The sequence below is a fragment of the Hypanus sabinus genome, chromosome 11 (genome assembly GCF_030144855.1).
Source record: "Hypanus sabinus isolate sHypSab1 chromosome 11, sHypSab1.hap1, whole genome shotgun sequence".
Taxonomy (NCBI): Eukaryota; Metazoa; Chordata; class Chondrichthyes; order Myliobatiformes; family Dasyatidae; genus Hypanus; species Hypanus sabinus.
The window spans coordinates 17,175,476-17,462,799 of NC_082716.1; the positions used below are offsets into that span (position 1 = coordinate 17,175,476).

The 287,324-nt window shown below is 41.5% G+C and overlaps 2 protein-coding genes across 4 annotated transcripts; one reads left to right on the forward strand and one right to left on the reverse strand.

Annotated features, from left to right (window-relative positions):
• The first annotated feature begins 108,580 nt into the window (after positions 1 to 108,580).
• LOC132401723 (serine/threonine-protein kinase N2-like) lies at positions 108,581 to 243,345 on the forward strand. 2 transcript variants are annotated; one of them, XM_059983843.1, is made up of 22 exons: positions 108,581 to 108,800; positions 164,792 to 165,089; positions 186,987 to 187,132; positions 197,876 to 198,005; positions 205,688 to 205,836; positions 206,068 to 206,281; positions 213,942 to 214,127; positions 214,610 to 214,719; positions 215,658 to 215,801; positions 215,886 to 215,961; positions 216,113 to 216,281; positions 220,540 to 220,636; positions 223,183 to 223,319; positions 226,386 to 226,461; positions 226,554 to 226,645; positions 228,469 to 228,645; positions 230,043 to 230,105; positions 233,320 to 233,396; positions 233,959 to 234,101; positions 234,190 to 234,297; positions 236,493 to 236,573; positions 240,683 to 243,345. In XM_059983843.1, the coding sequence occupies exons 1-22, from the start codon at positions 108,780 to 108,782 to the stop codon at positions 240,884 to 240,886; spliced, it is 2,898 nt and encodes a 965-aa protein (XP_059839826.1). In that variant the 5' UTR covers positions 108,581 to 108,779; the 3' UTR covers positions 240,887 to 243,345. The 2 variants fall into 2 exon arrangements, with proteins under 2 accessions (XP_059839826.1, XP_059839825.1); XM_059983842.1 differs by having other exon boundaries at positions 108,582 to 108,800; positions 220,540 to 220,660.
• A 22,876-nt stretch (positions 243,346 to 266,221) lies between these two features.
• gtf2b (general transcription factor IIB) lies at positions 266,222 to 287,055 on the reverse strand. 2 transcript variants are annotated; one of them, XM_059983851.1, is made up of 7 exons: positions 286,967 to 287,055; positions 276,948 to 277,054; positions 272,479 to 272,612; positions 271,116 to 271,262; positions 270,855 to 270,984; positions 267,833 to 268,114; positions 266,222 to 267,257 (listed from the first exon to the last, which is right to left on the reverse strand). In XM_059983851.1, the coding sequence occupies exons 1-7, from the start codon at positions 286,981 to 286,983 to the stop codon at positions 267,124 to 267,126; spliced, it is 951 nt and encodes a 316-aa protein (XP_059839834.1). In that variant the 5' UTR covers positions 286,984 to 287,055; the 3' UTR covers positions 266,222 to 267,123. The 2 variants fall into 2 exon arrangements, with proteins under 2 accessions (XP_059839834.1, XP_059839835.1); XM_059983852.1 differs by having other exon boundaries at positions 276,952 to 277,054; positions 286,967 to 287,051.
• Between the last annotated feature and the right edge of the window lie 269 nt (positions 287,056 to 287,324).

A 287,324-nucleotide genomic window follows, 5' to 3' on the forward strand; every position in this document is an offset into this window, starting at 1 on the left:
TAGACTCCCCACTATAGGAAACATCCTCTATATGGGCAACACAAAGTACACTGCAGATGCTGTGGTCAAATCAACACGTACAAACAAGCTGGATGAACTCAGCAGGTCGGGCAGCATCCATTGAAACGAGCAGTCAACGTTTCGGGCTGAGACCCTTCGTCAGGACTGAAGAAGGAGGGGGCAGGGGCCCTATAAAGAAGGTGGGGGGAGGGTGGAAGGCACCAGGTGAAAAACCAATCAGAGGAAAGATCAAGCGGTGGGGGAGGGGAAACAGGGAGGAGATAGGCAGGAGAGGTGAAGAAGGAATGTAATGGGAAAGCACTCTGCGTAGTAGAAGGCAGAATCATGAGAGAGGGAGAGGTTTTTCACCTGGCACCTTCCACCCTCCCCCCACCTTCTTTATAGGGCCCCTGCCCCCTCCTTCTTCAGTCCTGATGAAGGGTCTTGGCCCGAAGCGTTGACTGCTCGTTTCCATGGATGCTGCCCGACCTGCTGAGTTCATCCAGCTTGTTTGTACGTGTCAATCCTCTGTATGGAGATAGGTCAGTAAACCCTCTGATCTCCATCAAGGACTCTAGCCTCCCCAGCATCAAGGACATCTTCAAAAGTCATTGTATCAAAAAGGTGACATCCAAAATTAAGGATTCCCATCACACAAGATGTGCTCTCTTCTAGTTACTACCATCAAAGGGAAGGTACAGGAGCCTGAAGACATGCTCAACATTTTAGGAACAGCTTCTCCACCATCAGTTTTCTGAACCGACAATGAACTAACCCGGGAGGACTACCTCACCATTTTTGCTCTATTTATTTTATTTAATTTTTATTATGGATATACCACTTCCGCAAAACAACAAATCTCACAACATACACGCAGTGGCCACTTTATTAGGTACACCTTGTACAGCTGCTCTTTAATGCAAGTATCGAAACATCCAATCATGTGGCAGCAACTCAACGCATAAAAGCATGCAGACATGGTCAGGAGTTTCAGTTGTTGTTGAGACCAAACATCAGGATGGGGAATAACATGTGGTCCAAGTAACTGTGACTGTGGAACGATTGTTGGGGCCAGATGGGGCGGTTTATCTCAGAAACTACCGATCTGGGATTTTCACGCACGACTGTATCTGGAGTTTACCGAGAGCGGTGCGGTTCAAACTTCCAGTGAGCAAAAACACCTTGTTAATGAGAGAGATCAGAGGAGGATGACCAGACAGATTCAAGCTGACGTGAGAGCAACAGTAACTCAGATAGCCACGTGTTACTATGGTGTTCTGAAGAAAAGCGTCTCTGAATGCACAGTACATTGAACCATGAAGCGGACGGGTGACAGCAGAAGAAGACCGCATCGGCTTCCACTCCTGTACCTAATAAAGTGGCCACTGAGTATAGATTGAGACTTAAACACCACAAATGTGTGTGGCCTCAATAAGATGAAATATTGTTTAAAATCACTATATACATTTGTACAAGCCATTCACACTTTGAAATTCTATAGTTAACATTAAGCCCCAATTATATTTAAAGCCATTAGACCATAATTTAAGCTCAGTAATATCCAATTTGCTGCCCTCCTTGTCATTGCTTCTTTTAATTAGCTTACATAACCAGAACGCGTTTGGCAATTTTATTAATAATTCTGTGACTGGAGGTGTTAAAACGGATTCGGTGTGGAGATTCTTAAAATTTGAAAAAGAAAAGTGCCTTTGTGTCAAGGATCAAGAGAGGTCTGATTAGGTTAACTTCCCTCTGCCAAATAACGTTTGATCCAGGAAGTCCTTTTGTACTGTCCACCCCATGGGCTCCTTCAAAGCCTTCAATATTTGAAAGGGGTACGATTTTATAAAAATCCTTTTAACCTTCCATGAATGCGAAAATAGTTTTGAAACCTATCGTTAACAGATTAAGGAAATTATGTAGCCCACCATTGGCAATTTGCTAGCAGTTCGAGCGACCAAACGAACCCAGATGGCGGTGTATGAAAAGGGAAAACATTTACCAAGACATATATTCTACCTCGGACTCGTTTGCACTGCGGCTTATGGCGATCAGTCGCTTCAAGTGGAAGGAGGCCTGTAAATGCGTTTCTTTTTGCATGGGTTAGTGCTCTGAATCATTGCTGTGCTGCTTTCTCAGGAAGGATACCTTCTCATGGGCTGCTCGGTACGAGACGCAGCCTGCAGCACCTGCCATCTGAGAGGGGGGAGAGAGGGCAGGATGCCTACCGCTGCAGTCCCCCGTGCGGTTAATCACACTCTCCCCTCTCAATGCTGATTTGCAAGGACAGATTAATCAGAGAATGCGGCTTGATGAAATTTGCTGTTATTGTGCACATTTTTAGCAACATCTTTTATTATCTTCATTATTCATTTACAGGGGGGACCAGCATCAATTATGCAAATGAGTTTGCACACTTTGCAGATTACTTCATTTGCCGCTATTGTTTGTGGAAATTCAATTATTAAATATTATTAAGCTCGCACTTTCTTCAATTTTCCAAGGCTTAGTTTCATTTGATTCTTCCCTCCAGCTGCTCTTCTGCCTTTTCTGTGCCAAAAAATGTCCTAATCAAAGCAGTCCTGGCATGCGATGACCAAATAAAATCTCCTCAATTTAATAATTCTGATGTTCCCTCTGTTCTCAGCTGTCTGCTAGGAGCCAGGCAGGCAGGGAAGCAAAGCGCATTCCGTTTAATGAGCAGAAATTGAATTCAACTTTGTTCAGAATTGACTTCAATTAAGCAGTGCCTTAATGATAAATTAATCTCCATTCTTTTTAATTTTTTTTTGTTCTTTCCCAACACAGTGACGGGTCTGCAAAGGAGCAACCCCCATGAAGGCTTTTAATGTAAGTTGCCTGATAAGAGAATTGACTGGAGGATGAAGCCGCCAGGGTTATAAGTTCAGGAGTAACGCTCCATTCCAATTTGCCATTGTTTTCTTTCTGATGCCAAATAGGTTTATAATTTTAAAAATCGTTAAAGTGAGAGATGAGATTAGACAAAGCCTACAGTGAATTCTGCCAATGCACAGATCAGTCTTCACCTTTATTATCGTGTTCAGACAGCGATGGAAAAAAAAAGAATTTTCAAAAGGGTCGAGATCCACATAAAAAGTTACAGGTCTAATCCTTCAACATAACACTTGGTAAAACTTCATCTCCACTTACACTGATATCAAAGTGAGTGCTTGTAAATCCGTAACCACTTGGGCTTTATGAAACGACAGTGTCTGCGCTCCTTGCCCAGGCACTGACTTACTTCAAACAGACAGAGAGGAAAACGCAGGTACACCCTGTGCGCCGCATGAAAGTGACTTGTTAAATGGCTTTTAATCTACATCCAGCTGCTATTTGTGCCCTTTCAGAACGTAAGAACATAACAAGGAAGAATAGGAGTAGCCATTCAGATCCTCATTCCCCCGAATTTCGAATAAGATTGCGGCTGTTCTACCTTAACCCTATTTTCCTGCGCCATCAGGAAGAGAATCGGAATCGGGTCCAATGTCGCCGACGTGCACTTTATTAGGTGCCCCTAAAGTGAGCACTGAGCTTGTCAGTGCTCTTTTGCACTAAAAGATGAACTTTTGATCTCCCAGTCTACCTCATCGGTAGCCCTTGCAAGTTACTCGTCCGCCTCAACTGCAGTGGACTGCATCTGTCACTGCAACGCTATTCTGCATTTAGTTTTATTCCCTCCCCAACACACCTGCCTGCCCCCTCACTCAGCTTCATTAGCTTGTACTCTTCCTCATCCCCCCCACCTTCTAAATCTGGCTTCCCACCCCCAATTTCTTTCCAGTCCCAGTGAAGGGTCTCAGCCCAAAACTGCAACTGTTATTCCTCTCCATAGACGATGCCCGACCTGCTGAGTTCCTCCAGTGTTTTGAATGTGTTGCTCTGGGTTTTCAGGGTTTTTTTTGCTTAAGGTGGCATTAATAAGTGGTGATTCTTTGGGTACAGCTCCAAAGGAAACACCAAATATTCCCGTTTAGGACGACTACAGCTGAAATCCAGTCACAGCCATGGGTACTTGAGTAAGCAACATCGTTTTAAGATGTCTATGAAGGTTCTCAGTCCCCCGGGTCATTGTATTTCAACCAGTAGTAAATCAAGGCAACTGGACTGCTGTGTTGTCTAGAAGCCATTTTGCCAGTCATTCAAGAGGCTTCTTCAACTCTAATCCATGGTGGGTAGTTTTTCAGTTTATAAACTACGTGAATTGTTTAAAAGTACAAAATTCATATGAGGGTCATAAAGAGTCATAGAGGTAACGAGAGAGCCATTAGTCTTACATTTGCATGAATGGAGGTGGGAACTGTTGTGGAGCTGTCTGGTTAGAGATGTTAGGACTGCATTGTAAGTAGCAGTCATCTTGGCTGCAGTGTGCATTCCACACTGGCCAACATCAGCAAGCATTGCAAGAGTTCAAAGGTTCATTTTATTATCAAAGCATGTAACCATACACAACTCTGAAATTTGTATTTCTTCAGTTAGCCACAAAACAAAGATAAAACATCCAAATCATTCAGAGAGAATCATCAAACTCACCTTCTCCCCATACAAAATCCCAATCATCAACAGCCTCTCCCCAAAACCCCCTCTCCCCACACAAAACAGAATAGGAACACCAACCCCCAAAAAACTTCTCCCTCACAAAAACTAACAGAACAGAACGTCAACCCCTCAAACACCCTCTCCTCACCCAACAAAACGGAATAAACACCGGCGTTTAAAAAGAAACACAGAATATAAAAACCATAATTCTGTAAAAGTCTGCAGTCCATAAATGCAATAGTCCAATCCATAAAAGCAGAACCATGATGCCATCCTACAATATCGCTGGCATTCATCGAAAGAGAAGAAAGGGCCAGCACACGAGGCAGCGAGGCCGACGCCTGCCACAGTGAAAAGCAGCTCGCATACTCCTTCTCCAGCAGTGATCAAAAGGCAAGCAGTCAGCGCTGAAACTCTCACTCATCTTCTGCATTCACCTGAATCTCTCAATCTGCCTTGATGCTTTAATCAGCGACTAATGGACACTTTAAATGGTGAAATAGAGTCGAAAACCGACTCACGCTCCGTCTCGAAGTTCCTTTGCATCAAGGCCGTCCGAGTACGCGCTCACTTTCAGGAACCTTCTCGGAGCCAGCAAAGCATAGGATGACTCAAACGATCTCAAAGCTGTAAATCACAGACTCTAACTGTCCCAGAAACACACTCAAGGAGAAAAACAAGCATAAAAGTAAAAATGCTATTTTCGTCTGCTGTCTGGAAGATGTTGACCGAGAGAGCATTGTACACTTGTGCCATCTTGACCAGGAACCTAGGAGCACCATGATCAGCAGTCACAAAACAACACATCCTGATACCTTCCCTCTCATTGTGGAGGATTTCAACCAGGGCAGCCTGAAGAAGTCTCTCAACAACTACCACCAACGTGTCACCTGTGGAACCAGAGGAGCCAACAACACTGTTATACCGCCAAGAAAGAACACTTACTGTGCCATCCCAAGCCCACACTTCGGATAGCCCTATCACCTGGCTGTACTTCTACTCCCAACCTACAAGCAGAGACTAAAGACCGCTGCACCAGTGGTGAGGACCATGAAGATATGGTCCAGGGAGATGGAGGAGCGCTGACAAATCTGCTTTGAACCAGTGGACTGAACAATATTCATCTTCAAATCCGAATGAATATGTCACAATTGTCATCAAGTTCATCAAGACCTGAGTGGGTTAATGTGTGCCTTTGAGTACATACTGGACAAAAGTCATGAATGAACCAAGAGATTTGTAGTCTGCTGAAGGTTCAATCTGTGGCATTCAAGACCGGTGATCCAGAACTATGCAAGACATCCAGGCAGGACTTATGGAAAGCTATTTTAAGAGTGTAGAAACAATTCTGACTGAAGTTAGAGAAGAGTTGGATGCATGTTTGCATGTTAGCTCTGGCAGGTTTTGCAGGCCATTACTCTGACAAGGCAAAACCTAACATCATGCACGGCTCTGATGCTTTACACCCAAATGAGCTTAACGCCCTTCATGCACACTTTGAAAAGTGAACTAAAACTACACCTATCCAAATTCCTGCAGCATCTGGTGACTCTGTGATCTCTGTTTCAGAGACCAATGTCAGAGCAGAGGACCCTTGTAAGGTTTCAGGTCCTGATGGTGTAGCTGGTAGGGCACTGAAAACCTGTGCCAACTAACAGGCCGGGAGTGTTCAAGGACATCTTCAATCTCTCACTGCTGCAGTTGGAGGTTCCAACCTGCTTCAAAATTGAGAGTCATACCAGTGCCCAAGAGGAGCAGCGTGAGCTACTCAAAGACCATCACCCATTGGCACTCACATCTATTGTGATGAAGTGCTTTGAGAAGTTGTCATGGCCAGAATCAACTCCTGCCTCAGCAAGGACCTGGATCCACTGCAATTTGCCTGTTGGCACAATAGATCTCTCTAGCTCTCCATTTGGCCTTGGATCACCTGGAAATAGCAATAGATCAGGATGCTATTTATTGATTGCAGCTCAGAGTTCAACTCAATCATACCCTCACTTCTGATCACCCTTCTCTAAAACCTGGGCCTCTGTACCTCCCTCTGCAATGGGATCCTTGACTTCCTCACTGGGAGACTGCAGTCAGTGTAGATTGGAAATAACATCTCCTCCTCACTGTCAATCAACAGTGGTGCACTTCAAGGATGCATGTTTAACCCATTGCTCGACTATCTCTACACCACCACTGTGGGGCAAGGCGCAGCTCAAACACCATCTATAAATTTGCCGATGATACCACTATTGGTGGCAAAATTTTAGATGATGTCGAGGAGGTGTACAGGAGTGAAACAGATCAGCTGGTCAAGTGTTGAGTGGTGTTACACCAACAACCTCTGCATCCAACGTCAGCAAAACCAAGGAATTGATTGTGGACTTCGGGAAAGAGAAGTCGAGGGAACACACACCAGTCCTCATCAAGGGATCAGCAGTGGAAAGAGCAAGTAGTTTCAGGTTCTTGGGTGTCAACTTCTCTGAAGATCTATCCTGGGTCCAACATGTTGATGCAATTACAAAGAAGGCATGACAACAGCTATATTTCATTAGGAATGAGATGGGGCTTGAGATGTCACCAGAGACTCTCGTAAATTTGTACAGAAGTTCCATGGAGATGCCACTGCACAGGATCAGAAAAAGCTGCAGAAAGTTGTAAACTCAACCAGCTCCATCATGGGGATTAACCACCCCACATTCAAAGACACCTTCAAAAGGCGATGCCTCAAAAAGGCGGCACCCATCATTAAGGACCCCCATCAGCCAGGACATATCTTGTCACATTGCTACCATCAAGGAGGAGGTACAGGAGTCTGAAGACACACTTAATGTTTCAAGAACAACTTCTTCCCTCCATCATAAGATTTTTGAAAGGACACTATCAAAAATCACTATTCTGCTCTCTTTTTGTACTATTTATTTAATTTAATGTTATCTATACATTTCTTACTGTAGTTTATAATTTTTCTTATTATTATTTATTGCAAAGTACTGCTGCTGCAAAGCAACAAATTTCATGACATATGCCGGTGATATTAAATCAAATTCTGATCCTGCACTGCAGCATCTCTTGTGTTTTAGACTATTCTGCATTCTGTTCTCCTTTTTACTACCTAGGTGTACTTTTGTCACAGAGTGATAAAAAATACAGCATAGACACGGGTTACTTGGCCCATCTAGTCTGTGCTAAACCATTTAAATTGCCTAGTCTCATCGACCTGCAGCCAGACCATAACCCTCCAAACCCCTGTCATCCAAGTACCTATCCAAACTTCTCTTAAATATTGAAATTGAGCTCACATGCACCATTTGCACTGGCAGCTCATTCCACACTCTCACACCCTCTGAGTGAGGAAGCTTCCCCTCATGTTCCCCTTAAACTTCTTGTCTTACTTTTTTAAAACATGGCCTCTAGTTGTAGTCCCACTGAACCTCAGTGGAAAAAGTCTGCTTGCATTTACCCTATCTATACCCTCCATAATGTTGCATTCCTCTATCAAACCTCCCTCAACATTCTATGTCCCCATCTTGGTACATTTGACAACAATAACCTAATTCCAGTTCCAACCCACCTCTGTGCTGTGGAGTCATGAGGAACCTATGGGGAGCACATCGAGACATTGAAGAAACACTGGTTACTCAGTGCACACCAAATCCTGTAAGTCCTACAGAGGACGGTTATTTCTGAGGCAGTGTGTTCCCAAATCCCAGGACTGAGGATCTAACCACACTGAGACAACTTCAGGTCCAGAGGTTAGGGCTCGAAAGGTCGAAGACCAAAGTCAGTGAGTCTGGAGGTAGAGGCCCGAAAGTCAAGTCTGTGAGTCTGGGCCAGGGACTGGTGGATGGAAGCCCGAAGTCTACAAGCTTGAGAACTGGAGGCCCAGAGGTAGATCATCCTGCGGATGGAGGATGTGTGTGTGTGTGTGTGTGTGTGTGTGTGTGTGTGTGTGTGTGTGTGTGTGTGTGTGTGTGTGTGTGTGTGTGTGTGTGTGTGTGTGTGTGTGTGTGTGTGTGTGTGTGATAGGAAAGGGATTTGTTTTGATTTTGGTTTGCATTGTTATTGATGTTGTTACTGCTTGTGTTCTGTCGAACATTGTGGAAATGCTATATCAGTGCCGGAACGTGTCCCGAGCACATCCTTAGGTTACATTGGTTGTTAACACAAACAACACATTTCACTGGTATGTTTCAACGTACACATAATAAATAAATTGGAATCTGAAGTCTGAAGCCTGGAGCCAAGCTCCCAAAGCAGCCAAACTCTGCCACAGCGAGAGGTTTCGAAGGAGACAGAGAAAACACTTTGAGGAGTTTTCCAAAGGCTCCTTGTAAAAATGTATTGACAACAACAACACCCAGTAACTGAAGGCCTGCAAATGTTCAAATCAAATGAGAATAATTTTTGCCTTGAATGTCTGCAGTGTAATAAAATGGTGGGTATTCACAAACAGCAGACAGAGTGCATAATGCCCCTAACCACCCTAAATGCCCTTTCAAGCACCAGTAGTCCCTCCAATGCAGATTCTAGAGATCCTTCATTGGACTTCAAAGGACTCAGGGAGAAGAAATTCAATCTACCCAGATGTAAATACAATTCATTTATATGAGTTGTAAAACTTGTCAGTTTCCTCTCTCGCATCACATTAATGTCAACATTAATACTAGTCTATGTAAACAGCAGGGGCAATAAATAGGCCATAGTGGTATTTGCTGTGGACGTGCTGCCTATTAGTCTGGTGAACTATTAACACTAGGTCAGCACTATACAGAACCTCACCATGTCCTGCATTTTATAGAGGCATGTTACAAAACAGCCACAAGACTGTGGACTGACAATAGTACTCTGATTTAGCAAGCAATCCATCATCAAGGGCCCCTACCATTCAGGTCGTGCTCCCTTCTTGCTGCAACCTTCGGACAGGAGATGCAGGAGCATTCGGTCCCTTAGCACCAGAGTCAGGAACAGTTATTACCCTTCAACCATCATGTTCCTGAACCAGCCTGGATAACCTCTCTCACTTCAACACTGAACTAATTCTACAACCTACAGACTCACTTTCAAGTACTCTACAACTCGTGGTCACAGTATTGTTTATTTTTGTTTATTTGCACAGTTTGTCTTCTTTTGTCCATTGATTGTTTGTCAGTTTTTGTTTGTGTATAGTTTTTATACAAGTTATTGTATTTCTTTCGTCTCCTGTAAATGCCTGCAAGAAAATGAATTTCAAGCTAGTACATGGTAACACATACGTACTTTGATAATAAATTTAGCTTGATTTTGTATATGTAGTGGAGGAGCTGAGAGACCGAGAGAGGAAGAGGCAGAGTAAGTCACAACTGGATTGAAGGAAGTGAGAGAAAGGCAGATGGTGTGACCAACAGTGCTGGATGTTGCCCAAGTACCATGAATTCAAACACAAGTAAGGAAATCATCTCATGCAGTGCTCCTCACTACTCCAAGCAAGGCTGCAGGCCCGGATGGTGTCAGCCCCAGGGTGCTCAAAGTCTGTGCTCCACAGCTTTGTGGAGTACTTCACCATATCTTCAACCTGAGCCTGAGTCTCCAGAGGGTTCCTGTGCTGTGGAAGATGTCCTGCCTCATCCCTGTACCGAAGACGCCACGGCCCAGTGGCTCCAATGACTACAGACCGGTGGCATTGACCTCCCACATCACGAAGACCCTGGAGAGACTTGTTCTCCAATGGTTAGGCCACACTTAGACCCCCTCCAGTTCGCCTACCAGCCCCGACTAGGAGTTGAGGATGCCATCATCTACCTGCTGAACCGTGGGTCTATGCCCACCTGGAAAAGCCAGCGAGCACTATGAGGGTCATGTTTTTTGACTTCTCCAGTACGGTCAACACCATCCGCCCTGCTCTGCTGGGTGAGAAGCTGACAGGGATGCAGGTGGATGCTTCCCTGGTGTCATGGATTATTGACTACCTGACTGGCAGACCACAGTACGTGCGCTTGCAACACTGTGTGTCAGACAGAGTGGTCAGCAGCACTGGGGCTCCACAGGGGACTGTCCTGTCTCCCTTTCTCTTCACCATCTACACCTCGGACTTCAACTACTGCACAGAGTCTTGCCATCTTCTGAAGTTTTCTGATGACTCTGCCATAGTTGGATGCATCAGCAAGGGAGATGAGGCGGAGTACAGGGCTACGGTGGGAAACTTTGTCACATGGTGTGAGCAGAATCATCTGCAGCTTAATGTGAAAAAGACTAAGGAGCTGGTGGTGGACCTGAGGAGGGCTAAGGCACCGGTGACCCCTGTTTCCATCCAAGAGGTCAGTGTGGACATGGTGGAGGATTACAAATACCTGGACATACGAATTGACAATAAACTGGACTGGTCAAAGAACACTGAGGCTGTCTACAAGAAGGGTCAGAGCCGTCTCTATTTCCTGAGGGGACTGAGGTCCTTTAACATCTGCTGGACAATGCTGAGGATGTTCTACAAGTCTGTGGTGGCCAGTGCTATCATGTTTGCTGTTGTGTGCTGGGGCAGTAGGCTGAGGGTAGCAGACACCAACAGAATCAACAAACTCATTCGTAAGGCCAGTGATGTTGTGGGGGTGGAACTGGACTCTCTGACGGTGGTGTCTGAAAAGAGGATGCTGTCCAAGTTGCTTGCCATATTGGACAATGTCTCCCATCCACTCCATAATGTACTGGTTAGGCACAGGAGTACATTCAGCCAGAGACTCAGTCCACCGAGACGCAACACTGAGCGTCATAGGAAGTCATTCCTGCCTGTGGCCATCAAACTTTACAACTCCTCCCTCGGAGTGTCAGACACCCTGAGCCAATAGGCTGGTCCTGGACTTATTTCTACTTGGAATAATTTATTTATTATTGTTTAATTATTTATGGTTTTATATTGCTATATTTCTACACTATTCTTGGTTGGTGCAACTGTAACAAAACCCAACTTCCCTCGGGATCAATAAATTATGTCTGTCGGTCTGTCTGTCTCCTCCTTGCAGAGTAATGTGTAGGACTACTGAGAGTGACAAAGGTGCAGAATGTACCTTCAATATCAAATAGCTCAGAAGCACCTTCATAGAACATAGAACAGTACAGCACAGTACAGGCCCTTTGGGTCACAAAGATGTGCCGACCTTCTAACTTACTCTAAGATTAATCTAGCCCTTTTCTCCCACATAGCCCTCTATTTCTCTATCATCCATATGCCTATCTAAGAGTCTCTTAAATATCCCTCCTGTATCTGCCTCTACCACTGCCCGTGGAATTCCATGTACCTACCATTCTTTGTGTAAGAAACCTACCTCCAACATCCTCCTATAACTTTGTCCAAACACTTTAAGTTATGCTCCCTCATACAAGCCATTTCCACCCTGGGAAAATGTCTCAGGCTATATACTCTATCCATGCCTCTGTCAAGTTCTTCTTTGCTCCAAGGAGAAAAGCCCTAGTCCACTCAACATTTCAATATAAGACATGCTCTCTAATCCAGGCAGCATCCTGCTCCCTCTAAATCCTTCCTAAAGCGAAGTGAATAGAACCAAACACAATATCTCAAGTGTGCTCTAACCAGGAGTTTTATAGAGCTGTAATATTTCAACATGGCTCTTAAACTCAATCTCCCAACTAAAGAGGCCAATGCATCATACACCTTCTGAACCAGGATGAGCAGATATTCTTAGGAAGCAGAACAAGGTCCATTGCTTCTCATTACGCTCTGTAAGTCACCTATTGGAAAATAAAGATCGTCATGAGCACCAACTGATTTCCCGCTGCTTGTTGTCTGTGCATAACCAAATTGGGTTTTTTAGAAGTCTCATTACTAAAAACTTAATGTTGCATTTCAATATGCTGCTATTGAGAAGCTAATTGGTGAATAATCCCTTCTTTTCCTTTCCTTCTTAATAGATAGTGTTACAATCTAGATAGAGCGGGCATGGACAGAAGTTTCCTATAGTGGGGGAGTCTAGGACCAGAAGGTACAGAATAGGAGGTCATCTCTTTAGAATGGCATTTAGCCTGAGGTTAGTGAATCTGTAGAATTCCTTGCCACTGATAGCTATGGAGGCCAAGACAGTAGGTATATCTACAGCGGAGGTTAATAGGTTCTTGAATAGTCAAGAGTATCAAAGTTTATGGGGAGATGGCAGGAGAATGCAGTTGAGAGGGATAGTAAATCACCCATGATGGAATGGCAGAGCAGACTCAATGGGCTGAATGGTCTAATTATTCCGCTATGTTGTATAAGCTATGTCTGGTGGTCTTATTCTGTATTTGCCATTGAACATACAACATAGAACAGTACAGCTAAGGACAGGCCCTTCGCCTCATGATGTCATGCTGAACTAATTAAACTAGTAGTTAAGTGCCTGGCTAAACTAATCCCTTCTGCATATTATCTTCTAGACTTCCGGGATAATTTCAGAATTTGTTACAACTGGAAATTGCAACGCACCTTCTCCCATTTGTTTCTTCACAAACTTGTGTTTATTAAACTTAGGGGATGTACTGTACAAATAAAAACTCTTCATTTCTTAAAAATAATCTCGTGGGACAGAGCTTGAGAAGAAGGTGGCATATACACTACTAGGATCACACTAACAAATAACATCCCTCAACAACACATTTGGAATTAATGGAACTGGAATCTGACATCACCAACGGTACCTTATGATGGAGGAGTCCTAAGAGGTGAGGTGGCCTGCTACTGCTCCTATTCCCCAAGTTCATAACTTACAAGGCACTTAATTCCTTCACAATATTATGCCTCACTGGGAAATCATTCCAAAGATAGCACACTAATTGAAAGTTAAAAAAGAACTTCCATTTTCTGAAAAATTGGATTGTTTTGAAAAAGAAATTCTCCGGCAACTGCTCCAGGTGGCAAAGAGATTACATTTATATCACATTTTTCATGACCTCACCCTAATGAGCTCCACTTTCAGTTACATTTACCACAGATGTACCCATAAGACCTTAAGATATAGAAACAGAAGTAGGCTATTCTGCCCATCATGTCTCCTTCTTCATTCCATCATGGCCGATTTATTATCCCTCTCAACCCCATTCTCCTGCCTTGACCCCATAACCTTTGTCTCACTTACTAATCAAGAGTCTATCAACGTCCACTTTAAATATACCCAATGACTTGGCCTCCACAACTGTCCGAGCAATGAATTCCACATTCTCTGGCTAAAGAAATTCCTCTTCATCTCTATTCTAAAACAGGTTTACAGTTAACGGTAGGGATTGGTAGAGATCTGTGGCATAAAAAAAGGTTGGGAAGCCCTGTTCTAAAGGGAAATATGAAGCTGTGCCCTCTGATCCTACACTCTCACAATACAGGAAACATCCTCTCTACATCCACTCTAGCTAGGCAGTGCAGCATCTAATTTGTACTCAGCAAGCTCCTACAAGTACCTCTGTAATTGCAACAAAGACACTAACCTCTGTGACGTTGAGTGGGAGTGATCTTATTGAATGGCGGAAGTGCATAATCGAGCTCCAATTTCCTAAGTTTTCATATTGTAATGTAGGATATCAGAGATATCTGCCATATGCTTCTTCAAACTATTCCACCTGAGCCCGACTTAGGTTCACTTTATCATTTCTAAACACAAGACACAATAGACATGCAGCAAAAAAAAACCTGCTGGAGGAACTCAAAGGATCTGTGTGCATAGAAAAATGAGCTTTTTTCTCACATTTTGGGCTGAGAACCTTCATCTGGACTGAAAGATAGAGGAAGGTAGCCTGTATAAAGAGGTGAAGGGAAAGAGGCAGAGCAAGAGCTAATAAGCAATAGATGAATTCGGGTGATTGACAGATGGAGCAGGGAGGAAGAGTCTGCTAGACGATAAGCAATCTGCTTAATCACTGCTTTTACAACAAACCAGGCAACCCTGGAATCATTGGAGTGAACCTTCACTAGTCTTCCTTGGTTGCAAACACATTCTTTACCACACACCTCAGTGCCCTACCATTCACTGTGTAAGTCCTACCCTGGTTTGTCCTCCCAAACAGCAACACCTTGCACTCATCTGCATCAAATTCCATCTGCCATTCTCAGACTATTTTCCCAGCTTGTGCAGATCACCTTGGAAACTTTGATAGCCTTCTTCACTGTCCGCAATGCTCCCAATCTTGGTGCAATGTCAAATTTGTTGATCTCGGTTACCACGTTATCACCTCAGTCGTTAACAATAGCTCACTGAGCACCAATCCCTGTGGCACATCACTAGTCACAGCCCTCCAATCAGAGAGGCAACCATCCACTACTACTCTCTGGCTTCCCCCTCTAAGTGCATCCAATAAGAAAATTTTAATGTTGTTGCTTGAACTGTGTGCTTAGTAAGGTGAGAGGTTCTTATGTCAATTGCTTGCCCTTGGTTGTTGTGCGGACAGGATCACATGCCACAGCGTCACCTGTTGCAGTCCCCCAGAAGAGAAGGCTCCAGAGGCGGTGTGGTAGGAGACGGAGGCACAGAGGGTGCGCTGGGATCCCTGCTGGGTTAGGGACTGCTCCCTGAGGTCTGCCTGTCCCGTTGATGCTGCTCTCCAATGTTCACTCCCGGACGACAAGCTGGATTGCCTCCATCTGTACTCGCTGGAATTTAGAAGGATGAAGGGGGATCTTGTTGAAACCTTTCGAACGTTCAAAGGCCGAGACAGAGTAGATATGGAAAGGATGTTTCCCATGGTGGGGGAGCCTGGGACAAGAGGACACAGCCTCAGGTTAGAGGGGCGTCATTTAAAACAGAGATGCAGAAAATTTTCTTTAGCCAGAGGGTGATGAATTTGTGGAATGTGTTACCACAGGCAGCTGTGGAGGCCAGGTTGTTGAGTGTATTTAAGGCAGAGCTTGATAGGTTCTTGATTGGACACGGCATCAAAGGTTACGGGGAGAAAGCCAGGGAATGGGGTTGAGGAAGGGACAAAATACGTGCTAAAACCATGTGTGCTGTGCGTAAAAACACAAAATGCTGGCAGAACTCAGCAGGCCAGATGATGTACCATCAATAATTCTCTCTGAGACGTAAAGGCGAGATATCGCCTTGTATTGAATGGAAGAAGGAACAAGCAGTAGTTGACCACCATACTACATCCTGGAGACTGAAGGCCAGGCTCAGGCCTCAATCGCCTTTATACCGGGGTCTGTGGGAGGAGTCACAGGAGCAGTCAGCAGGGGGCGTGTCCAGACGGGGATATGTAGTTCAGCACATTCACCCCCCCTTTGTTTTAAAAGAGAGTCCCCATGGGGCGAAGTTTCTTACAAGTATATTTACAGGTTAAGTCTATCAGGTGGTCAAATCTGTCACTGCGATCTACGTAGCACCGGCTGTGATTGCACAGGTGCCGGTGGTGATTGCACTAGAGACGGTGGTTGTGCTGGTTCCGGCCTAACTGGAGGTGTCAGCCCACTAGGTGTCAGTGATCCCTCATGCGTGTGCGAGGCGCCTGGTATATGCGCGTACAAGACGCCCGGTATAGGAGTGTCATGAGGAGTCTGTGTAGGGCTCGGTGTGCACGGTGTCACCTCGGGTACAGGGTTCATAGTTACCGTGGAGTGTTCAGGGTAGTGGTCTGCTGCTCCTGCGGGCGCCAGGTCGCGGATGGAGACCATGTCCTCCTGCCCATCAGGTAAGACCACGTAAGCATACTGGGGGTTTGCATGTAGAAGGTGAACCCTCTCGACCAGCGGGGAATATTTATTGCTCCTCACATGTTTCCGGAGCAGCACTGGCCCTGGGGACGTCAGCCAAAGCGGTAGGGTGGTCCCAGTGGCAGACTTCCTGGGAAAAGAGAATAGGCGCTCGTGAGGGGTGGCATTGGTGGACGTACATAACAGGGAGCGGATAGAGTGGAGTGCCTCAGGGAGGATCTCCTGCCATCGAGAGACCAGCAACCTTTTTGACTTAAGGGCTAAAAGTGTGGCCTTCCACACTGTGGCATTCTCCCTCTCCACCTGTCCATTTCCCCGGGGATTATAGCTCGTGGTCCTACTAGTAGCAATGCCCCTAGCCAGCAGGTACTGGTGCAGTTCTTCACTCATAAGCGAGGACCTTCTATCACTGTGGATACAGCAGGGATATCCGAACAGAGTGAAGAGCTGTCCCAGGGCTTTTATGACGGACGTGGTAGTGGTGTCGGGGCAGGGGATGGTAAAGGGGAACCGTGAGTACTCGTCGATTATGTTGAGAAAGTAGACATTGCAGTCGGTGGAGGGAAGGGGGCCCTTAAAGTCGACACTCAGTCGCTCAAAGGGGCGGGTGGCCTTGATAAGTTGCGCCGTTTCAGGATGGTAGAAGTGCAGTTTGCACTCAGCACAAACTTGGCAGTACCTGGTCATCGTCCTGATGTCCTCCAGGGAGTACGGCAGGTTCCAGGCTTTCATGAAATGGTAAAAACAGGTGACCCCCGGGTGGCAAAGATGTGCATGGATGGCGTATAGCTGGTCGAGCTGTGCGCTGGCACACACTCCCCGGGATAGGGCATCAGGGGGCCTTCCAGGCCGGTACAGGATATCATGGTTGTAGGTGGAGAGTTCGATTCTCCACTGCAAAATTTTATCATTTTTGATTTTGCCCCGCTGTTGGTTGCTGAACATGAATGCAACTGAGCACTGGTCAGTCAGCAAGGTGAACCTTTTGCCGGCGAGATAGTGCCTCCAGTGCCTAATAGCTTCCACTATGGCCTGGGCTTCTTTCTCCACCGCGGAGTGCCGAATTTCAGAGCCTTGAAGGGTACGAGAAAAGAATGCTACTGGTCTGCCTGCCTGATTGAGGGTAGCAGCAAGCGCGAAATTGGAGGTGTCACTCTCTACTTGGAAGGGAATGGTCACGTCCACTGCATGCATCGTTGCTTTGGCAATGTCCCCTTTAATGCAGCTGAAGGCCGCGCAGGCCTCGGCAAAGAGGGGAAATGTGGTAGACTTGACTAGGGGGCGGGCCTTGTCTGCGTAATGAGGGACCCATAGGGCGTAATAGGAAAAGAAGCCCAGGCACCGTCTGAGGGCTTTGAGAGTGGTGGGAAGAGGGAGTTCTAACAGGGGGCACATACGGTCGGGATCAGGGCCAATGACCCCGTTTTCCATGACATACCCAAGGATAGCGAGTCGGGTGGTTCCGAACACACACTTGTCCCTATTTTAAGTAAGGTTCAGGGTTTCGGCCACTTGGAAAATTCATTGGAGGTTGGCGTTGTGATCCGGCCAGTCGCGACCACAGATGGTGATGTTATCCAGATAGGAAAATGTGGCCTTCAGTTGGCACTGGTCCACCATCCAGTCCATTTCCCTCTGGGAGACCGAGACCCTATTTGTGACACCAAATGGGACGCGCAGGAAGTGATAGAGCCTGCCGCCCGCCTCAAAGGCGGTGTAGGGGCGGTCCTCTGGGCGGATGAGGAGCTGGTGATAAGCGGATCTCAGATCTATTGTCGAGTACACCTTGTACTGAGCTATCTGGTTGACCATATCCACGATGCGGGGTAGGGGGTACGCGTCAAGCTGCGTGAACCTATTGATGGTTTGACTATAGTCCACGACCATCCTATTTTTCTGCCCAGTCCGAACAACAACCACCTGGGCCCTCCAAGGGCTTGAGCTTGGCTCAATGATCCCCTCCCTGAGCAGCCGCTGCACCTCTGACTGAATGAAGGCTCTGTCCCCCGCGTTATACCTCCTGTTTTTAGTTGCCACAGGTTTACAGTCGGGGTTCAGGTTGGCGAACAGCAGTGGGGGAGGGATCTTGAGGGTGGAGAGGCTGAAAGTGGTGTCAGTAGCGCAGCTGTCTGCATGGTGCTGGGTGGGATGTGTTGGTCGGTGTGTGTGCGTGGTCAGTACCGGGGTATATGACAAAGTCCCACAAAACTGAGGATTCCTGACAGTGAGTGGTGGGAGGGGCCCGTCATATGCCGTAGTCACACTTTCGAGGTGGTTCTGGAAGTCCAGCCCCAATAGCACAGGCGCGCACAGTTGAGGCATGACCTGTAGCGCAAAGTTCCGATATTCTGCGCCCTGCACCACCAATGTCGCTACACAACCCACCCGGATGTCTGTGGAATACGACCCAGAAGCCAAGGTGACCCTCTGGTTTACCGGCCGTGTCACGAGTCCGCAGCGTTGCACTGTGTCCGGGTCAATAAAACTCTCAGTGCTGCCAGTGTCAAACAGGCAGCTAGTCCTGTGCCCCTCCACCAGGATGTCCATCATTGACCTTGCAAGCTGGTGTGGGGCGCTTTGGTCAAGGGTTACGGTGGCCAGAGTTGAACTGCCGTCTTGGTGCCCGGTAAGCACCGGTGGGTCGGGGGCGGGGTATGTTGACACTGACAAAGATGGCCGCCCACATCCGGGCATGCAAGATGGCGGCCCCCATGCCTCACATACAGCGCTGCCCGACCCCGCTCGTGGTTTAGACTTACAGACCTTGGCGAAATGGCCCTTCCTCCCACAGCTGGAGCAGATTGCTTCTCGGGCCGGGCAGCATTTTCGGGGGTGTTTTTCCATTCCGCAGAAGTAACACTGCGCGAGCTTTTGACTGGTCGCAGCTGTGGTCGGGTTCAGGGAGTTAGTGGAATCGCGACTGGCAGCAGCGTTGGCAAATTTGCTCGCGGGAACCAGCGGCGGCAGGGTCTGAGGCGTCCACGGGATCGGCGGGGATTCGCGTGACTGGACAGCGTCAGCGTTGTGCAGCACAGCCTCCAGCGTGTCTGCCGTCTCGATCGCCGAGCGTAAGGTAAGATCGGCATTTTCCAGCAGCCGCTGACGTGCATATACTGACCTAATCCCTGTAACAAAGGCGTCTCGTACCAAGAGTTCCGCATGCTGTTCCGCCATGAGAGTTTTGCAGTCACAAGTTCGGAAGAGTGTCTGTAGGGCTCGCGCTCGATTCTCCAGGCCGCTGTCGTCGCGTAGCTAAGCGATGTCTTGCGTAGACAGTGTTCACTGGCCACAGGTACTGCCTTTTGAGGGCATCCAGTGCTCCTTCGTAGGTCGACAGGCCCCTGATAAGTGAGTAAACTTTCGGGGTGACCCTCGAGAGGAGAATTCGGTACATAACAGCAGGTTCAGTTGCACTAACTTCCTCCAAGTATGAGTGGAAGCACGTAAGCCAGAGTTCAAAGGCAAGAGCTGCTTCAGGGTCTCGGGGGTCCAAATCCAATCTTTCTGGACGTAAAACGCTTTCCATGTTTTAAAATTGATGCACCATCAATAACTCTCTCTGAGACGTAAAGGTGAGATATCGGCTTTTATTGACTGGAAGAAGGAACAAGCAGTGAGTGACCACCATACTACATCCTGGAGACTGAGGGCCGGGCTCAGGCCTCAATCGCCTTTATACCTGGGTCTGTGGGAGGAGCCACAGGAGCAGTCAGCGGGGGGAGTGTCCAGACAGGTATATGTAGTTCACCACACCAGACAACATCCTGATGAAGGGTTTCAGCCCCATTCGGCCCAAAACGTCGTCACTACCTCCTCCCATAGATGCTGTCTGGCCTGCTGAGTTCTGCCAGCATTTTGTGTTTTTATTTATTTCCAACATCTGCAGACTCACTCGTGTGCTGTGTGTAACTGTCTTTACTGTGTTTTGCACCCTGGCCCCAGTGGAGCACTGCTTTGTTTAGCTGTATACATGTGTGTGGTTAAATATCAATTAAACTTGAACTTGACCTTGAACATCTGCTGATAGTATTTGTAGTGTATTCAATATTTCAGTAATTCTTGAGTAATATTGTAAAGCATTCATTGTTTGTTTACATAAATCATTTAATCATTTCACCACTACATCATATAAGGTCGCCTCAATAAAGATAAACAAAACATATCCTGGCTCCTGTGTTTTTCTTTCAATTAGTTTCAGGGGTTGCAAAACATAACAGAATTCATCATATCTTCCTTAGGTATAGAGGCAAGAGCTGCAGTGAACTTTCCTAATGTGCATTCACCAGGGCCCCACTTTGTTGGGTTAACTCCAATAGTGCAGCTCTCCCCCAACGACCCCCATCAGTGGAAAGCAGCAATCTAGATCATGGTTGGCTTGTTGTGATCATGGAGAAACCTTAGCAAAATTAAATGAGGCCTCCGTTGGTCAGAGTCCACCATGGCTGTCGCGTCCTGGCTGTCTAGATACACAAGCCTGGGCAGTACGATATGGAGAACAAGCTGTTGCCCATGAAACTAACTCCCCTTCTCCATGCATCTTGAAACGAACGGCAGACACAGATACAGTTTGGCACCAGCAGCATTGCAGAAGTTTCCAGTTAGCGTTGAACTCAATGTAGGATTGCCTTAGGGACTTAATCTCTGGAATTTTCCCCAATGAGTGGGTTTAGCTACAAGACAATCGAGGGTTGAGATCGGAGCTTTCCTTCTCCTAGATGAGCTGCCAGCCCCGTCTGCCTGAAGCGACTGGTTTTAAGGCACAAGTAACCTGCCTGTGGCCCTTCTCCTGTCAATAGTAGCTGCAGAAAGCCACACATGGAGGCAAGGAGCTGGACTTGGTTGTCGGAGGCTATGTGAGGCATAAACCATTGAGAACATTGAAGAGGTAGTGGGACTCTATCCCCATTACCACCCCCAGCTATAACAACCTTAGGAACCACAAAATAAAATACTTGAAGCTTATAATGCTAAAATACATTTGAGTTTGGCTTCAACATCTGAAGGTTGCTCTAAATGTTTTTAACTGATAAAATATTATTTTACTGGTGTAAGATATCAAAATCCCTCCTCAATGAAACCAAATAAACTTCACAAGTTTGCAATAAATTGAAAAGTGCAATATTTGATTTGGAGTGACTCATTCTTCCTGCTTTAGATTGAAGTTACTGCAAGACATGAATAGCTTTTAATAGCCCTGCATTTTTCTGTTGAGCTCCCTGTGTAATCAAGAAGTCTTTGAAAAGTCCAAACAGTTTACTCTGATTGCATCCATGACGAAACAAATTAAAATTCCAAACTATCGACTTAATTAATTCCCATGCACTCTGGCCCAGCTCAGAGGATGTCACAGATTTTATTTTTTTGGCTTTGCCTTGGGCATTCCAAGCAGTAATCAGGATTGAGTGTTCTTGCACACGGCACTAATCCACTCCCTCTGCAGCTCAGCCTGGAGTTGTATCAATAAGTATCTATACAATAGCAAACATAGAACATCACAGCAAAGTCAGGCCATTTGGCCCACCCTTTTGTGCCAACCCTTTAACCTACTCCAAGATCAATCTATCCCTTCCCTCCCACATAGCCCTCCATTTTTCTTTTGTCTAAGAATCATTTAAATGTATCTGACTCTACCACTACCCCGGCAGTGCATTCCATGCACCCACCACTCCCTGTGTAAAAAACTGCCTCTGAAATTCCCGCCCCTACTGTCCTGCAATCACCTTAAAATGATGCTTCATTGTTATAACCGTTCTCCCTAGGAAAAAGGTGCAAACTGTCCACTCTATCAAAGCTTCTCATCATCTTATACACCTCTATCCAGTTTTGGTCCAAAGGGAAAAGCCCTAACTTGCTGAACCTTTCCTCATAAGACATGTTTTCTAATTTGGGCATCATCCTGATGATAATAATAATAATACAGGACTAGGTGGTTACCAGAAAAATTATCAAAAATACATAACAAAACACCAACAAATTCAAGGTGATAAATGTAGAAAATGCTGAGAAAAACCAGAAACAATCCAACACATTACAGGATCCTATAGCAGTTTAACACAATCTGATTACTTACACAGGCACAATCATGTGGCAAACATCATTCATCAAAAACTTGCTTTAAATACAAACTCATAAATGAAACCACACCTTACTATAAATACAAGTTTGATCCGGTTTTAGAGTCAGAATACCATGAAATATATTATGATCGATCAGTTATTACAGTTTGGACATTCGATAATTACCATCTGGATATAATAATACAGAATAAACAAGCAAGATCAACTTATTTAATAGATATAGCCATTCCAAACACACATAACATATAGGAATCAATAAATATGCTGAATTAAAAGAGGAAATTGAAAGACTTTGGAACATGAACAGGGCATACATTGTCCCAATAGTAATATCTACAATTGGTATCATCCCAAAGGCACTATACAATAGCATTAAACAATTAGGGCTACACAGTAATATCTATGTAAATCTTTGGAAAGCTATAATACTAAACACCACTGGAATAGTCCGAAAGTTCCTTGCAATTGACAAATGAGTATGTTTGGCTATGCTTTTACCTCAGGTTTTACCAGCTTGAGCTGGAAAAAAACAAATATTAATGAACTTTGGACTTGATAAATGCAGAACATTAAACATAAAGAAAGGTGCAATAAAGCAAATAGAATACAAAATGGAGTAGCAGGATACAATACAACCGATGGATGAATGTGAAATATGAACGTAAATATCTGGGATGTCAACAAGTAAAGAAAACAGATCATACTGCAATAAAGGGAAAACTTATGAGAGAATTTACTTCAAGGCTAAGAAAGTCTGCAAAACAGTTCAATAGTAATAACATAACAAAAGCAATAAATACTTCTGCTACACCCAATAACATATCCTTTTGGCATAATGATCTGAAACTGATCTGGAAAATTTACAAAGAAAAATAAGAACTGAAATGACAAATTTCAGAACACTTTATGTACACTCAAACACACTTAGATTAACACTGCCTAGAACAAAAGGAGGAAGAGGAATAACAGACATTACAAATGTACACAATAGTCAGATAAAACTTCTAAGGATGTAGTTTTATCTACGAAAACAGGTTTCAGTACTACACATGATCATACACAATTCTGATAAGAAGAACACACCACTAAATTTAAATGAGAGCACAATCCAGAAAAATGAAGAAATAATCACTATAGAAGAAAAAGTTAACCAATGGAAGAGGTTGACCCTCCGTGGAAGACATCATTGTGATCTGAGACTAGATGTCGACAAGGAAGTGTCAAACACCTGGCTCTGAGTCGGGGACCTCTTCCCAGGAACAGAGAGGTTCCTTGTGGCAATACAGGGCCAGATGATCAACACAACAGAAAACCAAAAATACATAATAAAAGTCCAACAAATTCAAGATGATCAATGCAAAAAATGCCGAGAGAAATCAGAAACAATCCAGCTCATTTCAGGATACCGCAGCAGTCTAACTCAGTCTGATTACTTGCACAGATACAATCATTTGACAAATATCGTTCACCAAAACCTTGTTTTAAAATACAGACTCACAAAAGGCACCACACTTTACTGTAAATACAAGCCTGATCCAGTCTGAGAGTCAGAGTCCTCCAGATTATACAATGACCGATCGATCATTACAGATAGAACAAGCTATAATAACTGTCTGGGTATAATATTACAGGATAAACAAGCAAAAACAGCTTACTTATTAGATATAGTCACTCCAACGACACGGAACATACAGAAATCAATAAGTGAAGAACATCAGAAATAAACTGAAGTAAAAGAGGAAGTTGAAAGACTATGGAACATGAAAAGGGCAGACATTGTCCCCATGGTAATATCTATATCTAGAGACACTACACCATAGCATTAAACAATTAGACCTAGACAATAATATTTATGTAAATCTGCAGAAAACCACAATACCAAACACCACTAGAATAATCTGAAAGTTCCTAGCAATTGAGAAGTAAGTGTGCTTGGCTATGCCCAAAGCTCAGGGTTTACCCGCATGGACTGAAAAAAAATTTTTTAATAATAACTTATTATAAGAGCACTTTTCATGAAGACAATGTAGTTCAAAGTGATAAATCTCCTCTGCACCCCCTCAGAAGCTTCCACATCCTTCCTATAATCAGCCGACCAGAAGCGAACTCAATATTCCAATTGTGGTCTAACCAGAGATTTATAGATCATCGACATTACCTTGCAGCTGTTGAACTCAATCCCCCACCTTCTCAAAAACACTATCAACTTTGAGGAACCTATAAATGAGAACTCCAAGATTCCTCTGTTCCTCCACACTGCCTGCCATTAACCCTGTATTCTGCCTGTTCAATTTATTCCTTTTTATTAATTTGTTCATCGAAAAATGTGTGAGGATGGATATCCCTGGAGCATATTCCTGACTTCTGACCATAATGGTTTACAAGGAGAGTCTGTAATCTATCAACCATTTCCCATGTCTTGGGAAACAGTTGTCAGAATTCGGTGATGAAAATTACATTACATAGAAACATAGAAAACCTACAGCACAATACAGGCCCTTCAGCCCACAAAGCTGTGCTGAACATGTCCTTGCCTTAAAAATTACCAAGAGTTACCTATAGCCCTCTATCTTTGTAAACTCCTAGGATTGAACTCCAAAAACCTAAGCTGTAATAATAGTACTGTACCAACGACTATACTACTGTGGTGCTCATAATATTCTCCCTACACTAACATCAACTGTCCCCAGATTCTACCAGCAACCTACATTAGGGCAATTTACAGTGATTAAATAATCTACTAACCAGTTTGATTTTGGGATGTGGGATGAAACTGAAGCAGCGGGGATCCTTGGATTACAGGAAGAACGTGCAAACTTCACACAGGCAGCAGTGGAGGTCAGGAATAACATTACTTTGACCAGATGAGGGAAGCAATATTTGAAGATCAAAGGATGAGAGAAAGTATGAAGGCTGCCTACTTAATACAGAAGTGGGTTATGAAGATGACACAGCAAAGTTTATGAGGGATATGGATAGGTAATATGAGTGGGCAAAGATGAGGCAAATCGATCATAATATGGGAAAAATATAGAATTATACTTTTTCCCCAGTAAAGGAGAAAAGAAAGTATATTTAAAGAGCAAACACGAGGAAATCTGCAGATGCTGGAAATTCAAACAACACACACAAAATGCTGGTGGAACACAGCAGGCCAGGCAGCATCTATAGGGAGAAGCACTGTTGACGTTTCGGGCCGAGACCCTTTATCAGGACAACCGAAAGGAAAGATAGTAAGAGATTTGAAAGTAGTGGGGGGAGGGGGAAATGTGAAATGATAGGAGAAGACCGGAGGGGGTGGGATGAGGCTAAGAGCTGAAAAGGTGATTGGTGAAAGTGATACAGAGCTGGAGAAGGGAAAGGATCATGGGACGGGAGGCCTCAGGAGAAAGAAAGTGGGGGGTGGGGGGGAAGCACCAGAGGGAGATGGAGAACAGGCAAACAACTAAATATGTCAGGGATGGGGTAAGAAGGGGAGGAGAGGCATTAACGGAATTTAGAGAAGTCAATGCTCATGCCATCAGGTTGGAGGCTACCCAGCTGGTATATAAGGTGTTGTTCCTCTAACCTGGGTTTGGATTCATTTTGACAGTAAAGGAGGCCATGGATAGACATATCAGAATGGGAATCGGATGTGGAATTAAAATGTGTGGCCACTGGGAGATCCTGCTTTTTCTGGCGGACCGAGCATAGGTGTTCACCGAAACAGTCTCCCAGTCTGCGTCGGGTCTCACCAATATATAAAAGGCCACACCGGGAGCACCGGACGCAGTATACCACATCAGCCGACTCACAGGTGAAGTGTCGCCTCACCTGGAAGGACTGTCTGGGGCCATGAATGGTGGTGAGGGAGGAAGTGTAAGGGCAGGTGTAGCACTTGTTCCGCTTACCAGGATAAGTGCCAGGAGGGAGATCGGTGGGAAGGGATGGGGGGGACGAGTGGACAAGGGAGTTGCGCAGGGAGCGTTACCTGCGAAAAGCAGAAAGGGGGGGGAGGGAAATATGTGCTTGGTAGTGGGATCCCGTTGGAGGTGGCGGAAGTTACGGAGAATTGTACGTTGGACCTGGAGGCTGGTGGGGTGGTAGGTAAGGACAAGGGGAACCCTATCCCGAGTGGGGTGGTGGGTGGATGGGGTGAGGGCAGATGTGCGGGAAATGGGAGAGATGTGTTTGAGAGCAGAGTTGATGGTGGACGAAGGGAAGCCCCTTTGTTTAAAAAAGGAAGCCATCTCCTTCGTCCTGGAATGAAAAGCCTCATCCTGAGAGCAGATTCGGCGGAGATGGAGGAATTGTGAGAAGGGGATGGCATTTTTGCAAGAGACAGGGTGGGAAGAGGAATAGTCCAGGTAGCTGTGAGAGTCTGTAGGCTTATAGTAGATATCAGTAGATAGGCCGTCTCCAGAGATGGAGACAGAAAGATCAAGAAAGGGGAGGGAGGTGTCAGAAATGGACCAGGTAAATTTGAGGGCAGGGTGAAAGTTGGAGGCAAAGTTAGTGAAGTCAACGAGCTCAGCATGCGTGCAAGAGGCAGCGCCAATGCAGTCGTCGATGTAGCGAAGGAAAAGAGGGGGATGGATACCTGTATAGACTTGGAACATGGACTGTTCCACAAAGCCAACAAAAAGGCAGGCATAACTGGGACCCATACAGGTGCCCATGGCTACACCCTTGGTTTGGAGGAAGTGGGAGGAGCCAAAGGAGAAATTATTGAGAGTAAGAACTAATTCCGCTGGACAGAGGAGAGTGGTGGTAGAAGGGAATTGGTTAGGTCTGGAATCCAAAAAAAGCGAAGACCTTCGAGACCATCTCAGTGGGGGATGGAGGTATATAGGGACTGGACGTCCATGGTGAAAATAAGACGGTGGGGACCTGGGAACTTGAAATCATTGAAAAAATTCAAAGCATGAGAAGTGTTACAAACTTAGGTGGGAAGAGATTGAACAAGGGGGGATAAGACAGTGTCAAGGTATGCAGAAATGAGTCCGGTGGGGCAGGAGCAAGCTGAGACAATAGGTCTACCTGGACAGGCAAGTTTGTGGATCTTGGGTAGGAGGTAGAAACGGGAAGTGCGGGGTGTGGGAACTATGAGGTTGGTGGCAGTGGATGGGAGATCCCCAGAGCTGATAAGGTTGGTGATGGTATAGGAGACAATGGCCTGGTGCTCCTTAGTGGGGACATGATCAAGGGGCAAATAAGAGGAGGCATCAGAGAGTTGTCGCTGTGCAGACAAAGGAAGTATATGACCTAAGTAGTGGGAGATGGCACAGCTTTGAGATGAGGAGTGGATGTTTCATGAAGGCAAATGTGTGAGTATGTCAAGTGACTGAGAAAATTAAAAGAATGTTACTATTTATTGCTGGGGTCGGCGTACCTATGGCACATGTCCATGATGGCACCCACAGAAAACTCTGTTGGTACACTGAATGCAGTGCTGTCCCTTGATTCTTTAAATCCCAGCCATAATATATAGATAGATAATGAATATCTTTACTGTCAAATGAAGCAGTAAATGATTTTTTTTAGAAACCAAGAGCAGTTTTTCTTCACAGGAAGCATCTCACACCAGCTTAATGCCAGCTAGACGATTGGTGGATCACATGATGTTGCGTGATATCCTTACAGACTTGGTGAACACATCTGTATTTGACCTTTTTTTCAATGCTTTTGTCTTTCATACTCTGTGTCTTCACCCATCCTTTCTTGTCGCCTTCTGAACAATTTAATTTTGGCACAACATTTAAGTTTTTGTGTGTGGGGGTTGGAGTTTGGGGTTTGATGTTCTCACAGTTCCCCCGATTTGTTTGGTCTCTGCATCGGGGGGCTGGTTAATGCTCTTGCTGCTGCTGCGTGATTTAAATTTGGCAGGATTTGTCAGCGTTTTTTGTGTGTGAGGGGTTGGGGTTTGATGTTCTCCCAGTGTGCCGACTTGTTTTTCTGCATGGGGGGGGCAGGGTTTGATGCTCTTGTTGCTGCTGTGATTTAAATTTGCGGGCAATTTTTCTTTGAACAACAGCCATGGTTTTCCTTGTTTCATGGCTATCTGGAGAAGACAAATCTCAGAGTTGTATACTGCATAGATACTTTGATAATAAATGAACCTTTGAACCTTTGAGTAATGAGTTGGGCCTATTGGCAGAGAGTTCACTTTCCTCTTATCTTCTGTGATTCATGAGTGAACAGCGGATATTCAATGATAAAAACAGTAACTATTGTATGTACTTCAAAAGATCAAAGTAAATTTATTATCCAGTACAGATATGTCACCATATACAACCCTGAGACATTTTCTTCATATGCTTTTGTGATATCATTCTGGAGGAGTGTTGTCTCATTTTTTAACTGCATTGCATTTGTGGTTTCTAAATGACAATAAACTGAATCTGAATCTGAATATTCAATGAAAGACCGTGCCCAACAGAATGGACAAACTACCAATGTGTAAAACACAACATGCTGTGCAAATGCAAAAGAAAGAATAAATAATAATAATAAATAAATAAATAAACAATAAATATCAAGAACATGAGATAAAAAGTCTTTGAGAGTGAATCCATAGGTTGTGGGAACAGTTCAGTGATGGGATAAGTGAACTTGAGTGAAGTTATCCCTTCTGATTCAAGAACCTGATAGCTGAGGGATAATAACTTTTCTTGACTCTGGTGGTTTGAGCCCTGAGGCTCCTGTACCTTCTTCCTGATGGCAGCAGTGAGAAGAGAGCATGGCCTCGATAGTGGGGGTCCCCAAAGATGGTTGCTTCTTTCCTGTGATGGCACGGCATGTAGATGTGCTCAGTGGTTGGGAGGGGCTTTACCTGTAATGGACAGGGCCAAATCCTCTACTTCTTGTAGGATTTTCTGTTCAAGAGCATTGGTATTTCCATACCAGACTGTGTTGCTACCAGTTAATATACTCTCCACCACACATCTATAGAAGTTTGTCATGCTGAATCTTCACAAACTTGTAAGGAAGTAGAGGTGTTGCTGTGTTTCCTTCCTGATGCATTTACCTGCTGGGCTCAGGACTGTTCGTCTGAAATGATAAGACCAAGGAATTGAAAATTGCTGACCCTCTCCACCTCAGGAATCTTCATGTAGTCATTGTTTTCAGTGAATTTGGTTTAGTCTACTTATAGGAATTAGACTTACTGATGAAACTAGTGCTACGTGGATAGCTCTCAAAACAACCAAATATAAGGGGAATATAAAATATTTGGCATTGTTGATGCAGCAACAGAAGTTTCATTGAGAGTAAAGTGTGTTTATTTTCCTTTCTTTGATCATTTGTGAATATGCACCAAAGCTTAGAAATTCAAATTCATGTTTCTTATGTTATATATGATGTATAATAACAATGCTATTTAGAAGTGATACTGTTTTTCAATTGTGTTTTAAAAGATCCATATTAATAATTTTAATATAATATTAATTATTAATATTAATAATAAAAATGATTCATTTATTTAAATCTGCCTCTGTTACAATTATTTAATAGTAAACCAATGAATACATGTAAATAAGCAAGAGGACTGAACCTTTTTCCTTTAGAAAAAGTTCTTAATTATTGTTACAAATTCATTAATCAATGACAAACTCTGCTCAAAATTACCATGGTAAGCGAGAAATTTTTTGAGAAAATTATCACCAATTTAGGCGCATTTCCTCAGAAAGGTTCACCACCCTTGTGCTAGGGGAATTAAGTACAAGGGTAGGGAAGACAGGCATCTGGTGAAATGTCACCTGGAGTACTATTTACATTATTATTGACACTATTTTTGATCTCCTAATTTAAATAAGGATGTAAATGCATTTGAAGAATTTCACGCAATTTTTACTATGCTGGTATCTGGAATCTTAACTTTTCTTCTGAGAAAAGGTTTCCTTAGATACTGCCTGTTTTGCTGAGTTCCTCCAGCATTTTGTGTGCCTTGATAAAATTGCTCTAAGTAATCACTTGAAAATAAAAAAAATCAATTGGAAGCAGATAAATATTTTAAAATTATTAAAAACTCATTGAATCGAATGGGGTTTAGAAGAGTGAGTGCTGGCTTGATTAAAAACTTAAGACCCTAGGACTCTACTAGAACATTAAGGTGAAGAACTGATTCAGAAGAAAAAGATGCATGAAATCCAAAATGAAATGCATGTTTGGATTGAGAACTGACCTGCCTGTAGATGACAGAGTATAGGGGCGGAAGTCTAGATGTCAGTGAACAGTGACATTCTGCAAGGATTGGTGCCGGGGCCTCGGTGCCTTGTGATATACATTGATAATTTGAATGAAAACATAGATGGATGGATTAGCAAGTTTGTGGATCACATCAGGATTGGTGGAGACGTGGACAGTACGAAAGACTGTCAAAAATACAGCAGGATATAAATCTTTATTGTCATTGCTTAAGTCAACGAGATTGCGATGCTACTCCAGTCTGTGCAAGCCAGATATCTACAATGCATGCTGTAAGGCTTAATTAGAAAAGAGATATGTTAGAGGTAAGGACATAGAAGGAGCAAATGGAACTTAATCCGGGCAAGTGTGAGGTGTTGTCTTTTGGGAGGTCAAGTGAAAGAAAAATGCATATAATTAGTAGCATTAAGGTACAGATGGATCTTGGGATCCAAGTCAATCATTCATTGATATTATACAGTGGATAAGTTGGTTAAGAAGGCACATGGCATATTTGGCTTCTTTGGGAGGGGTGTTGACTATAAGAGTAAGGAAGTGATGCTGTAACTCGATAAACCTTTAGTCAGACTGTACTTGAAGTACGGTGTGCACTTCTGGTTGCCCCATTGTGCGAAGGATGTGGAGGCTGTAGAGAGGGTGTATTAGATGTTTACCAGGATGCTGCCTGGATTGGAGGGAATAAGCAATAAGGAAAGGTTGGACAAACATGGGCTGTTCTCCCTGGAGTGTCAAAGGCTGAGGGGAGGCTGCTAGTGGTTTTTAAAATTATAAGAGGCATAGATAGGGTGGACAGTCAGAATTATTTCCCCTGGGTAGGAATGTCAAACACCCAGAGGACATGCTTTTAAGGTTAGAAGAGAGAAGTTTAAAGACAACATGAGGGATAAGTTTTTTATACAGAGAGTGGTAGGTGTTTGGAATATTCTCCCAGAGAAAGAGGTGGATACTTTAAGTTTAAGAAGCACTTAGACAGAAACCTGAACAGTCAGGGAATGGAGGGAGATAGACTATGTGCAGGTAAATGGGATTAGTAAAAATTGAAATCATGGTCAGCACTGATTAAGGTTGATATAGCCAAAAGTGGTAATGCAGGCAAGCTCCCATTACCTATTAAATGCTCCCAATGGCATGCATCTCAAATCATCTTTAACCACCAAGTCCAGATCCTGGCCTTCACATGGGAATTAACTACTAAGCCCAGTGGAATCATTTCTACTGACAGGCAAAGGGGCAAAGGCGGGTTACTGGTGCCATAAAACCGGACGATTCACACAGATGGTTTTCATCAGCCATGGTTGGAAAACTCTGATCTCAAACCTCTGCTGCCTTGCAGCTATACTCGCTCATGGGGGAGGTTTTGGGAGTAACCCTGAAGAAAAATCTGGAGCTGGAGTCCCTGAGGCAGTCCTACATTGCTGACTGGCAACTCCTGCGACACCACTATCTGCATTGGTGTCTGACATTCCTTTGGATTCATCAGCTGCATGGTAAATGGGATCCTGCTGCATGGGCAACAGCTTGCTCTCCATATCATAATGCCCTGGCTTGTGCATCACATAAACAGGCAGGACACAACATTCATGGTTGACTCTGACCAACAGAGAGCCTGAGGGTCAGCACCAACATCATGGGCCAAAGGGTCTGTTTTTGTGCTGTACTGTTCGATGTTCTATGAATAAGTGAGGGTGGTGCCTCATGTGAGAGAATCTAGAAGTAGAGGTGACTCTTTCAAAATAATCTATCAGCTATTTAAGACAGAGACAAGTTTTCTCTCGGGGGCTAGTGAGTCTTCCGAACTCTCTTCCCATGGTTTTTGAATACATTATGGCAGAAAGAGATTGCTTCGTGTAAAAGAGTGGACAAGTACTGTGGAAAGATGGAAGTGTGGAGTTATAATGAGATTACCCACAGTCTTAACAAATGGCCTAACCTAGACCCAATGTATCAATGCAGCTATAAAGAAGGCAAGACAGCAGCTATATTTCATTAGGAGTTTGAGGAGATTTGGTTTGTCACCTAAAACACTCACAAATTTCTACAGATGTACTCTGGAGAGCATTCTAACTGGCTACATCATTGCCTGGTATTGTGGGGGGTGGGCTACTGCATAGGATCAAAGTAAGCTGCAGAGAGTTGCAAACTTAGTCAGCTCCATCAGGGGCACTAGCCTCCATAGTGTCCAAGACATCTTCAAGGAGCGGTACCTCAAAAAAGTAGCATCCATCATTAAGGATCCCCACCACCCAGGACGTGCCCTCTTCTCATTGTTACTGTCAGAAGGAAGTACAGAAGCCTGAAGTCACACACTCAGTGATTCAGGAACAGCTTCTTCCCCTCTGTCATCAGATTTCTGAATGGATGTTGAACCCATACATACCCCCTCACTATGTTTTTATTTCTGTTTTTGCACTATTTATTTGATTTAACTATTTGATATACGTATATGCTAACTGCAATTCAAAGGTTTTTCTCTATTATTGTGTACTGCATTGTACTGTTGCCGCAAAGATAACAAACTCCACGACTTATGCCAGTGATATGAAACCTGATTCTTACTGTAAAGGTAGGAGGGACCAATTTCTAGTCTTGGATTACATGACCTCACGTTTGTAATCCATGTCCCTTGTTTCATTATTCTAGGATTCTGGGTGGTTGCCTAAAAACATAACATCCATGACACCTCTACCAAACCTAAGGGTAGTATCTGATCTGTATTCGAATTCTCCTAACTTTGCGCTTGGAATCAGCGTTTATAATGTCAGAGAGGAAACAAAGATACAATCTGCCAAGATAAGGAATTATCAGTGAGGAGAATTTTGTTACCTGAGTATGTCTATTTGCAGCCTTGTGAAAATGGTTAGACACCAGAAAGAGGATTTCACACAAGTAACAAACATTGTATCTCAACCCTAAACGTCTCTATAACTGCTACCTGACCTGTTAAGTTCTTCCTACATTTTGTATATGCTACTCTGGATTCCTGACATCTGCAGGATCTCAGAAGCAAAAACAGGAAACAGGATTTCAAAGTACAAGAACAAACTAGAATTCAGAATATTGAGGGGTGACCCAATTGAAACCAATCGAATGGTGAAAGGTCTTGATAGAGTGGGTATGGAGAGGATGTTTCCTATGGTGGGAGAGTCTAAGACCAGAGTACACAGCCTCAGAACAGAGAGGCATCCTTTTAGAATGGAGATGAGGAGGAATTTCTTCAGCCAGAGAGTGGTGAATCTGTGGAATTTGTTGTCACAGGCAGCTGTGGAGGCAAAGTCTTTACAAATATTTAAGGCAGAGGCTTGATTGGTCGGGGCATGCAGGGATATGGGCAGAAGACAGGAGATTGGAGCTGAGGGGAATAAAAGATTAGCCATGATGAAATAGTGGAGCAGACTCAATGGTCAAATGACCTCATTCTGCTCCCATATCTGATGGTCTTATTTTAATTGGTGTTGCAGAAACGTCATCTGACCTTTTATTCTGTATTTTGGTGTGAATATTATGGCTGTTACTGTTAATTGTTTGTAAAATCTCTTTCATAGCCCAATTAAGAACACATTAATCTGGGACTAGAGTTACACACAAGACTAACCTTGCTAGTTAAACTGATAAGAGTGCAGAAAAGATTTACTAGGATGCTGTCAAGACCTGAGGGATTGAGTTATAGGGCGAGGATGGACAGGCCAAAGTGACACACACACACAATGCTAGAGGAACTCAGCAAATCAGATAAAATGGAACTTTGGACAGGCTTTGGGACTATTTGGAACCAGGACAATTTTCCTTGGAGTGTAGGAGAATGTGATCTTTATCCCATGGTAGGGGGATCAAAAACTTAAGGACCTAGGTTTATGATGACAAGAGAAAGATTTAATAGGAACTTGAGAACAACATTTTTTACACAAAGGATGGTAGGTGTGTGGAATGAGCTGCCAGCGAAAGTGGATGAGGCAGATAGAATAATAACTTCTAATAAAGAATTGGATAAGTACATGGATAGGAAAGGTTTGGGAACATTGACAAATGGGCATCTTGGCCAGCATGGACCAGTTGGACTATAGGGTCTGTTTCTATTCCTTATAACTCTGTCACTCTGTAAGGAGTTCCTTATGGTTGCTATAGGCATGGGGAATACTAAGGGTAAGGTCCCACCACCTGTTAAATGATCCCAATGGTGTGCACCTCAAATAGCTTCTGACAACCAAGTCCAGCTCCTGGCCTTCATGTGTGGCTTAGCTACTAAGCCCGACGGAACCATTTCTAGTGACAGGAGAAAGGGCAAAGGAGAGTTACTGGTGCCTCAAAACCAGTCAATTCACTCAGATGTGCTCATCAGCCATAGTTGACAGCTCATTTGGGAAAAGGAAAACTTTGATCTCAAACCTCCACTGCCTTGCGGCTATACCCACTCATGGGAAGGCTTTGGGAGTAAATCATGAGAGAAAATCAGGATCTGGAGTCCTTATGGCAGTCCCATGTTGAGTTCAACACTCTCTGGCAACTCTTGCGATGCCACTGGGTGCCAACCTCTATCAGACTCTGCCATTCTATTGGATTCATTAGCTGCATGGAGAGGGGAGTCTGCTGCATGGGCAACAGCTTGCTCTCCATATCGTAATGTCCTGTCTTGCATAGACAGTTAGAACATAAGAATATTAGAAATAGGAGCAGGAGTAGGCCATCTGGCCCATCAAGCCTGCTCTGCCATTCAATAAGATCATGGCTGATCTAGCCATGGACTCAACTCCACCTTTTCCCCATAACCCTTAATTCCTCTACTATACAAAAATCTATCCAATCTTGTTTAAGTATACTTACTGAGGTAGACTCCACTGCTTCAATGGGCCAGATGGCCTACTCCACAGATTCATTACTCTCTGGGAAGAGCAGTTCCTCCTCATCTCTGTCCTAAATCTACTCCCCCAAACCTTGAGGGTATGTCCCCTAGTTCTAGTCCCACCTACCAATGAAAACAGCTTTCCTGCCTCTATCTTATCTAAACCTTTCATAATTTTATATGTTTCTATTAGATCTCCACTCATCCTTCTGAATTCCAGCGAATACAATCCCAGGTGACTCAATCTCTCCTTATAGTCTAATCCCCTCATCTCTGGAATCAACCCTGGACACAACATCCGATCAATGGTGGGCCTACTCTATAAGGATGCTGTGTTCTCCACCAAAAGGACAAAAGTTAACTCACTGAGTGGCAATGACAACCTGCAATCATGGTCCAGCACGGTGGAGTACAGTGAGAGAAACGCTATTACAGAGCCAGCAACCCGCATTCAATTCCCGCTGCTGTGTCTGTGCATTTTCCCCATCACCACGTGGATTTCTCCCAGTTGTCCAACTTCCTACCACACTCCAAAGACTTCCAGGTTAATTGGTCGCAAGGGTGGAATTGGGTGGGACTGGCCCACTGAGCTGGAAGGCCCTGTTCCCAAGCTGCATTTCAAAATAAAAATAATAAATACAACTTTGTGATACTAGTGCCAGATATTTATTTCCAGATTTAAATTCTTAAACTAATCTGACCCACTGATCCAGGCTTCTAAATTACTAGATCAGGAACAAAACATCGATGGTGTTACGCTCTTTCTGAGATCGCTGGTATACCTGCTCTGAAATAATGTCTGTAAATGAAGGTGCAGTTGAGTGAAGCTGCTGATGTGGCAGGGCGTGCCGTGGCTTCGCACCCTGATCGTGGACTGTTTGTCCCACTCCCATCCTACCAGGCATCCACACCAACGCCACTCGCTTCAAAACCGGTTACTTCCCCCGAGCCATCAGCTGATCAGCACCTACACCCACTAACCTGCCCCACCGCCACCACATACACATCACCCACCCCTCTCCACAGACCCTCAGCAAACTTCATCCACCCGCCCCCCAGCACTGCCACTTTACGCTTACACTCCACACCTCATACCTACACTGACACAGTCACTGTCCTATTGTGCTTTGATATGTCCTGCTGCTCCCTAGCCGCGTTTCCCTTGCCAAGAGTCCCTTTCTCACTTTCCTGTCAGAGTCACCTTATGTTCAGATACCTCTGCATCTGGCGTTACTTTATGTAGATGCAATCCATCTAATCTTATGTCTATACGGCCACACTCAAACAGTTACTTGTACATTGTGTTTTATTGGACTGTTTTATATTTATTGTGCTTTATGCTTATTGAATTTTTATACGCTTCATCGGATCTGAAGTAACAATCATTTTGTTCTCCTTTACGCTCCTGTACAGAAGAATAACAATAAACGATCTTGAATCTTGAATCTTTAAACTCTGCAAAGGAGAAATGGCAGACAGCAGGAGAGGGATAGCAGCAGCTTGTGTGCGAGTATCTGATTTTTCACTATTACCCGTAATAAATTTAACAAATTAGCAGATACACTCCTGTAAAATTCAGTTAGATAACTAAGTCACTAGGGAGCAGTTTTTGCAGCCAGAACAATGCTGTCTGGCATGTCTGAGTATGGGAAGTCGGTTCACACACCTACCTTAGACTCAGTGTTCTGACTATAAAATTCATCTTGTGGATTGGCTGTATAACTAATTACCATTCAAAATTATCCAGCCTATAACAGCAGGGAACATGGGCCCCAGCTGTACTTACCTAGCCATAATTGTGATTGTACTTTAAAGAAATTTGTGGTTTTTTTAAAACGTTTCTGAAAGATACAGTGAATTAACCTACAAATGCCAATTCCCCTTTTACTACAGGCTTTGTAAAACAATATCACTGCTTTCTTCGTTAGTTGATGCGATCTTGTGGGCCAGAGGATTGACTTGTGGATGACACAAAGACAGGTGGAAGGGAAGGTAGTGTTGAGGAAACAGGGAGTCTGCGGAAGGGCTTGGGCAGATTAGGAGAATGGGCAAAGAAGTGGTAGATGGAATAGAGTGTGAGGAAGTGTCCCCCTGTATCCATTAGGAGGAGAGTTTAATTCCTCTGCCCAGAATTCCACACCAGCTACATCTCCACCCTGTTCCTGGCAGCCAGACGATGGCGTGCTCACTAATTTTCGTCCCCACTGGGCAGAACTAGTAACACCAGCGTTAAGATGCTCGACCTGAAATAAGTCCCAGGCCTAGATGGACCCGCTGTGAGTCCCTCTTCAACAAATTATAGGAGTACCTACACAAGGAAGAGTTAGGTAGTCCTACGAGATTTTTTAAAGATTAGCTTTCTTTGTCACATGTACAACAAAACATACAGAGAAATGCATCATTTACATCAAATAAAATCAGCGAGGAATGTGGTAGGGGAAGTCCCCAAGTACTGCCACACTTTCAGAAGACATAGAAGCAGAATTAGACCATTTGGCCCAACCAGCCTGCTCCACCATTCTATCATGGCTGATTTATTATCCCTCTCAACCCCATTCTCCTGCCATCTCCCCATAACCTTTGATACCCTGACCAATCAAGAATTTATCAAACTCCACTTTCAACAGACCCAATGACTTGGCCTTCACAGCTGTCCATGCCAATGAATTCCACAGATTCACCTAAACAAATTCCTCCTCATCTCTGTGCTAAATGGACATCTCTCTATTCTGAGGCCCTCTGCTTCTAGAGTCTCACACTCTATCTAGGTCTTTCCATATTCAACGGGTTTCAGAGAGATCTCCTCCCCCTCACTCTTCCAGACTGCAGTGAGAATATTAACCACCTGGCACCAATATAGCATGCCCACAATTTACTAACTCGAATCATATGTCTTTGGGAACTAGAGAACCCAGTGGAAACCCACAGAGTTACAGAAAGCAGAGGGAATCAAACTCCATTTGCTGGCACAGTAAAGTGATTGTGCTAACCGCTATATTACCATAGAATTCACAAAATCATATTAAAGGTGATTTAAGGATGAACCACATTGATGTGGGTCTTGTTCAGGCCAAATTGGCAAAGGATAACAAATTTCCTTCCCTAAATGTCATTAATGAAGAAGATGGATTTTTACAACAACCTATTTAAATAATGATCACAATTCCCGCAACCAGCTATTCGTTCTAGATTTATTAATTAACCAAGTACATTTAAGTCTACCAGCTGCTAAGAATGGGATTTGAACCTGCATCCCAGGTCACTACTCAGGACTATATGTCTAATGTTGTAAATGCAGTGCTAAACTATGATCTCACGCAGATTAAGCAGAAAGTACATTTACGATTTGTCACGGAAAACAGAGGCTAATAAAATGGAGGAACGTTAGGTCAAAGTGGTAACAAGATGCACCTGCCCTCATTATACTTTCTCTTTAGGAAAATGTTTTTACAACACTTCTGCAATTTTTTTTGTTGAGCACAATCCAATCATTAATTATTTAACCTGGTCATGTCACTATTCTCCCCGAGAGAATAGTGTGGTTCCACAGCCAGCTGCTTAAGCCTACAACAAGGTGACTTACAAAACTGGGGCAAGATTTACCTGGTTAACGAGATCACGAAGTAGGAACAAAGGAAAATGCAGAGAGGGCATTGACTCTTTTAAAATTATGCCCCTTTGATCAACATTAAGAGGGCACAATTTTAAGGTGATTGGACGAAAATATCGGAAGGAAGCCAGAGGAAAGTTCTTTACACAAAGATTGGTGGTTGTGTGGAATACCCTTGCCAGGGGTCATGATTAGGAGCATTTAAGAAACTCTTAAATAGACCCATGGATGATAGAAAATGAAGGGTGGACAGTCTCCACCAGAAGATTTCTGAATGGACAATGAAACTGCGTACACTACCTCAATATCTTTTTGTTTCTTTTTGCTCTATTTTTGCACTACATACATATTCACCCCTCCTCCCACCAGACATTTTCATGTCTTATTGTTTTGCAACATTGAATCACAGTGGGTTTAATTCTGCTGTTCTAAGTCGATCAAAGTGAAAACTGATCTCTACAAAGTGATCTAAATCAATTACAGATATAAAATATAAAATAATTGATTGTGTAAGTATTCACCCCCTTTAATATGACACACCAAATCATCACTGGTGCAGCCAATTGGCTTTAGAAGTCACATCATTAGTTAAATGGAGATCACTGTGTGCTGTTGAGGTATTTCAATTGATTGTAGTAAAAATCCACCTGTATTTTGAAGGTCCAAATGCTGGTGAGTCAGTATCCTGGCAAAAAAATACACCATGAAGACAAAAGAACACTTTAAGCAACTCTGTGAAAAGGTTATTGAAAAGCACAAGTCAGGAGGATGACACAAGAAAATTTCCAAGTCACTGAAAATCTATTGGAGTACAGTTAAGTCAATCATCAAGCAGTGGAAAGAATATGACACAGCTGTAAATCATCCTCAAAAACTGAGTGACTGTGCTAGAAGGGGACTAGTGAGGGAGGCCACCAAGAGACCTGTGACAACTCTGGAGGAGTTACAAGCTTCAGTGGCTGAGATAGGAGAGACTGCACAATTAACAACTGTTGTCCAGGTGCTTCATCAGTTGCAGGTTTATGGGAGAGTGGCAAAGAGAAAGCCACTGTCGAAAAAAACTCACATGAAATCTTGGATAGAGTTTGCTAGAAGGTATGTGGGAGACTCTGAAGTCAACTGAAAGAAGGTTCTATAGTCTGATGAAACCAAAATTGAGCTTAAATGACTTAATTGAGCTTAGGAATGGCTTAAAAACAACAAAGTTAATGTCCTGGAGCAGCCAAATCAGAGTCCAGACCTCAATCCAATTGAGAATTTGTGGCTGGACTTGAAAAAGGCTCTTCACTCACAATCCTCATGCAATCAGACAGAGTTTGAGCAGTTTTGTAAAGAAGAATGGGAAAAATTGCAATGTCCAGATGTGCAAAGCTGATAGAGACCGATCCACACAGACTCAAGGCTGTAATTGATGCCAAAGATGCATCTATTAAATACTGACCTGAAGGGGGTGAATAATTATGCAATCAACTATTTTCTGTTTAATATTTGTAATTAATTTAGATTGCTTTGTAGAGATCTGTTTGCATTGAATGTGCTGGGAAATTGGGTAAACAATAATGGAAATGATTGTCAAGATTCAAGTTTAATTACCACATGTACATCGAAACATACTGTAAAATGCATTATTTATATTAACAACCCCCATACCCAGTGGTACACTGGAGGCATGAATCCGACACCAGTATTGCATGGTCATAAGTTACTTCAGAGAGGCAACTCAGAGCTTAGTGCCTTGGCAACCGAAAGAGGTCCAGAGGGGTAGAGGGGTTCAAACGAATGACAGACAATAACCAGACTAGTGAGGGAGAGTGTTTCATTGACAAACAAAGGATGAAGAAGGTATTGGCAGGAAATGCAGAGAAGAGCAAGTACTCTAGGCAGTGTGGATAGGAAAGATTAAGGTATGAACTCCTGCAACTCCTGTACCTAATAAAGTGGCCACTGAGTGTATGTTAATGGTCTTCTGCTGCTGTAGTCCATCCACTTCAAGGTTCAATGTGTTGTGTATTCAGAAATGCTCTTTTGCATGCCAATAGTTATTTGAGTTACGATCACTTTCTTGTCAGTTTGAACCAGTCTGGCCAGTATCCTCTGACTTCTCTCATTATCTAGGCATTTTCACCCACAGATCTGCCACTCACCAAAATTTTTTTTGTTTTTCGTACCACCCGCTATAAACTCTAGTGACTGTTGAGCATGAAAATCTGAGTAGATCCTAGGAGAGGCCGTCCTCATGTAGCGCAGCTCCCTCAAATAGATTTCCTCCAGGTGTATCTATTGAGTGCCATGTCTTCCCAGTTTTTAGATGTACTGTGGAATTTCTTCAGGCTGATTTTGATGTTATCTTTGAACTCTTACTTTGCAAACCAGGGGCTCACTGACCTTCCTTCAACTGGGAGTAAAGGATCTGTTAGTGCAGACGGAGGTTTGGCATCCAGATGACATCACTTATCCATCAGAGTTGGCATTGCTTCATCGTGATGGAGATGCTGTTTGTGTTGGCCTACTCCATTACACTGGTGTTGCTGAGTCTGTCCTTCCACATGATCTTCATCATCTTTCAAAAGGGTCTTTGGTGGTATATTGTTCCTGGGATTTCAGATCATACTTAACAAACACCATAAAGTATTTCCAGCAGACTCACAAGGAACGTGTGATGACTGTAGGGCTGTATTTGCTACCATCTAGAAGAATAACAGGGCATCGCATTGAAATTTATCAAATAGGCCTAGATAGAATGAATGTGGGAGAGGATGTTTCCAATAGTGGGGGAGTCTAGGACCAGGGGACACAGCCTCAGGATACAGGGATCTCCCTTTAAAACAGAGATGAGGAGGAATTCTTTAGACAGAGAGGAACTCATTCCCACAGATAGCTGTGGAGACCAAGTCACCGGGTGCATTTAAAGGAGAGGTTGATAGGTTCTTGATTAGTAAGGGTGGCAAAGGATACACAGAGAAGACAGAAGAATGGGGATGAGAGGGATAATAAATGGAATTGCAGAGCAGACTCGACGCTGACTGGCCTAATTCTGCTCCTACAGTGGTGCTAGAAAGTTTGTGAACCCTGCAGAATTTTCACTGTTTCTGCATAAATATGACATAAAATGTGATCAGACCTTCATGTAAGTCCTAAAACTAGATAAACAGAACCCAATTAAATAAATAACACAAAAAAGCATTCTATATGTCCATTTACTTATTGAGAAAAATTATCCAATATAACATGTATTTGTTGGAAAAGTATGTGAACCTCTAGGGTAATGCCTTCTACAAAAGCTATTTGGAGTCAGTTGTTCCAATCAATGAGACAAGATTGGAGGTGTGGGTTGTAGAGGTGCCCTGCCCTATATAAAAAAACACATACACAAAGTCAGGTTACTGACAGAGCCCGCTCTTCTCAGGAAAGATCTGTTTATGTGCATCATTACTTGATCAAGTCAACTTTCAAAGGATCGTAGAAGAAGAATTGTAGAGTTGCATGAAGCTGCAAAAGCCTATAAAAGTATTTTTAAAGACCTAAGTGTTCATCAGTCCACAGTAAGAGAAATTGTCTCCAAATGGAGAGAACTCAGTACTGTTGCTACTCTCACTAAGAGTGGGCATCCTGCAAAGATCTTATCAAGAGCACAATGTGCAATGCTGAAGGAGATGCAAAAGAACCCAAGGGTAACAGAAAAAGGTCTGAAGAAATCTCCAGAACTTGCTAAAGACTCTGCTCATGTGTCCACTATAAGAAAAACACATGGAAGGACACCATGGAGGAAACCACTTGCTCTCCAAAACAAAACATTACTGTATGTCTCAAGTTTGCAAAAGATCACCTGGATATTCTATAATGCTTCTGGGACAATGTTCTATGGACAGCTGTGACAAAAGTTGAACTTTTTTGCAGAAATGTATTTTGCAATGTTTGGAGAGAAAAGGGCACTGGACACCGGCACCAAAACCTCATTCCAACTGTGAAGCATGGTGGAAGGGGCATCGTGGTTTGGGCTACTTTGCTGCCTCAGGACCTGGACAGCTTGCAATCATTGAGGGAACAATGAATTCAAAATTGCGTCAAGACATTTTACAGGAGAATATCAGGGTAGCTGTCCATCACTGAAGCTTAATAGAAGTCAGATAATGCAACAAGACAATGATCTGAAAGATAAGAACTGAATGGTTCCCCAAAAATCAACAACAGGATGGTTTAAAAAGAAGAAAATTTGTGTTTTGGAATGGTCAAGTCAAAGTCCTGACTTTAAGCCTATAGAAATGTTGTGGAAGAACCTGAAGCAAAGGTTCACATACTTTTTCTAACAGCTACATGTTATATTGGATAACTTTTCTCAATAAATAAATAAATAAATTGAATTGACTTTATTACTTACATTCTTCACATACATGAAGAGTAAAAATCTTTATGTTACGTCTCCATTTAAATGTGCAATGAGCAATATATAGTAATTTGTAATAAATGGTATGTATAACAGGACAGTCAACATAGCATAGAAATACAATTTGCATCAGCATGAATTAATCAGACTGATGGCCTGGTGGAGGAAGCTGTTCTGGAGCCTGTTGGTCCCGGCCTTAATGCTGTGGTACCGTTTCCCAGATGGTAGCAGCTGGAACAGTTTGTGATTGGGGTGAGTCGGGTCCCCAATGATCCTTTGGGTCATTTTTACACACCTGTCTCTGTAAATGTCCTGAATAGTGGGAATTTCACATCTACCGATGCGCTGGGCTGTCTGCACCACTCTCTGCAGAGTTCTGCAATTGCAGGAATTACAGTTCCCTTACCAGGCAGTGATGCAGCCAGTCAGAATGCTCTCATTTGTGCCCTTGCAGAAAGTCCTTAGGATTTGGGGACTCATGCCAAATTTCTTCAACTGTCCTGAGGTGAAAGTGGTACTGTTGTGCTTTTTTCACCACACAAGCGGCATGTACAGACCACATGAAATCCTCGGTGATGTGGATGCTGAGGAACTTAAAGCTGTTCACCCTCTCAACCCCAGGGCCATTGATGCCAATGGGGTTATCCCCTCTCCATTCCTTCTCTGGTCCACAACCAGCTCCTTTGTTTTTGCATCATTGATGAGAGGTTGTTTTCTTGACACCACTGTGTCAGGGTGATGACTTGGTCAGCAAATTTAATTAGCAGCTTGGAGCTGAGAGTGGTGATGCAGTCATGGGTATATAGAGACTAAAGGAGGGGGCTTAGGACACAGCCCTGAGGGGCTTCTGTGTTGAGGGTCAGAGAGGCAGAGGTGAGGGAGCCCACTCTTACCACCTGCCAGCAATTTGACAGGAAATCCAGGATCCAGCTGCACAAGGCAGGGTGAACGCTGAGGTCTCTGAGCTTCTTGTTGAGCCTGGACAGAATTATGGTGTTGAATGCTGAACTGTAGTCCAAGAACAGCATTCTCACAGCAGCATCCTTCTTCTCCAGATGCGTAAGGACTCTGTGTAGAGCAGTGGCTTTCCCGTCATCTGTCGATCGGTTGAGTCCAAATTGTAGGGGGTCCAGTATGGGTGGTAGCAAGCTGCAGATGTCGTCCTTGACCAGCCTCTCAAAGGATTTGCTTATTATTGAGGTGAGTACGACAGGACGCCAGTCATTCAGACATGTTACCTTGGTCTTTTTAGGTACCAGAACAATGGTGGGTGTTTTGAAGGAAGAGGGCACTCTACATTGGGAGAGGGAGAGATTAAAAATGTCTGTAAACACACCAGCCAGTTGTGCTGCACACATCCTGAGTACCCGCCAAATGAACAAGTATAGTGTTTTTTTGTGTTATTTATTTAACTGGGTTCTCTTTCTAGCATCACTGTATGTCTTATGATCTTATAGTCAAATTGGTTGATGTGTTTCTTAAACAGAAGCAATAATTTACATTTCAAAGGAAATGAACTGCCTGCAAAATGTTTGTACCTTCTGAGGATGAGGTAGGTGCTATCGAGACACAGGTCTTCCTTTTTTCCCAACTATGACAAACCATCATGAGTTTATTCCAAAGCAAATCTGTCTGCCACCCCCGACAAACCCCAAACATTAAATTGTGTCATGAATATTAATAAATTAGCAAAGCAGTCAGGAATGCTCACTTTTGCCAGAGTTTACCCTTGTCTGCCTGTGATGGATGAAAATCGTGATTTTTGTAATTTTGTACCTTGGATGACTCGCTCAGTGAAACCTAATTTATTGCTGCAATTTTAAACACATCAGATTTATTTAAAAAAGAAGTTAATTAGAGTAGACAATTGGCTCTAGAGTGCACTTGTAGCTACCTAGCATTCAACAAATAGCAATTAATTTAACTGCATGTTAAAAAAACTACTTTTGTTTTAAGTTATAATTAAACAATTACTTTCCTTACGTACATCTCTGATAACTTGCACTAAAGTATTTGAAAAGTTCTAAAGTTTCTCCTGTGCAAATTTATGTGATATATTTAAACTGTGATAAGAAGGATCTCGCTTGTTTTACCTTCCCCAGCATTCTGCTGCGTCTGTGAGGCTGTTTCTCAATTTAATTTGTCAAACAAAATGAACTGCATTTGATTCCTTGTCCTGTGTCTATCTGAAACAGATACCACGGGCTGCACTTTGACTTTCAGCAATCACGGTAGACTACTTTTGTTTGCAGATGGAGAGTTTCACTCCACCTGCTGGCCCTTCTGTTCACCAACAGACAGAACATAGAACATTACAGTACAAAGTTCAAAGCCAAAAGTAAGTTTATTATCAAAGTACATGTACTACATTGTGACTCAATTTTTGCAGGCATTCACAGTATGCCTGTAAGAAATACAATAAAAGCAATGAATAACTATACACAAACAATGTTAAACAATGAATGTGCAACAGAAGACAGATGTGCAAAAATAAAGGGATAAATGAATGAATAAGTAAAGAGATAAATAAATAGATAAATTGATAGATAAATAGATAGACAGATAAAACTGAGAACATGTAGTGTACTTGAATGTTGGTTGTTACAAGGAAGCAGGTTCATGTGTTTGGTTATTCCACAGAAGACACTGATTGTGAATAAGCACATTATCGAGTTGCATAGGAAAACAGTAAAACGTTCAACCAAATGTCTAACCCACCTTAAATTACTAAAACTACAATACCAAACATTCAGTAACACTTCAAACTCAACAGGTACCTCATTAAGACTCCCCAAGTTACACAACTACAAAATTAAACATTCAACAAATATCTAGCTAAGTGTGCACATGGACACACGTTTCCAATGGTTCTTCATTACTGGTCGTGGCCTCGGTGTGACGATGAGTGCCTGGAGACAAACAAAAGCCCCTGAGATGCCAATGGGAAAGTGCTGCTGCATCCTTCTATGGCCGGCATGGTAGAAGCAGCTTTCCACTGACAAGTATACTAACCCTTCACATTACATTAGTCCATAGGTTGTGGAATCATTTCAGCGTTGAGCTGAGTCAAGTTATCCACACTGACTCGGGAGCCTCGTGGTTGAAGGGTAATAGCTGTTCCTGAGCCTGGTGGGGCGTGAGCTCCAGCCACATCTGTGCACCACTATGAGTTAATCATAAAGCAAATGTCACTGTTTCTACCTTTACATGATGCGGTGAATGGAGAAGCCCTCAGGCTTGAGGACTTTGACCGAAATGCTGGGAGTGAGCCATGTTTCTGTGAAGAAGAATCCACAGCAGTCCCTGATATCCCCCTGGTACTGCAGTCTTGGTCTGAGTTAAGATCAGTCATGGCGACAGTGGCTGAATATTGTCCTCCGTAGTTCATGGTCACTACGATTTATTGTTTTCTCTGTACCTTAGCCTGGACCAAAGCCACATTAATGTCATAGGGTCACAAAGTGCTACATCACAGAAGCAGGTCCTTTGGCTTAGCTAGTCTGCACTGAACTGTTACTCTGTCTAGTCCCTGGACCACAGCCCATCATACCCGCCCATCCAAGTACTTATTCAAACTTCTCTTAAATGTTGAAATTGAACCCACATTCACCACTTCCACTGTCTCCTTATTCCACACTCACACCACCCTCTGAGTGGAGAAGTTCTCCTTCATGTTCTCCTTAAACATTTCAGCTTTCACTCTTAACCCATGACGTCTTGTTCAAATCTCACCCAACCTCAGTGGAAAAAGCCTGCTTGCATTTACCCCTCATAATTTTGAACATCTATATCAAATCTTCCCTCGTTCTACACTCCAGGGAACAAAGTCCTAACCTACCCAGTCATTCCTTACAGCCTCCCTTATAACTTTCCCTATAAGGTTCAATTGAATTAAGCACTGGGCTGAATCAGAAAGATCAGGTACAGGCCGAATCGAGACAGTGGGATCCAGGCCCCAGAGCATATCAGGGTGACTGAATCCAATGCTTGGACATGTGTTTAGGCAGAGGGCCAGGGTGTCAGGGTTGGAAACGAGGAATGGGCCAATTTAGCTCACTGCTCTGCAACGTTTACTCGGCTCTGCACTGGACTATGGGTCTCAGACTCCCTTTGAGAACTTCTCCTCAAAGCACTACTTGCTTGCAGCTATTCTTTGCATGATTGTTTTTTTTTCCCTCTGCACATTGGGTATTTTAATGGTCTTTTTCTAATGGATTCATTTAGGTTTCTTTGTTTCGTGACTTAGGAGACAAATCTCAAGGTTGTACAATGTATCCATAATTTGATAATAAATGTACTTTGAGCTTAACTCAGGTCCTCAAGTCCCAGCAAAATCCTTGCAAATTTTGCCTGCACTCTTTCAATCTTACTGATTCGTGTGGCTCAGGTGTACCAAGGGGTATATTTCATTCAAGTGTACACTTGAACAACAACACCTGACCAACAATTAGTAGTACAATGGATTAACCAGGAATTATTCTGACTAACCAGCTATATTCCAGGCCAACAACAGATATCTGTGACCAACCAAAGCCGTAAGTGACAAACTATTAAAGTAATTTAGCTTTTGTGCAATAATTTGGCTTATCATCGAAAATATCCGGTGAATTTTTGAATTTCTGTGTCTCACCCTTTAACTGATTTTGAAGCTATATCAACATAACTCCAGCAATTTCCAGCTGGAAACTAAACCTGGTGGTTTTCTACCTTCCAGACTTGCATCTCAGATATTTCCCTAGTTTTTCCTCAAATTGTAGTAAACTGCCTCAGGCAAGGTAATTATTGTTCCAATAATCTGCTGCGCCGCGTTCAGAAAAACTCTCCTCGCGCTCTTAACGATTGTAAAGTGACTGTAGGAAATGTTCTTTGCTGACTTTTGGCATCAAAATCTTTCTTAATCTTGAAGGTCACAATCCAGTCTTGTTCCCTTAAGTGGAGGTTGTCACAGAGTATTCAATGCCTTCCACTGATTTCTGGATTCAAATCGGTTCAAAACCTAAGCTAGCTTCCATCCACTGTACTTGTTTTATGATTTAACAGCAGCCTTTTCTATTTGCTTTGCAATATGATTGAAGTACAATCTATAGTTCTTTTCTTCACTGATTAACTGCTCCTGCACTAGTCAGAAGGCAATCATGAAATTAAGGGGATGATGATGCCTTGGGTTTTGCTGTGTGTCGCCAGCTCTGTAATCCATTATTCTGCACAATTAAATGAAAATTCAAGTGGACGTATTCACCTGATTGATGCTGGTCTTATATTTTCAGCAGGATGGCATCAAAAATAAAACTCAAAATTAATATATGCCGATATTTTAGTTGAAGTCCTGTCAAGAGGAAACCGACAATGGAGTGCATGAAATTTTGTGTAAGTGGGTCACACATTGTCATGAATTTGTCTATGATTGTACTTGTACGGTAATGTTAGAAGGAAAGAACCCTCACTCCCTCTACAGGCAGTCAGTGAAGAGTCATTAAGTGAAACATTCCCACAGAAACCATTGAAAATCTTCAGCTTCAAAGGTAAAAGAATAAAAACTTAAACTGTTACTTCATGATGTAATGCAGGTATTCAGAATATATTGCACAATGTGGCATCTTGTTTAAGTTTCAATTAACTATAAAGGATAAGATGCACAACAGGTACATTAAGTGGCCGCTTTATTAAGTACTCCTCTATACCCCCTCGTTAATGCAAATAATCAGCCAATCATGTGGCAGCAACTCAATCATAAAAGCATGCAGACATGATCAAAAGGTTCAGATGTTGAGACTAAACATCAGAATGGGGAAGAAATGCGATCAAAGTGACTTTGACTGTGCAATGATTGGTGGTGACAGATGGGGCAGTTTGAGTATCTTGGAGACCGCTGATCTCCTGGGATTTTCACACACCACTGTCTCCAAAGTTTACAGTGAATGGTGCAAGAAACAAAAACAAAAACATCCAGTAGTGACAATTTTGTGGTTGAAAATGCCTTGTAATGGGAGAAGTCAGAGGAGACTGGCCAGGCTGACAAAAAGACGACAGTAACTCAAACAACCATGGGTTACAATAGTGGTGTGCAGAAGAACATCTCTGAATGCACATGTTGAACCTTGAATTGGATGGGCTACACCAACAAAAGACCACAACATACACGCAGCGGCCACTTTATTACGTATAGGACATTAGAAATAAAATGGCTTCTGAGTGTGTCTGTTAGAGAACAAACTAGTTCCCAAAATTAAATGACAATAAGCGCCCCCTTAAAGGGTGAAGCTGCTTCCTTTTATTTCCCAACTTTTAGTTATATTTAATCATAAAAGTTTTGTTTACAAAATCTGCCACCTACATATTGTCAATAATGCCACATTGACAGATGTAGCATTAGCAGACAAGTGCAAGGTTTTGGTGGGACCAACCAGGGTAGGGCTTGCACTGAGCAATGCAGTGGAACAAAGAGATCTGGGAATACGGGTCCATAGCTCATTAAAATGGTGTCACAGATAGATAGGGTTGTAAAGAAAGCTCATTGGCCTTCATGAATCCAAGTACTAAGTACAGGAGATGGGACGTTATGTTGAAGTTGTGTAAGACATTGGTGAAGCCTAATTTGGAGTATTGTGTGCAGTTTTGGTCACCTACCTACAGGAGAGATGTAAATAACATTGAAAGAGAACAGAAAAAATTTGAAATATTGCCAGGTCTGGAGGACCAAGTAGTAAGGGAAAAGTGTATAGGTTAGGACGTTATTCCTTGGAATGAAGAAGACTGAGAGGAGATCTCATAGAGGTATACAAAATTATGGAACTAGGTGAGAGTAAGCGTTCGGCACGGACGAGAAGGGCTGAGATGGCCTGTTTCCATGCTGTAATTGTTATATGGTTATATTATGAGGGGTATAGATAGGGCAAGTGCAGGCAGGCTTTTTCCACTGAGTTTGGGTGGGTGAGACTACAACTAGCGGTTAAGGGTGAAAGATGAAAAGTTTCAGGGGAACATGAGGGGTAACTTCTTCACTCAGAGGATTGTGAGAGTGTGAAAGAAGCTGCCAACACAAATGGAGCATGTAATATCAATTTCAATGTTAGAGAGAACTTCAGACAGGTACAAGGATGGCAGGGGTATGGAGGGCTATGGTACTGGTGTAGGTCGATTAGAGTAGGCAATTTAAATGGTTCAGTAATGTGGTGAACTACATATACGCCCCCCCTGCTGACTGCTCCTGTGGCTCTTCCCACAGACCCCGGTATAAAGACGATTGGAGCCACAGACCCTTCCTCAGTCTCCAGGATGTTGTGTGATGGTCACTTGCTGCTTGTGTTTTCTTCCAGCCAATAAAAGCCTACCTTAACCCACGTCTCAGAGTTATTGATGGTGCATCAATTTTATTGGCTGGAAGTTTTAAAACATGGAAAGCATTTTACGTCCGGAAAAATTGGACATTGACCCTCAAGACCCAGAAGCAGCTCTTGCCTTTGAACTCTGGCTTGCATGCTTCCAATCATACTTGGAGGAGGTTCGTGTGACTAAGCCCGCTATTATGCACAGAATCCTCCTATCAAGGGTCAGCCCCAAAGTTTACTCACTTATCAGGGACCTGCCGACCTACCAAAGGGCACTGGACACCCTCAAAAGACAGTAACAGCGGCCAGTGAACACCGTCTATGCAAGACATCGCTTAGTGACACGGTGGCAGCGAACCGGCAAGTCGAGCACTGAGTTTCTCCGAGCCCTACACACACTCGTGCAGGCCTGCGACTGCAAGGGACTGATGGCGGAACAACATGCGGAGCTCCTAGTATGAGATGCCTTCGTTACAGGGATCAGGTCAGTGTACGTGCGCCAACGGCTGCTGGAAAATGCCGATCTTACCTTAAGCTCGGCGATCAAGATGGCCGACATGCTGGAAGCTGCTCTGCACAACACAGATGCTGTCCAGCCACGCGATCCCCCGCCGGTTCCGTGGACACTGCAGACCCCGCCACCCGCGAGCGAATCCACCACCGCTGCTGCCACTCGCGAGTCCACGAACTCCCCGAAACCGACCAGTCGCAAATCCGCACAGTGTTACTTCTGTGGACTCGAAAAGCATCCCCGAAAACGCTGCCCGGCCCGAGAAACTACCTGCTCCAGCTGTGGAAAGAAGGGCCACTTGCCAAGGCCCGTAAGTCCAGACCACGAGCGGGGTCGAGCAGCGCCGCGTGCGAGGCATGGGGGTGGCCATCTTTGTCGGCAACTTGACCCGCCTCCGACCCACGGGTGCTTACCGGGCACCAAGACGGCGATTCAACTCTGGCCACCGTAACCCTTGACCAAAGCGCCCCACACCAGCTCGCAAGGTCAATGATGGACATCCTGGTGGGGGGCAGAGGAATCGCTGCCTGTTTGACACAGGCAGCACTGAGAGTTTTATTCACCCGGACACAGTGCAACGCTGCGGATTCATGACACGGCCGGTAAACCAGAGGGTCACCATGGCTTCTGGGTCGCATTCCACAGACATCCGGGGGAGTTGTGTAGTGACATTGGTGGTGCAGGGCACAAAATATCGGGACTTTGCGCTACTGGTCATGCCTCAACTGTGCGCGCCTGTGCTATTGGGGCTGGACTTCCAGAGCCACCTAAAAAGTGTGACTATGGCGTATGACGGGCCCCTCCCACCACTCACTGGCAGGAATCCTCAGTTTTGTGGGACTTCATCATATACCCCGCTACTGACCACACACACACACACACCGACTCACACATCCCACACAGCACCATGCCGACAGCTGCGCTACTGACACCACTTGCAGCCTCTTCACCCTCAAGATCCCTCCCCCACCGCTGTTCGCCAACCTGACCCCCAACTGTAAACCAGTGGCAACTAAAAGCAGGAGGTACAGCGCGGGGGACAGGGCCTTCATTCAGTCAGAGGTGCAGCAGCTGCTCAGGGAGGGGATCACTGAACCAAGCTCAAGCCCTTGGAGGGCCCAGGTGGTTGTTATTCGGACCAGGCAGAAAAATAGGATGGTCGTAGACTATAGCCAGACCATCAATAGGTTCACGCAGCTTGACGCGTACCCCCTAACCTGCATTGCGGATATGGTTAATCAAATAGCTCAGTACAAGGTGTACTCGACCATAGACCTGAAATCCACTTACCATCAGCTCCCCATCTGCCCGGAGGACCGCCCCTATACCGCCTTCGAGGCGGGCAGCAGGCTCTATCACTTCCTGTGCATCCCCTTCGGTGTCACAAATGGTGTCTCTGTCTTCCAGAGGGAAATGGACCGGATGGTGGACCAGTGCCAACTGAAGGCCACATTTCCCTACCTGGAAAACATCACCATCTGTGGTCACGACTGGCTGGATCATGACACCAACCTCCAACGATTTTTCCAAGTGGCCAAAGCCCTGAACTTTACTTATAACAGGGACAAGTGTGTGTTCGGAACCACCCAACTCGCTATCCTTGGGTATGTCGTGGAGAATGGGGTCATTGGCCCTGATCCCGCCCCTACGCGCCCCCTGTTAGAACTCCCTCTTCCCACCACTCTCAAAGCCCTCAGACGGTGCCTGGGCTTCTTTTCCTATTACGCCCTATGGGTCCCTCATTACGCAGACAAGGCCCGCCCCCTGGTCAAGTCTACCACATTTCCCCTCTCTGCCGAGGCCCGCACGGCCTTCAGCTGCATTAAAGGGGACATTGCCAAAGCAATGATGCATGTGGTGGACGAGACCATTCCCTTCCAAGTAGAGAGTGACGCCTCCGATTTCGCGCTTGCTGCTACCCTCAATCAGGCAGGAAGGCCAGTAGCATTCTTTTCTCGTACCCTTCAAGGCTCTGAAATTCGGCACTCCGCGGTGGAGAAAGAAGCCCAGGCCATAGTGGAAGCTATTAGGCACTGGAGGCACTATCTCGCCGGCAAAAGGTTCACCTTGCTGACTGACCAGCGCTCAGTTGCATTCATGTTCAGCAACCAACAGCGGGGCAAAATCAAAAATGATAAAATTTTGCGGTGGAGAATCGAACTCTCCACCTACAACTATGATATCCTGTACCGGCCTGGAAGGCTCAATGAGCCCCCTGATGCCCTATCCCGGGGAGCGTGTGCCAGCATGCAGCTCAACCGGCTATACGCCCTCCATGCAGATCTTTGCCACCCGAGGGTCACCCGATTTTACCATTTCATGAAAGCCCGGAACCTGCCGTACTCCCTGGAGGACATCAGGACGATGACCAGGGACTGCCAAGTCTGCGCTGAGTGCAAACCGCACTTCTACCGTCCGGAAAAGGCGCAACTTATCAAGGCCACCCGCCTCTTTGAGCGACTGAGTGTCGACTTTAAGGGCCCCCTTCCCTCCACCGACTGCAATATCTACTTACTCAACATAATCAACGGGTACTCGCGGTTCCCCTTTGCCATCCCCTGCCCCGATACCACTGCCACGTCCGTCATAAAAGCCCTGCACCAGCTCTTCACTCTATTCGGATATCCCTGCTATATCCACAGTGATAGAGGGTCCTCGCTTATGAGCTGCGCCAGTACCTGCTGGCTAGGGCTATTGCTACTAGTAGGACCACGAACTGTAATCCCTGGGACAATGGACAGGCGGAGAGGGAGAATGCCACATTGTGGCACACTCTTAAGGCCACACTCTTAGCCCTTAGGTCAAAGGGTTGCCGGTCTCTCACTGGCAGGAGGTTCTCCCCGAGGCACTCCACTCCATCCACTCCCTGTTATGCACGTCCACCAATGCCACCCCTCATGAGCAACTCTTTTCTTTTCCCAGGAAGTCGACCACAGGGACCAGCCTACCAGCTTGGCTGACGTCCCCAGGGCCAGTGCTGCTCTGGAAACATGCGAGGAGCAATAAATACTCCCCGATGGTCGAGAGGGTTCACCTTCTACATGCGAACCCCCAGTATGCCTACGTGGTCTTACCCAATGGGCGGGAGGACACGGTCTCCATCCGTGTCTTGGCGCACACAGGAGCAGCAGACCACTACCCTGAACACTCCCCGGTAACTATGAACCCTGTACCCGAGGTGACACCACACACACCGAGCCCTACACAGACTCCTCACGACACTCCCATACCGGGCGCCTCGCACACGCATGAGGGATCACTGACGCCTAGTGGGCTGACACCTCCAGCCAGGCCGGAACCAGCACAACCACCGTCTCCGGTGCAATCACCACCGGCACCTGTGCAATCACAGCCGGTGCTACGTAGATCACAGCGACAGATTCGACCACCTGATAGACTTAACCTGTAAATATACTTGTAAGAAACTTCGCCCCATGGGGACTCTCTTTTAAAACAAAGGTGGGGGGGTGAATGTGGTGAATTACATATACCTGTCTGGACACTACCCCCCCCCCCATGCTGACTGCTCCTGTGGTTCCTCCCATGGACCCCGGTATAAAAGCGATTGGAGCCACAGACCTAGTCTCCAGGATGTTGTATGATGGTCACTTGCTGCTTGTGCTTTCTTCCAGCCAATAAAAGCCTACCTTAACCCACATCTCAGAGTTATTGATGGTGCGTCAAGTATGGACTAGATGGGCTGAAGGGCCTGTTTCTGTGCTGTACTTTTGTATTACTCTATGGCTCTAGATGTCTTCAGCAACCCTGGGATAGTCTTTATCCAGTGTGTCACCCAGCCAGAGAAACAAGAGATGCTGCAGGCGCTGGAAATCTTGAGTATCACACACGAACTGCAGGAGCAACTTAGCAGGTCAGGCGACACCTATGTGCAATCAGCGCTTCAGACTGTTACCCAGCCAGAGATGTCTGGTGTACACGTTGTTCAGTTGAAACAGCACTGGGCTGTGGGCTGACAGTGTGACGGGGTGAAAGTAACGTAAATTTCCTACCAGTATGGCCACATCTCTAACACTGCTGATTTAATTCATTTGTACTGATTGTGTCAGCCACTTTCTTAGTTACAACTGCACTGGCCCATGCCAGATGAATTTCACCTCTGGTATAAGGGCATCATGAGTGTCATTTGGTACATGAACATATGAACATAAGAAAATGGAAACAGCAGTAAGCTATTCAGCCCCTTGAGCATGCCTCACCTTCAATATAATCATGTCTGGCCTGTCCTTGGACACAACTCCTCGTCAGCTCCAAATCCTCATACCCCAGAACTTATCGATATTTTAATTTTTTTCTAGCTCCTTATTCGGCTGGGATGATAGCATAGCAGTTGGTGTCATGCTTTACAGCGCCAGCAATCACGATCAGGGTTCGATTCAACTGTGCACTTGTTAAGAAGACACTCGGGAGCGGGGACTTTAAAAGGTGAACCTCTTAGTCTGGTACGTATACCAGCTACATGCCGCGCTTCTGCCTTCTCTTGTTGCGTCATTGTCGGTCCCTTCCAGCTGATGTCCAACCTCGCAATGGAGTTGTAATTATGTTGGTCGGTAGCGTTCTCACAGTCTCAAATGGCTGATGTTCTAAATGTTCGAAATGGGTTATTCCCACCATTGTCTAAAAGGAGATTTTACACTCTCCTGTGATGGCGTGGGATTGTTCTGGGAATTCTGGTTTCTTTCCACATTCCAAAGACATACGCGTTAGGGTTAGAGGCAGTTGTGGGCATGCTGCATTGTCACCGGAAGCATGGAGACATTTGCGGGCTTCCCCCAGTATATCCTTGGACCGTGTCGGTTGTGGAAGCAAACAACACATTTCACTGAACTGTTTCAATGCACATGCGACAAGTAAAGCTTACATTTAGTCTTTTAATCTTTAAATATCCCCAATGATCCAGCCTCCACAACCTACCAGGTACGGAGAATTCCAGAGCGTGCTTCTGTGAGAACATCACCTTCAAAATTGTTGTTCGAAAATAGTTCACCGAACAGTCAAATGAAGTTTGTAAATAATTTCAGGTCACTTTTCCCTCGACCGGTCCAAGACGGCACCGAGAAGTGCCAACTCTTTGCATGCAGCTCCAAAGGGAATCACCAAATATTCCTGTTTAGGACTACTACAGCTGAAATCCACAGTCACAGCCATGTGCACTTCAGCAAGCACAATCTTTTAAAGACATTTAAAAACATCTATCGATCCTCAAAACTTGTGGACCCCAGAAAGCAGAGTCAGATCGTGCGGGCAGTTCCCCTGTAAGAAAAAGGAAACGCAGAGTAAGGTTGCTGGGCTGCAAGTAAGGTTGAAAAGCAGAGTCCTTTGAAGATGGGTGAACACCAATAGAGATAAAAGGAGAAGGAAGCCATTGCAAAGTCTCACTGTGGCCAATCCCCTCTGCAACAGGTATACCCCTTTGGATACTGCTGAGGGGAAAGACCCATCTGGGCAAGGCAACAGCGGCCAGACCAATAGCACTGTGGTTGGCTTTGAGCCTCAGAGGGCAGAGTGAAATTAGGCAGAGCGATAGTCATAGGGGACTTGATAGTTAGGGGGACAGCTAGGAGATTCTGTGGCAGCAAAAGAGACACCAGGATAGTTTGTTGCCTTTCGGGTGCTAGGGTCCAGGATGTCTCTGAGCAGTTGCAGAATATTCTTGAAGGGGAGGGTGAGCAGCCGGAGGTTTTGGTACATGTTGGTACTAATGACATAGGCAGGAGAGGGGTAGAGGTCTTGCGCGGTAAGTTTAGGGAGTTAGGAAGGAGGCTGAAGAGCAGGACCTCCAAGTTAGTAATCTCTGGATTACTCCCAGTGCCACGAGCTAGGGAAGGTCAGAACAGGAAGATGGCGCAGATGAATGAGTGGCTGAGGAGATGGTGCAGGGGGCAGGGCTTCAAGTTCTCAGACCATTGAACCTTATCTGGGGAAGGGGTGACCTGTACAAGTGGGACAGTTTGCACCTGAACTGGAGGGGAACCAATATCCTGGGAGGGAGGTTTGCTAATGCTATTGTGGAGGATTTAACTAGATTTGCAGGGGGTGGGAACTGAGGTGAAGAGGCAGAGGATGGGCCGATTGGCGCACAAGTACTGACAGCTTGTAGAGAGTTTATGAAGAAGGATAGGCAGATGATAGAGCAAAGAAGCACTCAGCCAGCTGGTTTGAGATGTGTCTATTTTAATGCAAGGAGGATGGATCAGCAAGGCAAATAAGCTTAGAGTATGGATCAATACATGGAACTATGATGCTGTGGCCATTACAGGGACTTGGATGTCTCAGGGGCAGGAATGGCTGCTGAGTGTGCCGAGCTTTAGATGTTTTGAAAAAGACAGGGAGGGAGGCAAAAGAGGTGGAGGAGAGGCACTGCTGCAGAAAAGGAGGAAGTCATGGAGGGATTGTCTACTGAGTCATTGTGGGTGGAAGTCAGAAACAAGAAGAGGGCAATAACTCAACTGGGTATTTTAATAGAAACCCCAAGAGTAACAGTGTCATCAAGAAGCAGACAGGGAGGCAGATACTGGAACGGTGCAATAATAATAGGGTTGTGATGGATCATTTTAAACTTCCTAATATTAGACCATAAGACAAAGGAGCAGAAGTCAGCCATTCGGCCCATCGACTCTGCTCCATCATTTCATCATGAGCTGATCCAATCTCCCCTTTAGTCCCATTCCCCCGCATTCTCACCATAACCTTTGATGCCCTGGCTACTCAGATACCTATCAATCTCTGCCATAAGTACACCCAATGACTTGGCCTCCACTGCCGCCCGTGGCAACAAATTCCACAGATTTACCACCCTCTGGCTAAAAAAAATGTTCGCATCTCTGTTCTGAATGGGCGCCCTGTAATCCTTAAGTCATGTCCTCTCGTACTAGACTCCCCCACCATGGGAAACAACTTTGCCACATCCACTCTGTCCATGCCTTTCAACATTCAAAATGTTTCTATGAGGTCCCCCATCAGTCTTCTAAACTCCAAGGAGTACAGTCCAAGAGCGGTCAAACATTCCTCATATGTTAACCCTCTCATTCCTGGAACCATTCTAGTGAATCTTCTCTGAACCCTCTCCAATGTCAGCACACCCTTTCTTAAATAAGGAGCCCAAAACTGCACACACAGTATTCCAAGTGAAGTCTTACCAGTGCCTTATAGAGCCTCAACATCACATCCCTGCTCCTTTACTCTATTCCTCTAGAAATGAATGCCAACATTGCATTTGCCTTCTTCACCACTGACTCAACCTGGAGTTTAACCTTAAGGGTATCCTGCACAAGGACTCCCAAGTCCCGTTGCATCTCAGAACTTTGAATTCTCTCCTCATTTAAATAATAGTCTGCCCGTTTATTTCTTCCACCAAAGTGCAAGGTAATGTTACAGCTATATAGTACCTTAGTTAGACCCCACTTGGAGTACTGTATTCAGTTCTGGTCATCTCACTACAGGAAGGATGTGGATACTATAGAGAGAGTGCAGAGGAGACTTACAAGGATGTTGCCTGGATTGGAGAGAGTACCTTATGAGAATAGGTTGCGTGAACTTGGCCTTTTCTCCTTGGAGCGACAGAGGATGAGAGGTGACCTGATAGAGGTATATAAGATATTGAGAGGCATTGATCATGTGGATAGCCAGAGGCTTTTTCCCAGGGCTGAAATGGCTAACACGAGGGGGTATAGTTTTAATGTGCTTCGAAGTAGGTACAAGGGGAATGTCAGAGGGAAGTTTTTTCACACAGAGAGTGAAATGCACAATCAGAGAAGGTGGTAGTGGCAGATACAATAGGGTATTTTAAGAGACTGTTAGATAGGTAAATGGAGATTAGAAAAATAGAGGGCTATGCAGTAGGGAAATCCTAGGCTGTTTCTAGAGTAGGTTATATGGTCTGCACAACATTAGGGGCTGCAAGGCCTGTAATGTGCTGCAGATTTCTATGTCTCTATGTTAACCCCACTCCCTACAATCCTGCTGGTGAATGTACAGTCTCTGAAAAATAAAATTGAAGACCTCAGAGCAAGATTACAGTACCTGTGGGACATCAAGGACTGCTGTGTACCTTGCCTCACGGAAACATGGCTATCCCCATAATTTTAAATGCAGTGCCGCCCACTGAAAAGACAGGGCAGCTGAGACTTTTAAAGATAGAGCATGTGCTGTAAGCTTCATAATTAACCCATCATGGTGCAAACGTAGCAGTTCTGTCTCACTCCTGCTCAACTGACCTGGAACATCTAGTGGTCAAGTGTCATCCATTTTATTTGCCAAGGGAGTTTTCTGCTGTCATTCTGGTAACAGTGTATGTTCCAGCCTTGGCCAACATCAGGCAGGCACTGGAGGAGCTGAGCACTGTGATCAGCAGTCATGAAATAACACACCCTGTTGCTTTCCCAATCACCATGAGGAATTTCAACCAAGCCAGCTTGAAGATTATGACTGCCTACCCTATCTATGCCCCTCAGAATTTTAAAAACTGCTATCAGGTTTGCCCACTGCCTCCAAGGCTCCATTTAAAACAACCCAAGTTTGTCCAATCTCTCTTTATAGCTCATACCCTCTAATCCAGTCGGCATCCTGCGCCTTTTCCAAATCCTGCATATCCTTCATGTATCGGTCGACCAGAATTGCCCACAGTACACCAAGTGCAGCCCAACCAAAGTTTAAAATGGCTGCAGCATGGCTTTCTCACTCTTATGCTCACATGTGGTTGTATGTTGCTTCAGCTTTCATTTCTCCCACGGTCCACCATCCTCTCCTATTAGGTTCCTTCTTCTTCAGCCGTTTACTTCTTCTACTGATCCCACTCATCTGGTCTCACCTATCAGATGATACCTTGTGCTCCTCCTTCTCCGCTCACCTACTGATTCTTGCTTCTTCCTCCTTACTTTCCAGTCCTGACGAAGGGTCTCGGCCCGAAACGCCATCTCTTTATTCTCCCCATGGATGCCGCCCAACTTGCTGAGTTCCTCCAGTATTTTGTATGTGAGTATCATAGTAGAGGGTGCTGGGGTGGAGCTACGTCTCTATCAAAGGAGGTGTAATGCACTCCTTCCCTCCGCTAGCCTGCAGGTCGCACTTGGGCAAGGTGTAGCACCAGCTTAGCCCCACCGTTCTCCAAACAGGGTCATGTGAAGCCTTGGGATCAGGTGGTGGATGGTCATATGAGCAGCTGGTGCATATCACAAGTCCTGGTTATGCAACCACTGATGCCAGGCAATCTCTGAAGACTACTGATAATGGCTGACACTGACTTGATAATGACTTGTAAAGACACCACCCAGAAGAAGGCAATGGCAAGCCACTTCTGTAGAAAAATTTGCCGAGCACAGTCCTGGTCCAAGACCATACTTGCCAACGTCATACGACGCAGTGCGTAAGGAGGATGATGATATCATGGTAGAGCACCCCAAGCCCCATCGTGAAACAACCTGTCAAACAGAACTGGTCAGTGAGCCACATGATGAGATAAGTTACAAGCTTGCTCATAGATTTTCATGAGCATCCTTAAAAAGGAGAGATGGCTTAGTGAAGAGTTTGCGGAGCACTGGGCCCAGGCTCACTGGAGTGAGGTAAATGCTATTTACTCATCTATTATTTTCCATTTTCAAGGGTCATATAGCAGAGTCCTTCAAGTGAAGACAGCAAAACATCAGAGCCTTCCACTTCCTATAGGACAGGTCTTCTTTCTGCATTTCTCTGCCACAGAGCTGACAAGAAGTTTGAAAATTTGACACAATGAAACTATAGACACAAGAGATTCCACTGGTGCTGGAAGTCCGAGCAACATATACAAAATACTGGAGGAACTCAGCAAGTCAGGCAGCATCTACGGGGAGGGGGGTGGAGTAAACAGTCAACATTTCGGGTCAAGTCCTGTGAAGGGTCTCAGCCCAAAACATGGACTGCTTATTCCCCTCCATAGATGCTGCCTGACATGCTGAGTTTCTGCAGCATTTTGTGTGTGTTGCTAAGCAACTGTTTTTATGGCTGGAGAAAAGCAAAATAATGGCAGATCCAGTGAGAGAGAAGATAAAGAGGTTGAGTGAATGGGCAGTGAGAGTAAGTTGGTGAATTTATGAGTGGAGAGAGAGTAAATGAGCAAGTTAGCGAGGCGCATGTGAACAAGTAAAAGTATGAGGGAGGAAGAGTGAGATCGTGAGTGAGAGTAAAGGTTGATAGTGGCAGGAATGTGAATCAGTGTGTGAATGGTCAGAGTAATTGAGAAATGGGAGAGAAGGTTTGTGAAAGAGTGTGTGAGATTGAGTGGATGGCTGCGTAAGGGAGCAGGTTGTGGAGTTAGAATGAGTGGGGAATAAGAGCAAAGGAGGTGACTAGATGAGGGAGGTTGAGTGGAAGTGAATGAGTGAGTCAAAGGAACAGAAGACCATAAAATATAGGAGTAGACTTAGGCCATTTGGCCCATCGAGTCTGCTGCACCATTTCATCATAGCTGATCCACTTCCCTCTCAGCTCCAATCTCCTGACTTCTCTTTATATCACTTCACGCCCTGACTAATCAAGAATCTATCAACCTCTGCCTTAAATACGCCCAGTGACTTGGCCTCCACAGCTGCCTGTGGTAATGAATTCCACAGATTCACCACCATCTGGCTACAGAAATTCCTGTTCTTCTCCAATTCTGAGGCTGTGTCCTCTGGTCTTAGACTGCCTCACCTTAGGGAACATACTTTTCACATCCACTCCGTCAAGGCATTTCAACATTCGATAGTTTGCGGTGAGTAGAGACACAGAGCCATCAAGCACTCCTCATATGACAAGCCTTTCAATCCCCGAATGAAGTACAAATGAAGAAAAGGGGGTGAGGATAAGGGTGAGAGAGAAATAAAAATGAGTGACTGCGTGAATTAGACATTTGACTGTGGGAATCTGATTCTATTCACGTACTGTGACATCTTACGTTCTTAATCCAGATTGACAAACATAAGGAGATTTAAGATTAGCTTTATTTGTCACAAGTACATCAAAACATTGAAACATACAGTGAAATGTGTCATTTGCATCAAATCAAATGAGCGAGGGTTGATCTGGGAATGGCCCAGAAGAGTCACCACTCTTCAGTTGCCAACATCGCATGCCCACAACTCACTAATCCTAAACCGTACGTCATCGGAATGTGGGGGAGACTAGAACGGCCATGGGGAGAATGTACAATACCTTAGAGATAATTCCGGGAATCAAACCTGGATCGGTAATCACTGACGGTGTAAAGTGATTATGCTGACTGCTATGTTACTGTGCCACTCTCAGTCCTCACTGAAATAGAGAACAGAACAGGTGGACCATCCTCCTTCAAGAAAATCAGTTTTGGCACTTTTTATCACTATGGTAAAGCCATTTCTCTGTGTATAAGTTAATGTGCTTTTCTTGCTGGCCTCTATGATGGTTAGAGCTGTGAAGTATTTTGAGAGCAGAGAACTAAGACGTCTTCTGGTGTACATACAGTAAGCTCGCTGAAACTCTTATCTAAGCCTAAATCCAGCTGTCTTTCAAAGTCCATTAGATTAAACTCTAATTCCTGTCGTTAGCGAGTGTAACCTTGCTATTTATAGAGGTAATTGTAGTTCCTTGTACAAATGCCTCAACATTGTCCAATAGGAGGAACAGTAATACAAGTGAAATATCGTTACCGGTGAAAAAAATCTTCCCATTTATCCTGAAGGAACATTAAGCTATCAAGCAGAAATTAGACATCTGCACTGAGATCAAGAAATGCCAAGGTGTTTAATAAATTTATTCCCCATCCACTCCCTTATCTTTCCGGCTTCATGGAAGCCAGGCATTGCAATAAAAAATATTACAGGTGTTTTTAGCACAGAATAGTTTCTGAGGATAATAAGGAACTGTGAGCCGTGCTGAATATAGACCTCAGCATCAGTTTTCAGTGAAAATGACTATACATCCAGAGGAATTGGTTAAGTTAAAGGACATAAATATCCTTCAGGTTTCGGAGTTCAGTTCAAGACTAACAATTCTGACTGGTAAAACAAAATCGTTATGAAATTGTTACGAAAACATCTACATGCGCCGGTATTTCTGAGTCTCCACCCTTGACCTGCATGACTGAAAGTAGTGAAAACCAAGCGGAAGCTAATGAGACGATGAAGGAATGCTTGAACACCACCAGAGATGGAGGAGCTCCATTGCTGCTGTAAACACCTGCGGCGTAACGGGCAGGAAATAAGGGACATAAACACTATTGGAGAAAATAATGAGATAAATCTTCAGGACCTGATGATCAAAGTCCAAGACCAAGACCATTTATCATCAATGTACATATATCACCTTATACTATCTTGAGATTCATTTTCTTGCAGGCATTTACAGTAAAAGAAAGAAATGTAATAGAATTTAGAAACATAGAAAACCTACGGCACAATACAGGCCCTTCAGCCCACAAAGCTGTGCTGAACATGTCCCTACCTTAGAAATTACCTAGGGTTACCCATAGCCCTGTATTTTTCTGAGCTCCATGTACCTGTCCTGGAGTCTCTTAAAAGACCCTATCGTTTCCATCTCCACCACCATTGCCGGCAGCCCATTCCACACACTCACCACTCTCTGCGTAAAAACCTTACCCCTGGCATCTCCTCTATACCTACTTCCAAGCACCTTAAAACTGTGCCCTCTCGAGCTAACCATTTCAGCTCTGGGAAAAAGCCTCTGACTATCCACACGATCAATCAAAACTATGAAAATTACACATACACACAAAGAGATAAACAATCAATGTGCAAAGGAAGACAACTGTGTGAATAAAAATAATTAAATAAGTAACACTGGGAACGTTGAGTTGTAAAGAGTCCTTGAAAGTGAGTTGATAGGTTGTGGAGTCAGTTCTGTGTTGAGATGAGTGAAGTTATCCACACTGGTTCAGGAACCTGAGAAAGGACTTTGTTCCTTCGGTACATATGGAAGTAATAGTTGTAGTAATTACCATAAGACAATTAAACATAGGAGCAGAATTAGGCTACCTGGCCCATCGATTCTGCTCCACGACTCAGAGATCTCCAGACTTGGGATCAATGCACAGAGATCAATTCCTCTGAGGTGGAAGTCAGCAGTGTTACGTACCCGTGGGTATCTTGTACTTGTCACGTGACAGTGGTGTTGAAGATATGCTGGACTTAAGGTAATGGTCTTGTGATGGTGGAGTGGCGTCATTTTCCCGCCTGTAGAGGTCATGTGACAGGTTTTTTTTACAGGGTATAAAAGAAGGACCCCTCCCTGTGAGGAGGGGCAGTTCATGGCTGGATTTGCCATTCTGACTCCATGCCACTGCGTGGTCCAATATTATGATGCAGTTTGGTTGAAAGATGGAATTTTATTTAATGCCTAAAGTTTAAAAGGTCATTACTGGCAGTTTCTTTATAATACTGCCCATTAAAAATCAGTGGAGAGTGAAGATCAGAGTCCGGGAGTTAAAAGATCAAGGAAAGTCGATTTCGATGGTGAAACAGGTTCGACCTTGTTTGTTCCTCATTCGGAAGGAATTTGTTGGCTGTGCCCATGTTAACCCCTGCAAATAATAGCAGAAAGGGTTGGGTACAGTTTTGTCAAGGAAAGGTCAGTGCCTTTAAGCCATTTCATTTTCATCTTCGTAAATTCTCCGGGAAAAGTATAGTTCGACTGGGAACCGCAACAACACGACATGAAAGAGAAGTTAAATAGTCTAAAAAGTCTCTCCTTTAATGGACTGTAAGCATTTTGAAATGTTGCAGTACTACTTTGAAGAACTGTTTTTGCATCATCACTTTAAGAACTGTTTTTGCTTTATTCCTTTAAGAACTGTTTAAGCTGCCGCACAGCAGCTGATTTCCGGTTACATTAGTTGTTTGTTTACTTTTGGGGGTTTGTTTTTCAGTGTTTAATAAATGTTCTATTTGATATGAAAAAAACCCTGCCTCATTTATATATTTATTGTTGCTGAATCTGTAACATAAATATGGGGGCTCATCCGGGTTGAATCATTTTTGAGTTTAAATGCTTGTTAAATTTTGAATTGGCGTTTTGGAAAAGGGGATTACTCGATTCTTTTGTTTGATTGGCTTGTGAGTGATATTGAGCAACAACGAATATTGATGAGTTTCTGGCTTCGCCAGGCGTGGAGTTATTAGCGAAAGCAAAAAAAAATGAGGTGTCTGAGATAGCTAGTAGATTGGAACTTAAAGGTATTTCGAGGTCTACGTCAAAGGCGTGTCACACTGTGTAGATTCAGGTGATTTTGATGAATCGATTTTAGAGTCGTTTCCAATAAGTAATCTAGAGATGCAGTTGCAAATCGAACAAATGAAATTGGAACAAAGTAAAGCAGAATTGGAGCATTTTAGGTTAGAAGCTGAAAGTAAATAGAGGGAATTTGAATATGCGATGGCGGAATTAAGGTCTGAGAGTCAGTCTTCTGGTTCTAGAAAACCATTTGTTGCTAGTCAAGAAATTAAATTGGTCCCTCCATTTAGTGAAACAGAAGTAGAAAGTCATTTCCAACATTTTGAAACGATTGCTCAGATTTCAGAGTGGCCAAAAGATAAATGGTCAGTGTTGTTACAGAGTGTAATTAAAGGCAAAGCAGAACAAGTTTATACGGCTTTAACTGCTGCACAAGCACTAGATTATGATATTGTGAAACAGCATATTTTGAAAGCATACAAATTGGTCCCAGAAGCATATAGAGAAAGATTCAGAAGTTTGAAGAAATCGGTGGAAAAAACATGTGGAATTTGTCTATGATAAAGCTGTGTTTTGAGAGATGGATTTCCTCTAAAAATGTAAATGGGGACTATAATAAATTTAAAGAGCTGATTTTAATGGAGGAATTTAAAAGAAGCATCCCTGTTGAAGTAAGGACTTACTTAAATGAGAGGGATACTGATACATGGCAGGACTCTGCTAGATTAGCTGATGAGTATGTTTTAATCCATAAGAATAAATTTCCTCAGGGCAGAACTTTTAAGAGGAAAAATAACACAGAGACTCAAGCTAAATCAGAAATTAAATCAGAAGTTAATGAGAAAGTTAAGGAGGAAGGAAAACCTGTGAAGGAAAGACAGTTTGGTCCTATTTCTAACTATTGTAAGAAACCTGGCCATGTAATAGCTAACATGAGGAAATCTGCAGATGCTGCAAATTCAAGCAACACACACACACAAAATGCTGGTAGAACACAGCAGGCTAGGCAGCATCTATAGGGAGAAGCGATGTCGACGTTTCGGGCCAAGACCCTTCGTCAGGACTAGATGAAGGGTCTCAGCCCGAAACACCGACATCGCTTCTCCCTATAGATGCTGCCTAGCCTGCTGTGTTCTACCAGCATTTTGTGTGTGTGTGTGTTGCATGTAATAGCTAACTGTTTCCGATTGAAAAAGAAAGAGAAGGAAGCAGTCCCAGATGTTTGTGTGCAACATACTGAAACACCTGTAAATCCACAGTGTTTGATAAATACAAATGAGGTTTTGTTAGAGTCTGAGCAAGTTAAAAAGGGATATGATCATTTTATAACTGAAGGGTTTGTATCCTTGTTTGTATCCAGTGCGAATAAAAATCCTTAGGGATACAATCCTTAGGGAGCTTCTCAATCACTGATGTTAGTCAGTGTATTGAAGTTTAATGAAGAGTCTGATACTGGTGAAGTAAATTATATACAAGGTGTTGGGAGTGCCTTTATGCCTGTACATTTGCATAAAGTAAATTTAAAGTCAGGGTTAGTTACAGGACTTGTTAAAATAGGATTACAGCCTAATTTACCTGTGAAAGATATTTCTTTATTGTTAGGTAATGACTTGGTGGGTGGACAAGTTTTTCCTGAAGTGCATTTGACAATGGAGTCAGAGGAACCAGAGATGAATTCTAACACAGATTCTTCCTGTGTTGTGACTAGAGCTATGGCTAAAAAGATTGATGCGCAGAATGAGGTTGTTACTCATGACTGTTCAACTCAGGATTCGAGTTTTGAGGATGTGTCAGAGACTTTTATACCTTCATTGTTTGAACAAGATTCTTGGAGTAAGTCTGACTATGAAGATTTGTCTCTGTCTCGGAAGGAGATGATAGCAGAGTAGAGTAGGGACCCTGAGATTATAAAATTAAGAGAACAAGCTCTACCAGATAGTGAAATTGAGAAGGTGCCAGTAGGGTATTACTTTGAAAAAGGAGTGTTGATGAGGAAGTGGAGATCACCTACAATTCCTGCAAGTGAGGATTGGAATATTGTTTACCAAGTAGTTGTCCCTAAAATTTATCGAAATGACATTTGACTTTAGCTCATAGTGTGCCCTTAGGTGGACATCAAGGGGTAAGGAAACTGTGGACAAGATTTTAAAACATTTTTACTGGCCTGGTCTAAGAAAAGATGTGGCAATGTTTTGTAAAACGTGCCATACTTGTCAAATTGTGGGTAAACCAAATCAAGTTACACCAGTGGCTCCATTCCAACCTATTCCAGCATTTGGTGAACCATTTTCTAAAGTTATTATAGATTGTGTTGGGCCATTACCAAAGACAAAAACTGGTTATCGGTATTTGTTGACTATTATGTGTACTTCGCCTAGGTTTCCAGAGGCAGTACCACTTAGGAATATAACAGATAAAACTGTGACAAAGGCTCTTATGAAATTCTTTACTTATTTTGGATTACCTAAGGACATACAAACTGATCAAGGGAGTAATTTTATGTCTGGATTGTTTCAACAGATTGTTTATAAATTGGGAGCTAATCATATCACTTCGTCTGCATACCATCCAGAATCGCAGGGTGCCTTGGAGAGGTTTTATTCTACCCTCAAGAATATGATTAGAACATATTGTGTGGAAAATGAAAATTATTGGGTTGTGGGTATAAACATTCTTTTATTTGCAGTAAGGGAATCGGAACAAGAATCTTTAGGTTTCAGTCCATTCAAACTTGTATTTGGGCATAGAGTTAGAGGACCTTTAGCTTTATTAAAAGAACAGTGGATTAGTAGGGAAGTACACACTAATTTGTTGGATTATGTTTTGAAATTTAAGAACAGGTTGCATAAAGCTTGTAGCTTAGCCAAGGAAAATTTAAAATTGGCTCAGGAGAAAATGAAAACCTGGTATGATAAAGAAGCTAGGATGAGGATGTTTAAGCCTGGAGATAAGGTGCTGGTTCTTTTCCCAGTGCAAACGAATCCTTTACAAGCTAGATTTCATGGTCCTTATGAAATTGTGTCTAAAATCAATTATGTGGATTACGTGATAAAAACTCCAGAATTTAGAAGGCCAACACAACTTTGCCATATAAATATGATAAAGCCATATTGTGAGAAACAATCTGATACTGTGACTGTTGTGGTTAATGATAATGAATTTGATTTAACTAGGAACATGATAGATGATTCATCAGAATTTCATTCTAAATCCAACATTGTTTCTGTCAGGTCACCAAATTCAACCATTCGGGAAAATATTGATGAGAAACTAGCACATTTACAGCTAGAGCAGAAACAGCAGATGAAGAAATTAATTTTTAAATATAAGGATTTGTTTCCAGATGTTCCGAGAAAGACTACTATAGCTTCACATGATGTAGATGTCGGAGATGCCAAACCCATTAAACAACACCCATATAGGATGAACATAGAAAAATGTGAATTTGCTGAGAAAGAAATTAAATATATGTTAGAGAATAATATTATTAAACCTTCTAACTCGAATTGGAGTTCACCCTGTGTTATGGTGCCAAAACCATACGGTAGTATTAGGTTTTGTACCGACTATAGGAAGGTGAATGCTGTAACGAAAACAGATGCATATCCAATTCCTAGAGTAGATGATTGTGTAGATGAAGTTGGAAAACCAAAGTTCCTTACAAAGATTGATTTATTGAAAGGGTATTGGTGTGTTCCACTAACGGACAGAGGTAGAGAGATTTCTGCATTTGTAACTCCATCTGGGCTATGTGAATATAATGTTCTTCCATTTGGGATGAAGAATGCCCCAGGTACTTTCCAGAAGACAATTAACTCTGTGATTCAAGGATTGAAAGATACAGATGCTTATATTGATAATTTAGTGACAGGAAATGATACTTGGAAAGCACAGATTATTGCGGTGGAGAAATTGTTTGAAAGGCTTTCAAAAGCTAACTTAACTACTAACTTAGCTAAGAGTGAATTCGGACATGCCACTGTGACTTTCCTTGGTTATGTTGTGGGTCAAGGTAAGGTAGCTCCTGTTCAGGCAAAAGTTCGGGCAATTTTAGAGATTCCCACTCCAATGGGGAGAAAACTCTCAGGAGATTCTTGGGTATGGTAGGATATTATCGAAAATTTTGTAAGAATTTTGCTAATGTTGCCCTTCCAGTAACTAACCTCTTGAAGAAGAATGAGAAGTTTGTGTGGACAGTGGCTTGTCAGGAAGCATTTGAGAGATTGAAAACAATGATATGTCAACAACCTGTGCTTAAGGCACCTGACTTTGAAAAACCTTTTTCATTGGCTGTGGATGCTAGTGATGAGGCTGCAGGAGCAGTATTAATGCAAAGGAATGAGGGTGATGAGGGTGATCATCCAGTAGCTTACTTTTCTAAGAAACTTAATAAACATCAAAGAAACTATTCGACAATAGAGAAGGAATTGTTATCTCTTGTTTTAGCTTTAGAATATTTTGACGCATATGTTGGTACAGCTCAAAAACACTTATTGTCTACACTGATCATTATCCATTAGTGTTTCTGAGTAAGATTAAAAACAAAAACAGAAGGTTATTAAATTGGAGTTTGATGTTACAAGAGTACAATATTGTGATGACTCATATTAAAGGTAAAGATAATGTGGTTGCTGGTTGTCTATCTCAATGTTGAATGTACAACGTAATTTTTTAAGGAGTGATTTTGTTAAACAGTTGTAACACTCCTACTGTATTTTAAGTTGTAAGATGTTATATGATAATACTATGTATACTGTGTATGTTATAAAATTTATACATGTTTTTTTCCTTGTAAATAATTGTTAAAATTTTGTTCTTGACAGACCAATTTTTTTTTTGGAGGGAGGTGTTACGTACCCGTGGGTATCTTGTACTTGTCACGTGACAGTGGTGTTGAAGCTATACTGGACTTAAGGTAATGGTCTTGTGATGGTGGAGTGATGTCATTTTCCCTCCAGTAGAGGTCATGTGACAGGTTTTTTTTACAGGGTATAAAAGGAGGACCCCTCCCTGTGAGGAGGGGCAGTTCGTGGCTGGATTTGCCATTCTGACTCCATGCCACTGCGTGGTTCAATATTATGATGCAGTTTGGTTGAAAGATGGAATTTTATTTAATGCCTAAAGTTTAAAAGGTCATTACTGGCAGTTTCTTTATAATACTGCCCATTAAAAATCAGTGGAGAGTGAAGATCAGAGTTCGGGAGTTAAAAGATCAAGGAAAGTCGATTTCGACAGTGAAACAGGTTCGACCTTGTTTGATCCTCATTCGGAAGGAATTCGTTGGCTGTGCCCATGGTAACCCCTGCAAATAATAGCAGAAAGGGTTGGGTACAGTTTTGTAAAGGAAAGGTCAGTGCCTTTAAGCCATTTCATTTTTATCTTCTTAAATTCTCCAGGAAAAGTATAGTTCAACTGGGAACCACAACGACACGACATGAAAGAGAATTTAAATTGTCTAAAAAGTCTCTCCTTTAATGGACTGTAAGCATTTTGAACTTTTGCAGTACTACTTTGAAGAACTGTTTTTCCAACATCGCTTTAAGAACTGTTTTTGCTTTATTCCTTTAAGAACTGTTTAAGCTGCCGCACAGCAGCTGATTTCTGGTTACGTTAGTTGTTTGTTTACTTTTGGGGATTTGTTTTTCAGTGTTTAATAAATGTTTTATTTGTTATAAAAAAAACCCTGCCTCACTTATATATTTATTGTTGCTGAATCCGTAACAGCAGAAGGAGGACTAATTTTAAAATTAGAGTCTGACCAATCAGAAATTAAATCTGAAATAGCTCTTTGCATAAACACTGACCTCTAAGAGGACCACAACCTTGTCACGGTTTGGAGTCTTGTGTGCCTCAATGGCCTGGAGAGCTATGTTGGCTGGAGCCAGGGCTTTTGGCTTTGGCTCTTGGTAGGGTCACCCATGCCAAACAGGTCAAAGGTTAGAGGCCAGACCAGTAGTGATCCACTACTCCTCCAGGTTTGGGGTCTCAACTCAGAGCTAACAACCCTCACTGGTAATACAGATTTGTTACAGAAGCAGCAATGAAGAATCCTTCTACATCAGAATGTGATGGTATTTATGAATCTCCATCAAGGACTTGCATGACTGACAGTAGCGAAAACCAAGAGGAAGCTACTGACATGATGAAGGAAGCCCTGAACACCACCAGAGATGGAGAACCTTCATTGCTGCCCTATATGCCAGCGATGTAACAGACAGTAAGGAAGTGAAAACTGCGTAAAAAGTAAGAAACTACATCCATTTCCAGAGGAAAAACTGAGGATAAAAGCACTGAATAAAATGAGCAACACACACAAAATGCTGGAGGAACTCAGCAGGTCAGGCAGCATCTATGGAAAAAAAGTACAATTGACATTTCAGGTGGAAACCCTTAAAGTTGGTTTCCACAGATGCTGCCTGGCCTGCTGAGTTCCTTCAGCATTTTGTGTGTGTTGTCCTGATTTCCAGCATCTGCAGATTTTCCCTTGTTTGTGATGTGATTACTGCTCTGCGAAGTCTCTTCCAGGGATGCCTGAAGAAGTTTAAATCTTCCTTCCATAGATGCTGCCTGGCCTGCTGAGTTCCTCCAGCACTTTGTGTAAGGTGACACATACGTACTTTGATTATAAATTTACTTGAATTTTGAATTTTGACATTTAAGAAACTCTTAGATAATTACATGGATGAAGGAAAAAATAGAGGGTTATGTGGAAGAGAGAGGTTAGATTGAGGTTAGAGTAGATAAAATGGTCAGCACAACATTGTGGATTAAAGGGCGGGTACTGTGCTGTATATATATCTGCCACTCATGCAGAGCAGTTAAGTATGAGATACAACATGCAATCTGAAACAAACTAATTGATCCTTGAGTTGTAGAGAGATACAGCACTCAAGGACACCAGGGGTGGAACAACTGACCTTTGTGCTACAGAATGTAGTTTTAATTATGATAGCAACGATAGGGCATGGATGGGGAAGTTAAAAGTTCAAAATAAATTTATTATCTAAGTACATACATATCACCACATACAACCCTGAGATACATTTTCTTGCAGTGAATATAAAGAAACAAAAAAGCAAGCAAAATAATAATAGTAAATAAATAAGCAATAAATATGGAGAACTTGAGATGAAGAATCCTTGAAAGTGAGTCCATAGAATGTGGAACAGTTGATGTTGGGGTGAGTGAGGTTGAGTGAAGCTATCCCCACTGGTTCAAGAGCCTGATGGTTGAGGGTAATAACTGTTCCTGAACCTGGTGGTGTGAGCTCTGAGGGTCCTGTATTCCTTTCTGATGGATGGTGGGGGTCTCTGATGATGATACATTACTGTAACAGAAATGTAGATGCGCTTAGTGCTGGACAGGGCTTTACCCATGACCACAATTTTGAGTAGCATTTTCCATTCATGTTTCTGTGATGCAACTAGTCAATATACTCTCCACCACACTTCTATAGAAATTTGTCAAAGTTTTAGATGGCATACAAATCTTCACAAATGTCTAAGAAAGTAGAGGTGTTGCCGTCTCTTCTTAGTAATGAAACTTACATGTTGAATCGTGAATAGATCTTCTGAAAAGATAACACCGAAAAAATTAAGGTTACTGACCCTCTATACCTCTGAACCCCCGACAAGGAGTGTTGCTCCAAAGAGAGCAATGTGAGGTCATTCCTACCCTTGGCCATGAGGCTCTATAATGAGTCAACCTATAGCTGGGGAAGTGACAACCCCCTCCTGTAAGACTGCTTGAGATAAGTTATATTTCATTCTTTCTTACTTCTCTTCTAATATTTGTATATCTGTGCACTTGTAACACTACTGTGACACTGTCATTTCCTTTTGGGTTCAATAAACTATCTATCTATTGAACCTATCCATATACACATTGTATTGAACCTGTCCATAGACACACTGCCTTGAACCTATCAATAAGTTCCCTTATTTCAAACTCCAACCCTTCAATCCACACCGCCCCAGCAACCCGACAAACCCAATTAACTCTACCCTAGTGTTTTTCTGACCTTTTTTAGCCCAATGTCCCCCTGAAGAATTTTCATACTTGCCAACACCCACCTAAAGCACCTTCATACCTGCCAATACCCCTCTTAGGCACAATATACTTTCCAGCACCCTCATCGTGTAAAAACAACTCTACCATTAGCTAACATGAGAAGAATGATTCTGCTTTAAATTTTTATTTGTCTTTAAACCTGACTTACGCAGTACCTGTGTGCTGTACAGCAGCTTCAATATCAATGTGATCCTTGAGCTTCATGATTTTAGCAAGAGTTGAAATATCTGGTTCAAGTTGTGACAGCAAAAGCCATAAGTCCCCAGAGTGTCTTTCTGTGAAACCTCTTTCAACAAGGTAGGTGGATGGGAATGAAATGAGGAGCAATTTGCCTCCTCGCCAAAATCCAGGAAACTTCATATAATAGTGTAGCCACATACCACATAAGCTCACATTTTTGAAAAGCATTTTGCTTCTTTATCATTCCAAATTTCAATCATTTCTTCTTGCAAACTTTCTTTCTGTTTTCCACCTTGCAAAAAAAAATTGACTGAATACTCAGTCCAAAATTTCCAGATCATTCAAATCCTTGAATTGATTCTGAAAATCCTTCTTCAGTGACTGCAGGTGTAAGCAGTACTCTTGCAAATCACTGTCTATGAAAGAAAGTGACATACTTTCCATGCAGGGAAACTGTGAGAAGATTCTCCTACCAATTTTACTTATATATTTCCAATTTTCTGATAAAAGTGGATGCTGCTATTTGATGGATGAGCTTTAATTCTATTGATAGCAGATATTACAAGAGCCATGCTTGAAAAAAGTTGCTGACTGAGGTTTTGGGCTGCAAGATGTTGACAATGAATTATACAGTGGATTGCAAACAGACTTAAAATTTCTTTTTTTCATAAATGCCAGTAAACCAGCATGGTGACCTGTCATATATAGTGTCCCAACTGTTGCACAATAAATCATGTTCCTAATTAAAATACTTTTATCCTCAATATACATTTTGAGCCTGTCAAAGATTGATTCTCTGTTGATATTTGTTTTTAACTTATTACAAAAGAAAAACTCTTCATAAAGTGTTCCATTATTCATAAATCATACATATGCGATTAGCAATGGCCCATTGTCTCGCACAGTTGACTTATCCAGTTGTATCCCAAATTCTGTTTTTTGTAGCTCTGTGCATAGTTCATACTCCACATCTCCACTCATTTCATCAATACGACAAGCTACAGAGTTATTACTCGGGAATTAATTTTAAAATACTGGTATCCATTTTGCAAACATTGGTTCTGATGCAGCTGACATTATTAATCTTTCACCAATTGTATGAGATTTTCCACACTTTGATATCAGTTTGGAAATGTTATAAGAAGCAATGGGACCACTATCAAGGTCACTTTTAGCTTTCTTGGCAAATGATTCGAGTGAGCAACACTCTTCAAATGTTTCTTTCATCTTCTGTGCCAGTGAAAAGCTTGTCATGCATACTGGTTATAGATAACAATTCATTACACCGTGCATTGAGGCAGAATAAGGTAAAGCAATAACAAAGCAACACACACGGAAAGTGGGAGAAACTAAACAGGTCAAGCAGTATCTATGGAAATGAATAAATAGTCAACGTTTTGGGCTTAGACCCTTTTTTGAAACAATAACAATGCAGAATAGAGTAAAATCTGCAGTGAAAGTGCAGTGCAAGTAAATGATAAAGTGCAAAATCATAATGATATAGGCTGTGAAGCCAAGAGAAAGGGCAGAGAGGTGATAAGTGGAAAAGGCCAAGGGCTTTAGAAGGAATCTGACAGGAGAGCAGAATGGATCATGGGAGGAAGCGAAAGCGGAGAGGCACCAGGGGAGATGATAGGCAGGTGAAGAGAAGAGGAAAGAGGCCAGAGTTGGGAAATTAAGTAGAGGGAAGAGGAGGAGAAAAATTACTGGAAGCTGGAGAAATTGATGTTGTTGAAAATGTAGAGTTCATGAGGGAAGTTTAAGCATTATCCAGTTTATCTCCCCAGACCTTATCCAGTTCCACCGTAGTAAACAATACACAGGAAGAAAAATCCCTGTGGACCATTTAATCATTGCAACAGATTGGGTTAGTCAGATTAAATCAAAATAGAATCAGTGTTGTCATTTGAGATTGCCTCTCAATGTTGGTGAATCAAAATGCAAGGGAGTTCGCCACTAGATGGCGCCCCATCTCCTAGTAAAGAGAGTTCTGTGGCGGAAGAGCGAACCCACGCAGCTGCCACTTCAAAGGAAAGTAATAGAGGCAAGAAACCGCAGGTGCGTGACAGCTCGAGCAGTCTGCCGGGAATGAATTGGTTTACCAAAAAAGAACAGTGGTTATCACAGGAAGTGCATTGGTTTCTGTTATCACTGCACGATGGTTTTCTAGCTTCTGTGATTTAACATCACCTTGACTTCTGATAGATTGTGCAGACAAGATCAAACTGCCCTTTACAGTAGAGCAGGGAGCAATACTACTGTCAGCATCTGTGAATACACTACCAGGTTGTGCTGATCAGCGATAAAAACCTCTGAAAGAAGGAGAAAGTCAAAATGTGCTCTTTATCATCGACAGTGGTTTGTGCTGTCCATCGGTCAACAGAATTCTAACAAACTTCTGCAGATGTATTGGTGAAAGTATCCGGACTAGTTGCACCATGGTCAGGTTCAGCAATTCGAATGCGCAGGAAAGTAAGAAGCTGCAGAGAGCAATGCAGATTTCAACATTTATGTGTAAATCGGTTAGATATGTGGATGGGAGGGGTATAGAGGGCCATGATCCAGGTGCGTGTCGATGGGACTCGGCAGGATAAGAGTTTGGCACAGACAAGATGGGCCGAAGGGCCTGTGTGTGTGCTGTGTGACAGTAACTCTGGAAGGTATGAAAGGAAAGCTCCATCCGCATTCCTCCAGCAGCGGCACAAACAGTAAGATACAGCCAGTTAAACATGGAGGCGTGAGGATGCTCTTCTTTAGGGGTGCTGCAGTCTCTGACTTCGGGGTTCAGAGGACCACTCTAGAAACTTAAACACGTGTGTAGAATCATGGTCATGGAGCACAGAAACAGGCCCTTTGGCCCATCTACATGCTATACTATTATTGTACCTAGTTAGACCATAGCCATCCATACCTCCCATCCAAGAACCTATCCAAATTTCTCTTAAATGCTCAAATCAAACCCTTCTCCACCATTTCCACTGGCAGCCATTCTATACCCTCACCGCCCTCTGAGTGAAGAAATTCCCCTTCAGGTTCAACTTTCACCCTTAACCGATGATTCTGGTGTCTAGTGTCAGCTAAACTCAGTGGAAGAAGCCTTGCTTACATTTACCCTGTCTATAATCCTCATAATTTTGTATACCTCTATCAAATCTACCCTCATTCTCTCATAGCTAGGCTGACTCACCAGCTGTGCACAGCCTTTTGGGTCATATATCAGATCAAGGTCTGGTCTGGTCTACCTTGCGGAGGAAAGAGATTTCAATTCGCAACTTCAATAAAGAGGCAAGGGAGGTTCCCTGGGCAATATCTACCCTGAACCAATTATCAACAAAACAGTTCATTTGACTGTCACCACGTGGCTTGTTCTTGGAATCTTGCTCTGTACAAACTGGCAACTGCATTTCTTACATCACTGCAGTGCAACATTTCCTTTCCCTTGTGAAACGGAGACATCTCTTTCTCATTAGGAAGAGAGCAAGCCTGTGGTATGTCGAATACTGGGTGAATGAGTAGTCTTTGGGGTGCTGCAAGTCTGTGTCTTTGCCGTTGCTTTTGCTGCACACTTGAGTGCTCAGTGGTGGGTGCTGATGCTTTTCTTTGCTGGTGGGGGGTAAATTACACACTTACACGCGGGAGGGAGGGGAGCTGGGGGGACTTTGGGGTTCTAACATTCAACTGTCATTCACTCTTTGGGGGCACTCCTCTGTTTTCATGGATGGTTGTGAAGAAAAAGCATTTCAGGATGTATATTGTATACATTTTCCTTACATTAAATGTACCTTTGAAACCATTGTAGACTCTATTCACATGAACTTGTAGTGACCTTGTCTTACATTGAGTTCTTTGAGGACAGTGAATTGAGGGAAAATAAGTGGATGTTGTATATTTGGATTTCCAGGAGGGGTTTCATAAAGGTTCTGATCAGGTTTTGACTTACAGAAGTTCAAAGTGACCAGAAGAAAGGTAGTACAGGGCATAAATACTCAGCAGCTCAGAAAGCATCTGTGGAGAGAGAAATAGAGTCAATGCTTTCAGTCAAATGGCCTCTATCAGAACTGGGGAAAAAATGAGAGTATAAGTAAGGTGGGGAGGGATGCAGAGAACTGAGAAATGTCTGGCATACTTTGACCAAGATTATTCAATAACCAGTTACTAACAGAATCAACTGTTAGAGAGAGAAGAGAGAAAGAACAAATAGCAAGTTAGAACTGTCAGATGCAGAGTAGAGTAGTTGCTGGATATCTGAAATAGAAGGGAAGGCTGGAAATACCCAACAGGTCAGGCAGTGCCTGAGGAGAAAGAAAAAAAGCAGATTAATGTTACAAATGGATGTCCTTACATCGGAGTCCAATAGCTCAGACACAGTCAGGTAGGGCTGGTTATTTGGAATTGTGTCCCTGCAGCTTGCTTAGCTAGAAAATGAGATGCTGTTTTTTGAGCTCATTCAAACAGGGTACCAAAGACAGAAGTAAAAGTGAGGGTGAGATGGAGAAACATCCAATCCATCCATTAATCTAAGCATTCAGTCCACTAACGTGCTCCCAGATTTCCAGTTCACCTGTTACTTTAATATTAAAATAAATGACTGTATAGAAACGCAAGAGGTTCTGCAGATGCCAGAAATCCAGAACGATACACATGAAGTGCTGGATGAACTCAGCAGGTTAGAAGCATCCGTGGAGAGGAATAAACAATTAACGTTTTGGCCAAGATTCTTCACCGATTAAGGGTCTTGATTAAGGGTCCTGATTAAGGGTCTTGGCCTGGTACATTGACTGTTTATTCCTCTCCATAGGTTAGAGGTTCCCAACTTTTTTTATGCCATGGACCAACACCATTAAGCAAAGGGTCTGCGAACCCCAGGTTGGGAACCCCTGCTCCATGCTGCCTAAACTGCTGAATGACTCCAGTAATTGAAGCCAATCATTTTTATCGATACCAGTGAACAATTTAAACAATTTTTCATCTAGTTAAAATATGTTGAGTCCAAGCTCTGATACAGTCCCAATGTGAAAATTTTGCCTGGTACTTGAACAATGTACCATGCTTAACTTTCTGGAAACAACTCACTAAATCCAGAGAACAGTGACCGAATACAGTGGGTGTCGTTGGCCTGGGTGGCTCGGCCCTCCACTAGATAGGCTAACTAAACCATCTTCTTGCCTTTTCAACAACTGTTTTCAGACTATAAACAAGTACCGTGTTTATTGAATGTTAAATAGGAAGAAAGACAATATACTCTGCACAAGCAGTAGATTGAAAGTCATTACATTCTCCTCAGAATATCAGAAAGACAAAGTCTCCTTTGTTGCTTCAACTTTCATTATAAAACAGATCCTTGAAACAAAGTCCAATTCTTACTTGCTATCATTGAGCTTCTGATCAGCTTTATGCATCTGACAGGCGCAGAATGTCATCCTTCAAGTCCTTTAAAGAGGCACCGAAAAAAATTATTTTTAGAATTGAATTTCTCTCAACCACATCAGATAGGTTGTCATTTGCATGTCATCAAGTAGGAGGCATGCATAATTTAAATGAGCTAGTTCACATAAATGAATATCCCTGTATTATTGTACCGTGTCTCAGTATTACTCATTTACTTAATATTAATTTGTATTTGCACTGTTTGTCTTCTTGCACGTTGTTTCTTTGTCAGTCTTTGAGTGTAGTCTTTCATCAATTTTATTGTAATTCCTTGTTCTACTGTGAATGTCCACAAGGAAATGAATCTCAGGGTAGCATATGGTGATGTATACTATAAGAACTTTGATAATACATTTATGTTAATCTTTGAACTTAGAATCTTGACTCGCAGTGGTCAGAAATTAATTTTCGCTCTGGTTCTGATGAAAATATGCTGCTTAAGATTCATTCCCAAACCCCCATTTTGTCATAACAGTTATTGAGTTATAGAGTATAGAAATAGGTCCTTCAGCCCATCTAGTCCATACTGACCTGATCTTCTGCCTAGTCCCATCTGCTTGTACCTGGACCATATCCCTCCAAACCCCTCCCATCCATGTACCTATCCAAAATATTTTTAATGATTACTTTTATTCAGGGATTCAGCCCTGGTTCAATAGCCCTTCCGGCCCAACGAGACTGCACCATCCAGTTACGCCCATGCGACCAATTAAACTACTAACCTGTACGTCTTTAGAATGTGGGTGGAAACCAAGCAGTCACAAGGAGAACGTGCAGACTGTGGCTGAATTGAACCTGAATCGCCGGCACTGTAGTAGAGTTATGCTAACTGCTGCACGGCCGTGCCTGCCCACACTCAAAGGGTACAGTTGAACCCACATCTACAACCTCTGTTAGCACAACCCCCTCTAAGTGTGTGTGTGTGTGTGTGTGTGTGTGGGGGGGGGGGGGAGAGGAGGGGGCAGCCTTCCAGCTTGCTGTACATTTGCTTCTGCTTTGATTGTCAGTTCCATGTAGAATGTTGCCCGCCATTACTCATAAGCCCTGGCACGGCCATTTCTGCCACAATTGCCGCCAGTGAAAGCTGCAAAAGGTCTAAGGCTTGCTGGCCTATGTTTTCTCTGGGCCCACCTTTTCAACAAAGCTGTCGGCACTCAGTTTGCATAACATTGAGGATGTGGCTTTGCGTGAACAACTCCACTGATATCTGCTTTCCCCTCTGGCTGACCTGTTCACAAACAACAAGATTGAAAGGATCCCAGGCGGAGTTAGGCCTAGCGTTGCGCACATCTATAATGGCCTAAATCTCCTGTTCCTTTACAGTAAATGCTACATAAAGGCCATTTAAGAGGATAAAAATGTGAGGGAGCAACAAATAGAAAATTACACTAATAAAGTTGTAGAAGTAGGAGTACGAGGAGCCTAAAGACTGGTGTGCACAACTTTTTGCATTTTACATTCCACGTGCAGAACCCAGTCCCATACAGGTGCACACACAATAAAACTAGAAATCAGCATCTAGAACTAGATCACTTGTTTTAGAATATTAAGCAGAGATTATTAAACAGAAATTATGAAAGCATTTAACTCTGTTTGCCTTACTATACAACTTACAACCACTTTTGCATTGATGAAATCCTGTTCAACTTAAATGTTTGAGTTACTGCTGTCTTCAAAGCCACCCTAAAGGGTGTTGCACGACTAATATATTTAGAGATCACTGCTAAGAACACAGAACATTAGACTGTAAGATATAGGAGCAGAATTAAGCCATTTTGTCCATCAAGTCTGCTCCATCATGTCATTGTGGCTGATCCATTACCCTCTCAAACCCAGTCTCCTGCCTTCTCCCCATATCCCTTGATGCCCTGACTAATCAAGAATCTGCCAACCTCTGCCTTAGATATACCCAATGACTTGGCCTCCACAGCTGCATGTGGCCACGAATTCTACCAAACATATGGTTACTTTACAAATTACCTTGTGTTACCCATAGCCCTCTATTTTTCTAAGCTCCTTGTACCTATCCAGGAGTCTCTTAAAAGATCCTATTTGTATCCAGGAAGAAGAAATTCCTCTTCTTCTCTGTTCTAAAAGGACACCCTTCGATTCTGAGGCGGTGTCCTCTGGTCTTAGACTCTCCCACCATAGGAAACATCCTTTCCACATCCACTCCATCAAGGCCTTTCAACATTGGATAGATTGAATGCGTTCACCCCCTCATTTAACAGTTTCAACCCCCCCCATCTCTGTTCTAAATGGATGTCCCCCTATTCTGAGACTGTGCCCTGTGGTCTTAAACTATAGGAAGTATCCTCTCCACATCCACTCTGCCGAGGCCTTTCAACATTCAATAGGTTTCAATGAGATTCTTCTGAATTCCAGTGCATACAGGCTCAGAGCGATCAAACGCTCCTCATATGATAAAACTTTCTATACCGGAATCATTTTCATGAACCTCCTTATAAAGTCTCAATATTACATCCTTGCTTTTATATTCATAGAACGTAGAACACTACAGCATAGTACAGGCCCTTTCGCCAATGATCATTATAACTTACTCTAAAATCAATCTAAACCTTCTGTCCTATGTAGCCCTCCATTTTACTTTCAGCCATGTGCCTATCTAGAAGTTTCTTAAATGTCCGTTTTATCTGTCAACTCTGAAAAGAATCCGCTAAGAAGTTGAAAGGAAATTGACAATCTAATTCTAATTTGTTGTATCTCCCTACAATAAGCTCTACCAGGCTCAATAGTATCAAAAACTTGCAGAGAACCAACTTCTGCTCCGCTATAACATGGGTTCTTAACCTGGGGTCTGTGAAAAAATTCCAGTGGGTCCATAAATCTTGTTATTTAATGTGTTAGTTAAAAATTGCTTATGTTGCTATATCACAATTTTGTTCTTTTATATATTTTGATACCTGCATTTCAATATAATTGGATTCTTTTGTAATCCTATATATTTTGTATATTTAAATACATTATTCAGAGCAGGGATCGACAGGCTTCACCAGACTGCCAAAGGGGTCCGTGGCATAAAAAAGGTTGGGAACTCCTGCTCTGTAGTGACCTGGAGCAAGTGGGCAGTTTATGAACCTGCACAAAGCGACAGCTTAAGCACAAGAAGGGAGAGGGGAGCTCATCAGGAAACTTTGCCTGAACATTGGATGAAACCAGTGTTAGAATGGTGATGGTCAGAATTGGAGTGCCAAGGTCCACGTATGAAAAACGGGAATCTTACTGTAGAATTGGGAAAGTTGTTTCTGCCCATGGGTGGGAAGTCACAAAGAAATTAAATTTCTTAAATAATTACAGTGATATATTAATTGCAACTTTCATGTTACAGCATCACTCTCGTTATGTGGACATTTAATTAGAGTTGCCATTTTCGAACTGCTACTGTACTATTTATTGTAATATTAAGACCTACAGACCTGGTAACGTTGCAAGTTTAGTGATCTTACCTCTGCTGACATTAGTAGCTACACTTTATCTTAATGACCTTGGAGAGAAAAAGTTCTCCATGGTTAGAGAGACTTCTGGTAGAAGTATGTGTGAGCAAATTTCATTTCTATCAACAGTATATTTGTCTATTGCATTTTTGTTCTCTTGTTATCTCAGCTTCAGTACGAGCCGCATCTGGGTTATCAAACATGCTCCTCCCACCTAACAGGAGAAAACATTTAATGCATTCCTTTCACAAATATATTTTGCCCAGCTTTAATTCTTAGTAGCAAGAGTTATAGCCATACAACCATCAGGCTCCTCAACAGCATAGTAACTTTACTCACCACAACCCTGAACTGATTCTACAACAAACAGACCCACTTTCAAGGACTCTTTACAACTCATGTTTTCAGTATTGTTTTTTTATTTTGCACTATGTTTTGCACATTAGTTGTTTGTAAATCTTTGTCTATTTATGCATAGGTTTTTGTGAAATTCTATTGTATATCCTTTTTGTTTCCTGTAAATGCCTGCAAAAAAAATAATCTCAAGGTAGTATATGGTGACATACACTTAGCGTCGACTTCATTAGGTACACCTGTAAACCTGCTTCTTAATACAAATATCTAATCAGCCAATCATGCAAAAAAGCAGGTTGACATGGTCAAGGGGTTCAGTTGTTTAGACCAAACATAAGAATGGGGAGAAAATATGATCTAAGTGACTTTAACCATGGAATGATTGTTGGTGCCAGACGGGGTGGTTTGACTATTTCAGAAACTGCTTATCTTCTGGGTTTCTCACATACAACAATCTCTAGAGTTTACAGAGAATGGAGCAAAAAAAAACAAAAAAGGAATCTATTGAGTTCTGTGAGCGAAAACACCTTGTTAATGAGAGAGGTCAGAGGAGAATGACTAGACTGATTCAAGCAAACAGGAAGGTGACAGTAACTCAAATCATCATCATCATCATGTGCTGAAGAACATCTCTGAATGTGCAACACATCAAACCTTGAAGTGAATAGGCCACATCAGCAGAAAACCATGAACATGCACACAGTGACCACTTTATTAGATACAGTAGCTATCTAATAAAGTGGCCACTGAGTGTATATGTATTTTGGTAATAATTTTTACTTTGACTTTGATGTTAGTCACCACCTACATCATATACCTTGTACATTGAACACCAACCAGTACAAAAATGCCTTGCTTTGGGTTAGAACATACCCTCAATATTCAATGTCATACTAATGTAATAACTATACAAGTGGGATAGAACCATTTCGATTAGAACGTCTAGGACTCTCCTAGTCCTAGTAAAATAAATCTCAGGGTTGTGGTGAGATATACGTACTTTGGTAACAAATTTCCTTTGAACTTTGGAAGCTTTTGACCTTTCACTCAATATAGTTCACCAGTAAACGTAGTACCAAGAATGATTACAACTGACATATGCATCACTTGTTTAAGTACAGAAGGGGGCGAAATTCATCAGGGAAGTTTTCATGAGGTTTGGATGAAAATGACGTTTGGCTGGTGATGACAAGATGATGCAGAGTGCCCAGGATCACATCTGAGATGTGGGGAATTATCAGAGGAACCGAAAAGGTTGCTGCTGCCCATGGAAGAGTAGCCACAAAGGAATTAAATTAAGAAGTAAATTGTTTAACCAAATATAATAATAAAGTAAAATATATGTATCAGGAACAGTCTCTTCCCTTCTGCCATCAGATTTCTGAATGGACAATGAACCCATGAACACTACCTCACTACGTTTTCTCTCTCTTTTTGCAGTACTTACTTAATTTTTAATTTAACTTTATATATTATATTTATATACACACTTCTTACCATAATTTAGTTATTATTATTGTGTATTGCCCTGTACTGCCGCTATGTAACAAATTTCACAACATATGCCAGTGATATTAAACCTAACTATTATTCTGATTATGATCTTTCATGTGACAGCATCTCTCCTGTTATGTAGACATTTACTTTGAGTTGGCATTGAGTAAGGCTTGAATTATAGCATAGTAGCTACCATAATGTTATTTCAGCACCAGCGACCTGGGTTCAATTCTGCCGCTGTCTGTAAGGAATTTGTACATTCTCCCTGTGACCATATGGGTTTCCTCTTTGGTGCTCCACTTTCCTCCCACAGCCAACTCAGTCATCAGGCAGAGTCGATGGGCCGAATGGCCTAATTCTGCTCCTGTGTCTTATGCTCTTATTCCAAAGACGTACAGGTTAGTAGGTTAATTGATCACGTGTGTGTGTGGGCTCATTGAGACAGAAGAGCCTGTTACCATGCTGTGTCTTGAAATAAAAACACTATGTTGACTGGCACATTAACTACTTGCTACGATGCCACAATTTCCCATCAATACAAATAAAAACACTACCATAATTTTTTTTGCCCAGGAGTTCTAAATGGTGATTCTTTATAACTACACTGGAAAGTGGATCAACAATGGGAAGAAATGAATCTACACTTGTATTAACATCTAAGCTCAGATATTAAGAACGGACTCTGGAACAGAGTTCCGGTAATTAGCAGAACTCAAACCCCACCAAAATAATCAGTCATCATCAGCATCGTTATCACTATTCACCATGTCATATGACATGGACAATGGTGGTCTTCCAACTGTCTTTAATCTCATCGTTGTCTGTGGGGAAGACCTTTCACACTGTTGTTCTTATTCTTTTCTCTATCCATGACCAAGATTGTTCTTGGTAAAATTTTCTACATAAGTGGTTTTCCATTGCTTTCTTCTGAGCCATGCCTTTACAAGATGTGTGACCCACGCCATTGTCAATACTCTTCAGAGACTGTCTGCCTGGCTTCAGCGGTCGCAAAACCAGGACTTGTTGTATGCACCAGCTGATCATATGACCATCCACCACCTGCTCTCATGACTTCATGTGACCCTGATTGAGGGGCTAAGCTGGGCTACACTCTGCCCAAGGGTGACCTGCAGAAAAGCAGAGGGAAGGAGCACCTTAAACCTCCTTTGGTAGAGACGTATCTCCCCACTGCCACACAAAAAATGATAATCAATAGAAGTTTAAAATGACTTTTTCCATAAGACATTAAAGACAGTGAATATCTTAGCACAATGTTTGCATCAGAATTCTTGGAAGAAAATCAGCACTTTCTATCTTGTATTCCTTCCCCTCTCCCCACATTATTGGTCCGGCCTTTTCCCCTTCCTTTTCAATCCTGATGAAGGGCTTCAGCCCAAAACATCGACTGTTTATTCCTTTCTGTTGCCTGACCTGCTGAGTTCCTCTAGCATTTTGTTACTCTGGATTTCCAGCACCTCCACTTTTGTGCTTAAGGAAAATGGCAGTAGCTTGTCTATTAAAAAGATGGTTTAGGGAGAGAAATTCAATTTGTGAGTTGTTGAAGAATGTACATTCATCATTTTGGAAATATAACAGTGACGCCAGCCTTAATTCCAATTTTGTCAGCTATATCTCCAAGTGATTTAATCTACAAATAGCTACACCTCAAAAATCAATTTGTCCCAGCATTTGATTAAATTTTATGTTGCATTATTGAAGTATTATCTATCACTTTAGGCTTGGTTTGATAGAGCACACACATTGTTATGTGAAGTCCCAGCATTCTAATTTCCTGGGCAGAAATATGTGGCTTTCAGTGATGTCCTGCGACTTAATCACAAGCATCTTGGCTGACATATCAATCTGGTATTGAGGGACTCGCTTCAGCATCACTGTTTTTCAGAACGTGTGTTAAACCAAGTTCCTGGTTACCTGTTAGAAACACTACAGCAGAGATGCCCCTTTGAGAAGTTGCAGAAAATTAATCCCAGGGGCCCTCTGCCAACATTCCAAAGTTCAAAGTTCAAAGTAAATTTATTATAACAAGAGATTGGACAATCTTGGGTTGTTTTCTTTGGAGCAATGGTAGCTGAGGAAAGGTCGGATAGAGATTTATAAGATTATGAGGGGCATTAGGGTTGAAATATCTGATAACAGATGGCATGCATTTAAGGTGAGAGGGCAATTTCAAAGGAGATATGGCCAGCAAGCTTTTTACGCAGAGAATACTGGGTGCATGGAATGCACTGCCTGGGGTGGGGATGGTAGAGGCAGACACATTAGACACTCTTAAGAGATGTTTTAATAGGCACATGAATGTGACAGCCCTAAGGAAACAATAATTAATAAACAAATAAGCAATAAATATCAAGAACATGAGATGAAAGTTCTTGGAAGTGAGTCCATAGGTTGTGGGAATAGTCCAGTGGCGGGGCAAGTGAAATTGAGTGAAGTTATCCACTCGGGTTCAGGAGCCTGATGACTAAGGGGTAATAATTGTTCCCGAACATGGTGGTTTGAGTCCTAAGGCTCCTGTAACTTCTTCCTGATTGCAGTGCTGTGAAGAGAGCATGGCCTGGATGGTTGGGTTTCCTGATAATGGATGCTGCTTACCTGCGACAATGCTCCATACAGGTGTGCTCAATGATGGGGAGGGGTCTTTACCCATGGTGGATTGGGCAGTATCCACTTCCTTTGTAGGATTTTCCATTCAAGGGCATTGGTGTTTCCGTATCAGGCTGTGATGCAGCCAGTCAATATACTCTCCGCCACCCTTCTATAGAAGTTTGTCAAAGTTATAGATGTCGAATCTTCACAAACTCCTAAGGAGTCAAAGTGTCTGTTGTGTTTTCACTTACTTGCTGGGCCCAGGACAGGTCTCTGAAATGAGGGATTTAAAGTTACTGACCTCTCCGCCTCTCATCTCTGATGAGGACTGGCCAAGTACAATAGAATCAATGAAACTCCACACAAACACTGACAAATTGTTCAAAGACAAAAAGAAACAAATAATAAACAAACAAGTAAATACATACGCAAACAAGAGACAATCTGCAGATGCTGGAAATCCAAGCAACACACGGGAACTCAGCAGGCCAGGCAGCAAAGAGTTGTAATAATTTCCTGAACCTGATTGTATGGGACATCCTTCCTTCAAGGGAACATGACATCACATTTTTCTATAACTTCACCTGAAAACAGATTAATTAATTATCTGTTCAAGTATTATTTTTGTGAGATGCTACAGCCACTCTAGCAGTTTTCTTTGACTGTATACAATACATATGGGATACTAAACCCATTTAACTATTCAAGTGAATATTCAGGATCCCATGGCAAATATTTTCCATAACATCCAGGCCATCTGTATCCTTTACTATCACAGAAAAGATTTTATATTATTCATCTTGTGAGACCTTGCTGTGTACAAATTGACAACTGGGATTTCTAACAATAAAAAGTTCCATATTGTTGGTCATTACATTCTTTACAATGTACTGGACTTGAGAGAGAAGCAACATGAATGAAAATATTATTTTCATAACCTTCTCTGTCCCTTTAATCCCCCAAGGTTTCTCTCAGTTTTATATATTTGAGGATTATATTTCAGTAAATTACCTTGAGATATCTGAAGTAATTAATGAAACTGAACAACATACACAAAATGCTTGAGGAACTCAGCAGGTCAGGCAGCATCTATGGAAGTGAATAAACAATCAACATTTTGGGCCAGCACTCTTCACCAAACTGGTCTTTTTCGTAAAGCCACTGAAAAATAACTTAAATGCAGAGAAACAATTAGAACAAAATCAATAACATAATTGCAAGCAGTCACTTGCACATCCACAGCTTCTAATCATTCAGTGTCTCAGCTCTAGATTCTGAACTTTTAACCTAGTCCAAGGTCAATCTCACATTTCCGTTCCACATAGCTTTCTATTGTTCTTCTATATGCCTATCTGAAGTCTCTAACATATCTGCACTCACTAGCACTGGACAAAGGCAGAAATCCTGAGATTACTACCCTACAGGTCCTGCTTTTCAGGTTCCTACCTAACTCCCTGAATTCTCTCTCCAGGACCTCCTCCCTCTTTCTACCCATGTCATTGGTACCCAAGTGTACCAAGACTTATGGTTGTTCACCCTTTCCCTTCAGAATATTCTGTACCCAATCCAAGACATCCCATACCCTGGTATCTGGGAGACAACACACCATGTAGGATCTCTATCAGGCTGACAGAACCTTCTGTCTTCCCCTCTCTATGGAATCCCCTATGACTACTGCATTCCTCATCTTTCTCTTTCCCTTCTGCACCACAGAACCATTCCTTCCCCGGATCCCATTCCTTCTGACTTTCAGAATGAGCCTACTATGGGAAGCTGTTATGATCCGGTCCGGAGCCCACATTCCGGTTCGTGATCCGGTCCGCAGACTCTGGACTCCGGGTCTTGTAGCCATCCCTCCTTTAACCCTTGAGCCCATGTAGTCACACCTGTGGATCATCGTGGCTTGTTTGAACTCAAGGAGGCACACCTGATGCCCATCGGCTGGTGGTGTATATAGGGGGCTCTAGGACTGAGCGGAGTTGGGGGGTTGTCCTGTTCGGAGTTCCCCGTGTTAAAGATGAGTTCTTTGAGTAAGTCTGGCAGTCACCCTGGACCTAGTTCCCTTCCTATCCCTTGCCTCTGTTGGGCAAACCTGGCCGGACTGCTGTTGCCTGGTGGGGGACTCTGCCCCTTTCCATCTCTTGCTGACAATGGGTTGTGCCCTGCAACCTACCCAGGTGCTCTGTGACCTGCTCAGGCCCCTGTGTTCCTGCCTGGGAGGTCTGGGCCCTGCCTGGAGTTATGTGGCCTGCCCAGAGGTCTCTGCCCTACCTATCCCTCTCTGTTGATGGGTTGTGCCCTGCAACCTACCCAGGTGTCCTACGATCTGCCCAGGTCCCTGTGTTCCTGCCTGGGAGGTCCAGGCCCCACCCAGGAGTTATGTGGCCTGCCAAGTGAACTCCTAGACCTTGCCTGAATGCCCGGATCCTCCTGCCTGTCTGCCTGAACTCTAAGACTCTTCTGGAACACCAGAATCACCTTGAATGTCATGTTCCTCACGCACACCACTGTCACCACATCTTGTCTATCGTTTAGTTGTTCCTGTCCTGCCCCTATTACTTCAGTGCCTGCGTCCTGTGCTTGGGTCCAGCCTCCTGTCCCCTTGTGACAGGAGCCTTGTTGAATGCCTTACTAAAATCCATATACACCACACCCACTGCTCTACTTTCATCAACTTGTTTCATTGTGTCCTTAAAGAATTCAATCAGGCTCATGAGGCAGGACCTGTCTATCATTGTTTCTGATAGAAAGTTCTATCAGGCTTCTCCTCTATCTCCATCACTCTAGGGAAAACAGCCCAGGTTTGTCCAACTTCTCAAAACATGTGCCCTCTAATCCAGGAAGCACCCTCTTTCACACCCTTTCCAAGGCCTTGACATCTTTCCTATAATAGGGTATCAGAACTGAATACAACACTCCAGATGCACCCTAACAAGAGTTTTTTTTAAACTGCAGTACCTCCTTTACCTCTGGGTCTGAAAACTGGACAGGGGCAGAATGAGAATCAATTCAGACCAGTTTTTCATATTCACCAAGCCTTATCATATTCACCCAAACATCACTTCAACAAAACATAGTTTAACAAATAAAATATATAGTATTAAATGTTAGTCGCCCTTAATCACTCACTGATCAGTGCCAATTCTTTCCAATGACCACTGGTATAGGAACAAGGAAGGGAATCCAGCCTTGATGACATGAATTTAGTGAGGTCTTTGTCATTCATCGTCATTTGTTGTTGTTGTTCAGTTGTTAATTCAAGTCCTGCTCTTTGTGACTTCATGGACCATAGGGTTTTCATAGTAAGATACGGAAGTAGATCTCCAGGCCTTTCTTCCGCACAGATACTGCTGCTGTCCAGCTGGGTTTGAACTCAGGACCATCTGCCTTGAAGTCCAATGCTGATGCCACTACACCACCAGCCAACGTTTCATGGTCTACACCAGAGAATATCTACCCGGTGTGATAATACAAAATATCTAAGGATTTTCGATGAATTGTTCTGGAACTGATGGCATCCAGGTCATTCAAAAGTCTGGAAGTTGAAGCCTGGGCCTGTTGGCCTGGAGGACTGATTGTGTGGATGGGATGGAGGGAAAGGGTTTGTATTGCAGTTGCTTATTGCGTTCTGTGTTGTTCTATCAAGCATAGCGGGCATGCTATGTTGGCACCAAAATATGTGGCGACACTTGTGGGCTGCCCCCAGCACTTCTTTAGGTTGTGTTGGTTGTTAACGCAAATGAGGCATTTCACTGTATGTGTCAATGTCATCATCAACATCATCATCATTAAGTGCTATTATGTGCTATGACATATGACCTGGGCAATAGTGGTCTTTCCATGACCAGAATTGTTCTTGAAAAATTCTACAGAAGTGGTTTGACATTGCCTTCTTCTGGACATTATCTTTACAAGATGGATGACCCCAGCCATTATCAATACTCTTCAGAAATAGTCTGCTTGGCATCAGTGGTTCCATAACCAGGACTTGTGATATGCACCACTTGCTCCCATGCCTTCACATGACCCTGATCAGAGGCGGTGGGTGGAGCTAAGCAGGTGCTACACCTTGCCCAAGGGTGACCTGCAGGATAGTGGAGGGAAGGAGTGCCTTACGTCTCCTTTGTAGAGACGTATTTCCACCTTGCCACCCAGATTACAATGTACATGTGAAAAACAGATGAATATGAATCTGATTCTTTGACGTTGTAGCACAGGATGACCAACATATGTGTAAATATTTCCAAGATATCTCTATCTGATTCTTCAGATGAGCATAAGATTAAAGAACAAAATACCTTGAAATAATTGTGCATTTATAGTCTGATTGGATTTAATGGGCTTTCCTCCCTTATCCATCAGAATTTCACTAACAACTAGAAAAACATATAAATCAAAATAAATTGGAGAATCCCTTCCAATATTGGAGAGGCAGAATGTTAAATATGAGAAACAAATGTGATTTTCCGGAGACAACACACTTAAAATTAAACTCCAATTGCTGACAGCTGGTGCGGAAAGTGTAAAGATGTCTGAGTTAAGCATTCTAGAAATTAAAATATACAGTTTAGTTGCTTATGTAATGTGAAGTTCGAAACCCAGCTATGGGTTTCTGTCTCCTCCCCTTTCTCTCTTTTCAAAATTCAAAGTTCAAAGCAAATTTATTTTCAAAGTACACATACATCACCATATACATTCATTTTCTTTCAGGTATACTCAGTAAATCCAAAAACCATAATAGAATCGATCAAAGACTGTTCCCAACAGGGTGGACAAACAACCAATGTGCAAAAGACAACAAAATGTGCAAATACAAAAGAAAAAAGAAACAATGATTATAAATAAAAAGGAATAAATATCGAGAACATGAGATGATCCATCCTTCATTCTAGCTCCCCTCTTAACCATTTCCTTCTTTCTTTTCTTCGATGGTCCACTGTCTTCTATCAGTTTCCTTCTTCTTCATTACTTTACCTCTTCAACCTAATACCTCCCAGCTTCCCTGTTCATCCCCCAACCTTCCCTGTTCCCAGCTTCCCTGTTCTCCCACCCAACCACTGTTCTCCTCACCTGGCTTCAACTGTCACTTGCCAGCTTGTATTCCTTCTCCTTCTGCCCATCTTCTTAGTTTGGCTTCTTCCCCCTTCTTTTCCAATCCTGATGAAGTGCTTTGGCTCGAAGCATTGACTGTTTATTCCTTTCCATGGAAGCTGCCTGGCCTGCTGAGTTCCTTCAGCATTTTGTGTTTGTTGCTCCGGATTTCCAGCATCTACAGAATCTCTTGTGGTTAAAATCTACTCTTGCCGATTTTCACAGTGTGGTGAACTACATATACCTGTCTGGACACACCTCCTGCTGACTGCTCCTGTGGCTCCTCCCACAGACCCTGGTATAAAGGCGATTGAGGCCTGAGCCCGGCCCTCAGTCTCCAGGATGTAGTATGGTGGTCAACTACTGCTTGTTCTTTCTTCCAGTCAATAAAATTCATATTCCCTTGAGGACATCAGGACGATGACCAGGGACTGCCAAGTCTGCGCTGCGTGCAAACCGCACTTCTACCGTCCTGAAAAGGCGCAACTTATCAAGGCCACCCGCCCCTTTGAGCGACTGAGTGTTGACTTTAAGGGCCCCCTTCCCTCCACCGATCGCAATGTCTACTTTCTCAATATTATCGATGAGTACTCGCGGTTCCCCTTTGCCATCCCCTGCCCTGACACCACTACCACGTCCGTCATAAAAGCCCTGCGCCAGCTCTTCACTGTTCGGATATCCCTGCTATATCCACAGTGATAGAGGGTCCTTCTTTATGAGTGAAGAACTGCACCAGTACCTGCTGGCTAGGGGCATTGCTACTAGTCGGACCACTAGTTATAATTCCCGGGGAAATGGACAGGTGGAGAGGGAGAATGCCACAGTGTGGAAGGCCACACTTTTAACCCTTAAGTCAAAAGGGTTGCTGGTCTCTCGATGGCAGGAAGTCCTCCCTGAGGCACTCCACTCTATCCGCTCCCTGTTATGTACGTCCACCAATGCCACCCCTCACGAGCGCCTATTCTCTTTTCCCAGGAAGTCTGCCACTGGGACCACCCTACCGGATTGGCTGACGTCCCCAGAGCCAGTGCTGCTCCGGAAACATGTGAGGAGCAATAAATATTCCCCGCTGATCGAGAGGGTTCACCTTCTACATGCGAACCCATAGTATGCTTACGTGGTCTTACCTGATGGGCGGGAGGACACGGTCTCCGTCCGTGACCTGGCGCCCGCAGGAGCAGCAGACCCCTACCCCGAACACTCCACGGTAACTATGAACCCTGTACCCGAGGTGACACCGCACCCTACACAGACTCCTCATGACACTCCTATACCGGGCGTCTCATACGCGCATATACCAGGCGCCTCGCACACGCATGAGGGATCACTGACACCTAGTGGGCTGACACCTCCAGTTAGGCCGGAACCAGCACAACCACCGTCTCCGGTGCAATCACCACCGGCACCTGTGCAATCACAGCCGGTGCTACGTAGATCACAGCGACAGATTCGACCACCTGATAGACTTAACCTGTAAATATACTTGTAAGAAACTTCGCCCCATGGGGACTCTCTTTTAAAAAAAAGCGGGGGGGTGGTGAATGTGATGAACTACATATACCTGTCTGGACTCGTCCCTCTGCTGACTGCTCCTGTGGTTCCTCCCACAGACCCCGGTATAAAGGCGATTGAGGCCTGAGCCCGGCCCTCATTCTCCAGGATGTAGAACTACTGCTTGTTCTTTCTTCCAGTCAATAAAAGCCGATATCTCGACTTCACGTCTCAGACAGAGTTATTGATGGTGCATCACACAGCAAAAAAAAGTGAATTTTACTCCAACATGTTAAAATCGTAGAAATGAACAATCGTTATTCCTGACTTTGGATGAATTCTACTAATGAGAACAGTGCTGTAGAACCATAATCCTAGCTCTCAGATCACACTGGGTTCCCGATACTTTTTATGTCACGGACAACTACATTAACCAAGGGGTCCATTAACCCCACAGAGGGAAACACCTGCACTTGAGCAAAGTCACAGTAGATCCCCTAGCAACGCTTTCAGATGTAGTTGGAAGTGCAACACATTTTCAATCTGATGTGCTTGTCCAATTAGAATAAATTTATTCTGATTGCTTCCTGGGAAATGTTTAAGTCAAACAGTTCAGAAGCAAAGCAATTACTCAATTTTATTTGTAATTATGAATTTAACCCTATTGATTTTCTTATGCACTACTCACCAGGCTGTGTACCATTTTCATTATTGAAAGTAACGATTTTACATTTTCTGCTTTAAAATATTTATTTGTTAGGCTATCACAATGCAGCATGTCAATATGAAACTACAAGCACAGAAAAATTTCACATTTAACAACCAATATAATAGAGAATTAAGAGTCATAGAGTCATGGAACACCACAGCACAAGCACAGGCCATCTGGTCCATGCCAAATTATTTTTCTGTCTACTCCCATCAGCCTGCACTGGGACCAAAGCCCTCCATATCCCTCCCATCCATGTACCTATCCAAACTTCTCTTAAACACTGAATTCACACCTGTACTTACCACTTCCACTGGCACCTCGTTCCACACTCTCACTGCCCTCTGAATGAAGAAGCTTCCCCTTATGCTCTCCTTAAATATTTCACCTTTCACCCTTAACCTATGACCTCTATATCTAGTCCCATCAAACCTCAGTGGAAAAGGCTTGCTTACATTTATCCTATCGATACCCCTCATAATTTTTTATACCTCTATTGAAACTCCCCTAATTGAATTGAATTGAATTGACTTTATTTCTTACATCCTTCACATACATGAGGAGTAAAAATCTTTACGTTACGTCTCCGTCTAAATGTGCAATATGCAATCATACTAATTTATAATAAATAGAACAGTCAATGTAATATAGAGTACACTCAAATCAACGTGAGTTCATCAGTCTGATGGCTCAGTGGAAGAAGCTGTCCTGGAGCCTGTTAGACCTGGCTTTTATGCTGTGGTATCACTTCCGGATGGTAGCATCTGGAGTAGATTATGTTTGGGGTGACTCATGTCCCCAATGATCCTTCGGGCCCTTTTTACACAACTGTCCTTGTAAATTTCCTGAATCATGAAAAGTTCACAACTACAGATGCGCTGGGCTGTCCGCGCCACTCTCCACAGAGTCCTGCGGTTAAGGAGGTACAGGTCCCATATCAGGCAGGGATGCGGTCAGGATGCTCTTGAAGCTGTTTACCCTCTCAATCCCAGATCCACTGATGTCAGTAGGAGTTATCCCGTCTCCATTCCTCCAGTAATCCACAACCAGCTCCTTTGTTTTTGCAACATCGAGATAGAGGTTGTTTTCTTGGCACCACTGTGTCAGAGAGATGATTTCTTCCCTATGACCACCTTGTTATTTTTTGAGATAAGGCCAATCAATGTAGTCTCATCAGGAAATTTAATTAGCAGATTGGAGCTGTGGGGGGCGACACAGTCATGGGTATACAGGGAGTAAAGGAGGGGACTCAGTTACCAGCCCTGAGGGGCTCCTGCACTGAGAGTCAGAGGGTTGGAGGTGAGGGAGCCCACTCCTATAACCTGCCAGCGATCTGATAGGAAGTCCAGGATCCAGCTGCACAAGGGAGGGTAAAGGCCGAGATCTCTGAGCTTCTTGGTGAGCCTGGATGGAACTACAGTGTTAAATGCTGAACTGCAGTCCAAAAACAGCATTCTCACATAGCATCCTTCTTCTTCAGATGTGTAAAGATGGTATGCAGAGCTGTGGCTATCACATCATCTGTTGATTGGTTGTGTCTGTAGGCATGTTGTAGGGAGTCCAGTTTGGGTAGCAGCAAGCTGCAGATGTCATCCTTGACCAGCCTCTCAAAGCAGTTGCTTATTATTGAGGTGAGTACAACAGGACACCAGCCGTTCAGGCGTGTCACCTTGGTCTTTTTTTGGTACCGGGACAATGGTGGATAATTTAAAGCAGGAGGGCACTCTACACTGGGAATAAAATCTTGACTTATTCAAAATTTTCCCTATAACTCAGGTGCTCAAATCCCAGAACCATCCTTGTAATTTTTTCTCCTGCAGAACACCACTAGTCACTGGCAGCCAACCAGAGAAAGATTCTTGAACAGGATCCTTCTTTGCATTGTTACCTGTGTGCATGGGAAAGCAGTTCTTCACTGTACTTCAGCACATGTGACAATAATATACCAGTTTACCATCTTGGTTGGCAAGGATGCGCTGAAACTGGAGAGGGTTCAAAGAAGGTTCATGAAAATGATTCCAGGAGTGAATGGCTTGTCATGTGAAGAATGTTTGGTGGCTCTGGACCTGTACTCACTTGGACTCAGAAGAATGAGGGGTGACCTCATTGAAACATACTAAAAGGTGAAAAGCCTTGATAGAGTGGATGTGGAGAGTAATCTTCCTGTGGTAGGAAAGTCTAAGACCAGAGCATGTAGCCTCAGAATAGAGGGGTGTCCTTTTAGAATGGAGGTGAGGAGGAATTTATTTAACCAGAGTGTTGAAACTGTGGAAACCAAGTCCTTATGTACATTTAAGGCAGAGGTTGATAGATTCTTGATTGGTCAGGGCATGAAGGGATACAGGGAGAAGGCAGGAGATTGGGGCTGAGAGGGAAAATGTATCAGACAGGAAGAAATGACAGAGCATTTGTGATGGGCCAAATGGCCTAATTCTGTTCCTATATCTTATCTTATTTTATGGTCTTAAGGATGTGCTAGACTGAAGGACCTGTTTACTTGCTGTATTTCTCTGACTCAGGCAGGGGACAACATTAAATTCAAGAAGTTTGCTTTACGCAATCAAACCGGATTTTGTGGAGACATTTTTGGATTTAAGCATTTAGGTGCTTCATAATGCGGGAATAGTATGTTTGCAGCTGGTCCTGTCCGCAGATGAGTTTTAGAACTTTTATTCATTATCAAATAAAAAACAGGTTACTAAAAATAGGTTGTGTATTCCTTGTGGATTTTGAAACATCTAAACACCATTACAGAAAAGGCTCTATCATGTGTAGATTTTGATCTGTTAAATATCACTTAAAATGTTTGCATTCATAAAATGAATTGTTGCTGCCAACTCTCCAGGAATTTATTGGCGTCTTCATTACTTAAACATCCCTTTCAGTAGTCCAATGCATAATTCCAAGAATTTTTTAAAATTATAGTTCTGTAATTGCAGTACATGCTTATTAGTTTCAAATTAACTTGAGGACGAATCCATAACAGAAAATAAACCCTGCATTATTTATCAGTGAGATGCCATTCGGTTTTACTGAGTGGATGAGCCAGCATGTTAGAATGTCCTTCAATATCCATATCTTTCTCATGACTACAGAAATGCCAATGCATCGAAGAGGAAAGTAAAATCAGATTCTCAGCCCTCGTTGTATTGGAATGTCATGTAGTTACTCATAAATACCACAATAACAAATTACATTATACCTTTTTTCCTTTGTCCAACAATTCTTCCCATCTTGTTTTCCCTCCTAGCAGTTAGCATTGAGATGCATTGCAGTTTGAACACAAGAGACTCTGCAGATGCAGGAAATCCAGAGTAATGCACACAAAATGCTGGAGAAATTCAGTAGATCAGAGAGCATCCATGGCAGGGGTTCCCAACATGGGCTCCACAGACCCCTTACTTAATGGTATTGGTCCACGGCATAAAAAAGGTTGGGAACCCCTGGTCTATGGAGCTTCTGAGCCAAGACTCATTATCATTCTTCTCCATAGATACTGCCTGACTTGCTGAGTTCCTCCAGCACTGTGTGCATGCAATTGTGGTTTGAAGCAAAGAATATCTCCAATATTTCACCCAACTGGTTATCTTTTAGATATTATTCTTTTATAATACTCTTGCATTATTTGACCAGAGGAGGCATCATGCACAAACTGATCTGACCTTCCCCAAACGCTCATGCTTAGGCACACTATCACAGAGACATAAGGTAATAATTATATTCTTATTATATTTCTAACACAGTAAACCTGCCCAAAGTGCTTTCATGAGCACCATTAAACAAGTTTTGATTCAAATCAACAATAATATTGTTTCTTGACCCAGAGAGTCTGAGATCAGCCAGAAATGTATCTTTGGATTCAGATTAATTTATTTATCACGTGTACATCAAACCATATAGTGAAATGCGTTGATTGCATTAAAAACCAGCACACACAAGGATGAACAAGAGAAGATCTGCAGATGTTGGAAATCCAAGCAACGCACACAAAATGCAGGGGCAGCTTGCTTTAGGTCTGACCATCAATAGAAATCTCAAAATTATTCAGAATTATTATTTACCTTTAAACCAGAGGTAAGGAGGATTTTTTTTAGCAAGAAATCAGTGCATCTGTGGAATGCTCTCCCACAGACATCTGTGGAGGCCAAGCCTGTGGGTTTACTTAAAGCAAAAATTGATAGTTTCCTGATCCATCAGGGCATCAAAGGATATGGTGAGAAGGCAGGTGTACAAGGTTGAGTGGGATCCAGGATCAGCCACAATGGAATGACAGGGCAGACTTGATGGGCAAAATGGTCTAATTCTGCTCCTATGTCTTATGGTCTGATAAAGACCAATTGTTCTGATCAAGGTCCCAAATTACATCCTTTCTTTGGAGTTTGGATGTAACATTATTTATACTGTTTTTTCCTGATCTTATCTGTTTAACATGATTTCTCTACCTTCCAATAATTTTTCCCCCTCTCTCACTTCTCCCTTTTTTCATTCCCCATTCTGGCTCCCTTGTTAGCTCTTCTCTTCTCATGTGATTGAATTGGAGCCAATAATGAGGTTTCCCAGGGATAAAGCTAAAGATCAACTTTACTTGTCGAAACATACAGTCTCACAAACGCGTCTCGTGTGCCAAGAACCAACACAATCCCAGGATGTGCTGGGGACAAGCCGCAAATGTTGCTGTATTCCACTGCCTACACACCACACCCACAACTTGCTAACCCTAATCTGCACGACTTTGGAAACCAGAGCATTCAGAGGAAGTCCACGCAGTCACAGGGAGAAGGTGCAAACTCCTTACAGGCAGCGTAGAAACTGAATCTTGATCAGTCATCACTGTCGATGTTAGCATTAACATGTTTGAGTTAAGCATTTCAGAAATGAAAATGTACAGTCTTAGCTGCATGTGTAATGTGAAATTTGAAACTCAGCTCTGGGTTTCTCACCCCTCCCTCTTCTCTAATTTTCTATTCCCCATTTTAGCTCCCCCCCCCCTTACCATTTCCCTTCTGCTCACCCGCCCATCATCTCCCAGTTTCTTACTGCATCCCCCTCTCTCAGCCACTCGCCTACCCCCTCTCCTGGTTTCAGCTATAATCCTCTAGTTTGTACACCTTCTTACTCTGGCTCCTTCCCCTTCCTGTCCAGTGCTGATTAATCATCTCAGCCTGAAACATTGACTCTTTATTCCTCTCCGTTGGTGCTGCCTGACCTGCTGAGTTCCTCTTCCATTTTGTGTTTGTTGCCCTGGATTTCCAGCATCTGCAGAATTTCTTGTAGATTCTGTAGGGTTTGCTTCCCTTTTCATTAACGTCATCTCCAATGATCTATTCTTGTCTTCCAGGCCTCTTATTAGTTCTACATTGTCCCTCATTACCGTTTTCATTGCCACAGGCTTCATTTCTATGTCAACTCTGATCTACTTGTTCACAACCCATGATTACACCCACTGTACCAGTATGGCTCCCTGATTAGCATCACAGAAAGTGTGTTGAGTTAATGGCTCACTCACTCTTATTTTTGACCTCATCAAAGCAAGGTTTTTAATTCCTTTCTTCTTCAAATACATCCCTTTAAATTGAACTTTGCAATTTCAGATACTGCACGTGCTAGTGCATTCCCCATTCCCACAAGTGGCTTCTCTTAAATCCCCTCAGGTAGGTTGACTTTATGTGACTGCTATAATTCTCTTTTGAAAGGCTGAAGCTTTTAATCTCAAGATCTGCCACAAGGCCGGTTTCCTTTACAGCAATTCTATCTTCCCTCCCCCCCTCCCCCCCTCCCCATCTGTCTGACAAGATAGAGTGGAACTTTGACATTCTGATGAACACAGAGCAACAAACATAAAATAGTAGAGGAACTCAGCAGTTCAGGCAGCATCTATGAAGAGGAATAAACAGTCAGCATTGTGAGCCGGGACCCTCCATCAGGACTAGAAAAAAAGTGAAAGAAGCCAAAGTTCTGGTGCTGAGGGAGGGGAAGGAATACAAGATGGCAGGTGGTAGGTAAGCCCAGGTGAAGGGGAAAGTGGGAGGGGATAGTGCAAAAGAGCTGAAGAAGAAGGGATTTGTTTATTATGATACAGTACAGAATAGGCCCTTCCAGTCCTTTGAACCACACTACTCAACAATCCCCCGATTTAATCCTAGCTTAACTGCAGGACAATGACTATCAACTGGTAAGCCTTGGATTGTGGGGGGAAACCAGGGCCGCTGGAGGAAACCACACGGTCCCAAGGAGAATGCACAAACTCCTTACGGACAGCAGCAGGAATTGAACTCAGATTGCTGGTAATGTAAAGCTTTGCACTGGCCACTAAACTACCACAATGAGCGTGGATTATGGGAGAAAGGGCAGTAGAGGAAGGTGATGGATAGGTGAAAAGAAGGGAAGGGGTAACGGGGAGCCAGAATGGGGAATAGAAAAAGAAAGAGAGGGGAGTGGTAAGAAACCCAGAGTTGAGTTTTAAACATCAAGTCAAGTCATTCATTGTCATTTCACTAAATATTGTACGTGTAGACCATCAAATGAGACATTTCTCCGGAGTAGGGTATAATGCACACATAACGCACAACAACTTGGGAAAGTAAGAATTAAATCTTCAATTGAACTATGCATAAACAAATTAAAGTGCATAAATTAAATATTGTACGGTTCAGAACAAATTAACCGGTGACACTTTGAATGTGATGCAGCGGGGAGTTCAGCCTGAGGGGAAGAAGCGGCTTCCACCCTGACTGTTGTCTTTATGCATCGGAGTCTCCTGCCTGACTGTAGAAAGTTAACGAGGATGCCGGATGGATGGGTGGGACCCTTGATAACACCAAGGATCCTGTGCATGCATCACTCCTGATAAACGCCCCCAGTGGATGTTAGGGAGACGCCTATGATCCTCTCAGCCATTCTCACTGTCTTTTGTAGTGACCTCCTGCCTGATGCTCTGCTGCTCCCATACTAGATGGAGATGCAACTTGTCAGGATGCTCTCTATGGTGTTCCTGTAAAACACAGTTAAGACAGGTAGGGTGGAGCTGTGGGGGGGCCTCGCTTGCCTCAATCTCCTCAGGAAGTGGAGGCACTGCTGTGCCTTCTTATTCAGGGAGGTGATATTGAGGGACCAGCTGAGGCCATCCGTGATGTGAACTCCTGGGAACTTGGTGCATTTAACTCTCTCTACGGAGGAGCCGTGTGTTCGCAGAGGATGGTGGTTCATCTGCACCTTCCTGAAGTCCACAATGACTTCTCCACTTTCAGACTCAGGTTGTTCTTCTCACACCAATCCACCAGCTGCTTCACCTCCTCTCTGTACTCCAACTCAATGTTGTTGATGACGCAAAACACTGTCCTGTCATCCGCAAACTTGGTAACACGGTTTGAGCTGGATCCTGCGACACACAGAGTCGTGCGTCAGCAGTGTGAACAGCAGCAGGCCCTGGGGAGTGTCAGTGCTTGGCGCCATGGGACTAGAGATGTTACCGCCCAGAAGGACTGACTGGAGCCTCTCCGTTAAGAAGTCCAGGATCCAGTTACAGAGGGAAGCGATGAGACCCAGCGAGGGCAGATTCCCCACCCGTTTCTGGGTTATGATGGTGTTAAACACCAAAGTGAAGTCTATAAGTATCAGCTTGGCTCATGAGACCCATTTTCCAGGTGGAGTAAGACTTACTGGAGGGAAGAGGCTATGGTATTACCAGTGGATTGATTTGAGCAATAAGCAAATTGGAAAAGGTCCAAGGTAGCTGGAAGAAAAGCTTTAATACACTCCATGACCAGCCACTCAAAGCATTTCATAATAGTTTATGTCAATACCACTGGACGATAGTCATTTAGACAGGTTACTGTTACCTTCTTTGGCACTAGAACGATGGCTGCTGCCTTGAAAACCAAGGGGACAATGGACTGTTCCAGAGAGATGGTGAAAATATCTGTCAGCACCTCAGTTAGCTGGGCTTCACATTACACACGTGACTAAATCTGTACGTTTTCACTTCTGCATTGCTTAACTCAAACATCTTTGCACTAACATCAACAGTGATCACTAATTAGGGTTCAATCTCTGCTGCTGTCTGTAGGGAGTTTGCACGTTCTCCACATGCAGGGTCGTGTGGATTAGGGTAAGTTGTGGGCGCGCAGCAGAAGCGTGGCAACATTTGTGTGTTGCTGCCAGCACATCTTCGGACTGTGTTCGTTGTTGACATGAAAGGCACATTTCACTGTATTTTCTGATGCTTTGACAAATAAAGCATATCTTTAGCTTGATCCATGGGAAATCTTTTTATTAGCTCCAATTCAATCATTCCAGTCCTTCTCTTTGTTCGAGCTGTTATCTGTTCGTAAGCAGCCCATATCCTGCCTAATGCCAATATTTGTTTGCCTGTGTTTTCCAATCTGTGAAGCTTACTATCTGAGTTCACCTTCAAACCTTGTGAAGGCTTTACCATTTCATCATTGCAACCTCTGCTGAACTTTCTGTAATGACCTCTCTGGGCCTGTGTGAGGAGCCAGAGAGCATTTGGCTCCGAGGTTTCAAGAGCACCTTAATTGGTTAATTGTTGTTTAATTGTTTAACCTTGTTATGTTTATTTTGTTGGGCTCGGGGATTCCAGGTCACCTGTTCTGTTTAAGCAAACGTGACTTGGCACTTATAGAGTTGTTCTAGCTTTGAGAACGTCTCGTGATGTCACTCCGCCAAGCCACCAATGTTTTGTTTGAAGACTTGTGAATAAACCCTGGCTGCAGGTTCCACATGGGAATCTGTCTTTCCTCTGCACTTGGGTCTAGCGTTTGCCAGCGTATACTGTGACACTCCTTCTTTCTGCACTCCTCAATTATGTGCCCTTAACTCTGAACATCTGCCCTTTATTTTGTATTATCATATGTGGAAATGCTTTCGGTTATGAAGCCTTGGTTTTCAGAACTTATTCCTTAAGTCTGTTGTTGCTTTTCCTTTAAAAGCCCATGTTAAAACTCTTCTCTTTGTCCAATTTTAAACTCCATTCTGCGCTACCAATTCCATTTTTTTCGACAATATTTTGTAAGATGCCTTAGGATGTTTTGCATATTCAACATATTATTAAAGTTAAAATATTACTGCAATATCTATCAATTTATCCAAGTTCAGTTTGTACTTTCATACCACAATGTACAAGCAGACAAAGACCAGATGTTGAATCTTCTCTGTGATCAATACAGGTTCAGTACAGAAATTGTCTTAATTGGCTTTTATTCAAGTTTAATCGTCATACAACCATACACATGTGCATGGGTAAACGAAACAGCATTCCTCCAGGGCCAAAGTACAAAATACAGTGCAAAATACACAGCGCATAGAGGAACATAGTCACAAAAATAACATTAACACAAGTCCCTGAGTGCCATGACCTGAAGGTTGATGGTGCAGGAAATGTTGCTTGAAGCCAGTTTTCTGCAAGAACAAGTATATAGCAGTTCCTCATCTCATGCTGGATCAGCCACAGACAAAGGCAAGGAAATGAAGACCAGAGAGCAACACTGGCAGGAGGGAACAGTACAGATTCCAATACACTGTGTATCTCTGTTCTCTCCCTCACTGCTTCTGGCACCATTTCCCTGGGGCGGCAGCAACAGATGATGCTGTGGCATGGGAGCAACAATCCCGCCATCAGTCCCACCACTGAACCAGACTTGCCGTATTTGATATTAACAGGGTCTTGCAATCACAAGAAAAATGCTTAAGGCACACAGTGCACCATTTGTTGGAGCAGGAGACACCGCTCTAGCCAAGTGCACTGCCATCTTAACTTTGATAGGAACTTGGTATAGCAAAACAATTAAATAATCGCAAGTAACTGCGGGGAGAAAAAAAAGGTTAAATTCCAGACCATGCACTAATTCAAAATATTATTACAACCCAAATGTTAAATGCCCTGTCAGAATGCCCCACCCTCACTCCCCAACTACATACACACTCTCATCCTGTAATGGTCACTTTTTCTCTTTTATTGCTGCTGTTTCACATATTCATACGACTGCTGGTTTTATTATAATAGTGTCAGTAACATTATACTGTCAAGTAAACATACACCTCAAACTTTATGCCATCCTGTTGATCTTTAGGCCATGTCAGTCAGGGACTTGTGCTGATATTATTCTGTGACTGTATGTGCTCAATCATATGTACTGTGTGAGACCGTATGTACTGTGTTTTGCACCGTGGCCCCAGAGGGGTCAAAATAAACAAATGTTTCATTTAGCTCTATACATGTGCATAGTTGAATGACAAGAAAACTGAACTTGAACTTCAAACTACAGTCAAGTTTGTAGATATATCGATGTGTAAGGTTTTAGCGCTTATTGATTTTAACTAACATTAGAACTGCTTATAGGGAATAACCTGGCTGGACACAAAAATAATCCTTTTTACTCTACTTACAGTTTTCCTTGAACCGCCACTGACACTATAACAGGTCTTAGATATTGCGTTACTGAAATTACAAATGTTATCTTCAACATGATCTGCTTTTACTTCAGGTTTTGAGCAGTTAAAAAGTTTCTGTTTTAATTCAACAATTACCCCCTAAAGCTACCAGCCAAGATTAGTTATATTTATCTAAACACAAATTGTTTGCCTAAATCAAAAACTGTGCTTAAATCTGTAATAAATCAATGATCATATTTAATCCGCAAGAAATGACGTACGAGGATAGGTTGAGTGAGCTAGGGCTTTTTCCTTTGGAGTGAATAAGGTTAAGAGGCGATTTGATAGATGTGCACAAGTTAACGAGAGGCATAGATCAAGTGGATAGCCACAGGCTTTTTCCCAGGGTAGTAATGGCTAATGCAAGGGGGCATCATTTTAATGTGGTTGATGAAAGGAGAGGGAGATGTCAGAGAGTGGTGGATGCGTGGAGCACCCTGCCAGGGATAGTGGTGGAGGCAGACACATCTAAGAAACTCTTAGATAGGCATGTGGATGCTGGAGTAATGGAGGGCTATGTAGCAGGGAACGTTCTGATTGATCTTAGGGTTGGTTATAGGTTGGCAGTATTGTGTATTTAATATTTCAGTAATATTGTAAATATATTGTTTGATTAAGCATTCTTTGTTGTTTACATAATGCATTGTGGGTTATATGTAGAAGTACATAAATGGCATACATCATTATGCCACCACTTGATACTGGTGAGGAGGACTTTTTTCTATGAAGGATGTAGCACTACTTTTTGTGGGCTTTTCCACTTTTCTACTTTCTGCGAAGGCTGTGAAAAGTCCATCTCCAACTCCCCATCCTCAACACATTCTACAGAGGATGTATCGAGAGCATCCAGAGAAGCTGCATCACTGCCTGGTCCAGGAATTGCACCGTCTCAGATCGCAAGACCCTACAGCGGATAGTGAGGTCAGCTGAGAAGATCATCGGGGTCTCTCTTCCCGCTATTACTGACATTTACACCACACACTGCAACCGCAAAGCTAACAGTATTGTGAAGGACCCCACGCACCCCTCACACAAACTCTTCTCCTTCCTGCCATCTGGCAAAAGGTACTGAAGCATTCTGGCTCTCACAACCAGACTGTGCAACAGTTTCTTTCCCAACCCCAAGTCTAGACTGACATCTACATGATTTATTATTATATTGTAATTTGTCCTCTACTCTGCCTATTGTCTTGTTTATTAATTATTGTACTGCCCTGCACTGTTTTATGCACTTTATGTAGTCCTGTGCAGGTCTGTAGTCTAGTGCAGTTTTTATGTTGTTTTACGTAGTCCAGTGTAGCCTTGTGCTGTCTCACATAGTCTAGTGTAGTTTTGTTTTGTTTCATGTAGAACCAGGGTCTTGGAGGAACGTTGTTTCATTTTTACTCTGTACTGTACCAGCAGTTTATGGTCAAAATTACAATAAACTTGACTTTTGGGCATTGGTATTTCCATACCAGGACGTGATGCAACCAATCGAGATAGTCTCCACTGTGCATCTCTGGAAGTTTGTCAAGGTTGCAGATGTCATGCTGAATCTATGTAACTTCTAAGAAAGCAGAGGTGCTGCCATGGCTTCTTTGTTATACATTTGTTTGATGTATTTGCAGATGTTCCAAATTTATGTATTTATTGATTGAGATACTGCACGTAATAGGTCCTACCAGCCTTTCGAGCTATGCCACCCAGCAGTCCCCTGAATTAGTCCTAGCTTAATCATGGGACAATTGACAGTGACCAATTAACCTACCAATCAATCGTACGTCTTTGGACCGTGGGGGGAAACCGAAGCACCCAGCAGAAACTCACGCGGTCGCGGGGAGAATGTACAAACTCGTAACAGATGGTAGCAAAAAGTGAACTCAGCTCGCCTGTAATATAAAACTTTATGCTACCATGCCACCCTAAATTTGTGGTGCCTGTAGGGGTATATCCGGAGGAAGTAGAGAGAAGTTGTTGAATGAAATTTTAAATACCTGACAAAGAGAGAAATAAACCAAAATTGCTGCTCATATAATATGCTTGGAATGGCGGATTATCGCAGACTGTTGAATTCAGTGTTGAGCTCAGAGTCTTGTAAAATGCCAAGTTGGAAGATGAGGTGTTATTACTCATGCTTATGTTGACCTTCATTAGAACTGTGTGGGGGACAGAGATGGAGAGGACAGAGTGGGAGTGGGATGAAAATAACTGTGAGAAATTGCATACTTAATGGACATGTTCCATACAAGGCACTTATGAACTGTCATGCTTTAAAATGATCCAATTTATACTGCAGACAATAACTCGCCACACTAAACAACACCCCTCCCTCATTAAGAGAAAAGGCAAGATTATTTGGCTTCAGTGTACAGAATCTTGTTTTTGGTTTTCAAATTAGGGAGGAGGGGTTGAGGTTATTGGAACAGGGAAAAACAAAAGAAACAAAATATCTTGAAAGATGGGAGGGCACAACTTATAAAATTAGGTTTTATTGTATGTTTACAATAATGGTGGGAAGAAAAACATTTCCTGTGACATGGAGGACATTTTGGGAGTCTATGTCTAGGAAGATTACACAGCATATAGTGGTTTAAATGAAAGAAAGAGTGTTTGTTAATGGAGTTTCTTTAGAATGGAAGGAGTTTAATCTAACCTCTGTGCAAACATTTAATGTGGGTGGGGATATTAACAAGGAGAAAGAAAAGTTGGGGTTAAACAGTAGGACATTATTTTTTGCAGTGATTTACAAAGCCATGGACAAATGTGCACAAGCAGTCTTTTAGACACAGAGCCAAAGAGATACATGCATGTGCATTCTTATAACACAGTTATAAACAAAAACATATCTGCACTCTTATGCAAGGTAGAACTACAAACATGTACTTCCACACAGATACACATATTCTTACACCGAACCATGTATTTGCATGTACATGCAAACTTAGATCATAAAACATAGGAGGAGAGTTAGGCCAGTTGGCCCATCTATTCTGCTCTGTATACTTACATACAAAGCCATAACATACATGCATGCTATTACAGAGATACAAACACAAACCTGCTTATGTGCTCATACTCTCACAAGGAGGTATAAACATGCATGACGCAGACACATGAACATACACTTACGTAAAAACATATTGCACTTAGATTCAAAGATGAATACATTTACTTACATACAGATGCACAAACTTATAAACATGCATAAACTTTCAAACCTGCAACAAATATGCCCATAAACTTCACTTACACAAAGATACACACATCAAAATGAAGTATGGTTCAGTTACACTCACTTAAATACTAGCACACTTCACTTACAGAGATAGACATATAAGCATACACATTTACACACATAAACATGCCGTTACACTTCACATATTCAAACATGCCCATACACTTCAGTTACAGGTACACACGTAAACATGTCCTTAAACTTCATTTACACAAAAATGTACACACATTTACTCACGTAAACATGCCCTTGCACAAACATAATACACTTTACTTACACACACGTAAGTATGTTCACACAGACACAGAAACGTGCATGCACACCCTTCCTCGCCCTCTTGCACAAACGGACCGAGAAAGTTTGGGACGCACGGAACCGCCTGTGACACGGCAGCGACTGGGGCCGCGGCCGGAGCCGGGTCACATGACGCTGGAGAGCGGGCGGACACTCCTCAGAGGGCGGAGGTTCACAGTTTGAACGCTCGGTTCGTGTCCGGGCTGCTGTCGGAGAGGAGGCGGGGGGGAAGGGCGAGCAAAGTGGGGGTAAGCCAGTCTCGGCGGAACTTGCGAAGGGGCCGGGAAGAAGTGGGCTGAAGCGTGCAGGACGGACGCCGAGGCGGAGAGGGGGCGGATGGCGAGCTGACACCCGCCCGGGCCCCGATCGCTTGCGGCCGTCGCTCGAGCCCCGCCGGAGGGGAGGGGAGGGGAGGGGTCGCCGGCCGGGATGCGCTGAGCGGCCTGGCCTTTCGGCGAGCTCAGGAACTTCAACCACAACTCACCCGGCCTGCTGCAGAAGGAAGGGGGGGGAAAACTCGGCGCGTCCCGGCTTCTAGTGGCAGCGCAGAGTCGGCATCGCCATCGGCGGAGGGACGGTCGGCAGAGAGAGAGGGAGAGCCGGCAAGATGGCGGCGGACCCAGTACAGGTAAAGGGAGAGGAGAGGGGTGGGGAGAGGAGCAGGAGGAGAGTGGTGAGGGGGTAGGGTGGGGAGAGGAGCAGGAGGAGAGTGGTGAGGGGGTAGGGTGGGGAAAGGAGCAGGAGGAGAGTGGTGAGGGGGTAGGGTGGGGAGAGGAGCAGGAGGAGAGTGGTGAGGGGGTAGGGTGGGGAGAGGAGCAGGAGGAGAGTGGTGAGGGGGTAGGGTGGGGAGAGGAGCAGGAGGAGAGTGGTGAGGGGGTAGGGTGGGGAGAGGAGCAGGAGGAGAGTGGTGAGGGGGTAGGGTGGGGAGAGGAGCAGGAGGAGAGTGGTGAGGGGGTAGGGTGGGGAGAGGAGCAGGAGGAGAGTGTTGAGGGGGTAGGGTGGGGAGTGGAACAGGAGGAGAGTGGTGAGGGGGTAGGGTGGGGAGTGGAGCAGGACGAGATTGGTGAGGGGGTAGGGTGGGGAGAGGAGCAGGAGGAGAGTGGTGAGGGGGTAGGGTGGGGAGAGGAGCAGGAGGAGAGTGGTGAGGGGGTAGGGTGAGGAGAGGAGCAGGAGGAGAGTGGTGAGGGGGTAGGGTGAGGAGAGGAGCAGGAGGAGAGTGGTGAGGGGGTAGGGTGGGGAGAGGAGCAGGAGGAGAGTGGTGAGGGGGTAGGGTGAGGAGAGGAGCAGGAGGAGAGTGGTGAGGGGGTAGGGTGGGGAGAGGAGCAGGAGGAGAGTGGTGAGGGGGTAGGGTGGGGAGTGGAGCAGGAGGAGAGGGGGGTGGGGGTGAGAAGGGAGAGTGGTGGGGAGAGGAAGGGTTGTGGTGTGTGGGTGGGAGAGAGGAAAGTTGGGAAGACAAACGGGAGAGACCAATTGGGGAAATGAGGGCTGGGCGGTAGTAGAGTAGAAATATGAGAGTGGGGTGAGTGAATAGGTGAGAATCACAATCAGGTTTACTATCACTGGCATATTTTCGGTATTAGTACAGAACAATAGATAATAACTATAGTTTACTATGTGTATATAAAATTAATTAAGTAGCGTAAAAAGAGAGGAAAATGCTGATATAGTGTTCATGGGTTCATTGTCCATTCAGAAATCTGATGATGGAAGGGAAAAAGCTGTTCTTGAAATGTTGTGTTTGGGGATTTGGGAGGGTGCTGAGTGGGATGGGTCCAACGTGAGTTGGGGAAGGTGGGAGAGTAGAGGTGGTGGGGGAAGAGTTGACGGGAGCGTGAGGGGAAGGCAAAGTTGAACAAAATGATAAGGGGGAGGGGGTTGTGCACTGTGCAGGGAGATATTAATGGAACTCTCCGGTGTTTGCAGTCTGCTGGTGAGTGGTTATGATGATTTTGTGTGTTTGTTAAATGTGAATGCTGAAATGTCAAGGGTAGGAGAAAGTGTGGTGGAGGTGCAGGGATGAAAGTGATGTGGGAGGAGTGTGCGTAATGGAGAACAGGAGAAAGATTGAGTAGACATGATGTGTTGCATGAGAGGAAGGAAAGAAGGGTGAGCGATGATGGGACATTGAGAGAGGAAGGGTGGGGAATATCTTGGAATATTGGAGAGGACATGGTAAATGGGGGTTGAGGAAATGTGAGACTGGATTATAGGGCTGCTTTCAGGGTGATCGTATTGACACAGACAAAATGTCCTCGCCTTTTTTTGAGAAAGCAATTATTTCTGTAACTATATTTTAATGTTATGCCTGCTTAGGGATTGGCTGCAAGTTTAAAAAAGTTTGAAGCAACAGCAATGTCAACAGGAGTTTTCTCCTTGTCTTTAATATTAGTATAATAAATAATTCAAGAGGTAAATATTTGACTGTGTCCCACTTCCATACACCCTTTCTTCTTCCAATGTTCTCACCTGCCCCATTAATCTAAATTGGAATGATCTGGAGTTACAGAGGAGAATGGAACTATATAGATGAAGTTCACCCGGCTTTAGGTGTTTTAATATTATTTTCCTTTATTTGTGCATGTGTTTATGTGGTTGTTTTTGCAATTTGTTCATTTTAGTTTTGAGATTTTGTTGCTTAAAAATTGGGAATTCATTCAGTCCAGAGGAGCCTGATCTCCAGGCCGTAAGAATTTACTTTAATATTGGCCACTGGAGGAGGGGTGGATGAAGGAAAACTGTTTAATTGTTGTTGGATTCTTGGCTTGCTGCCCACCACCAAGTCTCTCATTTCTTAATATCCTATAATGGAGGCGTAGAGAGAGAGGTTGCCGACTGGTTTTAAACAACAGTCTTACCTTTTGCTCTACCCAAAAGGTGGCTGTTTTGGATTAAGTCTGCTACTTTGGTGAGGAAATATTCTTATATGCAATACAAGATCCGTTGTTTTCGAATTTGGCAGGAATAGTGTATTCTGCTTGAGAGTTGTTAATTAGTGCTCTTAACACCCCAAGTGATTTGGTAGGCGGAAGTTTTGTTTTATTGAATATAATATCTTTTGTTCAGTGGTGGCTTCTTGAATTAGGAGGTTGATACTTTATTAATTGAGTGTTCAGGACCATGTGCTCTTAACTTTTCATCATCTAGAAGGAAAGGTAGAATGGGATAGTGAATTAAATGTATTTCAAAGTAAAAAATTTGTGCAAATCCACGTAAGAATTTTGGTACTGACTAGATGGGCTGAATTGCCTTTTTCTCTGCTGTATTTTTCTATGACTCTAATCATTACAGGTTGATAAGTTATGAAATCCTATCTGGTAAAGCATTAGGAAACTATATTTTAGAAAGGACTAAAATGTTTCCATTCAAACTTTTGCATGATCTAATCTTACTGGAACCTACTCCTGTAGTAAGTTCAGCCAATATATGGTTTTGGGTATTCTGGTCTTTCAATGAACGAACATGACTATAACACACTGAGTGTTACACTTTTCCATTCAGTTGGTGCTTTTACAATCTGGACCTAATGCCGTATGTTCCGAGGTGGGTGGGGTGGAGGAGGAGGGAGAATCTTCTTGGTATGTGGCAGCAGCAAAAAAAATCATGTTTGTAATAGATTTCCCTCTATTGCAGTGCATTATGCAATGCGCTGGGCCATCCAGTGGCTTTTTATTTGGAAGACAGAAGTTCTTACAAGTTTTGAGATATTTATCAGGAGGGAAAGCTTTCAGGTACCTTGGCCCTGCAAAGAAAACAACCTCTCCCTCAATGTCGCAAAAACAAAGGAGCTTGTTGTGGACTACAGGAGGAATGGAGACAGGCTAACCCCTAGAGACATCAACGGATCTGGGATTGAGAGGGTGAACAGCTTAAAGTTCCTCGGCATAAATATCAGAGAAGATCTCACGTGGTCTGCGTACTGGCTATGTGGTGAAAAAGGCACAACAGCTCCTCTTTCACCTCAGACAATTGAAGAAGTTTGGTATGGGCCCCCAAACCCTAAGAACTTCCTATAGGGGCACAATTGAGAGTACCCTTACTGGCTGCGTCACTGCCTGATATGGGAACTGTACTTCCCTCAATTGCAGGACACTGCAGAGAATGGTGCAGACAGACCAGCACATCTGTAGACGTGAACTTCCCACTAGTCAGGGCACTTATAAAGATAGGTGTGTAAAAAGAGCCCGAAGGTTCATTGGGGACCCGAGTCATCCCAACCACAAACTGTTCCAGCTGCTACCATCTGGGAAATGGTACCACAGCATAAAGGCAGGGCTAATAGGCTCTGGGACAGTTTGTTCCACCAGGCTGTCAGACTGCTTAATTCATGCTGACACAACTGTATTTCTATGTTGTATTGACTGTTCTGTTGTACATAACTATTTATTATAAATTACTATAAATTGCACATTTAGAGGGATACATAATGTAAAGATTTTTACTCATTATATGAAGGATATAAGTAATGAAATTAATTCAGTTCAAAGAATTCGTTGTTACTGACACACCTAGATGTCTAGTTCCACATTTTTTTTTGACTTTCCATGCCTCCCTGAGTGTGCTGGCAGGTGATACCTATCTGTATGTACCTTTCGCAAAACAATGAACGGAATATTGTGGTTAGATCCATGAATAGTGTGCAGACAACTCCTGCGTTGTTTCTACTGTCTTTAATTTTTAATTATTGAAGAGAATTTTAAGTGCTATTTTTCTGATTCAGTAAAATTTGCTACAAGATTCAGGCACTGAAGATTTGTTTGTACCTGTTTGTTTTTGAAGGGTACGTGTTGGATCTTGGCAGTCAATGGCAATTTTTTCTATAATCACAAAAATAATTAGTATAAAACATAAAACACTAATGGGGTGTATTTCCAGCAATAGAACAACACTTTTGCAAATAGTGGGAATGTTAGAAGGGGAATATGAACTGTGAGGAGCATGCAAAGCAGCCCTAATGTGATGTGATTTAGCAAAGTTGGATGAGAGTGGAAATGCATAACAGATGTAGTTTAACATGAATTATGTTTTTAACATGCAATTATTCAATTTGGTTCCAAAAAACAGAAAGGCGTTATCTGAATTCTGATAGGTTAGGAAGAGAGAAGATGCAATGCAACATGAATGTCCTTATTGATGGGTCACTGAGAGCAAGTGCTCAGGTACAAGTAGGAAGGCAACTGGTGAGCCAGCCTTCGTTGTAAAGGAATTGAGTTAAGGAGAAAAAATGTCTTACTGCAACTGCAAGGATGTTCTTGCCATGGAAATAGTGCAAGGAAGGCTTAATTGACCGATTCCTGAGAAGGCAAGACTTATATGAGGAGAATGAGAGAGGTTCTCATAGAAGTCTAAAATATTGTAACAGAACTCGACAAACTAGAGACTGGAAGGATGTTCCTAATGTGACAGTCCAGAATCAGTGATCACAGCTTTAATGTATGGCAAATCTGGGACAGAAGATTCCATAGCTGCTGGAAATTTTGAGGAACATGCACGTGATGCTGGAGGAATTCAGCAAGTCAGGCAGTATTTAGGGAGGGGAAATAAAGCAATTGACATTTCAGGTTGAGACTCTATATCAAGACTGGAAAGGAAATGGGCAGAAGCCAGGATAAGGAAGTGGAAAGGGAGGAGTAAAAGCTGGCAGGTGATAGATGGGACCAGTGAGGAGGAAGGTGGGCAGGTGAGAGGGGGAATGATATGAGAAACTGAGAAGTGATATGTGGACGAGGTAAAGGGTCAAAGAAGAAGAAATTTGGTAAGAGTGGTGAATGGGCCATGGAATAAAAGGAAGAAGGTGGACAGGTCATGAAATTGGTTGTTTTCCAATCTTCTGGCACCCATCAGAATTTACCAGACTTAAAGACTTCAGAGAAATGAAGGATGAAATAAGAAAATGGAGTTGAGGCCAAGATTAGATTGGCAGTGGCCTCTTTGAAAGGCCAAGAAACCTTAAGGGCTTGTATAGCACACACTGCTCTTATATTCATACATCTTTTGTGCTGCAGTCTATTTTCTTTTGAAATCCATGCCCAAAAATGATTTTTTTTCAGTTGCCTTTTTCCAGAAACATTCTCTTCCTCCCCTGCCCCATTGCATCATTAGGATTTGAAATATTGCTCTGTTCTGAGGTGAATACAACCCAATGCTGTCACCAATTGTATTACCTGTGGTTATCCTTTGTATATTTAACTGTGGGGCAGTGATAGTCTAGCCTGATTCTCTCCTTGTTCCATATTCATGTATAGATTTTTAATGAGTCACCAGATACTTACCAAGGAATGATCATTTGTATTTCCCTCACAAATACTTTAGTATCAGAGCCTATGCTTATTGACTTTCCTAGATGTTCTAAACTTCCTGACTTGCAAACCTTAATCACTCACTGTCCATAAGTAATAGAAGAACCCTTAGAATATATTTGCGGATAATTATCCCAGAGGATAATTGGGATCTTGCACCAATACTAGTTATACATATATCAAATAAAGGGCTCCAAATAGAATTCAAGATTAATTTGGATTTCAATCTTGATATAGTGGATTTGTATTGGACATTAAGAATCAAGTTTAGGTAAATGCATTTTACTTCTAATGAAAATCCATCAATCAGTTTTTTCCCCGTAAACAACGCAATTTTAAATAGTCACTGTTTTCCAAAAAGGGGGAGAACATTAACTAGTAATAACAACAGTTCCTGTTTTAAAATGAACTGCCAAGGTCAGTAGGTATACAGAACTGTGGTGCAATACACACACCTGCTTGAGAAAAGGCACACCTCTGTCAAGAGGTCGGATGCCTGAAAGGCATCTCCAGTTATGAAGTAGAGAGTCTTCGTGGAATGCTAAATAGACTTGCAGACAAATCTCCCAGACTCAAGGTGACAGTGAGATTCCAAGAAGCATAGAAGGCAGCTTTGGATTATACCTATTGAAGAAAAAGGGGAAAGATTTCAAGGGTGAAAAAGATGGAAGGATTTAGAAAATGATATTTGGAATGAATGTTTACTCTCATTCCTGAGGGACACTGTTACTGTCCACCGACATCCATCTTCTGTAGATTTGTGATGTGGACAATCCTTGAGATGCTGGTTTGATTTATTGAATGGATTGAATGCTGTGTTCATTCAACATTTTGGCAAGATACGTTACTGGTAAAATTGATGGATGCAAAGACAAACCAAGTAATTCTATAGAGCATCAGGCATAGTCAACTCAGGAAGTACAACCTGCCTCAGGAGCTGCTGATTCAATTCTATTCAGGAATAATCCAGTCTGTTCTCTGTTCGTCCATGACTGTCTGGTTTGGATCAGCTACCAAATAAGACAAGAAAAGACTCCAAAGAACCGTCAGGGCTGCTGAAAGGATTATGGGTGTGAAGCTGCCCTCGATCTAGGACTTATATGCATCTAGAGTCAGGAAGCGAGCAAGCAGCATTATTGTAGACCCATCACACCCTGGACATCACCTGTTCCAACTCCTTCCTTCTGATAGGTGCTTTAGATCACTGTATGCCAGGACAAATAGGTACAAGAACAGTTTCTTTCCGTATGCCATCAGTCTTATGAACACTTGAATTTTAGTCTATTATAAATCAAGTCCACCTGTACATTCAATGAGGTGGACCTCATTGTATATAGTTTATGATTATTTGCACTATTGTTTTTGTTTGCTTTTAGTTTTGTACAGAGAGAGCTCAGGGAAACCGGCATCAAATTCCCTGTATGTGTCCTCATACTTGGCGATCATAAAGGATTCTGATACTGATACTGATTGTTGCTTTGTAACATTGAATGGAGTGTTGAGAGAGTACCCAGAAAAAAAGTTTGGTTGACACGATGTCAGGTGATAGTAGAAAGGAAAGTTTTGTTTAAAGAAAAATGGGAAGTGGCAAAAAATGACATAAAGAAATTCTTCACTGAATTGTTAATTTGGAAGAAGAGGTTGTGGCAATGCCATAGCTGTAACAGGTTGTTTTGCATGTAGGATTTTAAAGGAACTAATGGATGCCTTTGTGAGTATATCTAAGCTATGAAGAGAAATGCTGAATAATTGTTTTGTAGTAAATACAAGACAGGTTGGAGTTGAAATGGTCAGAGCCATGATGAAATTATTAGAGTGAAGTAAAAGCTGTGAAATGAGCTTCATGGAGAAAATAGTGAAAGATATAGAGGATGCAGAGAATTAACAGCACACAACTTTTAGTTGGTGTTGGAGCTTTGTGCAGGCTTCTACCGGGATATAATAAATGGAAAATCATGGGTGACTTTAATTTGTATATGAATGTTTAGTGCATTTGAATATTTTCACATTGAATATCAAAACAAGGAGCAGGAAATAGATTGTTTTCTGTCATTATAGCCAACATAGCTCTATAAACAGCAATTTGATGACTGTACCTGCTGAAATACTGGGGAACCTTCTTAGCAGAGATAATGAATATACCTCTCTCCTTCAGAAATTGTTTATATCATTTCTGCATAAATTCATTTTCGCTTAACATTATGGCTGTGAGTTGAATGACAGAACAAATTGGGTATGTCTTACACTTGTGACGTCGTGTATAATGTGAGGCTGTATCTTGTTCTAATCCTGACAGACATTTAAACACACACAATGGATTCCCGGATGGAAATTAACTGAGTTTGTACATTGTAATGAATCGTCAATTTCTGTAACTAGATTTGCATTCTTTTGCATAGGAGGAAGTTTAATGTTAAATTGTTCTTTCATTCATTGCCCTTGTGATTGAATCTTGATGGTGTGACCATTATTAATCAGCAAGCTGAGCTCTTGGTGGTTTCTGGTGTTATTTTTCTATAGTAACACGCATTAAATACTGGAGGAACTCAGCAGCTCAGGCTGCATCTACGGAAATGAATAAACAGTCAACATTTCGGGCTGAGACAGTTTTTCAGGTTGACTGAAGAAGATGCTGTCTGATCTGAGTTCCTCTAGCATTTTGTATGTGTTACTTTGATTTTCCAGTATCTGCAGAATTTCTCATTTGTTATTTTTATGTCTTAATAAAGCTTTATAATACATCTCAAATTAATTTTTATTGCAAGTTGATTGCATTTTGTTATGTATTTTTCCAGTGTATATTAAAAAAAACTAGATAGGTCAGACAGTATAAAGTCGTTGATCTGAAGTGATACCTCTCTCTTTCTGCAAATGCTGCCAGACCAGCTGAGTCTTCCAAGCCTTTTCTGTTTTTATTTCTTTCCTTTGCCATAATCACATAGATAATATGTGATTATTTACATAGTTTTTGAAAAAAAATAGGACGTGCTATTTCATTATAATTATAGGAAAAGATGAGCAGCAATGAATAGTAATAAACTTCAGAGTCACAAGTTTTGAATAAAAAAGAATGATCCAAATGGCAGGTGAGATGGCCAGTGTGTGAAGATAAGATTTAATGTTTTGTTCTGAATTTTGTTTGGTATATAAACAGTTAGGGAGCACATAAACTTGTAACTCATTCACTGAATGAATTCTCTTGAAAGTTATTGTTTCATTCAGAAGCATTTTGAGAGGTTAAAGTCAGCCAGCTACTGTGTGAGTGCTTTTATACCTGTAATTGTCAAAATCCTAACAAATGAACCATGCCCACTGACACTTGTGAATCCTTCAAAGTCTGAAAATACAACTATTGGAGATGTGAGCAGGATGTTATTTATTGAAATTAATATTTTTGGTAACTGATTTTCCTTCTGCAATTAAGCTGTGAAGTGGTGATGCATTTGATCCACAAAATAGCTGGATATACACATCTATACTCGCGTCATTCTACAGATGTGCAGTATCCTAACGAGTTGCATTATTGATTGGTATAGAAACTGCACTGTGGTTAGTCAAACCTGCATCACCAGCACTGGCCTACCCACTATAAAGGACATGTATATAGAAAGGTGCCAGAAAAGGGCCAGTGACATCATGAAGAATTCCACTCACTCTGCTCATGGACTGTTTGTTCCATTTCCATCAGGGAGGAGGCTATGTAGCGACATGCCAAGATCGCCAGACTCAAGAACAGTTTCTTTCCCAAAACAGTGAGGTTGATCGTGCCTAGCATCACTTTAAGGACAATCAATACAGTGCCTATAAAAAGTATTCACCCTCCCCATGGGAAGTTTTCATGTTTTATTATTTTACAACAATGAATCACAGTGGATTTAATTTGGCTTTTTTGACACTGGTCAACTGATAAACTCTTTTATGTCAAAGTGAAAACAGATCTCTACAAAGTGATCTAAATTAAGTACAAATATAAAATGTAAAATAATTGATTGCATAAGTATTCGCCTCCTTCAAGTCAATATTTAGTAGATACACCTTTGCAGCAATTGCAGCCTTGAGTCTGTGTGGCTAGGTTTCCACCAGCTTTGCACATCTGGACACTAATTTTTCCCTGTTCTTAACAAAACTGCTTAAGCTCTGTCAGATTGCACGAGAATTGTGAGTGAACAGCCCTTGTCAAGTCCAGCCAGAAATTTTCAATTGGATTGAGGTCTGGATTCTGACAGGGCCACTCCACAACATTAACTTTGTTTTTAAGCCTTTCCTGTGTAGCTTTGGCTTCATGCTTTGAGCCATTGTTTTGCTGGAAAACAAATCTCCCAAGTTGCATTTCTCTTGCAGAATGCATCAGTATTTCCCTGTATTTTGCTGCACCCATTTTACCCTCTACCTTCACAAATCTTCCAGGGCCTGCCACAGTGAAGCATCCCCACAGCATGATGCAGCCACGCCATGCTTCATGGTAGGGATAGTGTGTTTTTCATGATGTGTGGTGTTGGCTTAGGCCAAACAGTGTTTAGTCTGGCTAAAAAGCTCAATTTTGGTTTCCTTAGACCATTAGAACCTTCTCCCAACTGACTTCAGAGTCTCTCACGTGCCTTCTGGAAAACTCTAGCTGAAATTTCATGTAATTTTTTTTCAACAGTTTGCTTACTCTTTGCCAGTCTCCCATAAAGGAAGTATCCAGGCAGCAGTTGAATGTGTAGAGTCTCTCCCATCTCAGCCACTGAAGCTTGTAACTCCTCCAGAGTTGTCATAGGTCTCTTGATGGCCTCCCTCACTAGACCCCTTCTTGCATGGTCACTCAGTTTTTGAGGACAGCCTGCTCCAGGCAGATTTACAGCTGTGCCATAATCTTTCCATTACTTGTTGATTGACTTAACTGTACTCCAAGGGAATTTTCTTGTATGTATCTCCTGACCTGTACTTTTCAATAACCTTTTTGTGAAGTTGCTTGGAGTGTTCTTTTGTCTTCATGGTTTGGTTTTCACCAGGATACTTATTCACCCAGCAGTTGGACCTTCCAGATACAGGTGTATTTTTACTACAGTCAATTGAAACACCTTGACTGCACACATTTAACTGATTATGTTGCTTCTAAAACCTATTGGCTGCACCATTGATGAGTTGGTGTGACATATTAAAGGGGGGGGGGTGAATGCTTATGCATCAATTATTTTGCATTTTATGTTTGTATTAATTAAGATCACCCTGTAGGGATCTGTTTTCACTTTGATACAAAAGAGACTTTTTCTGTTGATCAGTGTCATGAAAGCCAATTTAAATCCACTGATTCAATCTTGTAAAACAATAACATATGAAAACTTACAAGATGGGGTGAATACTTTTTATAGGCACTGTATATAAGCTATCTTGTGTTTTTATATTGTGTATTTTTTATTATTAACGTGTTCTATATTTTGTGGATTTTTTGTGTGCTGCGTTGAAGCCGGCGTAACAATTACTTTGTTCCCCTTTACTTGTGTACTGGAAATTACATTAAAGAATCTTGAAGGAATCTGACTTGGATTGTTTTGTATTGATAATGTTATCCATTGATTCCATATTGAGGGATTGCAAAAATGTATACGTCATGGTGAAAATCACTGCATCAGTAGTGTTCTGCCTAGATCCATAAACACTGATGTATAAGACACTGATGTTTCAGTCAGCTGATTAAAAAAAGTTTATCTTTTTTTTCTGTTGGATCCTGCAGTTGTGTTTGGTGTTTTGAGATGCATGATACCTTGACTAACGCTGCTTGTGTTCAAGTACTTTTTTGACTTTCAGCCACTACAGCCAGTTTTACCAAGGAGGCAATGAGGTTTGAACTTCCACTTTGAGTCAGATAAAATGATGCTACAATTGTTTCATTTAGGATGATGTGGGGCAGGGATAGAACTGACAGGTTTAGAGTAGTACAGTAGTGTAGTAGTTAGTGCAGTGTTTTACAGTGCAGCTGTAAATCAATTGGGGTTCATTCTCCACTGCATCTGTAAAATGTATGTACATTCTCTCATGACGGGACTTTCCTCCAGGTGTTCTGGTTCAGTCCCCTGTTCCGTACAGTTGGAATATGGTATATTAGCACTGGAAGCGTATATTGGCACTGGATGGATGAACTACAACAATTGTTCACCCCAGTTTGGCAAAAGAATAAACCAGGGAAGGTAGTGTACCCGTGGCTGACAAGGGAAATTAGGGATAGTATCAAGTCCAAAGAAGAAACATATAATTTAGCCAGAAAAAGCGGCATACCTGAGGACTGGGAGAAATTCAGAGACCAGCAGAGGAGGACAAAGGGCTTAATTAGGAAAGGGAAAAAAGATTATGAGAGAAAGCTGGCAGGGAACATAAAAACTAACTGTAAAAGCTTTTATAGATATGTGAAAAAAAGATTGGTCAAGACAAATGTAGGTCCCTTACAGTCAGAAACAGGTGAAATGATCATAGGGAAAAAGGACATGGCAGACCAATTGAATAATTACTTTTGATCTGTCTTCACTAAGGAGGACATAAATAATCTTCCGGAAATAGTAAGGGACCGAGAGTCTAGTGAGATGGAGGAACTGAGGGAAATACATGTTAGTAGGGAAGTGGTGTTATGTAAATTGAAGAGATTAAAGGCAGATAAATCTCAAGGGCCAGAGGGTCTGCATCCCAGAGTGCTTAAGGAAGTAGCCCAAGAAATAATGGATGCATTAGTGATAATTTTTCAAAACTCCTTAGATTCTGGATTAGTTCCTGCAGATTGGAGGGTGGCTAATGTAACCCCAATTTTTAAAAAAGGAGGGAGAGAAAAACCAGGGAATTATAGACCGGTTAGTCTGACATCGGTGGTGGGGAAATTGCTAGAGTCGGTTATCAAAGATGTGATAACAGCACATTTGGAAAGAGGTGAAATCATCGGACAAAGTCAGCACAGATTTGTGAAAGGAAAATCATGTCTGACGAATCTTATAGAATTTTTTTGAAGATGTAACTACTAGAGTGGATAGGGGAGAACCAGTGGATGTGGTATATTTAGATTTTCAAAAGGCTTTTGACAAGGTCCCACACAGGAGATTAGTGTGCAAACTTAAAGCACATGGTATTGGGGGTATGGTATTGATGTGGATAGAGAATTGGTTGGCAGACAGGAAGCAAAGAGTGGGAGTAAACGGGACCTTTTCAGAATGGCAGGCAGTGACTACTGGGATACCGCAAGGATCAGTGCTGGGACCCCAGTTGTTTACAATATATATTAATGATTTAGATGAGGGAAGTAAATGCAGCATCTCCAAGTTTGCAGATGACACGAAGCTGGTCGGCGGTGTTAGCTGTGAGGAGGATGCTAAGAGGATGCAGGGTGACTTGGATAGGTTAGGTGAATGGGCAAATTCATGGCATATGTAATTTAATGTGGATAAATGTAAGGTTATCCACTTTGGTTGCAAGAACAGGAAAACAGATTATTATCTGAACGGTGGCCGATTAGGAAAAGGGGAGGTACAACGAGACCTGGGTGTCATTGTACACCAGTCATTGAAGGTGGGCATGCAGGTACAGCAGGCGGTGAAAAAGGCAAATGGTATGTTGGCATTCATAGCAAAAGGATTCGAGTTGGAGTATTGTGTGCAGTTTTGGTCCCCTAATCTGAGGAAAGACACTCTTGCCATAGAGGGAGTACAAAGAAGGTTCACCAGATTGATTCCTGGGATGGCAGGACTTTCATATGAAGAAAGACTGGATTGACTAGGCTTATACTCACTGGAATTTAGAAGACTGAGGGGGGATCTTATTGAAATGTATAAAATTCTAAAGGGATTGGACAGGCTAGATGTAGGAAGATTTTTTCCGATGTTGGGGAAGTCCAGAATGAGGGGTCACAGCATAGGGATAAAGTGGAAGCCTTCTAGGACCAAGGTGAGGAAAAACTTCTTCACACAGAGAGTGGTGAATCTGTGGAAGTCTCTGCCACAGGAAACAGTTGAGGCCGGTTCATTGGTTATATTTAAGAGGAAGTTAGATATGGCCCTTGTGGCTAAAGGGATCGGGGGTATGGAGAGAAAGCAGGTACAGGGTTCTGAGTTGGATGATCAGCCTTGATCATACTGAATGACAGTGCAGGCTCGAAGGGCCGAATGGCCTACTGCACCTATTTTCTATGTGACACTTGTGGGCCGCCCAGCACAATTCTCACACATTTGATTTGACATTAATGACACATTGCATATGTTTCAATGTACATGTAACAAATAAAGCTAATCTCTTTTATCTGTGTTTGGCTAGCTGCCAGTCCTGTGACAGTTTCTCAAGTTGTACTTGAGAAACCAGCAACACTGGTGCAATATAAAAGTCTTTTTTAATTCATTCAACGATGTGGACTTTGTAGCTGAGCCAGCATTTAATTGCCCATCCCTGTTTGCCCTTGAGCAGTTGGCTGTTTGTTGTCATTATGAACCTCAGCAGTTTTTGAGAAGTGGGTGTACCCATAACGCTGTCAGAAAGGGAGTTCCAGGATTTGACCCAGGAATGGTTGAAGGAATGGCCATATTTCCAGTTTGGATGATGTGTGGCTTGGATACTAACTCAAGTGGTGTTCCTGTCTTTTTGCTCCTCTTTGCCTTCCAGTTGGTGGAGTTGTGGGTTTAGAAACTTCAGTTACTGTGCATCAGTGATAGAGCGAGTGAATGGTTGTGGTGGATTTTTTTGAAGTAAGCTGCTATATCCTGTATGGTGTTGGGCTTCTTGAATGCTGTTAAATCTGCACTACGAGCAAGAGGAGAGTATCCTATCACATTTCTTGATGAGCCTTGTTGATGGTGGATTAGCTTTGGGGAGTTACTTCAAGCAGGATCACTAAACTCTAGTAGCTGCATAGTGTATATGGCTACTCCAGTTCAGTTTCTGCTTGGTGCTAACCTCCAGGGTATTGAGTAGGGGAGTCCCATGATGGTGATGCCATTGAATTTCAGAGACTGATAATTGGATTTTCTCTTATTGGGTTGTGTCACGTGTGGTGCAAATGCTATTTGCCACCTATCTGCTCAGGCCTGAATGTTGACCATATCTTGCAGCATTTGGATGTGGACTGCTTCATTATAGAAACAGAAAACCTACAGCACAATACAGGCCCTTTGGCCCACAGAGATGTGCCAAACATGTCCTTACCTTAGAAATTACCAAGGGTTACCCATACCCCTCGATTTTTGTAAGCTTTACATACCTATCCAGCAGTCTCTTAAAAGACCCTATTGTATCCGCTTCCACTACCGTCGTCGGCAGCCCATTTCACGCACTTACCACTCTCTGCGGAAAAACAGCAACTTCTTACCCTTGACATCTCCTCTGACGGCTACTACCAAGCAGCTTAAAACTGTGCCCTCTCGTGCTAGCCATTTCAGCACTGGGGAAAAAGCCTCTGATAATCCACACGATCAATGCCTCTCATCATCTTGTACATCTCTATCAGATCACCTCTCATCCTCCGTCACTCCAAGGAGAAAAGGCCGAGTTCACTCAACCTGTTTTCATAAGGCATGCTCCCCAATCCAGGCAACATCCTTGTAAATCTCCTCCACACCCTTTCTGTGGTTTCATCATCCTTCCTCATGGTTGTGAGGCGACCAGAACAGAGCACAGTACTCCAAGTGGGGTCTGACCAGGGTCCTATATAGCTGCAATGTTACCTCTCGGCTCTTAAACTCAAATCACACGATTGATGAAGGTCAATGCACCGTATGCCTTCTTAACCACAGAGTCAACCTGCACTGCAGCTTTGAGTGTCCTATGGACTCGGACCCCAAGATCCCTCTGATCCACACTACCAAGATTCTTATCATTAATACTATATTTTGCCATCATATTTGATCTGGTAAAATGAACCACATCACTCTTATTTGGGTTGAACTCCATCTACCACTTCTCAGCCCAGTTTTACATCCTATCAATGTCCCACTGTAAACTCTGACAGTCCTCCACACTATCCACAACACCCGCAACCTTTTAGCCATCAGCAGATTTACTAACCCATCCTTCCACTTCCTCATCCAGGTCATTTATAAAAATCAGAAGAGTAGGGGTCCCAGAACAGATCCCTGAGGCACACCACTGGTCACCGACTTCCATGTAGAATATGAGCCGTCTACAACCACTCTTTGCCTTCTATGGGCAAGCCAGTTTTTGGATCCACAAAGCAATGTCCCCTTGGATCCCCATGCCTCCTTCTTCAATAAGCCTTGCATGGAGTACTTTATCAAATGCCTTGCTGAAATCCATGTACACTCCATCTACTGCTCTTCTTCATCAGTGTGCTTAGTCACATCCTCAAAAAATTCAATCAGGCTTGTAAGGCATGACCTGCCTTTGATAAAGCCATGCTGACTATTCCTAATCATTTTATGCCCCTCCAAATGTTCATAAATCCTACCTCCCAGGATCTTCTCCGTCAATTTACCAACCACTGAAGTAAGACTCACTGGTCTATAATTTCCTGGGCTCTCTCTACTCCCTTTAATAAGAGAAGAACATCTGCAACCCTCCTGTCCTCCGGAACCTCTCCCGTCCCTATTGATGATACAAAGATCATTGCCAGAGGCTCAGCAATCTCCCTTCTCTCCTCCCACACTAGCTTGGAGTACATCTCGTCCGGTCCCAGTGACTTCCAACTTGATGCTTTCCAAACGCTCCAGCACATCCTCTTCCTTAATATCTATATGCTCCAAGCTTTTCAGTCCACTGTAAGTCATCCCTACAATCACCAAGATCCTTTTCCATAGTGAATACTGAAGCAAAGTATTCATTAGGTATCTCTGCTATCTCCTCTGGTTCCATACACACATTTCCACTATCACACTTGATTGATCCTATTCTCTCTTGTCTTATCCTCTTGCTCTTCACATACTTGTAGAATGCCTTAGGGTTTTCCTTAATCCTGTCTGCCAAGGCCTTCTCATGGCCCTTTCTGGCTCTCCTAATTTCATTCTTAAGCTCCTTCCTGCCAGCCTTATAATCTTCTGGATCTCTATCATTACCTCGCTTTTGAACCTTTCATAAGTTCTTCTTTTCTTCTTGACTAGAATTTGCTTCTTGCCTTTGTACATTACGCTTCCTGTATCCTACCATCCTTTCCCTGTCCCATTGAAATGTACCTAGGCAGCACCCCATGCAAATATCCCCTGAACATTTGCCACATTCCTTCCATATGTTTCCCTGAGAACATCTGTTTCCCATTTATGCTTCCAAGTTCCTGCCTGATAGCCTGATATTTCCCCTTACTCCAATTAAACGCTTTCCTAACTTGTCTGTTTCTACTCCTCTCCAATGCTATGGTAAAGGAGATAGAATTCTGATCACCATCTCCAAAATTAGCTGAGGAGGTGCAAAAAAGTTGTGTATGTTTGGTACTCAATGTTCAAGCATTCCTACTTCTGATCATACAATTGAAGGAAGGTCATTAAAGTAGAGGATGAAGATAGTATACTGTCCTGAGGAACTCCTGCAGAGGTGTCCTGTAGCTGAGATATTTGGCCTCCAGCCTCTTTACTGCCAATGTATAGTTGCTCTTATTTTAAGAACTTGGTGACTATAAAGACTACCTCTTGGCACATTTGAAGGCCTTCTGGAAAAAATATGTTTGTGCCTTTATTTGCTGTTTTCTATGTTGATGAGCTAGTCACAAACATGAGCAAAGACATTTTTTTTCTGATAGTGATACAGTTTCCTTCTTTAGCAAAACCATGGCTTATCTCCATTAAGATGACTGCCTTAGCATTGAAACATTTCCAGGAAACATTTGTTATCCTATCCAGCTCTTTTGCTTTTTGAGTCTTGTAGGATCTGTCTATAAGTACTACCTCATCCATATACTTGACCCCTTTCACTTGATCATCAGTCATCTCATACACAATGCTGACAATTGCAGTTGTACCCTCTAAACTCTAAACTTAACTCTAAAAATAGAACAGCTGACATTCGCACAAGTTAAACTCAATACCTGGTAAGAGTCATTGATGGGCAAGAAGCATAATCACCTGGTTTAATTAGCATACAAACAAACAAATGAAGAAATCCAAATAAAACTATTTATTTGCAAAATAACACTTGCACAAATCTATATATCCTGTAAAATTCCAGCACTTGATCAAAAAGAAGTGACTGAAAGCTTGATCAAGGAAGCAGGTTTTAAAGATGGTCTTAAAAGTCATTTTGACTAGTGAAATTAGAGAGACTTTATGGAACAAGCACAGTTGCCAATATAGAGTGAAGAGAAATAAACAAGCCAGATTCCAAACTCAGAAGCATGAATATATCAAAAACATGAAATTCTGTTCATGCTGGAGATTTTGTGCAACCCACACAAAATGCTGGAGAAACTCAGCAAGTCAGGTAGCACTTATGGAGAGGAATAAACAGTTAATGTTTCAGGCTGAGACCCTTCATCAGGTCTGTATTTACAGATTTATACAGCTAATCCTGCAAACGTTGCTTCTGCTGACTTCCTGTGATATTGTGGCCTGTTTATGTCAGAATGGGATGGTCTATCATCAGTCATTAAGAATGCAGCTTTTGCAACAATTTTACCATTGACAAAGCCTTTAATAAGTTTGAAAAATGCAATGTGAAGTGGTACTGTACTTACACTTGGAGTTGACATACAGTGAGTATCATTTCAGCTGTGCCTCTAAATGGATGGAATCCACAGTATGAATTGGTGAGCAGCTGGTAAGAAGCATTCAGGAAAGCTTGACATTTAGCAGAGCAAGAAGATGCATCTGTAGTTACCACATTTGAACTAAAGGAGATGTGCATCTAAAGGAGAACTAAACTTCAAGATGCGCACGATTATGACATCTCTGGGATTTCCTTACATAAACTATTCTTTCCGTTGTTTGTGCCATGGGCTTGTATATTGTGACTGATATTTCTTACTGCCAGGTTTTAAAAATTTAGAAGACTGCTTCCTAAGATTTTAAAATTATCATATGATTGTTTTGACTTGCTTTCGGGAGTGCTGGCAAGGCTGGACAAAAATGGCAAATAGGATCCTGGAAACTCCTGTTGAGACTAGTATCATAGTTGAGATCATTGGTGATCCAGTACATGATGATTGCCTGTCTTTCCTGTACCTCTTCTTCCTTTTAATGGGACAATGCCTTGGGTGTTTGAGCCTTTTAGAACCAGGATAAGTGAACCAACATCATCATCCTCTTCCAGTGTAACATTCCCAGCATTAAGCCATAAATTACAGTGCCAGCTCCATGTCATTTGCGTGCCCAGTTCCAAACTTCTGATACTGGCCCTAAGCTGGAAAGGAGGCAGAGGAAATGAGCCTAAGGCAAGGGTTCCCATCCTGAGTTCCACAGACCCCTAAATTAATGGTAGTGGTCCATGGTATAAAAATGGTTGAGAACCCCTTGTCTAAGGGGTTCTTAGTACGATCTTGTGAAGTTGCTACATAGCCACTGATACCTGTGACTTTTGGGCTCACAGCAGCTTAAAATGGAGAAGGCGCATTCAGGATGACTTTCAGAACTTTGAATTCCATGCCTTGGGTGCAGCAGAAAGCCTACCTAAATGGCAGAAGAAGTAGTAGCTCAGAAACTGCCCAGCTATCATAGAATGTTAGAGCAGTAACAAGCACTTGGACCCATTTAGTTCATGCCGAACTGTTACTCTGCCTAGTTCCATTGACTTGAACCTGGAATATAGCTCTCCATATCCTTCAGACACTTTCTACCATTCTGTGGTAAGGTTTAAGTGTTCTACTTTGGCTCTTCTTTACAGCTAGAGTTGAAGTAAATAATGCATAATCTGGAAAGACTGCCTAAAAAGAGCAGCAGCTGCTGTTAGTAATATGTCGTGCACTTGTAATTTTTCTTCCAAACAACTCAGTCCTTTGTAGTGACTCAAGAAAACAAAGTGCATTTGAAACCCAGACAGAGCTTATTTTCTAGGGTTGGAATGGCAGTGGATAGAAGTGGGTCTTCAGTTGTTGAATGTTACAGAGGTAACTGGAATTCAACCCAAATTAAGTATGAAGTGGTTCATTTTGGTAGGTCAAATTTGAAGGTAGAATATAGTATAAATCTAAGACTCTTGGCAGCGTGGAGGATCAGAGATTTTTGGGGTCTGTGTCCATAGGACATTTAAAGCGGCTGCACAGGTTGGCAGTGTTGTTAAGAAGGCATATGGTGTGATGGCATTCAGCAACTCTTGAATGAGCTCAAGAGCCGTGAGGTATACCTCACTTGGAGTACCGTGTTCAGTTCTGGTCACCTCACTACAGGAAGGATGTGGAAACTATAGAAAGGGTGTAGAGGAGATTTACAACGGTGTTGCCTGGATTGGAGAATAGGTTGAGGGAACTTGGCCTTTTCTCTGTAGAGCAACAGAGGTTGAGAGTTGACCTGATAGAGGTGTATAAGATGATGAGAGACATTGATTGTGTGGATAGCCAGAGGCTTTTTCCCAGGGCTGAAATGGCTAACAAGAGGGGGCATAGTTTTAAGGTGTTTGGAAATAGGTACAGAGGAGATGTCAGGGGTGAGTTTTTAGCACAGAGTGGTGGGTACGTAGAATGCACTGCCAGTGATGGTGATGGAGTTGGATAGAGTAAGGTCTTTTAAGAGACTCTTAGGTACATGTAGCTTAGAAAATTAGAGATCTATGTGGTAAGGTAATTCTGGGCAGTTTCTCGAGTAGGTTACATGGTCGACACAATATTTTAGACCCAATTTCCTGTAATGTGCTGTAAATTTCTGTGTTCTAACTGCAATCTGCATCTGAAACTTCAATGGAAATTTTGGTGTGATTTATGTTATTTGAGCAACTTAATTATTAAATCTGCCATATTTCAAGTTAACTTCAGTTAACGTTGTGGAGCAAATTTCAGAATAGGCAGAGATTTGGGATCTAATCTGATATCTTCACAACATCAACATTTTTTTAAAAAGATGTGTCCTTGAGTAGCCCAATACTGTTTAACATTTCATCCATGTCTGTACTTAATGATGTGAATAAGCGGTGTAATTTGAGTTATTTTCTGAGTTGTTCCTTAATGTTATTTGATCTTTCAGTGGATCATGTACCTTGGCATTTTTGACAGAGAGGTAAACAATACCAAACAACTCCCAACCATTTGTTTGCATATAAACTTGAATAGGCCCCCAAAAGACTACTGCATCCATGAAGTTGGTTATCCCTTTCACAAGAGGATGATTAGTTGTGAATTTTGAAGATAATTATATTGAAAGGAATACTGATTCTAATTTTTTTTCAATATGATTTTGTAGATTGTCATTGCACGATCTCATGGAAGAGAAAAGACACGTAGTATTAGATTTTTCTTTGGCATCCAAGATCTTTTATTGCTAAATTTGGTGGTCTGTGGATTTAGCTTTGCTTCTTAGCTTAGTGTTGGGGCAGGGGCATCTTTGGCTAATGCTAGCAGAAATACTGCCTCTCTCTTTTCAGTAGAATTTTTTCACACACTGTCAACTATGGAACTTGTTTCACTTCTAATGTTTTGCTGGCATGTTAATTTTAGTAGCACTTTTCTAGGCAGTTATTTATATTTTAGTTCCTTATTTGTACGTTACTGAAATGGACTTCCTATTCAACAAATAGAGCCCGATTGACCCTTGCTAAACCCCCACATCCCGATATATACCTCCACCAGCCCAGCACTCAAACCTAACCCTAAAGTCCAAAAGGGACACACCCCCCCACAAACCCTAAGCACTTCCCGACTAGCCCTGGCTCCAGCCCCACAAACCCTAAGCACACCCCGATTGAAGTACAAACCTGTATTGTCATGGATCTCCAGTATTTGGGTGAGTCCAATTTTTTGCATGTGCACATAGGGAGCTTATGCATTGGCTTTTTCCCCTTTGCAGTCCATATAGGCATAATGCAAGCTTTTAAAATTAAAAAAAATGTGCTTTAACACATAGACTGCATTATCTAATCAATATTTAATTCAACCCAGATTTTTTTTCCTTAAGGTTTGTGTGCTTGTTGCCTTGTACTTAATTGCCTTGTTGCCTTGTAATTTCATTTCAGTTTGATTTTTGTCCTGACTTTTGACCAGAATCCTATAGTCCAACTAAACTTAGGAATCAAAAGAAAAATCTTTAATATTTCTTACAAATGGGATATATGCTACATCAGATGGGTGTCGAAAGGTCACTAAACATAGGGATTAACACACTACTGCCATTATCACCATTATCCTAATGTTTTCATTCGAATATTTGTGTTAATTCACTGAGCTTTCTTGTGTATATGTGTGTATATATGATGGTTATATATGTGTTTAAGTCTCTTTTACAATTGTGCAAGTGGGTGCTTGCAGGAGGTTGGGTATTAAAATGCATAACTTGCTGACAACCTGACAGGTTTTTGTTTAGTTGCTACTTGTTGAGCAGGATTGAGCAGTAGTGAGAACCCCACTACTACCAGTTAAATAGTTGTGCCTTTACTCACCATGCCTGTTCAGACTTGCTTTGATTTGGGAGGCTGCCACCTGGGTTCTGGGTTCATAGTAAAGAGATGCTCTTATCACAGTATAGGATCATAACATTTTCACAGGTTTGGAACGAGAGAGCAGCATTCAGCGCCATCTATGTGAAGAGCCAGTGTGCAATATATGACCAGGAGAGCATTTAGCCTTTTTAGCTTCTGACGTTCAATAAGGTTATGGTTTCTTAGCTCCATGCATCTGCCTTGGCTTCATTCAGAGTTCAAAGTAAGTTTATATATGTCATCATATAGTACAGTGACATTCGTTTTCTTGTGTATATTCACAATAAGTACAAAGAAGCACAGTAGAATCAATGAGAAAACTATATGCAGAGACAGACTGACAACAAACAACCAATATGCAAAAGACAACAAATTGTGCAAATACAGAAAAGGATAACAATAAGCTGTCGAATCCATGAAATTCCGTCCATAGGTTATGGACTCCATTCAGTGTTGGGGTGAAAGGTAAATTTTTCTATCTCAGATTGTCAGTTGAGCTTGAATCATTTTTGTGGGATGAATTTCTACATATGTATCATCATTCGTTCAGTTTTGTAACAGTTTAGTTGAGCTAGCCCTGTCCTTAACAATTTATGCTTGGTACATTGTGAGAGTGGAACTAAGAAAGTAATTTGGATTTTTGTTTCCCTTTGCCTGCTGTACTACCAAAATATGAATCATTTAGAAAGTTAGGGAAGTGATCCAAGATTCATTTGGTTTATTGTATGTAAGCCAGCTGTCCTATTCGGACTTCAGTATTTCACTTGGGTATTTTGCATCCATTGACTTGTTATAAAATACTGAAATATACTGTATATACAGAGTTACTGGAAAAGTTGCTGATGAGTGGACAACTTCACAAATTACCTAACTGCCCTCCTGGTTAACCACCACCGCCCCCTCTGTGAACAAATTTATAATTCCTATATTGACCTTATTTGCATCTCAGAACCCATAAAACCAAAGTGGAAGTAGGTTATTTTGTATCTCAAGGAACTGCCCGAGAAGATGTTTAAATTAAATAGTGAGTTGGATCTGACAGAATCTGAAGATAAATTGGCTCAGAATTGGGTTTTTTTTAAGATTTGTGGGCATTGATATAGAAACTGCACAGGGAGTTGGGGTCAGGCTAGGGTTTAGGAACAGGGATGAGGAAGAGTTAGAGGTCAGGGGCAGGAGCTGGTAGTCAGAGTGCTCCGCAGTTGAAAGCAGCAATCTTAGAGTTAAGGTTGGCAGGCACTGAGGAGACCAGCAGTACCCAAATTGATGAGTCCCAATTGGAGGTCCATATGGGAGGGAGTCACAGGAGCCGGTAAATCCACTGGTCGCTAGGGTTGGAGGTCTGTATACGTATAGGTGTTCAGATAAAACCTTGACCAACAAGTCCAAGAGTTGAGGCCTGAGGGTCAATCCTGTTATTGATGAATCTTGGGGATGACAGCCAGAGGTCGGTGAAATTGGAAGGACAGTGATGAAGGTCGTGTCCAATGCGCGGTGAGTCTAGAGGTGGAGGCCCAAAGGTTAAAGCCCCTGGGTTCAACCTCTCAACAGGTCAGAGCCCTAATATCTGAGAGTCCGGGTCAAGAACTGGAGATCAGAAGAGGACTGTGTGTGTGAGTGAAAGGGGCTTGTAATGTTGTGGTAATCATTGTGGGCATGCTAGCCTGCTGCTGAAATGTAGTGATACTTTTGGACTGCCCCCAGCATATCCTTAGGTGTGTTGGCTGTTAATTAAACTAGTGCTCCATGTTTTGATGTACATGCGATAAATAATTCTGAATCTGAACCAGAGTCAATTCTACATGTTGGCTTAAAATTTAGAAAAAGTGCTGAGTGAAATAGTTGCCAGAGCAGGGAGCTTGCTTAGTTTTTGGTTGCTTTCAAGTCAAAATATTTTGGGTTGAAGTTTTGGTTATGAGAATTGCACACAGAATCCAAGCTGATTTTCCAGCATTGTATTGAGTGTTAGTTGCAGGCTTGGATGTTTTTCGGATGAGATATGAAAGCCAAAAATCCATTTGCTTTCTCAAGTGAACCTAAAAGGTCCCGTGACACAAGGGAGTGTAGGAATTGAACTTCTTTGGCAATATTTATCTTTCAGTCAATGTATTAAATCTTGTCATTATTATGAGACCATTTTTGTGAACTTGCATTGTGCAAACTAACTGCCGTGTTTTCTATATTACTATAATAGCCTCCTCTCAGAAATACTTTGGCAGTAATCGCCTTTGAATATGCTGAAAGGAGTGTGAAAGATGATGTAAAATCCTAGACTTATTAGTTGCATGAACACTCAAAATGACACAAATGATTGTAGCATATGCAAAATCAACATGGTTTCGTAAAAAGAAAACAGTACTTGACCAATATATTTGGAGATCTTTGAAGAAGAGACATGCTATTGATAAAGGGGAGCCAGTAACACAAGATTCTGCAGTAGCTGGATATATCGAGGAATCCATACAGTGCTGGAAAAACTCAGCAAGTCGAGCAGCATCTATGGAGAGAAATAACCAGTTGACGTTTTAGGCCAAAACACTTCATCAGAAGGGAGAATCAGTGAAGTGCTTGATACGATGTTATATTGATGCCTACCGAAACAACGGATCGACAGACGATGCAATAGCCACTGCTCTACATACTGTCCTTACACATATGGAGAAGAAGGATGCTTATGTGAGAATGCTGTTCTTGGACTACAGTTCAGCATTCAACACCATAATTCTGACCAGGCTCAGCAAGAAGCTCTGAGACCTCGGCCTTCACCCTGCCTTGTGCAGCAGGATCCTGGACTTACTGTCAGATCACTGGCAGGTGGTAAGAGTGGGCTCCCTCACCCCCACCCTGACTCTTAATCTAAGAGCCCCTTTATTCCCTGTATATCCATAACTGTGTCACCACCCACAGTCGTAATCTGCTAATTAAATTTGCTGACGACACTACATTGATTGGTCTAATCTCAAACAATAATGAGGTGGTCTGCAGGAAGGATGTCATATCCCTGGCACAAGGTGTCAAGAAAACAACCTCTCTCTCAATGTGGTGAAAAAAAAAGGAGCTGGTTGTGGACTACAAGAGGAATGCAGATGGGCTATCCCCTATTGACATCAATGGATCTGGGATTGAGAGGGTAAACAGCTTTAAGTTCCTCGGCATCCACATCACCGAGGACCTCACGTGGTCTGAACACACCAGCTGTGTGGTGAAAAAGGCACAACAGCACCTCTTTCACTTCAGCTGGTTGAGGAAATTTGGTATGGGCCCCCAAATCCCAAGAACTTTCTACAGGGGCACAATTTTGAGCATCCTGACTCGCTATATCACTCCCTTAATCGCAGGACTCTGCAGAAAGTGGTGCAGACAGCCCAGCGTATCTGTAGTTGTGAACTTCCCATGATTCAGGACATTTAAAAAGATAGCTGTATAAAAAGGGCCATAGGATCATTGGGACCTGAGTCATCCCAACCACAATCTATTCTAGCTGCTACCATCTGGGAATGGTGCAGCAGTATACAAGTCAGGACCAACAGGCTCCAGGACAGCTTCTTCCACCAGGTCATCAGACTGATTAACTTACACTGATTTGACTGTACTCTATTACATTGACTGTTCTATTTATTATAAATTACTATGATTGCACATTTAGATGGAGACATAATGTAAAGATTTTTATTCATGTATGTGAAGGATGTAAGAAAGTCAATTCAATATCATGGAAGATTTTCAAAAAACTTGTAATGTAGGAAATAACATGATGTGAATAGTTGATGGGCCATCTAAGAAAGACTAGACATAAAATGAGTCTTTCACTACTTGCCAAGATGTGGCCTATGGCATGGATTGTCCCAGAGGCATTAACTTATAATTTTTATAAATAACTTGGCGGTGGGGGGAAAGGAACCAAAGGTGTGGTTGCTAAATTTACTGATGACAAAGATAGGCAGGATGTTTTGAAGCGGACATAAAGAGGCTGCAAAAGAAGTTAAGATGATGTGTAAAAGATCTGGCAGATGGATTTATGTGGTTTTATCCTTTATAACAGGGAAATAAATATTTTATCTAAATTATCAGAGATCATAGAACTCCAGGAAGCAGAGCGATCTGTGTCCTAGTACCATGGCGTACAAAAGGCTAGTGTGCGGATAAATTAAGAAAGCTTAACAGAATGTTATTGGTTATTGCTGGGGAGTTGTTTGCAAAATGAAAATATGCTCCAGTTATATGGGGCACTGTGCAAACCACATTGAGAATACTGTATCTAGTATTTGTCTCCTTAATTGAGGTAGGAAATAAAATGGGTAAGGACCAGTTCAGGGGTTTATCAGATAAGAATGGACGGTTTGTCTTGTGAGGAAAGGCTGGGTGGTCTGTGCTTTTATCCATTGGAATATAGAAAAATGCGAGGCAGCAAGACTGAAAAAAGATTCTGATGGGCCTTGACAAGTGGACACAGAAAGAATGCTTCCTCTTGTATATGATTCTGGAACTAAGTATCACCGTTTGAAAATAAGAGGTAGCTCACCAAGACCAGAGATAAGGAAGCCTTTTTCTTATTCAGAGATGTGAATCTTTGAAGCTCCCTGCAAGGGCAGTAAGAGTAGAGTACTCGGATAGTCTCAAGGCCGAGATAAATAGATAGATTTTGTATTAAGTAGGGGAGTGGAATATTGCTGTAGGTAGTTGGGAATGCAGAATGCACAGTTGAGCTGTAGTCAGATCAGACATGATCTTATAAAATTAACTCTGACTTCCTACCTGCCTGTCCCCACACAGAAATCAGTGGCCAGGCTGTGCCTGTGGCTGAGTCAAATTCCTGGGGACGACCTTTACCAATATATTGAAGAGGGATAAGCATGTTATGCTCATCTTCTCTTTGAAAGCCAGGCAAAGATTGTTCTTCCTACACCAGTTTTGGAAACTTGCAGAGTGTATTCTGATTAATTTTAACTTGTCCATCATTGAGTGTTGTGTCCACCTCTTTCACTGTTTGGCTTCCAGCTACTACCTACCTCTTCCAAGTTCCATTTGCAATGAGTGGTCCACTCAGCAGAGAATATTGGCTGAGAAAATCACTGCTGACTGCACCCACACTAGCAGCCACCTTTTCACCAAATTGCCATCAATTGACATTGATCTGTCACCACCAGGACTACAGGTCATCTCCAAAGTTTCTTTCCTGTAGTATTCCAACTTCTCAACAAAACTCGTTCAACTGTATACCCTGACTGTCCCTCTACAGCATCTGTTAAATGGTCTTTCCTGCTCTCCTTGTTCTGTTGATAATGACACTGGGAAGCAATTTTTTTTCAACGTTGCTTCCTCAGAATTTTTTTATACGATAGAAACTGAACATATAATTTCAGACTACTTGTATCACATAGGAATTCGGAGGAACAAAAAAATAACTTTTATTGAATAATGGTGCTGACACTTTGTAATAGTTCAGCTAAACTAAAAACACTTTGGTGATTTTCATTTGTGCTCAGTGTCCAAAGCTTCTCACTTAAGCGCCCAACAATAATCAGCCAGCATTAATAAATTCCAGTTTCCTTGATACCATTTCTCCATGACCACAATGCCCATCATTGACAGTACCAAGATTTGCGGGGAAGAAGTCTAAATGAGAATGCAGAAAATGAATCATTAGTGACATGTTGCCTCTCAGGGTTCTGTATGCTTCAAGCATGTTGTACGTAGCTTGATGCTCTGTAGTTGCAAGACAATTTTCAACAACATCCTTGAATATCTTCCATGCTATTTTCTCTAATCTCACTAGAAGTTCTTTGAATTGACTGTCATTGATGACCTGTTTAATTTGTGGACCAACAAAAATACCCTCCTTAATCTTGGCATTTATTATTCTGACTTGAATTATGAATTGAAATAACAAATTAAAGCGATTTTTAAAAAATAATTTAAAAAGTGTGATAGTAAAATTTCAATGTGATTTTCATGGTCAGCATCCCAAAATCCATAAGATATGCCCAAAAGTATTCAGGAAGCAAAATCTTTGAGGTCCAGTGTTTAGTCTGTTCATATTTTCACATTTATTTAAGTTTGATATATTGTCTTGTGAATTGTCGGTTGCCCTTGCATTATCTGTAATGGTATTGTCCTGTGTTTTATGCTTGGCACCAAACCTCAATCAGTTCTAGTATGTTTCACATGCTAGCAATAAAGTGATTCTCATTCTAAATGGCGGAACAGATTTGAAGGGCTAGTTACCTACTGCTACTCGTGATTCATGTGTAAATAAAAATAATTGCCTGAAGTGAAACATGCCGAAGTTGGAAACTAAATATTTCAGCTAACTTGTGAATTAGGAGAGATGGGCACTGTAGGTAGATACACAATTGATCCCAAAGGAAATTACACAGTCACAGTAGCATTACAAGTAGAAAGAATAAAAAATGTTACCACAAACAATCTAACAGGAGAGGGTCATCACTTCCCCAACCATAGGGTGACTCATTATAGAGCCTAATGGCCGAGGGTAAGAATGACCCCACATGGCGCTCTTTGGAACAAATCAATTGTCTTAGTCTATTACTGAAAGTGCTCCTCTGTTCCACCAAAGTGGCAAGCAGAATTGTCCAGAACTGCCAGGATTTTCCATCGGGTCCTTCATTCTATCACAACCCCCATTGTATCCAGTTTGACTCCTATAACAGAGCCAGCTTTTCTAATCAGTTTATTGAACCTGTTGGCATCACCCACGTTGATGTCATTGCCCCAGCACGCCACTGCATAGAAGATTGTACTGGTGACAACAGACAAGCAGAATATGTGAAGGGGAGGCCTGCATACTCCAAAGGACCTCAGTCTCCTTAGGAAGTAGAGGCCACTCTGGCCCTTCTTGTTCACAGCCTCTGTGTTGGTGCTTCATGCAAGTATATCATCCAGGTGTATTCCCAGGTACTTAAAGGTCCTCACCATAGCTACGTCCTCACCGTCAATAGTAACAGGGAGCAATGTAGGCTTAGTCTTTCTAAAATCTATCACCGTCTCCTTTGTCTTACTAATGTGGAGCTGCAGATGATTCAGCTTGCACCATTTGACAAAGTCCTCCACCAGGGCCCTGTATTCATCCTCCCACCCTCTTTATACACTCCACTACTGAGTCATCAGAGAATTTCTGCAGGTGACATGACTCAGTGTTGTATCTGAAGTCCAAGGTATACAGGGTAAACAGGAAGGGAGCCAGTAAAGTCTGCAGTGAGGCCCCAGTGCTGCTTATAGCCATGTCTGACACACAACTTCGAAGCCGCACAGATTGTGGTCTGCCAGTCAGGTAGTCCATTATATATGATGTAATGGAAATGCCCATCTGCATTGATTGGGGCTTTTCCTCCAGTAACGAGGGCTGTATGGTATTGAAGGCGCTTGAGAAATCAAAAAACAGGATCCTCTCAGTGCTGCCCTGCTTATCCAAGTGGGAGTATCATTTGAGTAGTAGTAAGAAACGTTCTTGGCTTGCAAATTGTGTTGAATTCAGATCAATAGAGGTCAGAGGCGAAAATCAGATTAAGTGCTGGGAATACTCAGCAGGTTAAGCTCAGCTGAAAAAGAAACCTAGTTAATGTTTCAGGTTGAAGATACAAAATGTCAACATTTCCTTTTCCTCAAATGCTGCTTGAGTTTCTTCACCAGTTTCTTTTTCTCCAGGTTCCAGTATCTGCAGTCTGTGTCTAAAACATTTGGTGGGAGTTTACTAAAAGCTTTGCAATAATAGATATGATATACTGTATTATAAATAAGGAAATTAAAGAGGAATGTAATGGTAGATATAGTAATCATGAGAAGCTTTAGACTGGGCAAAGCTGATGAGACGATCAAAAGATGTTGAAGATCAATCTACCTGTATACAAGATGGATTTCTAGAACAGTACATTGAGGAACCTGTTAGTCATCAGTCTCGTTCAGATCTAGCGTTGTGTAACGAGTGAGGATTAATTGAGACCTATTGTAAAGAGATTTTAAAAAGAAGCATTACAGTATGATTGCATTTTACATGTAATTTAGGAATTATAATGGTTTGAACGCAAGGAAGGAATTGGAGGGAGGTTGGTGGTGGAAACTAGATTGTAGTGTGTCAGTGGATAGGTAGTGGCAAGTATTTGGAGAAATGAAGCATGATTTGCAATAAATATGCATCCTTTTAGGGTGCAAAGAGATTGGATTATAGGGGAAAGGTGGTGGAGGGAGTACATTCAGATTGGAGGGTTGTGACTAGTGGTGTCCCACAAGGGTCTGTTCTGGGACCTCTACTTTTTTGTGATTTTTATTAACGACCTGAATGTGGAGGTAGAAGGGTGGGTTGGCAAGTTTGCAGACAACACAAAGACGGGTGGGTTGGTGGTGTTGTAGATTGTGTAGAGGATTGTCAAAGATTGCAGAGAGACATTGATAGGATGCAGAAGTGGGCTGAGAAGTGGCAGATGGAGTTCAACCCAGAGAGGTGTGAGGTGGTACACTTTGGAAGGACAAACTCCAAGGCAGAGTACAAAGTAAATGGCAGGATACTTGGTAGTGTGGAGGAGCAGAGGGATCTGGGGGTACATGTCCACAGATCCGTGAAAGTTGCCTCACAGGTAGATAGGGTAGTTAAAAAAGCGTATGGGGTGTTAGCTTTCATAAGTTGAGGGATAGAGTTTAAGAGTCGCAATGTAATGATGCAGCTGTATAAAACTCTAGTTAGGCCACACTTAGAGTACTGTGTCCAGTTCTGGTCACCTCACTCATCATGGCAATGTTGTTCATGTACTGGATACACGACCTCTGAAACAGATACATAGGGAGGGGTTTACGTGGCGGTGAAACATTCAAGGATCTGCACAAGACCCCTGTGAATAAGTGCAAAATCTCTACTCAGTCCTGATGGAGGATCTCAACCCAAAATGTAAAATATTTATTCTTCTCCATAGATGCTGCCTGCCCTGTTGTGTATCTCCTGCATTTGGTGTTGTAGCTCAAGATTTCCAGCATCATTAGAATCTCTTGTGCTTGCAATATCTCCACTGACTCTGTGCAAGTGGGAAGTGGAATAAGCAGTGGTTACCTCAATCTACTGTACTACCTGAGGAATTTATCAATGTCTTCCCCATCTGTCAAAGTGTTGGCGCATCCCACTTTGGCACTATTAGCAATGCTAGAACCCAGAAAACTGAAGTTGAAATAAGTCATCCTAAATCCTAAAGATTGCTTAAGAAAAATATGCTTGAGAGGAGATACAGCAAAGGTCAACAAGGAATGAATGATATGCTGTATGAGGAAAGATCAAATTAATTTGACCTTGATTCTCTTGAGTTTAAAAGAATGAAAGGTGACCTCTTTCAGATGTCACAAAATTCTTTGAGAGGTTGACAACGTAAGTGCAGGGGAGATGTTCCTCCCAGCGAAGAAGTTTAGAACTAGAGTCTGTAATATTGATGACTAGGTGAAATAGAACTGAAATGAGGAGGAATTTAACAAACAACAATAATTCATTATAATTCGTCACCACAGAAGACTGCAGAAATTCAGTCATTGATTGTGTTGAAAGTAGAGATTGATTCCTTTAAAGATGTTAGATGAATGAGTATCTATGGGGATAGAGCATGAAAATGATACTGAGCTAGATCAGCTTGATTTTGAATAATGGAGGGGGTGGAATGAGTTACTGTATTTATACTCTTGATGTACACAACTTGCATTGTAATTTCAAACACTTCAAAAAAAAAGAATTGAAAAGCTCGGGTTAAAAAAGAAAGAAATTGCTGTAAATGTTCAGCAGCCAAGCAGCATCACAGTGAAGGTAGTGGAAAATGAAGGATAGTTCATTCAAAGTGAGTACTTGTACGGTGGAAGGTGAGGTGATAGAGACCCTATTCAGTTATGCATTGGAAGAGGATTAGTAAAGGTCTTAGAGAAGATAATGGAACAAACATTGTTAAGAGTTCTTGACAACAGTGATAGAAAATGGGGTTCCATGATTAGCATAGCGCTATTACAGCTCAGGGTATTTTGGAATTCAGAGTTCAATTCCAGCACCTCCTGTATGGAGTTTGAACATTCTCCCTGTGGCAACATGTGTTTCTTCCAGTTTCTTCAGTTTCCTTCCACAGTCTAAAGTTGCACTGATTAGTAGGTTATTTGGTCATTATAAATTGTCCTATGAGGAGGCTAGAATAAAATGGGTGGGTTGCTGGACAGTGTGGCTTGGTGAGCTGGAAGGGCCTGTTTCGTGCTGTTTCTCTAAATAAAAATTATTTTAAAAATGAGGCATGCATGAACGTGGTCATTGATCAACCTTTGGAAATGTTGACCTGTAGCAGAATTATTTATTTATAAAATAATTTCTCTTCCCTACTTTCTTAGTTAACAGCGATGATATAAACTTGCTATGTGGAATAAGGGTGGTTAATTTATTAACAGATTGAGTGCACCTTTCCCAATATTGACACTTTCTAGTGATACTGCACTGTATCTAATAACTGGTTTAACTGCTAAAAATTTCATCTTGCTAAACAGACATCTGTCACTAAGCCTGAGCAGATCATGATCCTGGATATGTGATTAGTTTCTGATTAATCACTATTATGTTTCACATAAAAGAAAAGCCTACAGTTTGTGATTAGTTGGAATGAGTTTCATGTTTCCCATCAAAGTTCATACTTTACTGACATTGTCTAGCTGCTTTTGGTTTTCGTTGCTTCTCGCTAATTCCTGAAGGACACAATTGAGGATTAATGGCTAAATATTTTTGTTGCTTGGTCATCTTTCTAGGCTGTTTTTCAGGTTTAAATTGCTTTGTTTCTTTAAGTTTTACAGGTTGTTGGGTTTGGGATTTTGGTCAGAGTGGATGAAGGCTGTGCTGCTGCAGAAACAGCAGTGGTGGATTTTGTTCTCAAGTCTGTCTTTGTTGATTGGTTCTTGAGATATGAGAAGTTGCTCCTCATTGTGAAATGGTAATTGCATAAGAATCGTCAAATAAACAAAGAGCAGTTTAGCAATGCATAAAGAATTATTCCAAATGTTTTCTGTATATTTCTGACAGCAGTGTTTTGGTTATGAATTTTGTTGTCACTTGCATTTATACTGTTAAATGTAAGTATGTTTAAAATAGTCCATTATATTAATATGCAAGGTGGTCCTATTTAAATATGATTATGAAATCTGGAAGTGATATTAAATGATAATCAGCTTTGCATTGAAAATTTGGCTACAATATAATATCTTAAGATGCATTGGTAACGTTTATGCTAAGAGTACAGTGTGGTCTGTACTAGTAGTTACCTTTTTTTTTGCAACTCTTTTTCAGCTTTTCATTTGTTCTCTTGATATCTGAAACCTCCCAAAATGTTTTGGCAAGTTTAATTGGTATGTAATACAGGGCAGATGGAACCCAGATCCGAACCCTCGCTTGTTCTGTGCCTGATGACCTCTGCTCCATCTTTGGTTCTGTGACTTTGATGGAAATCAAGTACACATGAAGTTGGACTTCTTTGACCTTCATGTGGAAGGTCAATGAATATTAGAAATCATTTGCAATACCACATTTGGTGCACTACTTAGACTGTTATCATAAAATCAATGTTAATACATGCCCTGCTGCCTTTATATCTGTCCCCCCTACATTTTAGGCTATTAGGAAATTGTCACTTTACACATAGTTTTCTGGCCTTTCCATTGGAATTTACAAAGTCAAATGTACCTAGAACTCTGTCATCCCATACACTCTTGATTCCCTATACTATTTCACACAATGCAGATGTTTTTTCCTCTGAGGAAGCATGAACAGTGCTTTAGGTCAATGAGTACACAAATGTGAATTCAATAATGTTTTTATAGTCATCTCAAAATGTGAGAACAAAAGTGGGTTGATGAGTTTAACTTTTGGTTTCACTATAGTTGATACATTAAATCATAAATTCAACCAAATTCACTAAACAGAATGGAAGGCAAGTTAAGCATTTACAGTAATATCTGGCAGATAGTTTGAAAGTAATGTTGTGCTCACTTTTAACCTGGATTAGATTTATTTAAAAGTTCTGTTAATACAGTGGATTCCAGTTAATGGGGACACATCAGGGCCAGTACATTTTGATACAATTAAATGGCTGCCCCAATTAGCTGAAATTTCATGGAAATAGTTAAAAAGGTATAAAAAAAACTGGAATTTTAATGAGTAACAAATATGAAACAAATTAGAACACTACCAATATTCGTATAGGATCATAAAACTGTGTATTAATTCCTAGCAGTTATCGAAGGAGGGATTAATCTAGTGTATTCTGCCATGTTCTTTTGATTGAGTGTAAATGAACAAAATCAGCACATGGAACTAGTACAGATAATGGACTGTTCATACAATGCTTTCAACAGTTGCATCCTCCAAATCTTCATTTTCATGGTATAGTAAGGTGATTGTCAATACCTTAATTCTTTGTAATCCTTAATTTGTTGAAGCAGTGAAATTGTTTCATTTTCACTCCCAGCCATTTTTGGTATCTCTAAGCTTGAATGCTTGAAACAGCAGTGAGCAAAACATTTCTGAATTGTTTTATTGATTATTATTTGCCAGCTATCAATGACAAAATCCACTGCTTTTTGAACACAAACAACACACAGAAGTGACATTATTTAAGAGCCATTCGCTTTAAGCACTGTATAGTATCTAATGGCCGCACAGTGTGCAGTTGACTGATGCTGGTTGGAAGCTGTTTGGCAGCAGTCTCCTGTCCCAATTAAGGTGGCCCAATTAAATGAAGGGTCTCCTGGCTATTGATCTGTTTTTGTTCTTTTAAGAGCTGTCCCAAATAAGGGGCTGCCCTGATTAACCAATAGCTCAATTAACTGGAATTCACTGTACTACATTTATTTTGGATTTTTTTGCTTCAAATGTTTCTGCATCATGCATTGGGTTATATTTTAAATTGCACTTATTGTTCTGCACATAAGTAGATGAGTCATGAAGAAAGCATTCAGACCAGTGCTTTTCTGGTATAGGAATGACCTGGACTTGGATCTAAGGGACACTTTTTCCAAGTTTGTGGATAGATGGCATAATAAATATTGAACAGAATAGAAGCAGACTGCAGGATACTATCTGGTTGGACCAATGAACACAGCAGATACATTTTTATGCTATTGAATGTTCCAGCATTTGCTAATGATAAATGGTATATTTTGTCTTTGAATGCAAGTTGTCTAAAAATTAAGAGAATGAATTAGTGATGTTAATGCATAAAAATTGTGAAAATCGAAGCACATCTATTGAAGTAATCCTTCAATAGGACCACAGCCTTGTTGGGTTTGGAGGCTTTATGCTATGGCTCCTGGTGTGGTCACCCATGCCATTCAAGTCAAAGGGTAGAGGACAGACTAAGAGTGGTCCATCATTCCTCCAGATTCAGCACAAGGCTAACAACCCTAACTAGTAAAACAATTGTTACGGAATCAACAGTGAAGAATCCTTCTCCATCTGCGTGCAGTGGTATTCTTCAAAGTTCAGCATTCTAAATAAATTTTATTATCATAATACATACATGTCACTACATACAAACCAGAGATTCATTTTTCTGTGGTCATATTTAGCAAATTTAGTTTCTACCTGGGACTTGCATAACTGACAGTAGTGAAAACCAAGAGGAAGTTACTGACATGATGAAGGAAGCCATGAATACCTCCAGAGATGGAGGACATTAATTTCTTCCCTAAACACCAGTGTGTACCAGGCAGTATGATAGGAAGTGATGTCCCTGATGTTTGGATAAGCAAGGCAGATTCCTAAAAACTGCCATCCTAATAATTTTTGCAGGACAATACTTCATTGTGCACTTCACCTCCTAGTTGATTGAAAGTAAATTTACGGAGTGTTGGTTGATTTTTGGTTATGTTTCTATCTGTTTATTTCAAAAGCAGCAAAAGCCAACCATGGAATCACATAGGCTAGACAAATTACCCAAAGTTGACTTTTATTTCATCCATTAGCATTGTGGGATTCCAAAACAGTGTGTTGTGGCGACCCACTTCCTAGCGCACTCGAACTGGCTCACAAATAGCCAGCGCGCCGGCACAAAGGCCAGTCCCAAAAGGGCGCCAGATCTGCTTCACCAACAAAGAGAAAAGCCTGCGTGGGATTGTGAGTACGTGCCCCTACAGCATCCGCGCCCGGGGAGGGCGGGATCAGGGAGGTTTTAAAGCAAGACTGTGAAGTTCGAATAAAATCTTCTTTAACTGCAGTTTACCGACTCCGTGTCGTTATTTTAGTGCTGCGTGTAGCACACTGCTACAGTGTCATATTTTCTGATGAACTGTTCTTTAAAGAAGATTGTCAATGAGAGAACTCTAGAGTAAGATTTCCCAACCTGGGGTCCACAGACCCCTTGCTTAATGGTATTGGTCCATGGCAAAGAAAAGATTGTGAACCCCTGGACTTGAGTTATTTGAAGTACAATGGAGTGATAATTGAAAGCTGATTTTCTGGAATGAAATGAGGCCTTGTGGTAATCTTAACTGTCACTTTTTAATTATTGCCATCCTTAAAAGTTATTAGTGACTTACCTGCAGCTTCTCATGTGAAAGTGCATTGAGGGTTGTGTTGGTAAGGAATTCCAGGATTTGGATCTAGTGTTAATGAGAGAATGTAGATATGTTTCCAAATCAAGATAGCTTTTAACTTGGAGGGTATTTTATATTCCAGTGCACCTGCCATCTTTGTACTTGTTGGTAAATGTTACAGGTTTTGAAGATATTTCCAGAAGTAGCCTTGGTGGTTGTTAATACATTTTCTGGTGCCAGCAGCAGATTGCTCAGTCTCTGTGTGCTTTGAGATTTGTTGCACTTGATCATATTTACACCTTGCAGCTTTTGTTAGATAAGCTTAGGATGTTGGGAGTTAAACAGTTACTGTAGGATCTCTAGCATATGCCCAGACTTTATGACCATGGCATTTGTGTCTAACCTAACTGGATTTCCGTTAGTCAGCAGTGACCATAAGAATATGGGAAGACTTTGATATGTTGAGCAGGTGGTTAGACTTCTCCCTTAATAAATACGATCTTTGTTTATCACAAATTGCATGTGTGCTGTTTGTCACCAATTTGTGTAAGCACGATGTTGCTTTAGGTTTTGCTACATATAGGCATGGGGTGTAGGGATTCATTTTGTTGGACTTGTGAATGGAACTGAACACTGGACAATCAGCAGGTTATGCCTCCCACCTCAGATGTTATGATGGAGCAGCACTGAAGAAGAAATTGAATTTGCCCAGGACAGTGCCAAGGAAGTAAAATTTGAGATATGCTCTTCAAAATTCAAGAAAATGGATATTAAATTTTTCTAATGTTTGAAAAAGAAATGGTAATTTGTAAACACGAGATTCTGCAGGTTCTGGAAATCCAGAGTGGCACACAAAATGCTGGAGAAATTCAGCAGGTCAGGCAGCATCTGTGGAGAGAAATAAAGAAGTGCCAAAATGGAGAGTAATTTGTAATATGCATTTAGGATTAAATTGTCACAACAATTCTGTGGATCAAAAAAACGAAAATTCACACTGATAGCTAATTACTAAGATTGCCCTTTTTGTCTATATACTTACTACATGGAAATTAGAGACTTTTTGATATTATAAAACACAGGACTGAATAAGCTCTACTTGAGCTACTATATGGATGCCAGTAATTGACTTCAAACTCAAAAAGTATTTGAGATACATTAAACATACTAGCATGTTAATAGATATGGAATCATACAGCATGGTAACAAACAATTTAGCTCATTATCCTGACACTGACCATTGGGTACCCATCTGTATTAATTACTGCTTCTAGCATCAGATTCATAGCTTTCAGCGCCTAGGTGATTCAAGTGTTCAAATAGACCCTTAAATGGTTCTAGCAATTCTGCTTTCACTGCTGCCTTTTGTCATGTATTCCAGGTATTCATCACTGTCTAGATGCAAAACATCTACAGATCTCCTCTGAATCTCTTATTTGGAAGTTAAATCTACGTCCTCTAGTTTTATTCCTCTCGAACAGAAGATGTTTCCTGTAGTTTGTCCCCTCTATAATCTTCATAATTTTATAATCCTCAGTTGTGTACCCTCTTAACCACCTCTGGTCCAGGAAAACAGCCAGTCTCTCCTCAGCTAAAACACTCCATCCCACGCAACATCCTTGTGAATCTAACAAATGCCAGCAGTCAATCAGCTGCCTTAACTTCATTGTCTTCCTGTGGTGCCACTTTCAAGGATCTTTGGATTCTCACACCAATGTCCGTTGTTCCTCAACACCACTTGGGTAAGGCCTTGCAATTCATGGTATAAAGGTTTAGTACCCCTTATCCAAAATGCTGGGGCTGAAAGTGTTTTGGATTTTGAAATATACAGTGAGATAGATTTGGTATTGCCATCATTTCTGACTCAGAATTTACGTGCTACCAGTAAGCAGTCTTTGCTTTACACTTGTTCATCACATTGTATGCAGCCATTCAGATGTTAGATTTTCATTAGCTACGATCTTGGCAAACTCCTGCTGCTGTTTCTTGATCAGCTGATGCTTTATCTCCACTAATCTTTAAAAATTTAACGTCTTGCCTTTTCTTAAATTTCTGCAACCAGCCTGCTGAATATTCTCAATTAGCTTTTAATTTTCCTTTCGTTGTGATAGATCTTTGCTTGTTTCACGATCAGCATACCATTAAGCAGCATATGTTCACTCTAACGCTGATGGATCTACTCTTTTAATGCAAGGTTGAGATCTTAATTTTTTGCTTTATGCAGTGTTTTTCTATTTTTCATTCACTTCAGTTCATTACGTATGTGAGGTCAGTTTTCAGAGCTATCTGCGGTGTCTAAAGACCTGTGTATCGTCTGGGAACCTTCCCAGTGCCTTGTTGAGTTTTCCATTTGAGACTCCCATGTCAGCGCTCAAAAATTCTGATTCGGAAGTTTTCGGACTTTAGAATTTTGGGTATTGAGTACTCAACCTGGATTTCCTAGCCTCATTAATACTCTCAAAACTCCATTTGCCATTTCTTGCTCTATTTAACAACACATCATTATCTCCGTGAAGCCTAAGATTACCCTCCATGCTGCAACACCACCATCAAACTTGATGTGATCTACATAGTGAGCATGTCACCTACTTCCACATTCAAATTATTCTTGTACATTGCAAACAGTAAGGGTCCCAGCATCAATCCCTGTGGAACATCACTAGTGACAACCAATCACAAAAACAGCCCTCTACCATAACATCCGTTTCATAGTGTCATGCTAATAATGTATCCAATTTGCCAATTTGCCCCAGATCATCTCCCACAGGAGAACTGGTTGAAGGCTTTACTGAAGTTCATGTAAACCACATCTACTGTCCACTCTGTTACCTCCTCAGAAGTTTTCAATCTGGTCAGCCAAGGTCCGCCCTTGACAAAGCCAGGATGGCTATCTCTAATTGATATTGTGTAATGTTTATTAAATTAATGGTACATTCAAAGCACCAGTGTGCCTGTTAACTGCTGAATAAACTTATTAGTTTTACTTACAGTGAAATAGTTAGGGTCTACAATGCACTGCTTATGGTGGTAGATTCATTTGCACGAGGTGGTATTTAAATTAGTATCTGATAAGAAAGAATTTGCAAGGCTCTGGAGAAGGATAAAGATATGGGTCTAGTTGAATTTCCCCATAGTAGTGCTGTTATGGGTAGACTTGAAAGAAGTAGACTGTCATATTTCCCTGTGTGGTCATTTTATGTTTATATCTATTTCTGTATTGTTGGCACACGTGAATGGCCATTGTCCTTGGATTTTTATTGAACTTTGAAATGATGCCTTGTGTTTATTGTTTATTACGGGTTTTGGAATTAAAGGCTCTCCCCCCCCCCCCCCACACCACTGTTATAACCTTTAGGTAACAGAAATTCACATTATTTGGAATGGAATGAAATCAATCTCATGGAGGTTGTAGTCTTCCATTGATATTATGGTTCTTGGATTTACTGAGTATGCCTGCAAGAAAATGAATCTCGGGGACATATGGTGATATATATGTACTTCAATAATAGATTTCCTTGAACCTTGAACAAATAATTAGAAATAAAATGTTTAAAGAAAGATTCTTGATTCATACATTTATGATATGGCTTCAAATGACAGAAAATAATGATAAGTATATTTTCTAGGACTGCAACCCGACCTCTGTCCACAACCTGGTAAACTTAGATTTTTCAATTAAAATTGAAAATGTTAAGTCTTCAAAACTTTACATCTTAAAACTTGCCCTGGTTAATGAAAAAAAACAGTTAAAATTTCCAATTTGAAAGTGAAGATTCAACAATTTGAAATGTATTAATTCTGCTAATTGATTAGTCGTAGTGATACAGCATGAAAAGAGGCCTTTTGGCTCGATTCAGCATTGCCAGCCATGGTGAACCGAAGCTCGTCCCATTTTCCAGTGTTTGTATCATATCCACTTAAACCCATGCACTTACTCGAATGTATTTGTACCTGCCTCAAAAAAAAATTAAGAGAATTACCTGCAGCTGGCAAGCATATGATGCATGTTGCTTTTTTATACTCGCTCTTGTGATATGCTGCAAAGCAAGTTTTGGAAAAGATGCTAGGTCCTTTACAGGGCTTATTGAACCTGTGTGGATAAGCCAAGCAGTTGTGCAATAAAATGCTAGACCTAGCAATCTAAAGAGTGTATGTGGGGCAATGAAACAGACATACTATTTCAAATAAACTTTTGCCAGAATTGTATATTTGCAGTTATATAAAGTAAATGGTCCTAAAGTGGACACATGGTATCAGTGTCGATAGGGAAAAAAGGTCAGAGTGGATGTGGTATGCAGAAGGATTCAGAATCGGGTTTAATGTCACTGACATATGTCATGAAATTACTATAAATGACTAAAATATTTAATAATTGTGTGTACATGTAAATATGTGTGTGTACATATGTTATTCTCATTCATAGTAATTTCATGCATATATCAGTGATAAATATGTGTACGTGTGTAGTGCAAAAATAGTGAGACAGTGTTCATGGGTTTGTTCATTCTCCATTCAGAAGTTTGATGGCAGAGGGGCAGGAACAATTGATAAAATGTTGAGTGTGTCTCTAGGCTCTTGTACCTCTTCTTAGATGTAGTAATGAGAAGAGAGCACATTTTGTGAGTTGGGGATCCTTAATGATGGATGATGCCTTCTTGAGGCATTATCTTTTGAAGATGCACTCAATGCTGGGGAGGCTAGTGCCTGTGATGGAGCTGTGCTGTATAACTCTTGACACTCTGGATCATTTGTGCATAGATAGCTTGAGGTCAGGATCAAGTGAAAATTTCAAAATTGAGATTAATAAGATTTTGTTGGGCAGGCACATTGAAGGAAATGCAATCAAGGCAGATAAATGGGATTATGCTGTACATCAGCCTTGATGTAACTGAATGCAGGAAAATGATCTAGAAAGATAACAGGCCTGCTACTTTTCCTGAATGGTTTTCTTTAAAATGTTTCCTGATTTTGTTTGATACTCCATTTGCTAATGTTTAAATTTAGTCACTGTATTATTGCATAAATTCAGATAAATGTTCTGTTTAAACAAAATATTGTTTAGGTTGGAGATGGTAGTCAGCTAAGCTGACTGTTTTGAATTTGCAACACATGCCTCTGTTTGCGAAAATGCTCGCTATTGAAAATTCACAGTAATCTTTTAAAAAGTTTGTGTTGCAGAAGCATGAAACATTGGAGTTACTTGGATGTGATCCAGCAACTGTTTACTTTTAATATGTTTGTTTTAAATAAATCTTATTGAAAAGAATGTGAAGGTATATTGCAAATAATTTTATTAAATTTGAAAATGTTATTTAAATATAATTCTGTGATTTTTTTGTATATGAACTAATTCTTTTGGAGTATTTTCAGACTGGCAATAAGTTGTTTGATATTAATTTAATATCATTAATACAGTTCTATATAACATTTAAATGGTAAGTCTAGGGTTTATTTTCTGTCCTCTCCCACCTATTAATAATCTGACTCTTTCTTGGGAGTTACTCACTTGTTTAGATATTTGTACTTTGCCTAGGCATTGCTCTACTCGTATCGTTAATTGTTCCTTCAGTTAATATTCAGTGACATTACACTTTCCAAAGCAATGACTAATGACCAGAGTTAGTGTACTCTTACTGAATGGTTTTCTAATGCAATCTCACTCCTCCCTCCTGGAAGCTTGCACCACTGATCTTGATTGTAAAATTCCACCTGCTGTTACAGTTGAGAGTAGACTTAGTGCAAGACTGGGAGGTAAATTAGAAGTTTCTGATGGTAGCAGCTTGCTAGTTAAGTGTAGTAAAACACTGATAACCTGGGACTTAGTAGTGCTGGACTATTTCAGACTGTTAGATTTTGCAATAATTAAAGCTCAAAGCTTTTAATTTCACATTTTTCAGTACTTGCCCAATGATTTGCCTTGTTGTCTGTGGACAGTCTCAGTGTCAGTCTGTTTTACGGGTCATGCCCAAGTTGAGAATTTTAAGGCAAATTTTCAACATTTTGGGTTGAGACCCTGCGTCAGGACTGAGTGTGTAGAGGGAGGATGGCCAGTATGTAGAAGTTGAGGAGGGGGGTGAGCCAGGAGCTTGTAGGTGGAATCAAATGAGGAAGCATTAAAAAGGTATAAAGGTATCCCACTGCTGCCTGTAAGGAGTTTGTACCTTCTCCCCATGACCGCATGTGTTTCCTCTGGGTGCTCCAGTTTCCTTTCATGTTCCAAAGATGTACCTGTTGGTTGGTTAATTGGTCATTGTACTTTGTTCCGTGATTAAGCTAGGATTAAATTGGGGGATTGCTGGTTAGCACGACTCAAAGGCGTGAAAGGCATGTCAATTTAGAAAAGGACAAACTTCCATTTAACTGAGTAACAAATTATGCATTTAAATTAAATACAGAACAAAATAGAACAATACCAGTATTACTGATGGTTGTCCTATGTATCCACCTATGACAGAAAACCCATGCAGGAGAGCTTAAAGAGGAAAAGCCACTGCACTGAAACAATCCCACTGTCTCAACCTCGGAAGTCTGGGTCCGGTGGTATGAGTGAATGTCACAACTGGGGTCCTACCTGGTTGGAATGGTTACCATGACTACTTCTGTGCCTCATCATACCTTTCGCTCTCTTTCTACAATGGATCTCATTATAGAATACATCTTCCCAGTCTGCCGGAGATGACTTTGTATACAAGGTCAGGCATAATCCTTATCTCACCAGAGAACGAGACTCACTGGCTATCCTCACTTGGTTTAAATCGCCCGTCGAAATGGTGCATCGAGGTGTAGTTGTTGTAGCATGCAAACAACTACTTGGACCCATAGGTGAGAGCTGAGTGTCTAGTGGAGACCAACGATAATATTCAAGATGATTGTCAATGTCTTCAAGTTATTCTTAGTTAGCTTGAAGTAGTAAAATTGTTCCATTTTCACTCCCTGCCATTTCTGGCATCTCCAGGCCAGAGTGCTTGAAACTACAGTCAGCAAAACAGTTCTGAATTGTCCTACTGTCAACTATCAAAGACAAAAACTGTTCACTTTCAGCACAGTATAGTGTCTAACAGCTACACAGGTGCACATGACTGATGCTGATTAAAAACTGTTTGGCAACAGTCTCCTGACCCAGTTAAGCGGTATAGTGTCAAAAATAAGCGAAGGTAAATCCCAGCTATTTTCTCAATTAGTGTTTGTTTTTTAAGGGTTGTCCCAAATAAGTGATTTGCCTGATTAACCAATGGCCCAGTTAAATGGAATGCACTGTATATGCTTGTCTAATCCCTATATTAGTGTATTGAGGTTGCAAACTGCATTGCCGGAGGATTGGGAATGTGAGCTGTTCCACAAACTTTTAAAACTGACTTGACTTCTAAGAAATGGTTACTGACCTAAACGTAGACTGGTTTCTTTCTACAGATGCTAGATGCTGTCTAACTGACTGAGTTTTTCCAGCATTTCTGCCTCTGTTCTAAATCCTTTTAATTTTTCCCATGTAGTCTTTGTACCCTGGTTGCCTCTGTTTGTATCATAGAAATGATTTTCAGTCTTTTGTTCCACCATGGTTCCTATAACTTCTGATCTTTACAACTGATGTTCAGATTCTAGTGGGTCTTGCAGCCCTTTCCATCCACAAATTGACTTTTCACTTGCAGTTCATTCACTCTCTTCCTTGTCCACATATATGATTTTAGGCCACACTTAACTCAACCTGTGTTTCTAATTCTATTAACCTAGTAATTCAATATCCAATTGTTCAAAAATACCAATGAATCTGTATCAAGCTTCCTAGAGTCCTGTTTCCCATTCTCCCTTGAACCTCGGATTCTATTTTCTGTACTTCCTTTAAACTTTCTGGGTTCACTGGAAAAAGGATTAAAGCATTGATGGGGTATTTATAGTAATATTGTCCAGTTGTCCAGAGGATCTGCTGATAGAACTTTTTGTATGTCCTATGAGTGTTAGTTATTGGAATTCCACTCTGTTTTTCAAAACTTTTAATTTTTTTCTGTTTCAAGTGCCATGAATTATTTCTGAAGTATTGATAAACTTTTAAAATTTCTACTACTTTTATTATTATAGGGAGTCATCCCACCGTTAATCATTATTGTCCTTTCCATTTGAAAATTGGTAGAACCCATCCTAATTAAACAATTCCTTTCTAATCTAGTAATTTGGCATCTAACAGTTGTTTCTTCCCAGCTTCAGTGATCTGGTCCAATCCTGACTTTGAATGGATTTTGCACCATTTCCTTGTGACTCTGTGGTTTTCCTCCAGGTACTTAAAGTTTAGTGAATAGGTAAGGGTAGTGATAGAACCTGGGGGAGAAATTATGGGAATGTAGAGAAAATAAAATTGAATTAGTACAAATAGGTGCTTGATGGTCAGCCTAGTCTCTGTGAGCCAAAGAATCTGTTTCTGCATTGTCTCACTAGAATAGAACAGCTTACCTGGGAATGCAATTTCTTTCTTCACAGGTAGTTCCTACAACCTTCTGTTCACCTTTCTATTGTCTTTAGTTTGATTTAGTTAGCTCTAGAAATCATAGACGCATTGGTAATCATTTTCCAGTGTTCTATAGATTGGGAACAGTTCCTGCTGATTGGAGGGTGGATAATGTTGTCCCACTTTTCAAGAAAGGAGGGAGAGAGAAAACAGGGAATTATAGACCGGTTAGCCTGACGTCAGTGGTGGGAAAGATGCTGGAGTCAATTATAAAAGAGGAAATTACGACACATTTGGATAGCGGTAGAAGGATCAGTCCGAGTCAGCATGGATTAATGAAGGGAAAATCATGCTTGACTAATCTTCTGGAGTTTTTTGAGGATGTAACTATGAAAATGGACAAGGGAGAGCCAATGGATGTAGTGTACCTGGACTTCCAGAAAGCTTATGATAAAGTCACACATAGGAGATTAGTGGGCAAAATTAGGGCACATGGTATTGGGGGCAGAGTTCTGAAATGGATTGAAAATTGGCTGGCTGACAGGAAACAAAGAGTAGCGATTAACGCGTCCCTTTCGGAATGGCAGGCTGTGACCAGTGGGGTACCTCAAGGTTTGGTGCTGGGACCTCAGCTGTTTACAATATACATTAATGATTTAGATGAAGGGATTAAAAGTAACATTAGCAAATTTGCTGATGACACAAAGCTGGGTGGCAATGTGAAATGTCAGGAGGATGTTATGAGAATGCAGGGTGACTTGGACAGGTTGGGTGAGTGGGCAAATGTATGGCAGATGCAGTTTAATGTGGATAAATGTGAGGTTATCCACTTTGGTGCAAGAACAGGAAGGCAGATTACTATCTAAATGGAGTCATGTTAGGAAAAGGGGAAGTACAAAGAGATCTAGGTGTTCTTGTACATCAGTCAATGAAAGCAAGCATGCAGGTACAGCAGGCAGTGAAGAAAGCTAAAGGCATGCTGGCTTTTATAACAAGAGGAATTGAGTATAGGAGTAAAGAGGTCCTTCTGCAGCTGTACAGGGCCCTTGTGAGACCCCACCTGGAGTACTGTGTGCAGTTTTGGTCTCCAAATTTGAGGAAGGACATTCTTGCTATTGAGGGAGAGCAGCGTAGGTTCACAAGGTTAATTCCTGGATTGGCGGGACTGTCACATGTTGAAAGATTGGAGCGACTGGGCTTGTATACACTGGAATTTAGAAGGATGAGAGGGGATCTGATTGAAACATACAAGATTATTAAGGGATTGGACACACTGGAGGCAGGAAGCATATTCCTGCTGATGGGTGAGTCCAGAACTAGAGGCCACAGTTTAAGAATAAGGGGTAGCCCATTTAGAACAGAGATGAGGAAAAACTTTTTCACCCAGAGAATGATGGATATGTGGAATGCTCTACCCCAGAAGGCAGTGGAGGCCAAGTCTCTGGATGCATTCAAGAGAGAGTTAGATAGAGCTCTTATAGATAGCGGGGTCAAGGGATTATGGGGAGAGGGCAGGAATGGGGTACTGATTGTGTATGATCAGCCATGATCACAGTGAATGGTGGTGCTGGCTGGAAGAGCCAAATGGCCTACTCCTGCACCTACTGTCTATTGTCATATTGATTGAAATGATTAAAACTTCAGTGTTGTCCTTTACTTTATCTCCTTATGGTTAATTTAGTCTTGTAGATAACAACTTTGGTTTGTTGCAGTAGGAGTTTATTAAACTGGTTTCCAAGGCGTGAGTGTGATGTTTGTGTTTTTCAAGTTTCTAAGTATTATTCTTGACGTCACCATGTTTTCCAAGGGTTTGGTTTTAAAATGAAAGTTGCAATAAGGGTGATTATAAGGCAGTAGTTCCATCAAGGAATTGAAATTGTATTTGAAATAGCATGAGGCATGATTAGTTTACTATATAATCAGGTAATGATGGGCGTCAACTTCAAGGCTTGTATGTTTTTCTGATGCCCCCTACTTTCCCAGGGTGTGGTTCCCTGGTGGTAGTGTTCCGGTGTCCATTAGATGTCACTCATAACTGCCATTCCAATACAATTCTGTGATGTCCAAGTAACATCCATAAGGAGAGAAACAGCTGACACTTTGGGTCAATAAACCATTCATTAGAACATAGAAATGTTAAAGCCAAATGTTTCTGAATGTTTTCAGCACCTGATATCGAATATCTTCAGTTTTTAGCTTTTGGAAGCAGCAGTACTGGTTAACCATTCCTTTCCCGGGAATTGAAAACAGTCATATTCCTGATCCAACTGAGAGGCTGGGACTTCCCTATTTTGAGCATCTGTGAGTTATTGAAGAAATACACACCTGTTTGTTTTACACTGATATAGAAGGCTAGTCATATTGGTTATGCGCACTGACTTGCTAAACAATGAAACAGTTAAAACTTTTTAAATAATCACTTGATTATTGCAGAACAAAATAATTCCATTTCCACATCTGGGGTGGCATGTTTGCGTATTGGTTAGCACAATGCTTTACAGTACTGGTGACCCAGATTCAATTCCCACCGCTGTATGCAAGGAGTTTTTACACTCTCCTTGTGACTGCATGGGTTTGTTCCAGGTGCTTCGGCTTTCCTCCCACAGTCCAGACTTCCGGTTGGTAGGTTAATTGGTTATTATAAATAGTACAGTGATTAGGCTAGGGTTAAATTGGAGGTTGCTGGGTAGCACGGCTTTGTATGACTGGAAGGACCTATTCCAGTCCTTACGTCTCCTTACTGATATACGTCTCAGTAAAAAAAATGATTTACCGGAGGTTCTTTTCCCACAATTTCAAGAGCAAATGACAGTACATAGCTCATCCCCCAGTTATGGCAGGAAGCATTAGTTCCATGAACTGTTTCACTTCAAGTGGGAAATGTGGCTTGAACTGAGTTCTCAGGCAGCAGAAGATGCCCAGAGTTCCGCAGGGAAGTATCTGTTGTCTTCTGCCCTCAGTTTCTGTAGCCGTCCACTGCACTTCTGGTTCTCAACCATGCCTGTTTCTTTGTGCTGCTTCAGAAGAGCTTGGGCAGCAATTCTAAAACTGCTGTCTGCTGCCAAATTTCTGCTTGGGAGAGACCTTGCTGATGTGAGATGACTACCTTGTGTCTTATTGCTAGGCTCACTCTTGCCATGGTGTAAGAATTGATGATTTGAAAGTTTAACTGGTACATCTGCAACACTTTAATTTTTTAGTTTGGTTGTCTTTTGTCCTGTTTGATTCCTTCTACACCTGTTTATGTTTTAGTTAATCAGTTAGGTTCATTCAACTCATGTCATTGATCATTAGCACCTGTTTTGTTGTTGTTTAATCACACACTGGGCGAAATACCGACAAAGTAATACGTTTTTATTTGAAAAGTCATATGTTATTAAATATGTTACTTTCTTTAACAAAATACAAAGTTTTCTCTGTAACATTCTTTTGGAAAATGAATGTTTGAAAACTTAAAATTTGCTCTTATCTACTGACACACTAGTACAGAAGACATAAATTTAGTTTTAAACGTTTATTTTTTATTTTTAAAAAAAATCTAGGGTGTTTTAAGACATTTGCACAGTACTGTATAAGCAAACTTTTAGAGGAGACAAAGTTGATTTATTTTTCTAGTGATGATTGATAGCAAAATATTAACCAGGATATCTGTTTGCTTTTGTTCGACATGGTGCTACTTCATCTCTAATAGTTGTTTTGGAATGGGAAAGAAGGAACATGTCCATCTTCAAAGATCAATGTAGCTTCTATCTTATAAATCTTCAGAATGCTGTCATCCCTGTCATAGTTTGACATGTATTCAATACTGCACTGGAATAACAGTTAAGAATATTTGCACTCTGGACTTTGGGGAGTGTCTACGTTCTAAACTATGGCCCAGGATTGTGTGCTACTAGGTAAGTCATGGTTGAAATTGGGAACAGCATGACACACCACCCAGGACATGTTCTCTTCTTGCTGTTACCATGAGGAAGAAGGTACAGGGGCCTCAGGACTCGCACCACCAAGTTCAGGAACAGTTATTACCCCATCACTGAATTGTTTAAAAAATCTGAGGACTCTCTTTCAAGGACTCTTCATCTGACGTTCTTGATATCTAAATATTTATTCATTTATTATTTCTTCTTTGCTTTTGTATTTGCAGTTTGATGTCTTTTGCGTACTGGTTGTCTGCCCTATTGCTGTGGTCTTTCATTGATTGTATTGGAATTATTGAGTTTTACCTCAAGAAAATTAATCTCTGGATTCTATATGGTGATATGTATATTCTTTGATAATAAGTTTGCTTTGAACTTTTATCAGCAGAATTTTATTATTGGATGTTTCCTGCATTTATGCACCTTACAGATTTACTCCATTGGTACAGAATGTCCTTGTGACACAGGTTTTTCAGGTCAGTTCATCTTTGTACAATGGTGAGCAGTCATCATCACTGCTTTCAAAAACAGGAAAAATATAACTAATCAACTATATTAATTTAATTTTGGCAAAGCAGATAACAATAGAATTGCTTTTTCTATCCTTTGACATTAGAGAGCTAAGCATAGAGCTACATGAAATTGCTATGAGCTAATTCATCATCTACTAATTCCAGTAGTAGATTTTTTTTTTGTTCATTTTATTATATATGGGTGTTAGTGGCAAGGCCAGCATTTTTTGGTTGTCGCTAATTATTCCCAAGAATATTGTGATGATGGACCACTTTTGGCAAGACTTGGGGTTGGAGGACTGTGTGGGCAGGAGGCAAGTCAGCTGATGAACCCCTGGTTGGTGAATCCCGGGGGCAGAGGTCCAAATATGTGAGCTTAAGACTTGGAGGTTAAAGTCCCATAATCGTGAGTCCTGGGGTTCATACCCAGAGGTCGGCAAGTCCAGATATCATTGAGTCCATATGTCAAAGGTCGAAATCATAAGTTTGGAGGTCAAGGCCTGAAGGTCAAAACTCCTGAATTAGCTTGTCTGGAGGTCCGAAGCCTAATGTCTGCATGTAGTTTTTGGGGAAGGACTGAAAATTGGGGGACCTGGAGTGGGAAGGTGGGAAAGGGGCTTGTTTTGCTGTTGCTGTTTTTTTTTTGCGTGTCTTGTTCTGCTGAACATTGTGGGCATACCATGTTGGCGGCAGAGTGGACAGTAACACTTCCGATTCCATTGGGTTGTGTTCATTAAAGCAAATGACATGTTTTGATGTGCATGGGATAAATAACTAAATTTGAAATCTGAACTGCTGTAAATGTTCCTGATGAAAGTATTCCCTCCCTGGTTGTTGTTCAGTATGTTCAGGATTTCGACCCATTGACAATGAAGGAATAATGTGTTTCTAGCTCAGGATGGTGTATGGCATAGAAAGAAGTGTGTAGATGTTGATATTACTACATGGCTGCTACCCTTGTCTTCCTTGGTGGTAGAAGATTCAGGTTTTGGACATACTTTCAATCAGCAAAGACAAACAGGTGTAGCATGTTTTTCAGACTTTGCACAGCAAGGCAAAGGTAAGAAGAATGGATATTTGGGGTAGTGAATGGGGTGACAAAGTAAGCAACTATGTTCTGGGTGATCATAGACTGCTCTGTGAGTGCCAGGGCTGCTTTCCCCCAGCTATTTGGAGAATATTCTGTCAAACTCCTGGGTTGTGCATTATTGACGAAGAGCCTTTGGCTGTTGGGTGAGTTACTGCTACAGTAAGCTATGCACATCATTTCAGTGAGCCAAGCATACCCACAAGTACAAATTGTCTTCTGGTATCAATGCTCAAATTTTGCATAATAAAGAATCATTAGATGACTTTTTATTTGGTTATTTACATGACAGCCTTTCATCTTGCTCATGCCATACAGGTTGTTCCTTTTAGCATTGTGCTCTGAGTCATCAACCTGCCTGTCCCTCCTCCAACAAAACAGTTCTCTAATATCAAAATTTCTGTAGGCAGATTTGCAAATAGGTTACAAGTTTGAGCCAGCTATGCAAGCAGATTAAAAATCTAAAACTGCTGTATAATCTAAACAAAGTGAATGGTGAACAGAATTGATCATAACTTGCTCTGTCTGTTGCAGGGTGTGTCGTAATAAGGATTATTATACTGTAATATGAGTAATAGCAACAAATGCCACTTCACCTTTACCTACCATTATGAAATGAGGAAGAATAAATATGCCAACACTTAAAGAAAGCTAGAGATAATTGAAAGAAACTGTCCCCTAATGACTCACGTGGAAAGGACTCAATCGTCAAGAAAGCAGCATTAGAATTTAGTGGGTATCAGTACATAGTTAAGCTGTTATATTGGCAATGTAGTGATTTGTTTCTCCAGAGCCCCTTCCCAGCAAAAATATGTAGTTGGGTAAATTAAGTCGTCATATCTCTGTGCCCTGCTAATCACACTGCTTTTCACCAGTTAGTGTGTGTTTGGCACATTGCAGCCAGTGTGACCATTATCTGCTTGTTCGTTACATCAGCTTCCTGCTTCTGTTTTTTCTAAGTATCAAAGTGCTTGGAGCCAGCAAACCTACATTACAGCTTGCCCACGAGTCTTTTTGTCCATGTTCGTGAGTTGTACTGTTCTATGCTCTAGAACTTCAAGTGGTCTATAAGTCCCTATGAATACCCTCCCAGCCTTCTTCACAATGTCATCTTAGCTCTGAATCTTTTTCTTGGCCAACCACATCATATACTGGCCCAATTCACTTTTCTCTAGATCTTTATCCTGCAAACAACGTCATTAAAATACATCTGATCATTTACTTCAGTACTATTTGAGAGACCATCTGGTACAATTTAGCTGCTACATTTCTCTGCTTTCAGCTGTTTACACTTCAGAAATATTCCTTTAGTTGTGATGTCAGTAGTCAGAAGTGATGCCATATAAATACTGTATATATTTTTTAAACTCTTTGTTAAATGCTGATACCTGACAACTTGCTTTGTAAACTCCATTTTTATTCTGAAAAGATCTCCTTTTTAAACATACAAATTCTGTTTCTTTGCTGTCCATTGTGAAGCACCAGTTAAAGTGTGGCTCCTTTAAGCAGTCGAAGGTTCATCTCCATAGCCAGGAGCAAGGCAGGAAGCAGTGGAACCTCCAGTACTTTCTTCATAATTGCATTTATGTGTTGGGCCCAGGACTGGTCCTCTGAAATGATAACACCGAGGAATTTAAAGTTGTTGACCCTCTCCACCTCTGATGCCCCAATGAGGACTGGTTCACGGACCTCTGGTTTTCTCCTCGTGAAGTCAATAATCAGCTCCTTGTTCTTGCTGACATTGAGTAACAGGTTGTTGCTGTGGTACCACTCAGTCTGATTTTCAATCACCCTCCTATATTCTGATTCGGCATCACCTTTAATTTGGCCCACGACAGTGGAGTCATCAGCAAACTTGAATGTGATGTTGAAGTGGTGCTTAGCTTAGTATTAAGTGTAAAGTGAAGCTAAGCACACAACCTTGAGGAGCACCCTTGCTGATGGAGATTGTGGAGATAAAATAGACAGCATTTGACCATTAGGTTTCAAGGTTGGGGAACACTTTCAACAAAACTGCTATCTCGAAGCACCATCAAGAGTTTATCATGAAACACAAACCTCCACCATAAAGGATCTGAGTTCAACTTTTACTTCACATGCTTAAATATTAGAAATCTAGGCTAACACTCCTTTGCAGGATTCCTTCAATATTTCCTCTGATGGTGCATTATATTTTGGATGAGATGAAGTTCCACTTCACTTACACAAATGAAGTGGATCTGTTGCATACTTTGAAGCAGAGCTAGGGACTTATCCACAGTTCATTCAAACGATACGGTCAGAACTACCCAACCAGTCTGTTGGCTATTTCTCTACTTTTGTTAGAACTGTGACTCTCTGCAAATCAGCTGCCATTTTCCTGTATGACAGATGTGATTATTTTGTTTATTTGGAGATACAGCACAGTAACAGGCCATTCTGGCTGAACAATTACACTCAAGTAGCCAACTAATCTACTAACCCTTATGTCTTTGGAATGTGGGAGAAAACTAGAGCGCCTGGAGGAAACCCATGTAGTCACAAGGCGAACGTAGAAACTCCTTATGGACAGCAGCAGAATTGAACATGGGTCACTGGCGCTGTAATTGTGTTGCACTAATGTGCCACCCAAAGGAGAAGTCATTATAATAGAGAAACTAATTAAGTGGTTGTAATTTACTTTAAGACATACTGGAAAATTTATGAAAGACGCGATAGAATCGCCAAGTACCTGTACACATATAAGGAATTTACTTCTGTCAGATGTTGTCTCTCTGCTCATAACAATAATAATGATAAATATAAATGAAAATATGGATTATACATACAAGTAGTGCAATCCAAGTAATAGTTAGCCGACAGTTAACCGGCAGTTAACTGTTCAGCAAAGTGACCGCAGTAGGGAAAAAACTTCTCCTGTGCTTATTAGTCTTAGTCTGGAGGGATCTGAAGTGCCTACCAGACGGAAGCAGTTCAAACAGAAATATAGATCTGCATGTCTTGTGTTATTAAATTGGTGACAAGTCAAAGGAAAACTTTGGGAAACAGTATTGATTCATGCATTCATTTAATTAATCAATACACATTTTTATTTGGTTATCTGGTATTTTAGTCAGGGCAATAGTATTGTCCTTGAAATGTTGTGTCAACTTGAGCCATTACAATACTTCAGATGAAAGTACTCCCAGAGAACTATTGGTTAAGGACTTACAGAAACTATGTCCTGTGAGTAAGAAGGAATGGTGGTATATTTCCAGGTTGCTATAGTGCACAACTTAGAGGCAGTGTGTTGATATCTCTTGGGATGTTTTATGAAAACTTAAGCAGGTGTAAATGTATAGATAATTTTACCTTATTTTTAAAATGTTGTTCACGGTAATAGATGAACTGAGAAAGCTGCTGAGGGAATTCTAGTGCACAGGGCCAGTGCACCTGAAGGTGGTCCCTCCAGTTGCATAGAAAAGAAAATGGGAGTTAATCCAAGACAGAGCTGGAGTAACATATTGTTCTTGGAGGACTGAGAAGGGATCAGAGATATTTGGAGATCAAGTTCAGCATCTGAACTTTGAAGCTTCTGCAGATCAATGTGGTTCAGAAGTTATCAGTGAAGACTAAGCAGTGTTTAGTGTAAACTAGGAAGTGTGCAGAAGAATTGCAAATAATGTAAGACCTGCAGAGAGATGACTAGGAGGTGAGGAGAGCATCAGAACAGTTGAGAGTTAAGGTGTCAGATGTGGAGAAAGTTTTAGCAGCACATCTGTTGAAAGAATTTATGGAAAGAATGTAAATTTGAAAACTCAGCTGAAGTTGAGGATAAGATGCCATGCTTTCCACATGTCTTTTGGTTTCAGACAATTGCCTAGCAGTGAGATTGGATTGTGGACTACTTTTTTTTAGCATGTTGCACCAGACAATCAGCCATTCTTGTCTTGTGCATGGTGTCAGGATTCGTCTACTTTCGGATTAACTGGGTCACGATATGAACGTTCCTGGCTTGACTCCTGTGTTTTTTTTTACGAGGCCGAGTGGCTAGCTTGACGCTCAACCTGGCACAGGTGGAAAGTGTGCTTGAGGGTGGCCCGACTTGGATTCAAGCTCGGGAGCCTTCGCTCCAGAGTCTGGCACTGATGCCATTGTGCCACCAGCTGGCTGATTGTGGACTGGAGTTTCATTGTTATTTAGCTGTAGGAGATTGTCTCTCCTCCAGAAGTAAATAGATAATCAAGCAAGTAGTCTTTCAAGTCTGTTGAAGTAGAGAAGATGAGAAAATAGAGCTAGATTTTAGAGTTATGCTCTAGAATTTCCATCTCTTGTAGTTTTGAATATATGTGTCTAGATGATGGATTTAGTTTTTATTTTGCTGAGTTGGTACAAGAGGTGCAATTGTCTTGAATCTTTTAAATCTATTCTCTAATCATTTGGGGTTAGGGTTTTTGGAGTTTGCTCAGATTATTTAAATTATCGGCATGAAATGGATAAGTATTGGTGCTCGTCTTTCGGAGTGAAATGGTCTGCCATTACTCGGTGTTTTGTCTTACAAATGATTAGTTTGAAGTATTGAAAGACAGCTCTATTTTCCTCCCATGCTCCCAAGATCTATGGTTGGAGTTAGTGAATTGTGAGCATATTTTGGTGACACTGCGGATTGTCCCAGCACAGTTCTCGCTGATTTGATGCAAATGACATAAAAAGAAAATGTCATGACATACAGTGAAACATGACTTTTCACTTCTATGTTTTGATGTACATGTGACAAATAGAGATAACATTTCTTTCTATGATTCATTACCAGATGTGAAATGCATTTTGCCACAGATGATACCAGATATGCTTTTTAGTACTTTCAGCACTTGTTTTTTTTGTCAAATCCAGCAACTGCACAAGTTATTCATTTGTCTTTAGCTTAAGCAAGATTTAGTTTAGCCATGCTGATATATACATTCTTTGTATTTATACATAGAGCATTTGATGGTTTCCGTATGGTAGGTTAATTTAAAAACTCTTTTATTTTGACCAGTCCTCTTTCAAAGGACTCCCTTGGGTTAAGAAACAGCTTATTTGAACTTTTTACACTGGCGTGTGATCACTTGTAACATTTCTTCTGTTATCTTTCAATAAATGTTTATCCCTCTAACTATATTTTGTTTGAAGTTCTGACCTTTTTGTTGGAGGACTGAATATATTGTGTGCAGTTGTGGTTTTAGTGCATTGCCAAGTGGTTTATCTGGTTAGGTATAATGGAAAGCTTGTCTGGAAAACAGGCTCTAATTTCTGCACACAAGTTGGTTTGCTGGGAGGAAAAATTTCTTACTATGCAATGATTATTTAAATTATTCTTCTGTTGCAGGGTGATGGCCGAAGTCATCCAGTATCAGAGTGTCTGGGCCTGTGCCAGAACTTGGATTTGTCGGACACCATGGTGCAGCAGAGACTGGATGAAATCAAGGATTCAATTAAACGAGAAATACGAAAGGAACTTAAAATTAAGGAAGGAGCAGAGAACCTCAAGAAAGTCACAACTGATAAGAAAAACCTTGCGTATGTGGAAAATATGTTAAAAAAGTCAAATAAAAAACTAGATGAGCTTCACCAAGAGCTGCAAGAGTTGAATGCGCATATTGTTGTGAAAGATCCTGATCTGGCAGGTAAACATTGCATTGTGCTTGTTCCCCAACATTATCTGTTATTTTCATTATGGTGGGCTCAGGCATCAAGCCTGATGTATTTTGCATAAAGCATGAAATTGTGAACTAGCCTCTGTACAACTGCAGCAAGAAACAGTGTTTTTACTTTGCATGTGCTGTTTAAGAAATGAGCTGCTCTGCCAGCCTTTCACCACCTATCCTTATCCTATTTGCATTCCAGCTGGGTGATTACTTATCATATGGCAGTCAGACAGGGCAGTTGGCAAAACCTACGTAGAAGCCGGGTCTGCTGCTGACAGCAAAATAGATCAGCCCTTTTTATCTCTTCAGCAGTAACTAGCAACCCCACAGATTGGTGTCCAATCTTAAATGTACAGTTGTGTTTTAGTAACACACACAAAATGCTGGAGGAACTCAGTAGGTCAGGCAGCTTCTGTGGAGAGGAATAAAGAATCAATGTTTCAGGTCAAGAGCTTTGTGCTCTACTAAAAATGTTTGTTCAAAATTGGAGAGGATTGGAGAGCGTCCAGAGAAGGTTCAGGAGAATGATCCCAGGAATAAAAGGGTTAATGTATGAGTAGTGTTTGATGGCTCTGGGCCTCTGAGCCTTAATTCACTGGAGTTTAGAAGGGTGTGGGGGAGATCTCATTGAAACCTATTGGATATTGAAAGGTCTAATTAGAGTGGACATGAAGAGGATGTTTCCAATAGTGGAGGATCTAGAACCTGAGGGCACAGCATCAGAATACAAGAACATCTCTCTTAAACAGAGATGAGGAAGATTTTTGACCATAGCATGGTGAATCTGTGGAATTCATTGCTATGGGTGGCTGCTGAGACCAAGTCATTAGGTATATTTAAAGCAGCGGTTCAGAGGATCTTGATTGGTAAGGACATCAAAGGTTATTGGGAGAAGGCAGGAGAATAGGTTGAGAGGGAAAATAAATCAGCCATGATGGAATAGCAGAGCAGGCTTGATGGGCTGAATGGCCTAATTCTGCTCCTATGTATCAGGGTCTTATGGCCTATAATCAAATGATGTGGCCAATACAAGCTGATACTTTGTAGATAGTAATTTCTAGAATAGATTAGTGCCTCAAGTGGATAGACTACAAGTAAGGTTTAAAATTCTGTGATGACATTACATTGTGTACATTGCACTTCATTTCCTGTTTGATAGAACAAGTCAGAATGGTACTCATAGGGTTTGGCTAATACTGCACTTTGACAGGTTGCCAGGAGGTATAAAAAGAAGACAGACCTGTTGCTCATTTTTCTTCTTCCTTCACTCTAATTATTTTATTTAAAGAGACAAATTATATGTTTCATTTATTGCTTTGCTTCATTGTATTATTTCTAGCCTGCAACCCATGAGGGAGAATTTTCTTTCCTTGTGACTGATTAGGCCTCTGGCATACAGAGCAAGTACAATGACAAAGCTCTTCCACTTTCTACCCCTTTCTGGAAGAGACCATAACACAAAAATAGTTGATTTTTCTGCCAAATATTTCCTTATTTCTTGTTGGTCTGTACTCCGTTGTTAGCCTGAAGCCTAAACCCCACCCTGAAGTGGCAGGGTGTCTATTTCGTTTGGCCATTTGCCAGTCCAATCTAACATGGTTGAATCTAAAGTAAAACAGCAGAACCTCTGGTAATCATTGGAGCATGCAATCTGGCAGGATATAGTTGTCAATAACAGTTTAGATTTTATCATTAACGTAAAACTGATTATAAATCTGCAATGATTTTAAATATAGTGTCTTTAGTTTACAGTTTCTTGTTTTTCTTTAAATTTATTGCTTCTTAGATCTTTTAAAATTCATTACACAAAGTTTTTATAATGGTTGAGAAACATTGTGGTTTTCTTCCTTCCTTCCTCATTGACCACTTCTGTAAGTTTATCTTCTCTTGGATGGGTCTTAGTGATGGATGGGAATGTGGATGTAGACCCTCTGACCTACTGTGTCTGTGCTATCCAACATGTGCCTATCCTTACCAAAGTCCTTTTCTTGGGCATTTCAAATACTTCTCTAAATATTCATTAAATGTTATGCGAGTATGTGTCTATGTTGTACTCTCAGACATTGCATTTCAGATTTCAGGCAGTCTCTTGGGAGAAAGCAACTCATGTTGCCTCTAAATCTCCGAACCTTTACCTTAAACTTGTACCCTTCAGTAGGAGAACAGAACCTCACTATCTCTCTATTTACTGGATGGCACAGTAGCATAATGGTTAGCACAACGCCTTACAGTACTAGTGACCCAGGTTCAATTCGAGCAACTGCTTGTAAGGTGTTTGTACGTTCTCCCTGTGACCATGTGGGTTTCCTCTGGGTGCTCCAGTTTCCTCCCACGACTGATTGGTAAGTTAAGTGGTCGTTGTAAATTGTCCTGTGATTAGGCTAGGATTAAAGTCAGAGGGTTGCTGGGCACGTGGCTCGAAGGTCTCTTTAAACACTGTCAATTTCCATATCATCTGTAAACTTAGTAATCGTATCTCCTACATTCATATCCAGATTGTTCATGTGAATAATAGTGTCAATCCCTGTGAAAAATATTGGTCACAGGCTTTCAATTGAAAATTATCTTTTGATGTTTTGTGTAATTATTGGAACGAAAGCAATATTATTAATGCTTTGTTGAGAGGCATTTTTTAAAAGATTGAGAAACTAGCTGGAAGATATTTGAGGCTGTTCAAACTGCACTTTTAAAAGCAATGAAAGTAAATTTCAAAGTTCAAAGTAAATTTATTATCAAAGTACATACATGTCACCATACACAACCCTGAGATTCATTTTCTTGCAGGCATTCACAGTAGAACAAAGAAATGCAATGGAGTGAATGAAAATCTGCACACATACTGAGAATCAATGAATGTGCAAAAGAAGGAAATAAATAATACTGAGAATGGGTCCTTGAAAGTTAGTGCATAGTTTGTGGAATCAGTTGATCACTTTTGACAGCATGAAATTGCATACAAAATAGAAAAGGAAATCCTCACTCAGTCTTTAGATTGTAGGTTTTCACAAAAGTAATTTCTGAATGTTTACCCTGAATCTTGCTAGTGTTTGGTACAAAATTTATATAATGCAGTAGTTTCATTGATCTCTTGATGAGTCAAAGAAAAAAGTGGCTAATATTTGTGCAGACCTTTTGATCATAAACTGAAGCTTGTTTTGGAAGCTTTTGTTTACATATATAAAATATGGCTGTTTGGCAGATGGTGTTTTTTTTTCCTTTTTCAATTTTAAAGAGCAAACAAGAAATATAAAAGGAAATGTTCTTCCCTCCAGGTAATTAACAACTTTTATATAAAATTACTTTCCCATCCAAGCAAATGTGTTACTAAATAGTTGCTAATGTGTGTTTTCTTAACTTGGAAAATTCAAACATCAGCTATAAATAACCATTTCAACCCAACCAGAAAATCTTCAGATTTAACTTGGGTCCACTTTTCTAATATATTGCTCTTAATGCATACATTTAATCTTTTTTGTAGTTATTTAATATCACATTCTCCTTTAAATTTGGGGTGATTGCAATTATTCAGGAACACATGCTGGGTTTCTGTTTGTAATATATGATTCATACAAAAATATAGATGGTTACTAAGCAAGTTTGCAGACAGCAGAAAAATTGGTTGCTCTGAATACAGTGAAGAAAGTTGAAGGATACAGCAGTTACAGTTCTGGGTGGATAAATGACTGAGGGAGATTAATCTGAGCAAGTGTAAAATTTTGTGAATTGGGACATTAAATGCATGGGGTAAATATACAGTTAATCAAATTCCTAGCACTGATGTGCAAGCGGTCCAAGTTGATACCTCCTTGAAAGTGGTAATGCACGTACATACAATGGTAGAGAAGTGTAGCATGCTTGCCTTCATCACTAAGGGGATAGATTTTAAGAGCTTGGAAATCATGATCTTGAGGTCCTTTGGTTGGGGCGACTTCAGATGTTGCCTTCCATTTGTCACCTATGTGATGCCCAAGCCAGGGCAGTATAATATGAAGAGTAAGCTGTTGCCTGTGTAGCAGGTTCCCTCCTTCCATGTAACTGATAAAAAAGAGGAATGGCAGAGACCAATACAGTTTGGCGCCAGCAGCATCACAGGAGTTGCCAGTCAGTGTTGAACTCCATATAGGACTCCAGCTCCGTATTTTTCTTTGGGCTTTACTCCCAAAGCCTTCCCCATAAATGGGTATAGCCATAAGGCAGCAGAGGTTTGAGATCAGTTTTCCTTCTCCTGGATGAACTTTCAGTCACAGCTGATGAGCCCTGTCTGCCCAGTTAAACTAGTTTTCAGTTGCCAGTAACCTCCTTTTGCCCCTTCCGTAGAAATGATTCCGCCAGGCTTAGTAGCTAAGCCATACATGAAAGCCAGGAGCTGACTTAGTTGTCAGAGGCTATTTGAGATGCATGCTATTGGGAAAATTTAATAGATAGTGGGAGCTTATCTTCACTACCACCCCTGACCATAACGACCTTCAGGAACCGGAAATCATGATACTGTTGTAAAAAATTTTGGTCAAGCCATACTTGGAGGAAGTGGGGACTTTCGACATGGTGCAGAAAAGTTTTACCAGGATGCTGCCTGGACTAGGGGGTATTAATTATAATGCAAGGTTGGGCAAATATCAGATGCTCAGATGTATATAAAATTAAAAGATTTAGATAAAGAAGGCAGCCAAATCCATTGTCCTGTGTAGAAATGCTAAATACCAGCAGGAATAGTTTTAGGTGATAGAGGAAAGTTTAAAGGGCAAGTGTTTTTACACAGTGGGTAGTACTGTCAGGAACTCACGTTAGTGGTGGTGGTAGAAGCAAATAAGATAGTGCTATTCAGCTGGCTTTTAGATAAGCACATGTATTTGCAGGAAATAGAGAGATACGGATCCCTACTGTGCGTTCCTCTGGGTGCTTCGGTTTCCTCCCACAGTCCAAAGACGTACTGGTTAGTAGATTAATTGTTCATTGTAAATTGTCCCGTGATTAAGCTAGGATTAAGTTGAGGGATTGCTGAGTAGCACGGCTCAAGGGGCTGGAAGGACCTGCTCTGCGCCATACCTGAAGTGAAAAATTTAATAGTTTGATTTGTCATCATGCGCTCCTCAACATTATGGGCTGAAAGGCTTGCTCCCTGGGCAGGGCGGTTCTGTGTTCTTAATTAAGAGCTCCTAATGGCAGTTATGTTTTAGAAAGTTTTTTTGGTGTCTTTTGTCTTTGTAATATTTCCCCTCCTCTTTCAAAATAACTAGGAGTCGAATGACACAACCTGCATGTTGAGCAGAAGATAGAGCCATTTAAAGTAGTTGAGAATCAGTCAATGACAGCAGCTAATGTAATCTGTATATCAAGTGAAAAATCTATTTAAAGGAATAGAAAATCCCATTCAATTGATGACAGAAGTTTCCATTCTCAACTGAAGTAACAATAAATAGAATTGTAAACACAGCTGCATAAATTTGTCTCTATTATGGGATTCCCCAGAGCCTCCAGTTCACTAAAACATCATGCTGACCAAACAGTGAGGATTTCAATGAATCTTATGAGCAGACTGACTCATAGCCGTGCGCAGTCTGGAAATGTGAAATCCTGAGTGTAGCACTTGCCAGCATGCAAACTAGTTGGCAAAGGTTTAGTGTCAGCAAAAGTGAACGTGTTGCAAAAGCAGCCATTTGCAATAAATATGACCTTTTAATATAGAGTTTTACCTCTATGGTTTTACATAGATGTAAGCAAAACGAGAAGGTGAATCTCTGAAGTGATGTTTAAGAACAGAAAGCGGTGTTGGATGGGGGAGTAGAAACAGGAAGGTAAAACTTTCATGTCCAAAGTGAAGACAGCAGTGGGAGGAAAAGTACAAGCAATCAAGCAGGTGGGGCAGTGGAGGTATTTGAATGCCAGCATGCACTTTTTAAATACAAGGTCAGTATTGATTGGTAAAAGGAGAATTGGTGCAAACAAGGACATAGCAGCAGAGTTTTGGATGGCCTCATCCAAATATGCAGCAATTGGAAAGTGAAAGATTTTGTTTTACAAAGATGAGAAAATTTGCAGATGCTGGATATCCAAGCAACACACACAATATGCTGGAGGAACTTGGCAGGTCAGGCAGCATCTGTGGAAAAGTGTAAACAGTTGCTTTTCTGACTGAGACCCTTTGTCAGGACTTCGGAGGGCAGCAGAGATCACAGAGGGGTGAGCAGTGAGAGATGGTTTTACTGCACTGGCAAAGGGATGACGAGCTACTTCAGGGAAGGCATCTCTGGAAGATACTCCACAGTGGTGCAGTAGTACAATCACAATGTCGAGAAAATCTGCAGAACCGGAAATCCACACAACTTACAGAATGCTGGAGGAACTCAGCAGGCCAGGCAGCATCTATGGGAAAGAATAAGCAGTCAATGTACGATGCCGAGACTCTTCATCAGGACTTCATCAGATTTTTTTTAATCTGGTGAACATTGGAATAGCCATGCCTGAATATAATAAACATATAAAGTGATTTTAGTAAATAGTTTGAGCATTGTGTGCAAGTATCGATATTGCATTAATTGAAGCAGACAGACTTGGAATAGAGAGGTTGTAGATTTGACCGCATAGGTAAGAATCAAAATGAATGCAGTGGTTACAAACTGTTTGGTCCAGCCTGGAACTTTGGCTAAGGAGAGTGGTTTTATTGATTGGGTATCAGTTTGTCAACTTATAGCACCTATAAAAAGTATTCATCCCCTTGAAGTTTTCATGCTTAATTGTTTTACATTGAATCACAGTGGATTTAATTTGTCATCTTCTGATACTAATCAACAGAAATAGACTCTTTTGTGTCAAAGTGAAAACAGATCTCTACAAAATTATCTAAATTAATTACATATATAAAACACAAAATAATTAATTGCATAATATTCACCTCCTTCAATATGGTACACCAAATCATTGGTGCAGCCAGTTGGTTTTAGCAGTCACATAATCAGTTAAATAGAGATCACCTTGTGCAGTCAAGGTGTTTTGATTGATTGTAGTAAAAATACACCTGTATCTGGAAGGTCTCCAAGAAAATTGTCCCAAGTCACTGACTATCCCTTGGAGTAAGTTAAGTCAATCATCAAGAAATGGAAAGAATATGGTACAGCTGTAAATCTGCCTAGAGCACGCTGTCCTTAAAAACTGAGTGACCAGTGAGGGAGGCCACCAAGTGACCTAAGATAACACTGGGGGAGTTGCAAGCTGTTGCCCAGGTGCTTCACCAGTCACAACTTTATGAGAGAGCGGCAAAGAAAAAGCTACCGTTCAAAAAAAAAACTCATGAAGTCTCAGCTAGAGTTTGCCAGAAGGCATGTGGGAAACTCTGATGTCAGTTGGAAGAAGGTTCTATGGTCTGATTAAACCAAAATTGAGCTCTTTGGCCATCAGACTAAACACTATGTTTGGCCTAAGCCAACACCACACATCATCTGTAGCAGTCCTGGAAGGCATCTGAAGGTAAAGGGTAAAATGAATGTAGCAAAATACAGGGAAATCCTGGAGGAAAACCTGATGCAATCTGCAAGAGAACTGCGACTTGGGAGAAGATGTGTTTTCCAGCAAGACAATAACCTAAGCATAAAACCAAAGCTACCAAGAAATGGCTTAAAAACAACAAAGTTAATGTCATGGAGTGGCCAAATCAGATGTATAGGCCTTAATCCAACTGAGAATTTGTGGCTGGACTTGAAGAGTGTTGTTCACTCATGATCCCAAAGCAATCTGACAGAGCTTGAGCAGTTTTGTAAAGAAGAATGCAGTGTCCAGATGTGCAAAGCTGATAGAGATGTAGCTACACAAACTCAAGGCTGTAATTGCTGCCAAAGGTGCATCTACTAAATACTGATTTGAAGGGCTGAATAATTATGTAATCAATTATTTTGTGTTCAATAATTGTCATAAATTTAGACCAATTTGTAGAAATTTGTTTTCACTTTGACAAGAAAGAGTCTTTGTCAAAAAAGCCATATTAAATCCACTGTGATTCAGTGTTGTAAAACAGTAAAACATGAAAATTTCCAAGGGAGGTGAATACTTCTTGTAGGCACTGGTGTATAATCCATGGTACCTGGCATAGTGGAAGGGTGAGAAAGGTAAATGTTAACAATACCATTTTATGTTTGGACAGTGGTCATCATACATGGCAGGTGGATCAACAATAGGCCAAGATTGAATGGGTTTTGTGATTGGATCAGATTTCCAAAACCTGAAATACTTTCTTTTATTTCCACTCTTGAAGATAAGCAACTGAATGTTTTAAATGATGCTGTTAATAACAAAACAGCCAGCCTTTAAAATACAAGATGTTCTTATGAAGAATGAGAGATCAACCAATCAGGTTTACCCTCCAAAAGTTAAAGAGCAGGCACATGAACTGCCTATTTTATAATCACTTGCTAGGGTTGATTATAGTGGAATGCTGAACTAATGAAATTCTGATAAATCTACTTTGAATCCTTTTTTTAAAAACAATAATATTAACTTTGTATTAAGAAAAGCACTGGTCCATTATTTTATTGTTAAGAGAGCGTTGTATCAAGAAAACCCAATGAAATTACTGGAAAATAGTTTGTATCTTGAAATTTGATTGAAACTTTCTCAAATTATTCATTTAGTGGACATGAGTAACCTAGTAAGCATAGTCTTGTACTTCCATAAATCTTTAGATGAGCCACAACAAACCCTCTTGTGGATTGAGAATTGGCTAAATGATCACAGGCAGGAAGTGGTTTATTGTGTATTTAGATCTGCAGCTGGTGTTCTGTAGATCCATAAAAGTTTGCACAACCACTAGTAGCTGATAGGTGTGTGTGTGCGCTGAAAGGTGATCAAGATGGGGAAAATCATTAACTTAAATGTGGTGCCATGCAAAACATTTACAGCTGTTGTAGTCAAGCTGTAGCTGAAATGCGTAGGACGCACTTAAGATGCACACCAGGGCAATTTGCTTAACCATAAGACCATAATAAGATATTGGAGCACTATTAGGCCATTTGGCCCTTCGAGTCTGCTTTGCCATTTAATCATAACTGATTCTTTTTTGCTCTCCTCCCCAACCCCATTTCCCAGCCTTCTCCCCATAACCTTTAATTCCATGTCCAATCAAAAACCTATCAATCTCTGCCTTAAATACACCCAACGACCTGGCCTCCACAGCTGCATGTGGCAGCACTTCATCCTTGAACAAGACATTGCTTTTGACCTCAGCTTTGATCTATTCACATACAGAACTAGAAAAAGAATATACATCAAAATAACTTCCCTGATTTAAAATCTTTAGTTATCTGTAGAGGTTCATTAGGCTGTATATAACCTTGAGATTTGACTCCTTACAGGCAGTCACAAAACAAAGAAACCTAATAGAGGCCGTTAAGACCATCAAACATCCAATGTGCAAACAATAAATTTATGCAAGTACCATACAGAACCAAAGTTCAGAAAGGTGAGTCCATTCCACGTAGCCAGTCATCACTGCAGTCGGTTCAGGAGCCCGTTAACTGACCTGCAGCCTCGGTTCAGCACAGAGATGAGTAAACCTCGTGGGCCAGTGAGCTGCACACCAGCCCAAACACCCTGACCATTTCAGTCTGGCACAGCATTTAAACTGGCCAAACAGCGAGCCATTTCTCGCTCTTGGACCCTGGCCTATGCACTGCTGGTTCCATTCAGCCTGTGCCTAACATTTCCAATCTTAAATTGGCCAAAGAGCAGATCATTCCTCATTCTCAGGCCCAGGCCCCCACTGCCTTGACTCTGCCACACCTCGGTTCTGCAGCTTTGAATTGCTTTCAAGTTTGCTCCAGCAATAGCCAAACATTGTCTCATTCCCGCTTTCGGGCCCAGCCTGCCTGCTCGATTTGGCATGCACATGGCCCACTGCAACCATCCTGCACCTTTGAGACTTCAGTTCACACCACAAAGATGCCAGGTCATATCGGCAGTTTAAGAGGTCAACTCTGAAAGTTAAGTTACAGGTTTTTGCAGTGTTCAGTTCTGAGAACAAGTGTGATTAATAAAGTAGTTATAGTTTTGTTTGGTGCCAGCAAATCATCGCTGTGCTTCACCAGTGCCATAAACTGAACAATTGAGATGAATTGATCAAGTTCAACCAAGACAACCAAGATGGCGGCGCAACACAGTCTGCAGTGGCCTCTCTGGAATTGAAACCTGTTATTTGTCAAGCGGAGTGCCATGCACAATCCTAATCTGATGAAAAATGGACGTGGGAGCACGGAGGAACATCTGGAAATCTCCAGGAAGGCCTTCTTCGTTGCTGCTGCTGCTGTAAGGTCCAGGTCTCTGCTGAGAAGAACAGACCCCCAGTCCTTGGGGTCGCATTGCCGGTGGCTGGTGGCAGGGCAGGGGTATCTTAATATGCTTGGCAGAGGATGGTGCTCGGAGAAACTGTGCCGGAGGGGATGGTCGGAGGCTCGGAGGTTCGACGGACTTGGAGTCCGCTGCAGTCTGATCGCTTTCAGTGTGTGCTGTGTCTATGAGGCTGGGTTTGACGGAGCTTTCATTGTGTGCTGCGTCTGTGAGGCTGAGTCGGGCAGCACCATGGAAGTCCATAGCGGGGGTATTCCCTTCTGTCGCCAGCGTGGGGTGACAAGTCATTCGGGACCCTGAAGACGTGTGGAATCTGTGATGGTTTCTTTCGAACTTAGTCTTATAACATCTTTGGACTATTTTTACTGTGCCCATGGTCTGTTTTTTAAATCAAATTATGGTATTGTTTGCACTGTTGTAACTATGTGGTTTTGTGCAGGTCTGGTAGCTTTAGTTTTTGGTCTTGTTTGTCTGGTGGGTTTGGAGCTCCTTTCCAGGGAACGCGCTAAGACGGTAGCACGATATTAATAGGTAGCAGCCTCTCTGGACTCTGGATTGGGATTGCCAAATGTTATGTGGATTTTCTGGTGGTGTCTATTTTGTCATGGAGGAATTTTGTCTCATTTTTTAGCTGCATTGCATTTGTGGTTTTTAAATGACAAACTGAATCTGAAGTTCAACTTAATAGGGTAGAATGTTTACATAGATTTAATTATTTCTAAATGTAATGATAAGAGCCAGGGAACACAATTACATTATGGATTAAAATTTCACATCTACCCCCCCACCCTGCTGTGGAAAACCTTTAGGAAACTAAAAATAAAACAAATACAGGCATTTAAAAGATAGAATGCATTTAAGATGAGTCATAGTGCTACAGCACAGAAACAAAACCTCCAGCCCATCTAATTTGTGCTGTATTCTTAATCTACATAATTCCATCGACACTCAACCAAACTAAAACCCTCCATACCCCTCCCATCCACGTACCTATCCAAATTTCTCTTGTGCTAAAATCGAAACTGCACCCTCCACTTCCGTTGGCATCTTGTTCCACATTCTCGCTACACTGAGTGCAGATGTTCCCCCTCATATTCCCCTTAAACATTTCACCTTTTGTCCTTAACCCATGACCTCTAGCTCTAGTTTCACCCAGCCTTATTAGAAAAAGACTGTCTACGTTTGCCTTATCTATCCACCTCATAATTTTGTATACTTCTATCAAATCTTCTACATTCTAGGGAATAATGTCCTAACCTTATCTTATAACTTGGGTCCATAAAACCATAAGATATAGGAGCGAAATTAGTCCATTTGGCCCATCAAGTCTCCTCTGTTATTTAATTATGGCTGATCCCTTTTTCTCTTGGCCCCATTCTCCTGCCTTCGTGCCCTGACCAATCTCAAATCTACCAACCTCAGCCTTAAATAAACTTAAAAGACTTGGCTTCCACAGCCAGCTGTGGCAACAGATTCTACAGATTCATCACTAAAGAAATGCCTCCTCATCTGTGGTCTAAAAAGATACCCTGCTATTCTGAGGCTGTGTTCTGTGGTCCCAAACTCTCCCACCATAGGAAACATCCTCCTAATCCACTCTATCAAGGCCTTTCAACATTTGATAGGTTTCAATTTGGTCACCCTTCATTCTTCTGGATTCCAGTGAGTGTAATCCTGGCAACGTAAATTTTGTCCTTGTAACTCTTATCAATTTTATAAAGGTCTTTCCTGTAGAGAGATGACTGCAACTAAAAACAGTACCCCAAATAAGGCCTCAGCAACATTTTCTGCAGCTTTAGTACAACTTCCAGATCGGTAAATGGTGGAGAGATAGAACAAAAGGGAACAAGCGATATTCACATAGGTAGGATATGTCAAGTGAGGTACTCAGGATCTATGGTATGGCTCTGGATTTTCATTTTGAAGGTTAATAACTTGGATCAAGGAAGGAAAAGGCAGCAAGTTGGAAGGTAGGTTAAGTTGTGAGGATGATAGCATGCCTTTCCCTTAGGAACACATTAGGTTCTGCAGATGCTGGAAGTATTGAGCAACATACACAAAATGCTGGATGAGCTCAGGAAGTCAGGCAGGATCTACAGAGGAGCATAAACAGTCAACGTTTTGGGCCAGGATCCTTCGGCAGGACCTATAGGATTTTGATAGAATAAGTGAGGATGAAAAACTGTAGCAGATGAAAGCTGAGGACTGGATGGCCATGTATTTGGATTCAGGTAGACATCAAAATTTTCTTAATGTTGAGTGATGAGTTGTGAGGGAAATCAAAAATATGAAAATTTAAGAAATCAAAGGCTCTAGGAATGTAGAAGTTTAGAATGCAAAGGTTTTAAAAAAAGTGTTTTAGTTATTTTTACCTTGGGTTGCAGTATCTGAAATTACACCCAACTATTATTCCATCATCAAAGTCACAGATCACATTACTTTCTCAATCTGATGTTTGGTCTGAACAACAAATGAACCTCTTAACCATGTTTGGATGCTTTTGTGCATTGGGTTGCTGCCACATGATTGGCTGATTAGATGTTTGCATTAATAAGCAAATGTTCAAGTGTACCCAATAAAATAGCCAGACAGTTTATGTTAATTATGCCCTAGGTTATATTTTCTGTAATAAGAAAATACTGAACATTGAATTCCCAGCTTGTAAGGGTTATATCTTTTGAAGATAATTTTTGTTTTTGACTAGATCAAGAAAAAATGTTCTTGTTAATATTAAAGCAGTCATCAGGAACCAATGAGTAATCGTGTCCACAGATTATCAGCTCATGTCAGTGTTGTTTAAAATCAGAAACAAGTCATTAGAGAAGCTATAATTACACAAGCCTAAATATCTTGAACCTTACAACTTCCTGGCTTGCCTTACTCTGCGTTGCCTAAAAGTGCCAGTCACAGAATGATGTAATTCATTTCAAACTAAGTGATAGTGTAGCACAATGTTAGAAGTAAAGTGAAAGGGCATCATGTGATTGCTGTTGACCGTTAAGATACTTCAAAAAATGAACTGCAATGTCATGAGTAGTATTGTAGTACTTGGGAGTTTTACCTGACCCACTCATGTAGCAGGATTTAATTTCTACTTTTCATTTGCTACTTCCTTCTAAAAAAAGAACAAATTTCTAAGGAAGTGAACAGGCTATTTGTGAATTAGGAGGAAAAAAGAGAGGTTGGCAGAAGGGGAATCATTTTTGTTTTTGGTTTCTTTGTGTGCTGAAGGCATTGGTTTTATTTTATTCTTTCTGTCAGATGTCCTGCTTGAGGCAGAGTGAGCATGAGAACAGTTACGGTTTCTCTATAACCCTCACCTAAATTGCTTTCACTGGCTTCAGTAATGTTAGGACAATATTGATGTGTAATTATTTGCATATAAAATCTTATACCATAAGTTCTCCCCAAGAACTTTGATTAAATAGAGGGACTTGGATTCTGTGAGTCTCAAGAGAACAACAGAAGTGGACTCTTTTGCCTTTTATCTGCACTGGCCTTCTCTGTAAAAATCTTAGGCACCCTTGCTATATACATGTGCCTGAGGGTTTTGCAGAGTACTACAGTAATTTTATGTATTGCACTGTACTGCTGCCACAAAAAATACAGTTTTCATGACATGGGAGTGATGATGAACCTGATTCTGATATGGGTCTCTATTGTGGACAGAGAGTGCGAAAGAGGCATCATGGTTAGGAAAAGGGGGAGGGAGTGGGAAGCACCAGAGAGACATTCTGTAATGATCAATAAACCAATTGTTTGGGATCAAATGACCTTGTCTAGTTTCTCAGGGCTGGGTATGTCTGCACCCACACCAACCCCCAGCCCTGGCAGATAGAGATATATATATTTCTGTGCCTTGCCAGTAGCGTAGCAGTTGGCATAACACCGTTAGAGCTTCAGGCATTGGAGTTCAATTCTGGCATTCTCTAGGAAAGTTTACATTCTTCCTGTCTGCAGCTGGGGCTCCTCCAAGTGCTTCAGTTTCCTCCTGCAGATAGTAGGTTAATTGGTCATTGTAAATTGCTCTGTGATTAGGCTAAGGATTACTGGGCATTGCGGCTTGGTGGGCCAAAAGGGCCAGTCCCGCTTTGGATGTCTAATATATATTAAAAAACAGATCCAAATAGCTGTCTAAGTGTCTCTTAACTTAGTGATTATAGCTGATCTACCACCTCCTTCACTGTCTCTAATGTATATTAAGGAGAAAAGTAACAAGGGGAGAATAAGGCCTTCAAAGACCAAAGGGACATCTTTGTGTGTTGGGCAAGGTCCTTAATGAACACAAATAAGAGAAAATCTGCAGGTGCTGGAAATACAAGCAACACAGAAAATGCTGGAGGAACTTGGCAGCCCAGGCTGCATCTACAGAAAAGAGTACAGTCTATGTTTCAGGTCGAGACCCTTCATCTTTTTGATAAAAAGGTGATTTAGAGTTAAAAGGTGGGGGGAGGGGAGGAAGAAACACTAGGTGGTAAGTGAAACCAGGAAAGGGGAGGAGGGTTGAGGTTAAGAGCTGTTAAGTCAATAGGTGAAAGAGATGCAGGGCTGGAGAAGAGGGAGTCTGATAGGAGAAGACAGAAGTCCATGGAAGAAAGAAAAGGGGGAAGAGCACCAGAGAGAGTTGATGGGCAGATAAGGAGATAAAGATGACCATTTGCTTACCTAGACCCACTTATCTCTCCTGGGAACACGTCTTTGTTGCCAGCTTATACCAAGTAGCTTCCTGATCTGTTTTCAAGCCTCTTGATTTGGACCCTCTGAGGACCCCTGATACTCATTCATTTGACTGCTTCTCCCAAACACGCATTCCACCATGAGAAGGTACCTAAGGTCCCTATCCCAGTCACTTCCACAACTCGGGGATACTCTCTGCTGCCAGCAATGTATCTGTCCACTACTTTATCCTCTGGATCCACGCTTTCAGTCGCTGGTTCTTTGACTTTCTCATGTCCTGCAAGGATCAGAAGATCACCCATCTACAGACTACAGAACCTGCCATCTCTAGCACCAGAAGGCACGGACATCTCCAGATGACGATCCCTGCTGCTGACCTCAACGGTTCTAACTATCCTGAGCAGCTTCTGAATCCAGACTCCACTGCCATAAATGCAGGTTCCAACAACCTTGGACACCTTCAAAGTGCCAATTGTGCAACCACCATCTCAGACTCCAACCTTGACCAGCAAACCTCCAGGCTGGGACTTTACATGCTGACACTGGAACCCTAGTCACCCCTTCTCCCATCACCACTTTGCTCTCCAATGTCTCTCTGGTCCCACTGCCAGCTCTTGGGTCCTTAGAGACTCCATCTTCTTCTCACCCTACCTTCCTTGGACATCCCAACCTTCCCCTCTCCTCTGACACTATCAACCTCCTCCCCTCCTTCTGATCCCAGCTCTCATCTGTGCTGGATCTTCACCAACATCTCTGCCCTTCCTTCCCCTCTCTGAGGCAGAACGTCCTGTCCTCAGTAATGCATCACACTTCAATTCCGTGCCTGCTGTGATGCTGAGCATTTCTTCCGCCACCTCCAACTCTGTGCCCTCTTCTTTGGCAAGGATTCCCAGGCCTGCATTGATGACCCCCTTGTCCTGTCTTCAACCTTCCTCTTCTTTCTGGACACTCAATCTAGTCTTCTACCTGCTCTGGATCTTTTCATTGCTAACTACTGATGGGACATCAACTGTTTCGACTTCACCACCCCTCTCTGCACTAATCCTAGCCTCACCATCAAACCCTCAGATAAGGGAAGTGCTGTAGTAGTCTGGCGGACTGACCTCCACCTTGCTGGGGCCCAGAGTCAACTGTCAAGACACCACCTCATAATTACCCTCGAACAGGACCCTAGTAGTTTCTTGTTCAATAATTTCTTCTTTAGCACCTCCCAGTTTCTTCATACAAAAGGTGAGGCTGTGGGCACTTGCATGGGTCCCAGCTAAGTTTGCCCTTTTAGTCAGCTACATGATTCAAAATATATTCCAAGCCTACGCTGGTATCACTCCCGAACTTTTTCTAAGCTACATCAATGACTGTTTTGATGCTGTTTCCTGCACCCATGTGGAGCTTGTCAGCTTCACCAATTTTGCCTCCAACTTCCACCCTATCCTCAAGTGTACCTGGTCCATTCCCAACACCTACCACCCCTTTCTCGATCTCTCTGTTTCTGTCTCTGGAGACACCTAATCAGCTGATGTTTATTATAAGCCCACTAACTCTCACAGCTACATGGACTATACCTCTTCCTCCCCTGTTATTTGTAAGAATTTCATTGCCTTCACTCAATTCCTCCATCTTTGCTGCATCTGCTCTCAGGGTGAGAACGAAGGAAATATCGTCCACCTGAAAAGAAGGGGGCTCTCCTTCCTCCACCATCAACACTGCCCTCAATTGCATGTCTTCTGTTTCATGCACATCTGCCCTCATTCCATTCTCTTGCCACCCCACCAGGGATAGGGTTTCACCATCTCCAGCAGGATCCCACCTCTAAGCACATCTTTCCCTTTGCCCCCCCCCCCCCGCTCCACTTTCTGCTTTCTGCGGGGATCGCTCCCTACACTACTCCCTTGTCCATTCATCCCTCCCCAATGACCTCCCTCCTGGCATTTAGCCTTGCAAGCAGAACAAGTGCTACACCTGCCCCTACACCACCTTCCTCATTCCCATTCAGTGCCCCAAACAATCCTTCCAGTTGAGGTGACACTTCACTTGTGTATCTCTTGGGGTCATTGTCCGGTGCTCCTGGTGTGGCCTCCTGTATATCAGTGAGACCCAACGTAGATTGGGAGACCGCTTGCTGAGCACCTATGCTCTGTCCAGCAGAAAAAGCGGGATCTCCCAGTGGCCACCCATTTTAATTCCACTTCCGATTTCCATTCCCATTCCGACATGTCAGTCCATAGCCACCTCTACTGCTGTGCTGAGGTCACACTCAGGTGGCAGAGCAACACCTTATACTCCCGTCTGGGTAGCCTCCAATCTGATGGCATGAACATTGATTTCTCGGATTCCCAGTAATGCGGCCCACCCCCTCACTATTCCCCTTTCCCATTTTCCTCTTTCACCTTGTCTCCTTACCTGCCCATCACCCTCCTCTGGTGTTCCGTCCCCTTACCTTTCTTCCATGGTCTTCTGTTCTCTCCTGTCAGATTCCCCCTTCTCCAGCCCTATATTTCTTTCACCTATCAACTTCCCAGCCCTTTACTTCACCCGTCCCCCTACCTCCAGTGTGTTTCTTCCCTCCCCCCCCCCCCCCCCACCTTCTTCATCTGACTCCTCATCTTTATTTTCTCCAGTCCTGATGAATGGTCTTGGCCTGAAATGTAGACTCTGCACTTCCATAGATGCTGTCTGGCTTGCTGAGTTCCTCCAGCATTTTGTGTGTATTCCTTAATGAATAATTTCTTCTTTTTACAATAGTGAAAGACAAAGACTTCAACTTGGAAAATTAAAGGGGATGATATTGGAGAAAGTCTGCATTGGAGGGAGATTTTGGATACCTTTAAAAATGTGAAGATTGCCAAGTCGCTAGGGCCTGAGAAGGTTCATCCAAGAACACTGTAGGAGGCTAGAGAAGAAATTGCAGAAGTGATAGTGAGGTGTTTGCATCATTATTCACGGTTGAGGTGCCAGCTAATTGATGGGTGGTAAAGAAAAATTTGAGAACTATAGGCCAGTAAATATAATGTCATTTGATTTTGATGAGAAGATCAAAGCATTGATGAGGACAGACCAGTTTATATTAACTTACATAGGCTTTCCATAAGATTCTACATGGTAGGCTGATGGTTAGATTACATGGAATCCAAGGAGGTCCAGCTAATTGAGTATACAGTTGGGTTCTGATGAAGGATCTGAACCTAAAATGTTAACTGTTCATTTCCCTCTGTAGATGTTGCCTGACCTGCTGAGTTCCTCTGTATTTTGTGTGTGTTACTTAAGAATTCCAGCATCTACAGAATATTTTGTACATGCAGTTGGCTTGATAGCAGAAAGCAAAGTGTGATGATAGAAGGCTGTTTCTCGGATTGAAGACTCATGACTAATGGTGTGCCTCAGAATTTGACGCTGGGAGGGTGTGTTGGAGCAGGTATTGCATTTGTTCCACTTGCAAGGTTAAATGCCAGGAGGGAGATCAGTAGGGAGGGATGAATGGACTAGGGAGTCGCTTAGGGAGCGATCCCTGCAGAAAACGGTGGGGGTGGTGGGGGAGGAAGGGAAAGATGTGCTTGGTGGTGGGATCCCGCTGGAGATGTAATTCTGTGCTGGACACCGAGGCTGCCTGGGTGGGTAGGTGAGGACGAGAGGAACCCTAACCCTGGCGGAGTGGCAGGAGGATGGGGTAAGAGCAGACATGCATAAAATGGAAGAGCTGCAGATGAGGGCAGCGTTGATGGTGGAGGAAGAGAAGCCCCGGGGAAGACATTTTCTTCATTCTAGAATGAGAAGTCTCATCCTGAGAGCAGATGTGGCAAAGGCAGAGATATTGAGAGAAGGGGATGCTGTTTCTCCACCTTATATTCTGTCTGTGTAGCCTCCAACCTGATGGCATGAATACAGATTTCTTGATCTTCTGGTAATGCCCCTTCCCACCCCCTTCACCATTTCCCAACCTCCCTTCCCCCCTCTCACCTTATCAACTTGCTCACCCATCACCTACCTCTGGTACTGCTGCCCACTTTTCTTTTTTCCAGTCTTCTGTTCCTTTTACCAATCTACTTCCCCCTCTTTACTTCATCCCCTCCCCCTTCAAGTTTCACCTATGACTTTGTGTTTCTCTCTTCCCTCCCCCACCTTTTTAATCTTTTTTTTCTTCTTCAGTCCTGCTGAAAGGTTTCAGTCCAAAATGTTGACTGTACTCTTCTAGATGCTGCCTGTCTTGCGGAGTTTTTTGTGTGTAGCATTGAGTATAAAAGTTGGGAAGTTGTATTGCAATTGTACAGGCAGCTGGTGAGGCTGCTCTTGGAGTACTATGATGAGATTTGGTTGCCCTACTATAGAAAAGATGGTGTTAAACTACAAAAAGTTCAGGAAAGATTTACATGGGTGTTGCCAGGACTTCAGGACTTGAGAGACTCAGTTGTAGGAAGAAGTGAACCTCCAAGGACTTATCCCTTAGAGCATAAGAGAATGAGTTGTGATCTTGCAGAGGTGTGTAATATCATAAGGAACAGGGATAGGGTGAAAACACTGTGTTTTTCCCAGAGTTGTGCTATCAGGAACTAGAGGGCATAGATGTAAGGTTAAAGTGGAACTTCTGAGAGGCAACTTTAGTTTTATACAAAGGGTTGTATATATGTGGAATCAGCTGATGGAGACAGGTTGAGGCAAATACACTAATAACTTTTAAAAGACAATTGGACATATACATGGATTTGAAAGATTTAGGTTATAGGCCAAACCCTGGCACATTTGAGCCAAAGGGCCTGTTTCAGTGCTGTATGACTCTGACCCTGGCTGTGAGTCCTAATACAGTCAGCCCTCCTTATCCGCGAATTCCACATGCGCAAATTCAACCAACCGCGAATCATGAAAACCCGGAAGTGCTCTTCCAGCACTTGTTGTTCGAACACGTACAGACTTTTTTCTTGTCATTATTCTCTAAACAATGCAGTATAACAACTATTTTACAAAGCATTTACATTGTATTAGGTATTATAAGTAATCTAGAGATGATTTAAAGTATACAGGAGGATGTGCGTGGGTTATTGTGGATCGGGATCAAAAAAAAAATCGGGAGTTCTCTTACTAAGTAAGTCGGAACAGGTACATCCGGTATTATTTAGCGTCAGTCAAACGTTTGTCTTCATATATAGTATATATTTTACCTCTCTATGCATATAAAACGCTTAAGAACGTATGTTTCAGCGCCTGGCTCAGGGATGGAAATTCCTGAGTTCGATCCAGTGAAAGACTGCTTTCGAGTGTGCTCTCCACCATGCCGGGTTGATGTGAAGGATCAAAAACCAAAATCCCAATAATTAAACCACTGCGTTGCTTAGTAATAATTGTAGCTTTCATTGGGGCAGGACCTTTCTCACTTTATCCTTTAAAATTGTTCCAATCGTTTACCGACTGTAGGCTAACGCTTTTCCAATGACCGATGGCATTTCACCTCTTTCTGATTGCTTTATTATTTCCACTTTATTTTCAATCATGATCGTGATTATTTTCGTGAACATAAACACTGCGGTTTCAGAGCTTGGCCGCCAGGTCCTAATGTCCACTGCACTGAGACAAGTTAAAGAACTTTAAAGAACTTTTTGCTCACATCCCTTTTAAAACTCTTTGCTTTCAACTTAAACTTATACCCTTTTGTTTTTGACATTACTACCATAGAATGAATATTTTACCTACCCTATCTGTGCCTCTTGGAATTTTATATACTTATGTCAGGTTAGCTTCCTTTGCTCCAGGAAAAACAAGCCCAGTATATCCAGTATCTCCCAATAATTACGGTCCTTCAAATCAGGCATTATTGTGATGGTTCACCTCTCTCACCTCTCCAATGTTGTACAGTACATGAACAGGCCCTGTGGCCCACCTATGACCTGTGAAGGCAAGCATGGCATATGCATCTTTCATCAGTCTATGTATCTGAATTGCCACTTTCAGGAGACTGGACGAGAACCCACAGATCCCTTTGACCATCAATATTTCTTAGTGCCCTGCAACTTAGTGTATGTGACCTTCCCCTTATATTACTTGTCTTTTCACACCTCGTGCTTGTTGGGAATAAATAACATCTGCCAATTCTGCCCAACTTTCAGTCTGATTAGATGAAGTCTGCATTGGACTTGATCAGAAGGTTTGAACTCTACAAGATGTTGGGTGGAAATTTTGTGGCACGCTTGGAATCAGAATCAGGTTTATTATTACCGGCATGTGAAGTAAAATTTGTTAACTTAGCAGCAGCAGTTCAATGCAATACATAATCTAGCAGAGAGAGAAAAATAATAAATAAAATAAAACATAATAAATAAACAAGTAAAATAATTACATAATGTAGAATAGATATTTTTTAAATGTGCAAAAACAGAAATACTGTATATTAAAAAAGTGAGGTAGTGTCCAAATCTTCAAAGTCCATTTAGGAATCAGATGGCAGAGGGGAAGAAGCTGTTCCTGAATCGCTGAGGATTCAGCCTGAATCCTTCAGGCTTCTGTGCCTCCTACTTGATGGTAACAGTGAGAAAAGGGCATGTCCTGGGTACTTTGTAGGCTACTGCCCAAGATTTACAACCTTCTGCAGCTTCTTTCAGTCCTGTGCAGTAGCCCCTCCGTACCAGACAATGATGCAACCTGTCAGAATGCTCTCCGTGGTGCAACTATAGCAATTGTCCTTCTGTAAGGGACTCAGTGTCATTTCCTTGTTCACTTCTTTCAGGAAGAAAACTCTGGTAACATCCATCTGGCATTTCAAACCAGGGGAGTGTTAGAAATACTTGCAAAATAAAGAATTTGTAAAAAAAGAAACAATAAATATTTTGATGTGCGACACAAGACATTTATGGAGTTCCATACACAATACCATTATGATTTCAGATTGTCCACGAACCCCAGATACTCCTAACCCTGAGAATACAAATAACAGTCGAATTGCTGCCTTGAAGAAACAATTGGACATTGAGCTGAAGGTGAAGTTGGGAGCTGAAAATATGATTCAGATGTACTCAAATGGATCGTCAAAGGTGGGTTACTGTGCTGAAATGCACCCACAAGATTATGCAGTGCTTTAATCTGCTTTCGACTTTTCTAGATTGTGTTATTCTTCTAGCTTTTCAATGGAATAGTTGTACGCAATTACAAACTCAATGTTTTCATGTTCAGATGTTAGTTTGTGCTGTATTCTGCAATGGCTAACTTTTTTTGTATGTAAAGTGGGCAATAATTGTGTACATGACCCTTCTCAGCTGCCATACTTGGGACATGCAGCTACAATCCCAAAGTAAATTTATTCAGTTTCCCTAAGATATACTTATCTCTTTTCAGCTTAGAAACATGGAAAACCTACAGCGCAATACAGGCCCTTCAGCCCACAAAGTTGTGCCGAACATGTCCCTACCTTAGAAATTACTAGGCTTATATATAGCCGTCTATTTTACTAAGCTCCATGTACCTATCTAAAAGCCTCTTTAAAAAATGCAATTGTATCCACCTCCACCACCGTTGCCGGTAGCCCATTCCATGCACTCACCACTCTGAGTAAAAAAATTTACCCCCGACATCTCCTCTGTACCTACTCCCCAGCACCTTAAACCTGTGTCCTCTTGCGGCAACCATTTCAGCCCTGGGAAAAAGGCCCTGACTATTCACACGATCAATGCCTCTCATCATCTTGTACACCTCTATCAGGTCAGTTCTTATCCTCCTTTGCTCCAAGGAGAAAAGGCCGAGTTCACTCAACCTATTCTCATAAGGCATGCTCCCCAATCCAGGCAACATCCTTGTAAATCTCCTCTGCACCCTTTCTATGGCTTCTACATCCTTCCTGTAGTGAGGCGACTAGAACTGAGCACAGTACTCCAAGTGGGGTCCAACCAGGGTTCTATATAGCAGCAACATTACCTCTTGGCTCCTAAATTCAATTCCACAATTGATAAAGGCCAATTCACCATATGCCTTCTTAACTACAGAGTCAACCTGCGCAGCTGCTTTGAGTGTCCTATGGACTCAGACTCCAAGATCCCTCTGATCTTCCATACTGCCAAGAGTCTTACCATTAATACTATATTCTGCCATTATATTTGACCTACCAAAATGAACCAATTCACACTTACCTGGGTTCAACTCCATCTGCCACTTCTCAGTCCAGTTTTGCATTCTATCAATGTCCCGCTGTAACTTCTGTCAGCCCTCCACACTATCCACAACACCTCCAATCTTTGTGTCATCAGCAAACTTACTAATCCATCCCTCCACTTCCTCATCCAGGTCATTTATAAAAATCACGAAGAGTAAGGGTCCCAGAACAGATCCCTGAGGCAGTCCACTGCTGACCAACCTCTATCAGCATATGACCCATCTACAACCACTCTTTGCCTTCTGTGGGCAAACCAGTTCTGGATCCACAAAGCAATGTTCCCTTGTATCCCATGCCTCCTTACTTTCTCAGTAAGCCTTGCATGGGGTACCTTATCAAATGCTTTGCTGAAATCCATATAGACTACATTTTCTGCTCTTCCTTCATCAGTGTGTTTCGTCACATCCTCAAAAAATTCAATGAGGCTTGTAAGGCACGACCTGCCTTTTACAAAGCCATGCTGACTACTCCTAATCTTATTATGCCTCTCCAAATGTTCATAAATCCTGCCTCTCAGGATCTTCTCCATCAACTTACCAACCACTGAGGTAAGACTCATTGGTCTATAATTTCCTGGGCTATCTCTACTCCCTTTCTTGAATAAAGGAACAACATCCACAACCTCCAATCCTCCAGAACCTCTCCTGTCCCTATTGATGAGTTTCTTAAAGCTCTGCAAGTCAGCTGAAGAAGACTTTAATATTGGATGCTTATATGAGTCAGGGTGCCATATAAAAACATCTAAGATAGAAACCACATTGATTACACCTTTAAAGCCAGTCTAAGGGGATTAACAGCTTCTCTAGCTATGCAATTAGTAAGGATCATATTGAAATGAGTGTGACTACTCGCAGTCAGGACCCCTGGTAGGCGCTAGTCCTCTTTTTTTAAAAAAAAATAGAAACCTAACTTGGTGATTGTAATGATTGCTACAAGATCTAAGGTGGGGGGAACACTGGAGTGATAAAAAGTATCTTCTGAAATTAGGGCCAAAACCATGAGTGCTCTGCCCCTTATCACTTGGCGATGATCTGCTTAAATAAAGAATTATGTGGTACTTTTACTGGCACCCCTCACCTTGACACTTACATGAAATTCTTAAGTAATATTAACTAAATCTATCTGTCAAAAGCACCGTTACATGTTATTTATCTTTTTAATTCTAAAATTCCTTCTTTTGTTGATCTTAAATTATCAGCTCCTTGTTTATGGAGGTCAGTCATTTGTGCAAGCACAAGCTTTTTAATGTAATAAATATTGTTTGATATTTTAAAGTGATCTTGGTGCAACATGATTCTGTCAAGTTGCAGCATCTTTGTGTTTGCTGAAAGTTAAAAGCACCATGTGTTTTGAGAATCTTTGTTCCGTCAAATGACATCTCTTCAGATATTTTTCAGTAGACTTAGGAATGCATCAATAATACTGTTCTTTTGCATTTTATAGTATTTACACTTATTCCCACTTCCCATCTTGGCTAACTCTGTCAAAATGAGGTATATGGAGGAATTTAAAGTGAGTGGTTATATGGGAGGCAGGGTTTAAGGGTCGGCACAACATTGTGGGCCAAAGTGCCTGTACTGTGCTGTACTGTTCTATGTTCTAAAACTAATGATTTTTAACAAAGAAAAGCAGAATGGTGGAAGAACTCCATGGGTTCCACAGCATCTGTGGAGGCAAAATGGGAAAGTTGATGTTTGGATGGGAAACCTTTCATCAGGAGTGAGAGTGAAGAGAAAAACTTGCTAGAAGCTTGACTGGGATAGAGGCTGATTGGTCATAGATAGAACTAAACGTAAGAAATTATAGGTTGATGAAGACATGCTGTTGGGTGTTAGGCAGTGTGTGAGATATGAATGGTTGAGACAGAGCTGATTGGTTATGGCTGGGACCAGACTGGAGATGGAGAGATGGGAAAGCTGAACAAAGGTAGAAGAAAACTAGGTAGATAAGTAAGTATCCGAGGAAGGAGAACACTGGGAGTGTGGGTTACCTAAAACTTTAAAATCCAGTGTTATTTATATAGGGTTGTCAGTAACCCAAATGGAATATGAGACATGGTTCAATCAGTTTGTGTTGGTCGTTCTGGCGAATGAGATTGAAAAGGAAAGTTAAGGTGCCATACAACAGGAAGCTCGTGGTGGGTACTGTGAACAGGTGCCCTACAAAGTGGCTTCTTATGCTAATATGCTTGGTTTGACCAATGTAGAAGAGATCACACAATGAGCACTGAATACAGTAGACTGGGTTGGATCAGGGAGGAGGTTAAGGGATAGGTATTGTACCTCTAGTGCTTATAGGGGGAATGTACTGCATAGCCTACATTATAATAAGGGACTACTTTATGTTGTAGGAACACATTGTTGCATTCGCTGTTAGGCACATATTGATCTGTATGTGCGCGTCAAGTTCAGACTCTAGCAGCAAAGAACCATGAAATTTAGTTCCCGTCTTCAGCGTTTTTTATTAATAACATAGTTAAACCAGGCCACATACACAACAAATTGGCGACGAGAATTATGAACCTGCATCTTATTGGAACACTGTGTTTAAGTTGATAATGACACTCGGAGGAGAAGAGAGAGAAGGGAGATGAAAAGGAGCAACACACACATCTAGACAGAGTGCGCTCGTGGCGCTAGCGAAAAGGCAAAAAGGTCAAGTGGAACATGCAGTGACTGCAAGGAGCTAGCTAAAAAGAAAACAAGGAGAAACGGGACTAAATTAACAACGAGATCTAGGTGTTCTTGTACATCAGTCAATGAAAGCAAGCATGCAGGTACAGCAGGCAGTGAAGAAAGCTAATGGCATGCTGGCTTTTATAACAAGAGGAATTGAGTATAGGAGTAAAGAGGTCCTTCTGCAGCTGTACAGGGCCCTGGTGAGACCCCACCTGGAGTATTGTGTGCAATTTTGGTCTCCAAATTTGAGGAAGGACATTCTTGCTATTGAGGGAGTGCAGCATAGGTTCACAAGGTTAATTCCCGGAATGGCGGGACTGTCATATGTTGAAAGATTGGAGCGACTGGGCTTGTATACACTGGAATTTAGAAGGATGAGAGGGGATCTGATTAAAACATACAAGATTATTAAGGGATTGGACACACTGGAGGCAGGAAGCATGTTCCTGTTGATGGGTGAGTGCAGAACTAGAGGCCACAGTTTAAGAATAAGGGGTAGGCCATTTAGGACAGAGATGCGGAAAAACTTTTTCACCCAGAGAGTGGTGGATATGTGGAATGCTCTGCCCCAAAAGGCAGTGGAGGCCAAGTCTCTGGATGCATTCAAGAGAGAGTTAGATTGGGCTCTTATAGATAGCGGGGTCAAGGGATATGGGGAGAGGGCAGGAACGGGGTACTGATTGTGTATGATCAGCCATGATCACAGTGAATCCGGTGCTGGCTAGAAGGGCCAAATGGCCTACTCCTGCACCTACTGTCTATTGTCTATAACATAACAAAGATGGCGATAACTGGAATCATTACAGCATTTGATAGTAGCATTGAAAACTGGATAACTTGCATTGAAGGAGTGGAGTTGTGATGCTAACTGTGTTAATGATGAAAAGAAAGCCAGTGTTTTACTCAGTGTAATGGGAGCAGAAACATACAGGCTGCTATGGAGCTTGTTAACCCCTGAAAAGCCAGCTGACAAAATGTTCAAGCGAATAGTAGACACTCTCCAACAGCATTTAAACCCCAAACCACTGGTCATTGCTGAAAGATGTAAATTTCACAAACAGAATCAGAGCAAAAATGAAAGCATTTCTGAATATTGTGCTGAATTGCGCAAATTGTCAGAACGTTGTCAATTTGGAGCTGGTCTATCGGACGCATGAAGGGATAGGTTAGTATGTGTCATGCACTGTGAAACCACACCAAAGGAGCTCCTGTGTGAAAAAGACCTTAAATTAGAGAAGGCACTGAACATTGCAATATCATTGGAAACAAAAATACAACAAAAACCTCTGGAATATGCCACAAATAAAATATCACTGAACAGTAATGTTACCATTGTGGGAACATGCTAAACAGAAATGAAGGAAAGAAATGGAACATGTCACATGACCCTGAGGGCTGTTGATTTAAAGACAAAGAATGCAGAAACTGGCAAACAGGGCCACATTGGCAGAGTATGCAAAGCTAGTAAACAGCAGAAAAAGGACAACATACAGAGAAACAAGAAACCCCAGAAAGGAAAATACAACAATGTACACAAAATGAAAGAAAGCAGTTTTCATGAAAATGACTCGAGCAAAAGTGAATTGTCTTGTCTGCAACTTCACAGCATGAAAGAGACAGATGATCAAAGAGTAATATGGATCACTCCACAAGTGGCAGGTGTGAGACTGAAAATGGAATTGGACACAGGGTCAGCTTTAACAGTGATCTCTGTACATGACTACAAACAACTGTTTTCTCATATACCTCCGAAACGAGCTAAACTACTGCTAAAGACTTACACAGGACAGAGAGTGTGTCCCAAAGGTAAAATTAAAGTGACAGTGACTTACAGAGACAAAACACAGCAGCTGAACCTCTATGTACTGAAAAATGGAGGACCACCGTTGCTGGGACGTGAATGGCTCAGGAAAATCCAGTTGGATTGGCACACCATCAAGGCACTAGTTGTGTCACCAAAGGAGGGCAGCAAAGCTACATCTGAGAGACTGTCACACATACTTGCTGACTCTGAGGTTGGTGTTTGGGATAGCATCAGCTCCTACAATCTGGCAAAGGGGGCAGTGGACCAGGTCCTGCAGGGGATTCCAGGGACTCAGTGTTACCTGGATGACATCACTGTCACTGGCAAAGATGGCGACGAACATCCTTCTAACCTTGAACAAGTGCTTACCAGGTTACGTGAATGTAGGCTCAGAGCTAATCGACAGAAATGTGAGTTTTTCAAAAAAGAAATCTCATACTGTGGGCATGTGATCAACAAGGATGGCTTACGCATGTCTCAAGACAAGATAGAAGCAGTGCTTAAGGCACCACCACCTGAAAATGTGTCTCAACTGCGAGCATATCTTGGACTAGTGAACTATTACCACAAGTTCTTGCCTAACCTATCCACAGTCCTACACCTACGAAATGCACTATTATAGACAGGGACACAATGGAAGTGGACCGAGAGCTGTGAGAAAGCTTTTCAAGAAACTAAAAGACTCGTAACTTCAGAAGGGGCGCTCGTGCACTTTGACCCCTCCTTACCAATCCAACTGGCTTGTGATGCCTCACCCCATCAGATAGGAGCTGTGTTATCGCACAAGTTTCCAGATAGCTCAGAAAGACCAATCCTTTGCCTCAAGAATGCTAACTTCAGCTGAATGCAACAACGCACAGACTGACAGAGAGGCCCTAAGCCTCATGTGGGGAGGCATGAAATTCAGTCACTACCTACATGGTCAGAGGTTTACCCTGTTGACTGACCATTAGCCTCTCGTGTCAATCTTCAACCCAAGAAAAGGCGTTCCAGTGATGACAGCACAAAGGCTGCAGCAGTGGTCTCTTAGGAGGTCACATGTATGATATTGAACACAAGGGAGACCAACGCAGATGTTTTGTCATGTTTACCATTGCCAGCTTCAGAGATAACTACACAAATGGATTTAGCAGAGGTTTCTCGCACAACATTAGTTGAACAATTACCAGTGACAAACAGTCTTATTGAAAGAGAAACACACAATGACCCTATGTTGTCAAAAGTGTATGACATCACGGTAAAGGGATGGCCAACACATGGTAACACACTGTTTCCAGCCTTCTCAGCGAGGAAGGAGCAGTTGTCTGTGTGTCAAGGGGCACTAATGTGTGGTTCACAAGTTGTGATTCCTCCCAGACTACACACCAAAGTACTGGAGGAACTGCACAAGGGGCACCTGGGTACCGTGAAAATGAAAAGTCTTGCCCATCCCTATGTGTGGTGGCCAGGAATCGATAAACAGATTGAGGACTTGACCAAGAACCTCTCTGGATGCCAGAAGATCCAGAACACACCACCACAAGCCCCTCTCCATCCATGGGAGTGGCCCTCATCACTATGACAATGAGTGCATATTAACTTTGCTGTATTATTCATGGACTGTATCTTTTTAATCGCCATCGATGCACATTCCAAATGGCCAGAGGTAATCAAAATGAAGACAACCACATCGGAAAAGACCATCACAGTTCAGAGGACAGCGTTCGCCAGGAATGGCATACCAGAACAAATCCACACAGACAATGGACAACAATTTGTCTGTGTAGAATTCCAAAGTTTTGTGATGAACGATGGAATCCAGCACTTTACATCAGCCCTTACCATCTGTCCACAAGTGGCTTGGCAGAAAGATTTGTGCAGACATTCAAGAAAGCCATCGAGGCAATGGACAGCGAAAATCAACCACTGCAACACAAGATAGACAATTTCCTCCTTGCCCATCATAATGCAGTACATGCAACTACCAATCAGACTCCAGCGACGATGTTTCTGAACAGGAACCTAAGGTCCCGCATGGATCTTCTCATACCAGATGTACGGCGTGATGTGGAGAACAGACAGTTCAAACACTTGAATGCTAAGTCAACATGGAGCTTCAGTGTGGGACAGTCAGTTCTTGCACATGATTACTGGACTGAAAGCTGGCATCCAGGTACAATTTCTGCCATAGACGGGCCACTGATGTATACAGTGAAGGTGGGAGAGAACGTATGGAGATGTCATGTGGACCAAAGTCTGGATGCTCAGGTGAGAAACACAACAGCACTTTGCCAGGACTCCCCTGACATAGAAACAAATACTCCTGATGTGACCACATCAGCCTCATCTACAGATAAGCTAGTCATCAGTGCTGATGACCCACCTGATGTACCTATGGAGACTCATTCCCCAAAGCAAACGTTTCAGGACAGACATTACCTAGAGAAGCAGAGAAGACCTCCCCAGAGACTTGAGTTATAATTTGATATTATTAAGTTACTTTGTTATAATTTGTAAACAAATGGTAGGCATTTGTATGTTATGGGTAAACATATTTGTTTAGCAGAGTGCCCCAGTTAAAAAAAAAGTTGATACACTATTAAAATAAAAGGTGAAGAGTGTACCATATAGCCTACATTATGTTGTAGGAACACGTCATTGCATGCACTATTAGGCACGTATTGATCTGTATGTGCGCATCAAGTTCGGACTTTAGCAGTAAAGAACCATGAAACTTGGTTCCCGTCACCAGTGTTTTTATTAATAACATAGTTGTGTAACCAGGCAGCATGAGCAATCGGAGTCGTTAAAAGAATAGTCCATTTCAAAAGCAGAGAAGAAGTAGGGAGAAGAAATGAAGCTGTGACTGGTAATTAGGATCATGTTGCAAATGACGAAGATGATGTGTTGGTTGCAGAGGCTGATGCAGATGGTGGAAGATGAGGAGCAGGGGAGCTTTATTGCTGTGCATCTGGGATGGGGGGGGCAGAGGGATTGAAAGAGCAAATGTGTGTGAGAACTCTGATTAGAGTTAGAAAAGTACATCTCAGAAATAGAACTGGAGAATGCGCAGCCATATTTAAAGAAGGGGGTCTACTTGTATCCCACATGGGTAACTGACAATCCAGTGGTATGAACATTAAATCTCCCAGTTTTAGATTAGCCACACGTTGTTATCCCACACATACTCACCTGTCCACCTGATTTTCTTTTCTTTGTTCAACTTTCTCATTCATCTCTACTACCAACCCCGCACCCATCTGATTCTCTTTACCCATCATCTCCTTCCTGGCTCTACCTATCACTTGTCAGCGTCAGCCTTGCACCACCTCAAACTGCTATTCATTGCAGCTTTGATGCTAGGTCTCAGCCTGATACATCAGCTTGCATTGTGTCTGTCTCCAGAAACTGACTAACTTGCCAAGTTCTTCCAATGTTCTGTTTCCTGTTCCTGATTCCAGAACATGTGGTCACTTTTGTCTTCATGCCATTGATTTTTAACTTGGTCAGGACTCTGCTGGGGTTGACTGACTCTGGGACCTTACCCAAATCCCCTCCTATGTTTGAACCTACTTGTGAATACATTAGTTGTAGGAACACAGTTAGACCATTTGGCCCATCAAGTCTGCTGTGCCATGCCATTATGGCTGATTTATTAACCCCAATCTCCTGCCTTATGGTTAACCAATTGTGGAAAACTTTATAACCTAAATTTTGCAAAAACCTGGATCATAGTTTCCATTGGGGATTGTAAAGTATGAATTGGGGTTGAAGTTTTTGTATTAGATATATTTTCCCCTCTTTTTAATTGATGTACATTAAGTTGTTCCAAATTATATCTTGGCTGTGATCAACACAGATCTATGATTGATCCTGACACTTACCTAAACCATCTAGGGCACTGGTCCATGTTCTACACTCCTGTCTATCAGTTTGGCACTACGACAGGGCAATCTCTAAGCTGTAGTTGTTCCACTTAAATCAGTGTTGAAGTATTGCACATTGTCGCCTGATTGTTTTTTTTCTCTCTATTAAAAGGCAGTATCAGCTTCTTTGTCACTGAATGTTTAGAGTTCTGTTGAACAAACTAGTCTCCAAACCAGACCTCTGTTTGTTTTGAAAAATACTAGTAAATTCAGTAAGAGAAGTCATTAAGTCTTGTCACTACCTGATTACAAAGAAACTTCAAAGTAAAGTTAAGAGCTTATGATTTGGATTCCCATTGGAAGCTAGATTTTTCAGCCAAAAATTTCTCACACAGTATCAGAAGATAAGTATATATTGAAAGCATTTGCTACTGGATTGACCTCTGGTCATCAGAGGTAAATTACGCAACCAGTAATGTCACTTTAGAATGTTATTGCTTTGTGTTGACGATGTGAAATGGAAAGATTGTGGCAGTTTGTTTACTGTTTTGGTGTTATTAATGACTTTTTGCTGCCTTGAAGCTCTTGAGTTAGGTGATAGGAATAGACCAAAAAATAAAAGCTAGACAAGTGCAGCAAGATTGCTTAAATTCAAGTTAACCTTTCTGCTGCAGTCTTTGCTGCCTTTCTGTTGTAATCATAATAATTTCCAATCACATTTTATTTAGAGGTGCTAGTTTACTGTGCGTTTCAGTGTTATCTGTTATATAAGTTGATTCCTTGGCTTTGTAAGGGTCTTCTTAGTGGACTGCAGTGAAAAGATTTGACTTGGTTGGACAAAGAAAGAGCAAAGAGAATATAGAAATTTCTTAATTTTACCACCTCCCATTGTTGAGCAAGTTGACAAGTACTGTTGGGATGCCACACAAAAGAATGGTGTGCAACAGCAAAGTTCAGAAATTCCTCTGGCAGCTTATTGAACATTCAGAATTGCAATGAATTATTTTCAAGATTGTCAATGAAATGTAGACAACTTGTTCAAAGTATGGATAATTTTCATGCCTTTGATCTGTAACACTTCAGTTCTTCTATTGTTACACTATGGAAGCTGCAATGGTAATCTTTTGAAGATAGAAATCTAAATATATTGATGTATAATAGGTATTAGAATAATACAGATATAAAGCTCTTTGTATTATCAGTTTATGTAGACTTTTGTTTATTTTTTTGTTCGTCGGACTTTGCAAGTGCTCTAACTATATTTTTATATATTTACTTTGTTAAAATCTACTTTTAATTCCCAGGATAGAAAGTTGCTAGCGGCAGCTCAACAAATGCTTCAAGATAGTAAAACAAAAATAGAAGTTATAAGGATGCAAATTCTTAAGTCTACACAGACGAGTGAAGCCGTATTTGAAAACACAGATGGAATAGGTAAGAGACTTCTGGTTTGATTGGGTTTATAACCTAAATATGTGTATATACTGACATTACTGCATGAACTGTTATCTTGTAAATTGCAGTGTAAAGATTAACTCCTGCTCTGCCTTGTTTGTTCTTCTTCCAAAATTAATTTACGTAATCTGGGACTGTTATAGTATCTCTTGTTATTTTGGATGATTCCAGGTAGGTATTATAAGGCAATGAGTGTTAAAGATTGATGAGTGTGAAAACATAAAATGAAATTGATCACCGCGCCCAAGATTACGGCTGCACAGGTGAAAGGTCAACTGAGGAACATGTGTACCAGCAAGGCTGCTGGACTGGATGGAGTATCCCCACGATTACTGAGGGCCTGTGCGTCTGAACTGGGAGAACCCCTTCAGCGCATCTTCAACATGAGCCTGGAGCAGAGAAGGGTACCCAGACAGTGGAAAACATCCTGTATTGTCCCGGTACCGAAGAAACCACAACCAAAGGAGATGAATGACTTCAGACCTGTTGCTTTGACGTCGCACGTGATGAAGACCATGGAGCGGCTGATAATACAGAATCTGAAGCCACAAACCAGGCACGCCCGGGATCCTCTTCAGTTTGTGTATCAGGAGAAGGTGGGAGTGGAGGATGCTATCATGTACTTGCTGCACAAATCCCTCTCTCACCTGGACAGGGTCAGTGGTGCTGTGAGGATTACATTCCTGGACTTCTCTAGTGCCTTTAACACCATCCAGCCCAGGATCTTAAGGCACAAACTAACGGAGATGGGAGTGGACTCACACATGGTGGCTTGGATAATGGACTACTTGACAGACAGACCTCAGTATGTGCGGTTGGGAGACTGTAGGTCTGACACGGTGGTCAGCAGCACAGGAGAGCCGCAGGGGACCGTGCTCTCTTCGGTCCTGTTCACCCTGTACACATCAGACTTCCAATATAACTCGGAGTCCTGCCATGTGCAGAAGTTCGCTGATGACACAGCCATAGTGGGATGTGTCAGGAATGGTCAGGAGGAAGAGTATAGGAAACTGATACAGGACTTTGTGACAACACACACTTTTCAAAGGTTCAATTTAATGTCAGAGAAATATATACAATTTGCATCCTGAAATGCTTTTTCTTTGCAAAGCATCTACAGAAACAGACAGTTAAACATGAGAACCCCAAAGTTCCCTCCCCGTGCTTAAACAGCGGCGAGCAACAATCCCCCCTCCCCCCCCCCCCCACCAGCAAAACAAAAAGCGCACCTGCTACAGAGCACAAGCATAAGCTAAGCGATAACAAAGACACAGACCTTGCAGGTACCCCAAAGACTATTGCAATTCATCCAGCATTTGGCAACCCACAGCTTCTATCTCTCCCTAATAAAGGAGAGGGAGGTGCCCCATTTTCACAGCGAGCTGGAGACATAACAACCCGCTGGTTTAAGATGTTAAAAAAGTTCATTTTGTCGCTTTTTATGAGCTCTGTGCCTGAAGATCGCAAAGATCTCAGGTCTTTGGGCCTAAAGCAAAATATTTTCCAGCCTCCCTGACGACACACTAGTCTCCTGCCGTGACACTGACCCTTGATCTGCCCGTCTCCAGAGCCCCGAGATCTTAGGCTTCCAAACACCAGGCCGCCTCTCAGGCCTAACCCTTGGCGTGCTGAACAACAGCCGGTCCTGAAACCCCAAGAACGGGTCCCATTCCCACAAAGAACCGAAGTCAGCGTGTAACTCCAGGTCAGGGTCTTCAAAAGAACCCAGAAAGGGAAAAATAAAGATATTAAAGATGGAAATAGATCTGTTTCCGAAGATACAAGCAAAGGAGTCGCCATTTAGCGCCATCTTAACTCTGTCTCCGTCTCAGTTTTGAAACTCAATATTAAACATTATATAATCTAACATTAAGTCCTTTAAGTCTGTTCTGCTGTTTATTATGATATACATATATATGTGTATATATATATATTATAGAGTGTGTATCCTTGCTCTTCCTAGTAGTGTGCTGTTCTGGACAGAGATCTCATATGTTGTTCCCAGTATTTGTTGGAGCCACCCTGCCAGTCCAAGTGCTCCTATTGCCACCAGGATTACTCTGTTTTAAAGCTTCCACAACTTTTCTATCTGCTCTATCAAGCCCTGGTATTTCTCCAGCTTCTCAAATTCTTTCTTCCTGATGTTACTCTCATTTGGGATTGCCACATCTATTACTATTGCTTTCTTCTGTTCCTTTCCAGTATTACTATGTCTGGTTTGTTGGCCAGTACCTGCTTATCAGTCTGTATTTGGAGGTCCCACAGGATCTTAGCTCTGTTATTCTCCACTACCTTCGCAGGTGTTTCCTATTTGTACATGGGATAGTCCTATCCTTGCTCAGCGCAGATATTCCTGTACAGAATTCCTGCAATTTGGTTGTGCCTTTCAGTGTATGCTGTCCCTACCTGCATCTTGCATGCTGCTACTATGTGCTGAATGGTTTCAGTGGATTCCTTGCACAGGCTGCATCGTGGGTCTTGTCTGGTGTGATAGACCCCTGCTTCTATTGTTCTTGTGCTCACCGCCTGTTCTTGTGCAGCCATCAGAAGTGCCTCTGTGCTGTCCCTCAGCCCTGCCATTTCTAACCATTGGTAGTGTTACTGGGTCACTTACCAGCAAAGATAGAGAGGTCCGTTGAAGTCTGATGATACTATTTTTAACAGTCTTTATTAGTAAAAAATACACAAAAATAATATCAATGCAAATATACAGATAATATGTCGTCAATACTAAATCTAAAAGTGTGGGTATAATAATAATCAAATAAGAAATGAGCTCTATCGTTGTCTAGGGGATAATGTATTGTCCGATCGAAATATAAAGTTCACTCAGTTCATGTAGGCTGCAGCCTTTGGAGACACTTTGTTGCAATGGTTGGAGAGAGAGAGAGTTTTGAGAGAAAAACTTGCTGGCTTTCCTTTTATGATTTCGATCCATCAGGTGTCTCATTATCGTGGCTGTTCACTTGTGGCCTCTCCTTTAGCTAAACCGTTCTTCCGTGATGAGCCCGCCACCCTGGCAAAGGAAGACGCACACGAGCCCCCCCACCGGCTGTCGCTATTAAACGCTGTCACGGGATCTTTAGCGTTTCTCCTGGGGTGCGTCTAAAGGGGTTGTTCCCCAGACCCTCTTTTATCCTTACTCACGGGGTCTCCGATGTCAGTCAGGTTGGGATGATGCAATCCCTCAACCAGTCCACTCTGGTTGTCCCCTGAGGGGTTTCAATGAATAGTACAGTACTCAATACACAATTCCATCTCCAAGAGACAATAGCCATTATCAGTAGTTTCGTTTCGTTGAGGCCAGGACACATTCCAAACCTTGTGGATTCTGCGTGTTTCTCATTTCCTGGGTCCCAGACCCAAATTAATAGCGATCTTGCGATTCTCAAAAAGGAGGGGGCGACTTTTTACCCTTCAGCCCCTCAAAGTTGCGTCACATTCGTAACATTAGGAGTTCCTTATGTCAGCCACCTCTGATATCTGGTGATTGTACATCCGATGTAGTGGCTTGTCCTGCTATGGCCCCTGGTCCTCTGGCTCTGCTTCACCCACTCCCATTTCCATGTTCCCTGCCTGCTGTCTCCCAGCAGGTCATCTTTAGAGTGTGTGTGGATATATATATTGCAAAAAGAGCAAAAATTGAGGTAGTGTTTAGTTTTCATCCAGAGAGGAAGAAGCAGTTCTTAAAATACCAACAGTGTGTCTTCGGGCTGCTGTGCTTCCTCTCTGATGGAATTAATTTGAAGAGAGTTAGATCACCTGTTGCCCCAGATAGCAGACCTCCTCCTCCTGTAATGTTAATGAATGCTTTCCCATCCGGGTACTGCCCAGCAGTGAGAGTGCTTATTTGTGTGTTGAACTGTGATGAATGTATGAAACAAAAAGAGGACTTGGAACATTTGATATCGCATGGTCTACAGGATGAAGCAATATCCTAGCTCCAGTACCAAAGGCTTGTGCTCCAGAGCTAACTACACTCCTAGCTGAGTTGTTCCAGCACAGTAACACACTATTGTAAGGCCATCCCTTTAGAACAGATGAGGAGAAATTTCTTCAACCAGATGGTGATGAATCTGTGGAATTCATTGCCACAAATGGCTGTAGAGGCCAAGACATTAGAAATATTTAAAGTGGAGGTTGATTGGTTCTTGATTAGTAAGGGTGTCAAAGGTTACTGGGAGAAGGTATGAGAATGGAGAACGATAATAAATCAGTCAGTGTTGAATGGTGGAGCAGACTCAGTGGGCTGAATGGCCTAATTCTGCTCCTATGTCTTATAATTCATCTTACCTGTTAATATGAAAAATTGCCCAGATGAGCACTGCTGAAATCCAGACTGGCTATTTCCTGCCTAATCAGACAACTTCTGATCATAAGCAAGGTGACAAAAGGTGTCACTGACGACACTTAGTGACATTATTCACAAATAACCTGTGCATGATTGTCAGGATTGTCAGCTCTAAATCCATCTAAACTTGGACCAAAACTGAATTCCAGAGTTAAGATGAGAGACTACACTTGAATTTGACACCATTTGACTAAACATGCCATCAAGGAGCTCTGGAAAAAGTGAAAATATTGGTCATCGAGGAGAGAAGATTCCAGTAATTACAGCCATAACTTGCACAAAGGAAGATATGTTTATTTGTGGGATCAGTCATTCCCAGGATATCTCTGCAGCTGGTCCTTCAGGACAGTGTGTGAGGTTCATCCATCTACAGATGCTTCATCAAAAGCATTATAAGCTTGGAAGTGAGGTTGTTTGTTGATGATTGTATTCTGTTCAATTCCTTTTGCAACTCTGAAGCAAATGAAACAGTTGGTGACTGTACAGTGGCATGCAAAAGTTTGGGCACCCCTGGTCAAAATTTCTGTTACTGTACATAGCTAAGCAAGTAAAAGACGACCTGATTTCCAAAAGGCATAAAGTTAAAGATGACACATTTCTTTCATATTTTAAGCAAAATTGCTTTTTTATTTCCCATCTTTTACAGTTTCAAAATGACATAAAAGGAAAAGGGGCCAAAAGCAAAAGTTTGGGCACCCTGCATGGTCAGTACTTAGTAACACCCCCTTTGGCAAATATCACAGCTTGTAAACGCTTTCTGTAGCCAGCTAAGAATCTTTCAATTCTTGTTTGGAGGATTTTTGCCCATTCTTCCTTGCAAAAAAGGCTTCTAGTTCTGTGAGATTCTTGGGCCGTCTTGCATGCACTGTTTTTTTTTAGGTCTATCCACAGATTTTGATGATGTTTAGGTCGGGGGACTGCGAGGGCCATGGCAAAACCTTCAGCTTGCGCCTCTTGAGGTAGTCCATTGTGGATTTTGAGGTGTGTTTAGGATCATTATCCTGTTGTAGAAGCCATCCGCTTTTCATCTTCAGCTTCTTTACAGACGGTGTGATGTTTGCTTCCAGAATTTGCTGGTATTTAAATGAATTAATTCTTCCTCTACCAGTGAAATATACCCCTGTACCACTAGCTGCAACACAAGCCCAGAGCATGATCGATCCACCCCCATGCTTAAGTTGGAGAGATGTTCTTTTCATGAAATTCTGCAGCCCTTTTTCTCCAAACATACCTTTGCTCATTGTGGCTAAGTGGTTCTATTTTAACTTCATCAGTCCACAGGGCTTGTTTCCAAAATGCATCAGGCTTGTTTAGATGTTCCTTTGCAAACTTCTAACGCTGAATTTTGTGGTGAGGACGCCGGAAAGGTTTTCTTCTGATGACTCTTCCATAAAGGTCATATTTGTGCAGGTGTCGCTGCACAGTAGAACAGTGCACCATCACTCCAGAGTCTGCTAAATCTTCCTGATTAGCAGATTTAGCAGTCAAACGGGGTTTTGATTTGCCTTTCTAGTAATCCTTCGAGCAGTTCTCTTGGAAAGTTTTCTTGGTCTTCCAGACCTCAACTTGACCTCCACCATTCTGTTAACTGCCATTTCTTAATTACATTACGAACTGAGGAAACGGCTACCTGAAAACACTTCGCTATCTTCTTATAGCCTTCTCCTGCTTTGTGGGCATCACTTATTTTAATTTTCAGAGTACTAGGCAGCTGCTTAGCGGAGCCCTTGGTTGCTGATTGTTGGGCAAGGTTTGAGGAGTCAGGGTATTTATAAAGCTTTGAAATTTGCATCACCTGGCCTTTCCTAATGATGACTGTGAACAAGCTAACATTAGCCCTAGCAAGCTAATTAAGGTCTGAGACCTTGGTAAAAGTTATCTGAGAGCTCAAATCTCTTGAGGGTGCCCAAACTTTTGCACGGTACTCCTTTCCTTTTTTTTCCCACTCTAAAATTGTACAAGACAAAAATAATAGACTAATCTTGCTTAAAATGTTGAAAAGAATGTTTCATCTTTAACTTTATGACTTTTGGAGATCAGTTCTTCTTCTACCACTTAACTATTCACAGTAACAGAAATTTTGACCAGGGGTGCCCAAGCTTTTGCATGTCACTGTATACAGAAAGGTCAAGGTGACATTCAGCATAGTGAACATAAAAATGAGTTTTTAAGCAAATGGTATTATATTGATAGGACCATATGAAATAGGAGCAGAATTAGGCCATTCAGCCCATCGAGTCTTCTCTGCCATTCCATCATAGCTGATTCCAGATCCCACTCAACCCTATTGACCTGCCTTCTCGCCTTTGATGCCCTGACTGATCAGGAAATGATAAAATTCTGTCTTAAATATACCCATGGTCTTGGCCTCCACCAGTCTGTGGCAGAGCATTCCACAGGTTCACTACTCTTACTAAATCAAATTCCTCCTTACCTCCCTTCTAAAAGTTCATTCCTCAATTTTGAGGCTGTGCCCTCTAGTTCTGGATACCCCCACCATAGGAAGCATCCTCTCCACATCCACCTTAACTAGCCTGTCAACACTAGGTAGGTTTCAATGAGGCCTCCACGCATTCTTTTGAGTACAGGCTCAAAGCTTCGAACTGCTTCTCGTATGTTAACCCCTTCATCCTGGAATTGTCCTCATGAGCTTCCTCTGGAATCTCAAATGACAACACATCCTTTCTGGGATACGGAGCCCAAAATGACTCAAATCAAAATGCCCTATTTGTAAGTATCTTATTAACTTGAATAGTTGCAACATGCGATTTAATTGCATTTGTTGGCATCTTTCCATCCCTTTCCCCTGAGTTCTGTGGGTGTCTGTTATTTAGAACTGAATCTTAGCCAGAACTGAATCAGCATTCATATTGCTGCTGCCCACAATGTGCAAAAGACATGATCTACTCCATTTGCTTCTAAAGTTCAACGTACAACAACTTGATTTTGACTTGTAGATTATTATTTAAATGGATGGTCAAGAGACTGATATATTTTAAAACAATGCTTGCAAAAGTAAGCTCATTTGTGTATTCTGAAATAAGCATACTGTACTTGTTAAATATTGAAAACAGCAAGGATGCAAACAGAATTTAAGAAGTATTGAGAAATACCTAGTGACAGTGTGGAAATGTATTTGAGGTTTGCTACCAGGGAGCAGCCATCAAGAGATATTCCAAGGCAATAATCTGTTTGTATTTGGAAACATTAATTCATTAGATGGCAAGTAACTCTACTGTTTGGAGGAGAGAGGCTTGTGTACAAAATGTTTGCTTTTGAAACTATTGTTGCAATTGTGTTTTTATTCAAGCATCAAAGCCTGGAATAAGCCCCCTGGAGCTTAGAGTTGAAGAGCTTAGACATCACTTCAGAATAGAATATGCAGTAGCAGAAGGAGCGAAAAATGTTATGCGACTGCTTGGCTCTGGAAAGGTTCCTGACAAGAAAGCACTTTCAGAGGTAATTTAAAAGAAAAAAAGCTAATTGTATCTTCATTGTTGGGTATTTTCTTTCTTTTTTTTCCAAATTTTATTAAGTTTTAAATTAATAAACCTAACAATAATGATAATAATACAAAGAGATTGGGATTACATTAATAACAGTTAACATATACAAACACAGATTCCAAGTAACAGATGTAGTTTTTTCAATACATTTAATAAAAATAATTTTTTCTCCCTTCTCGGCAAGGCACAAGCAAGATTTAATGAATCAAGCCAGAAGTTGGATCTTTTAAAATACTCATTGGAGCAAAGACTGAGTGAACTACCGAAAAATCATCCAAAGAGTAGTATAATCAAAGACGAATTATCAATGGTTTCATCGCCTGCTCTCAGTCCACGTCACAGTGTGATTTACCCACAGAATCAGTACAGCACATTATCTAAACCTGCTGCATTAACAGGTATGCATTTGAAATATTTTCCTGTCAAATTGATTTTGAGGGAATGCTTATTTTTGCAGTAGATCAATACTGATTGTCATCACGAGTTCAGTTTTGCAGTTATGAGATTGATACGATCAATTTATCTTGGTCCAACTTGCAAAAACAGCATGGTAGTGTGTGGCATATTGGATCTCTAGGTTTGGCAAAACTAAAGTTCCAGTGTTTTGCAAGGCTTTTAAACAATGGAGTATACACCCAACAGGAATGTTTGTAGAAGAACCAAGTTTTTTTATTTTGTAATCCATTCAAATTCAACAGAATGTGTTTCCCCACAAGTACTGTACAGCTTTGTATTTGAAAATCCGAAGCAACACAATGGTAGACCCTTGAAGTTTGTACACAGATGCAAGTTATTGTTGTCATTCTGTATTTTTGACTTTTATTGTAATCAAAGTGCTGCAGTAAATGAAATCAGCGAAGTAAAAGTTTCTCATTGAACAAACAGCTCAAGTATTCAATTAAAAAACTCTACAAAGTTGGTTTCTAACTTGCTCTTCAGTTTTCATGATGGTTATACCACCTTGCTCCATTCTTTACCAACAACTGCCATCAAGTAACATACTCACCACTTATCATGAACATTCTGTCTAACTCGAGTATTGTTCCTTTTCTTCAAAGTTCACAGGCTATTGTGTCACTGTTGGAATTTTTGCTTCCAAACTTCAGAGTAAATTCTTCTACCTTGCCTCCTTTCCCCCCCCCCCCCCACTGCAATGTAATAAAGGTTTTTTAAGCACCACCTTCCAGTCATCTTCATTGTTCTTTTGTCACTGTTAGCCTGTTAGTATTCTGAGCACTGTTATTACACTACAAGGATCAAATTTTGACTCAATGGGCCAATTAGCCTAATTCTGCTCCCCTGTCTTATGGTCTAATTTTTCAGGCTGTCATTAACCTCCCCATCTCCATCCTCACAAACTTGCATTTATCCATTCCATGCATCTTGTCCAATCACTCTTCATTTCTCTTACTCCTTATTGACCCTCTATCGACTGAAAGATCATTACCCAAAATGTAAGAGATGAAGGGCCATCGAGAAAGCTGTCAGATCCACATGTCCAAACTGACAGATTCGACTCTGAACTTTACATTATCTTAATTGTTCGTGAATTGGTGATTCACATAAATAAAAATGCAGCTTTAAAAAAGAAACAGATACAGATCTGAATAATTAGGATGTTGTAAGTGAACTATCCTTGTGTAGTTGCTGAATCTTCACTGCCTGTAGATTATCCACCTCTGGAGTCCTAGTAAATGACCTATCCAAATTCTTTAATAAAAGAACAAATGTGCTGTGTTTTAAGTTATCTTTGCAATAGGAACTATTTGTTTTTTTAGTTACCGCTTCATTTTAAAGGGAATTTCATACAATAAAAGCAGTATCTTTGTCTTGACAAAATCACTTGACTGTTACAGTACGTTTGTAAGGGGAAGACTCAGATTTGAGTTATCTCCTTTTCCAGATGTCCTCCATCCTAAAAAGCATCCTGAATTCTCCTCGTGAACAAAAGAGTCCCAGGAATTGGTAGAGATGTTATTGTCTTACTAAGACAGAACTTCAGTGTCTGATTCACAAGTGTGAATCATGGGAATGTCGTGAGTTGTAAATAGGCCTGGGAGATTGATCTGGGAGAATTCACTTCCAGTGAATTTGGAGAAGTGTGGTTAATACATTGTTTCAGAGCTTGAGAGACCTATTTTCAATTCTAACCTCCTCTACTGTTTGTATGGTACATTTTCCTTGTCACAGCATTAGTTTCCCATGGGTGCTCTGGATTCATCCCACAGCCCAAAAATAAACTGGTGGTTTAGTTCATTGGTTATTGAATTTTGCACCTGGTTTAGATGGCTGGTGGGAGGATCGGGGATGTTAATGGGTGTGTGTGACTAGATAGATTGTGGGAGAATGGGATTTGTGTGTGTGCTCCAAGAACAGAAGGCACTATGGTAGCATAGCTGTTAGAGCAATGCTATTACAGCTTAGGGCATTGGATTTCTGCATTCATTTCCCACTGCTGCCTGTAAGGAGGTTGTACGTTCTCCCCGTGACTTCATGGGTTTTCTCCGGGTGCTCTGGTTGCCTCCCACAGTCCAGGTAGGTTAATTAGTGATTGGAAATTGTCCTGTGATTAGACTAGGGTTAAATGGGTGGATTGCTTGGCGCAGCTCGCTGGGCCGGAAGGGCCTTTTCCATGCTGTCTCTCTTATAAATATGTTGTGAAGAAATACATGAACCTGAAGGATTTTCTGGTTGCAGCATTTGTAGTCAGTACTTGTTCATCACTTATATGAAGTGCCAGTTGTGAAATGTAGAAACTTTGCAATAAGGTTTACTTTGTATAATTCTGACTCAGGGTACTAATTCTGGGACATATTTTCAGCGTGTGGAAATGCAGACTGCTGTGCCAATACCCATATCCACTTCATTAATGAAAGGGGAAATAGTAAAGGCTATAATAATCACTTTACAGTGTAGAGTCCACTGTAATAATTACCTGTAATTCCACCAACTTTTTTCAAATAATTTACATTCGTATACTTTGTCAAATATCTTTTTAATTTTCTCAATGTATTTATTCTGCCAGTGGCCACATTTCCAAATTTCTGTCTCGGCGTACAAGGTAATCTCCCACGTTGAATTTTGTTCTCTTAGTTCCATTTCTCTTCCCAGCTTTCTCTTTCATTTGCTCTGTAATCATCAGTATATCTCAACAAACTTAAAATTTTCTTAGTAAACCTTGCCATTCCTTACAAGCAACAGTGATCGTAATACGATGTAAAGGAACATTGTCTTCAGGTGTATTCTCACCGCTTGACACTGACATAGAACACAATAGCAGAGCACAGGAGCAGGATTTTTGCCTCACCATGTTTATACTGAGTACGTAAATCTAAACTAATGCGATCCATACAGTTTCTCTCTATTCCCTGTCAGTCGGTCTACAGTCATTACTGTATACTTTCCTCCTGCATTTCACCAACAAAATACACCCTGTGTGTCAGTCTAAATGTCTCCAAAATGTCACTGTTGTATATGTTGCTATCACTTTCCCTAGCAGGGCTTTCCAGATGCATAACATTCTCATGGTACATCTCCTTTAAGTTCACCTCTCACCTTAAATCTTTGCCTTCTAGTATATGACATTTAGAACCTGGAAAACCTACAGCACAATACAGACTCTTCAGCCCACAAAACTGTGCCGAACATGTCCCTACCTTAGAAATTACCTAGGGTAACCCATAGCCCTCTATTTTACTGAACTCCATGTGCCTATCCAGTGTCTCTTAAAAGACCCTTTCGTATCTGCCTTCACCACAGTTGCCGGCAGCCCATTCCACACACTCACCACTCTCTGAGTAAAAAACTTACCCCTGACATCTCCTCTGTACCTACTCCCCAGCACCTTAAACCTGTGTCCTCTTGTGACAACCATTTCAGCCCTGGGAGAAAGCCTCTGACTATCCGCACAATCAATGCCTCTCATCATCTTATGCACCTTTATCAGGTCACCTCTCATCCTCCTTTACTCCAAGGAGAAAAGGCCAAATTCACTCAATCTATTCTCATAAGGCATGTTCCCCAATCCAGGCAACATCCTGGTAAATCTACTCTGCACCCTTTCTATGGTTTCCACATCTTTCCTGTAGTGAGGCAACCAGAACTGAGCACAGTACTCCAAGTGGGGTCTGACGAAGGTCCTATATAGCTGCAACATTACTTCTCGGCTCCTAAGCTCAATCCCACGATTGATAAAGGCCAATTACACCGTCTGCTTTCTTAACCAGAGAGTCAACCTGCGCAGCAGCTTTGAGCGTCCTATGGAGTCAGACCCCAAGATCCCTCTGATCCTCCACACTGCCGAGAGTTTAACCATTAATACTATATTCTGCCATCATATTTGACCTACCAGAATGAACCACCTCACACTTATCTGGGTTGAACTCCATCTATCACTTCTCAGCCAGGTTTTGCATGCTGTCAATGGTAGAGGTGGATACGACAGGGTCTTTTCAGAGACTTTTGGAAAACATGGAGCTCAGAAAAATCGAGGGCTATAGGTAAGCTTTAGTAATTTCTAGGGTAAAAACATGTTCTGCACAACCTTGTGGACCAAAGGGCCTGTATTGTGCGGTAGTTTTCTATGTTTCTAATGTCCCGCTTTACCCTCTGACACAAAGCAATGTCTCCTTCGATCCCATACCTCCTTATTCTCTCAATAAGCCTTGCATGGGTACCTTATCAAATGCCTTGTTGAAATCCAAATACACTATATCTACTGCTCTACCTTCAATGTGTTTAGTCACATCCTCAAAAGGGCTCGTAAGGCATGACCTGCCTTTGACAAAACCATGCTGACTATTTGTAATCATATTATGCCTTTTCAAATGTTCATAAATCCTGCCTCTCAGGATCTTCTCCACCGACTTACCAACCACTGAAGTAAGACTCACTGGTCTATAATTTCCTGAGCTATCTCCACTCCCTTTCTTGAATAAGGGAACAACATCTGCAATCCTCCAGTCCTCCAGAACCTCTCCCGTCCCCATTGCCAGAGTCTCAGCAATCTCCTCCCTCACCTCCCACGGTACTCTGGGGAACATCTCATCTGGTCCCTGTGACTTATCCAAATTGATGTTTTCCAAAAGCTCCAGTACATCCTCATCCTCATCTACATGCTCAAGCTTTTCAGTCCACTGTAAGTCATCCCTACAATCGCCAAGATCCTATTCCATAGTGAATACTGAATCAAAGTATTCATTTGGTACTTCTGCTATCTCCTCCGGTTCCATACACACTTTTACACTGTCACACTTGATTCTCTCCTGTCTTATCCTCTTGCTCATCACATACTTGTAGAATGCATTGGGGTTTTCCTTACTCCTGTCTGCCAAGGACTTCTCATGGCCCCTTCTGGCTCTCCTAATTTCATTCATAATCTCCTTCCTGCTTGCTTTATAATCTTCTAGATCTCTATCATTACCTAGTTTTTTGAACCTTTCGTAAGTTCTTTTCTTCTTGAGTAGATTTACAACAGCCTTTGTACACCATGGTTGCTGTACCTTACCATCATTTCCCTGTCTCATTGGAAAGTACCTATGCAGAACCCCACACAAGTATCCCCTGAACATTTCTTCTGTACATTTCCCTGAGAACAGCTGTTCCCAATGTATGCTTCCAAGTTCCTGCCTGATAGCCTCGTATTTCCCTTTACTCCAGTTAAATGCTTTCCCAACTTGTCTTTTCCTATCCCTCTCCAATGCTATGGTGAAGGACATAGAATTGTGATCACTGTCTTCAAAATGCTCTCCCATTGAGAGACCTGACACCTGACCAGGTTCATTTCCCAGTACTAGATCAAGTGAAGCCCCTCCTCTTGTAGGCTTATCTACATTTTGTGTCAAGAAATCTTCCTGAACACACCTAACAAACTCTACCCCATCTTAAAACCCTCTCTCTAGGGAGATGCCAATCGATATTTGGGAAAGTAAAATCTCCCACCACGACAACCATGTTATTATTAAACTTTCCCAGAATATGTCTCCCTATCTGCTCCTTGATGTCCCTGTTACTATTGGGCGGCCTATGAAAAACACCCAGTAGAGTTATTGACCCCTTCCTGTTCCCAGCTTCCACCCACAGAGACTCCGTAGACAATCCATCCATGACTCCCTTCTTTTCTGCAGCTGTGACACTATCTCTGATCAACAGTGCCACACCCCCACCTCTTTTGCCTCCCTCCCTGTCCTTTCTGAAACATCTAAAGCCTGGCAGTCGAAGTAACCATTTCTGCCCCTGAGCCATCCAAGTCTCTGTAATGGCCACAACATCATAGCTCCAAGTACTGATCCTCCCTCTCGCACTGTTTCCAAGCTTTCTCTAATTGTGAGCCAACCGCCTCTTCCTCTGTCTCTTCAGTTTGGTTTCCACCCCCCAGCAATTCTCATTTAAACTCTCCCCAGTAGCCTTAGCCTTGGTCCCCCTCGGATTCAAGTGCAGGTCGCATCTTTTTGTACAGGTCACATCTGCTCCAAAAGAGGTCCCAATGATCCGGAAATCTGAATCCTTGCCCCCTGTTCCAATTCCTCAGCCACACATTTATCCTCCACCTCTTTCTATTCTTATACTCATTGTCAATCCCGAGCTTACTACCTTTTGAAGTCCTGCTTCTCAACTTCTTTTCTAATACCCTGTAGTCTTTTTTCAGGACCTCCTCCCTTTTCCTGCCTATGTCTTTGGTACCAATATGTACCACGACCTCTGGCTGTTCTCCTTCCCACTTCAGGATATCGCAGACACGATCAGAAATACCCCGGACCCTGGCACCTGGGCAGCAAGCTACCATCTGTGTTTCTTTCCTGCATCCACAGAATCGCCTGTCTGACCCCCTGACTATAGAGTCCCCTATCACTGCTGCATCCTCTTCCTTTCCCTACCCTTCTGAGCCACAGGGCCAGACTCTATGCCAGAGGCGCGGCCACTGTTGCTTCCCCCAGGTAGGCCAACCCCCACAACAGTACTCAAGCTGAAGTACTTATTGTTAACGGGGGCAGGCACAGGTGTATTCTCTACCATCTGACTTCTGCCCCTCCCTCTCCTGACTGTTAACCACTTATCTGTCTCTCGAGGCCCCGGTGTGACTACCTGCCTATAGCTTCTATCTATCTCCTCCTTACTTTCCCAGACCAGACGAAGGTTTCTACCCTCGGAAATAAAAACTACCTTAATTGTTTCTCGTAATTTTGTAAATTATCAGATTGCCCATCAACCTCTGACAATGCCAACAAAAACAGTCCAAATTTTGTCTAACCTCTGCTTACATCTAATCCAGTTAACATTCCAGTAAACTTCTTTTTCCACCCTTTCCAAAGCTTCCCCATCTTTTCTATAGTGTGGAGGCCAGAACTGCTTACAGTATTCCAAATGTGACCTAATTAAAGCTGCAGCATGACTTTCCTACTGTTAGGCAAAGTGCCCCAGACAATGACATACAATTTTTCTATTACCCTGTCTATTTATGTTGCCACTTTCAGAGACCTATGAATTTGCATCTTTTTCTCGCTCGCTCTCTCCTTTTCCTTCTCCAAAGGCTACTACCATTTACTGTATACTCTTGCATTTGACCTGCAACACTTGTCCAAATTAATTTCCTATTTCCCACTTCTCTGCCCAAAGTTCTACCTGATCTCTATCCTTTTCTGTCATTTGCAATCTTCCTCACATTCCACCAGCACCAATGTTTGTATTATTTACAAGCTCACTGACTAGTCTACCTGTATTTTCATCCAGATCATTTATGTAACTGAAACAGAGCTGTCAGCAACTAGTCATAAACCTTCAATTTGAGAAATAGCCCTCCACCACTCCCCTTTGTTTTCTATGACCAGGCAAATTTTGTCTTTTTCTACCTTGTTCTTCTGAACAAGCTTATCATAAAAGTACCTTATCAAATGCTTTACCTAATTCCATGTTAGATACCCACACAAAGCCACCCTGACTTTCTCCAAATGCAAGTAAATCCAGATCCTAATAACCTTCTCCAATAATTTATCAGTGGTGAAACATGAATGTTAATTTGCTTTCGTGTGTTGTGAGATATAACTGATTCACTATCAACAGGTAGCCTGGAAGTTAGGCTTATGGGATGTCAAGACCTGCTGGAGACTGTTCCTGGTCGTTCAAAAAACACGTTTGTTCCTTTACCTGGCTGGAGCCCAAATGAAACTAGATCATCCTTTATAAGCAGAACAAGTAAAAGCAGAAGTGGGAATAGCCGCTATCCTGTCAAAACTGAAGATCTGTCCAGTTAAGTAATCTTTTAATTTCAGTGAACAACTGCAGAGGTAGTTGCAGCAAGTTACTTTGTACTAAAAGGGGATCAAACTTATTTGAAGCAAAGATTAGCATATTGTTTAATATATTTCTGCATCCTTCTCCAGCTGTGTAACCATAACATAAGTTATAATTTTGATTTCTTCCCTTTGCTTGTCTCATCCAACAAGTGACACATACCATGTGTTTGCTGAAAACTCTTGTTTTAAAAATTTGATAATTAAATTAAAATTTTGGCAATGTCTAGATGATCTACATAGATAATGCAGTTTTAAAATGAATGTAAAACTTCATTAAAGTTAAACCATTATGTCTTAAGCTGCACATAGCAGTAGATTTTGATGTTTTTTGAAATAAATTCAAAATTTATAGTGATTAAATCTTACGTAGTTAGTTTCTCAAATGTCCAAATCCTCTTGCAATGCCTAATGAAGTGTTTACTGTTGTCCACACAGATGAAATAGGAGCTGTATTGAAGCTGGATAATACAGTGGTTGGACAGACCAGTTGGAAGCCAGTTTCCAATCAGTCATGGGATCAGAAGTTTACGTTAGAACTAGATCGGGTAAGCAAAAGAAACTGTGCCACCATTCTTGAAAGAAGTAGGGCATTGCCTTATTAGTAAGGACAAACTCTAAGCCGAGATTTATTTCTTGCCTTTTTTAATGCTTGCCTAAATTGTAAATAAACAAATACTGCCATTAGGAATTTAGATACGTCTCGTTTGTAAGCCTAAATCAGTTGTGGAATTTTGCATACGACCAGCTATGAACTGGATATTGTTCGGTTTTAGAGATTGAATCTAGTTGTAACTTCTGCTCTCTTGATTCCCAACCATCATCAAACACTGTAGATTTTGTCACTGTTAGAGTATTCAGTGTATTTTTTGTTCAAAGTATTTCTTACTCAGAAAATTCGTACTCAAAATATAAATGGCACAAACTCGTTAACTTGCCAAGTATAAAACCAGGATTAGTAAACAGGAATTTTGATGTTCAGAAAAGCAAATATGGAAGTATGTGTTTCTGTTGAAATTTTTAACTTGAGAATCTGTTATTGTGCAAATATTCAACATGAGATTCTCTCAAGGCCAATTTCAGAATTAATTTGTAATCATTTATAACAGTGAATGTATAAGCAATTTCATTTAATCTTTTGTGTCAAATTTTCCTCTTTCCCTTTGAGAGGTTTCAGTTTTTTTTAAAAGCTTGTCTCATGGACTATTTCTGGTGCAATCTAGAATCTTGGCATCCCATGTTAGAGTGGTACATACACTTGTCACTGGACCATTGCCATCTTTACTCTGTGGTATTGATATCACTTTATATAAATGATGGAACTGAGGTCAAATTGTAAACCTGTTTGGAACTATATGCTGGCGGTTTTTTTCTTTGATGATCCAGTTTAAAACCATCCTTTTGGGTGATCTTGACATTTGTTTCAAGTTGCTGAATTATGAGAAGTTCCAGTTTCTCAGGTAATCTCTTTTAATCTTTTATTTAGTCACGTGAACTGGAGATGTCCGTTTATTGGCGTGACTGGCGCTCCCTTTGTGCTGTGAAATTTCTACGCTTAGAAGACTTCCTAGATAATCAACGGCATGGAATGTGCCTGTATCTAGAACCACAGGGCACTCTATTTGCAGAGGTATGAGGTTAGCTAAAATCATAATTCTGTTTGCCTCTTCCTTGTACTAGCTTCAAGTCTAATAAAGTTGGCTGTATTTTCCAGGTAACTTTCTATAATCCAGTTATTGAAAGACGACCAAAATTGCAAAGACAAAAGAAGATCTTTCCAAAACAGCAAGGTAATTATTTAAACTGAACTAGACACTAATTTATTTTCAACCCTGTTACTTATGATGCAGAGGTTCACTGCTTAGAAGGGCTGAGTGCATTAGGAAAAGACTTGCAAAATCTTTGCAATTTGTTTATGCTCTTGTTTTCTCATCACTATAGGCAAAACATTCCTTCGAGCTCCTCAAATGAATATTAATATTGCCACATGGGGACGACTGGTGAGGAGAGCTGTTCCTACAGTAAATAACTCTGGCACATTTAGCCCTCCAGCTTCAATCCCTGCAGCTGTGCCAGCTGTTCCTCATAGAGAAAATACAGATTCTACTGGGTATGTTATCTTGATTATTTAACAAAATTGGAAAACAAGTGAATTCAGAAAACTACTTTCAGAGCACCATCTTTCTACAAAGTCCACATTGAATGTTTAATCAAAGTAATCTGTCTTTGATATAAAAACTGTGGTTGAGGAAAGTATTAATTTGCTTTTGTTTAGCATGGGAAGAAGTAGATTTACTGACCTAATAATCAGTCTTCCTGTATTTGAGCAATTCAGTCCTGTCAGAAGAAAATACCCCTGAGCTGATCTACTGAAAGTAATGGGTGCCAGAGACTGTACATTGGTTATTTTCCTTTATGCTTTGATGTTTTAGCTATGAGCCACCTGTGTCAGCTTGGGAGAAAGTAAACTTCATTTTGACTGAAGATTCTTGCCAAAAGCTATTTCTGACTCTTTCTCGCAACCATGCTCTATTTTTTTAAATCCTATCCAATTGAAGAAAGAACAGCCTGTGTACTACATGAGTTACTTGTAGTTTCCAATAATTTACATCCAGTGGGACTATAACTGAGCATATTGTCTTCAAATCATGATTCACTTTGTGGGCTGCAAGGAATTTAGTGAATCAACTTTGGCTGAGTACTTGTCTCTGAGTCAGAGGTTGTGGGTTGAAGTCCACTCCAACAATTTCAGCAACACTTGCTCTCTCATGAATGTGAAGTTCGTGCAGCAGTATTCAAATATGAAATGGTGATATTCCTTGGCCAACATCAATTCTCTCCACCAATATTAAAATAGATAGTTAGATCATTTTTCTCGTAATATTACCTGGGCCTTCAATTTGTATGAATTGGTTGCCATGTCACCACCAATTAAACAGTGACTGCACTTCTAAAATATGTCATGCGCTCTGAAGCAAATTGTACATCCTAAGGAAATGAAAGATTCCAAAATAAAGGACAGTTAGTCTAATGTCAATTGTGGGTAAAGTGTGAGCCATTTTAATTGGTGTGCTTAATGTTTCTTTTTTAAGTATTCATATTTTGAGATCCATGCTTTACTGGCAAGACCAGTGTTTGTAAGACCATAAAATATAGGAACAGAATTAGGTCATATGGCCCACTGAGTCTTCTCCACCATTTATACTCCCCTCCTTCTGTAACCTTTAATGTTGTTACTAATCAAGAACGCTGCTTTAAATGTACCTAGTGACTTGGTCTCTGCAGCAGTCTGTGGCAATGATTTGAAGGCGGTCCAGAGGAGGTTCTTGGAATGAAAGGGTTAACATATGAGAAACATTTGATGGGTACACGCTGGAGTTTAGAATAATGAGGGGGATCTTACTGAAATCTACAGATTCACCACTTTGGCTGAAGAAATTCCTCCTCATTTCTGCTCTGAAGGAACATTATTTTTAGATTCACCCACTATAGGAAATCACAAACACACAAAATTCTGCAGATGTCGAAATTCCAAAGCAACTTGCACAAAATGCTGAAGTAACTCAGCAGGTCAGGCAGCAGCTAAGGAAGAGAGTACACAGTCAACATTTCAGTCCAAGGCGCTTCATCGGGACTGGAAAGGAAGGGGAGAAATCAGAATAAGAAGCTGGGGGGACGGGAGGAGAAATATCATGGGGAGCAGTGAGAGAGGGTTTCACTGAACTCCTGTTGAAGGGAAGGATTAAACTTCTTCAGTGTAGGCATCTCTGGAAGAGACTTTGTAGTGGAGCAATAAATCACAAACATGAGAAAATCTGCTGATGCTGGAAATCCAAAGCAACACACACAAAATGCAACACACCCACGATAGGAAATATCCTCTTCACATCCACTCTATCTAGGCCTTTCAATATTTGATAGGTTTCAATAAAATCCCTCTCGCATTCTTATAAACTCCAATAAGTACAGACCCAGAGCCATCAAGCACTCCTCGTGTGTTAACCCTTTCATTCCCAGAATAATACTTGTGAACCTCCTCTGGACCTTCACCAAATTAGTACATTTTTATGACTTTCGGTAAACAACAAATTTCATGTAATTTAAATCTGACTCTGATATAATCAGTAGGAGGTCTTGCCTTGTTGGATCTGATGCCTGTGTGCATTTATGATGCCACCCCTGGTGAGGCTGTGCTGTTGGACAAAACATACCCAGACATTGTACTGGAACATTATTTTGCCAAGTATAATTTTGTGAGAAAGACTGTCATACTCTTGCTTATTAAGTCTGTCGAACAGCTCTTCTAATGTTTATGAAGAAAATCTTGCATGTACGACAAGGTTGGAAATATCTTTGCCATCTCTGCTTTGGTGCCTAGGTGATGCTCTATGGTTCATTTGGGTTTAACCTTTCTATAATGTGTGGTTGCGATACAAGTGAATTATTTGCATCATATCAGAAAGTTTCTAAGAATCAACTATATTTTTGGTGGGTCTGGAGTTGCACAGAGGCCTTGCCAAATAAAGTTGACAGCTTATCTCCCATGAATGCCATCAATAAACCTAATATGTTTTAGTGACCATTTGATGCATAAAGAAGAGTTCTGGCTTGTGAGCCCCTCTTAACTGCTGCAAGTTCACAGGAGTAGTTTACCAGGACCCTTGAACCTGCTGCTCCATTCAAAGGATTATGGCTGATCTGTGCTGTCCTAAGCATGCCTGTTGCCTGTGACCCTCAGTTCCTTAAATATATCTACTAACATAACCACCAGCTATCCTCGGGAAGAGAATTTCAAACTTGCATTACCCTCTGAGAGACTATTCTGTTTACAAAGGAATGAGCATAAGAACTAGAGAGGGCCATTCAAGCCCTCAGTTTTTAAAATATTCATTTATTAATAGGGATATTTAATAGACTCCTTGATGGACATGTGGGTGTAGTCAAAATGGAATGTTGTTATAAAGGGAAGGATTAGGCTGATCGTGGAGTAAGGCTCTGTAGGTCAGCACACAGTTGTGGGTTGAGGCACCCGTACCGGGTGGTAGGGTAACGTAGTGGTGAGTATATTCACTTTTCAGTGTCAGTGATTACCAATTAAGGTTCATTTCCCACCACTGCCTCTGAAGAGTTTATATTCTTCCCATGACTGCGTGGGTTTCCTCTAGGTGTTCCAGTTTCCTCCCACAATCCAAAGACACATGGTTGGGTAAGTTGCAGACATGCTAAGTTGGTTCTGAAATCATGGCAGCATTTGCAGGCTGTGCCAGCACAATCCTTAACTGTGTTGGGTGGTGACGCAAGACAACTTATTTCTCTGTATGTCTCGATGTTTCAGTGTACATGTGACTTACTTTACTGTGCCATACTGTTCTAAGTTCTAACCTACGTGCAGCAGCTTTTGAAGGCCTCTGTTCTGGAGTTTCGCTGTCCTTTGAAGACATATTTCCTTATATGGGAACCCATCAGCTTAATTTGAATTTTGTTAGGCCTGATTTCGACTGGTCTTTCTGAAAGTAGAATAGTTGCTTGCTGTCACAGAATCATAAAGCAGTACAATGCAGATGTAGATCATTTGGCCCTACAAGACCGATGTAGATCATTTGGCCCTACAAGACCATGATGCCCAGTCAGCTGGTCCCAATTTCCTGTATTCGGCCCATATCCCTCTAAGCTCTGCCCATCTAATGATATTTTGGTACCTCTCTGATCAATGGCTTTGATATCATAAACACCTCAATTAATTACTATTTAATCTACAAGAGGATGCCTTTGTTATTCAGCATTTTCAACTTCATAGGATAATTTTCTACATTAAATATACTTTGCTACCTTACGAATACTCTTTACGTTACTTGTTTCAACAGCTCCCTTCTGTCCTTCACTTCCTTGAAATGGAAATTGCCTAATCAGAATGCTGCTTTTGTACTTCAAGTGTTTAAAGAGCTGGGAACTTTCATATTTTGGACTTTGATGAAGGGGGTGAATTTGTTTTGTTGTTAGGTGTTGGAGTGGCCACGTTTGAATCATACAGTCTATTTGCTTGTTGTGGCACGTTAGTGATGTCTGAATGCAGAAGGTTAAATGGCTTTGTTTTCAGCATTCAAAGGTAATTTAGAAATTGGATTATTATCAAACAAGCGTATCTTTTATTCTGAGAAATGGTCTTTGACGTGAATCATTTACTCTTTTCTGTAGTTCATGACTGACCTGCAGAGTGTTTCCGGTATTTTTTCTTTGTTTTAGATTCCTAGCAACTGTAGTTCTTTTTTTTGTCACTTGTTTATAACATTGCAGCTTTAATTTGCATTTTGCTGCATGTCTGAAGGCTGTGGCATGTGACTGAATTTGTGTACTACATTACTTTTCAGAGATCTGCCAGTAGGAAAACTAGATTTTGAATCTGAACCTCCACTCACGCCACCACGAGCTTCATCCCTTGGAGAAAATGGAGGAACCACAACTGAAGTAAGGATCCCAGATGGGGTTCAGGTAGGAACCCAAAAAACTTGTTTAAAGGGAAAGGCTTGATTTCATCAGTTACCTTATCTTCTAAGCTGCTTTTTACAACTGTAGGAGTTGCTTATTTTTTGTTGGGTTATAGAACATTGCAGCTCAGAAACAGGCCCTTTGACTCATGCTGAGCTATTATTCTGCCTGCTGAACAATTATTAGATCATAAGACACAGGATCAGTATTGGGGCTTTGGGCCAATGGAGGCTACTGTGCCATTCCATCATAGAGGATCTATTTGCTCTCTAAATCCCATTCTCCTGCCTCCTCCCTGTAACGTTTGATGCCCTTTCAAGCACTTATCAACCTCTGCTTTAAATACACCCAACAACTTGGCCTCCACATTTTCCTTGGTATGCTCCTTTGTTTTATTGCCCTTGGATCTTCTGCATTGTAAGGACTTAATTATCATCATTCACCAAGAGTAAAAGAACAAAGGCAATCCCTGTTTTGAAGGAATGAAATAGATTATAAATCAGTGTTCATTGTTATTGGAACAACGATTTGCATTGTCTTGTAAAGGTCTGTAGGTCTGCTTCCAGATTGACTCTAGAACATGATATGATGAAGAGTGGAGGATAATGAAGGCCTTACACTTTCCTCTGAGATGGACTATCCAGGCTGATTTAACAGAAACAAATGACACAGTGGTGTCAAGAAAACAACCTCTCCTTCAGTGTTGCAAAAACAAAGGAGCTGGTTGTGGATTACAGGAGGAATGGAGACAAGCTAACTTCTATTGACATAAATAGATCTGGAGTTGAGAAGGTGAACAGCTTTAAGTTCCTCAGCGTACACATCACCGAGGATCTCGCGTGGTCTGTATGTACCGGCCATGTGGTGAAAAAAAGCATAACAGCATCTCTTTCACTTCAGGTGGTTGAAGACGTTTGGCATGAGTACCCAAACCATAAGAACTTTTTACAGGGGCACAATTGAGAGCATTCTGACTAGCTGCATCACTGCCTGGTATGGGAACTATAGTTCCCTTAAACAGAGGGCTCTGCGGAGAGTGGTGCGGACAACCCAGCACATTTGTAGATGGGAACTTCCTCCTACTCAGGACGTTTACAGAGATGGGTGCGTAAAAAGGGCCCGAAGGATGATTGAGGACCTGAGTCATCCCAGCCACAAACTGTTGCAGTTGCTTCTGTCTGGGAAATGGTACCGCAGTATAAAAGCCACGACAGCTTCTTCCGTCAGGCCGTCAGACTGATTAATTCATGCTGATACAATTGTATTTCTATGCTACATTGACTGTTGTACATAATATTTATTGCGAATTACTATAAATTGCACATTGTGCATTCAGACAGAGATGTAACGTAAAGATTTTTACTCGTGTATGTGAAGGATGGAAGAAATATAGTCAATTCAAATTCAGCTCCATTGTCTCAAGTCAGGTTGTGGGTGGAAGGAAGAGAGAATGAATGAGTGATGTGCTTTTATTTAAATTGAAATTTAGTCATCTGTGAGCCACAAGGAAAGGGAAAGGAGTATCACAAACATTTCTACTGTGTGGCTGTGTTGTTCATCAAAAGAGTAGTCATACCTAGTCCCACATTCTTTTGTTTGTAACCCTTTGTCTTCGATCTCCACAAGAATCTGTCCTGTTCCCTTTTTGCTTTATTTACAGAATCAGTTCTGCATCACCTTCTATATAGCAAGGTATTCCTGATCCAGTCTGGAACATAACAGCACAGTATGGGACCCTTGGCCACAATGTTGTGCTGATCTTTTAACTTAAAACTGTTCCCTCCCACATAGCCCTCAATGCTTCTTTCATCCCATGCGCCTATCCAAAAGTCTTTAATATCCCCAATGTCTCTGCCTGTACCTTCACCCTCAACACCTACCACTGTCTGTGTGGGGGGAGAAAAAAAACTTGCCTCTGGCATCCATCCTCAATATTCCTCCATCGTCTTGAAAGTATGACCTCTTGTTTTAACTTTTGCCATTCTGGGGAAAAAGGCAGGAGCTGTTCCCTCTATCTTTGTTTCTTATCTGTATCAAGTCACCTCTCATCCTCCTTCACTCCAAAGAAAAAAGCCCTTGTTTGCTCAACCATTCCTTATTAAACATGTTCTGTCTGCTGGGCACAGCCCATGCTCTGCCTTCTCTATATAATTGAAAATCATCCATCCCAGTAAATCTCTCTCCTATTGTGTCTATGCCTTTAAATACAGTACACAGAATTACCTACAATGATTCACTGGGCCCTAACCATTGATTCCATAGTTCTAGCAATCTTACTGATTTTTCTCTTCCATATTTTCAATTACCTGACAATTCAAAGGGGAAGCTTACCTATTTTAAAAAGCCAAGTACAGACTTTTCTTTTTGAGGTTGGCGAGTCCAATAACACCAGTGTTGCAATTCGACTCACAAATGAATATATATTAGGAGACATCTTGATACATTTTCTGTTCCCATGTTGCATAATCATTTATGTAATGTTTTCTAAATTTTGAAATAATGCTGATTTTCTTTGTCTTTTGCAGGAAGCACTCTCAACTTTTGATTTTCTGAATGATAGAAACAACATTGTTTCTAATGTTGAGAACAATAGAATATCTGTGCCTGAACGACCCCGTCAAGAACTAGAATTTCGAACACTCCCACAGCCAGAAGATAAACGGTACTGTGTTTACTTTCAAGTGCTTTATTAGCTTTGTTATAGTCATGGAGTTGTACTGCTCAGAAATACGTCCTTTGTCCCAAAATGTCCATGCCAACCTTGCTGCCCTTGTATACTAATCTCCTTTACCCATGTTAGGTTTGCCTGCTTAAGTGTCTTGTCTAAATGCCTGTTAAACATAGTAAGTGTATCTGGCTATATGCCAATCTTCATCAACCTATTTACCTCTATTACCATTTACAGTAAACCATAGACTTAAACTCCAAACATTCATCCACATTTCTTAGCCTCCAAATGTTTGCATATCCAATCTATTTGACTTCCCAAAATGCATTACCTCACATTTTGTTACCATCATTTTGTGCCATTTTGTATTATGGAGGCAATCAGGACTTTGACTTGGCCAATCCAAAACACAAATATTCCTCTTTTTGAACTATTCACATGACCATGATTGTCTTTGCAAACTTTTTCTACAGAAGTGGTTTACCATTACCTTTTTCTGGGCAGTGTCTCTACAAGACAAGTGACCTCAGTCATTTCCAATACTTTTCAGAGATTGTCTGCCTAGTGTCAACAGTCACATTACTAGCACTTGTGATATGCACCAGCTGCTCATATAACCATCCACCACACAAACCTGGTTGGAGAGCTAAGCAGGTGCTACACCTTGCCCAAGTGTGTAATGTGTAGCACCTGCTTAGCATTCTCTGATGGAGTATCTTGACAGGCCCATTCCTATCCTCTGGTTTCACCCAGAAAACTGGTAGGTTTGGCATCTGACTCTCCACCACATAGGGCGTAGCCACCCAGCGGTCCACCAACTTATGCTTTCCAGGTAGCCCCAAATTCCTTATGAGGTGTCTGTCTCCTGGCAGGAGTTGGCAGAACCTCACCTTTTGATCATACCTCCTCTTATTCTCTTGATTCTGCTGAGCAGCCGTGACCCCAGCTAATTCATAAGCCCAACTCTTTTCTCATGTCAGACACATACTTTAGTTAAGTCTTCGGTGATATGTCACCCTTGTCAGTCCCAAAGCAAAGGTCAATGGGCAACCTTGCCTTCCGCCCAAACATCAGATAATATGGCGAGTACCAGTAGTTTCATTGCGCGTACAGTTATAATATTGGATCATTTTTCACAATAAATAACTGAACAAATATAATGCTTTTTGTGTTATTTATTTAATTGGGTTCTCTTTATCTAGTTTTAGGTCTTAAGTGAAGATCTGATCACATTTAAGATCATATTTATGCAGAAATAGAGAAAATTCTACAGGGTTCACAAACTTTCAATCACCACTGTACGTCTCTACCAAAGGAGGTGTAAGGTGCTCCTTTCTTCCGCTACATGTGTATTTGTTGGAAAAAGTATGTGAACCTTTGCTTTCAGTAACTGGTGTGACCCCCTTGTACAGCAATAACTCCAACCAAATGTTTCCGGTAACTGTTGATCAGTCCTGCACATCAGTTTAGAGGACTTTTAGGCCAGTCCTCCTTACAAAACTGCTTAAACTGGTTGCATGAACTGCTTGCTTCAGGTCCTTCCACAACATTTCTATAGGATTTAGGTCAGGACTTGGACTTGGCCATTCCAAAACTCAAATTTTCTTTTTGAGCCATTCTGCTGTTGATTTACTCTTTTCTTTTGGATTATTGTTTTGTTGCATTATCTAACTTCTATTAAACTGCAGGTGACAGATTGCTCCCCTGACATTCTCCTGTATGATGTCATAATACAATTTTGAATTCATTGTTCCCTCAATGATTGCCAGCTATCTAGGTCCTGCCCCAAGCAGCCCCGAGCCATAATGCTCCTTCTACTATGCTGCTATTCACAGTTTGGGATGAGATTTTGTGCTGGTGTTCAGTGCCCTTTTTTCTCCAAACAGAGCAATGTGCATTTCTGCCATTAAGTTCAACTTTTGTCTCACCTGTCCACAGAACACTATCACAGAAATGGTGTAAAACATCCAGATATTCAAACTTGAGATGTGCAACAATGAACTTTTGGAGAGCAGTGGTTTCCTCCATGGTGTCCTTCCATGAACACCTTTCTTGTTCAGTGTTTTTCTTATAGGGGACACATGAACAGAGACTTTAGCAAGGTCTGGAAATTTCTGCAGGTCTTGGGGTCTTTTTCATTTTCTTCAGTGTTCCACATTGTGCTTTTGGTGTGATCTTTGCAGGATGCCCACTTCTAGGGAGAGTAGCAACAGTGCTGAGTTCCTCCACTTAAGGACAATTTCTCTTACTGTGGACTAGTGAACACTCAGGTCTTTAGAAATGCTTTTGTAGCCTTTTGCAGCTTCATGCATCTCTACAGTTCTTCTTCTAAGGTCCTCTGAAAGCTGTTTTGATCGAGGCATGATGCGAATGAACACATCTTTCTTGAGAAGAGCAAACTGTCAGTTCCCTGACTTTGTGTATCTTTTTCATAGGGCAGGGCACCTCTACAAACCACACTTCCAATCTCATCTCATTGATTGCAACACCTGACTCCAAATAGCTTTTGTTGAAAGCATTACCCCAGAGGTTCACATACTTTTTCTAACAAATACCTGTAATATTGGATCATTTTTCTCAAAAAATAAATGAACAAGAATAATGTTTTTTGTGTTATTTATTTTGTTGGGTTCTCTTTATCTAGTTTTAGAACTTAAGTGAAGATCTGATCACATTTTAGGACATATTTATGCAGAAATAGAGAAACTTCTACTGAGTTCGCAAACTTTCTAGCATCACTGTATCTCCACCCCACCACCTGATCTCACAGCTGCCGGAATTAAAATCCATCTGCCAATGCTCTGCCCAACTTTCTATCTGATTTACATCCTGTTGCACTTTCCATCTGATCTATATCTGCAGATTGAAGAAGTATTTAAATGACCTGTCTTGAAGTTATCCAGATTATCCAGATACTGATGAAGGGTCCTGACCCAAAATATCAAGTGTTTATTCCTCTCCATAGATGCTGCCGGACTTGTAGAGTTTCTCCAGCATTTTGTGTGTGTTAGCAGGATTAAGGTTTGATATATCACAGTTCTTCATTTCTTATTTCTCCAGAATACCGCAGAGATTCCAGTTTAGTCTTCTGGACTTCAGGTGTGTTGCTGTGCTTGGCAGGGGACATTTTGGAAAGGTAATACAAAATGATGGGAAATGCCAGTATATATTTTATGTAGTTTGGTGTGGAACAATAAACACTCAAGCTGTAATTTGTTTGTAACACAGGTTCTTCTTTCGGAATATAAAGTCACAGGTGAAATGTTTGCAATAAAGGCCTTGAAGAAAGGAGATATTGTAGCTCGTGATGAGGTTGATAGGTAAGCCTGTAGTGATCTTATTTATGCAGAGTGTCAGTTTGTTTGATGAAAGGGGGTAATAATGTTTAGTGAAGTCTTCCTGAGTCCATTGCTGTTGCCACCTTCAAGGAGGTGGCACAGGAGCCTGAAGGCCATAAAACATAGGGGCAGAATTGGGCCATTTGGCCCATGAAGTCTTTATCACCATTCCACCATGACTGATTATCCCTGTCAATCCCATTCTCCTGCCTTCTTCCTCTAATCTTTGATGCCCTTACTAATCAAGAACCTATCAGCTTCCACTTTAAATATACCTGGCATCCACAGCCATCTGTGGTAATGATATTTACCACTCCCTGGCTAAAGATCTGCACTCATCGATTTAGAAATTGGTTCTTCCTCCCCCACCATTCTGAATGATCTACAAACCTGTGGACCCTACTTGGTTATTCTTTTTGTTATGCAATATTTATTTATGTAGTTTATTGTAATTCTTTTGTCTTTGCACTGTACTTCTGCAAAGCACCAAATTTCATGTAATTTAAACCAGTGATATATCTGATTTTGATTCACTATTCTCTATTATTAGTGAATGCCTTTATTTCTAACATCTCAAGGAAAGTCCTTCATGTTGCCATGGTGAACCTGGAGTAAATGTATTCCAGTAAGATGGCAGTGTGTTCAGACATAGCAGCTTCTACAGAGTCAACTAAAGGTGTTAATGTCTTTTTTTTTACCATTTTTAACGATAACAAGACCCTGCTGGACATTAAGAATTTAAAGTATTTAAAATTATTTAAAGTATTTAAAGTATTCAACGATTTACTCATTGGTGGAGAAACTGAAGGATCTGGACTTGGTGTGGATCGTGTGGTGTGCCTGCGTCAGGGAGGGGTCAGAGGAGTTGGCAGTGAAAAGCGGTGTGCAGTCCAACAACAAGTGATAGACTTAGTCACTTTTCTTGTGATTACAAGACTTTGTTTTTGCATTGTTAATGTGGAATGATGCAAGTACGATTCACTTGTTTATTGGCGGGCGGACTGCAGGAAAGCTGCATGACCTCAGTCGAGGTGAGGATAAACCTCAAGCCGTGGTGTCACCTGTTTATAGCCACCCAGAAAAGAGACATTGGAGTTGGTGCACGCCACTGGAGGTGATATGACTCTGCATCCAAACTGACCCTAGTGTTCACTCAGCAGCAGACAAGCCATATTGTGTTCGACTGCAGACTGCTGCAACAATCATGGACTCAGGAACTTGGACAATTTTTTTTGTGTGTGACTATATTTACTGCTATCTTACATGTTTGCTTTTTTTTATGCGCAATTGGTGCCTTCTGCTGTGTATAACTGTTGGTACTGTGTTTGCATCTTGGCCCTGTAGCCTGCTCATGACATTGTTTCCTTTGGTTGTATTCATGTATGGTTGAACGATAATTAAATTTGAACTTGTATTTCTTTTTAGAACAAGTTTTTTTTTCTTTGATTATCATCCAGTGCTCTCTTCTGTGCTGAACATGGACATTTGTTTTTACACTGTTTTCTGTGGTTACATTTTTTATATCAGTATTGTTTTTGCATAATTCTACTTAAAGTGAAACAAACATTTGCCTATAATTTATAGATCCACTCATAGATTTTAGGCTTGATTTTGAGCACTAGTTCCATTATGGCAACATTATTTAAAGTACAGATGAAAAACACTTTTAGTTATACAATAAATGTACATTTGAAACTAATAGCATTTTAAAGTTTTTGCAATAGCAAATGAATATTTTTTGTCTGAATTCTGTTCATTCCCTCAATGCAAAACTTAAGGTTTTTTTTTTCTTTTTTCACTTGTAGCCTTATGTGTGAGAAAAGAATATTTGAGACTGTGAATAGCGTCCGGCATCCGTTTTTGGTCAATCTCTTTGCGTGTTTTCAGACCAAAGATCATGTATGTTTTGTAATGGAGTATGCACCAGGTGGAGATTTGATGATGCACATTCATGCTGATGTGTTCTCCGAACCCAGGGCCGTGTAAGTATTAATACTGACTTCTGGTGCACGGTTTATGTATGACTGGCTTTGCAGGACATTTGAGTATCTATTCCACCTTTAAATATTTAATGTAAATGTGTCTTGCAAGATTAATTCCCAGTTTTATTGTATAAAAATAGAATAGCAAAGAAACAGGCCCTACAACCTATCATATCTGGACTGACCATGATGGCAAATTAAACTGAGCATATCTCTCTGCACATCTATATCCCTTCATTCCCTACATTGTCATGTGCCTATCTAAATGCCTCTAAATATCCCTATCCTGTCAGCTTTTACCACCACCCCTGGCAGTACGTTCCAGGTTCTTACCGTTCTTAGTGTAAAAGAAAACTTAGTCCTTTCAACTTTTCTCCTCTCACCTTACAGCTATGACCTTCTATCACATGACATTTCTACTCTGGGAAATACTTTGTGATCATTTACTAATGTCAATTGGTGTTTACCTTAGTGCTGATTTGTTCAGAATGGTGAAAGGAAAAATAACCACAGAATGACTTGTAGTGGCATTTAGAAGGCAAGCCCATCCTTACTAAGCTCGTTAAGAGGTGATGGGAGATTTTTCTAACTAACATTCCATTAATCAGTGACAATAGACTGGTCACTAGGTTGCTCAGTAAATATTAGATCAGCCTTTCTCAAACTTTTTACCCTGGAGGAACCCTTGAAATGATTGTCAGGTCTTAGGGAACCCCTGCATAAAATTATTATATCCACAGCTCACCGTATGTTAGCGTGATCAGTAAGGTGTAGATATAATAATCCAAAAGTAATTGCCTTTTGAGTAGAGAATGAATTTTTAGCCAGCCTTTCTCGAAAAAAATAGGTTGTTAAGCTTAGATTGCCTTTCTTGAAATTAATCTTTCTTTCCCTTTCATATATTTTAAAAACTCATAAGACAAGCAGAATAAATTTCTGTTAAATCACTGGCTTAAGCCAAAATGGGATTTAATTTTTCTAAAGGTAGACTCAGTAGATTTAATTTAAATAAAGGTTGTATTGATGCTATTTACAGCATGAAAATGTATTGACAATGTCGAATAGTAAAGTTACTAAAAACCATAAGCCAGCACAGTATGAATAAAATGTCGCCTGAGACACAATTTTATACAAGACTTTGAAAAAACGTTTTCCTATTAACTGACATGATCAAGCTCAAATATAGGCCCAGCATGTGAAACCTGTGCTTGTTTATTGGTGCACAAATACTCAATTCTGGGTCGAACTTGAGATAAGTACACACAGATTTCACCTTAAACTGAAAGGAGAACAAGTGTAGTATGCATTAATAATTTCTAATTAGCATATTTTATGAGAGTGCAGTTGAATTTAAGGTGTGCTTTTGCTTACAGTATTTTTCAACTTTTCTGTGATAGGTTCTACGCTGCATGTGTGGTCCTTGGTTTGCAGTATTTACATGAACACAAGATAGTTTACAGGTAAGTAACAGGACCATTATTTATTTATTGAAAAACAAAGATGTCCAGTGGCATGCAAAAATTTGGGCACGCCTGGTCAAAATTTCTGTTACTGTGAATAGTTAAGTGAGTAGAAGATGAACTGATCTCCAAAAGTCATAAATTTAAAGATGAAACATTCTTTTCAATATTTTAAGCAAGATTAGTCTATTATTTTTGTTTTGTACAATTTTAGAGTGAAAAAAGGAAAGGAGCACCATGCAAAAGTTTGGGCACCCGAAGAGATTTGAACTCTCGGAAAACTTTTATTAAGGTCTCAGATGTTACATAGCTTGTTAGGGCTAAGGCTTGTTCACAGTCATCATTAGGAAAGGCCAGGTGATGCAAATTTCAAAGCTTTATAAATACCCTGACTCCTCAAATCTTGTCCCAACAATCAACAGCCATGGGCTCCTCTGAGCAGCTGCCAAGCACTCTGAAAATTAAGATAAATGATGCCCACAAAGCAGGAGAAGGCTATAAGAATATAGCAAAGTGTTTTCAGGTAGCAGTTTCGTCAGTTCATAGTGTAGTTAAGAAACGGCAGTTAACAGGAACGATGGAGGTCAAGTTGAGAACTGGAAGACCAAGGAAATTTTCCAAGAGAACTGCTCGTAGGATTGCTAGAAATGCAAATCAAAACCCCGTTTGACTTCAAAAGACCTTCAGGAAGATTTAGCAGACTCTGGAGTGGTGATGCACTGTTGTACTGTGCAGCGACACCTGCACAAATATGACCTTCATGGAAGAGTCACCAGAAGAAAACCTTTCCTGCATCCTCATCACAAAATTCAGTATCAGAAGTTTACAAAGGAACATCTAAACAAGCCTGATGCATTTGGGAAACAAGTCCCATAGACTAATGAAGTTAAGATAGAACTTTTTGGCCGCAATGAGCAAAGGTATTATATGGTGACATAAACAGTATGTACTTTAATAATAAATTTACTTCAAACTTTTTTAAACTTTGTATTCAGTCCCCTGACTAATGAAGACCAGGCTCTCATATGCTTTCCTAACTACGTTATCTTATTTTGTTGTCACCTTCAAGAATCCAAAGACTTGTATTAAAGGCCCCTCTGTCCCTTCCGAAGACCCTACAGTTCTTGGTGTTATGTCATAGCCTCATTAGCATTCCCAAATTACATAACTTGGTTTGTTATTAACTTATTAACAAGTGCAAAATTAATGATACACTTTACTCCAACTATCAGAACAGTTGAATATTCACATTTGATTGCTGACAAAATAAATTTGCTTTCTTGATAAACCTCTGCAAATTGCAGTTTTAACTACTGGGCCAATTTCCTAAACACTACTCAAATATAGATCACTAAACATAGCTTAGCGTACATGGAAAGTAAACAGTGCATTGGCAGAATCTGGTTTGGGGGAAGGGTGATGCACTACTAAGATTATTTGATGCAAAAATATGTGATTGCTTTGCAGCAGCTTTACATTCCTAGAACAAGTGAAAGCCTGTAACAGGTATTTGGAAGTAATTGAATTGGTAATGTTATCTTGGGCTTTTCAGATAATATAATTTGAATCCTTTGATGAGATTACTGCTTGGTAGTTCCTCCTGATATTCTAATTTTAACTCAGAAACTGAATATATGTTGATCAGTTGACCTTTACAGACTTTCTCTGAGCATTTGTCATCAAATGTAATCTGTTAACAGTAAATTGTCTCCAGATTAAGAAAAAAGGATTAGTATTGGTTGGAGTCTGAGAGTAATCTCTTGATTGCTGATCTCCTTGCAGACGTTGCAGACTATTGAAATACCAGGTTAAAGAGAAAGAGTGGGGGCTAGCAACTTTTTTTTACCCTCAGTGATAAGCAAGCCTTCAAAGGCAATATTTGGGACAAAATTATTTCCTAGTTGCAAAATTGTAGGCAAATAAAGAAAGAGATGCTGTGGTTTATTAAAGGTAGTGTTTTACTCATTTATAAGAGATGAGGTTGGTGAAGATTACTGCTGTGCAGATGAACTTTTTATGTCGATTAAGTTCAAAAGCACTTGGCAATATAGTCATTAACAAAATGAAAGCTCGTGGGATACAGGAGTGGTAGTAACAGAGTTTTCAAATTGGTTAATTGGCAGAAAGGAGAAGAAAATGATTGTTTTTACAACCAAAGTTATAGTGAAGCGATGATCCCCTAAATTGTGACCCTTTGCTCCTTTTTTTGTCTTAAGCATAATTTCAAACTTTGTAGAAAAATGTGTGGCCAATGAAATTTGTACTGAGCAATGGGAAGAATGAGGAAAGACCATGTGAATTAAATGGTGCAATTTAAATAAGGATGGATATGCAGAAAGGCCTGGGTGAGCATGTGAACAAATTCTTGAAGTGGGAGAACAAATTGAAAAGTCTGTCTTAAAAAAATATATTGGAACCCTGCTTGGATTAAAATATACAAATGTAAGAAAGTAATATTGAATTGTTATTATGACTAATTGGTTTCTATGTGATGTTGTATCTGGTTCTGAACTATAGGAAGGATGGTAAAGCTTTGAAGTGATTCCAGAAATGATTTAATTGAGTAGCTGCCATTCTGTGGAGACTAGAGGAAGTGGGAGTGTCTCTTTAATCAGAGAAGTTTAATAGGAGACTTGATAAAGTTGTTGGAACTCCTGAATGGATTTGATGGAATCTGTTTTCAGTTGTGGAAAAGTAGGAAAATTGAGGATGTAAATTTAAAGTGATTGGCAGAAATGGGGATTTGTGCTCCTTTGCACACTATTGTAAGTAGATTCACTGGTAAGTAGTAATTAGATGAACACTTGAAGGGCAAAGCTGCAAGACTGAGGAAAAAGAGCATGGGAGTGATATTAATTGAATAACTATCAAATTTGCAGCATGGGCACTTCGGGCAAATGGCCTTTTTTAAGAGCAAGGATGCGTGCAGTGGATCAAGTGTGTCTTTCAGTGGCAAATAAACAGTACTCTAATCTATTTCAACTTGACGTTATTTGGCAAAGTTCAAATGGAAAGATGAACTTGTGCTTAAAGTTATCTCCATCAATATACATGTGGCTATCTAAACTTTACAACAGGAGAAGATAACAACTTGTTCCTTGCTCTTACTCCAGTCCTCTTAACCCCAGTACTATTGAATGGCAATGGATTTGTTTCCACATCTTCAGCAGATGTGTAATGACAATGATTTAATGCATATCTTGTCATCTTCCAGAGACTTAAAGCTAGATAATCTGTTGTTGGACAGTGACGGCTATGTCAAGATTGCAGACTTTGGTCTTTGTAAGGAGGGTAGGTACTTAAATTCTTGAAATTCACTGTTCCTGAAATTTCTCCACATGTTAGCACAATAATTGATCCGTGGCAAAATGCGTTATGTTATTAGTTTGTTCAATTGGCCTGTTCTCATTATGCAAATCATAATTTATATATGTATTATGATCCCAAATTAAAACTCATGCTGTAACGTTTTTATAATTAAAATCATCTACAGCACAGAAACATGCCCTTTAGTCTGTGCTGAACTGTTAGTCTGCCACATTTCATCGACCTATACCTGGACCCCTCCCATCCATGTACTTATCCAAACTTCTCTTAAATATTGCAATCAACATGTATCCACTACTTTTGCTGGCAGTTCCCCCTCGGGTATTAGTTTTGTATTCAGAACATGTTTCTATATGGTCTGCAATATACTATTCAGGACCTGTACAACTGTGAATTCAGAAGTATATTTCTTGAATGACTCAATTTAACGTGTACTGTTATTTAAGATAATTTTAATTATATAACTGCACGCTCCAAAATATGTTTAACTACAAATGATTGGCTCATTTGTCATCATTAACTTCAGGTATGGGTTTTGGAGATCGAACGAGTACATTTTGTGGCACTCCTGAATTTCTCGCTCCAGAAGTGCTGACAGAGACATCATACACAAGAGCGGTAGACTGGTGGGGACTGGGTGTTCTTATCTATGAGATGTTGGTTGGTGAGGTAAGAAAGAGCATTTTGGAAGACTGTTGTTTAAATCCACTATATATTCAACAATAAATGATTACACTCTATTTTCTGCTCTTGTTAGTCACCTTTTCCTGGTGATGACGAAGAAGAAGTTTTTGACAGCATTGTGAATGATGAAGTGCGATATCCAAGATTCCTATCCACAGATTCCATCTCCATCATGAGAAGGGTATGTCTCAGTAATTCCTTTAAGAAAATACATAATTATTTTGGGAAATATAGAAAGGTATACCATCCCAATGGATCAATAATCCTTTTATTTCTTTTGGCATAGCTTTTCAGAACTATATGTCTACAATATTTGTTTCCTAGATTTTCAAACATTGAATTTGCAGTCATCAAACTAAATGATGGGCTCTAAAGTTATGCAGATACATTTTAAAATTAAAATAGCTGTGCTTGAAGATAACAGGTATAAAAGTTCAATTTTTCATTTATCATATATACATTGTTCTGTTCCAGTATTCCTTCCTGCTTGTATTTCTCTCAATTCATTTACTATGTGGATTCTTACAAATTTTATCGTTGTCTTTGATTTTCCTTTCCTCTGTATTACCTCATCATATGATTAGCCAAGAAATAAATAATTTGTTTAGAACAGCAAAGCTGCTCGTAAATATCTACTATGTGTAGTACTTCCTGTATTTAAACACAATATTCCCTCGGGCTGTGAGACTAATGGATACCCTACCACCACTGACATCTTGTTACTAGCACAGCGAGCTGTTTACTGTTTATTTGTGCTGTGCACTACATGCACTTTGAATTATATTTTATTAACCTACTTGTGGTCTGTGTGTTACACATGCTGTGTGTAATATATGTATTGTGGGTACACCATTGTCTGGAGGAACATTGTTTCGTTTGGTTGTATATATGTACAGTCAGATGACAAAAAACTTGACCTAGAACTTGAAACAAGTATTCAAAAATTAATGGAGTTCATCGATCACACATTTTCAGAAGAGGTCCAGCCAGAAGAGTCCTTCTCTTATTTAATCTCCTTTTGTGTATCAAGAACTATTTAACCATACTCAAGTTCCAGGATTTTAATTTGTTAAAGCATGTATAGTGTCAGGGAAGCTTGTCTGTGAAGTATAACATGAACAGGAGCTCCATTTCCAGTAACTTAAAGTTGTAATGTAACCTACTGTTAAATACTAGTGACGTGTGTTAACATTGAGATTTGCCATTTACTAACATACCAAATTCAATAGATAAGAAATTAGTTTCTCAGTAAATGTTATGACACCCAAGCTCCTATTGAAACCATAGATTCAAAAGATCCTTTCTATGTGAGTGGTGGACATTGCTGGAAAATTCGTTGATATATCATCTCATTACATACGATTATAAAAATAAGTTCTTTAACTTGAATGAGCTAGAGAACTGGGGATAAAATATTGATTTTGAAATGAGATGTGACAGATGTTTAGCATTATGATCATGAAAGATCTATTGAAGTAAGTAAATTGTGGTCATTCACGTGCTGTGTGTGATGTTTTACTGTTGTAAGCCATTTCACATATAGAAGATATAATGCACACTTCATATAACTGAATCAGAATCTGATTTATTGTCATTGACATTAGTTTGGTTGGAAATTGTTTTTTGGTAGCTATACAGACATAAATTATGGTAAGTTACAGTATGAGGACATAGTTAATACAAAAGGGGAATATTGAGGTATTGTTCTTGGGTTCATTATCTGTTCAGAAATCTGATGGCTAAGGGGAAGAAGCTGTTCTGAAAGCGTTGAGCATGTTGTTCCTATACCTTCTCCCTGATGGTAGGAATGAGAACAGGACCTGTCCTGGATGGTGAGAGTTCCTAATGATGGATGCTGCCTCCATTTCCATAGCGAGGTACAGAGGTCCAGGTTTTGAAGCTTATTGATTAGAACTGAGGGGATGATGGTGTTGAATGCTCAGCTATAATGATAATCAGTAGCCTGATGTAGGTATTTCTGTTGTCTGGGTGGTCCAAAGCTCAGTGAGATTGCATCCACTATAGATCTGTTGTGGTGGTAAGCAAATTGTAGGTCCAGTTCCTTGCTCAGGAAAAAGTTAATTCCAGTCATGATCAACCTCTCAAAGCACTTCATCACAGTGGATTTGAGTGTCACCAGGTAATAATGCAAATTTATTGTGGCTGTGGTACCTTAAGCTTATTGAAATTAGTATTGTGTTTATAGTATAGATCTCATTTCAAGAACAGCACTTCCATTCAGATAAAGGTCCACTTTCAAAAACCAGTTCATTATCATTTGTTTAAGATCAGGTTGAACAGTAATTTATTTGCACCATTGATCTGTCTCTGCAAAGAGGTTATTTAAACACTAATTAGCATTATTGTCATTTTTAGCTTCTTAGAAGGAATCCAGAGAGACGCCTGGGAGCAAGCGAAAGAGACGCAGAAGATGTAAAGAAGCAAACATTCTTCAGAGTAAGGGCTTTTCTTGGTGCTTTTCAAATTCTGTAATCTTTGAGAGAAAGTGGCATATACAAGTAGTATAGCTATTAGCATGATACTGTTAGAGTGCCACCGATCAGGGTTCAATTCACACTGCTGGCAAGCGTTTTTCATTCTCCAGGGGTTTCCATTTAGTGGGTTTCCTCCCACGTTCTAAAAACTTGTGGGTTAGTTGGTTACATGGGTATAATTGAGCAGTGCGGGCCTGCTGTGCCAGAAGAGCCCGTTACAGTGCTGTATCTCTAAATAAAATTTAAAAGTGGAACAGAGGTATTGGCTAGGCACAGTGATTTCATGTGGCTCTAAGTGATTCTAAAAGTACTGACTATGTGATTGTTTATTATGATGAATCAGGGGACAAAACTCAAGGTTAGATTGTAACTGGCCAAACTCTCGGGAGTATAAAACAAAGGCTGTGGGAACAAATCATTCAATTGTATCAGAATACAAGTTACATTAACACACCACTGTCTGCTTTAACGGTCTTGGTAAACAGCTGAATAACATTTCCAAAGTCTATTTAGGTGAAATGACAAAAGGACCGATTATGTTCCCAGGCTTTTATTCAGTATGAAAAAGCTACATTGAAGTTAGACTTTTATTGTCACTGCAAACTTGAGGTGATACTCCTGTTGTATTGTGAATCCTGAATTAGATGCCATCCTTCCTTCCCATAGTTTTCGTGTATAGGATATTTGCTTGACATTATACAAAGTTTAATGCCAGTTTTGCTACTATGAAAAATGCTCTGGAAGGTTTTGTAATTTCTCAGTTCTGCAAATATTCCTATACATGTTCACCAAGTACCATTAGAGCAGATTAAGGTATTTTGTTTCCACCCGGTGGCCATTTTATTAGGTACAGGAGTGTAACCCAGTGTGATCTTCTACTGTTCTGGCCAATTCACTTCAAGGTTCAATGTGTTATGCATTCAGAGATGTTCTTCTGCACACCACTGTTGTAATGTGGGTTTATTTGAATTACTGTCACCCTTCAGTTAGCTCAAACCAGTCTCCTTTAACCATTCATTAACATGAAGCTTTTGCCCACAAAACTCCTGTTCACTGGATGTTTATTTATGCGTGTGTTTTTTTTGCACCATGTAATCTCTAGAGACTGTTCTGCATTAAAATCACAGGAGATCAGTAGTTTCTGAGATACTCAAACCACCCCCTGTCTCGCACCAACAATCATTCCACAGTCAAAGTCACTTGGATCCCATTTCTTCCCCATTCTGGTATTTGGTCTAAATATCAACTGAATATCTGGACCATGTCTGCATCCTTTTAGACATTGAATTGCTGTCACACAATTGGCTGATTAGATAGTTGCATTAACAAGCAGGTGTACCTAATAAAGTGGCCACTGAGTGTACAAGTACTTCCAGTATTTACTTCTAGGCTGCATTTCTGCTGTGGCTAGGAAATGTAAGTTAGAACCCAGGAAGGTTGCTCTACCTATGAATATTGGATAACATACGAAGGACCTAAACATTTAAAGTAATGGGAGATTGTAGTCTTAAATGTACAAGGTATAGGAATGGACATGGGTTCAATGACAGTTTGATGCAGCTGGTTAGATCTTCTATCCAATCACTTTAACCTTTTAACAGCCTTTCGATGTAGAAATCTGCCTCAGTGATCTAAAACTTGCTGAAAACTGCTAGCAATTCTGTGATGGCATGATTATCTTGTAGGTGTTGACTACTGCATAGAGATGCAGATGTTTTGCCACCTGAAGGTTTCTGCAGCAGTTTTATGGCAGTACCTATTAGGATCAAGTTGTGAAGCACTAATACTGAACTGAGCCTTTGAAAGTTACAATCGGTTTACGGGCATTGAACAAGACAAAAGAGTATGGGAGTTATAAGCACAAGAGGTTCTGAAAATCCAGAGCAGCACACCTAAAATGCTGGAGGAATTCATCAGGTTAGGCAGCATCTACGGAAATGAATAAACTTGCATTTCAGGCCAAGACCCTTCTTCAGGAGTGGAATGGAAAGGGGAAAGGAGCCAGAATAAGAACAGGGTGGAGGGAGGGAGGAATACAGGCTTGCTGGGTGAGAGGGGGTGGATGAAGTAAGAAGCTGGCGGCAAAAGGTGGAAAAGGTAAAGGGCTGGAAAAGAAGGAATCTGATAGAAGAGGGTTGTGGACCATGGGAGGAAGGAGGAGGGACACCAGGTGGAGGTGATATGGTGGTAAGAACAATATGCAAGAAAGGTCCAGAGTGGGGAATTGAAGAAGAGGGAAGGGGTCGAGGAAGAAATAACTGGAAATTGGAGAAATCAATGGTCATGCCATCAGTTTGCAGTCTACCCAGATAGAATTTGAGGTGTTGCTCCTCTAGCCTGAGAGTGGCCTCATCATGGCAGTAGAGGAGGCCATGGACCACCATTTTGGAATGGACATTGGAATTAAAATGGTTGGCCTTTGGGAAATCCTCGTTTTTGCAAATGGAGTGAAGGCACTCAACAAAGCAGTCATCCAGTCTATGTCAGGTCTCACCAATGTAGAGGAAGCTGCATCGGGAGCACCAGATACAATAGATGGCCCCATCAATTTCATCAACTTTGCCTCTAATTTCACCCTGCCCTTAAATTCACTTGGTCCTTTTCTGACACCTCTGTCCTCTGCCCAATCTCTCTGTCTTCATTTCTGGAGAAAAACTGTCTACCTGTGCCCTCTAGAAACCTACCAACTCCCGCAGTTATTTTAACAATACTTCTGGTCACTGCCTCCTGTAAAAGTGCCTTTCCCTTTTCTTAGTTCCTTCATCTCCACCAGATCTGTTCCCAGGATGAGCCTTTCTTTGCCAGGACATCAGAGATGTCCTCCTTCTCCAAAGAACGGGGTTTCCCTTCTTCCACCATTGATGCTGCCCTTACCTACATCTCTTCCATTTCCCAAACATTTGCCATCACCCCCATTTTCCCACCACCTTAGCAGGGATAGAGTTCCTCTCTGAGGATGAGCTCATGAGTTCCTGCATCCAGAGCATCATTCTCCCAACTTCTGCCATCTTCAACAGGACCCTAATATCATACACATCTTTACCTCCTCCCCCTTCATTTTTCTAAGGAAGATTCCCTTGTATCATTCCTTAATCTATTCATCCCACCCCACTAATCTCCCTCCTGGCACTTATCTATGCAAGCGGAAGGTACCCATTCACCTCCTCACTCACCTCGGTTCACTGTCCCAAGGAGTCATTCCAGGTGAGGCAACACGTAACCTACGAATCTGTTGGGGTTGGCGACTGGATTTGTGGCTCTAAATGCGGACTTCTCTACACTGGTGAGACTTGACATAGATTGGGGGACCGCTTTGTTGAGCACTTTTACTGCACCTACAGCAAGCAGATTTCCCCTTGACTAACTGTTTTAATTTCAATCCATATTCCCATTCTGACATGTGTGTCTATGACCTCTACTGCCACAATGAGGCCATACTCAGGTTAAAGTGACAGCACCTCGTATTCCATCTGGGTAGCTTCCAACCTGATGGCAAGAACAGCGATTTCTCCAACTTGCTGTAATTTCTCATCCTCCCCTTCCCTCATCTTCAGTTCCCCACTCTCGCCTCCCTCTTAACACTTTGTCTCATGCCTATCACCTCCAACAGTACCCTCCTCCTCCTCTTTCATCCATGGTCTACTCTCCTCTCCCATCAGATTCCTTCTTCTCCGGCCCTTTAACTTTTCCATCTAACACCTTACAGCTTATACGTCCCTTCTTATGGATTCTTCCACCTTCCTTTCCAGTCCAGATGAAGTATCTCAGCCAAAACGTCAAATGTTTATTCATTTCCATGTGCTGCCTGACCTGCTGAGTTCGTCCATTGTTTTGTGTGTGTGTTGCTCAGGGTTGGGGAGTTGCATTGGGACTCAGGCTCGACCATGGAAGTTGTGTCCCAGCTGTCGATGTGATACACAAGCCAGTACGAGCCCCATCTGCCCAAGAGAGTTGCGTACATTTTATAATTCACTTGAAAAGAGAGTAACCATTTTTCAATGTTGTATCTTTACCAAAAACGCTGTAGTGGACATTTTTATTGAACATTCCCATTAATATTTCTTCTTGCAGGCTGTTGATTGGAATGCTTTGTTAGCAAAGAAAGTAAAACCTCCATTCCAGCCCATAATCCAAGACCGGGAAGACGTCAGCAACTTCGATGAAGAATTTACCTCAGAGGCGCCAGTTCTTACACCACCCCGGGAACCAAGGATTCTGGTTGAGGAGGAGCAGGGAATGTTCAAGGACTTTGACTACATAGCAGATTGGTGTTAACTGCAGCAAGCAAACTTTCAAGGAGTAAAAACTGTGAATTCATAGCTGACAGTAGCTCAGAGAAAAGCCCTGTTTGAGACGGCAGTGTGTGCTATCTGTAGTCCTCCAGTTTCATGCAACTGAAGCTCTCTAAAAGAACAGCGAGTGGCAACTTTGGATCTCTTGCTTCTTCAACCACCAGGGAAGTTCTCCTTTCCTGAACATCACCTTGTTTGTGCTCAGTGTGGCCAGTGCCAGAAAATTCCATTGTAGACTTGCACTGTTCTTTATAACTGTACTGCAGAAACTCTCTTCTTACTATGATCTGTTCACTTTATAAATGGTAGTTGCCTTAAATAGGAGAGGGTGTTAAAAAAAGTCATTCCTTGGGCTAGGTTGAAAACTACTTTCTGTGCCCTGTTCCCACTGCAGTATGAGGTGCTATCAGCTGATGACACTACAGAATGATCTCACCTGGCCTAAGGCAGCTTCTGTCTTGACTGCTGATAAAACAAAAATTACTGTGTTTGACCAAACCGTGTGCATTTTAAACAAACTGATTACCTGGCACAGTACTTGGTCCCAGATTACAGAAAAGCTAATTTGATGCCTTACCTTAATATTGTAAATTTTAATTGTATTTATTATGTAGAATTGCAATATGCCTTAACCTTGAGAGAGAGCACTAAGTGCTTCCAGAGGGAATTTTTTGCAGGTACTGAAAGCCTACCAAAGCCACTTGCCAAACAGCAGCACCACCTCCATGCTCCTAGGTCTGTATGTAATTTGGTGGGCACTGGCCTATTAGTTTCATGAAGAGAAAGTTTGTTTTATTTTTAATGTTTGTAAGTCTTACTCCTTAGGTGTGAAGAACTAGCCATCGATGAGATCATGCTTCCTTTCACTTACCTTTCCAATAACCCAGATTATTACTTATGATTTACCACGATCAAAGAATGCAATTTTTTTTTATAGTTTGTGTAACATTTAGCCAGTGGATCATTTCTTGTTATCTGCTGTACATGACAACAGTACTCTCAGCTTCTAAGTTCTTATGGAAATGTATACATGCTGTCCGTGTATGTCTGATATTGTATCCTAGTTTTATGTTCACACAGATTTTTATAGTGTTCACATTTAGTACATATTGAACATGTGAAGCCATGTTCTGAATAATAGCTGGTCAGTATGACTTCTAAGTGATGGACCATTATAAACCATAGATAATGCAAAGACTCAACAGAGCTCTACACGCCATTGATAGCAATTTGGTTATTTTCAGTTTAAGGAAAGACTTTCCTGCAAACAGCAGAATCTATATCAAAAACTGCACAATTTACAGATAAAGTTTAAACATAAGCTACTGTTTTTCCATTCTTCACTTTATCCTGTCCTTTTTGTTACGAGAAGGTGACAATAGCAATAAACACTGCAATATTTGGAACAGCAAATGTACATTTTTAGAAAGAACAGTACATGTAAATAAGCAAGATTAATTAATGAAAGTTTTAAATAGTTTTTTTAAAAGTAAACGGCTAGAGAAGGTCTGTTTCCAAAGTGTATAGAGAGAAGAAACTTTTTTTAAAAAAGAGAAAATTAAATCATTAATGATGTAGAAGGCAGGGGAAAGTACAGAGATGAGCTCAAAAGCACAAATTTAATCTCTGTCATTTTTTAAACAAATGTTTTAGTCTGATTTCAAATTATTGAGAATATTTTACATGATATATTCATTATAAAGTGGCTGTTTAAGCACTTTGTAATAAAATGATGAAACGTGTTTTGGAATGGTACACTACTATGCATTAACATTGCCATGTGCCCAACAAAATCTTTAGTTAAGAAACAGTGAAAAGGGTTTTGCAGTCATTACATATAAATGCACAAAATTAAACATTTTAAGTAGGGCATAATTGTTTCCTTGTCCTCTTTTATGTGTACCTGCAATGTAATTAATTTTTTATTTGAGCTGAGTTTTTAAAAATTATTCTGTATTTTCTGCCTAACTCTGATGTGATAAATGAGAACAGCACTTAAACACAAAATCCTGATGAAAGGTCTTGGCTGGAAACATCAGCTCGTTATTTTTCTCAGTAGATGATGCCTGGCCTGCTGAATGCACAGGGTCATAGAACACTACAGCACAAAAACAAACCCTTCAGCTCATCTAGTTCATGCCAAACTATTAATCTGTCTAATCCCATTGACCTGCTTTGGGACCATAGACCTCCATACCCCTCCCATCCATGTACCTATCCAAATTTTCTCTGCACTCTTTCAATATTACTGACCTCTTTCCTGTAGTTAAGTGACCAGAATACTTCAAATTAGGCCTCACCAATGTCTTATACAACTTCAACATTACATCCCAACTCCTGAACTCAGTATGATTTATGAAGGCCAATGTGCCAAAAGCCAAAAGTTCCTCCAGTATTTTGTGTATGTTGCTCTGGGAATAGTAAAATTTATTTCTAAATTTGCTTTTGGCAATGGGTATTCTGTCATAACTTCACATTACATATATACTCTTTTGCTCATTCCAATCTCTTTGCTCTACTCCCAGAAGAATGTTTGATACAGAACCTAATCCGAGCACCACAGTACATTAATTTACCTTAAAAATGGCTTCTGAATTGTTTAGTCATTGTAACATCTATACAGGCTTCCAACCGGGTCAACTGCTTTGAATTCAGGTAGAGGTGTTCCATGTGTCCTCAATTTTCCATAGGTTACTTTGTGGGAAATACTTTTAGGGAAGCACTTCAGCACAGAAAAAGTTTATTTACACCTGCATATATATCTATGCTTCTCTCAAATTTCTATTTCTTTTGACCTGATGTGCATATTTTCTATTTCTCCCACTTGCATGCTTTCCAGGTTCCACGTTTTACTTGCAATCTGGTTATGTTTCTCCATCACCGGCTTTATTGATATTTTCTGCTGTGTTAATGGCCAGTAGTTTTGAACTCCTACAAGAAGTCTCTTCTGTCAACTCTGTTAACATCCTTCATAATTTTTGAAATGCTTGACTTGTGAGTATGAGGATAGAATTGGTGGAATATAGAAGGCCCGCTCAATGGGCCTAATGGCTTAATTATGCTCTTATAATCCTTATGGTCTTAAAACATCTGTGGCTTTTTCCACTATTGGCTGACTGTGAAGCTGTGAATGTGCACAGGTTGCATTGCAATTGTATTTCATGCAATGCTAACCTGTCGTGATAAACTATAAAGCCCTGCTTGTCCATTCTTACTCCACTTGCCTGCCATCAGGTTTACCTTCCCGCATCATTCCATCCAAGTTTCCTCCTACCCACTTTTGTTATTTTTTTTGACAGTCATGGTCAACCCAACTGTCCACCTCCCCTGAAGATGTTGCCTTGTCCTTACGAGTTCATTACTCTGCATAGACTTCTGCCGCTTAATAATCTTCCAATCCATTAGAAAATCTTCACATCCAGCCATTTTTCTTTCTCCAGAACTATTCATTCATGACTGCAACCCATCTACCTCTGAAAAGACACTGATAATTGAGAGGTGTTGGATTGTGCAGTGGAAGTTCGGTGCAACATATCTGTTACTTTTTCTTTAACCTGGATCTTCACAGTTCATTTGGAGCTACATGTAAAGGACAACGTTAACAAATTCTCTGTGTAAACCTGGTGGATTGGCATGAAGTCTGATCGTGAATCCTGACAAGAATTTTGAATGTGATCAGTCTAATAGAACTCATTCAAATATACATAAGTGAGCTGAATAACATCCAAAATTAAAATAATGCAAACAGAAACTTGAAATAAACAGCACTGGAAATATATGATGTAAGATTATCAGTTTGAACCTCTTGTTTCCCTTGCCACGGATGCTGCCTGACCTGCTTTAATTTAGAATTCAGTTTATGAAAGAACCTTTTAAGCCATTTTTGCAAAATGGAATTAATTACCTTTTAATGATTTTAAATGTTATTTCCCATGCTTTGAAAATATAGTCATGTCCCTCTACATTGAGTATTTTGCTTCCGTGCACAATAGTTTCTGTTTCACTAATACTGTATGTGAATGAAGAATTTGGGAATGTGGAAGCTGGGAGAGAGAGAATAAAAGGAGTGATTTGGGCAGGCCAGTTTTTATGGGCTGAGCAGGAGTGGAAATGTCAGCCTAACCTCAGATGCAAATAAAAAAAGGGTGGGTTCAAGCGGAGCAGCCATTATTTGAGTGTGCTAGTGATAGTGTGAAGGCTTTGGCTTAACCATCTTTGACATGCACCGGCAGAGTATTCAGGATGGAATGGTCCTACTGACAGATCTGGGAATTCAGGATACCTGACAGTTTCCCTGATGATTGTTTCTCTGGGAAGTGCACCCAACTTCAGCGCCAGGTCGAAGTGCTGGAGCTGGATGTACTCGGGATTATTGGAGAGGCTGAATATAATATAGATGAAACTTGAAGAGGTGGTACAGGGATTAAGGAGTTACTGCTGGGTTCCCCTGTGGCAATAACTCCTTAATCCCCTTACCACTCCTAGTGGTCACCCATTTACTGTCCAAAACCTGTATTCTGACTGTGACCACCTCTTCAAAAGTGATGCTGAGGCTTTATAAGGTGCTGATGAGGCCTCACCTTGAGTATTGTGATCAGTTTTGGGCTCCTTTTCTAAGAAAAGATATGCTGGCTTTGGGAGAATTCAAAGGAGACTCACAGGGATGATTCTGGGTAGGAAAGGGTTTTCAGGAGGAACGTTTGATGGCTCTGGTCCTGTACTCACTGGAATTTAGAAGGATGAAAGGGGATCTCATTAATGGTCTAAGGCCTGAATAGAGTAGATGTGGAAAGGATGTTTGCCATGGTGGGCAATTCTAGGACAAGAGGGCACAGCCTCAGGCTAGAGGGGTGTCCATTTAAAACAGAGATGTGGAGAAATTTATTTAGCGGGAGGGTGGTGGATTTGGAATTTATTACCACAGGCAGCTGTGGAAGCCAGGTCGTTGGTTGTATTGAGGTGGAGATTGATAAATTCTTGATTGGCCATGGTATCAAAGGTTATGGGTAGAAGGCGGTGGAGTAGGGCTGAAGAGAGGGAAAAAAAGGATCAGCCACCCATGATTGAGTGGCAGAGCAGATTTGAAACAGCCCAATTCTATTCCTATGTCTTATTTCCCCTTTTGCGCACAACTTCCTGACCTTAACCATCCACGTCCAGTATATGATATCCTTCTTGATCCAGCAAAGCTTTTTTCAAACAGGACCCTATCCCAAAGACCTTCAACGGGGTGCCAAGGATTAGGGAATTATTAAAGATGCAATGTTCAAGTAAGCAGTGGCTCAGGATGTTAACATAAAACAGAGCAGTACAGGACAAGACCCTTTGGCCTGCAATGTTGCGCTGAACCAATTAAATTAATAATGAGCAAACACGAGGAAATCTGCAGATGCTGGAAATTCAAACAACACCCACAAAATGCTGCCTGGCCTGCTGTGTTCCACCAGCATTTTGTGTGTGTTGTTAAATTAGTAATGAAATGGCCAACTAAACTAATCTCATCTGTCTACACATCCTTAGGTGTTCCTCATGTTCATATGCCTATCTGAATGCCTTTTAAAAGTCCCTGATGTTCCTGCCTCTAACGCCACACCAGGGAGCACATTCTAGGCATCCGCCTCTCCGAGTTTAAAACAAACTCATCTCTTGAACTTGCTCCCTCTCACCTTCAATACCTGCCCTTTGCATTAGACATTTCTACCCTTGGAAAAAGGTATTTTCTGTCTACTCTGTGCTTCCTCCTCATAATCTTATAAACGTCTATCAGATCTCCCTCAGCCTCTGTCAGTCCAAAGGAAACAACCCAAGTTTTTCCAGCTTCTCATGATAGGACATGCTCTCTAAACCAGGCAGCATCCTGGTAAACTCTTCTTCACCTTCTCTAAAGCCTCAACATCCTTTCAATAGTAAAGTGACAGAACTGTTGTGTGGTGCAAGTTTACCTGTAGAGTACAAAGCAGAAGACTTCTGTGCAGGTACTGGGTAAGTTCTGCTGTGCAGACAACACTATTCAGGATGAGATATTAAATCAAAGCCCACTCAGATGAATGTCAGAATCAGATTTATTGATATATGTTGTAGAATACGTTGTTTTGTGGCAACAGGAAGACATAAAACGTAATATAGTTTACAATGATAAATAGTGCAAAAGAAGAAAACTGTGGTAGTGTTCATGGGCCGTTCAGAAATTGACAGCAAAGTGGAAGAAGCTGCTCATAAAACAGTGTGAAGCTTCAGGCTCCAGAACCTCCTCCCTGATGATCATAATGAGAACAAATGTAAGTAGTCCAATGTCATCAATTCAAAGAGGAGCTGGTGCCCTGGCCAATAGCTAACTCGCAAATATCACTAAACATCGTCTCCAGTGTACAAATGAGTGGTCAACACCCCTCATTACAAGTAATCTCATAACCAATTAAGTACATCTATATTAATACTAAGGCCATGAAAGTAGTTGTATGCAGGTACATTTCCTAAAAGGAGAAGATAAACCATGGGACATATTGTGTCAGGGGAGGTGAGTTTCAAGGAAATACAGAACTTTTTTAAACTGATACAGCCAAGATTAAATATCATTCTTACCGTGTACAATGTTATCTGTCAATATTTTTCTGAGAGAATGGTTAGCATAGTTACTATGTCTTGTAGTTCATCCACAAAACATAGATATCACTGACATTTTATTAACTGGGTATTCTGGTTGTCAGAATGTTGTAGTTATTATGCTTTAGTTGTTCCAAAGTGGTTTTGGGTGAGAAGTGCCAAGGTTTGGATTTAGTGACTTTGGAGGAAGAATTACTTTTCCATTCAGGATAAAGCGTGCGACTGCGAGGGGAATTTGCAAATGGTGATTATTACTGGAGATACATCAAAGATGCCAAGGAGAGTCCTTGCAGTGGTATGTGGTTGGTATTGCAGCAATAGTTCATCAGTAATTTGAACAGTGAATGTTCTGGGGATAAAGGCTCCATTGTCTTTGATGACACTGAGCTTCCTCAATATGCTTTAAGCTTTACTTGGTCAGGTTTGTTAACAGTATTCTGACACCCGGGTTTGTGCATTGTAAGTCACTTGCCTCAAGATCTTTGATCTATGTTTAATTTTAAGTTTCTGATCAATGATAACCAAACCTCGACTGATTTATTATCCCTTTTAACCTTGTTTTCCTGTCTTTTCCCCACAACCTTACTAAACAATAACCTATCAACCTCCACTTTAAATATACCCAATGATTTGACCTGCACAGCCTTCTGTGGCAATGAATTCTACAGAGCCACCACCCTCTGGCTAAATAAAATCCTCCTTATTTCAGCTCTAGATGGATATCCCTCTATTCAGAGGACATGCCCTCTGGTCCTAGACTCCTATTATTGGAATCCTCTCTGTGTCTGCTATGCCTTCAATATTTGTTAGATTTCAATGACGTCCTCCTTTGGTCTTCTAAATTCCAGGGAGTTCAGGCCCAGAGACATCAAACGCTCCTTATCTGTTAACTCTTTTCTTCCCAGAATCATTCTCATGAGCCTCCTCTGGACTTTTCACTGCCAGCACATTCATTAGATAAGGGGCCCTAAACTGCTTACAATACTCCCAAGTGTGGTTTGACCAATACCTTATAAAGCCTCAGCATTATATCCATGCTTTTATATGAAATGAATGCTAACCTAGTCCTTTGCACCTCTGAATTTTGAATTTACCCCATTAGAAAATCTTTATTCCTTCTACCAAAGTGCATGACCATATACTTAAATATTTGACCCACTCTTCTATTAGTATTTATTTTATGAACGTATTGCTGCAATGCCAACTACAATTTAGCAATGAAGAGAGTAACAACAACTCACCAGGTATTCAATTGGTAGAGAGGAGATGACCGGTAAGTTTTTTACGCAGAGTGGTGAGTGTGTTGAATGGGCTGCCGGAGGTGGAAACGATAGGGTTTTTTAAAAGACTCCTGGATGGATACATGAGCTTAGAAAAATAGAGGGTTATGGTTAAGCCTGGGTAGTTCTAAGGTAAGGACATGTTCGGCACAGCTTTATGGGCTGAAGGGTCTGTATTGTGCTGTAGGTTTTCTATCTTTCCATGAGCCTGTCTCTAATATTCCATGCATATTAAGAAAACCCTTTTAAACAAGGCTGAAGAGAAAATAGTTCAATTATAGGGGAAAAAGCATTTGGAAAGCATCTGTTAGCAACAGCAGCTCTGTTACTTCAAGGAAAGAGTTAAATTTACCAGTTTACACCCCGTTGTGCAGTGATAAGCCATCTTTTTGTATGTTTCCTGTGATGTCAGAATCAGGTTTGTGAAATTTGTATTGTGGCAACAGTACAATGCAAGACATAAATTACTGTAAGTTACCATAAATAGTGCAAAGGGGGAATAGTGAGATGGTGTTCATGGACCATTCAGAAATCTGATGGCAGAAGGGAAGAAAATGTTCTTAAAATGTTGAGCGCGTCTCTTTAGGCTCCTGTACCTCCTCCCCAATGGCAGTAATGAGAAGATTGTGAGGGTCCTTAATGAAGGACACCATCCTCTCGAAGCATCAACTCTTGAAGATGTCCTCGATGGTGGGAGGGATTGTGCTGTGATGGAATTGTCTGAATCTGCAACTTCTCAATGCTACACGTTGAAACAGTGCAGCAGCAAAACGATGTATCTACATGAAGCTTCATTGCAAAGAGCTTGTGCTCTAGATCCATATGTTAATGAATGAAATAAAAGCATGCATCAAATAAGTGCAATTTAAAGAATAAGGTCAGTGTTGCACACAAAATGGTGGGGAAAGTTCCTCCGGCACATTGCAGTGTTGCTCTGGATTTCCAGTGTCTCAAGAATCGTGTGTTTAAGAGTTAGAGTTAATTACTTTTTGGCTATAAAATGTGAATTTAAAACCAGGTTAAAGAAAACGGATTATAACACAAAATGCAAGTTTTGATTAATTTTATATCTAGTTTTTGCTGAAATACTAAATGTTCAGGGTGTGGAGGAGGTGATGGGTCTATGTGAAGTGTAATGAATGTGAGGACTGTTGCTGATTAGAGCTGAGGCCTGATCAAGTAAATATCTTGTGAGAATGCAGGCTGCAGAGACAGTTCACGGAACTGGAATGCAGCGCACGACAGGCATCAATTGTGGCTGAGACATAGGTAGGAAGTAATTCTGGGAAACTAGCAAGGTGAGCATTCTCTGAACAGTTTGTTGGGTAGATCTGAATAACAACGGGGTCAGAGAGTGCATGGAGATGTCAGTGAAGGGGAAAACATCTTGCAATACAAAACAAACAAGCAAATCAGCTGAGGAGGTAAAGAAAAATTAGAGAGCAACAAAACAATTCTTAAAAAAAACATTTTATTCTCTGGAAATTGTGGAGATGGGAGAGTTCAACAGCTCCATCTGCAGGTAGATCTCGATTTAGTTGGTCACTGTGACAAACGGGAAAACAAACTGCAGGAGGAACTTCGTGGGCCAGGATTGAAATTGTGAGCCTTTATTTTGGGTTGAGACTCTTAATTTGATACTGATTTCCATCTACCGCCAGGTGCTGCCTAACCCACACAGTTTCTCTCCAGAAGTTTGTACTTTTGCTACAGGTTTTGCCATCTCCATTGTGACAAGAATCTCTCTCATTAGTTCTAATGGAGGGTCTAGGCTTTGAAAGGTTAACCGTCTCAATTCCAAAAAAAATATGCTGAGCAGATCAGAGTTTCCGATATTTGCTGTCCTTCCTTCAGCAGCTGTTTGATGTTCTGTGATAAAGATCTTGCCTTCATTGTTTAGATTAGAACTGGAGGAAGTCGGAAGAGCTTCATTCATGGGCTTGAGATCAACTACAACTGAATTGCCACTGATTTGGTATCTGATGGTGTATAACTGGGGAAGCATACTTTAAAACCTTTAAAGTGTAGATGCTGGAAACCTGAACTAAAAGTGGAAAATGTGGAAAGAGAAAAGATTAATGTTAGAAAAGATTTTGTTCTTAAGTTGCAGAGAGGATGGGAGAGGGAAGTATGGGACAAAAACACATCTGATAGAGTGAGGTCATTGTTGATACAGTAACTGGGTGGAGGTGGAGAGAAAATACACCCAAAAGAACATGTATAATATGTGAACTGCCGTTCACAGCTGTAGAAAACAGCTCGCGAATGGATCAGAGAGAGCAAAATTGGATTTGTAGTACAGATGAATAATAGTTCTGGTGCAGACACTGAAAGGGAAAGTACCTGAAATTGTTGACTTCAATATCAAGTGCTGTAAGCTACAAAGTACCCAGGTGGCCCAACTGGAACAGTGCAGGAGACTGTCGGCAGATGAGATGAGACTGTTGGTCTCTGGTGAGACTGCACTTAGAGTATTGTGTTCAATTCTGGTCACCTCATTATAGGAAGGATGTGGAAGCTATGAAGAGGGTGCAGAGGAGATTTACCAGCATGTTGCCTGGATTGGAGAACAAGTCATATGAAGCAAGGTTAGCAGAGCTGGGACTTTTCTCTTTGGAGCGTAAAAGAATGAGAGGGGACTTGATAGAGGTCTACAAGATTATGAGAGGCATAGATAGGATGGATAGTCAGTACCTGTTCCCCAGGGCACCAATAGCAAACACCAGAGGGCATATGTACAAAATTAAGGGAGGGAAGTTTAGGGGAGACATCAGGGGTAAGTTTTTTTACACAGAGGGTTGTGAGTGCCTGGAGTGACTTGCCAGGGATGGTGGTGGAGGCTAAAACATTAGAGGTATTTAAGAGCCTCTTGGACAGGCACATGGATGAAAGAAAATGGAAGGTTATGGGGTAGTGTGGGTTTAGTACTTTTTTTTAAGGATTATATGGGTCAGCACAACATGGAGGGCTGAAGGGCCTGTACTGTGCTGTAGTGTTCTATGGTTCTATATGTAGTGTGTAATATTTCAAATATTGTAAATATATTGTTTGGATGAGCATTCTTTGTTTCAATAGGTACATTTAATGTCAGAGAAATGTATACCGTATATATCCTGAAATTCTTTTTCTTCACAAACATCCATGGAAACAGAGTGCCCCAAAGAATGAATGACAGTTAAGTGTTAGAACCCCAAAGCCATACATAATTCAGTACAATATTTACTATATGTAAATAGTATATGAATGTCATAATGCCACCATGTCTTAACTGCACACCTCACTAATGTAAAATGAAGTAGACACACACCTCACACTCCAGTGATTCTCTTTTGATTAGTTTCCAGAGTTACAAAACAAAACAAGGAGTAAGTTTTAAAATGAACCGGAGGTGACTACCTGTCTGATAAAGCACAACAAGATGTTTGAGTTTTTTAAAAAAAACATTTTTTTCCCTTTGAAAGGACAAAGAGAGTCGAGTTTTTTTTAAAAAAAGGCAGAAAACAGACAAAATTTACTGGTTCATAAACAATGAGTACTGGGTGATAATAATAAATAAACGAGAAATGGTTGGATATGTCGGAAAGAAATCCATTTGATTGCACAACGGATAACTGGCTAATGTACACTGAACAAATTGAGTAGTATTTTGTAGCAAATGGAATGTTACTGAGAGAAATAGGTAGGAAGGCAGTTTGCTTAGAAGCTTAACTGCTCCAACAAAACCAGCTTTGCTGATATTGTGAAAGTAATGCAGAAATACTTAAAACCAAAACTATTGTTGATTTTAGGTTTCATAAGCAGAACCAAAAATCAGGGAAATCTGTTTCAGCTTATATTGCTGAATTTTAGAAATTGTCTGAGCATTGCCATTTCAGTTCAGTAGCAGGCTTAATGATAAACTGAGAGATTGTTTAGTTTTAGCATCTCTGTTATGCTAATCCCAGCATACAGACCGCTCATCAGGCGCTCCAGACCAGTTCAGAAGCAGGTGTAAACCTGGCCAGCAGGAGCCATCTCTGCTCTTTAAGACTGCTTTGAGCACACAGACTGGCACATGTTCAGGGAGGCTGCAACTGATGGCGACTCTACCAACTGAGAGGAGTACACAGCATCAGTGACCAGCTGCATCAGCAAGTGCATTGATGAAGTTACTCTGTCCAAGACCATCACTATACGTGCCAACCAGAAGCCATGGATGACCGTGGAGGTGCGTGCGCTGCTGAGGTCCTGTGACTCCGCCTTCAGAGCAGGCAACAAGGCAGCTTTAACAACAGCAAGGACCAAACTGTCCCGGGCCATCAGAAGAGCAAATCGTGCACCCGCCCAGCAAATACACAGCCATTTCCAGGACAGCAGTGACACGCAGTGCATGTGGAAGGGCATCCAGGACATCAATTACAGGACAACATCACCTGACTGTGCAGGTGATGCCTCCCTCCCAGATGCGCTGAATAACTTCCATGCCTGGTTTGAGGCAGAAAATGACGAGGCAGCGAGGAAGACCACCCTTCTACAAATGACCAGGTACTGTGTCTCACCGTGGCCAATGTGAGAAGAACCCTGTGCAGGGTCAACCCATGGAAGGCTGCTGGACCAGACAACATTCCTGACAGAGTGCTCAAAGGATGTGCGGACCAGTTAACAGATGTTCTCACTGACATCTTCAACATCTCCCTGAGCAGCACCACCATACCAACGTGCTTCAAGGCTGCCACCATCGTCCCCGTGCCGAAGAAGTCTTCAGAGTCCTGCTTAAATGACTACCGTCCCGTTGCACTCACATCCATCATCATGAAGTGTTTCGAGAGGCTCATCATGAGGCATATCAAGACTCTGCTGCCTCACTGGACCCCCTGCAGATTGTGTACCGTTCCAACTGCTCAACAGATGACACCTTTGCCACCACCCTCCACCTGGCCCTAACCCACCTGGACAAAAAAGACACATATGTTCGGATGCTGTTCATGGACTTTAGTTCAGCATTCAACACAATCATCCCTCAGAAACTGATCGGAAAGCTGAGCCTACTGGACCTGAACACCTCCCTCTGCAACTGGATCCTAGACTTCCTGACTGGGAGACCTCAGTCAGTCCGGATCGGGAGCAGCACCTCCAACACCATCACACTGAGCATGGGGCCCCCCAGAGCTGTGTGCTCAGTTCACTGCTTGTTCACTCTGCTGATCCACGACTGTGCTGCAAAACACAGCTCAAACCATATCATCAAGTTCACCGAAGACACAACCGTGGTGGGTCTCATCAGCAAGAGCGACAAGTCAGCTTACAGAGAGGAGGTGCAACGGCCAACGGACTGGTGCAGAGCCAACAACCTGTCTCTGAATGTGAACAAAACAGAAGAGATGGTTGTTGACTTCAGGAGGGCACGGAGCAACCACTCCCCGCTGAACATTGATGGCTCCTCAGTAGAGATCATTAAGAGCACCAAATTTCTTGGTGTTCACCTGGCGGAGAATCTCACCTGGTCCTTCAACAACAGCTCCATAGCAAAGAAAACCCAGCAGCATCTCTACTTTCCACGAAGGCTGAGGAAAGTCCATCTCCCACCGCCCCCCCCCATCTTCATCACATTCTGCAGGGGTTGTATTGAGAGCATCCTGAGCAGCTGCATCACTGCCTGGTTCAGAAATTGCACCATCTCGGATCGCAAGGCCCTGCAGCAGATAATGAGGTCTGCTGAGAAAATCATTGGGGTCTTTCTTCCCGCCATTATGGACATTTACACTACACGCTGCATCCGCAAAGCAAACAGCGTTATGAAGGACCCCAAGCACCCCTCATACAAACTCTTCTCCCTCCTGCCCTCTGGGAAAAGGCACCAAAGTATTCAGGCTCTCACGACCAGACTGTATAACAGTTTCTTCCCCCAAGCTATCAGACTCCTCAATACCCAGAGCCTGGACTGACACCTTACTGCCCTATTGTCCTGTTTATTATTTATTGTACTGCCTGCACTGTTTTGTGCACTTTATGTAGTCCTGGGTAGGTCTGTAGTCTAGTGTAGTTTTTTCTGTGTTGTTTTTTACGTAGTTCAGTCTAGTTTTTGTACTGTGTCATGTAACACCATGGTCCTGAAAAACATCTCATTTTTACTATGCTCTGTACCAGCAGTTAGGGTTGAAATGACAATAAAAAGTGACTTGACTTGACTTGAAACTTACAAGAAAGCTTTCAAAAATGGTCCCTAACTAAAGCACAACTGATAGTTAAGAGAGCAGTTGAAATCACTGAATCAATGGAAACTGCAGCTAAAATACAATTGCGTTGTAATCAGGAATGAAAGTGAGCACAAACAAAATTGCAATGTCTGAACAGAAACCAGCCTGCTTGAACAAATTGTGTTACTATTGTGGCGGGGCTCACAAACAACTGGCCAATGCAGATTTAAAGGCAAAACTTGCAGAAAATACAACAAAGTCGGACGCATACAAAGAGCAGACAAAAATAAATGGACTGTACAGGAAAGAGAAAAAGATAAAAAGTCAAGTTACAGTTTCAAAAAGAGAACTAATCTACATGCTGTTGATGAAAAATCTGATAACGATGGGAGTGACACAGGATTGTGTACTCTTGAGATTTGCAATGTGAAAACTAACAAAAGACAAGCAATGTGGCTTACACCAGAAGTAAATGGCGAATTAATTAATGTGGAATTGGACACTAGCTTGGCTGTTAGTCATTTCACAAAATGAGTTTTGGCATTTCAAAGTGAAAATGGCACTTCAAAGATACTGAACTGAAGCCTGCAGATATCCAACTAATAACTTATACTGGAGAAAAGGTGACTCCTGTGGCAATGACATACGTAACAGTGAAATATATCAAGCAACAAGCCCCAAGGCCAAAGAATGTGTAATATTGCCGTCTTTTTCAGGATTTATTAATTACTATAACAGGTTCCTGCCTAACCTGGCTATTGTGCTCCACCCCCTTACGGATCAAGATGAAATGACAATTGTCAAAGCAGTGCAAGATAGCTTTCCAAAAGGCAAAGGAAATTATGTCAGGCACTGTACTCACACACTATGATCTACATCATCCAGTCAGAGGTGGAGCTACAATGGAGCTTTATAAAATCGGAGCTAGAGGCTGAGAGTGAAGGAGTAAGGAATCTCGGAGAGAAGCCTTTTTTTACACTGCTCGGGGAGAAGAGGCTGGACTGCGCAGGCAGTAGAGCACCAAAGCTTTGAAAAGGCAACCACCGTATCCAGCGGGCAACGTAGTGAAAGGGAGCAGAGTGGGACGGCTTCGGCGTGAACAGACAGAGGTGAGAGTAGGTTCCAGTAAGTTTTTTTTTGTTTGTTTTGAGTAGAGAGAATGCCAGGCAGGATGTTGGAATGCTCCTCTTGCAGGATGTGGGAAGTCAGGGAGACCTCCGGTGTCCCTGACAACAACACCTGCAAGAACTGCATCCAGCTGCAGCTCCTAACAAACCATGTTAGGGAACTGGATCAGGAGCTGGATGACCTCCGGATCATTCAGGAGAATGAGGAGTTAATAGTAGTTTCAGGGAGGTAGTTGCGCCAAAGGAGCAGTGCACAGGTAATTGGGTTACCGTCATGCGAGGGAAGGGGAAAGGGCAGGCAGAGCAGGGCTCCCCTGTAGCCATTCCCCTCAACAAGTATACCAATTTGGATACTGTTGGGGGGGGATGACTTACCTGGGACAAGCTGCAGCAGCCGGATCTCTGGCACTGGGTCTGGTTCTGCAGTGCAGAAGGGAGGGGGGAAGAAGAGGAGAGTGGTAGTGATAGGGGACTCGATAGTTAGAGGTACAGACAGGAGGTTCTGTGGTCGAGACAGAGACTCCCGGATGGTTTGTTGCCTCCCGGGTGCCAGGGTCAGGGATGTCTCTGATCGCATGCACAGCATTCTGAAGTGGGAGGGTGATCGGCCAGATGTCATGGTACACATCGGTAGGATGATGTAAGAAGAAAGAGTGAGGAGGTCCTGAGAGTGAGTACAGAGAAGTTGAAAAACAGGACCTCGAGGGCAGTAATCTCCGGATTGCTGCCTGTGCCACGTGCCAGTGAGGGTAAGAGTAGGATGCTCTGGCAGGTGAACACGTGGCTGAGAAACTGGTGTAGGGGCAGGGTTTCAGATTTTTGGGTCATTGGGACCTCTTCTGGGGCAGGTGGGACCTTTACAAGAGAGACGGGTTACACCTGAACTACAGAGGGAACCAATATTCTTGCAGGGAGGTTTGTTAGTGCTATTGGGGAGGGTTTAAACTAGATTTGCAGGAGGGTGGGAAGCAGAGTAACAGAGCAGATAGTGGAGCAGAAGTGAAAATAAATGATGTTTTAAATCTCTTGCAAATAGAAAGTTTGTGTGGTAATAATCTTCTGAGGTGTGTGTATTTCAATGTGAGGAGTATTGTGGGGAAGGCAGACGAGCTGAGGGTGTGGATTAATACATGGAATTATGACATTATAGCCATTAGTGAAACTTGGCTACAGGAGGGGCAGGACTGGCAGCTTTAAGTTCCAGGGTTTAGATGTTTCAGACGTGATAGAGGCAGAGGGGCAGAGGGATGAAGAGTGGTGGGGGGGGGGGGGGTTGGTGGCATTGCTAGTCAGGGAAAATGTTACAGCAGTGCTCAGGCAGGACAGATTAGAGGGTTTGTCTACTGAGGCCATATGGGTGGAGCTGAGAAACAGGAAAAGTATGACCACATTAATGGGGTTGTATTATAGACCACCCAATAGTCAGCGAGAATTGGAGGTGCAAATCTGCAGAGAGATAGCAGACAACTGCAGGAAACATAAAGTGGTGATAGTAGGGGATTTTAATTTTCCACATATTGATTGGGACTCCCATACTGTTAAAGGCCTAGATGGGTTAGATTTTGTAAAATGTGTTCAGGAAAGTATTCTAAATCAATATATAGAGGTACCAACTAGAGAGGATGCAATATTAGATCTCCTATTTGGAAACGAATTAGGACAGGTGATGGAAGTGTGTGTAGGGGAACATTTTGGTTCCAGTGATCATAACGCCATTAGTTTCAACTTGATCATGGATAAAGATAGATCTTGTCCTTGGGTTGAGGTTCTAAACTGGAAAAAGGCCTAATTTGAAGAAATGAGAAAGGATCTAAAAAATGTGGATTGGGACAGGTTGTTCTCTGGCAAGGATGTGATTGGTAAGTGGGAGGCCTTCAAAGGAGAAATTCTGAGAGTGCAGAGTTTGTATGTTCCAGTCAGGATTAAAGGCAAAGTGAATAACAAGAAGGAATCTTGGTTCTAAAGCGATACTGGAACTCTGAGAAAGAGGAAGTGACAGATGTATAACATGTATAGGCAACAGGGAGCAAATAAGGTGCTTGAGGAGTATAAAAAGTGTAAAAACAAATACATAAGAGAGAAATCAGGAGGGCTAAAAGAAGACATGAGGTTGCTTTGGCAGTCAGGGTGAAGGATAATCCTAAGATCTTCTACAGGTATATTAAGAGCAAAAGGATAGTAAGGGATAAAATTGGTCCTCTTGAAGATCAGAGTGGTCGGCTATGCATGGAACCAAAAGAAATGGGGGAGATCTTAAATGGGTTTTTTAAATCTGTATTTACTAAGAAAACTGGCTATGTGTCTATGAAAATAAGGTAAACAAGTAGTGAGGTCATGGAACCTATACAGTTTGAAGAGGAGGAGGTGCTTGCTGTCTTGAGGCAAATCAGAGTAGATAAATCCCCAGGACCTGACAGGGTATTCGCTCAGACCTTGAAGGAGACTAGTGTTGAAATTGCAGGGGCCCTGGCAGATATATTTAAAATGTCAGTATCTACGGGTGAGGTGCCGGAGGATTGGAGAATAGCTCATGTTGTTCTGTTGTTTAAAAAAGGCTCTAAAAGTAATGTGGTAAATTATAGGCCGGTAAGTTTGACGTCAGTAGTAGGTAAATTATTGGAAGGAGTACTAAGAGATAGGATCTACAAGTACTGTATTTGGATAGACAGAGACTTATTAGAGAGAGTCAACATGGCTTTGTGCATAGTAGGTCAAGTTTAACCAATCTATTAGTTTTTCGAGGTTACCAAGAAAGTTGATGAAGGGAAGGCAGTGGATGTTGTCTATATGGACTTCAGTAAGACCTTTGACAAGGTCCCGCAAGGGAGGTTAGTTAGGAAGATTCAGTCGCTAAGTATACATGGAGAAGTAGTAAATTGGATTAGACATTGGCTCAATGGGAGAAGCCAGAGAGTGGTAGTGGAGGATTGCTACTCTGAGTGGAGGCCTGTGACTAATGGTGTGCCTCAGGGATCAGTGCTGGGTTCATTGTTATTTGTCATCTATATCAATGATCTGGATGATAATGTGCTAAATTGGATCAGCAAATTTGCTGATGATACAAAGATTGGAGGTGTAGTGGACAGTGAGGAAGATTTTCAAAGCTTGCCAAGGGATCTGGGCCAGCTGGAAAAAGGGGCTGAAAAATGGCAGATGGAGTTTAGTGCAGACAAGTGTGAGGTATTGCACTTTGGAAGGACAAACCAAGGTAGAACATACAAGGTAAATGGTAGGACATTGAGGAGTGCTGTAAAATAGAGGGATCTGGGAATACAGATACATAATTCCCTAAAAGTGGCGTCACAGTTAGATAAGGTCATAAAGAGAGCTTTTGGTACATTGGCCTTTACAAATCAAAGTATTGAGTATAAGAGTTGGCATGTTATGGTGAGGTTGTATAAGGCATTGGTAAGGCCAAATTTGGAGTATTGTGAGCAGTTTTGGTCACCCATTTACAGGAAGGATATTAATAAGGTTGAAAGAGTGCAGAGAAGGTTTACTTGAGTGCCGGGACTTGAGAAACTGAAATACAGAGAAAGGTTGAATAGGTTAGGACTTTATTCCCTGGAGCATAAAAGAATGAGGAGAGACTTGATAGAGGTATATAAAATTATGATGGGTATAGATAGAGTGAATGCAAGCAGGCTTTTTCCACTGAGGCTAGGGGAGAAAAAAACCAGAGGTCATGGGTTAAGGGTGAAGAGGGAAAAGTTTAAAGGGAACATTGGGGGGCTTCTTCACACAGAGAGTGGTGGGAGTGTGGAATGAGCTGCCAGATGAAGTGGTAAATGCGGGCTCACTTTTAACATTTAAGAAAAACTTGGACAGGTACATGGATGAGAGGGGTTTGGAGCGATATGGCCCAGGTGCAGGCCAGTGGGACTAGACAGAAGAATGGTTTGGCACAGCCAAGAAGGGCTGAAGGGCCTGTTTCTGTGCTGTGATGTTCTATGGTTCTACGGTTCTAACAGCAACTCCTTCAAGCTCATCTGCAGAAACAGCTTAATGTCTCCTTTTTTCCTTTCCAGTTTAGATAGGGTTCTGCTGGAATTACACTCAGACTTCAGTACCACTCTGGGGGCTCACCAGCAGCCACTCATCAAAATCCCAAGGACGCGGCCTAGAAAACGAGCTCTGTGGGCTTCCAAGGTATCACAGCCCTGTGGACGAGCTGACTCTAGGCCGGTGATGTCAACAGAAGTCTCTATCTGTCTCTGTCTCATTGGTGGGAGAAGAGGTTTGTTGCCAATTCTCAAGTCAGAGAACTTAATGTGATGCAACACTTGATCATCACAAATCAGTGAGTTGTTTTGTTATGTATCCCCTCTCACTGTGAAAAGAGGACATCTCTTTTTCCTTTTATTAAGGAGCGAGAGCCTGTGGTATGTCAAAGGTTGAGGTGAACAATTAGTTCTTGTTGATTGTGGTCTTTCTTGGGGGCTTTACTGTTGCTTGCTTGGTGGGTGGAGGGTGCTGATGCTTTTTCTGTGCTGAAATAGGAAGAGGGTTGTTGCTTTGCAGCCGCTTGTGAGTGGGAGAGGGGAGTGGGTGTCTTTGGGGCTCTAACGTTTTTACTGTCAATCATTCTTTGGGGTGCTCTTCTGTTTTTGTGAGTGTAGCTGAAGTACAAACACTTCAGAATGCACGGTATATTGCTTGCATTTCTCTGATATTGAATTGGACTACTGAAATAATGAAGCTTGTTATGATGCTTCACCTCATGGTAGAGCGACAGTCTTGTCACCTGTTGAGAATGGAAAAAGTGAACGCTCCATAGCCTTTGGGTCACGTTCCCTTACCACTGCAGAGAAAAATTATGCTCTGATTGACGGAGTCCTTGAGTCGGTTTTGGGCTGTAAAATATTTCAAACCGTAGTTGTGTGGGAGAGAGTTTAGCCTATTACTGATCATCAACCATTACTGCCCATTTTCAATCTACAGAAGGGTGTTCCATTAACAGCAGAAGCATGCAGAGATGGCTGTTTCTTGGAAGGCACGATTACAAAATCATATTCAAGTGGAATAATCATGGAAATCATGACAGATTATCCTGTTTACCTTTGGAAAATGAAGTACCTGAAATTAACAAAATGGACACTCCTCTTGGTGTATTCTCCCCTAAGCAAATTAAAAGTCTCCCTATTACGACAGAGATGATCCAAAGGGAAAAGAACTCACACTGTCTCAGGTCTACATGGCAACACAAAATGGCTGGAATGTGCACCAGAAATTCCAGGTTTTTTTGACCAGCGCAAGATGAACTTGCCCTTAATGGGTATTGCCTTATGTGGGGATTGAGAGTTGAATTTCCTCTGCTTAAGAAAGGAACAAGGAAAATATCCACCATCACTGAGGACTCATCACAAGGACAGTGAACCATTTACTGTTTACCTGTGCTGCGCACTAAATGCACTTTGAATTATATTCTACTAATATTTTGTTTAACGTGCTTGGTCTGATATACATTTTGTGGCTAGCCCATGGTCCAGAGGAACTTTGTTTCATCTGGTTGTATACATGTAGTCAATTGCCAATTGAACTTGAATGGGGTTGAGAGGGTTAATAAATCAGCCATGATGGAATGGTGGAGCAGACTTGATGGGATGAATGGAATACTTTTGCTCCTATGTCTTATGGTCTTTTGACTATGACTTTATAGCAGGTTAACATTGAATAGTTCAGGACAGGTCAAAAGCATGTAAGCTGCTACAATGGCTGTTCACCAGCTTCCAACAATGACTAAAGGCTTCTGGTTAGAACCATAGTAAACTGGCTTTTGGGACCTTCAAAACATTCAGGAGGCCTTTAGAATATTTTCTTAAAAGAACAAGGTATATTTCTAAATTTCATAGATCTGGACATAAGATCTGGGCATTATATATGACAAAAACACGTTAACCAAAAGTCAAAGATAATTATTCAAGAACTTTAACTCAAGAAGTTCTGTAGATGCTGGGAATGCAGAGTAACACATACAAAATGCTGGAGGAATTAAACACATCAGGCAGCACCTATGGACACTGTTGAAGTTTTGGGCCGAGACCTTACATCAGGACTGGAACCGGAGGGGGAAGAAGCCAGAATAAGGTGGTTTGGGGGGGGGGGGGGGGTTGAGGAGAAGGAGTACAAGCTGTGACAGGTGAAGCCAGGTAGGTGGAAGATGAAGAAAGAAGCTGGAAAATGATAGGTGGAAAAGGTAGAAGGCCTGAAGAAGGAATCTGGTAGGAGAGTGGTACATGGGATAAAGGGAAGGAGGGTAAGCAGGGCAAGTTGGTCAATGGCCAGGTTGGAGGAGCAGCACCTCATTTCATCAGGGTAGCCTCCAACCTTAAGGCATGAACATTAAACACAAAGTACACTGCAGATGCTGTGGTTAAATCAACACGTACAAACAAGCTGGAGGAACTCAGCAGGCTCTGCTGAGTTTCTCCAGCTTGTTTGTATGTGCTGGCATGAACATTGATTTCTCTAATTAACAGGTATTTTTCTCCACTGCCCTTCTCTCTTCATCCATTTCCCACTCTGGCCCCCTTTAAGCCCTTCTCTTTTCACCTGCCTTACTTACACCTCAGTCCTTTCCAGTACCAATGAAGGGCCACAGCCAGAAACATCAACTGTAGATATTTTCATAGATGTCTATTCTATGTCTCCAGCATCTTGTACGTGTTCTTGCTTGGGCCATTACTTTTGCCTTACCTGGTTGTCAAATCTCTTATCAAATGCAATTTCTGCTTTAACTCTGCATACTCACTGTTCAACTGCTTCTTCATCTGGTAAATCCTGTTGCTGCCTATTTTAAGCAGCCCTTGCACTGAGTTCTCAGCTTTGTTTCACATAGCCTTGCACACATTGATTTCTACAATGTTCTTGTTTTTGGAGGTGATATGTTATTGCAGGTTACTAAGCTCCATTTAAGAACGCAGCCACTGTTGGAAGATGCAAGCGATTAGCCAATGCACCTCCCAATTAACTGTCATTCCATTATCATTACAGTATATCCTCCAACAGATAGGCCTGGAAGCCCCACAGTATGTCAATGGAGGCAAGTCAAAGGCTGGAGTACCTGTTTGACCACATCTTCTCCCTCAACAGTAATTACATAGTATGGGCTACACACCAAGAAGTCTTACATCTGCTTTCGGCATAGGCTTGGGTGTCTTCGTTTTGCCCACACTAACTGTAATATGTATGCACTCTCTGCCACCCTTCTAAAGCACACAGCTGGGATCAGCAAACAGATCAGGCAATCAATCTCAAATTCACAAAATTGCTTCAATTAAGTAGAAAAATGCTTCACAGACAAGAAATCGTTGATCGTGGATAGATTTTTGGGCAGCAAATTCCCGAGAAAGAGACTACTGCCATAGTTAATGACAGACTGGAAAATAGTTTAGCAAGAGGAATGAGGTGAATTGAAACCACACTCTATCCATATAGAATGCCTCATAATTTTATATACTTATATCAAGTCACCCCTAATGTTCTTTTGCTTCACTGAAAGCAAATGGGAGAAGCACCAATTGAATGCAGGTACCTGAGATCCTTGGTGGGTCCAAACTGAAAGTGCTGAAGACAGACCTTGTTTTATATATATCACAAACAAGAACAAAATCTGCAGATGCTGGAAATCCAAGCAAAACCCACAAAATACTAGAGGAACTCAGCAGGCCAAGCAGCATCTATGAGAAGAGTCAACAGTTGTCTTTTGGGGCCAAACCCTTCATCCACCCTGATGAAGGGTTTCAGCCCTAAACGTCGACTGCTTACTCTTTTTTCATAGAACCAGCCTGGCCTCCTGCATTCCACCAGCAATTTGTGAGTATTACATATATACCTATATTTGTATAAATACCTAGTGTGGTGACCAGAACTGCACATAATTCTCCAACTGAAGTCGGTTAAGACACAGGAGCAGAATTAAGCCATTCAGCCCATCGAGTCTGTTCCACCATTTTATCATGGCTGATCCCAGATCCCATTCAATTCCATATACCTGCCCTCTCACCTTGATGCCCCAGGCACTAAGGAAGATATCAATTTCCGCTTTAAATATACCCACGGCCAAATGGCCTCCACTGCAGTCTGTGGCAGAGCATTCCACAGATGGACCACTCTTTGGCTAAAAAAAAAAATTCCTCTTTACTTCTGTTCTAAAAGGTCACCCCCCCTCAGTTTTGAGGCCGTGTCCCCTAGTTCTGGATACCCCCACCAGAGGGAACATCTTCTCCCCATCTACTTTATCTAGACTTTAAACATTCGGTAAGCTTCAATGAGATCCCCATGTAATCTTTTAAATTACAGAGTACAGGCCCAAAGCTGCCAACTCTCCTCATATGTTTACCCATTCATTCCTGGAATCATCCTTGTGAACCTCCTCTGGACTCTGTATCAAAGACATCCTTTCTGAGATATGGGGCCCAAAACTTTACAATACTCCAAGTGCATCCTGACTAGTGTCTATATTATAAAGCTTCAGCATTTTCTCCTTGTTTTTATATTCTATTCTCCTTGACATAAATGCCAAAATTGCTTTTGCCTTCTTTACCACAGACTCAACCTGTGAATGGAGTCTTGCATGGGGACTCAGTCCCTCTGCACCTCTGTTTGAATTTTCTCCCCATTTAGATAATAGTCTGCACTATTGTTCCTTTTACTGAAATGTATTATCATACATCTCCCAACACTGCCACTTTTTTGCCCATTCTTCCAATTTGTCTCAGTCCTGCTGAAATCGCATTGCTTCCTCAGCACAACCAACCCCTCCACCTATCTTTGTATCATCCACAAACTTTGCCACAAAGCCATCAAATTCCACTATCTAAATCATTGACAAACAATGTGAAAAGTGGCGGCCCCAATACAGACCCCTGAGGAACACTAGTCACCACCAGCCAACCAACAGGCCCCCGTTATTCCCACTCACTGCCTCCTGCCTGTCAACTATTCCTCTATCCATGCCAGTATCTTTCCTGTAACACCATAGGATTTTATCTTGTTAAGCAGCCTTATGTAAGGCACTATCAGATGCCTTCTGAAAATCTTAAGTAAATGACACCCACTGCCTTTCCTTTGTCCACCCTTCATGTTACTTCCTTGAAAAATTCTAAGAGATTTGTCAGGCAAGACTTCCCTTTATAGAAACCATGCTGACTTTGACTTACTTTATCATTAATCTCCAAGTACCCCGAAACCTCATTCTTAATAATGAACTCTAACGTTTTCCCTACCACTGAAGTTAGGCTAACTGGCCTATAATTTCCTCTCTTTTGTCTTCCTCCCTTCTTAAAAGTGAAGTGACATTTTTAATAGATAAGTCTGACCAATAATTTGTAAAATCACAACATAACTTTCCAACTTTTATATTCTCTGCCCAGATCGATGAAGGCAAACCTGCCATAAGGTGTCACTCAAGGAAGGAACATAAGGTTTCCATCTCAAGGGCAGCCCCATTCCAGCACAAGAGGAGGCAATGGGCCAACATATCAGATTGGGTATAGGGAATGCAATCAAAATGTTTGGCCACTGGGATGTTCTGCTTTTGGTGGATGGATCGGAGGCTACAGCTTGTTTTGGATCCCATGAGGGTTTACATTCTGCTCTGCCTATCTTCCAATCATCTCCTTAAAAAAAATCAAACCAGTGAGGCAGGTTTCTCAGATAAAGCCACTCGAAGAGTGCCTGCCACTCCACAAGTTTTATCCTTTTGGAGTTTCCCCATCACTGAACAGCCTGCTGCCCTTGCTAAATACAGGAATAAGCCTGGAAATTTTAAGTACCTTCTTTAGGTGATTGGAATTTTCCAGGCTGCATCTTTGGAGGGAAATGGACAGTGGACTTTTTAGAACTGAAAGACCTGTGGTCTTAAATTCTTGCTTCCAGAAGTATGACTCCCTGGCTCCATAATATCTTTTCCCTTTGAATAACACACATTTGCCATGGAAACATAAGACTTGAATAAGAATGTTTTGTCTCAGCAAAACTGAAACAGGCAGGCGCGGGATGAAGTGATCCAACCCGAGTTTCATAAACTTAGAAACACAAGTTTCACGGGGGAATAAAAGTTGAAAGAAAACAAATAGCTCCTGGCCAACACAGTTTTATGAAACAAAGTTAGATTTGTTGTTTTTATTCATTTCTCTGTACAATCACAAAAGCCATCTAGATATCATTAGCTCTTACTTTAACGACCATTAAAGGATTTCCCACATGCTACTTTAAGGAATTTTGAGCGACATGTTGTGTAACTCATAACACTGATGCAAAATGGAGCTGCTGCTTTAGAAAATGACTCCTCAATATTAGCTAATTGATTACTTTCTGTACAAACATTTTTTTTCAGTGAAACCAGTACACAACAAATCTGCCCTTTTAAAATAAACAATTTAGAGCCTCAGGAACACAAATACTGCACACTTCAGTGCAATTTTCCTTGCACAGATAAAATCACCAAAAACAAAAAAAATGCAGTTCAATACGTTACCTAAACAACCTACAAGCTTTCCTGAAAACCTGAAACTAAGCTGATGTTAAGTGCAATTTTAAAGCTTAGTAACCATTTCTTAACAATAAATACCAAATGTGAAGTTCAAGAAGTCTGTGTAGATTAACAAAAGGAAAAGACAAGCATCTAATTAACCTGAATGTAGGTCTATCAAATTACAAGTTAGGAGTTCTACCAAAAAAAATTCTGTGAATGAGCTAATCTGTCAGCAGCCTTTCACAAAACAATATCCCAAATTTGCATATTATATACAAAGTAATGATCTATTTAAGTATAAATTCCTAACTTGCAAATATACAAATTATCTGGCAAGTACAAACAGTCTTGAAATTCAGCCTTGGAATGTATGTGCTGTATTTGGAGAGGGCATACTCCTCTGTTGCCTTATTGGTTCTCAAGTTGTTCACTGTAGTAGGTTTCAAAAATCAGTGATAATATTAACTTGTTTCAAATATTTAAGAAGGGGGAAAATGGTGATTTTTTTTCATATTTTAAAACAATAACTGTGTACATTCTGTGCAGACTAGTTCGGATTATAATTGGGGCAGTTTGTCCACCGGAGTATCAAATTTAAATTCAGCAGGGAAAAGGTCAGCTGCCCGTGGATAGATGAGTCTGTACGACTGCCTAATTGTGACATCAGCCACACCAGCAATGTCTCCAATTTCTGCAGGGGAATAAAAAATAAACATCAATTAGATTCAGGATACAGCCAGTCTTCATTACCTGCTGATATAATATCCATGAATTACTATCAGCTTCAGGCCCCATTGAATTTTTTTCTTCTAATATACTTACTTGAAGTAATCGTGTATAAATACCATATCGAGAATACACTAGATCTTCATTGCCCTCTTAGGTTCAGACTCATCAGATCCATTACACACTGCAAGGAAGTATTTTTTGCTGTTTCAGAATGAAACATCACTGAAATACTGACAACTGGTTAGGGACATGCGAAGGGAAACACAATCCTCACGTTTTTCATAAGTCATACTTGGGAGATGAAGAGATGGTTTAAAAAAAAGTATGGGAGATAGAGACAAGGAGGGATGGGGTTCCCTGTGGGAGGAAGAGGGGAAGTCAGAGGACTGGAAAGGGAACCAGTGGTGATCATGGGCAAAGATCAGTTTTAGATGAATGCACATTTCCTTCCTTGTGGATCCTTTATTTTCAAAAGTATTTATGCACTTGGTACACAAATCAAGTACAAAACACCATCATTCTTAGAAGCTTGCTTACCTTTCTGCGTCCTTTTGTCTGCGGAAGCTTGTGATGCCATATAAATCGCTGCTGCAGCCACTGAAATGGGGCTCCTGCCGGGAACAAGGTCCAGTTCCACGGCTTTCCTTGCGATATGAGTTGCAGCCATTTGTACCTGTTTAGGCAATCCCAAGTTTGAACAGAACCGAGACATAAAGTCTCCTGTTGTGATTAGATCCACGCTGGTTTCCAGAGCTTTCAGAATTAGCTTGAAGCACCGGCCTATTTCTTTCTTCGGAATTCTGGACACTGCGCAAATTTCTAACGGTAAAAGTGGCAGAGTATTAGACAAAATCAAGTGCCAATGGCATGAACAGAAGTCCATGACGAATGAGGGCATTAAATAATTCTCAGAAGAAATGAAAGTTTATATTAAAACTGCAAGTGGCCAACAAAAATTTCCAAAAACACTTGGAAAGTACTGCACCCATAACTCTATCCATCCAATCAATCTTGTACTGGCAGAAAGCCAAACAGGGGTGTGGACAGCTTTACACAGCTCCTGCTGAACTTAAGACATCTGTATGTGTTAATATAAAACCAACTGGATGGCAGTATTTCAATGCATTTGTGCCATACATTGTGCATTAAGATGACCAACATGGTCATAACTCTTCAGTTCAGTAAAATTATTTTTAATCAACTATGAACAAAAAATTGCCTGTTCGGCTGCCAGCAACTACTCAGCCTGCTCCACTGCATTTTCCATTAGGATCAGCCTGCAGAACTGAAATCCCTGCCTGCTGAACTGTTAGGCTGTTGGAGGCAGACGAACAATTCAGACTTGCTCTTATTCTTCCCCCTCCCCCTTCATTATTTGCACCAATGGTTTAAAGCGCTCCACAGTAAATCCCACCCGCTGTATTGCATGCCAGGCATAAGAGTCACTGGCATATACAATCAGTTAAATACAAAGATCCATTCATATCTATTATGTTCATGTGAAATGACAGTACGACCACATTTAACTACTGTTATATCAATATAAACATCTTACAAATAACAGAAAAAAATCAAAGTGCTCATCCTTGTTCTAGTTTCATTGAGGTAAACAACTGTTTTGAGTTTATGAAAGGACACTCTGCCCATTTAATATTAACATCCAGCAAGAATAGATCAATTATGTGTGAAGTTCATTAGCGCTACCAAAATACCAGCTAATCAATTGCCACTTTTAACACCATAGGAAATCTGCTAGTGCTAAATGAAGGAACATTTTGTTCAGTAGACACATACCTACTGTGTACTGGATTGAGATGGCTCAAAATGATTTCACTTTAAGGACCCTTACAGAGAACAGACTCCTATCCCATCTCTCTGGATATAAATCCAGGTCCTAGAGGTGAAAGAAAAGTGTTAACTCAGATGACCATCCGAGCTTTGGCCAGGTGTAGAAAATGGAAAAGTTAGGTCTTAAATCAAAACAAAAAAAAATTCTGCTGCATTATTCCTTTTTGCTCAGCCTTAAATGACTGACTAACAAAACTCCAAATTCGCCTCAAGGAGAGGCAAGCAGCTGTTCTCAAAGCAGAACACTCCGGTTTGAGAAAATGCTCTGTAACGGAAACCACTGGTCTGCAGAGACGCAAGAGCCTTGATGGGCCACATCTCATTCTAAAGAAAGCTGTAAGAAATGCCTTGAGTGAAAAGGGGGAAAACAATTTGCTGCAATTTCGGCCAACCCACGTCACATCAGCTTTTGGTCTTGCCTCAACACCAAGTTTGAGTTTCAATGGATTTGAACCATCAGATCTATGTAAAATTTCAGACAGAATTATTATAACAAGCAAGAAAGTTGTTCCAATGCCCTGGCCAACAAGTTACCCAGCAAAAAATACAATAGGCTCATTGAGCTCACTGATATTTGTGTTTATGGGACTTAATTTTGCGCAAATTAGCTTCTGCTTACAATGTAACAGTGACTGCACTTCTTAAGTCTTTGGGATGTCCCATGATTAGTTGTTGTCAGCACTAAGCTTATGGGGACAGTCTTTGTTACCCTCAGCCAGCTTAGATAATGCAGTTGTGTTTCAATAAATATGATACAAATCACAGTTAGGATTGCCTAGAACGCATATGTACACTTACAACATGACAGGATTCTACAAAGCTGCTGGTTTCGAAGTGCTTGGTAATATCAGAAAGGAATGAAGCAACATCAAATAACAATGGCTGTACTATGTTCTGCAGATTGGCTTTATGCTGCCACAATATGGTGGCAAAGGGTGAAAAGCCACTCCTGTGACAGGGGACAGGAGCCCAGACTTCTGTCCTGGATGGCACTGATCATGTCAGTCAAGAATTACATCCTTATCATTGCAGAAAAGTGATGTCTATTCCATCACAGCATGGGCTAGAGGCTTTTAAGTGGTGGAGAGGCTCTAATGGAATCAGGTGATGACCCAGCACCAGCCTACTCTCAGATCCATGGAGAAACCTCATTTCTGGTCTTATGATAGCCACATGGTGAAGCATTGGGATTGCAAATGATAGAGGAAGAAGATGATTAGGTCTTCTCTCGTTTATGATGATTAACCGATGTGAATGCCTGCCATTTATTATTGACCACTGGGGTGTTACCAAGTCCTCTTCTATTAAGTTATGACTAGCAGTGAGCGCTTCCACATCTGACCTTATGATAGAAGGAGGATACTGAAAAGCATCAAATTGAACTGAGCTTATTTTGCTGATGATCATCTGTTGTAAAGTCCAGTTCCCAACAATCATTAACTTCTTTAGTTACAGTTTCAACAACCAAAAGGTTTCCTTATGAATTTGAAAAATCTTGGTGCTACGTTCTGAAATAACTCCACTTTTAATGTTGATGGCCGTTGTATTCACTTCTTTAGCACTCAGCTTATGTGTCCATGAATCAAGGTTGCGAAGACTGCTAATTAAAAATGATTATTTTTACCAAAACCAAGAATTCCTATTGAAAGCTACTTGGAATACAAAGAATTATTGAAAAGCAATATAATTTTGAATTCCAGATCCGACTTACCTTTGAATGTCCGTGGCACACCTTCTTGTCTGCAGGCAATATACAAACAGGCAGAGGCAATGGCATCATTACTCCTTCCTTTTAGGCTCTTCTGTTCATAGACTTGTTTAAATAAATTATTAGTTCGATCCTGACAGAGGAAAAGGAAGAAACTATTTAATTATGTTTGAGTTCTTTGATTTTTGAGAATACTAAAATTTCACGTGTTCACTAAATTAATGAAATGATGCAGTGATTAAACAAAAAGCTCCACAAACTTACAACTATATTCCTGGGCAGATTTATCCTATCAGACATATTGCTGATTTCCTTAAATGCATTCATCATTGCTCGATCAGAGCTACTCATTGTCCGACGATTGTGGTATTTTGCATTTCCAAACTCATCAAAGCTTGCTGATCCAGTCCCCTGTAGAGGAATGCAAAGCAAGTAATATTCCCAAAAGGAAAAGTGGGCTATAAATACACAAAAAATGCATAGACTGGAGTACTCTGCTACAAATCTCACAATAAACCCATTAGAAAGGATGCTGCAGCCTATTTGTAATCTAGGTGTAAAATACTGGTCCAAGATCAATGAGGGTCAGTTTTCACATCCCTTCCAAGTTCATAAAAGGCTTTCTTACCAACATTGAGGAAACGCAGAAAACAGATCAGAACTACTACACAACTTATAGGGAGGATTACAGTTTCTTCCTTTGATATGGTTATTTTATAGTTACACAGCTAAATAAATATAAGGAGAGATTTGTCTATGCACTTGAAAATCAAATTAATATCCTGAACATTCACATTCAATAAGCACAGCGTTATTTACCCAGAGGAAGCAAAACTGCATTGGCTGTCAGAGGCCACCAGCAAAAGGGGGGGGGGGGGGGCACTTGAGGTAATAATCATATGTCAGTTGGGAAGAAGTATTGTGTAAGAGTTGAGCTACTTTGAAGAGTGGGGCAATCATTAAAACATCAAAATCTACACGTGAACCTGACCTACTTGAATTTAGTTTAGACTTCAAAGCTCAGTTTAGGGCAAAAAAGGAACTAACCTGCAAGCTCCTTCAAAGGCTTTGCAACTTTAATTAGATAATAATTGACAACTCAGGGCACTTAAAACTTGGTGGAAGTGCTGGCTAAACTGCTTGAGGCAGCTTACAGATGGGATACATGCATAAAACTGGATTTGAAATTGTTTTTTATTGTGACATAGACCAAGACAGAGTAAAAAGGTTGTGTTACATACTGTTCATACACAGTGTATTGAGGTAGAACAAGGTAAAACAAGTGCAATACACAATAAAGCTACAGATAAAGTGCAGTGCAGTTAAATAATAAAATGCAAGAGCATAATAAGGTAAGTTGTGAGATCAAGAGTCCAACTTATGTAACAGTCTTATAACAGTGAGATAGCAGCAGTCTTTAGACCTGGTTGTACATGCTTTCAGGCCTTTTTTCATATCTTCTGCCGGCAGTAGTCCAAATCACAGATCGATGTGTGTGCCCACAGATGGAGACAGTGAGGAATTCTGCATTTCTTTGGAACCATCACCTTCTTATTTAATACTGCAGAAAATTTGTTATGTTAAGATACATTTTATCAAGTCAATTTACTACTAATCACATTCCTACCTTCCCAATCATCGTTGACAAATCCCCACCATTTAGCAGTGGATTCTGGGCATCACCAACTCGAGATGGGTCTTTTGTTGCTTTGTCATTACTAAATGTTCGCCATTCTGAGCCAACATCTATAACCCTATCACCTGTTGAAAGAAATGAGGACAGACATGAAAATCATATTAAAAGAACCATCGAAAAGTTTTATCAAGCTTCAAAGGAATATAAATTTTGTCCAACTACTACACTGTTCCTATCTTTGTGCACATGTCAGTCTGTGATTTGGACCCCCCCCCCCCCACTGAGGTTGTTTTCCTTTGATTATAGCAAGCTGCATTCCATATTTGCTCATTTAAGGACCATTGTTTTATCATCTGTTTATGAAAGGAAAAGGAATAGCTTTCCTTGTCCACGGAACTCTCCAAAATGACCAAATGCAAATGCATATCTCCACATTTACTGTTTGTGTATTGTACCAACTACACATGAAATTTCACATTAGTCAAGATAAATTGAAATATTTCAACTCTAGTTAAGCCAGGTCCCAAAGATTACAATTTGGACCCTATTTTCAAATCATAAACCTTTACTTCCACTATGCTGTAGCACACTGGACAGAGGATGAACTTGTACTAACATTGACAGATAGTATCCTTTATAAATTCAGCCTTGACTTGATAACATTTATCAAAGGAAAAACAAATGTTCAGGCTTACAATGTCAAACATTATATTTAAAACAGGTGCATTGTATAACACTTACCGCTTTTGATTTTATTCAACATTCCATGTTAGAGTTAATTCAAAGTGAATGGTTAAGTCAACTCGCCAAGTGCATCAATAACCAACGGCACTTAATTTTCAATTAAAAAATAGTCGCATTGCTCGGAACATCTTGTTTTAAGAGACGCTCAGTATGATTCAATTAGAAACTACTACTTAGCCACATTCATTAATGGGAGGCCAAGTAAAGGACACTGAGGGCAAAGTACTTGAACTGGTCTACATTACCCTAGAGTATCATTGCAGGCACATTAGACCAATGTGCCTGTTATACATTAGCAATGTTATGTACAACACCAAACCCATTCCACAATATCAATCAGCTAAATTATGAATGCTTCTGTAAATCTGACAAACCATACAGATTTTTGTTAAGATTTATGGCAAAGGAAAAACTAAGTCCCTTTCTTTACCACACCTTATGACAATGGGGAAAAATTAATTAGATCTAAACTGATCCAACATCTTGCCACACCAATGTAGGCCAGATGTTTGCTAGATAACCAGAAGGGGCAGCACAGTGGTCAGTTGACGAGGTTTCGATCCTGACTATGTGGAATAGGCACATTCTGATTGTATTGAACCCTCCTCGAGGTAATCTGGCTTCCTCCCACATCCCAAAGACATATTGGTTGATACATTAAGTGGCCATTGTAAAACTTCTCTCATTATGTAGGTAAAAGGTAGAATTTTAGGAGGATTTATGGAAACGTAGGAAGAATGAGAATAGTAGAGGAATTTTCTATGCTGTAAGGTTCTATGATTCTAGACATTTAAAGATAATTAAACTAGCATACAAACTGCTTTTGCATGAACACATTCACCACATGCAGAATGTAACTATGAAATTATTAAGCCCCTAGATACCAAATTACATAGAGAACAGAATCTGTGTAACTACCTTGGGAATTCCTCTATTTTTAGAACCTTCAAAAAGGGGTCAGGAGAGTGCAACTTAGGAACAATATTATTACATTGATTAAAAAAATCTTTTCATTAATTAGTTGTATAAATTCAAAATGATGGTTATGACTCAGCATTGTAAAAGTGACAATTGAGAAAAACAAAGGTATTTAAACCTCAGTTGGCACAAAGACAAACAGCAAGTTACGCCTGCAACCACTGACGAATTCAAAATAGAAATTAATTTCTATAAATTAAACCTATCACAAACAACTCTTCAGAATTTCCTACAAAGCCAACTTTATTCTCTTGTTAGCTGTGATAAAAAATGGATAAGACAAATTAATCTAGATCTATGAAGTTTTATCAACAATGTTTTCCCTACATTTACCACAAATATATAATACATTTTATAAAGAGACTGATTACAATTTGAAAGGGAGACTAATAAGCATATGACTTCTAATGACCTGGTATAAACCACAAATTTAAGTCAGTAAATTCTCTTTAATCAAGTGCTTGTGTAGCATCCTAATAAGACCCTTCAGGAAATGAGAGTGCATGCAATTCTACACAAAACAATTAATCAAGTGCTTTGATTATACCCAGCTAAGCTCTATTTAGAAGCAAATACAGTAATATATGTAATGTTCATGTTTTCTGCAGCAAATATTTCAAGCTAACATTCCCTTTGACAGAACTGATGTTTTCTTTGCTTCAGATCACAGTTAACAGCATGCAAGATGGCAGGACAACATCTATAGACCGCTTTCATAACTAGTATTTAAAAATCAGTCTTTCACATAAGCAGAGTTTGATTCTTGATAATGCTATATAAAAATTACTTGCATTAAGCATCATCAGTAGATTATTTGGTAGACTAGATTTTGAATGACAGATTTTGCCAATGGACATGGCGGCCTGTGAACCTGCAGAATAGGATGCAATAATTGACAATTTCTGTAGCATCTTTAAATAAATAAATTGTTGTTCATCCAACAACCAGTACTGTAATTAAACGTTGAAAGTACTTACATTATCATCTTCAAATCCTCTCAAATTCATCAGCTACAAACCCCATCCCTTTCTTTGGCCATTTTCAGACTGAAAGGGGTCAGAAGCTAGGGGACAGAGTTTGTGACAGGAATCAAAGAAATGGAGTCAACCTTCCTAACATTTAGTTGGGGGAGAAATTTTCTTGTTCAATACTGGACTTTTGACAAGTTGCTTATAAGGTAGTCCTTTGGAGTCAAGGATGATCTGCTTCTACTACAAGTGCCAGGGTTTTCAGGTGCCTGAAGTGTTCTATTATGGACTTTCTGCAAGCACCACCATGGTGGAGTGGTGGATGACTGACAGGGTAGGAAAACAGTTCAGCGTTGAGCGTGGATAACTTCACTCACCTCAATGCTGAACTGACTCCACAACCTATAGACCAGGGGTTCTCAACCTTTGTTATGCCATGGACCCCAGGCTGGGAACCCCTGCTATGAACTCACTTTCAAAGACAGTATTATTTATTTCCTTTTCCCTTTTTATTATTTCCATGATTTGTCTTCTTTTGCATATTGGTTGTTTATGTCTTTGTTATTTTAGTCTTCCAAAAATTCTATTGTATTTATTTTCCTGTGAATGCCCGTAAGAAAATGAATCTCAAGGTAAGTATATAGTGTTAGATACATTCATACCTTGACAATAAATTTACTTTGAACGTTTAACTTTCTGAACATTAGCTTGGGGTGTTCTGTGTGAATAGCCTTCACTTGCTCCTATCATAGACACTTATTTCTCCTCGTCTTCCAAAATAGTTTTTCTTTCAAGATGAAAGGCAACAGGCCATGGATTCCCAAGTATTTATGAGGACATTAGAATTTTTCAAGGGAGATACAAAATATCTTTAAACCTTACTGCCGTGATGGAGATCAGACGAGACTGCTCAGTTCTGTTGTGTGGTGTGACAGTATCAATACAGCTAGGTGGTGGTGTGCATGAGAATCTGTGCTAAAAGTCTTTAGACACCTGGCTGGGAGATTTTGGAAAACCGTGCCAGGTATGAGAAATGTAATTAGAAGGAAAGATCCTTAGGAGTCCAGAGGCAGTTATACAGGATTTGAAAGCCAGCACCAAAACAGACATGTCTTTAGTTGGTTAACAAGCAGAGAGCGAACAATCAAAGTGCATAAAAGACAAGAATTTCAGGTTGTATACTGTATACGTGCTCTGATAATAAACAGAACCATTTTAAAGAATGGAGCAAATAGATAACATTGGTTTAATTTCATATGAACTGCTGTACTTGGATCTACTCCCTTATTAAATAGGGACCAACAAAAAATATATCAATTTAAAAACAACCTGCCCTTTTCTCTGAAGAAATGTAAATTACATTATTTTACCATTATTGGCTTTATGGGATGCCACAGACATGTAACATTTGTTAAGCAAAAATACATTTTTTGGACACAAAAGGCAGTCTAGATAATTCCAAGGCCACAAAAGGTTCAGGCAAGGAACTGGCAAACACAGGTTAACAGATAAGATACAGGTTGGACACAAACACTGGTCTTCGATTGTGCATCCTAAGTGACCAATAATGAGCAACCAAGCTCTGCATGCCGTGGGACAAAGTTACGTTCAGTTTTCAATTCCAAAACTAAAGGAAGTCATTTAAGTTTTCCTTTCCTTTGCACAATCTCATATATGCAAATAATAAGGGAAGGAAAACTATAATAGCAAATTTATACACTGACTTCATATTTTACAGATCACAGTATGTAACTTAAATACTTCTTTTACCTACAACCAGTCCACATTCTGGACAGATCATATCACCGGCACGGTAATCTTCCACCAGTATGGCATCTGGATGGTTTGGACACTGCACTTTGGGTAATGGATCTCCACTAAAAGGCAACAAACAAAAATATTGTATGTAACTACAATATTGTTGTAAATGTTAGTTTAAAAAAACAAAATTAGTACAAACCCATAGATTTAGAATCATTTATCTCACAGTTAGAGTCCAAACTCTCAGTCTGCAGAATTTCATTAAAACCATTCCAAACACTGTGAATAACTGCCAGAGACAGTGCCTTTGACAAAAGGATGCTAACTTGCTTTGTCATTGATGAGCCAACATGTGACATGTCAGCAACTGAAAAGGACATGGGAGTAAATTCAAGTACTATGATAAAAAATTACAGCAATCTGGGGAAATGTCTGCCTTGCCCCTTGGAATATTTGACTTTCGCAACTCTAAAAGCAAGCAATGCTAGAATTACAAAGCAATCAAGATCCAAGAGGTCATTCAGCTATCACTTAGATTCAAGAATAGCAAATACATTTAAAAAAAACCTGAACTTCCCTGGTAAATTCCAAAAATATTTCTCATTGAAAACTTCACCCCTTAGCATGAAATAAGATCCTCAGGTCCAACTACAAACTTTCACAACTAACATTTATCTTAAAAGTATAACTCAGTGAAAAGCAAAACGGTTCATATAATGCCATGTTACAAATTACTTACTCATTCAGTACCACAGCCGAGAAACAGGCTCTTAGGCTCATTGACCTGCAATGTACCACAGCTCTGCATTCACCTACCATCCACGTATTTATTCAAACTTCTCTGAAATGTTGAAATTGAGCCCACACCCTCTGAGTGGAGAAATTTCCCTTCATGTTCCCCTTAAGCCATTATCTCTAGTCCTGGTCTCATCCAACTTCACTGAATAAAGCCTGCTTGCATTTACCCGATCTATACCGCTCAACGTTATACAACTCCATCAAACTGCCCCACCTCAGTCTCCTATGCTCCTGGGAATAAATTCCTAACCTATTCAAACTTCCCTATAACTAAGGTACTCAAGTCCTGGCAACATCTTCATAAATCTTCTCTGAACTCTTTCAATCTTTCCTCTAGGCAAGTGACCAGAATTACATTGAATATTCCAAGCCTTACCAACATCTTATACTACTTCAACATACATTCAAATTCCTCGACTCAATACTTTCATTCATAAAGACCAACATGTCAAAATCTGCTTGTGTTATAGGGAATTATGGATCTAAACTCCAAGATCTCTCTTTCCTCTCACATTCTTCAGTGCCCTACTACTCACCATGCAAGTCCTACCCTGCTTTGTCCTCTCAAAGTGCAACAGCTCACACTTGTCTGCATTAAATTTCATCTGCCATTTTCCCAGCCTGTCCAGATCCTGTTGATAGCTTGCTCGTTGCCTACTACGCTCCCAATCTTGGTGTCATTGCAAATTTGCTGATCTAGTTTACTACATTATCTCTAGGTAGTTGACATAAATGACAAACACCAACGGACCTAGCATCAACCCCTATGGCACACCACTAGTCACAGGACTCCATTCAGACAGGCAACTAACTACTACTACTCTCTAGCTACTCCCCTGAAGACAATGTTGAATTCAATTTACTATCTCAGCCAGAATGCCAGATGACTGAACCTTCTCGATCAAACTCCTGAGCAGAACCTTTCCAAAAGTCATGCTAAAGTCCATGTAGACATCATCCACTGCCATTCTTTCATCAACTTTCCTGGTAACCTCCTTGAAAAACTGCAAGATTGGTTAGACACAACCTATTACTTCTCCAGACTGTGTCCTCTCCCAAGTAAACAAAGATACAAAAAAATCCATTTAAGATACCCCCATCTCTTTTGGCTTCATGTATGATTGACCTTATCTTCTAGCAAATGGTATCCCATATTTCAAACTATATTATATATGCTTTGAATTGAACTGACTATTACTTACGCCCTTCACATACATGAAGGGTAAAATTCTTTACATCTCTGGCTAAATATGCAATTTATAGTAATTTGTAATAAGTAGCAAGTACAACAGGACAGTCAATATAACACAGAAATACAATTGCATCAGCGTGAATTAATCAGTCTGATGGCCTGATGGAAGAAGTTGTCCCAGAGCCTGCTGGTCCTGGTTTTTAGGCTGCGGTACCATTTCCCAGAGAGTAGCTTCTGGAAAAGTTTATGGCTGGGGTGACTCAGGCCTCCAATGATCCTTAAGGCTTTTTTTTTCCACACACACTTGTCTCTATAAATGCCCTGAACAGTGAGAAGTTCATATCTACAGATGTGCCGGGCTATCTGCACACTCTCTGCAGAGTCCTGTGACTGAGGGAAATACAGTTCCCATAGCAGGCAGTAATGCAGCCAGTCAGGATGCTATCAGTTGTGCCCTTTACACCTCGAAAGTCTCAAAGTGGTAAACTAAATGAATTCTTGATATTAATACCATCATGGATATGCTGTGTGTTTCAGATTCAGATTCCTTTATTTATCCAAAGATATTGTGAAATGTGTTTGCATTAACAGCCAGCACAATGTAAGGATGTGCAAGGGGCTGCTGCAGGTGTCACCACATATTCTATTGACAAAACCTTTAGGATTTGGGGTCTCATGCCAAACTTCTTCAACTGCCTGAGGTGAAAGAGGTGCTATTGTGCCCTTTTCACCACAGCCAGTACGTACAGTCGAGATCTTTGGTGATGTGTAAGCTCAGGAACTTACAAGTTGTTCACCCTCTCAACCCCAAATCCATTGATGTCAATAGGGGTTAGCCTGTTTCATTCCTCTGGTAGTCCACAAGCAGCTCCTTTGATTTTGTAACATTGAGGAAGAGGTTGTTTTCTTGACACCACTGTGTCAGGGTGATGACTTCTCTGTAGGCTGCCTCATTATTATTTGAGATTAGGCCAATCAATGTAGGAACAGATTGTTTAAATCAGACAAACTTTATGAGAAAATCATGGACAATGATAACTCCCAAGTCTTTTCTAAATTCACGTTCCTTCACTACAGCAGCCTGTGCCCTGTCAACTGAAGAGCAAAATGGGAAACCTTAATACAAGCTGTCAATAGAATACGCGGCGACACCTGCAGCACATCCTTACATTGTGCTGGCTGTTAATGCAAACACACTTCACTGTATCTTTCGATAAATAAAGGAATCTCAAACATACAGAATATCCGTGATGGTATTAATATCAAGAATTCATTTAGTTAACCACTTTGAGACTTTCGAGGTGAAGACCGTTTCCTGTTGCATAACTGACTAAAGCTCTCTAAGCAGAGCTGTGATTCTGGAACAGAGTTTGAAAAGGTCAGTCTATCTATCAACTAACACAACACCCAGAAATACAGCTAATGATATTTGTAGCTCAATAAACATTATACATTACGTATGTAAAAGATATAAACCAAACCCCACAACTACGTTAGCTCCCTGTATCAAGTCCTCCTCAAAATGCCACTTTCAACCAGATAGATCACCCTCTGGTGAAAGTAACAATGAAATATTTCTTGGGAAGCTTTTCACCATAAAATCACACAATAGACACAAACATTTCATAGAAATAATAGTCTGCACAAGCCAGATAACAAGAACAGGGCCTCACAGTGGCTTAGTGGCTAGCACAGTGCTTTATAGCTCCCGTGACTGTGGGGGTTTACTCTGGGTGCCCGTTTCCTCCCACAGTCCCACAACTCATATCACATGTTGAACAGACTTACAAAACAAAATTAAAAACCCCCTTGTTTGAAGTCACTGTTTGACTGTGGCAACAATCAGTTGAGATCAATAACGATAAAGTATAGCAGGTGTTTTGTTTACCTGGGCTGAAGTACTCATACACTTACGGCACCCAGTGTCTTGAAGTACAAGCTCAAATTATAAGACACATCATTGATAATAACTTGTTACCCATCCATTTTCTAAAAATCATTTTCATGCAGGTCACTGACAGATTGAAATGTCATCTTTCAATAAATTCTACGGTATTCACTCCAGTCTGTACGTCAAACACTACTAATCACTGGTTGACTAAATTACGGGTAACAATCCAAAATGTAGCTTGTGTTTTATTTGCCCATTTCTCAATTTAAACTATCACTGCAGAGTTCAGTATTCTACAACTACCTTGCATTTCTTAGACACCACAAGACTCAACAGAAAAACCTAATACTTTCCTGAATAGCACTTTTGTCACTGGAATAACATTTAACATGTGGTGATCTCATTGAAACAGAACTCTTTAGAGGTTTGACATTACTGAAGAGTCAGCCATTTAGGACAATAACCTCTTCACCAAGAGGGCAGCCAATGTTTGGATTCATTACAAAAGTAGTTCACCACTCAGAGGTTTAGAATATTCAAAACAGGGACTGATGTAGTTTCAGAAAGAATCAAAGAATATGTTAGTGCAGGAAAGCAAAAGCACAACCATGATTTTCCCAAATGCTACAACAGACACAAGGCCTGAATAGTTTTCCCCTGTTCCTTTCTGTTATGATTTAATATTCTGCTGCATGTTAATCTCATTAACTAGTAATAGATCTTAACTATTTTTAATATCTCAACAACCACAATGGGATGCACATTAAGTGCAATCAAAGTAGAGAATTAAGTAACTGGGTCCCAATAACTTCAAATTTGCATTCTACCAACGATTTTCCTTCTAAAATTAGTAATTTGGTTTATTATTGACACATGTATTGAAGTGCAGTGTAAAAACTCCTTAGTCTGCCATCCACAGATCATTCATTACAACAGTGCATTGTAGTATTAGGGAAAGCAATAACAGAAAACAGCATAAAGTATTAGAGTTAGTGCACTGCAGGCCGACAGTGGTCAAGGCCACTGCAAGGTACATAGTGGGTCAAGAGCCAGTGCTTGTTGCCTTATGATGGATTCAGTATAAACTCTGTCAAAGCTCTTAAATCACTCTCTCACACATCATATTGATGTGCATGGATCTTTTTTTTTGCACTTTCTGCTACACATGGTTCTTCCTCCTTGTACATCATCTCCAACTCTTTCAGTGACTCAAGTTCTACTTTGCTAGACTTCAATGTGAATTTAACAAATATTTCATTCGAATAGACCCTGATAGAACTCCTGAAATATGTATTTAAATGCTTACAGTGACTGACAAAATCCACATCATTATGCTTTTACATTTAAAAAACTATATTTTACAAAATATGCAACTACTGTTCTCAACAAAGCATAAAGACGGTTTTTGAAACTTTTGAAAAAAGGTCAAAATCAAAATAGATCAGCTCTGTTCAAATGGATCCCAGGGCACTGACAACCTGGTACTAATGTAACTTACTGTGCAACGAAGAATAAATACAGAAGTTTTCAATTCAATTCGAGCTTATGAACATTGTATTTTTTTCTTCAACTGAGAATAATATTAATATCCTTCAGAGAAAAGTTGGGGCCAGAATTGCATGTGAGATCAACTCAGCACACATTAGAAATCACTGAATCACTGAGGCATTCTTGATTTGATATCAGTGTACAAGTAATTCTGATATTTCATGCTCCCATGACCAGTGCTGGCAGGGACACAATTATTGTCCATCATGCATTGATGAGAAGACAGTAGTGAACTTTTCTTCATTGTAATGATATCCCAAAAATGGCAGTAAATTTTCGTTTGGGCACTCAGGTACTGATCTTAGCTATGACTTTATTGTGCAAACACTATTGATTTCCTGTGCCTTTTATTCATAGCCCATAATGTGGATTCTAATAGTGAACTCTAGTTAACTGGGCCATTAGTTTATCAGGGCAATGACTTATTTGGGACTCTATGCCACTTAAGCGGACAGGAGTCTATTGCTGAACAGTTTTAAATTAGATTTAGTTGCACGCACTTGTATGGCCATTTACACCATGCTTAGGGCGAACAGTTTTTAAAACAGTGTCAGTTGAACGTGTTTGTGTTCTAAAATCAGTGATTTTAGTCGCTGATAGTTGGTGACAAACAAGCAGTGAGACAATTCTGAAATGTTTTGCTCACTGTGGTTTCAAGCACTCAGGCTTGGAGATGCCAGAAATGGCTGGGAGTAAAAATGAAATAATTTCATTACTTTCAAGTTAGGAACTACAAAAAATTTGAAGGTATCAACATCTTAAATGTTGCAATGAAAATTTGGAGAATGCAGCCGTCAAAAACATTGTATGAAGGTAGTCCATCATCTGCACCACGTGTCTGTGTTGATTTTGTTCATTTGTAGTCAATCAAAAGTACACACCAGCATACACTGGATAAATTCTTCCACTAATAACTATTAGGAACTAGCAGTACTGATAGTGGATTGTATTGGTATTGGTAGTATTCTAATTTGCTCTGTACTTCATAATTTATTACACAGTTAAATGACAGTGAGCCCTTTTTATACCTTAACTATCTGAATTGACTTTCTTACATTCTTCATATACATGGAGTAAATAACTTTACATTATGTCTCCATCTAAATGTGTAATGTGCAATTTATAGTAACTTGTAACAAATAATATGTATAACAGGACAGTCAATATAATATAAACATACAATTGTGTCAACATGAATTAATCAGTCTGATGGCCTGGTGGAAGCAGCTGTTCTGGAGCCTGTTGGTCCTGGCTATGGTATGCTATGGTACTGTTTCCTTGATGGTAACTGCTGGAACAGTTTGTAGTTGGGGTGACTCAGGTCCCTAATGATCCTTTAGGCCCTTTTTACACACCTGTCTTCGTAAAAGTCCTGAATAGTGGGAAGATCACATCTACAGATGCGCTGGGCTATCCGCATCACTCTCAGCAGAATCCTGCAATTGAGGATAGTAAAGTTCCCATACCAGGCAGTGTTGCAGCCAGTCAGGATGCTCTCAATAGTGCCCCTGTAGAAAGTTCTTAGGATTCAGGGGCCCATACTAAACTTCTTCAATTGTCTGAGTGAAAGAGGTGCTGTTGTACCTTTTTCACCGCACAGCTGGCATTACAGACCACCTGAGATCCTCGATGATGTGAATGCCGAGAAATTTAAAGCTTTTTGCCCTCTCAACCCCAGATCCATTGATGTTAATGGAGTTAGACAGTCTCCATTTCTCCTGTAGTCCACAACCAGCTCCTTTGTTTTTGTGACATTGAAGGAGAGGATGTTTTCTTGACACCACTGTGTCAGGGTGATAACTTCTTCTCTGTAGGCTGCCTCCTTATTTGAGATTAGGACAAACAGCGTAGTGTCGTCAGCAAATTTAATTAGCAGATCGGAGCTGTGGGTGGCGACACAGTCATGTATACAGACAGAATAATGGCATGAGGGACACCTGTGCTGAGGGTCAGAGGTCAGGGAGCCCACTCTTACCACTATGAGACTTTGACTAATTGCTTAATTGCAACTAATGGCAACCGCTTAATTGGGTCAAAATGTCCTGTTCCCAATTAACCAGAATCCACTGTACATGCAAACTTTCTTGCCCTATTTTGCCTCTATCATATCAACAGATGTATAGGTTGTGATATATCCTGTACGCATACATACTATGCAGGTGACTCCATACTATAAGCCAGGAGTTAAGTATTCCATCCCCAGAAATTGTTTTTGAGGGAACAGGAGATAATCTCATGTCTGTGTTCAACAGCTCAACATTTGTAACAAGGCACTTGCATTATTGTTCCAAGTTGATCTCCCTATGGTGGTTACATCCATCAGATATAACTTCATAAACTGATAATGAGGTAATTTTGCAACAGGCCAGAGACAGTGGATGGTTCAGTCTTCATGTCTGAAGTATTACATCTTTCCAAGCCCAACCCACAACTGACTGCATCATGGTCTAGTACAGTGATCTGAATACACAGGAACACAAAAAAGCTCCAGAATAGTGGACTCTGCCCAGTATATCACTTACACATCCCTTGTCATCACTGGTAGTATGTACAAGATGTGCTGCTACTTCAATAACAGAGAAGAACATAATACATTACTGAACAGCCTCTTGCAATATGCCTATTATCAGAATATTATTTTTATTTCTGCTTCCCAGGATCCATAGTATTTAAGTTTATAATTGCCTTTTTTAAAGTTATTTCAGCCTTGTCATTCCTTCTGTATTACAGTAGGCGTTATGCAGTTTGCAACTAGTCAAGATTCAGATTTATTGCTCACATGTACATGAAATGCATTCTTTGTGTTAACAACCAACACACCTGAAGGTATGCAGGGGGTTGCGCACAATTGGCGCCAACATAGTATGCCCACAACGTTCCGCAGAAAAACACAGAAGACAACAGAATGAAACAGAAGCAGAACAAGCCCTGTTCTTTCCTCCCACCCGTCCAAGCACATTCATGATCCTCCAACCCTAGGAAAGGAGGTCCTCAGCCTCAGACTTAGATATTGGGCCTTCAACTTCCCCAGTGAACTAATATTGATTACATCTAGATTAATCAAACCACATGACAGTACAACAAATCCAATGTCAAAGGTAGCAGACATTAATCTGACCCCTTTGAAATTGGTCTCCTATTTGTGTCAAGCTATCCATGAAAGACACTTTAAAAGTAACATCAGCTTATGACTTCACAATATAATGATCAGGCACTACTGTACACACAGGTGCAATTTACACTCACCCCACCTACCCTGCTTGTTATCACTGAAGCCTTTCGAACAACTCGATACAAATATAGTTGTATTAAAATATTTAGAACAGTTAAAACAGGCAAGGCACAGTGGGGGGGGGGGTTAATAATAGTCACCCTTTTTCATTCTACTTCCCATTCTGACATGTCAGTCCATTGCCTCTACTCCCACGATGAGGCCACACTTAGGTTGGAGAAGCAACACTTTATATTCCATCTGGGTGGCTTTCAACATCGATTTCTTGAACTTCCAGCAACTGCCCCCTCCATCATGCCAGTTTCCCTTTCCCACCTCTCCTTTCCTGCCTATCACTTCCATCTTCCCTTTCTTCCATGGTCTTCGGACATCTCCTATCAGATGCCCCCTTCTCCAGTCCTCTCTCTCTTTCACCAATTAACTTCCCATCTCTCCATTTCACCTCTCTTGGTTTCACCTATCACCTTGTACTTCTTCCTCCCCTCCCCCACCTTCTTAGTCTGACTGCTTCCCCACTCCTTTCCAGTCCTGGTGAAGGGTCTCGGCCTGAAACTGCTTAACTCTTTTCCATAGATGCTGTGTGTTGTTTTGGGTTTCCAACATCTGCAGATTTTCTCGTGTTTGTGATACTATTTGGGGGGGGGGGGAAGAGGATTGGTGCAGACAGAATTAGTGTAGTGGGGCTACAAATGTTAAGTATGGACGCTGTGAAAGGAAGGGTCTGTATGACTACAGATGAAAAACTCACTAAGCAAATAAGAGTGGTACAAAGGCAGAGGAATCGCTTCGGCAAATTGTGCCAATGTGCCACTATAAAAGCGACGATTAACTGTAGATGTTGAAATCTGGCAGACCACCCACCCCCATCCCTCCTCTCTCTCCCCCAATATCCTACCTCCTATTTTCCCTCCATATCGTAAACCCTTCTCCTCCCCACAATTCAACCCAAGCGGGATGACAGCGGGAGACAAAAATCGGTGCAGATTGTAACAGGTATCGACCCTCTCCCCTACCCTACCATATCCGCTTCTCACGCTCTCCCCCAACACATACACAATCCTTCCCTTACTCCAACCCCCCCCCACCCCCACCGTGCCAGGAGCCGCCGGGGTCTTCAAGTGTTCACGGTGCGCGAACCCCCGAGAACCGGGTCATGGGCCCCTGTTGCCTGCCAGCGCCTCCATCCCCACCCCTCCCCCTCGCCCAGCGGCACCGCTTCCCGCGAACGAGCTCTGGTACCCCGCTCCGGGTACCGAGCCACCCCCAACCCCCGGGTCTCTCGATATGGGGCAACTCTAGACGAGGGGCGGGTGGGCAGCGTGTCGGTGCCGTCTGTACATGAGAAACCCGCCGCCACCGGGACTCACCGACTGCAAGACGCCATCCTGTCCAGGCGAAGGGAGTGACACGCATCGGCCGCGGCCTTCACTTATAAAACCGCGGTCACGTGCTACGTCATGGCGTACGGCAGGGCGAACAAATCAAAACTCCCTGGTGGGCTGGGAGCGTTGCTGTTTCACAATATTCTGTTACCCCCGCACTTGGCAGGTCTGAGCATTTTGAATTCAAATGGTCACCTTCGTTTATCTTTGCATTTCAGTTGTATTTCATGCTGCTCATTCTTTGAAATGCAGTAATTTCTTCATCAAGAAGCATTCGTTGTTGAGTATCCCCGGCGTTTTCTGCTATCATGACTAAATTGCTGTTTTTATTTGTTATTGACCG

What these genes read in the sequence shown, in the direction of transcription:
- gtf2b (XM_059983851.1), bottom strand. An exon ending in AGAATGTGGACTGGTTGTAG is followed by an intron (nt 272,613 to 276,947) that starts GTAAAAGAAGTA and finishes TTCTTTCAACAG; the next exon opens with GTGATAGGGTTATAGATGTT. An exon ending in TGTCAACGATGATTGGGAAG is followed by an intron (nt 271,263 to 272,478) that starts GTAGGAATGTGA and finishes ATTCCTCTACAG; the next exon opens with GGGACTGGATCAGCAAGCTT.
- LOC132401723 (XM_059983842.1), top strand. Translation starts at nt 108,780, where the DNA reads ATGGCGGCGGACCCAGTACAG. An exon ending in TGGCGGCGGACCCAGTACAG is followed by an intron (nt 108,801 to 164,791) that starts GTAAAGGGAGAG and finishes CTTCTGTTGCAG; the next exon opens with GGTGATGGCCGAAGTCATCC. An exon ending in CCATCTCCATCATGAGAAGG is followed by an intron (nt 234,298 to 236,492) that starts GTATGTCTCAGT and finishes TGTCATTTTTAG; the next exon opens with CTTCTTAGAAGGAATCCAGA.